Consider the following 288,358-nt stretch of genomic DNA (forward strand, 5'->3'; position numbering starts at 1 on the left):
GCGAAATATGATGGTACAATAAATTCTTCACGCTTCAAACCCCTAAGTTGCTGAAAGTAGGATTGCCATCCTTTTATAATGCAACACTTGGGCCTTGTACTTGTATTTCCTAAAATTAAGGTTAAGCAAGTTAACCTAATTTCCACATATTAGGGTGCTACAAAATAGGCTATATGTTAGGCCTCTTAATTGTAGCTCAATTGTTAGTTTCCTGGATTTTAGCTCAGCTGTTAGATTCCTGAAAAATGGCGTGAGAAAAATACTAAAACAGAAAAACTAACTAGCCTACACTTTAGCATATGTTGTCAGGGATGAATGTCATAACATTCAGTTTGACGTCCAGAACATAGGCCATATGCTAGGTCTGTTATTCTCCTGAAAAACAGACTGAAATAAATACTGAACTGTAGCAGAAAAACCAACCTGCCTATAATTCAATATCTGCTGTCAAGGATGAATATCATAACATTCAGTTTGACATTCAGACAATAGGCTATGTGCCAGGTCTGTTATTCTCCTGAAAAATAGACTGAACTAAATACTGAGCTATAACAGAAAAACCAATTATTCTATAGTTTAGTATCTGCTGTCAGGGATGAATGTCATAACATCCAGTTTGACATTCAGTAAATCCTGTATTAGCTAATCCTGCAGCATACTACTCAAGCATGTCATGACATCAGTCAAGACATCAGAGTACAGTTAGTGTTTTAACACAAAATGCAGCCAATAAAAAACATCTACACTGTGGGTCAATTTGACCACATTGTTGCTAACATTACTTCCTGCAATAATTTGAGTTTTGTGACGAAGAGCTTCCTAAGGAATGTATAAATCACAATCTCGCACTACATATTTCAATGAATTGCAAGGAGGACGCTATGTCGAATGTGTTGGTGGACACTGCGTCATCTCTGAATGTGCTTCCAAAATCAACTTTGTCCAGACTTTCTTACCAAGGCTCCATGATGAGGTATAATGGCATGATTGTCAAAGCGTTTGATGGTTCTCGTAAAACCGTCATTGGTGAAGTAGACCTTCCAATTAAGATAGGTCTGAGTGATTTTCAGATTACTTTTCAAGTAATGGACATTCATCCGGCCTATAGTTTTTTATTAGGAAGGCCATGGATTCATGAAGATGTAGCAGTGACATCCACTCTACACAAGAAGCTTAAATTTGTGAAGAACGACAAGCTTGTCGTTGTTGGCGGAGAGAAGGCGCTTTTAGTGAGACATCTATCATCATTTTCTTATGTTGAAGTTGAGGAGGAGGTTGGAACTTTGTTCCAAGCCTTATCTATTGTTGAAGTGAAGAAAACTGTGGCACCCATGTCTTCTTTGAAGGATGCTCAGAAAGCTATTGAGACTGCCAACACTGATTAGTGGGGTCGTGTGATATAAATTATTGAAAACAAGAATAGGGCCGGATTGGGATTTCAACTAAGGTCGTTCAATGTCAAAACTGAGGATGAGCAACCAAGTTTCCGCAGTGGAGGGTGTAGCGGTAAATTCATGATCATCAAGTTATGGATAAGCAAGACGTCAAATAATAAGAGTCACTGTAAGACCCCAATTTTGACCCTAAGATCCCTCATGCAATTTCATCATATGCATTAGCATTGGGATCATACCTTGGCATCCTCATTACCCCTCTCTCATTGGGTTTGTTGTAGGAGAGATCACCAAGCACCATGTGATTGTATCATACTTGTATATTATCATTTTACTAACCAAAATACCAAAAAAAATGTCTTTTCATTTGCCTAACTTTTTGTAGGTAGGGCATGATCCTCATTGATCTATCAAGTCCATATCAAGGGTTTGAGACCCTCATGACTAAAAGCACAACCATGGGTTGACCCACAAATGTTTCAAAGCATCATATATGAGTCCCAATGATCTCTACATGTTATATTGATCAAGTTTTCTTCAAGAGTTTGGAGGTGATTTGCCTTGAAAACCCTAGTTTAACTGGGTATCTTGAGTAACTTCTCCAACAAGCTATCTCACCAATTGATCAAATTTCTCAAGGGATACTTAAAAATTCATCATCTTATGCATATATGATCTGCCATGAGCCTAGAAATCCAAGATAATTGAAGGTTAGATAGTTGGTTGGTGGTGGTTGGCCAAATGAATTCATCTGATCAAAATTGGGTCTCCCTAGACCCTATCTCCTACAATTTGCACCATATGAAAATGATTCCAACAGTAAAGTTACTCTAAACAACATTCCAAACAACTTTCATGTTGATACCTAGGGCTATTTTTGCATGAAAAATCATTTTCTATATTGAAACATTATATGTCATTTTGTCTAAACCCTAATTTGAATGTCAACTTCCCAAGGCCATAACTTGCTCAATTTTTATGAGATGAAAGATTTCAAAGTTGAAAAATCAAATTCAAGATGTCTACTTCAACTTTGATGTTTGTAGTAAGAGTTAATTCAACTTTTGTGAGCATGTGATATGAGGATACATTATAGGTCATTTTCGACCTATACCATTGAACAAGTGATTTTCCTCAACTTCAAAAATACATAAATCTATCATTCTAAATCCAAATGATATGAAATTAGTGACCATTTTTAAGTTCTTTGAAAGATCTGCAACTTTGATGAAGACACTTTTCTCATTTGAAGCTCACATAAAAAGTTAAGCAAGGTAGAATATTGAGATATATGGCTTGAGACTTAGAAATTTTTTCAACATGTTGAAATTTCCAAACTTCCACCTCAAAATTCACCATGATCCAAGTTCCAAATGAAAACTTATCAAACATCAAAGTTGTTCCCCTTGATCTAAGCTTTCCAAAAAACCCAAGTTCATGCATTTTGGATAAAGTTTGCTAGGGTTGCGTATGGCTTTAATAGGTCCACATGAATGGAAGAAATCAAATGCCAAAAATCCCATTTCACATTGCCTTAACATCCAAGCCTCACTTTAACTTTAGAACAGTTTCAAGTGGATCAAATTGGATTGCTTCATGGGCCTGTACACGCCCATGCAAGCTTGTGCATGAAATTTCCAAATTTAGCAATTTTTAAGTGTGCAAAAATCAGTCCCAATTGCTATAAATACAGGCCCTTGGAGCTCAATTCAAACACACCTTGCGCGCCATCTTTGCCCCACAACTAAAACCCACACCATACAAAGGAAAACCTGAGAATTTTCAACTTGAAAATTGAGTTTGAATCTCACTGTTTGGAGATTCAGAAACTCCAGGATCCAAAGCTTTGTACCATTGCCAAACCTCTCCTGCAAGCTTCTCAAGTGTGGTCAGATCAAGGTTGAAGCAAGCAAGATCCATTTCTGCACAGCATTGAAGGTAAATTTCAGAAAACTTCATCTCTTCGATTCTCACTCAATTCTCATCAATTCTCTTGGATCTTTGGTTGTTTGAAGTCCTACCAATGTAGGCAAGAAGATTGAGTTGCTTTGAGGTCAAATCGAAATAACTCAGTTGTCACACCTTAAAATTCAACTCCTCATATCTTTTTATATATTTGGAGTTAGTTGAAATTGAGATCAGATTCATGCTCTACGTCATTTTTTCTTTCAGATCATGTCCTCCTTTTTTTATTTTGGTGATGGTTGAGGGTGGACCAGTCTAGTGAGGTCCACCGGAGAAGAAGACCGGAGCTCTAGCTCCAGCGGTGTCATGGCACGTCTCAAGACCACATGATCCATTTGAAATGTTTTAATCTTAGACGTTGGTTTTGATTACTACGCGTGTGGCGCGCTGACTAAGTTCCACCATGGAACGCGCGTTTCCAACCACTTAATCTGCCACCTTAATTAATGAGGGAGATCAAGTGGCTCACGTTTTTTTTTTATTTTTTGATTTTTGTTTTAATTCATTTGATTTTCATTAATTCATATTAATTTTAATATTGATCCAAAAAATATAAGAGTTTCACCAAAAAAATTTAAATAAATTCCTCTTTCATATTCTGAATTAAAATTATTTTTTAGGTTATTATTAATATTTTTCATGATTTAATTGATTTTGTGATTATTTTTAATTATTTAAAAATACTTTTAAGTCTTTAAAAATTATGAAAAAATTTCTCCAACGTCCTTTGACCTTGTTTGACCTATGATAAATCTTATGGCCATTTCTTTGGTGTTTTGTTGAGGTTTTAGGAATTTGACAAACCATATTTAATTTAAATGCATTATTTTAGTATTTTTAAATTGAATAAATGCCAAATAATTATGTTGACCTCTTGTGATGGTTTGTGTAAGTTTGACTTGTGTTGTTGGGCCTTGGTCAAGGTTGATTTGACTTTGCTAGGTTAATATCATTGGATTTAGGGGATTGATGGAATGTATATTCCATCTCCCAAAATGAATGAATGATATTAACTTGGTAAAAGTCCTCCTTTGACCAATTTGAGTTAAGATTCATTCCCCTCCCTCTTCATCTAATTCCTCTTCTTTATGCATTCATTTCATTTGGCCTATGATATCTCAAAATCCTAAGGCTAGTTAATTGCAAAATCAACATAAGTATGGATGTGATTAAGCCACCTCTTTTGCATATTCTTTTTGTGCGTGGTATGTTTCATGAGCATAATCCATTATACTATGTCTCTAACATGCATTACCTCCAAAATTATATTGCCCGACCTTAAATAGTTGTGACTTCTACATAAGTCCAATTACGATTGCTTAACATAACGCTAAATTTTTGACACAAAAGGCATAACATTCTAGTTAGTGATATTGTAAGTCTCCCCTCTTTCATGGTATTGTATGGAAACTTGGCCTTTTTTCCTTCCTTTGGAAGATATCTTGGCTCAAGGATCCATGTTTGTGATAAGTGGGTTGAGTGTTCTCCAAAGAATGACTTAAAACAAAAAAGCAAAAGCAAAACAATACTAACTTTTAACTCATTAATAACTAACATTTAATTTCAAGCCATTTACTTTAATGCCATTTAATTTCATGTCTATATTCATTTACCATTATTCATACCATTCCAATTGTTTATGTTAACGTCATTTTTACTTTGTTCATTTGGACCATATTGTGTGATATATCTTGCTTGTGTATATTTTACTTGTTTTTGTGGTCTTTGACCATTAATGTACATAATAACAACAAAAACCCTAAAAAACTTTTGTGTGGACTGTTGACTTGATCTTGGACAATTGGACTTAGAATTTAGGCAACATTCCTATGCTAAAGGATTTGGCCAATGCCAACTTTTGTGAAACCAAATGCTTGCAATTTGAAACTTCATCTGATACATCTTTGAAGATCCCTTTGAGTTCATCTGCAACATGATCATTATGAAGCTGTTATTTTGAACCTGTGACTTGTGGAATTCATCTGCTACATGGGCTAATTTGAAGAAGATCATGGAGTGGCTAATCTTAGATGTGGCTATCTTTATTTGATGCCTTGCTCTTCAAGATTAATATAATATGCATTGTATGTTGCTTGATTCTAAATGTCCAAGGGAATTTGGGTTTCTATATGACATTCTTGTCTATTGGATTGCTACCCATTGGTCAGATCTTTTCAACTCTTAACTTTTAATTTTATGCATAGGATTAGTCTCTTCATCTCCTCCCCACTTGTTTAATTTCAAAATCTCACCCTACTTTTTAAAAATTCTTCTTTGCTTGAACTAGTTTTATTCTAAACTTTGACCACTTTGCAAACTAGAAACTTTGGCCTTATGCCATTGCATTTTCAAACTTTTTTTCTTAATCAAACTTGTAAATAGACTTAATTATACTTGACCTAAACTTTCAAAAAGCCAAAAAGAACTAACTCATTCAAACCATTTTTAGGCCTTTGTGCCTTTCAAACTTAATTTTTGTTAAAAACAATGTATCCACTTTGAAATTTATACCACGAACTACGAGGTTTTGATCCCTCATTTCTATGTTGGTACGTAGGCACAAGTCCGAAGGTCTTGTCAAACACAAAAATATAATTAATGAATTCTTTTCTCATCCCCCCATTCTATTTGTTTGTAAACATCAGTTTGTACAAAATACATATGCGCACAAATAAGGGCTCCCTAGGAGTACCTAGGACACTTTGGATGCTAACACCTTCCCTCTGTGTAACCAACCCCCTTACCTGTAATCTCTAACATTTTATTAGTTTTGATTTGAAAACTTCTTACTTTTGGGTTTTGTTCTTACTTTTCCCTTTTCCCTTGGAAACAATAAAAGCACGGTGGCGACTCTGGTTTTATTAATGTCTAGCTTATCCATAGCTTGATGATCATGAATTTACCGCTACAGAAATTAAGTGGCGACTCTACTGGGGACTAGTCTCCAGTGGGTTTAGCCTACTTTTTATATGTATATATTTGTATATATGTGATGTATGTTTGTTTGTATGATATAATCTGCTTGTTGTGCTTGATGATCTCTGAGTGGTGAGATAAGTTCTAACCCGAACTTGAGTGCAATTAAGATAGGAGGATGGTATAGTCATGTTCGACTTGTGTGGAGTAGTTCTTAACAAGTTGGCTTGAGATCCATCTGCTCAGTGGAGACCCTTTTGGATTTAGAGGTGTCACACAAGTATTTATGATTAGGCATTACTATCTCTAATTTGGGTCCGAGAATCTGAGGACCGTAGAACATTTACCTCCTCTTGGACTATTTAGGACGTAGAGCGGAGACTGTTCAAGTGTAGACTTGATAACAGTTGTTACGCGATACTACATTCAGATGAGTTTCTCTTGAGAATATTATGGGTCGATGAGTCAGTCATCTTAACCTGTAATATCCGATAGATGGAATTAAGACTCTGGGATCTTTTTAGAACATGATCTACAGGTTTTTATCCTTAGTTCACTCTTTTGGGATGGTTCTTACCCAGACTCCATGCTCATGACTTACAATAAACCCTTGATTCTTGGTTGATCCAATCAAGTCTTGTCAATATCAATGGAACTTGGGTGTTGATAAGGTGAAAACTGTAATCCACCAAAATGGATGATTGATCTTGACAATGACTTGATTCATCCCTTGACCTTTGTTTGTTTGCCTTTTGTGTGATCCCTTATCTGTAATTGTTGCATCCATGTTTTCATGCGCATGATAACATTCATCACACAAAAATTACAAGGAACTAAGGTATTATTTGCAAATATTTTCAGACCCGTGATTATGGACGAAGGAACACTAAGAAGTGCAGTTTCAAATGTCCCTACTTGAAAGAGTTAAGGAAGCTAACATCTTTTGTATTAGATCCCTTGGACTTCAAACAACGTCATGGGAAGCTATTATCTATCTTGTTTGCTGATGTGGTTGAAGGACTTCTGAGTGTACTGGTACAGTTCTATGATCCTCTCTACCGTTGCTTCACTTTCCCAAATTATCAGCTTGTGCCTACATTGGAGGAGTATGCCCATCTCTTGGGGATACCTATTTCTAGTAGGGTGCCTTTTAGTGGATTGGAGGAGATTCCCCGATCTAATCTTATTGCTGAAGCTCTTCACTTGAAGAAGTCTGAGATAGAGGCTCATTGGGTGAAGAAAGGAGGTTTATTTGGGTTTCCATCTGATTTCTCATTAAGGAAGCTACTTCCTTTGCTCAAGCCGGTAGTATGGACGCTTTTGAAGCTATCTTTGTGTTGCTTATTTATGGATTAACTTTGTTCCCTAACATTGACAGTTTTGTTGATTGGGAATCATGTGCCTACTTTGTTGGGTGATATGTATTTCTCTTTGCATTTAAGGAATTCTAAGGGTGGTGGAACCGTTGTCTGTTGCATCCCTCTTATGTACAAGTGGTTTATTTCGCACTTGCCTCAAACCCCTGCTTTTGTGGAGAACAAACAATGTCTACGATGGTCTCAGAGACTTATGTCTCTCACTAATGATGATATAGTTTGGTATGATCCATCTTTGAGCAGTTTGGAGATTATTGATTGTTGTGGTGAATTCTCTAATGTGCCTCTCATTGGTACACAAGGAGGAATTAACTACAATCCCGCTTTGGCTCGTCATCAACTTGGGTTCCCCTTGAGAGACAAACCTAATAACACTTTGTTAGAAGGTCTTTTCTATCAAGAGGGTAAAGATCCCCAACATTTGAAGCAGAAGATTATGCATGCTTGGCATAATGTGCATAGGAAAGGAAGATCCGAGCTTGGTCCGCGCAATTGTGTAGCTTTGGAAGCTTACACTCTTTGGGTGAGGAAGAGAGTTATGGAGGTGAAGATGCCCTATCCTTGTGAGAGACCTATGTCTATGGTTGTGGTTGAGCCATTAACTCTCCCTAACCAAGATGTAGAGGAGTTGGAAGACGCACTCGCCAAGATGAAGCAAGAGAAGGACATGTGGGAAGAGTGTTTCTATGCTCTGAGCAAGAAGCATGAAGAGTTGCAGTTGGAGTCTAAGGACAAAGATGCACTAATTGAGCTACTTGAAGACCGAGTGACAAAGAGACAGAGAGCCATAGGTTTCATCTTTTAACATGCCTTAGCCTTCCGTCGCTTGGAAGAAGATTGTTGATCGGCTGGTCCTCGATAAGACTCAGATGAAGGATTCTTTCAAGACCGAGATTCGACACATTCGAAGGAAGTACGCGCCTTCAGGCAGATCTTCTGACATTGTTGTTAGGGATCCTTAGGATGACTAGTCTCCTTTTCTCTTGTATTTTTTTATTTTTGGTTTCTGAAGTTGTACTCAGTGTAATCCTTCCAGTTATATAAATGAAAAGAGATTTTTATGGTCATATCAAATTGTTGCAATTGTTGTTAAGTATATATATATATATATATATATATATATATATATATATATATATATATATATATATATATATATATATATATATATATATATATATATATATATATATATATATATATATTTGTAAATGATATAGTAAGTTCCTTAAAAATAAAAATAAACAAACAAGCATTGCATTTCATGCATCATTTGCATAGGCAGGATTCTCTTTTGCCAGATGTCTCATTGGTGTTTCTTCTGCGCTTCAGCCAAGCTGACTCATCGGTACAACACTCGTGCCAATCATATGAGAATCATGGAACATCTTGAGCAAGAGAACATAGAGTTGAAGGACCAACTCGCTCGACTGACTGCCATGATGGAGTCAATGTTGGTTGCTCAGAGTCAATCTTCCCCAACGCCCGCAACTCCTCCTCCTTAGAGGACTGTTATTTCAGAGGTGGCTACCTCTACCATGCCCGCTGCTACCACCCACTTTGCGCCTGCTATGCCTGTCGGATTCTTGTGGGGAACGCCACCGAACTTCATGCCTGAAGGCTTTGCGCCTACTTTTGCTTTTATGCCGGCATCTAGCCTGGTTATGTCTGTGCCACCTCCCATTGTGCACACCTTACCTCGTGTAGAGGACACCATTTATCATTCTGAGCCGTCTGAGGGTCCGAATGTTTATGAGAAAATGGACGAAATGAAGGATCAATTTCTTGAACTACGCAAGGAATTGAAGACGTTGAGAGGTAAGGACTTGTTCGGGAAGAGTGTTGTCGAGTTATGTCTGGTGCCGAATGTGAAGATTCTAGTGAAGTTCAAAGTTCCTGATTTTGAAAAATACAAAGGGAACACATGTCCTCTCATCCATCTAGTGATGTATGCCCGCAAGATGTCTACCAAAACTGACAATGATCAACTGTTGATACACTACTTCCAAGACAGTTTGACCGGTGTTGCGCTCTGTTGGTATATGGGGTTGGGCAGTGCAAGCATTCACACTTTGAACAACTTGGGAGAGGCTTTTGTCAAACAATATAAGTACAACATGGATATGGCGCTTGATAGAGACCAGCTGAGATCTATGTCTTAGAAGGATAAAAAGACATTCAAAGAGTATGCGCAGAGATGGAGAGAATTGGCTGCTCAGATCACTCCTCCTTTAGAGGAGAAGGAAATGACAAAAATCTTTTTGAAGACCCTAAGTTTATTTTATTATGAACGTATGATTGTCAGTGCCCTCAGTGACTTTACCGAAATGGTAAATATGCGGATGAGGCTTGAGGAAGGTGTCCGAGCAGGACGTTTGTCAAAGGAGGAAGCATCATCAAGTAAGAGATACGGCAGCAGTTTTGGGAAGAAGAAAGATAGTGAAGCTAATGCAACTTCTAATGGGAGGCAGAGGAGGCCTCAGATCAGAAAGAATCAGCCATCCCATCAACACCATCATCAAGTATCTTCAGTAATTCCAGTATTTTCGAATAATCAATCAGTACCAATTCAACAACAACAACATCAACAACACCAACCACAACAACGAACAAACACCTACAACAACAGCAATACCAACAATCACCATCAATAAAACTTTGAGAGGAAGAAGGTCTCTTTTGACCCGATTCCTATGACGTACGTTGAACTATACCCATCTTTGGTTCTCAAGAACCTACTCCAACCAAGAAACCCTCCACAAATTCCAGAACCACTTCCATGATGGTACAAGCCTGAACTTCGTTATGCTTTTCACCAAGGAGCACCCGGACATGACATTGAGAACTGCTATCCGCTCAAGTATGAGGTTCAGAAGCTGATAAAGAGTGGAATGGTGTCCTTCGAGGATCGTGCACCCAACGTGAAAGCAAATCCATTGCCCGCTCATGGGAGTTCTTCTATTAATATGGTGGACGGTTGTCCTGGGGAGTTTAAAGTGTTTGATGTTCGTTTTATTTAGAGGTCCTTAGTGGAAATGCATAAGGACATTTGTATGGTGAGTGATTGTGAGCACGACCATGATGGTTGTGCTATCTGCAGTGTCAACCTGAGATGTTGTGAGGTTGTGAAAAGGGACATCCAATGGTTGATGGATGAAGGCATGATTCAAATTGTTCAATCCCGTCATGTAGATGACGATGCGAATGTCATAGTGCCCATTTTCAAGAATCCCGAGAGAGTGGTGATTCAATACAATAACAGATCGATATCGCCGTTGGTCATACGGTTAGCGGGTCTAGTCCCGTATTCATCCGATAAAGTTGTTCCGTATCAGTATAATGCAAAAATGATGAAGGATGGTCAAGAGGTCCTGTTTCCTACGACCATCTCTGTAGTGAGCATTGCTGATGTTACCAAGGTGACCCGAAGTGGTCGTGTGTTTGGGCCGGTGTTCCCAAAAGATAAAGAAGAATCAACTGTCAGTAAGAAAGTGGAAGTGTCTGTTGTAGATCCGGTTAGTGCTTCAAAAGGTCAGGCTCGTGAATTCAACAATTTGAAGGCTAATGATGATGATGAGGTACTTCATCTGATCAAAAAGAGCGAGTTCAATATGGTGGAGCAACTGCTCCAAACCCCCTCAAAAATTTCACTACTGTCTCTGCTTATGAATTCAGAAGCACTCAGAGAAGCACTGCAAAAAGTTCTTGAGCAAGCATTTGTGGAACATGATGTTACGGTGGATCAATTCGATCATATTGTGGCTAACATCACTTCCTACAACAATCTCAGTTTCTGTGATGAAGAACTCCCTAAGGAGGGTAGAGATCATAACCTGGCTTTACATATCTCTATGAATTGCAAAGATGATGCTTTGTCTAATGTGCTTGTTGACACCGGGTCGTCACTGAATATGCTGCCAAAGTCAACTCTATCAAAACTATCATATCAATGAGCGCCCATAAGGTATGGCAGTGTAATCGTCAAAGCTTTTGATGGTTCACGCAAAACAGTTATTGGTGAAGTGGACCTTGCAGTAAATATATGTCCGAGTGATTTTAAGATTACTTTTCAAGTAATGGATATCCATCCGGCCTACAGTTGTATGTTGGGAAGGCCATGGATCCATGAGGCGGGAGCTGTTACCTCCATATTGTATCAGAAGCTTAAATTTGTAAAGAATGGAAATCTTGTTATTTTTGGCGGGGAAAAGGCGTTGTTGGTTAGCCACCTGTCATTTTTCTCTTACGTCGAAGCTGAGGACGAGGTTGGAACTCCATTCCAAGCCTTATCTATTGCTGCTGAAAAGAGAGTTGGGACACCTATGTCCTCATTGAAAGATGCAAAGAAGATTGTTGAAGAAGGCAATGTTGATCAGTGGGGGCGCATGGTAGAGGTCTCCGACAACAAAGGTAGAACCAGTCTGGGCTTTCAGCAAGGTTCATCAACTACAAGGTATGATGATATGAAACTTAGCTTCTGTAACAGAGGGTTCATTCATGGAAACTAACAACACTTAGTTGTTGTGCTAGAGGATGACGAAGAGGAAGACTGCACCAATTTTGTGACGCATAGAAAGGCTTACAACAATTGGATTGCTGTTGATATTCTTGTTATTTTGCATCGATCTAAGTAATTGCTTTTATATGTTAAAAAAATTCCTTCTCCTATTCCTAAGGGAGAAGTGAACATTTTTTGGGCATTTTGAAATTGATCATTAATAAAATTAATTATATTCATCCACATCTATGATGTTTTGATTTTACTTTTTGCTTTATTCTGAAAATGGTAATCACAAAAAACATAAATAAATAATATAATTGTCCATCTGCATAATATTTGGTCACAAATTCACTTCTCTAAAATCAAAATATTAAATCATTATGCAGGTTGGTTTCTAATCCCATTAAATACAATGATCCTTCTCTTTCTCCAAATTTTGAATCTCTGTGTTTGAGGCCGAAGAGGAAAGTGATGAAGAAGTGAGTGATGAGTTATCTCGTCTTCTTGAGCATGATGAAAAGACCATTCAGCCATTCGAAGAGCAGATTAAGTTAGTCAACTTGGGTTCCGAGGATGATGTGAAGGAAGTCAAGATTGGGTCTCGACTGTGTCCAGATGTTAAGAAGGGGTTGATTGATCTTCTTCGAGAGTATTCAGATGTGTTTGCTTGGTCCTATCAAGACATGCCTGGTTTGGATTCTGAGATCGTGGAACGATTATCGTTGAAGCCAGAATGCCCGCCAGTCAAGCAGAAGTTGAGGAGAATGCATCCTGATATGGCAGTGAATATCAAAGAACAAGTGCAAAAGCAAATTGATGTCAGTTTCCTTGTGAACACCGAGTATCCGTAATGGGTGGCCAATATTGTGCCTGTATCGAAGAAAGATGGAAAAGTCCGCATGTGTGTTGACTATAGATATTTGAATAAAGCTAGTCCAAAAGATGATTTCCCTCTGCCACACATTGATATGTTGGTAGATAACACTGCTAAATTCAAAGTATTTTCGTTTATGGATGGATTTTCCGGATATAATCAGATCAAGATGGCACCCGGAGATATGGAGAAGACCACACTAATTACACCTTGGGGAATATTATGTTATATAGTGATGCCTTTCGGTTTAAAGAATGCTGGCGCAACTTACCAAAGAGCAATGACTACTCTTTTTCATGATATGACGCACAAAGAGATTGAAGTTTATGTCGATGACATGATTGCTAAATCAATTGATGAAGAGGAACATGTTGAGCATTTGTTGAAGTTATTCCAGCGTTTGAGGAAGTATAAACTCCGCTTGAATCCCAATAAGTGTACTTTTGGTGTTCGTTCTGGTAAGTTGTTGGGCTTTATTGTCAGCGAGAAGGGTATTGAAGTTGATCCTGCTAAGGTCAAAGCAATACAAGAGATGTCTGCGCCTAAACTTGAGAAGCAAGTCAGAGGTTTTCTCGGCCGCTTGAATTATATCTCAAGATTCATTTCACACATGACTGCCACATGTGCGCCTATATTCAAGCTTCTTTGGAAAGATCAGTCTTGTGAATGGACCGAAGACTGCCAGAAAGTTATTGATAGTACCAAGGAATATCTGCTTGAGCCTCCGATTTTGTCTCCGCCTGTGGAAGGAAGACCATTGATCATGTATTTAACTGTGCTTGAAGATAGTATGGGTTGTGTTCTAGGCCAGCAAGATGAGATTGGAAAGAAAGAATTTGCAATTTACTACCTCAGTAAGAATTTCACCAATTGTGAGACTCGGTATTCTATGCTAGAGAAGACTTGTTGCGCATTGGCTTGGGCTGCTAAGCGTCTGCGTCACTATATGTTGAATCATACCACTTGGTTGATATCCAAGATGGATCCAATCAAGTATATATTTGAGAAGCCTGCTTTAATTGGGAGAATTGCCCGTTGGCAGATGTTGTTATCAGAGTATGATATTGAATACCGACCTCAGAAAGCAATCAAAGGTAGTATCTTGGCTGACCATTTGGCTCACCAACCAATTGAAGATTACCAATCAGTGCAATATGATTTTCCTGATAAAGAGATCTTGTACTTTAAAGTGAAAGATTATGATGAACCATTGCTTGAAGAAGGGCCAGAACCTGGTTTTCGTTGGGGCATGGTATTTGATGGAGCTGTTAATCAATATGGAAATGGAATTGGGGAAGTGATCATTACTCCTCAAGGCACGCATCTACCATTTACAACTAGATTGACTTTCAAGTGTGCAAACAATATGGCACAATATGAAGCCTGCATTATGGGACTCGAAGAGGCCATTGATCTCAGAATCAAGTATTTAGATGTCTTCGGAGATTCCGCTTTGGTTGTAGATCAGATCAATGGTGAATAAGAGATGAATCAACCCGGTTTAATACCGTATAGAGATTATGCGAGGAGGATTTCAACTTTCTTTACAAAGGTTGAGTTTCATCATATCCCTCAAGGTGAGAACTGGATGGCAGATGCTCTTGCAACACTGGCGTCAATGATTATAGTGAAGTATTGGAATGAAGTTCCCAATTTGACTGTGATGCGTCTTGATAGACCGACTCATATGTTTGCTATTGAAGAGGTCAAAGATGAGAAGCCGTGGTATTATGACATTAAGTGTTTCCTTCAAAGTCATATTTACCCGTATGGGGCATCTTTTTAAGATAAGAAGACCTTGAGAAGATTAGTCAACAATTTCTACTTGAATGGTGATATACTGTACAAGAGAAACTTCGATATGGTTCTGCTCTGATGCGTGGATAGACACGAAGCAGACTTGTTGATGACTGAAGTGCATGAAGGCTCCTTTGGTACTCATTCTAATGGACATGCAATGGCGAAGAAGATGTTAAGAGCAGGTTACTATTGGCTGACAATGGAACCTAACTGTTGCAAGTTTGTGAAGAAATGCCACAAGTGTCAAATATATGCAGATAAGATTCATGTTCCTCTGACACTGTTGAATGTTATCTCTTCCCCATGGCCTTTCTCCATGTGGGGAGTTGATATGATTGGGATGATTGATCCTAAAGCTTCGAATGGACATCGTTTCATTTTAGTGGCAATTGACTACTTCACAAAATGGGTTGAAGCGACATCTTATGCAAATGTAACCAAGCAAGTTGTTGTGAGGTTTATCAAGAATCATATTATATGTCGTTATGGTGTGCTAAGTAAGATCATTACTGATAATGGATCGAACTTGAACAATAATATGGTGGAAGCTATTTACAAAGACTTCAAGATTGCACACCATAATTCTTCTCCCTACAGACCCAAGATGAATGGGGCCGTTGAAGCCGCGAACAAGAACATCAAGAAGATGATTCAGAAGATGGTTATCACGTATAAAGATTGGTATGAGATGCTCCCATTTGCTTTGCACGGGTATCGTACATCCATCCGCACTTCAACAGGGGCAACCCCTTTCTCTCGTGTTTATGGTATGGAAGCAGTGCTCCCCGTAGAGGTTGAGATTCCTTCATTGCGTGTGCTCATGGAAGCCAAGTTAACTGAGGCTGAATGGTGTCAGACCATGTTGGATCAATTGAATTTGATAGAAGAGAAGGGATTAACTTCCATGTACCATGGTCATTTATATCAGTAGAGGATGAAGAAAGCTTTTGATAAGAAGGTCAGACCTCGTGTATTCAGAGAAGGTGACCTTGTGCTCAAGAAGATTTTATCTTTCAAAACAGATTCTAGGGGCAAATGGACTCCTAATTATGAAGGCCCATATGTTGTTAAGAGAGCCTTTTCAGGCGGTGCTTTGATTCTTACAACTATGGATGGTGAATAGTTCACTCGTCCTGTGAATGCAGATGTAGTCAAGAAATACTTCGCCTAAAAAAGAAAAGAACAATTTGGTAATTTGAAAACCCGAAAGGGCGGCTTAGAAAAAAAAGGAGCGTCTCGGTGGATTGAAAACCTGAAAGGGCGATCCAGGAAAAAATTAGAGACATAAAACAAAAAAACTTATCCCGATAAATTGAGTACCCCACCTTGGGGAAATTTATGCAAAAATTAGGGATTATGGCTAGTAACTGCATGCTACTGATCGTCCAGTATTGGAGAAACTTTGTTGCGCACAAGGGTTGACGGTGATTCATTATCCCCAGTGGCGGTCAAAAGCACAACGGACATCAAGAGATGGTAGAAGGATTATAGGTCAATTGTAGTCAATGTAACCCTTTTCCATGTAAATTACCATTTTCAACTTTGTAAAGGTCTATGGAGTCTTGTCATTTACAGACTACCATTCTATTAAATAAAGTTGAGCCTTTATCCAAATGTTTCTACTCTTATTTATTTCAGCCAATAGTTTTAAATTTTATTATGATCATTTTTGAAATCAAATTTTTTAATCAAAATCATTTTCTTAGACATATAAAAGCAAGAATTTTTCAGAGGCAGTTTTAAAGCAATATCAACATCATTTCGAAAAACAGCATGTCTTAAGTGTATAGAGCTCTATGGGTTCCCCAAGCAGATAACCCTTCCGGTATCCTTAGCCGAGTTTGTTGATCCAGTTCCCCTGCGAAGTGTTTGATCCCCAACAGAGCTTTTGTACTTTTCCCAGCTGAGTTGGTTGATTCAGTCCCCGATAGAGTTTGTGTGTTCCTCAGCAGGGTTGATTTTCTGTTTTGATCTTTAGCAGAGTAAGATCGATTTCCCCAGTAGATCACGTTGGTTTCTATGCCAATAGCCATCCGACTCACTCCCAGTCAGAGTTTCCTCCTGGTTTCTGAGCAGCTATTTGTGTTTATCCTCTGTATGGTTGTCTCCCATTTGATATAATGTTGACCTAAAATTCCCTGCAGATTCAATAATATTTCCTTTCCTCAGCAAATCTCCTCCTTCCCTAGATAATGTTTAGCCTTTGGGATGTTGATCTCCCTATTCTCCGGCAGTTGTATCCCTTTGTTGTGGATTGACCGAGGATTGTACCGATGATTCAAATTTTTGCGACACCTTTATATCCTTTGCGATTGTTTTGTCAGCATAATCATCATACATATACATATACACTCATATAATTTCATGATTACATATTTTTGCATAATCATATTTGTTGATTCATTGTCTGAGATTCTTATTCTTTGTTATGGCAGTACTTCATCCCCATACAAATTTGGTGTTTGTCCTCTCAATGATAGAAGTGTCGACCCCTTTAGCAGAAAGATTTTAACCTTTCTCCCTTCCCCACTGAGTTATTTCCTCGTGGATGATCATTGTTTTAGTTTCCTCCTCAGTTGATTACCTGGATGGAATTACTCCCCTTGAGCTATATCCTCATTGGGTTGAGTCTTGATTGACCTTTTCTTTCTAGATCTTACCTAGATAGATGCTTTTGGTCACCTAAGAGCCTATTACCCAGTAACTGGTAATATTCTTCTTATGTTTTTCACTTTTGCCCAACACCCGGCAAGAGCAACTTTTTCTCCCCAACGGATTCGTTTTCACGTTTCCCCAGGAAATATATCCTTGATATGTTCATCCTAACCGATGATTGATATTTTCTTCCCTTGCTTGGGTCTATCCTTGATATGTTCATCCTAACCGATAACGGATATTCTCATCCTTGGTAATCTACCTAGTAAAAAGGTAGTTATAATCCCTATTTTATTCCCCAGAGGGTTAATCCTTGAAATGTTCATCCTAATCGATGACGGATTTCCTCCTTTTTACGGTCTTCTACCCAGTAACCGGTAGTTGTAAATCCTGCTCTTCCCCTCAACAGAGTATATCCTTGATATGTTCATCCTAACCGGTGACAGATTTTCTCTTTGATGGTCTTCTATCCAGTATTCGATAGATGTAATTCCTACTTTTTGCTCAGTTGGTTTATCCTTGATATGTTCATCTTAACCGATGACAGATATCCTGCTTAACAATTCCCAGGCAAGACTATCCTTGATATGTTCATCTTAACCAATGACAGATTTTCTTTCCTTTGAGTCTATCCTTGATATGTTCACCTTAACTGGTGACGGATATTCTCATCTTCAGTTTTCTGCCCAGTAACTGGTAGTTGTAAATCCTATTTCTGCAGTTTTCCTCAGCAAGGTTATTCTTACCTAGTAACCGATAATGAATATTCACTCCTGGTGGTTCCCAGCGAGTCATACTTGATATGTTCATCCTAACCGATGACGGGTGTCCTCTCTATCAGACTTTTATTATCTCCTTACCCAGTAGCAGGTAGTGGATAATGAATTTCTGATGCTCTTGCGTTTACGTTTATTTCTTCCCCAGTTGAGTTGATTGTGCTTTTCCTTAGTGAAATCGCTTTTCCATGCATTGACTCAAGAACTTTAGTTTTATCCTTATACTTGTAATTGTAAGACCCCAATTTTGACCCTAAGATCCCTCATGTAATTCCATCATAAGCATTAGCATTGGATCATACCTTGACATCCTCCTTACCCATCCTTCATTGGGTTTGTTTTGGGAGATATCACCAAGAACTTTGTGATTGTATCATACTTATATTTTATCATTTCACTAACCATAATATCAAAAATATATCTTTGCATTTGTCTAACTCTTTTGTAGGAAGGGCCTGATTCCATTGATTCATCAAGTTCACATCTAGGGTTTGAGACCCTCATGAACAAAGAGCACAACCAAGAATTGATCCAAGAATGGTTAAGAGCATTATATATGAGTCCCAATGTTCTCTACATATTATATTGATCAAGTTTTCTTCAAGAGTTTGAGGGTGATTTGCCTTGGAAACCCTAGTTTGACTGGGTATCTTGAGTAACTTCTCCAACAAGCTATCTCACCAATTTATCAAATTTCTCAAGGTACACTTCAAAATTAATCATATTATGCATATATGATCTACCATGAGCCAATAAAGTCAAGAGAATTGGAAGTTAACAAGTTGGTTGATGGTGGTTGGCCAGATGGATTCATCTGATCAAAACTGGGTCTCCCTAGACCCTATCTTCTACAATTTTCACCATATGAAAATGGTTCCAAGATACAACTTACTCTAAATAACATTAAAAAGAACTTTCATGTTAATACATAGAGCTAGTTTTGCTTGGAAAATCATTTTCTATGTTGAAACATTATAGGTCATTTTGTCTAAATCCTAATTTGAAAGTCAACTTCCCAAGGCCATAACTTGCTCAATTTTTATTAGATGAAATATTTCTAAGTTGCACAATCAAATTCAATGTGTCTACTTAAAATTTGATGTTTGGAGTGGAAGCTAATTCAACTGTTCTGAGCATATGATATGAGGTTACATTATAGGTCACTTTTGACCTATACCATTGATCAAGTGATTTTTCCAAACTTCAAAAATGCATAACTCTATCATTTCAAATCCAAATTACATGAAATTGGTGACCATTTTGATGGTCTTTGAAATATCTACAACTTTTATGAAGACACTTTTCTTATTTGAAGCTCATATAAAAAGTTAAGCAAGGTGGAATATTGAGACATATGGCTTGACACTTAGAAAAAATTTGATATGTCAAAAATTTCCAAACTTCCACCTCAAATTTCTTCAAGTTACAAACTCCAAATGAAAAAGTGTTGAACATGAATGTTGTCCCTCTTGATCTCATTTTTCCAAAGAGCTCAAATTCATTCATTTTGGACAAGGAATGCATAGGTTGTACATGGCATGAACATGGTGTCATCACTTGGCAAAGATCAAACTTCAAGTCCAAATGCACACTTGCCTTGCAATCCAAGCTGAATTCAGATTATCTAACATTCACTTGTGGATTTATTGCAATGATTTTATGGGCCTATGCGCGCCCATGCATCCATGCATCATCAATGACCAAATTTGGAAAGTGATTTCAAGTGTGCAAATATCAATGGTTTCAGCTATAAATAGAGCTTCATATGCTCAGCAATCAACACACATTCGCGTCAGCTTTAATCCCCCATCTCTAACCCTCACTTTGCAAAGGATAAACCTGAGAAATTCATTTGAATTTGAGGTTGAATTTCCACTGTTTTGAAATTCAAATCTCCAGGAGTCCACAACCTTGTAAGCATTCAATCCTTCTTCTGCAAGCATTTGGAGTGAGAACAAGCACGAGCAAGATCAAGATCAGTTGAATCCAGACCTCCATTGAAGGTATTTTCCATAAATTTTGATCTCTTCGATTCTCTCAAATTCTTGCTCAATTCTATTGATTATTTGGTTGTCTGAAGTCCTACCAATGTAGGCAAGAAGATTGAGTTGCTTTGAGGCCAAATCGAAGCAACTCAGTTCATGTACCTCAAATTTCAACTCCATGTATCTCTTAATATACTTGGAGTTAGAGTGAATTGAGGCCAGATTCGAACTCAGTGCCATTTTTACTTTGAAATCATGTCCTTGCTTTTAATTTTGGTGATGGTTAAAGGTGGACCAGTCCGGTGAGGTCCACCAGAGAAGAAGACTGGAGCTACAACTCCGGTCATGCGCTGACATGTCTCACAACCACAGGATCCATGTAATTTGTTTTAATCACGATCATTCCTTTTGAATATCAATGTTATGGTGCCCTTACTCATGTGCACGGTGGAACACATGTTTCTGGCCACTTGATCTGCTACCTCAATTAATGAGGGAGATCAAGTGGTCCACGTTTTTTCTGATATTTTCATTTTTATTTTAATTGCATTATTTTCAATAATTCATATTAAATTCAATATTGATCCAAAAAATATGGGACTTTCACCAAATATTTTCAAATATTTTTATCTTTGATATTCTGAATTAAAATTATTTTTTGGATTATTATTAATATTTTTCATGAGTTAATTGATTTTGCATTTGTTTTTAATTATTTAAAAATATTTTTAAATGTCCAAAAATTATGAAATTTTTTCTCCAAGGTCCTTTGACCTTGTTTGACCTATGATAAATCTCATGGCCATTTCTTTGGTGTTTTGATGAGATTTTAGGAATTAGGCAAACTATATTTAATTTAAACGCACTATTTTAGTATTTTCTTTATTTTAATAAATGCCAAATAAATTGGTTGACCAATTGTGATGACTTGTTTACGTTTGACTCTTGTTGTTGGGCCTTGGTCAAGGTTGATTTGACTTTGTCAAATTAATATCATTGGATTTAGGGGATTGATGGAATGTGCATTCCATCTCCCAAAATGAATGGATGATATTAATTTGGTAAAAGTCCTCCTTTGACCAATTTGTGTTTTGATCCATTCCCCTCCCACTTCATCTTATTCCCTTACTTCATTCATTCATTCCATTTGGCCTATGACATCACAAAGTCCTAATGCTAGTTGATTGAAAAATTGACATGAGTATGGATGAGATTAAGTCACACATTTTTCATATTCTTTTTGTGTGTGGTATGTTTCATGAGCATAGTCCATTATACTATGTCTCTAACATGCATTAACACCAAAATTCTATTGCCCGACCTCAAATAGTTGTGGCTTCTACATAAGTCCAATTACGATTGCTTAACATAACTCTAAATTTGTGACATAAAAGGCATAAGCATTCTAGTTAGTGAGATTGTAAGTCTCCCCTCTTTCATGGTATTGTGTGGAAACTTGGCCTTCTTTCCTTCCTTTGGAAGATGTTTTGGTTCAAGGATTCATGCTTGTGATAAGTGGGTTGAGTGTTCTCTAAAGAATGTCTTGAAATGAAAAGCAAAAGCAAAACAATACTAACTTCTAACCAATTAACTACTAATTTTTAATTTCAAGCCTTTACTTTAATGCAATTTACTTTTAGCACTCTATTTCATTTGTCATTGTTCATATCATTCTAATTGTTTATGTTAATGCAATTTTCAATTTGTCCATTTGGACCATATTGTGTGACATATTTTGTTTGTGTATACCATGCTTGTTTGTGTGGTCTATGACCATTAATATACATAATAATAACAAAAAACCCTAAAAAACTTTTGAGTGGACTGTTGGCTTGATCTTGGACAAATGGACTTAGAATCTAGGCAACCTTCTTATGCTAAAGGACTTGGCCAATGCCAACTTGTTGAAGAACCAAATGCTTGTAATTTAAAATTCATCTGATACATCTTTGAAGACCTCTCTAAGTTCATATGCAACATGATCATTGTGAAGTTGTTATTTTGAACCTGTGACTTGTGGAATTCATCTGTTACATGGGTTATTTCGGAGAAGATCATGGAATGTGTTGGTTCTAAGTGTTGGCAACAATTTTGGTAAAACCAAAAGTGTTCACAAGTTGTCACATGTGTTGTCTTAACACAAGATATCATGTACCTGCTGGATGTTTAAAATGTGATTATGCGGGATTTTACTGAGATGTCAGACCCGATGTCATGACATCTGTCTACAGAACATTTAGTCTGAATGTTATGTATTATGTGATTTCATTTTTAATGGAAATCTGTGTATGATTGATGAGTTGATTGAACACACTATCAATCTGTAATTACAACGAGATTAACTTATTTTCCAAAGAGATATAATCAACTGTCATGAGAAGATATGAATAGAAAATAGGTTTAGGGTTTTATGATGTCCAAGCCTAGCCAAATGCTTCTATAAAAAGGACATGGAAAACCTGATTTTATACACAAGAAATAACGAACAAAATATTGAGAGAGAATAAGGGTTTAAGTCTTGTGTGGTCGTGTGAATTGTAAGCCATTCAATTCATCCATAGATGATTGAATTGGTCTGATTTTTGAGTTGTAAATTGTCACTCTAAGCTTTGAAGCATGAGTGTGTGTCTACTTGATTGAAGCTTTTAAGTAAGATCAAATGTGTGTCTTTGAAGAGTGTCTTCTTTTCATTGTAATTCTTGTTTTATATCACTGTTGTGATTGAGGGGGAGTGAGTAGGGTCTCATATCTAAGAGTTCTTAGGTAGAAGTCACACGGGTATAGATTAGGTGAAAAGATTGTAACTTGAAGTTGTTTACTGAGAGTCTTTGAACTGATTCTATTTTAGTGGATTTCCTTCTTGGCTTGGTAGCCCCCAGACGTAGGTGAGTTTGCACCAAACTGGGTTAACAATTGCTTGTGTCTCTTGCATTACTGTTCTTTATCTTTTATCATGTTTGTATTGTTCAGATATTAGTGTCGTGACATTACCTTCGATATCTCATATATGATACCGGAATTTCAATTGGTATCAGAGCAGGCATCCTGCTCTGGTTCTGGGTGAGATCTAGGGATGTTACTTTCTGGTACTATGGAGAGAGATGGAGGATCTGTTCACAGACCACCTATTCTGGATAGATCCAACTATGACTATTGGAAACCTCGAATGGTAGCCTTCCTAAAATCTCTGGATAATAAGGCTTGGAAGGCTGTTTTAACAGGCTGGGAACATCCAGTTATTACTAAGGATGGATAAGCTACTACTGATAAGAAGGCTGAAGAACAATGGACTAAGGAGGAGGATGATCTATCCCTTGGGAACTCTAAAGCATTGAATGATATATTCAATGGAGTAGATAAGAATATCGTCAGATTGGTAAACAACTGTGAGGTGGCTAAAGATGCTTGGGACATTCTCAAAACCACTCATGAAGGCACCTCTAGAGTGAAGATGTCTAGACTGCAGCTGCTCACTACCAAGTTTGAAAATTTAAGGATGAAAGAAGATGAAAATATTCATGAATTTCATATGAATATCCTTGAAATTGCTAATGCCTCAGAAGCCCTGGGTGAGAAGATGTCAGATGAAAAATTAGTAAGGAAAATACTCAGGTCACTCCCTAAGAGATTTGCCATGAAAGTGACAGCCATAGAAGAGTCTCAAGACATTTCCAATATGAGAGTTGATGAGCTAATTGGATGCCTCCAAACTTTTGAGATGGGAATGTGTGATGGATCTGAAAAGAAAGTCAAAAGCATAGCCTTCATGTCAAACACTGAGGAGAAAGAGGAGGAAAGTGGTCAAGATATTGATGAAGATCTGGCAAATGATGTAGCAATGCTGGGAAGACAGTTCAACAAACTTCTAAAAAAGATGGATGTAAGATCTAAGGATAATGTCAAGAACATCTCATCTGACATCAGTAAATCCAACAATGCTGGAAGAAGAACAAGGTCAGATGAAAAGCCCAAAGAAGGAAAAGGAGTTCAGTGCCATGAATATGATGGGTATGGACACATTAGAATTGAATGTGGAACCTACCTCAAGAAACAGAAGAGGAGTCTTGCTGCCACGTGGTCTGATGAAAGTGAAACATAAGAGTCTGCAAATCTTATGAATGCCTTGACTGGAAGATGGGGTTCTGATGAAGACTCAAGTGATGATGAAGTAACCTTTGAAGAGTTAGCCACTACCTACAGAAAGTTGTGTCACAGAAGTGCAGAAGTGTGTCAACAAGTTGAAAGCCAGAAGAAGGTGATAACATAACTGGAGAATGAGAAGGTAGAACACTTGGAAACCATCTCTAAATTAAAAACTGAAGCAGTGTTTCTGAATTCCAAACTAGATGAGATGACAAAGTATGTCAGGATGCTAAATAATGGATCTGACACCTTAGACAAAATTCTCCAGACTGGACAAATGACAGGAGACAAATCTGGCATTAGGTTCAATGAATCTAAACCTGAGTGCAGTCACACTGGTGGCAAACCTAAATCCAAACCTAAGTGCAACCATACTGGTAGCAAACCATAGATGTCACATCATATGTCACAACATCATAAAGGAAGACAACAGAAAGGGAAACACCAAAGATGGAAATGTCATTACTGTGGAAAATTTGGCCACATAAAACCTTTCTGCTATAAGCTGTATGGCTATCCTAGTCCTGCTCATCATCAACCTAAACCCAAACATCACAGACCTGTCAACAAAAAGCAATGGGTTCCTAGGACTGATGTTACAAGTCTGATAACTCACACTTCCTTCAGAGTTTCAGCCAAAGAAGATTGGTATTTTGACAATGGGTGCTCCAGACACATGATTGGAAACAAAAACCTGCTAACTGGCCTTTATCCTCACGCCACCAGCTATGTAACCTTTGGTGATGGAGCAAAGGGTGAAATCAAGGGGATTGGTAAGCTTGATTGCTCTGGAGTTCCTGACCTTGACAATGTCCTACTTGTTAAGGGATTGACTGCAAATCTAATAAGCATCAGTCAACTGTGTGACCAGGGTCTAAATGTAAACTTCACTAAAACTGAATGTCTGATTACTAACAAAGAAAATGAAGTGATCATGAAAGGAGCCAGGTCTAGAGACAACTGTTACATGTGGAGTTCTCAAGAAACTGATTATTCTTCAATGTGTACTTTAGCCAAAGAAGAAGAAGTGAAGATATGGCATAAAAGATTGGGTTATCTGCATCTTAAAGGTATGAAGAGGATTATATCTGTGGAAGCTGTTAGAGGAATTCCCAACTTGAAGATTGATGAAGGAAAAGTCTGTGGGGAATATCAGATTGGAAAACAGACAAGGATGTCACACCAGAAGCTCAGACATGACACCACTTCCAAAGTACTGGAACTCCTCCATATGGATTTGATGGGACCCATGCAGGTGGAAAGCCTTGGTGGGAAGAAGTATGTGTATGTAGTGGTGGATGACTTCTCCAGATACACCTGTATCAATTTTATAAGAGAAAAATCGGATGTTTTTGAAGTCTTCAAAGATCTTTGTCTAAAACTTCAAAGAGAAAAGGAAAGTCAAGTTATCAAAATTAGAAGTGATCATGGGAAGGAATTTGAGAACAACAAATTTGCTGAATTCTGTTCTTCAGATGGAATTCATCATGAGTTCTCATCTCCCATTACTCCCTAGCAAAATGGTGTGGTGGAAAGGAAAAATAGAACCCTTTAAGAATCATCCAGAGCTATGATTCATGCTAAGAAATTGCCCTACCACTTTTGGGCTGAAGCTATGAACACAGCCTGCTATGTTCACAACAGAGTGACCTTGAAGAAAGGGACTCCTACAACCTTATATGAAGTCTGGAAAGGGAGAAGACCTACAGTCAAATACTTCCACGTGTTTGATACTAAATGCTATATCTTGACTGATCGTGAACAAAGAAGGAAGATGGATCCCAAAAGTGATGAAGGAATATTTCTGGGGTACTCAACAAACAGCAGAGCATATAAAGTCTTTAATTTCAGAACAAAAGTAATGATGGAATCTATCAATGTTGTGGTTGATGACCAACAAACTGATGTCACAGACGATGTTGAGACATCTCTGAATGATCCCCCAGCTGATTTCTTAGACAAAAATAAGGAGAGTGAACCTCCTCAAGCTGAACCTGAAGATGACAAAATCAACAAGGGACCCTCCATCAGAATTCAAAAGGATCATCCCAAAGATCTCATTATAGGAGATCCAAATAAAGGGGTCACAACTAGATCAAGGGAAGTGATCTCACATGGATGCTTTGTGTCCAAGATTGAGCCTAGGAATGTCAAGGAAGCCTTGACTGATGAGTTCTGGATCAATGCCATGCAGGAGGAGTTAGGTCAATTCAAGAGGAATGAAGTATGGGAACTGGTTCCTAAACCTGAAGGAATAAATGTCATAGGTACAAAGTGGGTGTATAAGAATAAATCTGATGAACAAGGGGTGGTTACTAAAAACAAAGCAAGATTAGTAGCAAAAGGATATACTCAAGTTGAAGGAGTGAATTTTGATGAAACATTTGCCCATGTAGCTCGCCTTGAGTCCATTAGACTATTGCTTGGGGTGGCATGTATTCTGAAGTTCAAACTGTTCCAAATGGATATAAAAAGTTCCTTCTTGAATGGCTACTTAAATGAGGAAGTATATGTTGAACAACCTAAAGGATTCACAGATCCAAATCTTCCAAAGCATGTGTACAGATTGAAGAAAGCCCTCTATGGATCGAAACAAGCTCTTAGAGCTTGGTATGAGAGACTCACAGTGTTCCTCACTAACAATGGATACAGGAAGGGAGGTATTGACAAGACCCTATTTGTTAAGAATGAAGGAGGAAAACTCATGGTGGCTCAAATATATGTGGATGATATTATGTTTGGTGGGATGTCAGATCAGATGGTCGAACATTTTGTTAGAAAAATGCAATCTAAGTTTGAGATGAGCCTTGTTGGAGAGCTGACCTATTTTCTTGGGCTACAAGTCAAGCAGATGGAAGATTCTATCTTTCTGTCTCAAAGCAAATATGCCAAAAACATTGTTAAGAAGTTTGGCATGGAGAATGCAAGTCATAAAAGAACACCCGCTCCTACACATTTGAAAGTCTCCAAAGATGAAAATGGTGTTAGTGTAGATCAAAGTCTATACAGAAGCATGATAGGAAGCCTGCTATATCTCACAACAAGAAGACTTGACATTGCATTTGCTATAGGTGTTTGTGCTAGATGTCAAGCTGAACCAAAAGTCAGTCACATAAACCAAGTAAAGAGGATACTGAAATATGTCAATGGCACCAGTGACTATGGGATGTTATATACTCATGGATCTGGATCTATGCTGACTAGTTACTGTGATGATGATTGGGCTGGAAGTGCTGATGATAGGAAAAGCACATCAGGAGGATGCTTCTTCTTAGGGAACAACTTGATATCATGGTTCAGTAAGAAACAAAATTGTGTGTCCTTATCCACTGCTGAAGCTGAATACATAGCAGCTGGGAGTAGTTGTTCTCATCTGGTTTGGATGAAACAAATGTTGACTGAATATAATGTCACACAAGATGTCATGACATTGTACTGTGACAACCCGAGTGCTATAAATATTTCTAAGAATCCTATTCAGCACAGCAGGACAAAGCACATTGATATTCGTCATCACTTTATTAGAGAACTTGTGGAAGAGAAAATCATAGCACTGAAGCATGTTACTACTGAAATGCAATTAGCTGACATATTTACAAAGGCTTTGGATTCTAATTAGTTTGAATGTTTAAGAGGGAAATTGGGGATTTGTATCCATGAGAATTTATAGCAATTAATTTGGAGTGGAAAAGGTAATAAAAATATTGTCTGCCCACTTAAAAGAAAGTGCCCCATTTATGGTAAATCATTACCTAGTATTGGAACTACCATCTATAGCATTCCCATACGCTACCTCAGTTCAACCACTTCCATCTTCATCAAACTGTATCGACCATCTTTGCTAGGGCAACAATTTTTTTTCAAAAGTTCAACAAGATGTCACAACATCCTTCATCTTCTGGTTCCAAACCTATGCACAAAGCAAGAACACCATCCATGGATTTTTTTCACGAAGACACTTTGGAAGTTATTCCCCTATCAGTAATCCCAGGCGACACCCTGGTCCATCTTCCACTACAGGAAGCACTTAAGGTAACAGTTCTGATAACCCTCCCTCTAAGGATGACATGCATTATACTGATCGTGTCATTTGGAATCTGGTCGCGAGGATCCTAAATGGAGGACACTCAGTCAAGGGAGTTTCGACTCCTCTATCTAGAAGAGACCCCTCACCTGAGGTGGAACCTCACAATGAGAAAGGTGATGATTCATCTAGGTCAGAGAAAGATATTGTTGCTGAGGGACTGTGTTCTTTAGGGAAAACCGTGCCTAGTAAGAAACCTGTAGATGCTTCTCAGTCTAAGAAGCATGACTCTGCTGAGAAAGTAATTGATTTGGAAGAAGAAAGCTCGGATGATGAAGATGGCACCTTGCTTCATCACTTGGAACCAAGGGTTTCTAAGAGAATGAAGACCAGGAAGGGGAGGTCTGTGGCTGAGATGATGACAGCCAGAACTAGTAAGAAGGCTACTGTTGTAGGGCATTCAAAATCATGGAGTAAAGTGGAGGTCAAGAAGAGAAAGGTCAGAGAAAGTTCTGATTCAGAGGATGGTGTTGAAGACGATGTCCCAGACATCTCTCATGTCAAAAAGCAAACTGTTAGAAAATCTCCTGCTAAGGTTGCAGCTGTGCATTTGGATAACATTTCCTTCCATCTGGAAGATGGTGTAGCTAAGTGGAAATTTGTAATATAGAGGAGAGTTGCTGTGGAAAGAGAACTAGGGAAGGTGTAAGAACAAAAATTGTTCTACAACAGATTCCTTGATTTTGATGATAACAAAGGATGAAACCAAAAATGGCACCCTAACAAAAAGTTTCTAAGTGTGCAGGTTCTAAAGAAAGAAGGAAGAAATCTGATGACGTCATCAGATACAGAACCAGATCAGATACAAATTATCAAATGATCAGAAGCATCTGAAGTTGAAACACGTTCAAGAAAGTCTAACTCTGAGCAAAACAGCAAAGTATCAGAAGCATCTAAACAAGAAGTAAGCTCTAGAAATTCTGACTCTGAACAACGGTATGTCTAACTCCAGAAACTCTCAGCGCTATCTGAAGAATCCATCAGAACTCAAAAGAGATCAACATCAGAAGCAAGACTCCAAGATTCTCAGATACACGAAGACTCTGATCATGGAATTGCTAATTATGAAAGAGTAACGTTAAAGTCAAGTAAAGTTTTGCAAATGGATTTCCTAATACAGAAAGAGACGTTAATCTCCAACTTCAATAAAGAAGGAACTATATGTGGTAAGTAGTCATTTCAAGGAGAGAAAGTTATCCTGGCAGAATCTATTTATGTTATGGCGTAAATTCATTTTATTACTCATCAGTTTCAACTACTACCTCACTGATATATAAAATGGGCTGCAATCAACATTGAAGATACACAAGCAAAAATTATACTGAAACATCAACGCTCAAGAAAACTCTCTCACTCTCTAAATCTTCACGAAGCTTTTGCTTATAACGTGAATCACCTTGTTCTTACTATTGTAATATTTGCTTTCTTAGAAGCACTCTAGATTACATAAATCTTTTATCTATTGTTTGTTTATTTCCTCAAGTGACTCTGTGTAGTCTGTATACTTGAGAGGACTAAGAGATCTTTCTCTTAGACGTTGTCTGTAATCAATCTTTCAAGATTAGTGGATTAAGTCCTTGTTTAAGGCGAAATCACCTCGGTCGGGTGGACTGGAGTAGCTTTGTGTTATAAGCGAACCAGTATAAAATCCTTGTGTGATTTTCATTTTGAAAAAGCGCTTATTTTTCCAAACAATTCAAACCCCCCCTTTCTTGTTTTTCTCACCTTCAATTGGTATCAGAGCACCGGCTCTGTTATTGATTTTCTAATCAAACACTTAACAGTGTAGAGAGATCCAGAAAGAGAAAAACTATGGCTCACACAAATGAAAAGGATAGTTACAATGCTAAGCCTCCTGTCTTTGATGGAGAGAAATTCGATTACTGGAAAGATAGAATTGAAAGTTTCTTTCTAGGCTATGATGCTAAACTCTGGGACATTGTCACAGATGGATACAAACCTCCTGTCACAGAGGATGGAGCTGAAGTTCCCAGAAGTAAGATGTCAGATGATCAGAAACGAGTTTTCAAGAATCATCACAAGGCCAGAACCATACTCCTAAATGCTATATCTTACAACGAGTATGAAAAGATCACCAACAGAGAAACAGCCAAAGACATACTTGACTCTCTAAGGATGACTCATGAAGGAAACTCTCAAGTCAAAGAGACAAAGGCTCTGGCGCTTATCCAGAAATATGAAGCCTTCAAAATGGAGGATGATGGAGCCATAGAGGCAATGTTCTCTAGATTCCAAACTCTGATTGCAGGTCTCAAGGTTCTAGACAAAGGATACACAACTGCAGACCATGTCAAAAAGATAGTCAGAAGTCTGCCAAAGAAATGGAGACCTATGGTTACTGCTCTGAAGCTGTCAAAGGATCTGAACAATATTAGCCTTGAAGAACTTGTCAGTTCTCTCAGAAGCCATGAGATAGAACTAGAGGAAGATGAGCCTCAGAAAAGGAACAAGTCTGTAGCATTAAAGTCCAGACCTGAAAGACGCAAACTTGACAGAACCAAAGCTCTCCAGGCAGAAACTGAAGATGCTGACAACTCTGAACCAGAAGACTTTGATGATGAAGAAGAATTGTCCCTACTAACCAGAAGAGTTAAGCAACTCTGGAAAAAGAGGAACAACAACTTCAGAAGACCAAGACCCAGAGGGGATCGATCAGAATCAACTTCAAAAGGTAAATCTAACAAAGATATTACCTGTTATGAATGTAAAGAAACAGGTCATTACAGAAATGAATGCCCCAAGCTAAAGAAAGACAACTCTAGAAAAGAAAGCTTCAAGAAAAATACCTTCAGGATAAAGAAAGGACTGATGGCTACCTGGGATGATAGTGAATCTGGATCATCAGAATCTGACTCTGATGAACAGGCCAATGTGGCACTTATGGCTACCACATCCAGGAGTAGCTCAGATGAAGAATCTGAAGAGGTATTTTCTGAACTTTCTCGATCTGATCTAGAATCTTGTTTGTCAGAAACTCTTAGCTCATATCAGAAATTAAAATAAAAGTTTAAAAACATTAAAGGTTGTCTTAAAGCAAAATTTGAAGAATGTGGCAAGCTTGAGATGACAATTCTAGCAAAAGAAGATACAATCAGATTGTTAACATTAGAAAGAGATGGAGCAAAAAGAAAAAGCTCAGAATTAGAAGAAGCGTTATCTCAAACTCCATAAACTTCAAATGCAATAATTTATAAATACGAAGAAGCCTTTCAAGAATTTCTGAAAAATGGAATAGGTAGGAGTATTATGGCATCCATGATTTATGGAGTCAGTCAGAACAATAAAAAGGGAATTGGGTATGATCCTAAGGAAGTTAAAACTTCTTCTAGTGACCAACTTAAATCTCCATTTTCATATCACTATACACGCACACAAGAACAAAAATTTGAAAATGCTAGAAAACCCAAAGTTATGAGAAACTCTGGGAAGACTAATCAAAGAGGACCCAAGAGATTCTGGGTACCAAAAGATAAGATTGTGTATGTTGCAGATATCCTATGCAGCAAAGTTCAGACACCAGTCATGGTACCTGGACTCTGGATGCTCGCGACACATGACGGGAAGAAATATGTTCCAAAGCCTGGAACTTAAAGATGCTGGATTCGTAGGTTTCGGAGGAGATCAGAAAGGAAGGATCAGAGGCTCCGGAACTATTGGTAATGGTACTCTTCCCTCTATATCTGATGTTCTTTACGTAGAAGGATTAATGCATAACTTGTTATCCATAAGTCAATTAAGTGATAACGGTTATGATGTAATCTTTAATCAAAAAACATGTAAAGCCATTAATCAGAACGATGGCTCTGTCCTTTTCACAGGCAAGAGGAGAAACAACATCTATAAAATTAATCTTTCTGATCTAAAAGAACAAAATGTTAAATGTCTGATGTCTGTTCATAAAGAGCAATGGGTGTGGCATAGACGCTTGGGCCACATTAGAATGAGGAAACTTTCTCAGCTAAATAAACTCGAGTTAGTCAGAGGCCTACCTAAACTGAAGTTTTCTTCAGATGCTCTGTGTGAAGCATGTCAGAAAGGAAAATTTTCAAAAACATCCTTTAAAAAGAAAAATGTTGTTTCTACCTCTAAGCCTCTGGAACTTCTCCACATCGACTTATTTGGTCCTGTGAAAACAGCATCAGTCAATGGAAAGAAGTATGGACTAGTCATTGTTGATGATTACAGTCGCTGGACATGGGTGAAATTCCTAAAGCACAAGAGTGAGTCTCACTCTGTATTCACTAGTTTCTGCTCCAAAGTGCAAAAAGAATTTGATGCTAAAATTGTTAGAGTCAGAAGTGATCATGGTGGAGAATTTGAAAACAAAGATTTTGAAGAATTATTTGACTCTAATGGAATATCCCATGATTTCTCCTGCCCTAGAACTCCACAACAAAATGGAGTTGTAGAGAGGAAGAATAGGACACTCCAAGAGATGGCCAGAACCATGATCAATGAATCTAATGTGGCAAAGCATTTTTGGGCAGAAGCTGTAAATACAGCATGTTACATTCAGAATAGAATCTCTATTAGACCTATTCTGGAAAAGACTCCCTATGAACTGTGTAAAGGAAGAAAACCAAACATTTCGTATTTTCATCCTTTTGGATGTTCTTGCTTTATCTTAAACACTAAAGAACATCTGAACAAGTTTGATTCCAAAGCACAGAAAGGTATTATGTTAGGATACTCAGAACGCTCTAAAGGCTACAGAGTATACAACACAGAAACCAAAATTGTGGAAGAATCAATTCATGTCAGATTTGATGATAAGCTTGACCCTGAAAAGTCAAAGCTAGTTGAAGATTTTGCAGATTTAGAAATCACCCTTGCAGGTTCTGATAAAGCTCCAGAAGCAACTGTCACTCAGAACTCTGAAGAAATTAAATCCCTAGAAATCCCAAAGAAAGTTAAAAGTCGTATCAACGTATCTGAAGATTTGATTCTGGGAAACAAGGACGAACCTGTTAGAACCAGATCTACCTTCAGGACTTCTGAAGATACTCCTCTGGGACTAGTGTCTCTGATTGAGCCTACGTCCTGTGATGAAGCACTTCAAGATAACGACTGGGTTTCAGCCATGCTAGAAGAATTAGATCAATTCACAAAGAATGATGTCTGGGATCTTGTTCCAAAGCCCAGAGGCACTCACGTCATTGGAACCAGGTGGGTATTCAGAAACAAGCTGAATGAGAAAGGAGAAGTCGTCAGAAACAAAGCTCGAATGGTAGCTCAAGGTTATAGTCAACAAGAAGGTATTGATTATAATGAAACTTTTGCTCCAGTCGCGAGGTTAGAATCTATTCGTGTTCTTGTATCTTTTGCTATTAACCATTCTATTAAATTATATCAAATGGATGTCAAGAGTGCATTCCTTAATGGTTATATATCAGAAGAAGTGTATGTCAACCAACCTCCAGGTTTTGAAAATCCAAACTTTCCAGAACATGTTTTTAAACTTAAAAAATCTTTATATGGACTTAAACAAGCTCCCAGAGCTTGGTATGAACGTTTAAGCAATTTTCTTCTGGAACACAATTTTATCAGAGGGAAAGTTGACTCCACACTTTTCTGTAAGAACCTTAACAATGATCTCATGATATGCCAGATATATGTTGATGACATTATTTTTGGTTCAGTTAACGCCTCTGTTTGTCAAGAATTCTCTAAGTTAATGCAGGCAGAATTTGAAATGAGCTTAATGCAAGAACTAAAGTTCTTTCTGGGAATTCAAATTAACCAAACCTCAGAAGTTACATATGTTCATCAAAGCAAATATATTAAAGATGTTCTGAAGAAATTTGACATGGCTGACTGCAACTCTGCAAAAACTCCAATGCATCCAACATGCATTCTTGAAAAAGAAGAAGTAAGCGCAAAGGTTTGTCAGAAGCTCTATCGAGGTATGATAGGCTCTCTTCTCTATCTGACTGCTACTCGTCCGGATATTCTCTTTAGTGTCTGTCTCTGTGCCAGATTCCAATCAGATCCTAGAGAATCTCATTTAACAACAGTTAAGAGAATTCTTAAGTATCTGAAAGGAACTCCTAACCTGGGCCTGATGTATAAGAAAACATCAGAGTATAGACTTTCTGGTTACTGTGATGCAGATTATGCAGGAGATAGACTAGAACGAAAAAGCACATCTGGAAATTGCCAGCTTCTGGGAAACAATCTAATATCCTGGGCTAGCAAAAGACAGTCAACAATCGCTCTATCAACTGCAGAAGCAGAATACATCTCAGCATCACTGTGCACAACTCAGATGCTCTGGATGAAGCATCAGTTAGAAGATCTGCAAATTTTTGAGAGTAACATTCCTATCTTCTGTGATAATACTGCTGCCATTTGTCTAAGTAAGAATCCCATTCTACATTCCAGAGCTAAACACATTGAAATAAAACATCATTTTATCAGATACTATGTTCAGAAAGGGATAGTAACATTGAAATTCATTGATACAGATCATCAATGGGCAGATATCTTTACTAAGCCTCTAGCTGAAGATAGATTTCTTTTTATCTTAAAAAATCTGAACATTCAAAATTGTCCTGAATGAATTGTGCCTCTGAGAATGTAAAATGAGACTCTGATGTAAACAAATGTACTTCTGCCTCTGACTCTGATACTTCTACCAGTTAAGAAGATATCTGAGTTAGAAATCTCCAGGAACCAATCCTTTGGTATTCCTGAAGATCAGATACATCAACACGTGGAGCACTTAGCGTCTAACCCTAGAACTTCTAGACAGCTGTCCAGAAGAAGATCAAAGGTGAAACGTTTGAGATCTCCTCGAGCAGTGTGCGTACTGTTGGGATTAGACATTCATTAATTAGCCTTAATCATTTCTCCCCCAAGCGTGCTAACTTGAAATTTGTGCTAACGATGAATGATGTGTCGTTTTGCATGTGTTTTAACTTAGGGTATTTAAACACTTTTCTCACATTTCACACACTTATCACTCTCACTCACTCTCAAACCCTTTCTAAACCCTCTCTGAAGCATTTCTCCAAACACTTCATCTTCATCAATCTTCATCTTCTTCTTCAACCATGGACGCTCAACAACAACAAGTTTTCAACTTTTCTCAACAAATGGAATCAAGCTCAACTGCTCAAACTTCAAGCATTCCAACTCCAACGGTTACGGGCGTCACCATCACCCCAGTTTACAAGGAATCCCATGTTCTTGACCGTAAACCCCACATAAACCTAGCAACTCCCTTTGAGGGCTTGGATGTGTTATGTGAAACACTGGTGGATTTCGACAACATGAAGAGAAATGGCGTTGATCTTACTGAAGAACTTCGTCAACAAGGGTGGGAAAACTACTTCCAAAGGCTTTATGGTCCTGTTTACCCACTTCTCATCAAGGAGTTCTGGAGATTTGCAGACGCTGATGACCATTTCATCGTCTCTTATGTTTTGGGGGTAAAGATAGTGATTACTGAACAGTCAATTGCTTCTTTACTGAACATGGAGAGAGATGGAGGTAAAAGGATTTACAACATCAACCCTATGTCAAGACGCATTGCTGAAGTAATCAATCCAACCATCTTCAAACATAACACTGAAGGAAATCCTTCAAAGAACAAAGAGCTTCATCAGAACCTCAGAGTGTGGCTTAAGATCATTCTGGGAACTATTCACCACCGCCCAGCATCTAACTCCTCTGACTACATCAATGCAGATCAGAAGTGCATTCTGTATTGCATTCACAAGGGTGTGAAGATCTGCCTTCCTGCACTACTCTTCAGATACCTCAGAGACTCTGTCAGGGAGACCAGAAACAACATGAAGCTCAGAACCTACATCCCTCTGGGAAGATTGTTATTTGATGTCTTCATCGAGAATGGGCTGGTAGATCATTTGGAGAAGGCCAAACTGATGGAGGATCTGGCAATAGATACTGAGAAGCCTCTGAACGCCAGAAATCTCAAGAGTATGGGAATTCTGAAGAAGATTCAAGTCAGACCCACTATGGATACCTCCTGGGATGCCTTGAAAGATCAGAGGAAGCTACCCCATTGTCTTGCTAGGTTCTACAAGAATGAACCCAGAGATGCGGTTGCTATCTACCTTCAGCGTCTGCTGGATGAAGGTGTTGACATCTCTGACTTCAGACTCGACGATTGTCTAGATTCAGAAGAAGACTTCGTCAGGTACAAGAGAGGTCTCTCTGAGAAAAAGATAGCATCAAAGGCAAAGAGAGCAAGAATAGGAGAAACTTCTGGGACCAGATCTCCAGTGCCTCTGCAAGAAACTACTGGTATGTCTGCTCCCTCTATTCCCTCTAAACACATTTTGGCTTCTTCATCTAATCCTCTCCCAACTCCACCCATTTACACAACCTCTGAAACTTCACCTTCTATAACCAGAACTTCACAACCTCCACCAAATGTTAATCTTTCTCACACTACCACTTCCTCTTCATCATCTTCAGCCCCAGAATCACCTCCATACCTTCAAATCTCCTCTGACCAAGAATACTCTGACCCTGACTCCCCAACCTTAGCCCAAATTCAGGCTCAAAACCTTGCTTCACAACAACAAACACAAACACAATCTGAAGCAACTTCACCTCCACCAGAACAAACAACCAACATTACTTCTGAGGACCAACCCTCTGAAACTCAACCCTCTGACCTCCACACCTCTGATATCACCCCTCCAAACACCTCCGCTGAACCTGAAACTGAACCTTTAGACTTAAACCCTCTTTACGCTTCACCCCAAAGATCTGAACCTCAACCTGAAGCAGAATCTGAACCTCTCACATTAAATCTCAGCCCTCCAATTTCTTCACCTCAAACCTCTGAACCAAACCTTTCTGTACCTACCCTTGAGGAAGCCATAATGCTGGTCGCAGGGGCTTCAGTACAAAAGGTCAAGTCTCTGACCACTAACTCTGAAGTCAGTGATGATCCTGACTCTGTAAGGACACACTGGAACAGAGTCATTGGCTGGATGACCTCTGAGGCTTTTAGACTGAAGAACATCTCTGAACAAGTCAGAAATGGCTACATCAGAGATGCTGAGGCAAGACTTCAGGAAAGACTTGCAAGAGAAGCTGAAGCCAGAAGGCTGGAAGAAGAGAGATTAGCAAGAGAAGCTGAAGAAGAGGCTAGAAGGCTGGAGGAAGAAAGAGCAAGACAAGCTGAAATTCTAAGGATAAAGGAAGCTGAAGCTAAAGCTCTGGCTGCTGCTGCTGCTGCCGAAGCTGAAGCACAAGCTGCTGCTGAAGCACAGGCTGCTGCTGAAGCACAGCAGGCTCTGACTCAGGGGGAGTCTTCTTCTTCTGTTATCCCTATGGTTCTCCAGACGCTGAAAGAACTTAAGCAAGATCAGAATGAACTCCGTGCCAGAATGGATAAACAAGACACTGTCAACGACAACATTCAGAACATGCTGGCTATGTTGCTTCAGAGATTGCCTCCACCTCCCAACCCTTAGGCACTTAGGATTTTGTTGCTTTGTTTTTCTTTACTTTCTGCTGTTTACTTGTTCCTTTTTGCCTCTGTTGCTGTTTATCTAAATACAATGTTTTTCTCTTCAATTATTTATTTATTTTTGCTATGTCTTTTTGATTCTGAAAAAAATGGGGAGAAGTCATTAATAGATCTGATGAAAATATTGTCTAAATACCTTAAGCATTCTGCAACATATTTTTCTTAAAAATAAATTTATCTAACCTGGACTTAAGAAATTGCAGAAGGTATCAAGAAACCTCTTTACTTAGAAGATCTGGTAAGAACTTCTGAACTCCCTAGCACTATCTCAGGGGGAGCTCTTGTCTATCTGATCTGATATTTTATATGTTTCATCTGCTAATTAAGTTTGTTTTGTCATCATCAAAAAGGGGGAGATTGTAAGAACAAAAATTGTTCTACAACAGATTCCTTGATTTTGATGATAACAAAGGATGAAACCAAAAATGGCACCCTAACGAAAAGTTTCTAAGTGTGCAGGGTTCTAAAGAAAGAAGGAAGAAATCTGATGACGCCATCAGATACAGAACCAGATCAGATACAAATTATCAAATGATCAGAAGCATCTGAAGTTGAAACACGTTCAAGAAAGTCTAACTCTGAGCAAAACAGCAAAGTATCAGAAGCATCTAAACAAGAAGTAAGCTCTAGAAATTCTGACTCTGAACAACGGTATGTCTAACTCCAGAAACTCTCAGCGCTATCTGAAGAATCCATCAGAACTCAAAAGAGATCAACATCAGAAGCAAGACTCCAAGATTCTCAGATACACGAAGACTCTGATCATGGAATTGCTAATTATGAAAGAGTAACGTTAAAGTCAAGTAAAGTTTTGCAAATGGATTTCCTAATACAGAAAGAGACGTTAATCTCCAACTTCAATAAAGAAGGAACTATATGTGGTAAGTAGTCATTTCAAGGAGAGAAAGTTATCCTGGCAGAAGCTATTTATGTTATGGCGTAAATTCATTTTATTACTCATCAGTTTCAACTACTACCTCACTGATATATAAAATGGGCTGCAATCAACATTGAAGATACACAAGCAAAAATTATACTGAAACATCAACGCTCAAGAAAACTCTCTCACTCTCTAAATCTTCACGAAGCTTTTGCTTATAACGTGAATCACCTTGTTCTTACTATTGTAATATTTGCTTTCTTAGAAGCACTCTAGATTACATAAATCTTTTATCTATTGTTTGTTTATTTCCTCAAGTGACTCTGTGTAGTCTGTATACTTGAGAGGACTAAGAGATCTTTCTCTTAGACGTTGTCTGTAATCAATCTTTCAAGATTAGTGGATTAAGTCCTTGTTGAAGGCGAAATCACCTCGGTCGGGTGGACTGGAGTAGCTTTGTGTTATAAGCGAACCAGTATAAAATCCTTGTGTGATTTTCATTTTGAAAAAGCGCTTATTTTTCCAAACAATTCAAACCCCCCCTTTCTTGTTTTTCTCACCTTCAGAAGGATGTTGTGGAAGTGAAGGAGGTTATGAATTTAATCAAGTCTGCTGGTTTAATAAAAACTGTTAGTGGTTTACCCCAATGTTTTGAAGGTCTGGTGAAGGAGTTTGTGGTGAACATCCCTGAGGATATTGCTGACAAGAACAACAAATAATCATATTAAAATAATATTTAAATTAATCTAACAATATTCGGGGTGTTACAAAAGGCATCTCTCTGTTGGCAAATTAACTGTGAAATATGTTATCTTGCATAAGATAGGGTCAGCCAATTGGGTACCAACAAACCATATCTCAACAATCTACAATGCTCTTGGAAGGATAATATATGCTATTGGAACCAAGCTCAACTTTGATTATGGAAGGTTCATGTTTGAACAAATTGTCAAACATGCTTCCACAAATGCAGTGAAGCTACCAATTGTTTTTCCCTCAATAATTTGTGGGATAATTCTAAGCCAGCAACCTGGTATTTTAAGCACAAGTGATATCCCCAGTAGAAGAAAGCCTCCATTGTCAGTTCATTATAAGTTATTTGAAGACAATCATGTCAATGACATTGTCATGACATCTGCGATGAAGAAGCCAACCTCTCAAGGTGGCCTGATTGCTGAACTAAAAGAGACATGCAAGGAATTGGAGACTGGGATAAGGGTGGCTAAGGCGAGGAAAGAAGCTCTTGAGGTTCTTATTAGTAGCTTGGAGCAATGAGATATGGATAATGTTGGTGAAGCCAAGGAAACAGATGCCCACACCTCAAGTGAGAGGTCTGAATCTTAAGATCAATCTAGTGGCAGTTCTGGATCTGAAGGTGATGAAGATGCTACCTCCTCAGACTGAGTTGTGGTGATGATGGTCCCCCTGTTATGATGTTATTCTTGGATGCTTGGATGCTTTGATGCTTGCTGATTGATGTTTGTGTTTTTTGGCAGTCTTGTTTGATGCCATGCTGTAATTTTTTTTGGGTTCTCTTTGTGAGTTCTCTGGATTTCTTTTTATCTCAGCTGATATGGCTGTGTATAATTATGGTTCTGTAACACCTGACAATTTATTTTAACATTTTATATGTTATAAAATTCTATGTGACTGTCTCTGCTGGACTAATTGACATTTATTTTGTCTAATTGGTCTCTTCGGTCTATTTTGACTAAAAAGGGGGAGAAGTTAATATGTGGAGAGCTGCAGAGCTGCAGTTAATAGGTGATGACAGTTGATGATGTTGAACACAATGATGTTCTGTGATGTTGAAGGAGATGTCTGATGTTGAACAGAATGATGTTCTGTGCTGTAAAGGTGATGTTGAAGGAGATGTCAGATAGGGTGATTCTGAATATTACAGGTGTTGTTGAAGGAGATGTCTGTGTTGAACAAACTTAGGGGGAGAAGAAACACATATGTGTTTAATGTGTGTTTATTACTAGTTGCTTTTATAGCTAGTAATTGTGTGGTTATTACTTCTGTTGCTACTTAACTGCTGATATGTTTTTTCTTGTGAACAAATGGACTGATATATGTTTTAGCCAAAATTTGCCAAAGGGGGAGTTTGTTGGTTCTAAGTGTTGGCAACAATTTTGGTAAAACCAATAGTGTTCACAAGTTGTCACATGTGTTGTCTTAACATAAGATATCATGTACCTGCTGGATGTTTAAAATGTGATTATGCAGGATTTTACTGAGATGTCAGACCCGATGTCATGACATCTGTATACAGAATATTCAGTCTGAATGTTATGTATTATGTGATTGCATTTTTAACGGCAATCTGTGTATGATTGATGAGTTGATTGAACATGCTATCAATCAGTAATTACAACGAGATTAACTTATTTTCTAAAGAGATATAATCAACTGTCATGAGAAGATATGAATGGAAAATAGTTTTAGGGTTTTATGATGTCCAAGCCCAGCCAAATGCTTCTATAAAAAGGACATGGAAAACATGATTTTATACACAAGAAATAACGAACGAAATATTGAGAGAGAATAAGGGTTTAAGTCTTGTATGGTCGTGTGAATTGTAAGCCATTCAATTCATCCATAGATGATTGAATTGGTCTGATTTTTGAGTTGTAATTTGTCACTCTAAGCTTTGAAGCATGAGTGTGTGTCTACTTGATTGAAGCTTTTAAGTAAGATCAAGTGTGAGTCTTTGAAGAGTGTCTTCTTTTCATTGTAATTCTTGTTTTATATCACTGTTGTGATTGAGGGGGAGTGAGTAGGGTCTCATATCTAAGAGTTCTTAGGTAGAAGTCACATGGGTACAGATTAGGTGAAAAGACTGTAACTTGAAGTTGTTTACTGAGAGTCTTTGAACTAATTCTATTTTAGTGGATTTCCTTCCTGGCTTGGTAGCCCCCAGACGTAGGTGAGTTTGCACCGAACTGGGTTATCAATTTCTTGTGTCTCTTGCATTACTGTTCTTTATCTTTTATTCTGTTTGTATTGTTCAAATATTAGGATCGTGACATTACCTTCGACATCTCATATCTGATACCAGAATTTCAGAATGGACAAGCTTGGATGTGGCCATGTTTATTTGATGCCTTGCTCTTCAAGATATAATTGTGCATTTGTGTGTTGCTTGATTCTAAAAGTGCAAGGGAATTCTGGGTTTCTATTGACATTCTTGTCTATTGGATTGCTACCCATTTGGTCAGATATTTTCAACTCTAAACTTTTAATTTTCTACATAGGATAATATCTTCATCTTTTCCCCATTTCTTTAATTTCAAAATCTCTCCCTCCATTTTTCAAAATCTTCTTTGTGTGAACTACTTTTGTTCTAAACTTTGACCACTTTTGCAAAAAGATAGAAACTTTGGCCTTATGCCATTGCATTTTCAAACGTCTTTTCTTAAATCAAACTTGTAAATAGACTAAACTATACTTGACTTAAACTTTCAAAAAGCCAAAAAGAACTAACTCATTCAAACCATCTTTAGGCCTTTGTGCCTTTCAAACTTAATTTTTGTTAAAAACAATGCATCCACTTTGGAATTTGTATCATGAAGTACGAGGTTTTGATCCCTCATTTTTTTGTTGGTACGTAGGCACAAGACCGAAGGTCTTGTCAAACACAAAAATATAATTAATGAATTCTTTTCTCATCCCCCCATTCTATTTGTTTGTAAACATATACCAAGTACATATGCACACAAAAAGGGCTTCCTAGGAGTACCTAGGATACTTTGGGTGCTAACACCTTCCCTCTGTGTAACCAACCCCCTTACCTGTGATCTCTGACTTTTTATTAGTTTTGATTTGAAAACTTCTTACTTTTGGGAAGACAAGAATTATGCAGAACTTTTGATATCACAAGGGTTGCTATGACAAGGGTTGTTATGACATCCAATTCTGCGAAGACTTTTGATATCACAAGGGTTGTTATGACATCCAATTCTGCGAAGACAAGAATTATGCAGAACTTAAAATGTAAGTGCAATAAATAACACAAGTAATTGTTTACCCAGTTCGGTCCAACATGACCTACGTCTGGGGGCTACCAAGCCAGGGAGGAAATCAACTATTAGTAGTATTAATTCAGACCTTAAACCAACTGTTTAAACCTATCACTTAATACCTACCCAATGCAATTTCAATCTTACACTAAGATCAGAGTTCCTACTCACTCCCCCTCAATCACCTCAGTGATTACTACCTTTAATTAAAATTAAAGACAATTGTGAAGTCACACTTCAAACAAATCTTGATTGTGCTTAACAGCTTTAATCAAGATACACATCACTCACGCTTAAAAGCTTAGAGTGACACAACACTTACAACTCAATGAACACCCTATACCAATGCAATCATCTAAGTGATAATAGCTTGGCTTACAAGATACGTCTAATACAAGACACACAAAAATACAACAGTGAAGTATGATGGACACACAAATTCTTCACGCCTTAAATCCCCGAGTTCTGAATGAAGGATTGCCATCCTTTTATATTGCAGCACTTGGGCCTTGTACTTGTATTTTCCTGAAATTAAGGTCACGCGAGTTCCCCTAAATTACACATCTAGGTTACTAACAAGTAGGCTATTTGTTAGGTTCATTAATTAGAGCTTAGTTGTTGGTTTCCTGGATTTTAGCTCAGCTGTTTACTTCCTGAAGAATAGCCTGAGAAAAATACTGAAACAGAAAAACTAAACAACCTACAATTTAGCATACGCTGTCAGGAATGAATGTCACAACATTCAGTTTGACATCCAAATCAAAGACCATATGCTAAGTCTGTTTTTCCTGAAAACAGACAGTACAAATTTGCTGAACTAAACAGGACCAATCTGTCCATTCTTCAGTAACAGCGTACATTAATAAATGTCAAAGCATCCAATTTGACATTTACACATTGAGCCTTATGTCAGGTCTGTTATCCTCTTGATGAGCAGACTGAGATACATATTGAACTGTAGCAGACAACCAAGTTGCCTATTATTCAGCATATGTTGTCAATGATGAATGTCATAACATCTAGCTTGACATTCAGACAGTAGGCCTTATGCCAGGTCTGTTATTTCCTTGATAAACAGACTGAAAATAAGTACTGAGTTATAGCAGAACACCAACTGTTCTATTCCTCAGTATCTGCTGACAGGGATGAATGTCATAACATCCAGTTTGACATTCAATAAATCATGTATTAGCTAACTTGCAGTATACTAATCAAGTATGTCATGACATCAGCCAAGACATCAGAGTACAGCTAGATACTCTAACATACAATGCAGTCAAACAATCATATCCACAGCATGTCATGACATCAGTCAAGACATTAGAATCCAGCTAGTGTTTTACCATACAATGCAGCCAATTAAACATCTACAAACTCCCCCTTTGGCAAATTTTTGGCTAAAACACTTTGGTCTCACAACAGAGTCCATAGCAGCGGAAAACACACATCTAGCAGGAAATTAACCTAGCTAATACACTCAGAGTGGCAGCACACTCACACATATGGAAGTTAAATAAAAACTTCACATAGCAGCACACATACAGAAGTTAACTAAAAACTTCTAATATGGAAGTTAAATAAAAACTTCACATAGCAACACACATACAAAAGTTGAATAAAAACTTCTAATTGCAGCACACATACACACACTCACACTCATAGAAGTGGAACATCAGCTGCAGCACAACCTCTGGAGTAGAGGATCTTGAATATCTGTCTTGAATATCTGTTTAGCAAAACACTCTGTTGTCCTGGGGCAGCACAGGTGTTACTCCCCCTTTTTGTCAAAAATGTTGCCAAAGCAACACTTTAAATGACATAAACAGAATTACACAAATGACAGAATTACAGTCTTGATTTTACTTCACAGTTTCAATCAAGAATACCCCCTCTTGATCTTGCTTTGCAACTTTGATCAAGACAACACCCACTTGATCTTGCTTCACAGCTTGGATCAAGTAGTCACACACTCTTGCTTTACAGCAGGTACACCCATATCAGATGCCATGACTTTGAGTCTGACATCTTGAACCACTCCTGCATGAACACTTTCTTGGAGTCCAGTAGGCACATAGGCCGACCTATGTTAGGATATCCTCTTAACATCTTGTTACTATACATGCAGTAAGTAACATAGCTGTGAACTATTGTCGAGTCATAGCACACTTTCAATTGTTTAATCGGTTGAGATATTAAACAATACATCCCAAACATCATTGGTTGTTATAAGTCCTCAGAGAGGCATATTCCCAGTTTGCCTCTTAGGTTTTCAAACTGAGTAGCATCCAGAGCCTTTGTAAATATGTCAGCCAGTTGTAGTTCAGTGGCTACATGTTCCAAGGTAATCACTTTGTCTTCCACCAGATCTCTGATGAAGTGATGTCTAATGTCAATATGTTTGGTCCTGCTGTGTTGGATGGGATTCTTGGAAATATTGATGGCACTGAGATTATCACAGAACAATGTCATGACATTTTGAGAGACATTGTACTCAGTAAGCATCTTTTTCATCCACACCAGTTGGGAACAACTTCTTCTAGCTGCTATGTATTCAGCCTCTGTAGTGGACAGAGATACACAGTTCTGCTTCTTGCTGAACCATGATATGAGATTGTTTCCCAAGAAGAAACATCCTCCTGATGTGCTTTTTCTGTCATCAGCACTCCTAGCCCAATCAGCATCACAATAGCCAGATAGGACAGGCTCAGAGCCATGAGAGTATAACATACCATAGTCACAAGTTCCATTGATATACTTGAGAATCCTCTTGACTTGATTCAAGTGGCTCACTTTGGGCTTTGCTTGGTATCTAGCACACACTCCAACTGCATAGGAAATATCAAGTCTACTTGCAGTTAGATATAGTAGACTACCTATCATGCTTCTATACAAGCATTGATCAACACTGGGACCTCCATCATCTTTGGTTAACTTTAGATGCGTAGGTGCAGGAGTTCTTTTGTGCCTAGCATTATCCATACCAAACTTCTTAACTATGTTTTTGGCATATTTGCTCTGGGAGAGAAACATAGAATCCTCCATCTGGTTAACTTGCATTCCAAGAAAATAAGTCAGTTCCCCAACTAGACTCATTTCAAACTCGGATTGCATCTGGTGAACAAACTGTTTCACCATTTGCTCTGACATTCCACCAAAGACAATGTCATCCACATAAATTTGGGCAATCATGATTTTGCCATCTGTATCCTTCACAAACAAGGTCTTATCTATCCCACCCTTTCTGTACCCATGAGAGGTCAGAAATTCAGTCAACCTTTCATACAAAGCTCTAGGTGCTTGCTTTAACCCATACAAGGCTTTCCTCAACTTGTAGACATGTTTAGGTTGGTTGGGATCACAGAACCCTTTAGGTTGTTCCAAATAGACTTCTTCATTTAAGTAGCCATTCAGAAATGCACTCTTCACATCCATTTGGAATAATTTGAACTTCAGAATGCAGGCCACACCTAACAGCAATCTGATTGACTCAAGTCTAGCAACAGGTGCAAACGTCTCATCAAAATCAACCCCTTCAACTTGAGTATATCCTTGAGCCACTAGTCTTTCTTTATTCCTAGTGATTACTCCTTTCTCATCAGACTTGTTCTTGTATATCCACTTGGTACCAATGATGTTAGTCCCTTCAGGTCGTGGAACTAGCTCCCATACTTCATTCCTTTTAAACTGCTCCAGTTCATCTTGCATGGCATTGATCCAATATTCATCAGTCAGGGCTTCTTTCACATTTTTTGGTTAAACCTTGGATACAAAACAGGAATTTGAGCTAATTCCCCTTGACCTGGTAGTCACATCACTATTGGGATCCCCTATGATAAGATCCTTAGGGTGGTCTTTATGAATTCTGATAGATGACATTTTGGTGGGTGCATCTACCTCACATTCAGGAGGAGGCTCCTGTACTTCTTCAGTCTTGACTGGTATGTCTGTTGAAGTATCAAGGAATGTTCCAACATCCTCCATGACATCGATTCCTTCCTCTTTATCATCCACAATAACATTTATGGATTCCATCAGGACATTGGTCCTGTAGTTGAACACTCTGTAAGCTCTGCTATTAGTTGAGTATCCTAGGAATATACCCTCATCACTTTTGGGATCCATTTTCCTTCTCTGTTCACGATCTGTGAGAATGTAACATTTACTTCCAAAGATATGAAAGTACTTCACAGTGGGCTTTCTTCCTTTCCATATTTCATACAGAGTGGAGGAGGTTCCTTTTCTCAAGGTAACTCTATTGTGAACATAGCAAGCTGTATTCATCGCTTCGGCCCAAAAGTGCATAGGAAGCTTCTTTGCATGAATCATTACCCTGGCAGATTCTTGAATAGTTCTGTTTTTCCTTTCAACTATCCCATTTTGCTGAGGAGTTATAGGAGAGGAAAACTCATGACTTATCCCTTCAGACGAGCAAAACTCATCAAACCTGGAATTCTTAAACTCCGTCCCATGGTCACTCCTAATTCGGACAACACAGCTGTCCTTTTCCCTTTGAAGTCTGATGCACAGTTCTTTGAAGACATCAAATGCATCTGACTTTTCTCTGATGAAGCTTATCCAAGTGTATCTAGAATGGTCATCAACAACCACATAGGCATACCACAGTGGTGACATCTCCATTGCTGAAACTTCTTTTGATGATTACTCATCCTGGTTCCCTGATGTTGAGACATTGGGTGTGACCTTCGCTTGAATTTCTGAACTTTAGCCTTTGAGCGTTTGAGTTCAGCTGAGGATTTTTTCACAAACCCTAAACCAGACATGGTTCCAGACTTCTGTCCCATCTTTAGGATCTCTTCAAAGGTGTCAGTTCCTTTATTCAACATTCTGATGGATTTAGTCATTTGCTCTAGCTTAGATGTCAGCAAAGATATCTCACCATTCAGACCATCTATGACTTTCAGCTGCTTCTGTTTTTCAGCTTCCAGCTCCTTGATGAGCTTCTTCTGCTTTTCTCCTTGTACACACACTTCTGCACTGGTGACACATAGCTCCTTATATTATGCAGCAAGTTCATCAAAGGTCAGATCATCTTCACTTGAGTCATCGTCAATGGCACAAACACTACTTAGTGCAGTGACATGTTTAGCAGATTCTCCTTCAGATTCACTCTCAGAATCTCCCTCAGACCATGTGACAGCTAGCCCCTTCTTTTGCATCTTAAGGTAACTAGGGAATTCAGCTCTAATGTGTCCATACCCTTCACATCCATGACACTGGATTCCCTTGCCTTGGTTGAACTTTTCTTCAGAGGTGTATCTTTTTCGTATGTCAGACGAGATGTTCTTGACATTTGGTCTACCTCTTTGATCAATCTTCTTCACGAACTTGTTGAACTGTCTCCCAAGCATGGCTATGGCTTCTGATATGCTTTCATCACCTCTAGTATATCCTACTTCTGACTCCTCTTCAGTATTTGATACAAAGGCTACGCTTTTGTTCTTCTTTTCAACATTCTCACCCAATCCCATTTCAAAGGTTTGGAGAGAACCAATGAGCTCATCCACCTTCATCTTGCAGATCTCCTAAGCCTCTTCTATAGCAGTGACCTTCATGGAAAATCTCTTAGGTAAAGACCTGAGAATCTTTCTTACAAGTGTCTCTTCAGCCATTTTCTCACCTAAGCCACCAGAGGTGTTGGCAATTTCAAGAATATTCATGTGAAAGTCATGAATAGTCTCATCCTCTTTCATCCTCAGATTTTCAAACTTGGTGGTCAGCATCTGAAGTTTAGACATCTTCACCTTGGAGGTACCTTCATGAGTTATCTTGAGGGTATCCCACACTTCCTTGGCCAGCTCACAGTGGTGCACCAGTATGAATATGTTCTTACTTATTCCATTGAACAATGCATTCAAGGCCTTAGAATTTACAAGGGCTAATGCATCTTGCTCCTTGTCCCATTCTTCTTTAGGGATTTGCATACTGACTCCATCGTCACTTGTCTTCGTTGGATGTTCCCATCCTTTGTTGACAGCTCTCCAGACTTTGCTATCTAGAGACCTTAAGAAGGCTATCATACGAGGCTTCCAGTCATCAATGTTAGAACCATCCAGCATGGGTGGTCTATTTGAGTGTTCTACATCCTTGTCCATGGTACTAGAAAGTAACTTCCCTAGATCTCACCCAGAAATTAACAGGCAGGGTGCCTGCTCTGATTCCAATTGAAATTCTAGTTAACAGACTTTCAATGTCACAAGGGTTGTTATGACATCCAATGCTACGCAGACAAGAATTATGCAGAACTTAAAATGTAAGTGCAGTAAATAACACAAGTAATTGTTTACCCAGTTCGGTCCAACATGACCTACGTCTGGGGGCTACCAAGCCAGGGAGGAAATCCACTATTAGTAATATTAATTCAGACCTTAAACCAACTGTTTAACCCTATCACTTAATACCTACCCAATGCAATTTCAATCTTACACTAAGATCAGAGTTCCTACTCACTCCCCCTCAATCACCTCAGTGATTACTACCTTTAATTAAAATTAAAGACAATTGTGAAGTCACACTTCAAACAACTCTTGATTGTGCTTAACAGTTTTAATCAAGATACACAACACTCACGCTTAAAAGCTTAGAGTGACACAACACTTACAACTCAATGAACACCCTATACCAATGCAATCATCTCAGTGATAATAGCTTGGCTTACAAGATACGTCTAATACAAGACACACAAAAATACAACAGTGAAGTATGATGGACACACAAATTCTTCACGCCTTAAATCCCCGAGTTCTGAATGAAGGATTGTTATCCTTTTATATTGCAGCACTTGGGCCTTGTACTTGTATTTTCCTGAAATTAAGGTCATGCGAGTTCCCCTAAATTCCACATCTAGGTTACTAACAAATAGGCTATTTGTTAGGCTCATTAATTGTAGCTTAGTTGTTGGTGTCCTGGATTTTAGCTCAGTTGTTGACTTCCTGAAGAATAGCCTGAGAAAAATACTGAAACAGAAAAACTAAACAACCTACAATTTAGCATACGCTGCCTGGAATGAATGTCACAACATTCAGTTTGACATCCAAATCAAAGACCATATGCTAAGTCTGTTTTTCCTAAAAACAGACAGTACAAATTTGCTGAACTAAACAGGACCAATCTGTCCATTCTTCAGTAACAACGTACATTAATAAATGTCAAAGCATCCAATTTGACATTTACACATTGAGCCTTATGTCAGGTCTGTTATCCTCTTGATGAGCAGACTAAGATACATACTGAACTGTAGCAGACAACCAACCTGCCTATTATTCAGCATATGCTGTCAATGATGAATGTCATAACATCCAGTTTGACATTCAGACAGTAGGCCTTATGCCATGTCTGTTATTTCCTTGATAAACAGACTGAAAATAAGTACTGAGTTATAGCAGAACACCAACTGTTCTATTCCTCAGTATCTGCTGATAGGGATGAATGTCATAACATCCAGATTGACATTCAATAAATCCTGTATTAGTTAACCTGCAGTATACTAATCAAGTATGTCATGACATCAGCCAAGACATCAGAGTACAGCTAGATACTCTAACACACAATGCAGTTAAACAATCATATCCACAGCATGTCATGACATCAGTCAAGACATTAGAATCCAGCTAGTGTTTTACCATACAATGCATCCAATTAAACATCTACAAACTCCCCCTTTGGCAAATTTTTGGCTAAAACACTTTGGTCTCACAACAGAGTCCATAGCAGCGGAAAACACACATCTAGCAGGAAATTAACCTAGCTAATACACTCAGCGTGGCAGCACACTCACACATATGGAAGTTAAATAAAAACTTCACATAGCAGCACACATACAGAAGTTAACTAAAAACTTCTAATATGGAAGTTAAATAAAAACTTCACATAGCAGCACACTGTCGCACCCCAAAATTTGACTTTGGCTTTGTTGACCACATCTTGATTAATCTCGTTGTCTCGTATTCATCTCAATTTCTTAAACTTCGCGTGACAACTGGTTTGATTGGGTTTTGTGTGTTTTCGTTGCTTATCGTGTTGTATTTCGTTGTTTTAGCAAAACCTGGCCGATATCGTTGCCTCGTATTTATCTCGCTTATCTCTTTTGTGCGTGGCATCGCTTCGATTAGGTTTTGTGCGTTTTTTTTAATTGATTGTTTGTCGGTATTTTGACTGTATTTCGAATATATTAGAGTTTTCGTATTGTCCGATTATTTGTGATTGTGTTTGTCAGCGTTTTCGTGATGTCGTGTTGATTTTATTATTGCCTAGGGTTGTTTATTTAATTACGTGTTATGCCGTGTGATTTAATCGAGTCTGTTTGAGTCGTGTTGTTGATTTTACTGGTTTACCGGTTTACTGGTTTATTGGTTTGATCAATTTGTCTGTTTTGCTGTGCAAATTGTCATTGTTTTTATCGCGTTCGTGTCGCTCGATTTTATCGTATTTTAATCGTGTGCCGTTTAATATTATTTGTGCTTAATATTAATTGTGTTTAGTTGTTAATTAGTTTATTTAATTAGGATTAATATTATATTAATTTATTATTATTATTATTATATAATATATAAATTATATTATTAATTTATGTTAGATATTTTTTTAGGTTTCCTATTGTTTAAGTAATCTAAATATATATTATTAATTTATGTTAGATATTTTTTAGGTTTCCTATTGTTTAAGTAATCTAAATATATATATATAGATGTTGTTAGAAGGAAAAAAGGTGGATCAGTAAGGAAAAAACGTGTGGTAAGAGAAACAGAGAATTGAAAAGAAATATTTTTCCAAAAGCATTACCGTATTTCACTTGTTCTTCATTTTCGGTAACCCAAAATCGTCCCGATTATTCACCGAAACACAAAACCGATTTCATATCTTTGAAGTTCGTTGAGTCCAGGTCACAAATATCCAAGTTTCATTTCATTCCGACGTCATTTCACCGATCAAAAGCGACGTTGAAGTCAGGTACTCACGAAGGCAGCCAGCACTGCGTCGGTGACGGTTTCCAGCTTTCGGTCGATCATTTGGACGATCAGAAGTTCATCCTCTTCACACAAGGTAATATTCTTCACTTATCTCTGAAATCGGCAAAGTTCCGACTTGCCGACATGTGTTTTAATATATTATTTATCTAAATATCTATATATATATATATATATATATATATATATATATATATATATATATATATATATATATTATTTTGTCTATTATATATCTAAATATATATATATATATATATATATATATATATATATATATATATATATTATCTTTGTCTATTATATATTATTTATATATATATATATATATATATATATATATATATATATATATATATATATATATATATATATATATATATATATATATATATATATATATATATATATATATATATATATATATATTATTTTTGTCTATTATATATTATTTGTCTAAATGTACATATATATTATTTTTGTCTACTATATATTTATTGTCTAAAATATAATATAAATATATATATATATATATATATATATATATATATATATATATATATATGTATATTACTTTTGTTTACTAAATATTGTTTATCTTTTATTATTATTTTGCATAGATGTTTTATTTAAATATTAGTTAAATTAATTATTTGTTTAAATGTTTATTTTAATTAAATGTTTATTTATATCAAATGTTTATTTTGTCTAAAGTAAATATTTACATTGTTTTTTTATATTTGTTTATGTTGTTACTAACCGTTTCGTTTCAGTTTCAGCTTGATTAACTCCACTAACTATTCGTAATACTAAATATTCATAGCTAACTGTGTTGTAATAATTTACTTTCTCGCATTTTTTATGTTCTGTATTGTGTGTTTAATCGTATTGTTCACGTTTTATGTTAAAAAATCGAAAAATCAAAAAAAGAGAAACCCGATGCGATTCCAACGGTCGCCGTTTAAGAAACCCTTTTCACACACTCACAAGCTTACTCTTGGGCTTCCTTATAATGAGCCCATTTATTTATTGTTTCAGGGTTTAGGCTCATTCAAATCTTTTGCCAGCTTTGGCTTTTCAGTTTAAAAACATTTTCAAAAGGACGTGTCAGTCTCGAAGCCTCCCGCCTAGGTCGAGCAAGAGATGGCAAGACACGCCAATCTAAAATCAACAAAACAGACTTTCCCCTTTTCTTTTGGGAGAACTACGTGGATTCTGATTTCTCCATTGCGCCTTGGAGATACGTAGGCATGAAGTCTACGACTTTATCGAGTCCAAAAGCAATAAAATCAAGTTCTTTTCTCATCTCCCCAATCAAACGATCAAAGCGAAAAAAGCAAAGCATTCACATAAACATAAGCAAAAAGGTTCCTGTGGAGTACCACAGATGTAGAGGGTGCTAATACCTTCCCTTTGCATAACCAACCCCCGAACCTGTGAGAGAATTCTTTACCTTGAATTAATTTTTAATGATAGCAAATTGTGTGATCATCATCCAAATGTTGGTTGTGCATTGCATTACATGATACATGTGTGTTTTATTATGTTTTTCATCCCACTCTATTGTTGCATAACTGTACATATAAAATTACATTGATACTTACCTTTAAATAACAATTAAAATGCATCTTATGTCAGTATGCATCGATACATAAAGCCTCTGCATCGATACATACAGCATGTGATAAATCACAAAACCTTTCTGTTCAGTATGCATCGATGCATACGAGTCATGCATCAATACATGGAAGACAAAATACTCTATGCATCGATACACACGATCCCTGCATCGATACATGACCAATTGAAACAGCCTGTGTATCAATACATGCGCATTAGGCATCGATACATACTAGTGTAATAATCACATGCATCGATACACACGACTTTTGCATCGATACATGAATAATCAATTTCACCAAAAATACACATATCCTACAGTATGCATCGATGCACACTATTATGTATCAATACATAAAGTTGTTTTGTGGTATAACAGCAACTGTTTTGCAGCATATAAAAGACAGGTTACAACAGCAGTGCAAAAATACGAATTCATTGAGGGAAAACAATTGAACACAGATCAAAAGCAGTGTTGGAGCAATTGTTTTGTGAGCAATTAGAAACCTGAAAGAGACTTCATCTTCTTCATCTTCTCAATCACTTTTCTTCAAGAACATTTACACATAACCATTCTTGTTCTTTGGATTAAAGAAGCATCGAGATAACGTTCAATGGTACGATCAAGGATCTAGCTGTGGTTTGCAATGGAACGATCGAGGATCTAGCTGAGTCGAAGATTGAAGGGGGTTTCTAGGAAAAACCTACTGGTTTGTCCTTCAAGAACTGGAGTGTTCTTGAGGGTTTGGGAGTCACATTTGCAGAATATATTCAGCCGCAGCGTTGCGTTTGGAGATCGGGGGATTTCGCAAGCAGGTCGTGGAACCGGTGAATTGTTTGCAACTTTGTGCAGGAAAATCTTGATCGTGCTCAGATCAAGTGAAGGTTTATACAAGAAGAGGTTCTTAGAGTTTAGAATTCTGTCTTTGTATCATAACCTTGTATCAACGGATTCGGCAATAATTGATAATCAAAGTTCTCAATTTCATTTGAAATTGAGAGGGAGACGTACCCACACGCGAGGACGACGTGGGGAACTTCCTTACCAAATCTCTGCGTATCGTACTCTTACCTTACTCCTCTTTACGTTTTTCAAACTGTTTTCGCAATTTCAGTTAGTGTGTGGTGATTGTTTCTTTTTCAAGACAGCAGTGGCAAGAAAACTTTAATCAAACTCCATTGCTGTTTATCATTGATCACATACACACCAACTGTTTGATAAAACGGTTAGCTAGATTTTATTCATTGGAAATAGACTTTAATGATAAGTGCATTCAATTAGTTAAAATTCTGGTGTGAATTGGTTCTGTCATTCTCATTAAAATCCAGCAATTAAACTTGTGTGTCCGGCTTTCTAGTAGCGGTTCAGAATAGACGGAAGTCGATTCGGGACTGATTTTTCCGCCAACTTTGAAAACTCTGATAAAACTTTAAATCCGTTAAATTTGAAAGAGGTGATCTATTCACCCCCCTCTCGATCACTAGCCACACCGTCTAACAAGTGGTATCAGAGCGCCGGTTCGCTGGTGCTCTGTGGCTGCCTGTAACAGTATGGATTCTGAACCAAAGGGGGCGTATAATAGAGCGCCTATTTTCAACGGTGAAAATTATGGCTACTGGAAAGACTGCATGCGAGTTCATATAAATTCTGTGGATAGGTTAGTATGGGCTGCCATTGAAAACGGTTCGTTTCAAATCACTATGACAAATGCGGCTGGCGCCATAGTACCTAAACCAGAAGATGATTGGAATGAGAAAGATGAGAAAAAGTGGTCGTGCGATTGGAGAGCTCGTAACATGTTAATTTCAGCACTTGGTGTTGATGAGTATTATCGAGTATCCCATTGCACGACAGCTAAAGAAATGTGGGACGCTTTAGAAGTTGCCCATGAGGGTACTACTGAAGTAAAACAGTCCCGCATTAACACACTCAATCAAGAGTTTGAGCTCTTTCGCATGAAACAAGGAGAATCCATCTCCGACATGCAAAAGAGATTCACTCATCTAACTAACCGATTGAATGCTCTTGGAAAACCTATTTCCAATGAAATTGCTACTAATAAAATTCTCAGGTGTCTTAGCAGGGAGTGGCAACCTAAAGTTACAGCAATCAAGGAAGCCAACGATCTTACAAGACTTACGATTACAACTCTATTTGGAAAGCTGGAAGAACATCAGCAAGCTTTGGAAAGTCTTGAAAAATATGAGAATAAAAGTAAGAAGGAAAAGGAGAAGAAAAGAGACAAAGAGGGAGAGAAGAAACCAATAGCTCTTGTGGCTTCTAGCTCTAAGTCCTCACGAAAAGAGCAAAGCGACAATGATTCAAGTAGTGACAAAGACTCGGATGATGAGGAAATGGGACTGTTTGTAAGGAGATACAATAGATTCATTCGAAAGAATGGAGTCAAGCATTCCGACAAAAATCTCATGAAGTTTCGAAAACAATCTACAAATTCGAAACAAGAAGAGAACAAGAAGAGTAGAGGAAGAGGATCCTGTTTTAATTGTGGTAAATCCGGACACTATAAAACGGACTGCCCTATGAAGTATAAGGATCAAAGAAAAGATTCGCCAAAAGGGTACAGCAAACAAAGAAGAGCGTATATTGCATGGGAAAGTGATAGTGATTCATCAAGCACACAAAGCTCAAGTGATGATGATGAAGCTGCAAATCTGTGCCTTATGGCTCACACAAAAAATCTGTCCTACCACAAGAAGAAAAACAATGACAAAAAGTTAAAACAAGCATATTACAATAATTTCTCCTCTATGTCTTTTTCGGAACTAAAAATAGCTTTTGAAAAACTGCATAACGAAGCTGTAGATGCTTTTAAGAGACTAGCTTCCGACAAACATATCTTCTCTTTTTTGGAAGGTAAAGTAAACAAAGCTGAAATTGATTTAGAAGCATTGAAAACTAGTATTGCAGAAAATTCAAAAACTATTGATATTGACGGATGTAGTAGAGTTAGGTATTGTGACGCTTGTTATATTTGGCAAAAAGAGGTAAACACTCTTAAGGTCAAATTAGAGAAAGCGCTACAACCTAAAGTTACTTATGCCGTTGACCCCAAGTTATTTAAGAAGTCATTGAATCCTCCATATGCAAAATACTCTTTTATTCTAAAGGATTCAATGAACAAGAAACAACAAACACATCATCATGGTTTATGTCATTATTGTTGTCGTGCTGGCCATACCATTGAGAAATGCAAGTTTAGGAGATTTCTTGTCCCTAAAGGTATTTATCAATGGAAGCCAAAAGGCAACCATGTTAACACTTACCCACTTGGACCCAATGAAAATTGGGGACCAACTTCTCTCTTTTGATGTTGTAGGATGAGTGCCTTGCCTCCGCAGATAGAAGGTGGTTTCTTGACAGCGGCTGCTCAAGGCACATGACCGGTGACATATCGCTCTTTATAGACTTCAAGGCAAAGAAGAAGGGATATGTCACTTATGGAGACAACAACAAAGGAGCTATACTCGGCAAAGGTAGTGTAGGTAATCCCTCCACCACTACTATTTCAAATGTCCATTTAGTTGAGGGACTTAAACACAATTTGTTAAGCATAAGTCAACTATGCGACATGGGCTATAAAGTGTCGTTTACAAAAACTTGCTGCATAATTGAACATGTTGAACAAAACATTGTGTTTAAGGGTGTAAGAGTAAACAATATCTATATGCTTGACTTGTTTGATGTACCTTTAACAAGTACTAAATGTCTAGTCACCTTGAATGATGATTCTTGGCTTTGGCATAGACGTTTAGCGCATGTTAATTTCGATTTGCTTAATAAGGTTGTGTCTAAGGATCTAGTAGTCGGTCTACCAAAAATAAAATTTTCAAAAGACCACCTATGTGACGCGTGCCAAATGGGAAAGCAAACAAGGGTGTCCTTTAAATCTAAAAATGTAATTTCAACTTCACGACCCCTTGAGCTTCTCCATATGGACCTCTTTGGACCTTCTAGGACAAAGAGCCTAGGTGGAAATTACTATGGCTTTGTAATAGTTGATGACTACTCTAGATTCACTTGGACTATATTCCTTCATAGCAAAGATGAAACTTTTTCTGCTTTTAAAAATTTTGCAAATCTGTCCCAAAACAAAATGAATTCCAAAATAGTTACAATTCGTAGTGATCATGGTGGTGAGTTTCAAAATTACCACTTTGAGAAGTTTTGTGACAAGTATGGTATTGAGCATAACTTTTCAGCTCCTCGCACTCCACAACAAAATGGCGTTGTGGAGCGTAAAAATCGTGTTTTAGAGGAGTTGGCAAGAACAATGCTTAATGAGGGTGGTTTACCAAAATACTTTTGGGCTGATGCTGTTAGCACAACCTGCTATGTTCTAAACAGAATCTCAATTCGCCCTATTTTAAACAAAACTCCTTATGAACTTTTGAAAGGAAGAAAACCAAACTTGTCACATCTTCACGTATTCGGTTGTAAATGTTTTGTTTTGAATAACGGTAAGGAAAACATTGGGAAGTTTGATGCAAAAGCGGATGAAGGTATTTTTCTTGGTTACTCACTGTCAAGTAAGGCATATAGAGTGTATAATAAGCGTTTACTTACTGTTGAAGAATCTGTTCATGTTTCTTTTGATGAGTCTTATCCGAAAAATGTCGGAAAAGGTATTTCTTTTGATGACGCAGGTGTATCTACAGAAGACATACTCAAGGAAGCTGTTGAGGAAACTGATCAGTCCAAAACAGCTGCCCATGAGAAGGAGGAAGATACTAGTCATGAAGAAATTGAGGAAGAAAAGACAGCTGAAGTGAATGATCTTCCAACAGCTTGGAGATCCTCAAAAGACCATCCCATTGACAACATTTTGGGAGACATTTCAAAGGGAGTAATGACCCGGTCTAAGATAAGTAACTTTTGTTCTCACTTCGCGTTTGTTTCACAAGTAGAACCTAAAAATGCCAAAGAGGCCTTGATTGATGAATTTTGGCTAATGGCCATGCAAGAAGAGCTTAATCAATTTAAAAGAAATGACGTTTGGGAACTTGTCCCTCGTCCGCGAGATCATCATATCATAGGCACTAAGTGGGTTTTTAGAAACAAGCTTGATGAAAACGGAGTGATTACTAGGAACAAGGCACGCTTAGTAGCACAAGGGTATAACCAAGAGGAGGGCATAGACTATGAGGAAACTTATGCTCCAGTTGCTCGCCTTGAAGCTATACGTCTTTTGCTTGCCTATGCGTGTTCTAAGGATTTTAAGCTTTACCAAATGGACGTAAAGAGTGCCTTTCTTAATGGTGTCATAAATGAAGAAGTATATGTTTCACAACCTCCCGGTTTTGAAAATGCTGAAAATCCAGATCATGTTTACAAATTAAAACGAGCTTTGTATGGTCTTAAACAAGCCCTTCGGGTTTGGTATGAAAGGCTTAGCAAATTCCTAATTGATCATGGATATTCAAGAGGTAAAGTGGACAATACACTCTTTATTAAACACAAAGGGAAGCACATTCTTTTAGTTCAAGTTTATGTCGACGATATCATATTTGGTTCAACTAACATTCACTTGGTCGAAGAATTTTCTAAGGTTATGCAGGGTGAATTTGAGATGAGTCTAATGGGGGAGCTGAACTACTTCCTAGGACTACAAATAAAGCAACTTGATGAGGGTACAGCAGTATGTCAAACAAAATACTGCAGAGAACTACTCAAGCGCTTTGGAATGAATGATTCAAAATCAATCGACACCCCAATTCCTACCAACGGAAATCTAGATAAGGATGAGCACGGTAAGTGTGTAGATGTCAAAAGGTTCAGAGGTATGATTGGATCTCTCTTATATCTTTCTGCTTCTAGACCAGACATCATGTTTAGTGTTTGTATGTGTGCACGCTATCAATCAAATCCTAAGGAATCGCACCTAAAAGCGGTGAAGCGCATATTTAGATATCTTCACGGAACACCTAAATATGGGCTTTGGTACTCCAAAGGAAGTGATTGTAGCTTAGTAGGGTACTCCGATTCTGATTTTGCTGGCTGCAAATCAGATAGGAAAAGCACAAGTGGCACATGTCACCTGTTTTCAAACTTCTTGGTCAGTTGGCATAGCAAAAAGCAAGTTTTTGTGGCTTTGTCAACTGCAGAGGCAAAATACGTTGCAGCCGGTAGTTGTTGCGCTCAGATTTTATGGCTGAAGCAGCAACTACAAGACTTCAACATTCAACTCAAACGTATTCCTATCAAATGTGACAACACTAGTGCCATAAACCTTACTAAAAACCCTGTTTTACACTCACGCACTAAACACATAGAGATAATACATCATTTCCTTCGTGATCATGTTGAAAAAGAAGACGTTGTCTTTGAGCACGTTGATTCCAAAAATCAGCTTGCTGATATTTTCACTAAACCATTGGCAACGGAGCCTTTCTTCAACATTCGTCGCGAATTGGGAATCCTAGATCTTTCTCAATTGATGTCATAAGCATGTTATCTCTTAATTACATTATGCCTCACCATGGTTGATAAGAGCTGTTTTAGATGTCAATTATCCATCACAAGAGTTCTCCAACAGAGGTAATATCAATCCTTTCTACAATTTTCTTATTGCTAAGTGACTGTGTATGTTAGAACAAATGTCTTATCCTAGTTGATCTAAAATTTGTTTGCATATACTCCTTGTCCATATTGTGTGCACACTAACAATTTGACTTCTGAATCTCTGTTGAGCATAATCATCATGACAGTGCATAATGCATATTCATACTGCATTAAAATTCATTAAAAACTGGTTCAGCATCAGTATGCATCGACACAAACGAAGCATGCATCGACACATACATTCTGAAATTCAAATTTTTAGAAAACTGCTTCAGGATGCATCGATGCATCCATCGCATGTATCGATACACATGCCAATTGTGAATATCTGGCATCGACGCATGACCCTTTGCATCGATACATACTGATGCTATCTGAATTAAATGCATTTCCTTCTCTCTCATGCATCGACACATCAGCCAATCATATCACTTCCTATCTCATTACTTCATCTCATCTGCCCTCAAAAACCCCAAAACCAGTGGCTAACCCTAATCTTCCTCATCTTCACTCTCTCTCTAAAACCCTAAATCTCACATCACCATGCCTCCACGCACTATTCCAGCCAGAGCCAAAGGAAAAGGAAAGGGAAAGGAAACAGCCGGTACATCTCACCAACCACCTGAAGTTCCTTCAAATGCCTTAGAGCTACTTCATCCTGCTGTTGCTGCTGAATTTGAAGAGTCCTTCAAGACAAGGTTAGTCATGAAACCTCACGTCTTTGATAAAACAGATGATATTCACCTACACCTAAATGAAGTGGTTGAACTCTTACAAGCACAAAGACTTGGGTCGTTTCTGTCCACAAAGGATGATTATCATGAGGATTTCATTCGGATCTTTTATGCTGGGTTACAAACTGGTAGAGGCTATATGTTCCGGTGTTCAATCGGAGTCAGAACATATACCTTTGAAGCCTCTGATTGGGAAACGGTATTTTAAATGCCGTCTCCGTCGATGGTTTTCAAGTGCTGGCATGACCTGCATTTTGATCCTGAATTTGACATACAGGACTTTACAACTTCTATCCTAAAGATTGATCGACCGTTGAGTGAGGATGAACACGTCACGTCAGGTATGATCAAGCAAACTCCGCGTATTCTTCACTGGATTATCACACATATTCTGCGTCCAACAAACAGCGGACACTCTCGGTTGGATAGGCCTAGCATACATCTTCTCTACATTCTGCAAAATAAGGTTCTCCTAAATTGGGCGAACTACTTTGTAAAACGTCTATTCTTTGTGAGAGACAGCTCCAAGAATGTGGCTCTAGGTTATGCCTCTCAGATAATGAAAATTCTTAAGTTTTGGAAAGTTGCAATACCTATTGTGCCTCTCCTATCTCCATCTGCAGCTCAAGAGTTTGACTCTGCCACTCTATCGCATATGGGATATCGGTGGGACAAGGACCGCAAATGCTTCTATTTCTTCGAAAGAAAATCCAAAACCAGAATTTACAATTTTGACGTGCCTTCGGAACGCATCCATCTTGCTGAAGATCAGCCTGATGAAGAGATGCAGGATGCGGCTGAAACAGATGCACCACAAGCTGAAGCCAATACTGGTTGGGGTGAGTGGGTGCCACGAAGGTGGTTTCCTACCAACTACGTCCCTGAACCTACAGCCCCTCCATTCTCCGGTGGTACTTCAGCCCCAACACCAAATGCGGACATCACTCATATGCTTCAACAGATGGAAATTGTCAACAAAGAACGCCATGAAGAAGCACGATACTGGCATGTTCAACAATCTGAATGGCACAACGAGCATCGGGACTGGCATGATGAGCATACACGGATGTATCACAATCAACACGCTTGGCACCAAGACTTAGTTAAATGGCATCAAGTTTTCTACAACGAAATGTCCGGCTTTATGGATGACTGCCGTGAAAATCCTGGGATTATGGACAGTTTTAGAAGCATTGAAGTTCAGAACCGATTTAGGCAATACTCCTTCATGGGCCAAAATCCGGACACAATGCCTCCTCCTCCGCCTCCGCCAAGCTACCGAGATCCTGACAGACATGATGAGGAGTCCTGTGGTGGCAACAATCCAAATTAACCCACCTGCATTTCATCTCATTTCATCTCATATTGCTCTAGTTTTTCTTTTGTTGAACACTATGGTTTAGCTTATGTAACTCTTAAACTCGTTCGTATCTTTAAAACGCTTTTCCAATTCTGTTTATCTCTATTGTTATTGCCCTTATTCTTCATTCTTTGTGAATGATTCTTTACTTTGATGCTTCATTCTTTGTGATTGATAGCCTGTTATCCATTGTTTGCCATGTCCTGCTACACTATGCTACCTTGATAAATTTGTCTCTTCCTCTTTTTGATGTTGACAAAGGGGGAGAAAATGCAGATATGCACAAACTCAGGGGGAGTATCACACATCTTGCCAAGAATTTGCCATCATCAAAAAGGGGGAGTTTGTGAGAGAATTCTTTACCTTGAATTAATTTTTAATGATAGCAAATTGTGTGATCATCATCCAAATGTTGGTTGTGCATTGCATTACATGATACATGTGTGTTTTATTATGTTTTTCATCCCACTCTATTGTTGCATAACTGTACATATAAAATTACATTGATACTTACCTTTAAATAACAATTAAAATGCATCTTATGTCAGTATGCATCGATACATAAAGCCTCTGCATCGATACATACAGCATGTGATAAATCACAAAACCTTTCTGTTCAGTATGCATCGATGCATACGAGTCATGCATCAATACATGGAAGACAAAATACTCTATGCATCGATACACACGATCCCTGCATCGATACATGACCAATTGAAACAGCCTGTGTATCAATACATGCGCATTAGGCATCGATACATACTAGTGTAATAATCACATGCATCGATACACACGACTTTTGCATCGATACATGAATAATCAATTTCACCAAAAATACACATATCCTACAGTATGCATCGATGCACACTATTATGTATCAATACATAAAGTTGTTTTGTGGTATAACAGCAACTGTTTTGCAGCATATAAAAGACAGGTTACAACAGCAGTGCAAAAATACGAATTCATTGAGGGAAAACAATTGAACACAGATCAAAAGCAGTGTTGGAGCAATTGTTTTGTGAGCAATTAGAAACCTGAAAGAGACTTCATCTTCTTCATCTTCTCAATCACTTTTCTTCAAGAACATTTACACATAACCATTCTTGTTCTTTGGATTAAAGAAGCATCGAGATAACGTTCAGTGGTACGATCAAGGATCTAGCTGTGGTTTGCAGTGGAACGATCGAGGATCTAGCTGAGTCGAAGATTGAAGGGGGTTTCTAGGAAAAACCTACTGGTTTGTCCTTCAAGAACTGGAGTGTTCTTGAGGGTTTGGGAGTCACATTTGCAGAACATATTCAGCCGCAGCGTTGCGTTTGGAGATCGGGGGATTTCGCAAGCAGGTCGTGGAACCGGTGAATTGTTTGCAACTTTGTGCAGGAAAATCTTGATCATGCTCAGATCAAGTGAAGGTTTATACAAGAAGAGGTTCTTAGAGTTTAGAATTCTGTCTTTGTATCATAACCTTGTATCAACGGATTCGGCAATAATTGATAATCAAAGTTCTCAATTTCATTTGAAATTGAGAGGGAGACGTACCCACACGCGAGGACGACGTGGGGAACTTCCTTACCAAATCTCTGCGTATCGTACTCTTACCTTACTCCTCTTTACGTTTTTCAAACTGTTTTCGCAATTTCAGTTAGTGTGTGGTGATTGTTTCTTTTTCAAGACAGCAGTGGCAAGAAAACTTTAATCAAACTCCGTTGCTGTTTATCATTGATCACATACACACCAACTGTTTGATAAAACGGTTAGCTAGATTTTATTCATTGGAAATAGACTTTAATGATAAGTGCATTCAATTAGTTAAAATTCTGGTGTGAATTGGTTATGTCATTCTCATTAAAATCCAGCAATTAAACTTGTGTGTCCGGCTTTCTAGTAGCGGTTCAGAATAGACGGAAGTCGATTCGGGACTGATTTTTCCGCCAACTTTGAAAACTCTGATAAAACTTTAAATCCGTTAAATTTGAAAGAGGTGATCTATTCACCCCCCCTCTCGATCACTAGCCACACCGTCTAACAGAACCCATAACTCTAAAGGGATTTATCGTTATTTTTCCCTTCCTCTTTTTGGATAAAATAAAAGACGGTGGCGACTCTTGCATTTAAAATATTTTTCAAACGGGTTAAGTTCAATCAATACTTAATCTCGTGAAAAATCCCGCCGCGACAGAATGGCGACTCTGCTGGGGACAACAATGCTTAAACTTATTTGAGGGTTTAGCCTATCTTTGCTTGTTTATATGTTTGCTTTGTGAATATTTGCTAAATTGTATTGTTTGTAATGTTTGTTATTTTGGGTTTTGGGGGATACTTGTGATAAATCCTATACCCGGATTTGGGGCACATTTGAGATAGGATGGATGATAATTCAGGTTGACTTGATAGGAGACAATCCTTACCGAGTTGACTTGAGCCTTTGTCCGCTTGGTGGAGGCCTCTTTGAGGGTGATAGTGCTAAAACAAGTCATTTGTGAGGCATTGTTGCTTTCGACGGGCCCGTGAAGCCAAGGACCTTAGTTTACCTTTACCCCATCTTGGCCTTACTTAGGATGTGATGCGGTGACCACTTTGGACCAAAAGTCTGGTTTGGTTGATACGCGATATCACACTCAAGCGAGATTTTTTTGAGAATAATATTGGAAAGCGAGCAGTTGCTTAACCCGGTATTATCCGAAGAAGGATCCATAACCTTGGGAACTTTTAGAACCCGTTTGGCAGGTGAACCTTAGAACTTATCTTGGGGCTTTGTCCTAAACTCCATGCTGGTGATGAACTTTGAGCCTTGTATTGTTTGACCATGTTTGTGTTTGTTGCATTCATGCATGACATGCATTCATTCCCATCATTTCAACCTTTTTCCAAGGAACTTAAAGTGAGGATTGCAAATATTGCAGGAAACATGGATTTTGGACGGAGAAGTGTGAAAAAGTACAATCTCATCAATCCAAAGATAGATGAACTAAAGAAACTGGTTTCTTCGATCGCAGATCTTATTGGTTTCAGAGACAGATATGGGGCACTTTTATCTTTATTGACACTTAGGATGGAAGAAGGGTTATTGCAGACATTAGTACAGTTCTATGATCCAGTCTATCACTGTTTCACATTCCCAGACTATCAACTCATGCCTACATTGGAAGAGTATGCCCAGTTGCTTCACATCCCAGTTGCTGATACAGTACCTTTCTCTGGTTCAGAAAAGTTACCTGAGCACAGTTCTCTTGCAAAAGTGTTGTACATGAAGAAGTCAGAATTCAAGAATAACTTCACCACCAAAGGAGGACTTCCAGGTTTCACTGCCAAGTTCTTAATGGGGAAGGTTTCTTATTTTGCCAGTCAAGGTTGTGATATTATTGTGGAGCATCTGTTCGCCTTGTTGATCTACGGTTTGTTACTATTTCCTAATATTGAAGGTTTTGTGGATTCATATGTTATACGCATCTTCCTAAGTGGTAATCCTATTCCAACTTTGCTCGGAGACACCTATCATTCCATCCATTACCGTACTTTGAAAGGAGGAGGAACCATAGTCTGCTGTATACCGTTACTCTACAAATGGTTTGTCTCTCATCTTCCTAAGTCAGCTACTTTTTGGGATCGCAAGTCAGGACTTCAGTGGTCACAGAGGATTATGTCTCTTACCCAGTCAGATATTGCATGGTATAGTAGAGTTTTAGACGATGTGAAGATCATTGATAGTTGCGGGGAGTTCCCCAATGTGCCCCTCATGGGCACAAAGGGAATCATTTCTTATAATCCAGTACTTTCTAGGAGACAAATCGGTTACCCTATGAAGGACAAGCCTCCTAACATTCTTTTAGAAGGTATTTTCTTGAGGGATAACGAGGAGGACCCTACCATGAAAGAGAGAGTAGTAAGAGCTTGGCATCGTGTTTGTCGCAAAGGGAGACTTGAATTGGGTAAGAAAGATTGTACCTCCTATGAGCCGTACCTCCAGTGGATCAGAGCCAGAGCTATACAGTTGAAAATGCCATACCCACATCATGATCCTATCAAACCCGCTCCGTTGAAGACCCCCTACCTTCCGCTAGATGATAAAGAAGAACTCCAAGCCACCTTGGAGAGGGTCAAGAAAGAGAGAGACGCTTGGAAGGATAAGGCCCAGGTGCTCGAAATGGAAAATGAAGAACTTCAGAGACAGTTAAAGGAGCAGAGTGGAGAAGATCGTGCAGGTAAACGTCCAAGGGTGCAAGAGGATTTATTTTCCTCAGGCACAACAGATTACTCCCAGATTCCACAGTCCTCAGGTGCATGGAAAGGTCTTGTAGACAGTTTGGTGAAGGAGAAAGCTTTTATGCAGAAGGCCTATGAAGAAAGAATTGAGAGACTTGAAGGACAACTCCTACTTGTTTATGCTCGTCCTGATGACACATGTCCTTAAATGGTTTTCTTGGTTGTATTTTGGGTTGATAACTTTGTATATTTTGATAAAAATGCTTAAAATGAAAATTTTTGTTTTATTATCAAAAATGTTTGCAATTCTATCTTTTCCTTCACTTAGAGTTCCTTGGAAAATCATTCATTTTGCATATCCATGCATCACGTACATACAGGTTGTCTGTCTTGGTCCAGTCTTCTAACAGTTGCTTCCCGCCAGCAGATCCATTTCAAGCTGACGCATATTTACAACACAAGAGCCAACTACAAATGGAGATAACAGATAACGAGAACCGAGAATTGAAAGCTCAGGTTGATCGCCTTTCTGCTATGGTCGAGACATTGATAGCAAAAAACAAGCAGCCCAAGCTGCTCAACTTCAAACAGCACAAGCTCAGGTTGCCGAAGCACAAGATGCACAGATCCAGGCGCAAGCACAGGCAGCAGAGATGCGCAACCAAATGTTAACCGCCCGTCTACAAGAAGAGGAAGCCCAGGCTAGGGCTCAAGTTCATAATTCAGGACAGACTTCGGCACAGAATCAACCTCAAATTCAAAATCAGACAACAACAGCACCCGTCACTACAGTCATCGCTTCAGAAATCAACGCTGTCCCAGTCACTTCTGTTACCATCACAGCATCCCGTCCTTGGGAAATACCCAGGGATCTTAATCAAGATAGATATCAACAAGAGTTCGTTCCACCAAATGCTCCTGTCTTCACTAATGTGCCTCCCGTTGTTCACTATACTCCTCACCTAGGAGAACCTGTCTATCACGGCCCTACCCCAAGTGAGGATCCTGGTCTCAATGATAGAATGGATGAATTCCAGGATCAGTTTGCGGAATTACAAAAAGAGATAAAAGCTCTTCGTGGGAAAGAACTGTTTGGCAGAGATGTAAATGATATGTGTTTGGTTCCAGACGTAAGGATGCCAGCAAAATTTAAACTACCAGAATTTGAAAAGTACAAAGGAAGTTCTTGTCCACAGACCCATTTGGTTATGTACGTGCGAAAGATGTCAATGTACACCAACGACCAAAGGATGCTCATTCATTGTTTTCAAGACAGCCTTACCGGTGCAGCTTTACGCTGGTATATGGGATTAAACAGTTCTCAGATCAAGACTTTCAATGATTTAGGCGAGGCCTTTATCAAACATTACAAATACAACCTTGATAATGTGCCAGACCGAGATCAGTTGAGGTCCATGCAACAAAGAGAAAAGGAGACATTCCGTGAATACGCGCAAAGGTGGCGCGAAATTGCAGCACAGGTTGTTCCACCTATGGAAGAAAAGGAGATGACGAAAGTGTTCTTAAAGACTCTTGATACTTTTTATTACGAGAGGATGATTGCAAGCGCTCCTACAGACTTTACTGACATGGTAAACATGGGAGTCCGTTTAGTGAAGGAAGTTCATCTTCAAGCGGGGCAAAGAGGTACGGCGGTTTTATGAAAAAGAAGGAACAAGAAACTAATGCTGTGTCCTATAATCATCCAAGAAGGATCAATTATCCTTACCATTCCCAACACCAACATATAGCAGCCGTGACTCCAGTAATCACTTCTGCTCCAGTTCAAGTCCAATACCCTCAGCAGCGTACCAACCGCTTCCAACAGAATACTCAGTATCAGCAACAACATCAACCTCAACAACATCAACATCAGTTACAACAACGTCCACCACAGCAGCAAAGAAGAACCAATTTTGATCCAATTCCAATGTCATATGCAGAATTGTATCCAGCTTTGATCACTAAAAACCTTGTGCAACCACGACCACGACCTCTTGTACCAGAAGTGCTACCTTGGTGGTACAAGCCAGAGGTATCTTGTCCCTTTCATCAGAATGCTCCAGGTCATGACTTAGACAACTGTTTTGCTTTAAAGTTGGAAGTACAGAAGTTGACAAGAGCAGGTATCCTGACCTTCAAGAACATGGGTCCCAATGTGAAGGACAATCCAATGCCAAGTCATGGTCCTTCATCAGTGAACAATATAGAAGTTTGTCTCAATGAACAACGTGTTACGAAGATAGAGGAGATTCGGCGGTCTTTGGTTGAAATTCATTCTGTTTTATGTGCTCATGGTCTATTCCAACATGACCACCAAATCTGTGGTACATGTTCAGTCAATTCAAGAGGTTGTAGAAAGATTCAAGATGATTTGCAAGGCGTCCTTGATCAGGGTTTGATTCAGATTTCTAGACAAGTGAGTTCTCCAGAATCACAAGAACAAGAGGTGAATGTCATCATTCCTTGCTTCAACATTCCAGAGAAAGTAGAGATAGCTTATCATCCGAGGGAGCCAGTGGTGATTTTCCCTCCGGGCCCAATGCCTTACACTTCAGATAAAGCGGTCCCCTACCGCTATGCAGCAACTATTATTGAGATCGGTAAAGAGGTCGAGATTAAAACCTTAGCCTCAGTTACCAATATCGCAGCAAATAGCCGAATGACGCGCAGTGGCCGCGTGTTCGCTCCGCCGGTTATCCCAACTAGAAATGTTGAGAAAGATCCAGTAGTCGTGGTACCAGTGACAAGAGAAGCAGAAGGGCAAACAAGCAATTCAACCCTTGATAAAGAAACAGATGAACTACTTAGAATTATCAAGCTCAGTGACTACAAAGTGGTAGATCAGTTGCTACAGACACCGTCAAAAATCTCGATCCTGTCCTTATTATTGAATTCAGCTGTCCACAGAGAAGCACTACTGAAGGTGCTTGATCAAGCCTTTGTAGAACAGGATATAACAGCAGAGCAGTTCAACAAAGTTGTAGGCAGCATCACTTCGTGCAATGGCTTAGGCTTTTGTGATGAAGAACTGCCAGAAGAAGGAAAGAATCACAACTTCGCTCTCCATATCTCAGCCAATTGTCAAGGGGATTCTTTGTCTAATATCCTAATTGACACCGGTTCATCTGAATGTCATGCCCAAGTCTACCTTGGTGAAGCTAAAGTACAAAGGGGGGCAAATGCGGCACAGTGGAATTATTGTGAAAGCGTTCGATGGATCAAGAAAATCAGTCATTGGAGAAGTTGATTTGCCTATTGGTATTGGACCACATGTATTCCAGATCACTTTCCAGGTTATGGATATAGTGCCAGCTTATAGCTGTCTGCTCGGACGCCCATGGATTCATGAGGCGGGTGCCATTACATCCACGTTACACCAGAAGTTAAATTTTTTCAAGAATGGGCAAATAGTGACGGTTAATGGGGAGCAGGCTATGCTGATTAGCCACCTTTCATCGTTTAGTGTGATAGAAGCAGACGAAACGGCTGTTCAAACTCCATTTCAGGCCCTGACCATCGACGATTACAAGAAAAGTGAAGGTTCAATCGCGTCATTCAAAGACGCCCAGCAGATTGTCAAGACAGGTCCTACAGAAATGTGGGGCAAGGTGATAGAGTTGCCAGAAAACGTTAACCATGCAGGATTAGGCTTTGTTGATGGAAAACAAGTGCAGACTTCAGTGGTGCGACCTTTCAAAGATATCTTTCACAGCGGTGGGTTTATCAACATGGTAGCAGTTGAGGAGGATACTTTTGAGGGAAAGACAGAAGACGAAGGCCCCAAATTTGTGACACCAGGAGTAGTTATGAAGAACTGGACCGCAGTTGACGTCCCACATTGTGTCCACATATCAAAGTAATTAAGCTTTTCAGTTTTGAAAAATCTTCCGCTTTAGCCCAAAGCGCGAAGCATTAATTCTGTAAAATGGGCACTTTTGTCAAAAACGTACTATCCATGAAAAAGATCTTTTGTGTTCCTATACACTTGTGTCCTTTTATCTTTTCAGCTTTTTCGGAAAATGGTAACACAAAAAAAACCTTAAAAAGAACACATTTTTGCATGTCATGGTCAGTCCTCTAAAAACAATTGTTTGTACAGGTTACTTAAACCCGTTGAACACAATGACATCATGCCTCTCCCAACTTTGAACATTCTGTATTCGAAGCTGAAGAGGAAGAGTGGGATGAGATTCCAGAAGAGGTCGCCCTCCAGTTTGAAAATGAAGAAGACACTATTCAGCCATACAAGGAGCCTTTGGAAACAGTCAACTTGGGTTCGGAAGAAAATGTGAAAGAAGTCAAAATTGGAGCATTGTTATCCCCACAGGTCAAGGAGCAATTGATCAGCCTGTTGAAAGAGTATGTAGATGTGTTTGCTTGGTCTTATCAAGATATGCCTAGTCTCGACACTGACATCGTAGAGCACAAGCTACCTTTGAAGCCAGAATGTCCACCGGTCAAACAGAAATTAAGAAGAACACATCCAGATATGGCCGTCAAAATTAAAGAAGAAGTTCTGAAGCAAATAGATGCTGGTTTTCTTGCCACTTCAGTGTATCCAGAGTGGATAGCAAATATTGTGCCAGTTCCTAAGAAGGACGGGAAGGTACGAATGTGTATCGACTATCGTGACTTAAATAGAGCAAGCCCAAAGGATGATTTCCCCCTGCCTCACATTGACATGTTGGTAGACAATACAACAAAGTTTGACATATTCTCCTTCATGGCGGATTCTCCGGGTATAACCAGATCAAAATGGCTCCCGAAGACATGGAAAAAACTACATTCATAACACCATGGGGAACATTCTGTTATCAAGTGATGCCGTTTGGGTTGAAGAACGCAGGTGCTACTTACCAGCGAGCCATGATAACGCTCTTTCACCACATGATGCACAAAGAGATTGAGGTTTATGTGGATGACATGATCGCGAAGTCTCGTTCAGAAGAAGGTCACTTAGTAGATCTATTGAAGCTGTTTCAACGATTGAGGAAGTTCCGTCTTCGCCTCAATCCGAACAAATGCACATTTGGCGTCAGGTCAGGTAAACTCTTGGGCTTCATTGTCGGCCAAAAAGGCATTGAAGTTGATCCAGATAAAGTAAAAGCTATCCAAGAGATGCCCGCACCAAAAACAGAAAGGCAAGTGAGAGGTTTTCTAGGACGATTGAATTACATATCCCGGTTTATTTCTCACATGACTGCCACTTGTGAACCTATCTTCAAATTGCTGAGAAAGAGTCAGAATTGTGTTTGGACAGAGGATTGTCAGAAAGCATTTGACAATATCAAAGAGTACCTCATGGAGCCTTCTATCTTGTTACTACCTGTTGCTGGAAGACCGTTGGTTATGTATTTGACAGTGCTTGAGAATTCTATGGGCTGTATTCTGGGTCAACAAGACGAAACTGGAAAGAAAGAGCATGCCATTTACTACTTAAGCAAGAGATTTACTGACTGTGAATCACGATACTCCTTACTCGAGAAGACATATTGTGCATTGGCTTGGGCTGCTAAGAGATTGAGGCAGTATATGTTAAGTCACACCACTTGGTTGATATCCAAAATGGATCCAATCAAGTACATTTTTGAGAAGCCTGCACTCACTGGTAAGATTGCAAGATGGCAGATGCTGTTATCAGAATACGACATTGAGTATCATACCCAGAAAGCTATCAAGAGCAGTGTGTTAGCCGAGTACCTTGCTCACCAACCCGTTGAAGATCACAATGATAATGAGGATGAGTTTCCTGATGAAGATGTCATGTTCCTAAAATCCAGAGATTGTGAAGAGCCACTTCCTGAAGAAGGACCTGAACCAGATTCTCAATGGGGTTTAGTATTTGACGGAGCTTCCAACGCTTATGGACATGGAGTAGGTGCAGTCATTATCGCTCCAGAAGGTTCTCATATTCCTTTCACGGCAAGAATTTATTTTGAATGTACAAACAACATTGCTGAATATGAAGCCTGTATCATGGGTCTTGAAGAAGCCATTGACCTCCGCATCAAAAATCTTACTGTTTATGGTGACTCAGCGTTAGTTATCAATCAGATCAAAGGAGAATGGGAAACACGCCACCCTGGCTTGATCCCATACAAAGACTATGCAAGAAGATTGTTGACTTTCTTCACCAAGGTTGAGTTGCATCACATTCCTCGGGATGAGAATCAGATGGCGGATGCTCTAGCTACGTTGTCTTCAATGTATCAAGTGGGTTTTCCAAACGAAGTACCCAGAATTATGATCAAGCGACTTGATAGACCAGCACATGTGTTTACAGCTGAGGCCAGTTTTGATGATAAACCATGGTACCACGATATCAAGCATTTCCTTCAGACTCAGGAGTATCCTCTTGGAGCAACAGAAAAAGATAAAAAGACTTTGAGAAGATTGTCAGGCAGTTTCTTCCTTAATCAGAATGTGCTCTATAAGAGGAATTATGACATGGTCTTACTCAGATGTGTTGACAAAAAGGAAGCAGAAATGTTGATGAAAGAAGTTCACGAAGGGTCCTTTGGTACTCATGCAAATGGCCACTCTATGTCAAGAAAGATGTTGAGAGCTGGTTACTACTGGTTGACCATGGAATCAGATTGCTACAAATTTGTAAAGAAGTGTCACAAATGTCAGATCTACGCTGATAAGATTCATGTACCACCAACCTTTTTGAATGTGATTTCTGCTCCTTGGCCATTCTCAATGTGGGGCATTGACATGATCGGTATGATTGAACCCAAAGCTTCCAACGGACACCGTTTCATTCTTGTGGCAATTGATTACTTCACCAAATGGGTGGAATCAGCTTCGTATGCAAAGGTGACAAAGCAAGTGGTGGTCAGGTTCATCAAAAATAATCTCATTTGCCGATATGGCATTCCAAACAAGATCATCACTGACAATGGCTCCAATCTGAACAACAAAATGATGGATGAATTATGTGAAAGTTTCAAGATCGAGCATCACAACTCTTCTCCTTACCGTCCCAAGATGAATGGGGCAGTTGAAGCTGCAAATAAGAATATCAAGAAGATCATTCAAAAGATGGTTGTTACCTACAAAGGTTGGCATGAAATGCTGCCTTTTGCACTACACGGATATAGAACATCAGTCCGTACTTCAACTGGTGCAACCCCATTTTCACTTGTATACGGTATGGAAGATGTGTTACCGATAGAGGTTGAAATTCCATCAATGAGGATACTAATGGAAACTCAGTTGTCAGAGGCTGAATGGTGTCAAAGCAGATACGATCAGTTGAATTTGATTGAAGAAAAAAGAATGACTGCCTTGTGCCATGGACAGTTATATCAAAAGAGAATGAAGCAGGCATTTGATAGGAAGGTTAAGCCGAGAGAATTCAAAGAGGGTGACCTTGTACTCAAGAAGATGATACTATTTCACAATGATTCTAGGGGCAAGTGGACTCCTAACTATGAAGGACCCTATGTTGTCAAGAAAGCCTTCTCAGGCGGTGCTTTAATTCTTACAAACATGGATGGTGAAGAGCTTCCATGTCCCGTGAATACAAATGCAGTCAAGAAATACTTCGCCTAAAAAATGAAAAGAACAGCTCGCTAAGTTGAAAACCCGAAAGGGCGGCTTAGGCAAAAATGAGCGTCTCGGTGGACTGAAAACCTGAAAGGGCGGTCCAGGCAAAAATTAGAGACATAAAAAACAAAGAAAATATTATCCCGGTAGATTGAAAACCCGAAAGGGCAATCTAGGCAAAAGTTAGGGATTTCAGGCAAGTAACTGCATAACGGAGACAAGATCATTGAAGTATCAGAATATTTTCAACAGTTCTCCAACTTTCTTAAGGCTGCAATACAGGTTTCAAAAGTGGAAGAGAGAATGATGTCATTGTAGTTCAACGTACCCTTTTTCCACGAAATTACCATTTTCCAATTTGTAAAGATATATGGAATCATGCTGTTGGCTGATTACCATCCTATCAAATCAATTTGAGCCTTTCTATATTTCTTGGCACTCTTAATTTTCATTTCAATTTACGAAAGTTCTTTTACTTTGACAGATATGTTTTGAAACAAAAGTTTTGAATTAAAAACAGTTTTTGAAAACTATAAAGATTATTTACTTTGATTTGTGGACATCAATAAAAGGATTCAGACATGCGGTCCCAGTAATTCTAAAATCATGTGATTCCAACTAGACATGTTCATGTTACTATCCTCATATGTATATGATGAAAAGATCTCCACAGGTGTCTTGGCAGTAATATTTCTCCAGCAGAGGTTGTGATTCTGGATATCCCCAGTTTTGCTTCCTAGTTTTCCTCAAGAGATCATGCAAGAAATTTTTCAAGAAGATTGTTCCCTTCACTTGGGGCATGAAGACTCCCCGGTTAATTGATCATGAAGACTTTGATCCAGGTTTTAAGTTACAGATTTGGCCTATGGGATTACTACAGGTATTTCCCCAGTAATTTATTAAGGAGGGATCAACAATGTCCCCAGCAGAGGATGAGAAGGAAGCTTTGATTTCCCCGAGCAGGAGTAATACAGAGGTCTCCATCCCTCAGCGAGTGAAGAAAGTTGATATTTAGAAACTACAGGGAATCTCCTGTTGTTCTCTGTCCATTCAATAGAAGGATATGTCTCCTCCTCAGTAATGTTTTGTAGTAAAGAAGAGTGTGTTGCATTTTAAGCAAATTCAAGAATTACAGGATTCCTCCTGAATTCTCATTTACATTCAAAGGTCAGACATCACTGTTCCCTGGCAGAGTCTCCTAGAGGAAAGATCTCGTAACCAGATATCAGACACCATAATCCCCTACAGAGTCTTCAGATACAGAAAGTCTCCATGATAATTAAAGCAAAAAAATCAAGGATGGATTTCCCCTATATTCTTATTCCCTGGAAAGATGCCACCTATCCCCATCGAACTTTATCCCCAGCGGAGTCCTCAGAAAGGTCCAATCCTCATATACCTCATGAATTCAAAAACCACAGGGGATCTCCTGTATTTTTGAAGTAGAAGGCATCTCCATTCTCCTACAGAAACCTCAACAGAGACGAACTTTTCATAAGAAGCCTGATTGTTATGCTCAAATACAACTCCCCAGCAAGTCTTTGTACTACTCCCCAGCGAATCTCAGTACAAATCTCCAACAAGTTCCTGTATAACTCCTCAGCGAATCCTTGTGCAACTGTTAAACATTTCCAGTTATTCCTAGTTTTGTCTGTCTATCATGCATTCATTACTAAATATTCATACATATCTGTGACATATCATGCTTGCATTCATATGCACCCTTTTGCTTTTTTATGTCGTGGGTTGGGTCAATCTCTCCATGTAGAGTATCCCCATAAGCAGCAAAATACCTTTTATTAATCTTGTTCCTGTAAGACCCCAATTTTGGCCCTAAGATCCCTCATGGCCCATATCATATCATACCATGGCCTCAAGGATCATTGCATGCCCTAGTCCCCTTCTAGTGGGTAGGTTGCTTTGTGAGTGTGATTTCTTGATCACCAAGCATACCTTGCATTTGTATATCTTTGCTTTTCATATGTTTACTAACCAAAAAATACAAAAATATTGTCAGTTTAACCTTGTTGCTTGCAGTTGAAGCAATCATCAGCAATTAGGTCAAAGACAGTCAACAGTCAGTCAAAGCAATGGATGGTGGCCATTCTTGCAGAATTTGGGCACCATGATCAATAATCAAGAGTTCATATGTCTTGGGACATCATTTGAAGTCAAGTTCTCAAGGAATTAGGGTTTGGAATTCATCAGAAATGCTCCAGTCATCCAAAACCCTAGAAAAGTCAAACTTGGTCAACTGTGGATTTAATCAGTGATTTGATGGATGGAATTGATTTGAAGAAGTTCATTCATGCTTATATAAGCCTCATCTATCATGTCAAACCTCATCATGGAAGAATTTGAAGTAAAATCAGAAATTTCCAGAAATAGAAAGTGGACCTGTAATTTCAACTGCCAAAAATGGAAACTTCTTGATCTTAAACTTACATCATGATACAAGCTTCAAATGAATTTTTGCCCAACATGAAAGTTGAAGATCTTGTTCTCCCATTTTCAAAAAGTCCAAGAACTCTCAAATCCCATGTGTGGTTTGCAAGATATGATCAATTCAATTTCAAAAATTTGTGAACTTCAACAAGCCATATCTCATGAACCATAAGGCCAAATTTGGTGGGGTTTTTTCCTACAAACCACATTTTTCCTCCTCTTTCCAAAAATATAAATTTCATCCTCCAAAACCTTGCCAATCAAAATGGCATTTTTGGCCTTGACTTTATTCATTTCAAGTTTGACCAACCATTGACTTTTTGAATTAAGGCTTTTCATACCATTTGGCCAATTGGGAAATGTTTGGTGTGTTATTTGAGACATGTTTTAAGGCCCAAATCATGCAGAACTTATACCTCCATGTGCATATTTTGGAAATTGGCAAATGATGCATTTTGGTCCTTTTAAACAAAACAAGTTTACCACTCCATCAGCAAACTCAAAACAGCAAATACAAAGGTCATGTGCAGCCTGTTTTGAGGCCCATTCGTGGCAGACCACACCTCCATTTCCACTTATGTGCAAATTAGCAAAAATGCAAATATTCCCATTTGAACTAACCAAGTTTAGCACATGGATTACAGACCTTAAACAGACATATAAGAGCATATTTTCTGCTCATTCCAACCCTAGAGAAACACAGCCTCCAAAGCACAGAAAAACCTGATTCTCTCCTGCTTGCATTTTCACGATTTTGGATTTCTGCTCAAAACTCCAAAAACCCTCAAGCTAGCTTTCTTGGTTCCATGATCTAGCCATCAATTGGAAGCTGTTTGCAACCTCAAATCACAGTTGGAACTTCAGCTCGTGTTCTGTTTTTCAAAGCACATTTCCATGACAACTTGAGACTTGAAGGATACCAGGCTTTGCTGAGCTCATTTCCTTCAGGAATCCTTCCATACTAACCATTATCTTCATCTGTTTCGAGCTGCATCACTCAAATCACCACTGCATCTCATTTTTCTTCAAAAACAAGTAAGGTTTCGACCAACTCTTTTCTCAAATCTTTGCTATGCCATGTGTAGTCCTTGATTTGCTGATGCCAATGAATCTTAAACCATCGAAAATGATCCACTGTGTTAAGAGAAATATGGTTTTGAAGTTCTATGCTCAAACTTGTTTTTGTGGATTTCTCTGTTATGAGCTCGAATTGATGATGATGATTGTTACATTATGCTTGTGCTTGGTTTGCTGAAGCTATTGATATACTTGATTTAGTTTTCTGGGCACTTTTTCTCATTTTCGATTTTTACTGATGATGAACATAATGTTGTTGCTACTGTTGTGAAAAACCCTAATATCTTTTTCCAGAAAAATCTCACTGCACGTATGCATTTGTGGTGGATGCTGTTGTTGCTTGGGGTTACATGAACATACTATATTACTGCCATGTTGGTTTGCCATGATTCTTGGAGAAGATGATGAATGCTGCTGTTTTTGAAACCCTATGGATTTGCCAGAAATTCGCATGATTGTGTTTGGTTGTTGCTGAATGATGTTGCCTGAACACAAATGCCATGTTGTTGTGTGATGCTTGGTCGAATCTTGTTTGATAATGATGAACTTACATGAAATGCCCTGCTGTTAAACCCTAAATGCAAAACCCCAGTTTTTTTTCCAGAACTTGAACATCCATTGGCCTGTTTACTGTTCCATTGGCAACAGCCAATGAGAACATTTGGTTTCGTGGCCCAAAACGCAGCGCTTAGTTAAATGAGGCGCTTATTTACCAATATGCCATGCTGACTTTGGTTTGACTCACTATCCCATGTCATTTTGTTCATGTTGCTACAATTTGTTCATCATCTTATAAAATCCATTTCTCATTCAATTTAACTCCAAAATTCATGAAATTTTTTCCATCATTTGCACATGAATGTCTATTATTTAATCATGATTTTTGCTGAATTTTTGGTTGGCTGGATTTTAAATGGTACTAGGTTTCTTAACATGTATGCCTAATTGACACCTTTTGCCATTCCTTTTGTGAAATGATGGTGATGCATCCAATGGTTCTGAAATTTTTTGTGGTGAAACTAGACTCATTCATCTTTGTTTTGATGTAGAGTTTGTGCACTTATCATTTGTGGTTTGCTAGATATGAATTTTTGAAGTAGGGTGTGACAATTTGTGTCACACCAATGATATGCAAGTTCATGATTTTTATTCACATGCTTCCTGGCCTTCAAATAACTTGAAATTTTGCATGATTGATCTCTTGTATGTCTAGTTGATGTGTGATTTTTCCTGGAATAAATTGAGCCATTTCCTATTTGTTTGTGAATTTTCTTCCCTGCCTAGTCAATTGTTGACTTTATGTGATACATGTTGCCAAATCCTTTGTGAAATTCTCAAACCTTATTGTATGATCATAAAATTTCATATATGCATACTAGACATCTTGAGCTTTGCATTGGTGTTAATCCCATTCATTTCTCATCTGTTTTCATTTTGTTATGAATTTTTGGAGTTGATACATGTTTGTTGACCTTCTTTGTGCACATTTGAAATTGTGTTGACTTCTTGATTTTATTTGACTATCTTCCCATGATCCAATTGAGCTGAAATTTCATATGCATGCTATGTTATGGATTGTGATTGAGCATGAATTATTTCATGATTTTTGGAAATGTTTATGTTTGAGTTTGAGCCAAGTCTTGCTGTTGACCTCTTTGTGCTCCCTCTTGCCATGTTTTGACTTCTTTGGTTTATGAAATGACAATGATGCATGATATGAATGTGGGCCCAATTGAGATAGCTTCTTAAATGTTTGACCTTGACTTTGGTTGACTTTTCCTTGCTGTTTTGACTTTTTCTTTCATCCTTGACCCTAGGCTAGTCCTAGTGGTCTTTTGAGCTTACAATTGAGTTAATGTTTCAGGTTAAGCACCAATGCCTCAATGATCATTCAAATTGGATTGAGTTTGATTATAGATCATGTGCTAACCCTTGTTTTGTAGGTTGACTCATGTGACTTGAGTCTTGTGCTATGCACATTGGTCCCTCTGTGGTTGACTGTTGTTTATCCATTCCTTTTGTTTTAAACTGTTGAACTGTTTACTAATTGGTTTGATTTTTTCAGGTACTTTAGTTGCTTAAGTTCTTTGAACTTGCTTGCTTTGCTATTTAGCAATTTGCTTTGAGGTAATCCCTCTCTCTTCATGTAGTCTGGAGACCCGGTCTGTTATTTGACCGGGCAAACTGTCTGAAGTCCTCCTTAAGAGGCAATGCTTGTGTGTGTTTAAAATTGTCCCCAAGCAGGAAAAGTCCTTCAAGTAAGGCAATTGGTAGATCAAAGGGATAAGCAACCTATCCCCTACTATTCAGTGAGTCCTCTCTTTGCTCCCATTACATGGTTGAAGCATTGAGATAAAAACCCAAGATCTATCGAGTCAATAATGTGGAAAGAGTTCCTACTTTCTGAACTCCCACACTTTCTGATATGCTCTCCCTGATTAGGGATAGAAGCAATGAGGCACACCCCTCATCTCCTTTCATCTGCTTCACCTTAGCCTCTCAATGGCAAGGTTAAGAGCAACTCTTTGACCCTATTCCAGTTGGCCTCAGTGCCTAACCCTCTTGTGTGAGCCTCCTTGTTTGGCTATAGAGTGTGCTGTTTGATATTCATTGATTGATTGATTGCTTCATATGCACTTGTTTGCTTGTATGTTATGCATTTATCATCATCAATTGCCATTAATGCACAATCATCTCATTTGTCTTTGTGATATTGTCATTGTTGTTTGCCCATTGAGGACAATTGTAAGTCCATTGCTTTGGCATTTGCTCCTATGATATGGAAGGATAGAGTGTAAAATCATCACCTTGGCCACTCATCTTATCTTTGCCTGATGCATTTACTTGTTTGTATGTGAGGATACAACTGTAAGTCCCTGCAAGTTGGCATTTGTATTCCTAGGACCATACTGTGGAGGTTAGAGTAAGCCCAGACAGATTGGCATCTGACTTCCATGTTTTGTTTTTTTCTGTTTATGTGAGGTTGCAACTGTAAGTCCCAGCAAGTTGGCATTTGCATTCCTGTGATCATATTGTTGCTTTTGTTCTTGTATGTGAGGATCCATTGTAAGTCCCTGTAATGTGGCATTGGATTTCCTAGGACCATACTGTGGAGTTAACCTAAGTCCAGACAGATTGGCAGTTGATTTCCATGTTTCATCTTTGTTTTCTTTTGAGGAGATTAGTGTAAGTCCATTGAGTGGCTTCTGATATCCTGTTCTGTTTTAGGAGACTGGTGTAAATCCATCTATTGGTATCCGGTATCCGCCTTTTATTTTCTTTGTTTGAGGAGATTAGTGTAAGACCATTGAGTGGCTTCTGATATCCTGTTTTATTTTAGGAGATTGGTATAAGCCCAGTGATTGGCATCCGATATCCGCTTTTGCTGACTTTCTTGTTTGTTTGTTATTATCCATTGCTATTCCAAAGGACACACTTGAATCATCCCCTATATGATTTCAAGAAGTGAACCTTCTAAGAAGTTTTACAATCCATCCTCATTCATTCATCCTCATTATGTCCTAAACCTTTTCACACTTTGATTTCAAACTTGACATAGATATTGTGCAAACATCTTCATGTTTTCAAACTAAAAACCTGGACTCAAGTCCTTGACTCTTTTTTCAAACTCCATTTTCATAATACTTCTTTTGAATCAATCTTAATCATACTTTGACTCTACTTTCATAATCACAATCAATTAACTTCACTCATTCACTTGTTTTGGCTTTGTCCATTGTTAATCTTTTCATGCATTAGCCATAGGTTTCAATTATCATTGTGGTTGATGTAAATCTTGCCTATCCTTAGTGAGTCGACAGTAAGACTTCCGTACTGAAAACATGGCTAACCCCTCTAGTACGTCGAAGCTATCCTCGCATGGTGGATGTTGTTCTTGGTCGAGTTTTCTCCCATTGATAATGAAAAGCCTCAGTGCTTGTGTTTAAAATTGAATCCACCAACTTTTGGAAATCTTTTAGCCGAACTACGGCGTTTTGATCCTTACCTTTGATGGAAGGTACGTAGGCAGCGGGTTCATCCGTTCAAACCCAATAACACAAAAATAATAAAATTGTATATTCTTTTCTCACCATCCCAATCATGTTTGCACAATCTTTATGTCATAACAAATAACAATATTTAGTACAACAAGTGTGAAAAGGGCTCCCTAGGAGTACCTAGGACGTAGTGGGTGCCTAACACCTTCCCATTGCGTAATTTACCCCTTACCCAGAATCTCTGATCTTTTTATTAGTTTTCTACGTGTAAAACTTCTTAGGCTTTTGTTCGCTTTTTAGCCAGTCCTTTGGATAAATAAAAGTGCGGTGGCGACTCGAATTTCATTGTATCTCTTGCTTATGATTTAATCGATAGATCATATAGCAACGAATACACCACTACAGTTCCCCACAGAGATCTATGCCTCGTGGATGATGGTTGTTTCAGTGGTAAATCCTGATGAGTTCATTCCTCTTCAGTTGAAGTCTTGTTTGACCGATTCCTTCTAGTTCTATCCTAGTTTGAACTTCGTATCTCCAGATAATATTCAGAAATTACCCAATAAAAGAAGGCTGCAATTAGTCTTTTGTGACTCTCATTCAATGATACAGTAAAAGACATGACAAGTTTTATGTACCTTCGTCTTTGAGTTGGTGTCCATTCCAAAAGCTTAAGTTACCTACATCCATGAGTAGTAACCTGTTGTTATCCACAAAAATAACATCAAACTAATCACTATCTCCATCCATGAGTTGATAACATTTTTACAAAAAAGTTCCATAAATCTGCCTTCATCTATGAGCTGGTAGTGTGCTTTCAACCTTGAGTCTGCACAATTTCTTCTGATTCCATCTTCAACTTTGAGTCGATGGAGTACCTTCATCTATGAGTTAGGTACGTGTGTGCTTTCATCTTTTGAGTCTGCACAAACGACTTCTGATTCCATCATCATCTTTGAGTTGGTGGAGTGCCTTCATCTATGAGCTGGTAGTGTGCTTTCAACTTTGAGTTTGCACAAGTTCCTTATGATTTCATCTTCATCTTTGAGTTGAGGGAGTACCTTCATCTATGAGTTAGGTACGTAGCATACTTTCGTCTTTGAGATTAGCACGAACTTTCTTCTGATCCCATCATCATCTTTGCGTTGATGGAGTGCCTTCATCTATGAGTTAGGTACGTGGTGTGCATTCGTCCTCGAGTTTGCACGGATTCTTTTGATTCCATCTTCGTCTTTGAGTTGATGGAGTACCTTCATCTATGAGTTAGGTACACTTTATCCTGTTACCTTCATCTTTGAGCTGGTAACGTGCTTTCTTCCTTGAGTCAGCACAATTTTCTTATGTTTCCATCTTCGTCTTTGAATTGATGGAGTACCTTCATCTATGATTTAGGTACATAGTGAGCCTTCATCTATGAGCTGGTAGTATGCATTCATCTTTGAGTTTGCAAGATTTCTTTTGATTCCACCTTCGTCTTTGAGTTGGTGAAGTACCGTCATCTATGAGCTGGTAGTGTGCATTCATCTTTGAGCTTGCACAGGTTTCTTTTGATTCCATCTTCGTCTTTGAGTTGATGGAGTACCTTCATCTATGAGTCAGGTACATTTTGTCCTTCCACCGTCATCTTTGAGTCGGTAATGATAAACATCTCCAAGAGAATATGTTCTAAATTCTTTTAAAACACCTTTGTCAATGAATCGTTGGTTGCCTTCAACTTTGAGTCGGCATTTCTCTGTCTACCTCATCAATGAGTTGGTAGTATGCATTCAACTGTAAGTCTGCACAATGATCCTTAGATCTGATTCTTCATCTACACCATCAGCAATGAGTTGGAATTTGATTTCCCTAGCAGTGTTATTATCAATCTTTTGAAGCTTGCCTTCAACTTTGAGTTGGCATGTCCTGTTTACCTCATCAATGAGTGGGTAGTGAGCTGTCAACCATGAGTTAACGCAGTTCGATTCTTATACCCTTGTTATACCTTCATCCTTGAGTTGGTATTCATCTTTTCTGTTACCTCCATCTTTGAGTTGGTAATGTACTGTCACATCAGTACTCTTGTTATATTGATCTTTTCCCACTTTCATCTATGAGATAGTGATGTATCGTCAACATTGAGTCGATATCTCTTTTCCTCCTATTTTCCATCTATGAATAGGTAGTGAATCTTCCCCAGCTGAGTATTCTCAGTGTTTACCTTCATTCATTGAGTCGGTGTATGTCCTTCCCCAGTAGAGTTTGCACTTCTGTGTCTCTGTGTCTGTCTGTCTTTTGCATCATGCATAGTGAGCCAAATTTTGGGGGCGTTTGTCATATTTAATTACCTTACGCCATTCGATAGCCTCCGACTATCTGGCCTAAGTTAATTAAATAGGGGCATCTGTCGCACCCCAAAATTTGACTTTGGCTTTGTTGACCACATCTTGATTAATCTCGTTGTCTCGTATTCATCTCAATTTCTTAAACTTCGCGTGACAACTGGTTTGATTAGGTTTTGTGTGTTTTCGTTGCTTACCGTGTTGTATTTCGTTGTTTTAGCAAAACCTGGCCGATATCGTTGCCTCGTATTTATCTCGCTTATCTCTTTTGTGCGTGGCATCGCTTCGATTAGGTTTTGTGCGTTTTTTTTAATTGATTGTTTGTCGGTATTTTGACTGTATTTCGAATATATTAGAGTTTTCGTATTGTCCGATTATTTGTGATTGTGTTTGTCAGCGTTTTCGTGTTGATTTTATTATTGCCTCGGGTTGTTTATTTAATTACGTGTTGTGCCGTGTGATTTAATCGAGTCTGTTTGAGTCGTGTTGTTGATTTTACTGGTTTACCGGTTTACTGGTTTATTGGTTTTATCAATTTGTTTGTTTTGCTGTGCAAATTGTCATCGTTTTTATCGCGTTGGTGTCGCTCGATTTTATCGTATTTTAATCGTGTGCCGTTTAATATTATTTGTGCTTAATATTAATTGTGTTTAATTGTTAATTAGTTTATTTAATTAGGATTAATATTATATTAGTTTATTATTATTATTATTATTATTATTATATAATATATAAATTATATTATTAATTTATGTTAGATATTTTTTTAGGTTTCCTATTGTTTAAGTAATCTAAATATATATTATTAATTTATGTTAGATATTTTTTAGGTTTCCTATTGTTTAAGTAATCTAAATATATATATATATATATATATATATATATATATATATATATATATATATATATATATATATATATAGATGTTGTTAGAAGGAAAAAAGGTGGATCAGTAAGGAAAAAACGTGTGGTGAGAGAAACAGAGAATTGAAAAGAAATATTTTTCCAAAAGCATTACCGTATTTCACTTGTTCTTCATTTTCGGTAACCCAGAATCGTCCCGATTATTCACCGAAACACAAAACCGATTTCATATCTTTGAAGTTCGTTGAGTCCAGGTCACAAATATCCAAGTTTCATTTCATTCCGGTGTCGTTTCACCGATCAAAAGCGACGTTGAAGTCAGGTACTCACGAAGGCAGCCAGCACTGCGTCGGTGACGGTTTCCAGCTTTCGGTCGATCATTTGGACGATCAGAAGTTCATCCTCTTCACACAAGGTAATATTCTTCACTTATCTCTGAAATCGGCAAAGTTCCGACTTGCCGACATGTGTTTTAATATATTATTTATCTAAATATATATATATATATATATATATATATATATATATATATATATATATCTAAATATATATATATATATATATATATATATATATATATATATATATATATATATATATATATATATATATATATTTTTGTCTATTATATATTATTTGTCTAAATGTACATATATATTATTTTTGTCTACTATATATTTATTGTCTAAAATATAAATATATATATATATATATATATATATATATATATATATATATATATATATATATATATATATATATATATATATATATATATATATATATATATATATATATATATTACTTTTGTTTACTAAATATTGTTTATCTTTTATTATTATTTTGCATATATGTTTTATTTAAATGTTAGTTAAATTAATTATTTGTTTAAATGTTTATTTTAATTAAATGTTTATTTATATCAAATGTTTATTTTGTCTAAAGTAAATGTTTACATTGTTTTTTTATATTTGTTTATGTTGTTACTAACCGTTTGGTTTCAGTTTCAGCTCGATTAACTCCACTAACTATTCGTAATACTAACTATTCATAGCTAACTGTGTTGTAATAATTTACTTTCTCGCATTTTTTATGTTCTGTATTGTGTGTTTAATCGTATTGTTCACGTTTTATGTTAAAAAATCGAAAAATCAAAAAAAGAGAAACCCGATGCGATTCCAACGGTCGCCGTTTAAGAAACCCTTTTCACACACTCACAAGCTTACTATTGGGCTTCCTTATAATGAGCCCATTTATTTATTGTTTCAGGGTTTAGGCTCATTCAAATCTTTTGCCAGCTTTGGCTTTTCAGTTTAAAAACATTTTCAAAAGGACGTGTCAGTCTCGAAGCCTCCCGCCTAGGTCGAGCAAGAGATGGCAAGACACGCCAATCTAAAATCAACAAAATAGACTTTCCCCTTTTCTTTTGGGAGAACTACGTGGATTATGATTTCTCCATTGCGCCTTGGAGATACGTAGGCATGAAGTCTACGACTTTATCGAGTCCAAAAGCAATAAAATCAAGTTCTTTTCTCATCTCCCCAATCAAACGATCAAAGCGAAAAAAGCAAAGCATTCACATAAACATAAGCAAAAAGGTTCCTGTGGAGTACCACAGATGTAGAGGGTGCTAATACCTTCCCTTTGCATAACCAACCCCCGAACCCATAACTATAAAGGGATTTATCGTTATTTTTTCCTTCCTCTTTTTGGATAAAATAAAAGACGGTGGCGACTCTTGCATTTAAAATATTTTTCAAACGGGTTAAGTTCAATCAATACTTAATCTCGTGAAAAATCCCGCCGCGACACACACATACAAAAGTTAAATAAAAACTTCTAATTGCAGCACACATACACACACTCACACTCAAAGAAGTGGAACATCAGCTGCAGCACAACCTCTGGAGTAGAGGATCTTGAATATCTGTCTTGAATATCTATTTAGCAAAATACTCTGTTGTCCTGGGGCAGCACAAGTGTTACTCCCCCTTTTTGTAAAAAATGTTGCCAAAGCAACACTTTAAATGACATAAACAGAATTACACAAATGGCAGAATTACAGTCTTGATTTTACTTCACCGTTTCAATCAAGAATACCCCCTCTTGATCTTGCTTTACAACTTTGATCAAGACAACACCCAGTTGATCTTGCTTCACAGCTTGGATCAAGTAGTCACACACTCTTGCTTTACAGCAGGTACACCCATATCAGATGCCATGACTTTGAGTCTGACATCTTGAACCACTCCTGCATGAACACTTTCTTGGAGTCCAGCAGGCACATAGGCCGACCTATGTTAGGATATCCTCTTAACATCTTGTTACTATACTTGCAGTAAGTAACATAGCTGTGAACTGTTGTCCAGTCATAGCACACTTTCAATTGTTTAATCGGTTGAGATATTAAACAATACATCCCAAACATCATTGGTTGCTATAAGTCCTCAGAGAGGCATATTCCCAGTTTGCCTCTTAGGTTTTTAAACTGAGTAGCATCCAGAGCCTTTGTAAATATGTCAGCTAGTTGTAGTTCAGTGGCTACATGTTCCAAGGTAATCACTTTGTCTTCCACCAGATCTCTGATGAAGTGATGTCTAATGTCAATATGTTTGGTCCTGCTGTGTTGGATGGGATTCTTGGAAATATTGATGGCACTGAGATTATCACAGAACAATGTCATGACATTTTGAGAGACATTGTACTCAGTAAGCATCTGTTTCATCCACACCAGTTGGGAACAACTTCTTCCAGCTGCTATGAATTCAGCCTCTGCAGTGGACAGAGATACACAGTTCTGCTTCTTGCTGAACCATGATATGAGATTGTTTCCCAAGAAGAAACATCCTCCTGATGTGCTTTTTCTGTCATCAGCACTCCCAGCCCAATCAGCATCACAATAGCCAGATAGGACAGGCTCAGAGCCATGAGAGTATAACATACCATAGTCACAAGTCCCATTGATATACTTGAGAATCCTCTTGACTTGATTCAAGTGGCTCACTTTGGGCTTTGCTTGGTATCTAGCACACACTCCAACTGCATAGGAAATATCAAGTCTACTTGCAGTTAGATATAGTAGACTACCTATCGTGCTTCTATACAAGCATTGATCAACACTGGGACCTTCATCATCTTTGGTTAACTTTAGATGCGTAGGTGCAGGAGTTCTTTTGTGCCTAGCATTATCCATACCAAACTTCTTAACTATGTTTTTGGCATATTTTCTCTGGGAGAGAAACATAGAATCCTCCATTTGGTTAACTTGCATTCCAAGAAAATAAGTCAGTTCCCCAACTAGACTCATTTCAAACTCGGATTGCATTTGGTGAACAAACTGTTTCACCATTTGCTATGACATTCCACCAAAGACAATGTCATCCACATAAATTTGGGCAATCATGATTTTGCCATCTGTATCCTTCACAAACAAGGTCTTATCTATCCCATCCTTTCTGTACCCATGAGAGGTCAGAAATTCAGTCAACCTTTCATACCAAGCTCTAGGTGCTTGCTTTAACCCATACAAGGCTTTCCTCAACTTGTAGACATGTTTAGGTTGGTTGGGATCACAGAACCCTTTATGTTGTTCCACATAGACTTCTTTATTTAAGTAGCCATTCAGAAATGCACTCTTCACATCCATTTGGAACAATTTGAACTTCAGAATGCAGGCCACACCTAACAGCAATCTGATTGACTCAAGTCTAGCAACAGGTGCAAACGTCTCATCAAAATCAACCCCTTCAACTTGAGTATATCCTTGAGCCACTAGTCTTGCTTTATTCCTAGTGATTACTCCTTTCTCATCAGACTTGTTCTTGTATATCCACTTGGTACCAATGATGTTAGTCCCTTCAGGTCGTGGAACTAGCTCCCATACTTCATTCCTTTTAAACTGCTCCAGTTCATCTTGCATGGCATTGATCCAATATTCATCAGTCAGGGCTTCTTTCACATTTTTTGGTTCAACCTTGGATACAAAACAGGAATTTAAGCTAATTCCCCTTGACCTGGTAGTCACACCACTATTGGGATCCCCTATGATAAGATCCTTAGGGTGGTCTTTATGAATTCTGATAGATGGCATTTTGGTGGGTGCATCTACCTCACATTCAGGAGGAGGCTCCTGTACTTCTTCAGTCTTGACTGGTATGTCTGTTGAAGTATCAAGGAATGTTTCAACATCCTCTATGACATCGATTCCTTCCTCTTTATCATCCACAATAACATTTATGGATTCCATCAGGACATTGGTCCTGTAGTTGAACACTCTGTAAGCTCTGCTATTAGTTGAGTATCCTAGGAATATACCCTCATCACTTTTGGGATCCATTTTCCTTCTCTGTTCACGAGCTGTGAGAATGTAACATTTACTTCCAAAGATATGAAAGTACTTCACAGTGGGCTTTCTGCCTTTCCATATTTCATACAGAGTGGAGGAGGTTCCTTTTCTCAAGGTAACTCTATTGTGAACATAGCAAGCTGTATTCATCGCTTCGGCCCAAAAGTGCATAGGAAGCTTCTTTGCATGAATCATTGCCCTGGCAGATTCTTGAATAGTTCTGTTTTTCCTTTCAACAATCCCATTTTGCTGAGGAGTTATAGGAGAGGAAAACTCATGACTTATCTGTCGCATCCGCGAAAAACAACCGGCGGGACTCAAATAAAAACACAACACAGAGCCGCCACTGCGCGTTATTTATCCCAAAATAGGGAAAGGAAACGCTCAGAGAAACCTGGAAAGGAAATGGTCTTGCGACCAAAGAGAAAGGGTAAGGGAGTCGGTTACGCAAAGGGGAAGGTATTAGCACCCCTCACGTCCGTCGTACTCGACGGGATCCACGTTCTAAAATAAAGAATAGGTTGCTAAAACATCACACACACACACAGGGAACGCAGGTGGGGTTAAGAGAAGGGAGCTCGATAGGACATCGCATCCTATGCCTACATATCTCGTCTGGAACGAGAATCAGAGCCACTGTAGTTCGGCTTACGCACGCCAAACAACACAAAACGCACAAACAGATGGCAAACATGGAGCCCGACAACCACTCGATGGAGTTACGTCAGCATCCGAACCAAAACACGCACAAAACGGCAAATGTGGAGCCCGACTGCCAATCAATGGACTTACGTCAGCATCAGAGCCAAACAAACAATCAGATAACAAGTAAACACACACAAAAAGAAAAAGGTTTCCCGGAGTGGTCTCGCACGACCTCCTGCCTACATACCTCGTCTGGAACAAGGATCAGGGCGATGTAGTTCCCCCTAAAGGGAAAGAAAAACTAGCCAGAAACCAAGGGAAGACACACTACCAGGGAGTTGGACTCGAGCCTAGTGTTGTCATGCATCATTACCCTATGTTCAGGTTTCTACCTACTTGCACAACTGCAAGCTAATCCTATCCAGGAAAGAAGCAAGCATACAAGCATACAGGCATCAAAACAAGCATTTCAAACAAACATGTCAAACAAATATTCACAAAGCACACACTATAACCAGTCGAGTGGGCTCAAACAATGGGTTTAACTGCCGAAGCAATTCATCTGTACACGGGTATTATTCGCTCTTAACCTTGCCATTACGAGGCTAAGGTGAAGCAGATGAAAAGGTGAAGTGAGGATGAGACCTCACAGCTCTTATCCCTGACCAGGGAGAGCTTTTAGACAAAGGAGCGTGGGTCCAGAATGGAGGGACCCTTCTACGCTCAAAGACTCTGACTCGATTGTGCAACAGCGCAAGATCTTGGGTTTGTGTCCCAATGCATCAACACACAGCCGTGTGAGCAGAGGGACGACTCACAGAATAGTGGGGGATAGATTGCATATCCCTTTGATCCACCAATTGCCTCATAGAGGACTTCACCTGCTTAGGCACAATATTAAACAATCACAAACATCGCCTCTTAAGGAGGACTTCAGACATTTTTTGCCCGGCCAAGTAACAGGCCGGGTCTCCCAGACTACATGAAGAATAGAAGTCCTACCTCAAGTGGTTTAAAAACCAAGCAGCAGCAAGCAAGTTCTTAAAGAACTGTAAGCAACTAAATGTACCTGAAATCAATCAAGTATCATCAGTACTCAGACAGACAACAATAAACAGCAAATGTTAATCAGTCAGACTATACAATCAAGCAACACAAAGGCAAGCTATAAGCTCAAGCTCAAGCTTCACAACCTACAAAACAAAGTTATGTTAGTTCTCCACATCAAGTAAATTCAATTTTATTGACTTGAAGCATTCTCCTTAAGCACCATGCATTTCATCCTGAAAAGTCAATCCAAATGTGAGAAACTGGACCACTAGGCCAAGCCTAGGGTCCAAAAGGGAGAAAAAGTTCTAAACAGCAAACAATTCTCAACCAAAACCAAATTAATGCAAATAGAAAGCAAACGCAATTGATCCCATACTCACATCATTCATCATATTCATTTCATGACCAAAACATCACAAACTAGGTCAAATGCAACATCCAATGTCCAAACAGAATAACTTCAATCAAAAGCATACCAAAACAATTCCAAAAATCCTCAAATAATTCACACCTAAACAGGACATATTCAAGGTATAGCATGTCAATTTTCAGCTCAATTGGACAAAAGGAACTAGGGCAATGAAAATCAAGAAATACAGACACACTTATGTAAGCCAATTCAAGGTATCAACACATACATTCACTTCAAAAATTCATAACAGAGTGAGAACAATTAAGAAATGAATGGGACCAAAACAGTAATGTCCTACAATGTGTGTACAATCAGCACACCAAATTTCACATTCATCCAAAACCATATGAGAATTTCACACAAGATATACAAACATGTGTCATACAAGCTTGCACAATGAGCCAACAGAGAAGAAAAATATCAATCAAATTGAAAATGCCATAGAAAAATTCAGAAAAATTCACCTAACCTCTCAACATGTCAATAATCATCCACGCAAAATTTCAATCCATTCCATCAATCATAGGCCAGGAAAAAATATTCATGAAGTTGACCTAGCTAGGTGTGACACAAATTGTCACACCTAAGTTCACAAAATCATATCTCACTCCTCAGGTATCCAAAAATCACAAACTTTATATGTAAATCACCATCAACATGTCTAGAATGAGCTCAAAAAATTTCAGGAATTTCTTTTAATGTATGAGCATTTCACATTGAAAATGGCAAAACATGTAAAAAATACACACAAGTCAAAGTTCTATAGTCCAAGTCAACTTTTCACCATGCACAACTTATAAAATCATGCTCATAAAAAACTAGGGAAAGATTGGGAACTAACAAAAAAACTCTCATAATTTTCTGATTAGCCAATATTTTTTTATGATTTTTTTAAGATTTAAATGAATTATGTAATAATTATGTAATTGTTATATTTAATTAAAATGTTCAGTGGCAGTTTAGTAATTATCCGCTCCCAGGATCAAAACGCAGCGTGCCATTTATTCAGTGGAGGCACGCGATTGGTCAGCTTTGCGCGGCAAACAGAGTTCAAACTTGGCAACAAGCTTCAGCGGATCAAACAAGAAATATATCCAGATTTCATCTTCTTCACCGCGTGGCTTGTTCTTCAACATCTCAAAACCGGTTTTGCTCATTCCTCAACCAAAACTCACAAACGAATATCCATTGGTAAGGTCTAAGTGCATGGATCATGAATATATAACCTAATCAACCTAAATCTAACTGTATAAACCGGATCGATCGAATTAGGTTTTGCATATCAAGCTTCGAATTCAGATTACTCTCTCAATACTTAACCAATCCACAAACCACAACTAGCATTGCATTCTACATTGAACACTCTTCAAAACGCACCTAATAATTAAAGGAATGGTAAGATTCAAAAACTTACCAATTGATGAAGGCAGCAACGATTCTTGAAGCTTTTCGATCCAATTGCCAAAAACAGTTGAAGACGAAGCCTTAGGAAGGTGATTAGAACAATTGCTTCAGCTCAAAGTCGCTTCTAATGGACAGAATTCCAATTTGCCATTGATGAACATCACTTGGACAGTCACGATTTGGTGTTTGTTTGATGATGAATTGCCAAAACAGTTGAGGAAGAAGATGAATGGAGATTGAAGCAAAAAGAAAATCGTGATTTGGTGGAGAATTGGAAGAGTTATGCTTCAATTTGCTTGATGTGTTCTTGAGAGGTTTTAGAGAATTTGGAGGGAAAAGAGGTTGAGATCTTGTGATTTGTGATTGTGATCAAAGTTAGTTATGATTAAGAATTTATACTTCCAATTAATCAGCTCTTAATCATGATTTAACCAAAGTGCAAGGTAATTAGCAAAAGTGTCACTTTCAAAGCAAGGGCAAAATGGTCTTTTCATATGAGCTCTGTGACAGCTCATTGACAGCACACACACTCTCAAAGTGACATGTGTGATCTGTTGCAACTTGTCCCATGGCCATTGGATGTGTAATTTGGAATTTCACTATGTCATGGCAAATGGCATAATTTTCAAATGCAATTCATAAGTGACTTGTTCAAATATGAGACCTTGGCATGTTATGACCATTCCAACAATTTTCAAATTGCATTTGTGAGGTGTTGCAAAAATCCCCACTCCAAAATTCTCATTATTTCTCAACTTGGACCATTTTGCCCTTGGATCTTTAACTGTACACTTGAAATTTGACTTTTTGCATTGACCATTTTTGATGAATTCCAATTATGCACCATGAAAGTACATGTCAAATGGAGTTTTCACATAAAAAGATCACTCAATTTGGACACTCCATGTGGAAGTTATGCCCCTCTGATTATGGGTCATTTTTGAAATTGAATGGACCATAACTTGCCAACCATACATGGGATTTTCAAGTTCTTGGACTTTTTGGAAAGGTGAGACCAAGATCTACAACTTTCATGTTGAACAAATTTTCATTTGAAGCTTCCTTGGACATGTAATTTTGAGGTCAAAAACTTTCCATTTTTGGAAACTTCCATTACAAGTCACTTTCTATTTTTGGCAATCTCTTGTCTTGACTTGATTTTCTCCATTCTTAAGCTTTGCAATGTCAAATAACACTTGTTCCAACATGAATGAAGTGTATCCAACTCTCTCCCACCTCCAAATCCATAAAATCAATCACAGTTGACCACAGTTGACTTTTTCAACTGATAGATGAATTTGGCAATGCATAGATCAATCTGAGCCCCAATTCTCTGATGAAATGGCCCAGGGATGAAACCCTAGCCTCAATTAACTTAATAAAACCACAGAATGATCTTCACATACATCATAGACCCCATCTCCTGATTATGCCCTGATTGGCCCAATGCAACTGATTAGGGTTGACCAGTGGTCAAAACCCTAATCTCAAGGACTATGCTCTAACACTTGATGATGTCAAACCATGATGATGATGATGTATCATTTCAAACAAGATGAATACCAATATCTTTTGAGAATCATGAAACCCTAATTTGGACCTCCACATCCTCAGATGATTGCTGACCAGTCCAATGAAACCCTAACTTGCACTATGACTTCCTCATCTTCTGACCAAGACTTGAGAGAATGACTTGCACCATGTAACCACATGATATGCAATATGCAATGCCTAATGACCTAAAATGATATGCAAATATGTTATGCTAGTCCCAAGAGAGGAGGGCAAATTTTGAGGTGTTACAGCTGCCCCTATTCAATCCACTGTGAACCTGTCGATATGAATAGCCTCGGCTTTCAGATGATCAGGATGAAGAGTGATTGAATACCAAGAACAGACGAACAATTTGCACTCTGATGGGAAAATAATTAACAACGCCTGTCAGAATCGGCGAAGAAACAATCTTGAAGAAAAATCCGTCTGGTACGGATAAAGTCGGCCTGATCACCGAAACAGCAACGTCGACCCGGATACCAAAATAAATGGTAACGCAGGGATAACTATGGCCTGAACACCACTCATCAGCTCGGGATTATTTTCTTTTCCTTCTTTTCTTGAACCCCGAAATTTTTCTGCTTTTTTCATTTTCTTGGCCTGAACACCACTTTGGTCTGAACACCTCTTCGGTCTGGATACCACTTCGGTCCGGATACCACTTCGGTCTAGATACCGGGAAACTGGCCGGATTGCCGCAAGCTGCATCGATCTAATCATCGTGAGCTTCTTCGATCTGGAAATCGGAACTGGCCGGAGTGCCACAAGTTCTTCGTCCTGACTGTTGAGAACCTCTTCGATCTGGAAATCGGAAATTGGCCGGAGTGCCACAAGTTCTTCGTCCTGACTGTTGAGAACCTCTTCGATCTGGAAATCGGAAATTGGCCGGAATGCCACAAGTTCTTCGTCCTGACTGTTGAGAACCTCTTCGATCTGGAAATCAGAAATTGGCCGGAATGCCACAAGTTCTTCGTCCTGACTATTGAGAACCTCTTCGATCTGGAAATCGGAAATTGGCCGGATTGCCACAAGTTCTTCGTCCTGACTGTTGAGAACCTCTTCGATCTGGAAATCGGAAACTGGCCGGAATGCCACAAGTTCTTCGTCCTGACTGTTGAGAACCTCTTCGATCTGGAAATCGGAAATTGGCCGGAATGCCACAAGTTCTTCGTCCTGACTGTTGAGAACCTCTTCGATCTGGAAATCGGAAATTGGCCGGATTGCCACAAGTTCTTCGTCCTGACTGTTGAGAACCTCTTCGATCTGGAAATCGGAAACTGGCCGGAATGCCACAAGTTCTTCGTCCTGACTGTTGAGAACCTCTTCGATCTGGAAATCGGAAATTGGCCGGAATGCCACAAGTTCTTCGTCCTGACTGTTGAGAACCTCTTCGATCTGGAAATCGGAAATTGGCCGGATTGCCACAAGTTCTTCGTCCTGACTGTTGAGAACCTCTTCGATCTGGAAATCGGAAACTGGCCGGAATGCCACAAGTTCTTCGTCCTGACTGTTGAGAACCTCTTCGATCTGGAAATCGGAAATTGGCCGGAATGCCACAAGTTCTTCGTCCTGACTGTTGAGAACCTCTTCGATCTGGAAATCGGAAACTGGTCGGAGTGCCACAAGTTCTTCGTCCTGATTGTTGAGAACTTCTTCGATCTGGAAATCGGAAACTGGCCGGAATGCCACAACGACCCATGCTGAGGATGACAAGCCCTGAGCCGACTGCTCTCTATTCAACCCTGGCAGACAAACACTTCGCGTTTAGCTGGGGATTATCTTCTTTCTTGTTTTTCTTTTTGGACCCCGAAACTTTCTTGATTAACATTCCCATCTCTGCTCGACAGAAACTTACCCTCTAGTATCGTACTACTGGGGAATATCCTTGATTAAAACCATGATGCTAGACTCCTCGGAGTAACACCTTCACTGTCTGATAAAACCACCTCCCAAACGGTAACCACGGCTTGAGACTAGCTTGTGCTTGTAATATGATGCATGATTGATTTTTTCTGCGTAATGCTCCATAATTATGGAAATGCTACGCGCTTTATTATTTTTCTATGCAACATGCTATGCTATTTTTCATGATGAATGCATAAAAACGTCCCCCTCAAGGGATTCTGCTGAGGAGCACGAGACACTCTGCTGAGGAACTCGTCAACACTCCGCTCTCCACCCCGCTGGGGGAATAATACTGCTGCTGGGATAAGGCAACCCTCGCTGGGGAAGAACCTCCTTTGCACCCAATCCGCTCGAGAAACTGCTGGGGATAAGCACCACCAACACTCTGTGGGGATACGTCGGTCTTTGACTTGCTGGGGATATCAATCCCAACATCTGCTTCGAGAAAACCTCACAGATACCTGACGACTTCACTGGGGAAATGCTCACCGATACGCTGCCGGGAAACAGCAACCTCCAGACCTGGCGACTGGGGAAACATCGATCCGACACCTGCTGGGGATAACCATCCTGACCCTGCTAGGGGAGCGAATGCTACTCCGCTGGGGACAACCCATGCAATCCACGCGTAGGATACACTCAGCTGGGGATGCAAATATCCGTCTGCTACGGAAACTCGTCCAATCCACTGGTAGGATGAACACTGCTGGAGATATATTTCATTGAAACCCGCTCCACTCAGGGAAAACATCCTTCTGGCCTGGCTGCTGAGGAAACACCGTTTTAAACCTGCCGGGGATAACCATCTCGACTCGGCTAAGGAAGCCATAGACCTCGGATCTGCTAGGGAGTTGGTCCTCTAATTCTGCTTGGGGACCTAGCTGGGGAAATGAGAAAAGTTGGTACAGAACACCCGTCGACTCGTCGAACCATGGTATCAACCTCCCAATCTCGTATCAGCTTTCCACTTTTGAGAATTCCCAGACTCGTCTGGACCTTTTCTGCTCCATCATCTTGTATTCCCAATCGCTCCGCGCTCGACGGAAAGCGAACTCCTGGGGACTATACAGACTTTCAATTTTCCGACTTTGAAGAGTCTTCTTGATTAATTCCAAGGGTCGTCGGACGTCTCTACGTCTCTGCACTGTTCTCCCACTTGCCTGTCCCTGACTGGACCCTGCGGGGATTTTCTACAGACTTTCCAATCTTCCGACTTTGAAGAGTCTTCTTGATTATCATCAAGGATCGTCGTACGCCCCACCGTCACTTCGTCATCCCTTCATACATTCATTCGTCCCTGATTGGACTCCATGGGGATTTCTCTTGTCAAAGCTTCCACATCACAACCTGCAAGTGAGTGAAAATACCTAACAGCACCTGCAAAACAGATCGTTAGATAAAACCGTGCCCCAGGCGTGTCAAGATTTCAACACTGGAGTCACTCAACCTTCCAAATAAGATTTCAAGCTTTCAATCTTATAAACATGCATTGGAAGGGACCTGTATGTCTTAAAATGCGAAATTCTTTATCAAAAATATCTGGATGTTTTTGCAATCAAAGCGGTAATGAAAAACAAAAACAAAACTATTTGACTGAATATGCATTTTATTGATTGAAAAGTGTGTGGCTCAAGTTGAGCAATACAAAGGAAGCAATTCCTGAAAAGAGGTAATTGCGCATAAAAGGAAAAATCTATCCTAATGGCAATGTGAAACCCGTGATCTCATCGAGTTCCAAATCGGTTACACCCCATATGTCCTCAGACTCTCCATGCTTTCTGCCTTCTGAACAAGACGTTTCTGATTGATCCCCACCGAGTATTATCCATGATGCTTTAACCAAAGCGCAAACGATCATGTTGGACGCAGTTGTTCGTTTCAATCCCTCTTTTGCCTGGACCGCCCTTTCGGGTTTTCAGTCCACCGGGATACCCATTTTTGCCCAAGTTACCTTTTCAGGTTTTCGACTTGCCGGGTGTACAGTTTTTCCTTTTATCCCTAATTTTTGCCCGAACCTTTCTTTCTGTTTTTTGGTTCGCCGGGATGCCCATTTTTGCCTGGACTATTTTGTTCTTTTCGTCCAGCGGGTCTTTTTATACGAAGTATTTTTTAACTGCGTCCGCATTCACAGGGGATGGAAAATCCTCGCCATCCATAGTCGTTAGCAACAAGGCTCCGCCAGAGAAAACCTTCTTGACCACGAATGGACCTTCATAATTCGGTGTCCATTTGCCCCTTCGATCGTTTTGAGGAGGAAGGATCCTTTTCAGCACCATATCACCTACGTGATATACTCGCGGTCGTACCTTTCTGTCGAAAGCACGCTTCATCCTTTGCTGGTACAACTGCCCATGACAGATGGCTGCTAGCCTCTTTTCTTCAATCAGGCTCAACTCTTCGTACCGGGTCCTTACCCATTCAGCCTCTTGCAATTTTACGTCCATCAGGACTCTCAAAGAGGGAATCTGAACCTCAACAGGTAATACAGCCTCCATTCCATATACCAATGAGAAAGGAGTTGCCCCAGTAGATGTACCGAGATTCGATACCCATGCAACCAGTTTCCTACTCCATCACACCGTCGGTGCCTTCAAATGTTATCCGGGTAACAAAAGAAATGTGGGATCTTTTTGGCGTAACCAAAGCAACACTAGCTCATTCACATCAACCCCATCAGACATCAAAACCCGTTCGGATTCGGGGTCAGACCCCTCCTCCGGGATCGGTTACTCTCAATCTTTCGATTAGAGCACCTCGAGATGTCCTCATCAGGGAACTCAAACCTCCTCGGTTGATAATCCTCAATGGGTTGCGGAGCGATGTAATCAGACAATACACCCCTTTGATTGCTTTCTGAGAGTATCCCGAATCAGTCAACATTCTTTTGCTCTTTCGCAACCCGTCCGGTCATTGCGGGCTTTTTCAGAAATCTACCTGATCAGATCCATCTCGAAATCCACAAAGTGGTATGAATCAGCATATACTGTCTCAGTCGGCGAGCAGCCTATGCCAAAGTACATCAAGTTTTCTCGAACAGTGAATGTACTGTTTCACAGTCGATAAACTTTTTGCTAAGGTAAATTGCATGCTCTTTTCGACAAGACTCGTCATGCTGACCCAATACCCCTCGTAGACCCCTCGAAGACCGTCAAATACCAGATTAACAATCGCTCCTTCCACAGGAGGTATCAGAATCAGAGGTTCCTGCTAGTCATTCTTTTTATTTTTATTTTTTCCAATGCCCCTTGGCAATCATTATTTCACCTGACCGTTTGATCTCTTTTTCAATGGCTTGAATATAGGTTCGCACGTGGTTGTTAGATGAGATGTGAACCATGACAGGTAGTTCAATCTATCTATGAAACCACGAACCTCTCCTTTATGTTTCTCGGTTCAGGCGTTTCTCTTATTGTTCTTTTTTTTTTTTTTTTTTTTAGCAGGATCAATCTCGATTCCTCTCTTACAATGAACCCCAACATCTTACCGGATCGCACTCTGATAGTGCCTTCACTTGAATTCAACCTCAGTTTGAATTGTCTCAACCGGTCAAACGACTTGCCCCGGTCTGCCAGATGTCCCTCCTCTGTTTGGGACTTTGCTATCATGTCATCAACATAGCATTCGATTTCACGATGAATCATATCATGAAACAAAGTCACTCTGATACGCGGCATTGGCGTTCTACTTCTTTAGAGGACAGTCTTTTCTCCATGGTGGCTCGTGCACAATGACATCGGTATTCGACCCTGGCATATCCTGACACGACCAGGTGAAGGTATCCACATGCTCCTTCAACAGGACTATCATTCTGCTCTTGACTTGCCTCTGAAGCGGCCCTAATTTTTACTTCCTTCCTGACCTCGGCGGTGCTTAGAATAACGATCTCAACCCGCTCCGCATGCGGCTGAATCACCCTCTCCTCTTGTTTCAACAACCTGGCTAATTCCCAGCAGATCACAATCTTCTTCGCCTTCTTCTTCAGCATGATAGATCGGATTGTCGAAGTCATATGAGGTGTAACCAAATCGTTATCAAAGAGATCCGGAGAATTATTTTTGAATTCGGAACGATACAGAAAAAAAAAAAGGAAAAAACAGAAAACAAACATTGCCATTTTTATTTGTTTTTAAACTGCAAAAATAAATGAAAAACAGGGAACACCGCTTTTTGACTGAAAAACATCCATTTATTAATGATGCAGAAATGCAAATTTAAACATGAGGTGGCCCTTACAATGGACCATTACGTGTCGGGCAACACGTATGGCTTTCATGCAGATAAAATCAAAACAAGAAATTATTACTCTTCAGGACGAGTGGCAGTGATGATCTTTTTAGGCCTTCCAGTTCTGGACTTCCATCCCTGGTACGCACGGCTTTATCCAACCATCCAACTTGCAGTTACCATCAGTCTCTTCACCCATCCCACAGGCGTGATCCGAATCTTCAGCAATTGCACTCACCATTGCCTGACCATGTGTCGGCATGGGATTAGCATTAACATTCGGAGACGGTGCAAAATTAATGGCCTTGGAGTCCACCAGGTCCTGGACAACATTCTTGAATGCTCTACAACCCTCAATGTTATGCCCCGGTGTTCCAGAATGAAATTCGCACTGGGCGTTCTCATCATAGTTAGGAGGCCTCTGATCTGATCTCATCGGAACCATCGCCCTCGGCTGCACCAACCCAGGATCCATCAGCTTTTTGAACAGAACGGCGTATGTCACAGGCGGCTTGTCAAAATGGAGATCAACCCCTTTACCCCTCACCTGGTACCCATCTCTCTGTTGAGGTGGCTGACGTTGCTGTCGTTGTTGTGCAGGCTGATTGTCAGCAGGAATAGTTACCGCAGCGGTGTGCTGGAAGTAACGATCCCTACTGGGTCCTCTCTGAGCGTAGACCGCACTGGTATTACCCTCATTTTTCCTTTGGCCATTTCCGAAGGGCTTCTTCGATCCTGATGACGAAGCATTACCACACTGTATTTTCCCCATTTTCAGCCAACTTTCGATTCTTTCTCCGGCCACCACAATATCAGCAAAGTTGGTAACCGGGCATCCAACCATTCTTTCAGCAAAGACCCCTTGCAAGGTACCCATAAAGAGATCAGACATCTCTCTATCAACCAATGGAGGTTGAACTCTAGCAGCCAACTCCCTCCACCTTTGTGCATATTCTTTAAACCCCTCACTTGACTTCTGAGACATACCCTGCAGCTGGGTACGACTCGGAGCCATATCAGCGTTGAACTGATACTGTTTAAAGAACGCATCTCCCAGATCCTGCCAACTCTTGACATCAGCAGATTTCAACTTGGTGTACCACTTCAAGGATCCTCCAGACAGACTGTCCTGGAAGAAGTACATCCACAGTTTTTGATCTGTAGTGTATGCAGAAATCTTGCGAACGAAAGCTTGGAGATGGGTTTCCGGGCAGGAACTCCCATTGTATTTGTCAAATGCGGGCGCCTTGAACTTTTGTGGGATCACAATCCCCTCGACCAGCCCCATGTTGGACATGTTGACAAACCCCGGAGTAGCATGGCTTTCCAGAGCCCTTACCTTCTCTGCCAGCAACTGAATCTCTTTGTCTTGTGGTTGGACACCGTACTGACCAAACGGCTCATTCAGCATAGAGAACTGATCAGCCTCTCTGTCCTCCTCCCTGTCATCATCGACCCCAAAGAAAGGCGGGAACAGACTATCCTTCAGATTATGCCCCAGACCGGGCCCACCACCAGTAGCAACACCAAGTCCACCAGCATTGTTGTTTACCATACCCACAGTTGCTCTTTTTTCACCGTCTCTGGATCCACCCAGCCCCTGGTTGGAGACACCATCCAGGTTAACAACACTGTTAGCAGCTGAAACTCGCTCGAGCTTCTCGACCTTATCAGCCAGAGCTTTCTGACCAACTGCAAAACCCTGCATGATGTTGATCAGCTCAGTCATCTTGTCCTTCAGCTCGAGAATATCGGTATTTGGGAGATCCATCAGTCTGGGAGTATTGCGTCTGGTGAAGTATCTGTGAGGTCTAGTTGAGTGCAAAGGTACAGTCCTACAAGCACGAGCAATGATTCCTGCAAAACAGCAAACAGGTTAATATGCATGAATGCAACGTCTATCCATATGAGGAAGCTTCTGTCCTTTGATTCTGGTTTCATCGAGACAGATAATATTTCACCAATGACATTTTGACATCCAGATGTCTCTCAACCAGATTCTCAATCAATAATGCTCCCCATATGACTAGACGTATGTTTGGTGCAGATGAATGCAAAATGAGAATGATGCAGATGTATGAATGCAATGCACTGTGCCATCCTCCAAGTCCTCTGAACATCTGTTGCACTGAGCCACATCCCTGATCTCTGAACCGATCACAACCATCTGAGGGAACATGTAACCACAAATCCAACTCAAGGGTTCCGAAATAAACGGAAGACAGATACATCACCATCATCATCAAACCATCTCTGAACAGATACCAATAACCATCTGAATCGGCCCGGGGAATCCTGAAATAAACGGATCCCCACTGATAAATACCACAGACAGCACTCCGGCGTCACGACAATAAATGGCCATAAATCCGACTTATAAATATAACTCTGATCAGCGGAACCATTAGTCACCATCTGAGTCACCATCTGAACATGCATCTGAAAGAATCACCCTCCCCTCACAGGTAAATTCTAAACAGGTCACCCTAAGGCGGATAATAGTCTTGACAATCGGGCAGAGATACTCAATGGGTTTGCCCTTTCGGGTGTGCCATTGTAGCTCTCCTGAGATCGTCTAAACCAAAGATCCGGGAAATGATCGGTCACCAGAGTCAACAGCCCAAAAAAGATAATCCCACCTAAGCGGAATGACTCCACCCGGCAGGACTCTCTCAAATGAACCTCGTCCGACTTGTGGCATGTCACGTTGCAACAATATGCTGATTTAGCAATTGAGGAACGTGAGACCACACTAATCCTAGGTGTATACTCGGGCCTGGGTTTTAGCCCCACTCAGAACACCCACCCCAAAACAGAGGAACCACCTGCACAGAGGATAGCAACATGATAGTATGATGCATGCAAATATTTATGCAAATATACACAGGTTAGAATAATAAATGCAATAAATACAGCAAAACAAGCAACCTAAATTATCCTAGAACGCTAGGAAGGACTCGCTCGGGGAAGATGGACCAGCACAGGTCAACATCTTATGTAATCCCCAGCAGAGTCGCCAGCTGTCGCATCCGCGAAAAACAACCGGCGGGACTCAAATAAAAACACAACACAGAGCCGCCACTGCGCGTTATTTATCCCAAAATAGGGAAAGGAAACGCTCAGAGAAACCTGGAAAGGAAATGGTCTTGCGACCAAAGAGAAAGGGTAAGGGAGTCGGTTACGCAAAGGGGAAGGTATTAGCACCCCTCACGTCCGTCGTACTCGACGGGATCCACGTTCTAAAATAAAGAATAGGTTACTAAAACATCACACACACACACAGGGAACGCAGGTGGGGTTAAGAGAAAGGAGCTCGATAGGACATCGCATCCTATGCCTACATATCTCGTCTGGAACGAGAATCAGAGCCACTGTAGTTCGGCTTACGCACGCCAAACAACACAAAACGCACAAACAGATGGCAAACATGGAGCCCGACAACCACTCGATGGAATTACGTCAGCATCCGAACCAAAACACGCACAAAACGGCAAACGTGGAGCCCGACTGCCAATCAATGGACTTACGTCAGCATCCGAGCCAAACAAACAATCAGATAACAAGTAAACACACACAAAAAGAAAAAGGTTGCCCGGAGTGGTCTCGCACGACCTCCTGCCTACATACCTCGTCTGGAACAAGGATCAGGGCGATGTAGTTCCCCCTAAAGGGAAAGAAAAACTAGCCAGAAACCAAGGGAAGACACACTACCAGGGAGTTGGACTCGAGCCTAGTGTTGTCATGCATCATTACCCTATGTTCAGGTTTCTACCTACTTGCACAACTGCAAGCTAATCCTATCCAGGAAAGAAGCAAGCATACAAGCATACAGGCATCAAAACAAGCATTTCAAACAAACATGTCAAACAAATATTCACAAAGCACACACTATAACCAGTCGAGTGGGCTCAAACAATGGGTTTAACTGCCGAAGCAATTCATCTGTACACGGGTATTATTCGCTCTTAACCTTGCCATTACGAGGCTAAGGTGAAGCAGATGAAAAGGTGAAGTGAGGATGAGACCTCACAGCTCTTATCCCTGACCAGGGAGAGCTTTTAGACAAAGGAGCGTGGGTCCAGAATGGAGGGACCCTTCTACGCTCAAAGACTCTGACTCGATTGTGCAACAACACAAGATCTTGGGTTTGTGTCCCAATGCATCAACACACAGCCGTGTGAGCAGAGGGACGACTCACAGAATAGTGGGGGATAGATTGCATATCCCTTTGATCCACCAATTGCCTCATAGAGGACTTCACCTGCTTAGGCACAATATTAAACAATCACAAACATCGCCTCTTAAGGAGGACTTCAGACATTTTTTGCCCGGCCAAGTAACAGGCCGGGTCTCCCAGACTACATGAAGAATAGAAGTCCTACCTCAAGTGGTTTAAAAACCAAGCAGCAGCAAGCAAGTTCTTAAAGAACTGTAAGCAACTAATGTACCTGAAATCAATCAAGTATCATCAGTACTCAGACAGACAACAATAAACAGCAAATGTTAATCAGTCAGACTATACAATCAAGCAACACAAAGGCAAGCTATAAGCTCAAGCTCAAGCTTCACAACCTACAAAACAAAGTTATGTTAGTTCTCCACATCAAGTAAATTCAATTTTATTGACTTGAAGCATTCTCCTTAAGCACCATGCATTTCATCCTGAAAAGTCAATCCAAATGTGAGAAACTGGACCACTAGGCCAAGCCTAGGGTCCAAAAGGGAGAAAAAGTTCTAAACAGCAAACAATTCTCAACCAAAACCAAATTAATGCAAATAGAAAGCAAACGCAATTGATCCTATACTCACATCATTCATCATATTCATTTCATGACCAAAACATCACAAACTAGGTCAAATGCAACATCCAATGTCCAAACAGAATAACTTCAATCAAAAGCATACCAAAACAATTCCAAAAATCCTCAAATAATTCACACCTAAACAGGACATATTCAAGGTATAGCATGTCAATTTTCAGCTCAATTGGACAAAAGGAACTAGGGCAATGAAAATCAAGAAATACAGACACACTTATGTAAGCCAATTCAAGGTATCAACACATACATTCACTTCAAAAATTCATAACAGAGTGAGAACAATTAAGAAATGAATGGGACCAAAACAGTAATGTCCTACAATGTGTCTACAATCAGCACACCAAATTTCACATTCATCCAAAACCATATGAGAATTTCACACAAGATAAACAAACATGTGCCATACAAGCTTGCCCAATGAGCCAACAGAGAAGAAAAATATCAATCAAATTGAAAATGCCATAGAAAAATCCATAAAAATTCACCTAACATCTCAACATGTCAATAATCATCCACCCAAAATTTCAATCCATTCCATCAATCATAGGCCAGGCAAAAATATTCATGAAGTTGACCTAGCTAGGTGTGACACAAATTGTCACACCTAAGTTCACAAAATCATATCTCACTCCTCAGGTATCCAAAAATCACAAACTTTATATGTAAATCACCATCAACATGTCTAGAATGAGCTCAAAAAATTTCAGGAATTTCTTTTAATGTATGAGCATTTCACATTGAAAATGGCAAAACATGTAAAAAATACACACAAGTCAAAGTTCTATAGTCCAAGTCAACTTTTCACCATGCACAACTTATAAAATCATGTTCATAAAAAACTAGTGAAAGTTTGGGAACTAACAAAAAACTCTCATAATTTTCCGATTAGCCAATATTTTTTTATGATTTTTTTAAGATTTAAATGAATTATGTAATAATTATGTAATTGTTATATTTAATTAAAATGTTCAGTGGCAGTTTAGTAATTATCCGCTCCCAGGATCAAAACGCAGCGTGCCATTTATTCAGTGGAGGCACGCGATTGGTCAGCTTTGCGCGGCAAACAGAGTTCAAACTTGGCAACAAGCTTCAGCGGATCAAACAAGAAATATTTCCAGATTTCATCTTCTTCACCGCGTGGCTTGTTCTTCAACATCTCAAAACCGGTTTTGCTCATTCCTCAACCAAAACTCACAAACGAATATCCATTGGTAAGGTCTAAGTGCATGGATCATGAATATATAACCTAATCAACCTAAATCTAACTGTATAAACCGGATCGATCGAATTAGGTTTTGCATATCAAGCTTCGAATTCAGATTACTCTCTCAATACTTAACCAATCCACAAACCACAACTAGCATTGCATTCTACATTGAACACTCTTCAAAACGCACCTAATAATTAAAGGAATGGTAAGATTCGAAAACATACCAATTGATGAAGGCAGCAACGATTCTTGAAGCTTTTCGATCCAATTGCCAAAAACAGTTGAAGACGAAGCCTTAGGAAGGTGATTAGAACAATTGCTTCAGCTCAAAGTCGCTTCTAATGGACAGAATTCCAATTTGCCATTGATGAACATCACTTGGACAGTCACGATTTGGTGTTTGTTTGATGATGAATTGCCAAAACAGTTGAGGAAGAAGATGAATGGAGATTGAAGCAAAAAGAAAATCGTGATTTGGTGGAGAATTGGAAGAGTTATGCTTCAATTTGCTTGATGTGTTCTTGAGAGGTTTTAGAGAATTTGGAGGGAAAAGAGGTTGAGATCTTGTGATTTGTGATTGTGATCAAAGTTAGTTATGATTAAGAATTTATACTTCCAATTAATCAGCTCTTAATCATGATTTAACCAAAGTGCAAGGTAATTAGCAAAAGTGTCACTTTCAAAGCAAGGGCAAAATGGTCTTTTCATATGAGCTCTGTGACAGCTCATTGACAGCACACACACTCTCAAAATGACATGTGTGATCTGTTGCAACTTGTCCCATGGCCATTGGATGTGTAATTTGGAATTTCACTATGTCATGGCAAATGGCATAATTTTCAAATGCAATTCATAAGTGACTTGTTCAAATATGAGACCTTGGCATGTTATGACCATTCCAACAATTTTCAAATTGCATTTGTGAGGTGTTGCAAAAATCCCCACTCCAAAATTCTCATTATTTCTCAACTTGGACCATTTTGCCCTTGGATCTTTAACTGTACACTTGAAATTTGACTTTTTGCATTGACCATTTTTGATGAATTCCAATTATGCACCATGAAAGTACATGTCAAATGGAGTTTTCACATAAAAAGATCACTCAATTTGGACACTCCATGTGGAAGTTATGCCCCTCTGATTATGGGTCATTTTTGAAATTGAATGGACCATAACTTGCCAACCATACATGGGATTTTCAAGTTCTTGGACTTTTTGGAAAGGTGAGACCAAGATCTACAACTTTCATGTTGAACAAATTTTCATTTGAAGCTTCCTTGGACATGTAATTTTGAGGTCAAAAACTTTCCATTTTTGGAAACTTCCATTACAAGTCACTTTCTATTTTTGGCAATCTCTTGTCTTGACTTGATTTTCTCCATTCTTAAGCTTTGCAATGTCAAATAACACTTGTTCCAACATGAATGAAGTGTATCCAACTCTCTCCCACCTCCAAATCCATAAAATCAATCACAGTTGACCACAATTGACTTTTTCAACTGATAGATGAATTTGGCAATGCATAGATCAATCTGAGCCCCAATTCTCTGATGAAATGGCCCAGGGATGAAACCCTAGCCTCAATTAACTTAATAAAACCACAGAATGATCTTCACATACATCATAGACCCCATCTCCTGATTATGCCCTGATTGGCCCAATGCAACTGATTAGGGTTGACCAGTGGTCAAAACCCTAATCTCAAGGACTATGCTCCAACACTTGATGATGTCAAACCATGATGATGATGATGTATCATTTCAAACAAGATGAAGACCAATATCTTTTGAGAATCATGAAACCCTAATTTGGACCTCCACATCCTCAGATGATTGCTGACCAGTCCAATGAAACCCTAGCTTGCACTTTGACTTCCTCATCTTCTGACCAAGACTTGAGAGAATGACTTGCACCATGTAACCATATGATATGCAATATGCAATGCCTAATGACCTAAAATGATATGCAAATATGTTATGCTAGTCCCAAGAGAGGAGGGCAAATTTTGAGGTGTTACATTATCCCTTCAGACGAGCAAAACTCATCAAACCTGGAATTCTTAAACTCCGTCCCATGGTCACTCCTAATTCGGACAACACATCTGTCCTTTTCCCTTTGAAGTCTGATGCACAGTTCTTTGAAGACATCAAATGCATCTGACTTTTCTATGATGAAGCTTATCCAAGTGTATCTAGAATGGTCATCAACAACCACATAGGCATACCACAGTGGTGACATCTCCATTGCTGAAACTTCTTCTTCTGATGATTACTCATCCTGGTTCCCTGATGTTGAGACATTGGGTGTGACCTTCGCTTGAATTTCTGAACTTTAGCCTTTGAGCGTTTGAGTTCAGCTGAGGATTTTTTCACAAAGCCTAAACCATACATGGTTCCAGACTTCTGTCCCACCTTTAGGATCTCTTCCAAGGTGTCAGATCCTTTATTCAACATTCTGACGGATTTAGTCATTTGCTCTAGCTTAGATGTCAGCAAAGATATCTCACCATTCAGACCATCTATGACTTTCAACTGCTTCTGTTTTTCAGCTTCCAGCTCCTTGATGAGCTTCTTCTGCTTTTCTCCTTGTACACGCACTTCTGCACTGGTGACACATAGCTCCTTATATGATGCAGCAAGTTCATCAAAGGTCAGATCATCTTCACTTGAGTCATCGTCAGTGGCACAAACACTAGTTAGTGCAGTGACATGTTTAGCAGATTCTCCTTCAGATTCACTCTCAGAATCTCCCTCAGACCATGTGACAACTAGCCCCTTCTTTTGCATCTTAAGGTAAGTAGGGCATTCAACTCTAATGTGTCCATACCCTTCACATCCATGACACTGGATTCCCTTGCCTTGGTTTAACTTTTCTTCAGAGGTTGATCTTTTCCGTATGTCAGACGAGATGTTCTTGACATTTGGTCTACCTCGTTGATCAATCTTCTTCACGAACTTGTTGAACTGTCTCCCAAGCATGGCTATGGCTTCTGATATGCTTTCATCACCTCCAGTATATCCTACTTCTGACTCCTCTTCAGTATTTGATGCAAAGGCTACGCTTTTGTTCTTCTTTTCAACATTCTCACCCAAGCCCATTTCAAAGGTTTGGAGGGAACCAATGAGCTCATCCACCTTCATCTTGCAGATCTCCTAAGCCTCTTCTATAGCAGTGACCTTCATGGAAAATCTCTTAGGTAAAGACCTGAGAATCTTTCTTACAAGTTTCTCTTCAGCCATTTTCTCACCTAAGCCACCAGAGGTGTTGGCAATTTCAAGAATATTCATGTGAAAGTCATAAATAGTCTCATCCTCTTTCATCCTCAGATTTTCAAACTTGGTGGTCAGCATCTGAAGTTTAGACATCTTCACCTTGGAGGTACCTTCATGAGTTATCTTGAGGGTATCCCACACTTCCTTGGCCAGCTCACAGTGGTGCACCAGTATGAAGATGTTCTTACTTATTCCATTGAACAATGCATTCAAGGCCTTAGAATTTCCAAGGGCTAATGCCTCTTGCTCCTTGTCCCACTCTTCTTCAGGGATTTGCATACTGACTCCATCCTCACCTATCTTCGTTGGATGTTCCCATCCTTTGTTGACAGTGAAGGTGAGAAAAACAAGAAAGGGGGGGTTTGAATTGTTTGAAAAATAAGCGCTTTTGCAAAATGAAATCACACAATGATTTTATACTGGTTCGCTTATAACACAAAGCTACTCCAGTCCACCCGGCCAAGGTGATTTCGCCTTCAACAAGGACTTAATCCACTAATCTTGAAAGATTACAAACAACCCCTAAGAGAGAAGAAAATCTCTTAGTCCTCTCAAGTCTACAGACTACAAAGAGTCACTTGAGGAAATCAAATAAAAATAAGATACAAGATGTGTAATCTAGAATGCTTCTAAGAAAGCAAATATTACAAACTTAAGAACAAATTTTTCACTTGATAAGCAAAAGCTTAGTGAAAAATCTTTGAAGAACAAAGATGTTTTTCTTGAGCGTGATATGATTTCAGTATAGTTTTGGCTAGTGATTTTTTTCGTATATACTGAATGAGATTTCTTCTCTATTTATAGGAGTTGAAGTAGAGTTGAAGTAGCGTTGAATCTGTTGGATATTGAGATGTAGTTACGCCATTCCATTAATAGCTTCTGCAGTAGACTTTTTCATCTTAGAAGTGACTACTTACCACAATTAGTATCTTCTTTCTTGGAAGTGGAGATTAACGTCTCTTTCTAATTGAGGAAATCCATTTGCAGAACTTTAACTTGGCTTAAACGTTACTTCATCATGATTAACAATTCTGATTAGAGTCTTTGTGTATCTGGAGAAACTGGCTTCTGATGTTATCTCTTGAAGGTTCAGAAATCGCTGATAACTTCAGAATTTACAGAAGGCATTTGTTCAGAGTCAGAGCTTCTAGACTTTACTTCATGTTCAGATGCTTCTGATACTTTGCAGTTTTGTCCAGAGTCAGAGCTTCTTGAAACGAGATTCCACTTTAGATGCTTCTGATACTTGAGATTTTGCATCTGATCTTGTTTTGCATCTGATGACATCATCAGATTTGTTTCTTCTTTCTTTAGAACCCTGCACACTTAGAAACTTTTCGTTAGGGTACCACTTTTGGTTTCATCCTTTGTTATCATCAAAATCATGGAATCTATTGTAGAACTATTTTTGTTCTTACAATCTCCCCCTTTTTGATGATGACAAAACAAATAAAATTATCAGATGAAACATGAAAAATATTAGATCAGATAGACAAAAGCTCCCCCTGAGTTAGTACTAGGGAGTTCAGAAGTTCTTACCAGAGCTTTCCAAGCAATAAGATTTCTGAAAACTTTCTGCAATTTCTTAATTTAATGTTAGAATTATTTAATCAGAGCTATTATTTAATCAGAGCTATTTATATCAGAACTAATTCTATAATTGTTGCAGAATGCTTAAGGTTTTAGACATAATTTTCATCAGAGCTATTTAATAATTTCTCCCCCTTTTTGGCATAATCAAAAAGGCATAAAACATAAAAAATAATAGAGAGAAAAACACTTCATTAAACAAAAGCACAAAGGCAAGCAGCAGTCAAAACATCAGATTCAACAGAAATATCAGAGCTAAAAAAGAAAAGACAGAAGCAAAAACACTAGGCAAACAAAAGAAATCCTAAGTGCCTAAGGGTTTGGAGGAGGAGGAAGTCTCTGTAGTAGCATAGCAACATATTCTGGAGGTTTTCATTCAGAGCGTCTTGCTTGTCCATCCTTGCCCGGAGCTCACTCTGATCTTGCTTGATCTCTTTCTGATCTTGCTTGATCTCCTTCAGAGTGTTAAGAATCAGAGGGATCGCAGAGGAAGACTCCCCCTGAATCAGAGCCTGCTGAGCTTCAGCTTCAGCAGCAGCTTGGGCTTCTGCATCTGCCTTAGCCTTGGCTTCAGCTTCCTGAATTCTCAGAAGTTCTGCTTCCTTTGCCAGGCGTTCTTCTTCCAATCTCTTAGCTTCTTCTTCAGCTTCCTTAGCCAACCTTTCTTCCTCTAATCTCTTGGCCTCAGCTTCTCTAGCCAGTCTCTCTTCCTCTAACCTTCTGGCCTCAGCTTCTCTAGCCAGTCTCTCTTGGAGTCTTTCCTCAGAGTCTCTGATGTAGCCATTTCTGACTTGTTCAGAGATACTCTTCAGCCTATAAGACTCAGAGGTCATCCAACTAATAACTCTGTTCCAGTGTGTCCTAACAGATTTAGGATCATCACTGACTTCAGAATTTTTAGCCAGAGACTTGATCTTCTGGACTGAGGATTCTGCAACCTGTATAATGGCCTCCTCAAGGGTAGGTGTGATAATTTTAGGTTCAGGTTCAGGTTCAGGAGTATTAGTTGGAGAGTTTGGGGAGCTGAGATTCAGAGAGGGAGTTTCAGTTTCTGGTTCTGGCTGGGGTTCAGATTCTGCTTCTGGTTGAAGTTCAGAATCTGGGGAAGAAGCATAGAGTGGGTTTACATCTAAGGGTCAGAGTCTGGTTCAGGTACAGCGGGAATGATTGGTGGGGTGATATAAGGATCAGATGGGCGAATTACAGATGGTTGAGCTTCAGAGGGTGTGGTGGTTGTTTGTGGTGGAAGGGAAGTTTGATTTTCAGAGGAGATGGTGGTTGTTTGTTGTGGAATAGAAGTTCGGAGGGGTGAGGTTACTTCAGATTGTGTTTGAGTTTGTGGGGTGAAATTTTTAGCATAGATTTCAGCTATTGTTGGGGAGTTTGGGTCAGAGTGTTCTTGATCAGAGGACTCATGATCAGAGAACTCTTGGTCAGAAGAAGGGGAAAGGTAAGGGGGTGATTCATAATCAGAGGATGATGAAGAGCTGTGGTGATATAGTTGATTAGGGTCAGAGGTTGTTGTAAAAGTACGGGCAATTTTTAGAACAGGTGGAGGTTGAGAGGTTCTGATGGTAGAAGGTGGTATTTCAGCGGTGGTATATATTGGTTGAGAGGAGAGAGGGTTAGAGGAAGCCATTACAGATTCAGAAGAGACAGGAGGAATGGACTTACCAGAGGAGACATTCAGAGGTGCTGAAGCTTTGGTGCCAGAGGTTTCTCCAATTCTGGCTTTCTTTGCCTTCCTTGCTTCCTCAGCTATCTTCTTCTCAGAAAGGCCTCTTTTGTATCTGACCAGATCTTCTACAGAGTTCAGACAGTCTTCTAGGCGAAAATCAGAGATATCAATGCCTTCATCCAGACGATCCTGAAGGTAGATAGCAATGGCATCTCTGGGTTCATTCTTGAAGAACCTTTCAAGGCCATGAGGCATCTTCCTCTGATCCTTCAGAGCTTCCCAGGTCACATTCATAGTGGGCTTGACTCTGATGTCTTTGATGATTCCCATACTCCTCAGATTTCTGGCATTCAGAGGCTTTCCAACGTCTATTGCCAGATCATCCATACATCTGGTCTTCTCCAGAGCATCTACCAGCCCATGCTCAATGAAGATGTCAGAGAGCAATCTACCCAGAGGAATGTAGGATCTGGGCTTCATATTATTCCTTGTTTCTCTGACTGAATCCCTCAGATATCTGAAGAGAAGAACAGGGAGGTTGATTGGAATACCCTTCTGAATACAGTAGAGGATGCACTTCTGATCAGCATTTATATAATCTGAAGAGTTGGAGGCTGGACGATGATGGATTGTTCCCAGAATAATCTTCAACCAAACTCGGAGGTTCTGATGAAGCTCCTTGTTCTTAGATGGGTTTCCTTCAACATTTGCCTTGAAGATTGTAGGGTTAATGACTTCTGTAATGCGCTTGGACCTAGGAGGAATGTTGTAAATCCTTTTACCTCCAGCTTTTTCCATATTCAGCAAAGAAGCAATAGACGCTTCTGTGATAATGATCTTCACACCCAGAACAAAAGAAACGATGAACTCATCATCAGCATCTGCACATCTCCAGAATTCCTTCACCAGAAGAGGATAGATTGGACCATACAATCTGTTGAAGTAGGTTTCCCAACCTTGCTTGCGAAGATCTTCAGTTAAATCAACGCCATTTCTTTTCAAATTCTCAAAATCCACCAGCGATTCACACAGTACATCCAAACCTTCAAAGGGAGTAGAAAGATGAATGTGTTGTTCACGTTCCAAAATGTGAGGTTCTTTGTAAACTGGGGTCGTGGTAACATCTACAACCATGGGTGTTTGAGTGTTTGAGGTTTGGGGGTTAGAAGCAGCTTCCATTTGTTGGGAGAAGTTAAAAACTGCTTGTTCTTGAGGATTCATGACGAAGATTGATGAAGAAGATGAAGAACTGAGAAGGTTGCAGAGAAAACTTCGAGAGAGGGTTTAGGGTTTAAGAGTGAGTGAGAGTGATAAGTGTGTGAAATGTGAGAAAAGTGTTTATATACTAAGGGTAAAAACACATGCAAAACGACACACATACCAGCGTTAGCACAAAAACCAAAATAGCACGTTTGGGGGAAAAATGATTACAGCTCATTAATGAATGTCTAATCCCAACAGTAAGCACACTGCTCAAGGAGATTTCAAGCGTTCTGACCTTTGATTTCTTTTGACAGCTGTCTAGAAGTTCTAGGGTTAGACGCATGTTCCCCACGTGTTGATGTTTCTGATCTTCAGGAATACCAAAGGATTTCTGAAGATTTCTAACTCAGATATCTTCTTAACTTGGTAGAAGTATCAGAGTCAGAGGCAGAAGTATATTTGTTTTTATCAGAGTCTCATTTTACATGTTCAGAGCCAAATTTTACTCAGGACAATTTTTAATGTTCAGATTTTCTAAGATGAAACGAAATCTATCTTCAGCTAGAGGCTTAGTAAAGATATCTGCCCATTGATGTTCTGTATCAATGAACTTCAGCGTTACTATCCCTTTCTGAACATAGTCTCTAATAAAATGATGTTTAATTTCTATGTGTTTGGCTCTGGAATGTAGAATGGGATTCTTACTTAAACAAATAGCAGCAGTATTATCACAAAGGATAGGAATGTTACTCTCAAATATTTGGAGATCTTCTAGCTGATGCTTCATCCAGAGCATCTGAGTTGTGCACAGTGATGCTGAGATGTATTCTGCTTCTGCAGTTGATAGAGCAATTGTTGACTGTCTTTTGCTAGCCCAGGAGATTAAGTTGTTTCCCAGAAGCTGGCAATTTCCAGATGTACTTTTTCGTTCTATTCTATCTCCTGCATAATCTGCATCACAATAACCAGAAAGCCTATACTCTGATGTTTTCTCATACATCAGGCCCAGGTTAGGGGTTCCTTTCAGATACTTAAGAATTCTCTTAACAGCTGTTAAATGAGATTCTCTAGGATCTGATTGGAATCTGGCACAAAGACAAACGCTGAAGAGAATATCAGGACGAGTAGCAGTCAGATAGAGAAGAGAGCCTATCATACCTCGATAGAGCTTCTGACAAACCTTGTTGCTTACCTCTTCCTTCTCCAGAATGCAAGTTGGATGCATGGGAGTCTTTGCAGAATTGCATTCAGTCATGTCAAACTTCTTCAGAACGTCTTTAATGTACTTGCTTTGATGAATGTACGTGACTTCTGGAGTTTGATTGATTTGAATTCCCAGAAAGAACTTTAGTTCTTGCATTAGACTCATTTCAAATTCTGCCTGCATTAACTTAGAAAATTCTTGGCAAACAGAGATATTAGCAGAACCAAAAATAATGTCATCAACATAAATTTGGCATATCATGAGATCATTTTCATGATTTTTACAGAAGAGTGTAGAATCAACTTTCCCTCTGATAAAATTTTGTTCCAGAAGAAAATTACTTAAGCGTTCATACCAAGCTCTGGGAGCTTGTTTAAGTCCATATAAGGATTTCTTAAGTTTGAAAACATGTTCTGGAAAATTTGAGTTTTCAAAACCAGGAGGTTGATTTACATACACTTCTTCTGAAATATAACCATTAAGAAATGCACTCTTGACATCCATTTGGTATAATTTGATAGAATGATTAATAGCAAAAGATACAAGAAGACGAATAGACTCTAACCTTGCGACTGGAGCAAAGGTTTCATTATAATCAATACCTTCTTGTTGACTATAACCTTGAGCTACCAGTCGTGCTTTGTTTCTGACAACTTCTCCTTTCTCGTTCAGTTTGTTTCTGAAAACCCATCTGGTTCCAATGACATGAGTGCCTCTGGGTTTAGGAACGAGATCCCAGACATCATTCTTGGAGAATTGATCTAACTCTTCTTGCATAGCTGCCACCCAATCGTTATCTTGAAGAGCTTCATCACAGGACGTAGGCTCAATCAGAGACACTAGTCCCAGAGGAATATCTTCAGAAGTTCTGAAGGTAGATCTGGTTCTAACAGGTTCATCTTTGTTTCCCAGAATCAAATCTTCAGATACGTTGCTACGACTCTTGACTTTCCTTGGAATTTCTGGAGATTTAATTTCTTCAGAGTCTGGAGTGACAGTTGCTTCTGGAGTTTTCTCAGATTCTACCAGAGTGATCTCTAAATCTGCAAACTTTTCAACTAGCTTTGACTTTTCAGGGTCAAGCTTATCATCAAATCTAACATGAATTGATTCCTCCACAATTTTGGTTTCTGTGTTGTATACTCTGTAGCCTTTAGAGCGTTCTGAGTATCCTAACATAATACCTTTCTGTGCTTTGGAATCAAACTTGTTCAGATGTTCTTTAGTATTTAATATAAAGCAAATGCATCCAAAAGGATGAAAATATGAAATGTTGGGTTTTCTTCCTTTACACAGTTCATAGGGAGTCTTATCCAGAATAGGTCTAATAGAGATTCTATTCTGAATGTAACACGCTGTATTTACAGCTTCTGCCCAAAAGTGCTTTGCTACATTTGTTTCATTGATCATGGTTCTGGCCATTTCTTGGAGTGTCCTATTCTTCCTCTCTACAACTCCATTTTGTTGTGGAGTTCTAGGGCAGGAGAAATCATGGGATATTCCATTAGAATCAAATAATTCTTCAAAATCTTTATTTTCAAATTCTCCACCATGATCACTTCTGACTCTAATAATTTTAGAGTCAAATTCTTTTTGCACTTTAGAACAGAAACTGGTGAATACAGAGTGAGACTCACTCTTGTGCTTTAGGAATTTTACCCATGTCCAGCGGCTGTAATCATCAACGATTACAAGTCCATACTTCTTTCCATTGACTGATGCTGTTTTCACAGGACCAAATAAGTCAATGTGAAGAAGCTCCAGAGGCTTGGAGGTAGAAACAACATTTTTCTTTTTAAAAGATGTTTTTGAAAACTTTCCTTTTTGACAAGCTTCACACAGAGCATCTGAAGAAAACTTCAGTTTAGGTAAGCCTCTGACTAACTCAAGTTTAGTTAGCTGAGAAAGTTTTCTCATGCTAATGTGGCCTAAGCGTCTATGCCATACCCATTGCTCTTTGTGAACTGACATTAAACATTTAACATTTTGATCTTTTAAATCAGAAAGATTTATTTTATAAATGTTGTTTTTCCTCTTGCCTGTGAAAAGGACAGAGCCATCGTTCTGACTAATGGCTTTACACGTTTTTTGATTAAAGATTACATCATAACCGTTATCACTTAATTGACTTATGGATAACAAGTTATGCATTAATCCTTCTACATAAAGAACATCAGATATAGAGGGAAGAGTACCATTACCAATAGTTCCGGAGCCTCTGATCCTTCCTTTCTGATCTCCTCCGAAGCCTACAAAGCCAGCGTCTTTAAGTTCCAGGCTTTGGAACATAGACTTTCTTCCCGTCATATGTCGCGAGCATCCAGAGTCCAGGTACCATGACTGGTGTCTGAACTTTGCTGCATAGGATATCTGCAACATAGATAATCTTATCTTTCGGTACCCAGAATCTCTTGGGTCCTTTCAGATTAGTTTTCCCAGAGTTTCTTACAACTTTGGGTCTTCTAGCATTTTTAAATTTGTGTTCTTGTGTGTGTGTGTAGTGGTATGAGAAAGGCGATTTAATTTGGTTACTGGTAGAAGTTTTATCAGAATCAGAATCATACCCAATTCCCCTTTTATTATTCTGACCTACTCCATAAATCATGGATGCCATAATACTCCTATTTATCCCATTCTTCAGAAATTGTTGAAAGGCTTCTTCATACTTATAAATAATTTCATTTGAAGTTTGTGGTACTTGAGACAACACTTCTTCTAATTCTAAGCTTTTTGTTTTAGCTCCATCTCTTTCTAACGTTAAAGATTTGATTGTATCTTCATGTGCTAGAATTGTTGTCTCAAGTTCACTACATTCTTCAGATTTTGCTTTAAGAAGACCTTTAATGCTTTTAACTTTTTGTTTTAATTTCTGAAGAGAGGTAAGAGTTTCTGATAAACATGATTCTAAGTCAGATCTAGAAAGTTCAGAAAATACCTCTTCAGATTCTTCATCTGAGCTGCTGGATGTGGTAGCCATAAATGCTACGTTGGCTTGTTCATCAGAGTCAGATTCTGATGATCCTGATTCACTATCGTCCCAGGTGGCCATTAATCCTTTCTTTGTTCTGAAGGCATTTTTCTTGAAGCTTTCTTTCTTAGAGTTATCTTTCTTCAGCTTGGGGCATTCATTTCTATAATGACCTGTTTCTTTACATTCAAAACAGGTAATATCTTTATTAGGTTTACCTTTTGAAGTTGACTCTGATCTATCCCCTCTGGGTCTTGATCTTCTGAAGTTGTTGTTGTTCCTTCTTTTCCAGAGTTGCTTAACTCTTCTGGTTAGTAGAGACAGCTCTTCTTCATCATCAGAGTCTTCAGGTTCAGAGTCATCAGTGTCTGCAGTTTCTGCTTGAAGAGCCTTGGTTCTGTCTGACTTCCGTCTTTCAGGTCTGGACTTCAGCGCCACTGACTTGTTCCTTTTTTGAGGCTCATCCTCCTCTAGTTCTATCTCATGACTTCTGAGAGAGCTAACAAGTTCTTCAAGGCTGATGTTGTTCAGATCCTTTGATAGCTTCAGAGCAGTAACCATTGGTCTCCATTTCTTTGGCAGACTTCTGACAATCTTCTTAACATGATCTGCAGTCGTATATCCCTTGTCTAGCACTTTAAGACCTGCAATAAGAGTTTGGAATCTGGAAAACATAGCTTCTATAGCTTCGTCATCTTCCATCTTGAAGGCTTCATATTTCTGGATCAACGCCAGAGCCTTCGTCTCCTTGACTTGGGAGTTTCCTTCATGGGTCATCTTCAGAGAGTCAAGTATATCTTTAGCCGTCTCTCTGTTGGTGATCTTTTCGTATTCGTTGTATGATATAGCATTTAGAAGTATTGTTCTGGCCTTGTGATGATTTTTGAACTCACGTTTCTGATCTTCTGACATTTTGCTTCTGGGAATTTCAGCTCCATTTGAGACTGGAGGTTTGTATCCATCTGTGACAATGTCCCAGAGGTCAGCATCATAACCCAGAAAGAAACTTTCGATTCTGTCTTTCCAGTAATCGAATTTTTCTCCATCAAAAACAGGAGGTTTAGCATTGTAAGAATCTTTCTCATTTGAGTGGGCCATTTGTTTTTCTCGCACTGGATCTCTCTACACGGTTAAGTGTTTGATTTGAAAATCAATAACAGAACCAGGCTCTGATACCAATTGAAGGTGAGAAAAACAAGAAAGGGGGGGTTTGAATTGTTTGAAAAATAAGCGCTTTTGCAAAATGAAATCACACAATGATTTTATACTGGTTCGCTTATAACACAAAGCTACTCCAGTCCACCCGGCCAAGGTGATTTCGCCTTCAACAAGGACTTAATCCACTAATCTTGAAAGATTACAAACAACCCCTAAGAGAGAAGAAAATCTCTTAGTCCTCTCAAGTCTACAGACTACAAAGAGTCACTTGAGGAAATCAAATAAAAATAAGATACAAGATGTGTAATCTAGAATGCTTCTAAGAAAGCAAATATTACAAACTTAAGAACAAATTTTTCACTTGATAAGCAAAAGCTTAGTGAAAAATCTTTGAAGAACAAAGATGTTTTTCTTGAGCGTGATATGATTTCAGTATAGTTTTGGCTAGTGATTTTTTTCGTATATACTGAATGAGATTTCTTCTCTATTTATAGGAGTTGAAGTAGAGTTGAAGTAGCGTTGAATCTGTTGGATATTGAGATGTAGTTACGCCATTCCATTAATAGCTTCTGCAGTAGACTTTTTCATCTTAGAAGTGACTACTTACCACAATTAGTATCTTCTTTCTTGGAAGTGGAGATTAACGTCTCTTTCTAATTGAGGAAATCCATTTGCAGAACTTTAACTTGGCTTAAACGTTACTTCATCATGATTAACAATTCTGATTAGAGTCTTTGTGTATCTGGAGAAACTGGCTTCTGATGTTATCTCTTGAAGGTTCAGAAATCGCTGATAACTTCAGAATTTACAGAAGGCATTTGTTCAGAGTCAGAGCTTCTAGACTTTACTTCATGTTCAGATGCTTCTGATACTTTGCAGTTTTGTCCAGAGTCAGAGCTTCTTGAAACGAGATTCCACTTTAGATGCTTCTGATACTTGAGATTTTGCATTTGATCTTGTTTTGCATCTGATGACATCATCAGATTTGTTTCTTCTTTCTTTAGAACCCTGCACACTTAGAAACTTTTCGTTAGGGTACCACTTTTGGTTTCATCCTTTGTTATCATCAAAATCATGGAATCTATTGTAGAACTATTTTTGTTCTTACAGACAGCTCTCCAGACTTTGCTATCTAGAGACCTTAAGAAGGCTATCATACGAGGCTTCCAGTCATCAATGTTAGAAACATCCAGCATGGGTGGTCTATTTGAGTGTCCTACATCCTTGTCCATGGTACTAGAAAGTAACTTCCCTAGATCTCACCCAAAAATTAACAGGCAGGGTGCCTGCTCTGATGCCAATTGAAATTCTAGTTAACAGACTTTCGATGTCACAAGGGTTGTTATGACATCCAATTCTGCGCAGACAAGAATTATGCAGAACTTAAAATGTAAGTGCAGTAAATAACACAAGTAATTGTTTACCCAGTTCGGTCCAACATGACCTACGTCTGGGGGCTACCAAGCTAGGGAGGAAATCCACTATTAGTAGTATTAATTCAGACCTTAAACCAACTGTTTAACCTTATCACTTAATACCTACCCAATGCAATTTCAATCTTACACTAAGATCAGAGTTCCTACTCACTCCCCCTCAATCACCTCTGTGACTACTACCTTTAATTAAAAGTAAAGACAATTGTGAAGTCACACTTCAAACAACTCTTGATTGTGCTTAACAGCTTTAATCAAGATACACAGCACTCACGCTTAAAAGCTTAGAGTGACACAACACTTACAACTCAATGAACACCCTATACCAATGCAATCATCTCAGTGATAATAGCTTGGCTTACAAGATACGTCTAATACAAGACACACAAAAATACAGCAGTGAAGTATGATGGACACACAAATTCTTCACGCCTTAAATCCCCGAGTTCTGAATGAAGGATTGCCATCCTTTTATATTGCAGCACTTGGGCCTTGTACTTGTATTTTCCTGAAATTAAGGTCACGCGAGTTCCCCTAAATTCCACATCTAGGTTACTAACAAATAGGCTATTTGTTAGGTTCATTAATTGTAGCTTAGTTGTTGGTTTCCTGGATTTTAGCTCAGCTGTTGACTTCCTGAAGAATAGCCTGAGAAAAATACTGAAACAGAAAAACTAAACAACCTACAATTTAGCATACGCTGTCAGGAATGAATGTCACAACATTCAGTTTGACATCCAAATCAAAGACCATATGCTAAGTCTGTTTTTCCTGAAAACAGACAATACAAATTTGCTGAACTGAACAGGACCAATCTGTCCATTCTTCAGTAACAGCGTACATTAATAAATGTCAAAGCATCCAATTTGACATTTACACATTGAGCCTTATGTCAGGTCTGTTATCCTCTTGATGAGCAGACTGAGATACTTACTGAACTGTAGCAGACAACCAACCTGCCTATTATTCAGCATATGCTGTCAATGATGAATGTCATAACATCCAGTTTGACATTCAGACAGTAGGCCTTATGCCAGGTCTGTTATTTCCTTGATAAACAGACTGAAAATAAATACTGAGTTATAGTAGAACACCAACTATTCTATTCCTCAGTATCTGCTGACAGGGATGAATGTCATAACATCCAGTTTGACATTCAATAAATCCTGTATTAGCTAACCTGCAGTATACTACTCAAGTATGTCATGACATCAGCCAAGACATCAGAGTACAACTAGATACTCTAACATACAATGCAGTCAAACAATCATATCCACAGCATGTCATGACATCAGTCAAGACATTAGAATCCAGCTAGTGTTTTACCATACAATGCAGCCAATTAAACATCTACATTTTGTTCGTACTTTTTCCCCTTTCCCTTGGAAACAATGAAAGCGCGGTGGCGACTCTTGTTATTTGATCTCTAGCTTGTCAATAGCTTGATGGTCATGAATTTCCCGCTACAGTAATCCCCTGCAGATGTTTTGTTTCCCCGACTGAGTCTTTCCATTTTATGGAATTCCTCTAGTCCGTCCATCAGTTTTTAAGTCGTAGTCTGGCCTACGCGTAACCTTTTATCCCCCCAGAGTCTCTGTCTCCCCAATGAGTTTTCCTCACGTAAAGCGTTATACTCTTGAGGATCTTCGGTTTCTCTGATTTCTTTTCCTTTGTGTCAACATTTCCCCATAGAGAATTTGTTTTTTACATTCATATCATATGCATCATGAGGTCTCTTAGGGACCAAAATTTGTTTCTATATGTTGTTATTTAAGCCCATTCTACTGAGTCGACACTAGGATTTTAACCTTCACCTCCTCAGTTAGAATGTCCTTAAATAGGGTCACCTGTAAGACCCCAATTTTGACCCTAATATCCCTCATGCAATTTCATCATATGCATTAGCATTGAGATTATACCTTGGCATCCTCCTTACCCCTCTCTCATTGGGTTTGTTTTGGGAGATATCACCAAGCACCATGTGATTATATCATACTTGTATATTATCATTTTACTAACCAAAATACCAAAAAAAAAGACTTTTCATTTGCCTAACTTTTTGTAGGTAGGGCATGATCCTCATTGATCTATCAAGTCCATATCAAGGGTTTGAGACCCTCATGACTTAAAGCTCAACCATGGATTGACCCACAAATGTTTCAAAGCATCATATATGAGTCCCAATGATCTCTACATGTTATATTGATCAAGTTTTCTTCAAGAGTTTGGAGGTGATTTGCCTTGGAACCCCTAGTTTAACTAGGTATCTTGAGTAACTTCTCCAAATAGATATCTCACCAATTGATCAAATTTCTCAAGGGATACTTCAAAATTCATTATCTTATGCATATATGATCTTCCATGACCCTAGAAAGCCAAGAGAATTGAAGGTTAGCAAGTTGATTGGTGGTGGTTGGCCAGATGAATTCATCTGATCAAAATTGGGTCTCTCTAGACCCTATCTCCTACAATTTTCACCATATGAAAATGATTCCAAGAGCAAAGTTACTCTAAGTGATATTTAAAACAACTTTCATGTTTAGACCTAGGTCTAGTGTTTCTTGGAAATTCATTTTCTATGTTGAAACATTATAGGTCATTTTGTCTAAACCCTAATTTGAAAGTCAACTTCCCAAGGCCATAACTTGCTCAATTTTGATGAGATGAAAGATTTCAAAGTTGCAAAATAAAATTCAAGATGTCTAATTCAACTTTTATGTTTGGAGTAAGAGCTAATTCAACTTTTTGAGCATGTGATATGAGGATACATTATATGTCATTTTCGACCTACACCATTGAACAAGTGATTTTCCTCAACTTCAAAAATACATAAGTCTATCATTCTAAATCAAAATGACATGAAATGGGTGACCATTTTTAAGTTCTTTGAAAGATCTACAACTTTTATGAAGATACTTTTCTCATTTGAAGCTCACATAAAAAGTTAAGCAAGGTGGAATATTGAGATATATGGCTTGACACTTAGAAAAAATTTCAACATGTTGAAATTTCCAAACTTCCACCTCAAAATTCACCAGGATCCAAGTTCCAAATGAAAAAGTATCTAACATCAAAAATTTTCCCCTTGATCTAAGCTTTCCAAAGAACCCAAGTTTATGCATTTTGGATAAATTTTGCTAGGGCTGCACATGGATTTAACAGGTCTGCATGATTGGAAGAAATCAAATGCCAAAAATCCCATTTCACATTGCCTTGACATCCAAGCCTCATTTGAACTTCAGAACAGATGCAAGTGGATCAAATTGGATTGATTAATGGGCATGTACACGCCCTTTCAAACATGTGAATGAAATGTCCAAATTTAGCAATTTTTCAAGTGTGCAAATATCAGTCCCAATTGCTATAAATACAGGCCTTAGGAGCTCAATTCAAACACATCTTACGCGCTAGCTTTTTCCCCAATTGAAACCCTCACCATTCAAAGGAAAACCTGAGAATTTTCAACTTGAAAATTGAGTTTGAATCTCACTGTTTGGAGATTCAGAAACTCCAGGATCCAAAGCTTTGTACCATTGCCAAACCTCTCCTACAAGCTTCTCAAGTGTGATCAAATCAAGGTTGAAGCAAGAAAGATCCATTTCTGCACAACATTGACGGTAAAGTTCAGAAAACTTCATCTCTTCGATTCTCACTCAATTCTCATCAATTCTCTTGGATCTTTGGTTGTCTGAAGTCCTACCAATATAGGCAAGAAGATTGAGTTGCTTTGAGGTCAAATCGAAGCAACTATGTTGTCACACCTCAAAATTCAACTCCTCATATCTTTTTATATATTTGGAGTTAGTTGAAATTGAGGTCAAATTCGTGCTCTACGTCATTTTTCTTTCAGATCATGTCCTCCTTTTTTATTTTGGTGATGGTTGAGGGTGGACCAGTCCGGTGAGGTCCACCAGAGAAAAAGACCGGAACTCTGACTCCGGCGGTGTGTTGACACGTCTCTAGACCACAAGATCCATTTGAAATGTTTTAATCTCAGGCGTTGGTTTTGATTACTAGGCGTGTGGCGCGCTGACTAAGTTCCACCATGGAATACGCGTTTCCAGCCACTTGATCTGCCCCCTCAATTAACGAGGGAGATCAAGTGGCTCACGTTTTTTTATTTTTTTTATTTTCATTTTAATTCATTTGATTTTCATTAATTCATATTAATTTTAATATTTATCTAAAAAATATGAGAGTTTCACCAAAATGTTTTTAATAAATTCCTCTTTCATATTCTGAATTAAAATTATTTTTTGGGTCATTATTAATATTTTTCATGATTTAATTGATTTTGTGATTATTTTTAATTATTTAAAAATACTTTTAAGTCTTTAAAAATTCTGAAATTTTTTCTCCAAGGTCCTTTGACCTTGTTTAACCTATGATAAATCTCATGGCCATTTCTTTGGTGTTTTGATGAGGTTTTGGGAATTTGACAAACCATATTTAATTTAAATGCATTATTTTAGTATTTTTAAATTGAATAAATGTCAAATAATTGTGTTGACCTCTTGTGATGGTTTGTGTAAGTTTGACTTGTGTTGTTGGGCCTTGGTCAAGGTTGATTTGACTTTGCTAGGTTAATATCATTGGATTTAGGGGATTGATGGAATATACATTCCATCTCCCAAAATGAATGAATGATATTAACTTGGTAAAAGTCCTCCTTTGACCAATTTGAGTTATGATCCATTCCCCTCCCTCTTCATCTAATTTCCCTTCTTTATGCATTAATTTCATTTGGCCTATGACATCTCAAAATCCTAAGGCTAGTTGATTGCAAAATCAACATAAGTATGGATGAGATTAGGCCACCTCTTTTGCATATTCTTTTTGTGTGTGGTATGTTTCATGAGCATAGTCCATTATACTATATCTCTAACATGCATTAACACCAAAATTATATTGCCCAACCTCAAATAGTTGTGACTTCTACATAAGTCCAATTATGATTGCTTAACATATCGCTAAATTTTTGACACAAAAGGCATAACACTTTAGTTAGTGATATTGTAAGTCTCCCCTCTTTCATGGTATTGTATGAAAACCTGGCCTTTTTTACTTCCTTTGGAAGATGTCTGGGCTCAAGGATCCATGCTTGTGATAAGTGGTTTGAGTTTTCTCCAAAGAATGACTTAAAACAAAAAAGTAAAAGCAAAACAATACTAACTTCTAACTCATTAACAACTAACATTTAATTTCAAGCCATTTACTTTAATGCCATTTAATTTCAAGTCTATATTCATTTGCCATTATTCATACCATTCTAATTGTTTATGTTAACGCCATTTTCACTTTGTCCATTTGGACCATATTGTGTGATATATCTTGCTTGTGTATATTTTGTTTGTTTGTGTGGTCTTTGACCATTAATGTACATAATAACAACAAAAACCCTAAAAAACTTTTGTGTGGACTGTTGACTTGATCTTAGACAATTGGACTTAGAATTTAGGCAACATTCCTATGCTAAAGGATTTGGCCAATGCTAGCTTTTGTGAAACCAAGTGCTTGCAATTTGAAACTTCATCTGATACATCTTTGAAGATCCCTTTGAGTTCATCTGCAACATGATCATTATGAAGCTGTTATTTTGAACCTGTGACTTGTGAAATTTATCTGCTACATGGGCTAATTTGAAGAAGATCATAGAGTGTCTAAGCTTGGATGTGGCTATATTTATTTGATGCCTTGCTCTTGAAGATTGATATAATATGCATTGTGTGTTGCTTGATTCTAAATGTTCAATGGAATTTGGGTTTCTATATAACATTCTTGTCTATTGGATTGTTTCCCATTGGTAAGATCTTTTCAACTCTTAACTTTAAATTTTATGCATAGGATTAGTCTCTTCATCTCCTCCCCACTTCTTTAATTTCAAAATCTCTCCCTCCTTCTTAAAAATTCTTCTTTGCTTGAACTAGTTTTATTCTAAACTTTGACCACTTTGCAAACTAGAAAATTTGGCCTTATGCCATTGTATTTTCAAACTTCTTTTCTTAATCAAACTTGTAAATAGACTTAATTATACTTGACCTAAACTTTCAAAACCTCTTCAAAACACCAAATAAATGGCCAAGAGATTTATCCTAGGTCAAAGGACCTTAGACAAAAAAATTCAATTTTTTTGAAGAGTCAAAAGTATTTTTAAACAATTAAAAATATGCACAAAAACAATTAATTCATGAAAAATATCAAAATTAATCCAAAAAATAATTTTAATTAAGAAAATAAAAAATGAAAAAATTTAAATATTTTTGGTGAAAGTCCCATATTTTTTGGATTAAAAATGAAATTAATATGAATTAATCAAAATAAATGGATTAAATGAAAAATCAGAAAATAAAAAGAAATTCAAAAAAACAAGGCCCGTTAAATCTCCCTCATTAATTGAGGTGGCATATCTGATGGCCAAGGGAGCGCTTCCACCAAACGCTATAGTCAATGCGTGCACACACATGGTATTCAAAAGCAAGGGCCCTGATTAAAATGTGGAACCAAGATCAGATGACCTTGATTAAACCAATGCACCACCAAAGCCATAACTCTGGTCATCTTCTCCGGTGATCACCATCGTTCTGGTTCAAGCTCAACTTCATGAAAAATGAAAAATGAATACACTAATTTGAAGTAAAAATGCTCAGGACCACGAATCTGGCCTCAATTTATCCAATTCCAAGTATATAAAAAGATAGAGGGATTTGAATTTTGAGGATCATGAACTGAGTTGCTTCGATTTAACCTCAAAGAAACTCAATCTTCTTTCCTACATTGATAGGACTTAAGACAACCAAAAATCATAAAGAATGGTGAATAATTAAGGGAGAATCGAAGAGATGAAGTTTTTGAAAATTCACCTTCGAGGGAGCTTCATACTTGCTTGATCTTGATTCCCATTGTGCTTGGCTTTGCTTCAGAAGCTTGTTGGAAGTGATTAGGATCAAGAAATGGATGGACTCTTGGAGTTTCAATCTCAAAACAGATGGAGATTTGAAAATCGATTTTCAAATGAAAACCTTCAAGATTATCCTTTAGTGGAGAGGGTTTGGATTGCAGGTTCAAAGCTTGGGCATGAGGTCCTCCATTATGAGCAATGAGGGTTGTATTTATAGCCAAAGATATTCATTTCCACACACTTCCAAAAATGGCAAATTTGAGTAATTCTCTTTGCATGCTTGCATGCTTGCATGGGCGTGCGATAGGCCTATCAAGTGAGGTATTCATGTCCAAAAATGAGTGAGAATCATGCTGAAATCATGTCATGTGGCCATGCATTTGTGTATGAAATATGGAAGTGAAAATCATCCAAACGGTATCTCACATTGCACCCATGCGCAAGTCTTTCATTCTTTGGCCAAATGAGATGATTGTGGACTGTTTGGAAAGGTGATATCAAGGGGAACAACTTTTATGTTTAACACTTTTTCATTTGAAGCTTGGATCATGATGGATTTTGAGGTGGAAGTTTGGGAAATCAAACTTATTTGAAAATTTTCTAAGTCCTAAGTCAAATGTTCACTTCTTCCACCTTGAATAACTTTTTCTATGGACTTTAAATGAAAAACGTTCCTTCGTCAAAGTTGTAGATATTTCAAAACTATTCAATTTTGTCACAAATTTAACCTTATTTGGATTAGGAATGGAGGAGTTATTCATTTTAGAAGTTGAGGAAAATCACTTGTTCAATGGTATTGGCCCAAAATGACCTATAATGTTTCCTCTTGGAACATGCATTTGAAAGTTGAATTTGAACTTCCTCCAAACATAAAGGTTGAAGTAGACATATTTAATTGGATCATATCATAAAAATTGAGCAAGTTATGGTCTTGGGAATTGACCTCCAAACTAGGGTTCAGACAAAATAACCTATAATCTTTCACCATAAAAATTGACTTTACATGAAAAACTAGCTCTTGACTTCAACATGAAAGTTGTTTGGAATGTCATTTTTAGTAACATTGATTTTGGAATCATTTTCATATGACAAAAATTGTAGGAGATAGGGTCTAGGGAACCCCAGTTTTGACCAGTTGACTTTCTCTGGTCAACCACCATGAACCATCTTGATAGCTTGACATTCTCTTGACTTTTGGGACTCATGGAGAATCATGTATGTGTAGGAGGATGTAATATGAAGTATCCCTTGAAATATTTTGTCAAATGTTAAATAAACTTGTTGAAGAAGTTACACAAGATACCCATATGAATTAGGGTTTCCAAGGCAAACAAACTCCAAACTCTTGGTAATTTCTTGATTAAAATGTTATGTGAAGATCATGGGTATCCATATATGATGCCTAGAAACAATTTAAACAAATTCTTGATTGAGCTCTTTGCATTGAGAGTCTTAAACCCTAGGTATGAGCTTGATAGAGCATAGGTGAGCATACACACTACCTACAAAAGCAACAAACTATACATTGACATATTTTTGGTATTTTGGTTAGTAAATAGTGAAAAAAACAAAGTATGATACAATCAAAAGTGTGCTTGGTAATCTCTCCCAATGCAAACCCAATGGATGAGGGGTAAGGAGGATGCCAAGGTGTGATCCCAATTCCAATGCATATGATGAGATAGCATGAGGGATCTTAGGGTAAAAATTAGGGTCTTACAGCTGCCCCTATTTAAGGATATTTTAACTGAAGAGATGAAGGTTTAAATATTCGTATCGACTCAGTAGAATGGGCATAAATAACAACATAGAAACAAATTTTGGTCCCTAAGAAACCTCATGATGCATATCATAATGAATGTTAAAAGGAATATATGTGGGGAAAATATTGCCACAAAGAAAAAGAGTCTGGAGAGACTGAAAGTCCGTAGGAGCATGATGAATTCTGTAAGGAAAACTCACTAGGGAGACAAAGACTATGGGGATAAAAGGTTTTGCGTAGGCCACGCTACAACTTAAAACTACTGGGAGCACAAGAGGATTCCATGAAAATAAATCATTGGAAGGAATCGGTCGAGGATAAAGGAACAAAACTGCAGGGAAACATGTATATCAGAATAAAGCTGAAATACTTGAACCAAACATGGAATTGGTGACTTCATTGGGGAAATACGCACACAAACTCAACTAGGGAAGAATGATATTCAACACAGGAGTACTAGAGTTACATTATCTATTATCGGTTACTAGTTAGAGAGATAACATAATCTGGCAGAGAGGCATCCGTTATCGGTTAGGGTAAACATATCAAGGATGACTCGTTGAGGGAAACATGAGGTGTATTCATTACCAGTTATTGGGTAAGACTAACCTGTTGGGGAAAAGGCCAAATAGGATTTACAACTAATGGTTACTGGGCAGAAGGTCGAAGAAAGAGAATATCCATCACTGATTAAAGTGGACATATCAAGGATAAACTCAAAAGGAAGAATATATGTCATCGGCTAAGATGAACATATCAAGGATATATTGCCGGGGAGAAAACATAGGAATGATATCTATCAGTTACTGGATAGAATACCGAAAAGAGAATATTCGTCACCGGTTAGGACGAACGTATCAAGGATAGACTCAACATGATTTACAACTACCGATTACTGGGCAGAAGATCACAAAGAGGAGGAACCCCATCATCGATTAGGATGAACATATCAAGGATTAACTCTCTGGGGAAAGCAATAGGGATTACAACTACCTTTTACTAGGTAGAAAACCAAAAAGAGAGTATCCGTCACCGGTTAAGATGAACATATCAAGGATAGACTCAAAGGGGAGAATGTCTGTCATCAGCTAAGATGAGCATATCAAGGATAAACTACCTAGGGAAACGTAAAACGAATCCGCTGGGGAAAAATAAGAGGAAGTAGATTACTGTTTTAAGAACAAGATTTCGTGTCTACAATTTATCTCTAAGATTTTGATGATGACAAAGGAGGACACAAATTGGTACCCTAACATAATTTATCTAAGTATGCAGGACTCTAATAAAAAAGAGGTCAGATAGACACATATCAGATACACACGCAAGTCCGGAATGACCACTTAGAAGGTATTCAAGTAGAAGTTCTGACTATGAACAAAGGAAGCGTACAAAGCTCAACGAAGAAAGAGATATCAAACTCTCTGAATCTGAAGAGCTCACTTTAGGGATGAAGCATTTACACTCTGATGTAATCAATCAGGAAGACATCAAGAACCTCTAAAGTCAATCAGTTGTCAGCAACTATCTGAGGATGCACACGCTGAACAGAAACTATGATCTCTGAACACCCTGAATCAGAAATGGTCAATAAAGACTTAACTATGAAGTCTTCCACTTATGGCAACAATCTATTTTTAGAAGAAAGTTAAAGTGCCCCAAACTGCTATGGAAAGAACAAAGAGATTAATTACATTCAACGTCCATCATTACCAAGATCCTTTCAACCAACGGTCTCTCCATCAAACTCCTTTATATAGGATGGATCATATTCACATAGATGAACGAAGCACACGAGAATACTGAACCTACTCATAAATCTCTTATTCATTCTCTTTTCACACGAGTTGTTGCTCTAAGTGTGGACCAATTTTTGTTCTTATAGTGTGTAATCTCTGCTTACTTAGAAGCACTAAACACAATTGTATTTTTCATTTAACTACTGAATATTCCTCAAGTGACTTGTGAAGTCTGTAAACTTGAGAGGGCTAAGAGATCCTTATTATCTTAGACGCTTATTGTTGTAATCTTTCAAGATTAGTGGATTAAGCCCTTGTTGAAGGAGAAATCACCTTTGCCGGGTGGACTTAAGTAGCTTTGAATTTCAAGCGAACCAGGATAAAACTTCTATGTTGATAGCTTTATTTTTGCGCGTGTTTTATTTACAAAAAGTTTTTATTATCTGTTAAAACAATTCAAACCCCCCTTTCTTGTTTTTCTCAACCTTCAGTTGGTATCAGAGCTTCGGCTCTGTTATTGATTTTCTAATCAAACACTTAACAATGTAGAGAGATCCAGCATGAGAAAAACACTATGGCCAACACCAATGAAAGAGACAGTTACAATGTCAAACCTCCAGTTTTTGATGGAGAAAAATTTGATTACTAGAAAGATAGAATCGAAAGTTTCTTTCTGGGTTATGACGCTGACCTATGGGACATAGTTACCACAGGCTATGTACCTCCTGTATCTGATGTTGGTATTTCTATTTCCAGAAATAAGATGACAGATGACCAGAAGCGTGACTTCAAAAATCATCACAAAGCCAAAACAATATTGTTGAATGCCATTTCCTACAATCAATATGAAAAGATCACCAACAGGGAAACTGCTAAAGAAATATTTGACTCCCTAAGGATGACCCATGAAGGCAACTCCCAAGTCAAAGAGACAAAGGCTATGGCTCTAATTCAGAAGTATGAAGCCTTCAAGATGGAGGACGATGAAGCTCTAGAGGTAATGTTTTCTAGATTTCAAACTTTGATTGCAGGACTCAAGGTTCTGGACAAAGGCTACACAACTATAGATCATGTTAAAAAGATTGTCAGAAGCCTGCCAAAGAAGTGGAAACCTAAGGTTACTGCATTAAAATTATCAAAGAATCTGAACAACATAAGCCTGGAAGAAGTCGTCAGCTTCCTTAGAAGTCACGAGATAGAACTTGAGGAAGATGAACCACAAAAGAAGAACAAGTTTGTAGCCCTGAAATTCAGATATGAAAGACGCAAACCACAAAGGAACAAAGCTCTCCAAGCTGAAGAAGATAATGACAACTCTGAAAAGGAATATTTTGACGATGAATAAAAGTTATCCCTTCTTACCTGAAGAGTGAAACAACTATGGAGAAAAAGGAATAACAACTTCAGAAGACCAAGACCCAAGGGAGATCGCTCAGAATCAACTTCCAGAAGCAAATCAAACAAAGAGGTAACATGCTATGAATGTAAAGAAATAGGTCATTACATAAACGACTGTCCAAAGCTCAAGAAAGAAAGCTCCAGAAGAGAAGGATTTAAGAAAAATTCCTTCAAAATTAAGAAGGGACTCATGGACACCTAGGACGACTCTGAATCTGATGCCTCCGAATCAGACTCTGAAGAAGAACATGCAAATGTGGCATTCATGGCTACCACATCTGGAAACTCATCAAAGAGAGAATTTGATCCTAAAGAGGTATTTTCTGATCTTTCTCGCTCTGACCTTGAATCTTGCCTTTCTAAATTCTAAACTCATATCAGAAACTTAAACATAAATTTAAAGCATTAAAAAAGGTCCTTGAAGGAACCATTGAAGAATGTGATAAGCTTGAGATAACAGTTTCTGAATTAAAGGATGATATTATGATTTTGACAAGAGAAAAAGAATCTACAAATAAACAATGTTTAGAACTTGAAGAAGCTTTATCTCAAGCCCCACAAACTTTTAACACAATTATATATGAATATGAAGGGGCTTTTTAAAAGTTTCTGAAAAATGGGATAGAAAGAAGCAGAATGGCCTATATGATTTATGGAGTTTGTCAGATTAAGAAAAGAGGAATATGATATGATTCTAATAAAGACAAACACATATCTTTTGCAGATGGCAAACCTAAATCCCCATTTTCTTATCATTACACACATGCACAAACACAAAATTTTACTAATGCTAGAAAAACCAAAGTTTTAAGAAACTCTGGGAGAACTAATCACAAAGGACCCAAAAGATTATGGGTACCAAAGGATAAGATAGTTGATGTTGCAGATATCCTATGCAGCAGAGTAAAGACACCAATCACGGTACCTGGACTCTGGGTGCTCGCGACACATGACGGGAAGAAAGCATATGTCCCAAAGCCTGAACTTAAGGATGCTGGCTTCGTAGGTTTCGGAGGAAATCAGAAAGGAAGAACCAGAGGCTCCTGAACTATTGGTAAGGGATCTCTTCCCTCTATATCTGATGTTCTCTATGTAGAAGGATTAATGCATAACCTGTTATCAATAAGCCAATTAAGGGATAACGGTTATGATATAATCTTCAATAAAAAAACATGTAAAGCAATTAATCATAACAATGGAACAATTCTATTCACTGGCAAGAGGAAAAACAACATTTACAAAATAAATCTTTCAGATCTAAAATATCAAAATGTAAAATGTTTAATGTCTGTAAACGAAGAGCAATGGGTATGGCATAGACGCTTGGGCCATATTAGCATGAGAAGAATTTCTCAGCTAAATAAACTCGAGTTAGTCAGAGGTCTACCTAAACTGAAGTTTTCTTCATATGCTCTGTGTGAGTCATGTCAGAAAGGAAAATTTTCAAAAACTTCTTTTAAAAATAAAAATGTTGTTTCTACCTCTAAGCCTCTTGAACTTCTTCACATTGACCTGTTTGGACCTGTTAAGACAGCTTCAGTCAATGGAAAGAAGTATGGACTGGTCATTGTTGATGGTTTTAGTCGCTGGACATCGGTAAAATTTCTAAAGGACAAGAATTAGTCTCGCTCAGTATTCACTAGATTCTGTTCTAAAGGGCAAAATGAATTTGATTCTAAAATCATCAGAGTGAGAAGTGATCATGGTGGAGAATTCGAAAGTAAGTTCTTTGAAGAACTTTTGGATACAAATGGAATATCCCATGATTTCTCCTGTCCTAGAACTCCACAACAAAATGGGGTTGTAGAGAGGAAGAATGGGACACTCCAAGAAATGGCTAGAACCATGATTAATGAAACAAGTGTGGCCAAGCACTTTTGGGCTAAAGCAGTAAATACAACGTGCTATATTCAAAATAGAATCTCTACAAGACCTATTCTGGAGAAGACTCCTTATAAACTGTGTAAGGGAAGAAAACCTAACATTTCTTATTTCCGTACTTTTGGATGCTCCTGTTTGATTCTTAATACTAAAGAACATCTAAACAAGTTTGATTTAAAAGCACAAAAAGGTATTATGTTAGGATACTCAGAACGCTCTAAGGGTTATAGAGTATACAACACATAAACCAAAATTATGGAAGAATCAATAAATGTCAGATTTGATGATAAGCTTGACTTTGAAAAGTCAAAGCTAGTCGAAAAACTTGCAGATCTGGAGATAACTCTTGTAGGTTCTGACGAAAAGACTAAAGAATATGAGGAAGCTAAAAAGCAAAATCCAGAAACAACTAAAATCTCAACTATCCAGAAAAGATCAAGAAATCGTCCAAACATCTTTGAAGAATTGATTATGGGTAACAAGGATGAACCTGTTAGAACAAGGTCTACATTCAAAGTATCTGAAGAAACCCCTCTGGGATTAGTGTCTCTGATTAGCCTACTTCCTGTGATGAGGCACTTCAAAACAATGACTAGATTCTGGAAATGAAAGAAGAACTTGATCAATTCTCAAAGAATGACGTTTGGGATCTTGTTCCAAAGCTAAAAGGAACTCATATTATTGGAACAAGATGGGTATTCAGGAACAAACTAAACGAAAAGGGAGAAGTTTTCAGAAACAAAACACGACTGGTAGCACAAGGGTACAGTCAACAAGAAGGCATTGACTACAATGAAACCTTTGCTTCAGTCGCCAGGTTAGAATCTATTCGCTTACTCGTATCATTCGTTGTAAATCACTCCATCAAATTATATCAAATGGATGTCAAGAGCGCATTTCTTAATGGTTATATCTCAGAAGAAATGTATGTTCATCAACCTCTAGGTTTTGAAAACTCTAAATGTCTAGAACATGTTTTTAAACTAAAAAAAATCCATGTATGGTCTAAAACAAGCTCCTAGAGCTTGGTATGAAAGACTAAGCAACTTTCTTCTAGAACATGATTTTATTAGAGGAAAGGTTGACTCAACACTTTTCTGTAAAAACATTAGAAATAATCTCATGATATGTCAGATATACATTGATGATATAATTTTTGGTTTAGCTAACCCCTTTGTGTGTCAAGAATTCTCTGAGTTAATGCAGGCAGAATTTGAAATGAGTTTGATGCAAGAACTAAAATTCTTTCTGGGAATTCAAATCAATTAAGCTTCAGAAGCTACATATGTATATCAAAGTAAATACATAAAATACATTCTGAAGAAATTTGAAATGTCAGAATGCAAACCAGTAAAGCCACTCATGCATCCGACCTGCATTCTGGAGAAAGAAGAAGTAAGTCAAAAGGTTTGTTAGAAGCTCTATCGTGGTATGATAGGCTCTCTTCTCTATCTGACGGCTACTCGGCCATATATTCTTTTCAGTGTATGTCTTTGTGCCAAATTCCAATCAGATCCAAGGGAATCTCATTTAACAGCAGTTAAAAGAATCCTAAGGCATCTGAAAGGAACACCTAACCTTGGCCTGATGTATGAGAAAACATCAGAGTATAGGCTCTCTAGATATTGTGATGCAGATTATGTAGGGGACAGAATGGAACGTAAAAGCACATTTGGAAACTGTCAGTTCTTGGGAAACAATCTTATATCTTGGGCCAACAAAAGGCAATCAACCATTGCTCTTTCTACTGCAGAAGCACGATATATATAAGCTTCATTATGCACTACTCAAATGCTCTGGATGAAAAATTAACTAGAAGATCTTCAGATATATGAGAGTAACGTTTCTATCTTCTGTGATAATACTGCTGCCATTTGTTTAACTAAGAACCCCATTCTGCATTCCAGAGCTAAGCATATAGAAATAAAACATCATTTTATCAGAGACTATGTTCATAAAGGGGTAATATCTGAAATTCTAGTTATCAGACTTTGGATGTCACACTGGTTGTTATGACATCCAATTCTGCACAGACAGGGATTATGCAGAACTTAACAGTAAGTGCAATAAATAACACAAGTAATTGTTCACCCAGTTCAGTCCAACATGACCTACATCTGGGGGCTACCAAGCCAGGGAGGAAATCCACTATTAGTAGTATCAATTCAAAGCTAAACTCACCCGTTTACAACTTATCACTTAATCCCTACCCAATGCAATTTCAATCTTAACCTAAGATCAGAGTTCCTACTCACTCCCCCTCAATCACCTCAGTGATATTAAAAACACTTTGAAGTCACACTTCAAAAACAACTCTTGGTTATGCTTCACAGCTTAAACCAAGATACACAGCACTCACGCTTAAAAGCTTCGAGTGACACAACACTTACAACTCAATGAACACCCTATGCCAAAGTAATCATCTATTTGATAATGACTTGGCTTACAAGATACGTCTAATTCTAGACTCACAAAAATACAGCAGTGAAGTAAGATGGACACACTAAATCTTCACGCCTCAAAATCCCTGAAACTGAATGGAGGAATGCCTTCCTTTTTATATTGCAGCACATGGGCTTTTGCACCTGTATTTTCCTGAATTTTAGGTCACATAAGTTCCCACAAATTCAATATTTAGGTTGCTAACAAATAGGCTATTTGTTAGGTTCATTGAATGTAGCTTGGTTGTTGATTTCCTGGATTTTCTCTAAGCTGTTGACTTCCTAAAGAATAGCCTGAGAAAGCTGTAACAGAAAACTGAACAACCTACAATTTAGCATATGCTGTCAGGAATGAATGTCACGACATTCAGCTTGACATCAAGGTCCATATGCTAAGTCTGTTTTCCCAGAAAACAGACTGTACAATCTGCTGACCTGTACATGATCAATATGACCATACTACAGTACCAGCTTACATTAGTAAATGTCAAAGTGTCCAACTTAACATTTACACAATTGGCCTTAAGTTAGTTCTGTAATTCTCTTGAAGAACAAACTAACTAAAATGCTGAAGTATAGCAGAACACCACTCTGCCTAATCTTCACCAGCTGCTGTTAATGATGAATGTCACAACATGCAGTTTGACATTCAGTCAGTAGGCCTTATGCCAGGTCTGGTTCTTCCTTGATAACCAGACTGCAAATGAATACTAAGTTCTAACAGAGCTTCTGTTCCTTAGTATCTGTTGACAGGTATGAATGTCACAGCATTCAATAATCCTGTGTTAGCTAGTCCTGCAGTAACTACAATGTAGTTACATATACATGTCATGACATCAGTCAAGACATTAGTGTTTTACCATACAATGCAGCCAATTAAACACCTACAAACTCCCCCTTTGGCAAATTTTTGGCTAAAACACTTTGATCCCCATAACAGAGTTCATGGCAGCGGAATAAAACTAGCTAATACACTCAGAGTGGCAGCACACTCACACACATGGAAGTTAAATAAAAACTTCACATAGCAGCACACATATGTTCGAAGTTGCACTTAAACTTCAACATCAGCTAAGTTGCACCTAAACTTCAACATCAGCTGCAAGGGGGGGAATCTTCAGATCTGTCATGGGAGTCTGTTGTAGAGACCCACTCTGTTTGTCAGGGGTATTGGTGGTTATTACTCCCCCTTTTTGTCACAAATGTTGCCAAAGCCAACAACATAGTCAGAGCACAATGACAGAGTTCCAGACTTGGTTTTACTTCACAGTTTCAACCAAGTTCACATCCACTTGATCTTGCTTCACAGCTTCGATCAAGTGATCACCCACTTTTGCTTTACAGTAGGTACCACCATATCAGATGCCATGATGTTGTTTCTGACATCCAGAACCACTCCTGCATGAACAGCATCCTTGAACTCCTGCAGGTACAGTGGCCTTCTCTCTGTAGGGTGCCTCCTTACCCTCTTGTATCCACCCTTGTTGCAAGCAGCATAGCTATGATCTGTTGACCAATCATAGCCTAGTACAAATTGTTTAATAGGCAGAGATATTAAACAGTTTATCCCAAACATCAGTGATTGCTATAATGTCTCAGAGAGACATATTCCCAGTTTGCTCCTTAAGTTTTCAAACTGAGTAGCATCCAGAGCCTTTGTAAATATGTCAGCCAGTTGAAGATCCGTGGCTACATGTTCCAAAGTGATCACCTTGTCTTCCACCAGATCTCTGATGAAGTGGTGCCTAATGTCAATATGTTTGGTCCTGCTGTGTTGGATGGGATTCTTGGAGATGTTGATGGCACTGAGATTATCACAGAACAATGTCATGACATTTTGAGTGACATTGTACTCAGTGAGCATTTGTTTCATCCAAACCAGTTGGGAGCAACTGCTTCCAGCCGCTATGTATTCAGCCTCTGCAGTGGACAGAGAGACACAGTTCTGCTTCTTGCTGAACCACGATATGAGGTTTTCTCCTAAGAAGAAACATCCACCTGATGTGCTTTTTCTGTCATCAACACTTCCAGCCCAATCAGCATCACAGTACCCAGATAGGACAGGCTCAGACCCATGTGAGTACAACATCCCATATTCACATGTCCCATTGATGTACTTGAGGATCCTTTTGACTTGATTCAAGTGACTCACCTTGGGCTCTGCTTGATATCTGGCACAAACTCCAACTGCATAGGAAATGTCAGGTCTACTTGCAGTTAGATACAGCAGACTACCTATCATGCTTCTGTACAGGCATTGATCAACACTAGGTCCTCCATCATCTTTGGTTAACTTCAGATGAGTAGGAGCTGGAGTCCTCTTGTGCCTGGCATGATCCATACCAAACTTCTTAACTATGTTCTTGGCATACTTGCTTTGGGAGAGAAACATAGAGTCCTCCATTTGGTTTACTTGCATTCCAAGGAAATAGGTCAGTTCTCCCACTAGACTCATTTCAAACTCAGATTGCATCTGGTGAACAAATTTTTTAACCATTTGTTCTGACATTCCACCAAAGACTATATCATCCACATAGATTTGAGCTATCATGATTTTGCCTTCTTCATCCTTCACAAACAAGGTTTTATCTATGCCACCCTTTCTGTACCCATTTGTGGTCAGAAATTCGGTTAACCTTTCATACCAAGCTCTGGGTGCTTGCTTCAACCCATACAAGGCTTTCTTCAGCTTGTAAACATGCTCAGGTTGGTTAGGATCACAAAACCCTTTGGGTTGTTCCACATAGACTTCTTCATTCAGGTAGCCATTCAAGAATGCACTCTTCACATCCATTTGAAATAGCTTAAACTTCAGGATGCATGCTACCCCCAACAGCAATCTGATGGACTCAAGTCTAGCCACAGGAGCAAATGTCTCATCAAAGTCTACTCCTTCAACTTGAGTGTATCCTTGAGCTACTAGTCTTGCTTTATTTCTAGTAATTACTCCTTTCTCATCAGATTTGTTTTTGTAGATCCACTTGGTACCAATGATGTTGGACCCTTCAGGTCTTGGAACCAGCTCCCATACTTCATGCCTTGTGAACTGCTCGAGTTCCTCTTGCATGGCAATGATCCAGTATTCATCAGTCAGGGCTTCTTTCACATTCTTTGGTTCAACCTTGGAAACAAAGCAGGAATTTGAGTTTATTCCTCTTGACCTGGTAGTTACACCACTGGTGGGATCCCCTATGATAAGATCCTTAGGGTGGTCTTTCTGAATTCTGATAGATGGCACTTTGGTGGGTGCTTCTACTTCACATTCAGGAGGAGGTTCCTGTACTTCTTCAGGCTTGACTGGACTGTCAGTTGGACTATCAAGGAATGTTTCAACATCCTCCATGACATCGGTTCCTTCCTCTTTATCATCCACAATGACATTTATGGATTCCATCAGGACATTGGTCCTGTAGTTGAACACTCTATAGGCTCTGCTGTTAGTGGAGTATCCCAGAAATACGCCTTCATCACTTTTGGGATCTAGCTTCCTTCTCTGTTCACGATCTGTGAGAATGTAGCATTTACTTCCAAAAATATGAAAGTACTTCACAGTGGGTTTTCTACCCTTCCATATTTCATACAGAGTGGAGGAGGTTCCTTTTCTCAAGGTGACTCTGTTGTGAACATAGCACGCTGTATTCATTGCTTCAGCCCAAAAGTGCATAGGGAGCTTCTTTGCATGAATCATTGCTCTGGCAGATTCTTGAATAGTTCTATTTTTTCTTTCAACTATTCCATTCTGCTGAGGAGTTATAGGGGAGGAGAACTCATGGCTTATTCCTTCAGATGAGCAGAACTCATCAAACTTGGAATTCTTGAATTCAGTGCCATGATCACTTCTAATCCGGACCACACAACTGTCCTTTTCCCTTTGAAGTCTTATGCACAGATCCTTGAAGACATCAAATGTATCTGACTTCTCTCTGATGAAGTTTATCCACGTGTATCTGGAATGGTCATCAACCACCACGTAGGCATACTTCTTCCCACCAAGACTTTCAACCTGCATAGGTCCCATTAGGTCCATGTGCAGCAGTTCCAGAACTCTGGAGGTTGTGGAATGTCCCAGCTTTGGGTGTGACATCTTGGTTTGCTTGCCCACTTGGCATTCTCCATAGACTCTTCCTTCATCAATCAGAAGCTTTGGCATTCCTCTGACTACTTCCTTGGATATGATCTTCTTCATTCCCCGTAAGTGGAGATGGCCAAGTCTTCTATGCCACAGCTTCACCTCCTGTTCTTCCTTGGCTGAGGAGCATGTTGTTGAAAAGTTAGAGAGATCAGGTTCCCACAGATAGCAGTTGTCTTTGGACCTGGTTCCTCTCATAACTTCCTGATTGTCACCATTTGTCACAATGCACTGCTCCTTAGTAAACTGAACATGAAAACCTTGATCACACAGCTGACTTATGCTGATGAGGTTTGCAGTTAGTCCTCTTACTAACAGCACATTGTTCAGTTTTGGCACTCCAGAACAGTCCAGTTTGCCCACACCTCTGATTTTTCCTTTGGCACCATCACCAAAAGTCACATAGCTGGTGGTGTGAGGTTGAATGTCTACCAGTAGATTGTCCAAACCAGTCATATGTCTTGAGCATCCACTGTCAAAGTACCAGTCTTCTCTTGAAGAAGCCCTTAGGGCAGTGTGTGCTATCCTAGCATACCATTGTTGCTTCTTAATGGGAACACATCGCTTGCGTGTGTTATGCTTAGGTCTGACAGGTGAGGCTCTGTTAGGGAAGCCATGAATCCAGTAGCAGAAGGCTTTTATATGTCCAAGCCTGCCACAGTGGTGACACCTCCAATTCTGGAATATTCTCTTCTGATGATCATTCATCCTAGCTCCTCGATGTTGAGACATCGGCTTTGACATCTGCTTGAACTTCTGAACTTTAGCCTTTGGGCGTTTGTGTTCAGCTCTTTTTCCAAATCCTAGCCCAGATTTGGTTCCAGACTGCTGTCCCACCTTTAGAATTTCTTCCAAGGTGTCAGTTCCTTTATTCATCATTCTGATGGATTTGGTCATCTGGTTCAGCTTGGAGGTCAGCAGGGCTATCTCATCATTTAGCCCTTCTATGGCAGACAGTTGTTTCTGTCTCTCATCTTCCAGTTCCTTGATGAGTTTCTTCTGCTTTTCACCTTGTGCACGCACTTCTGCACTGGTGGTACACAGCTTCTTATATGCTGCAGCAAGTTCATCAAAGGTCAGCTCATCTGCACTTGTGTCATCTTCAGAGACACACACACTAGTTAGTGCAGTGACATGTTTGACAGATTCTCCTTCAGATTCACTTTCAGAATCTCCTTCAGACCATGTGATAGCTAGCCCCTTATTTTACAATTTGAGGTAAGTAGGACATTCAGCTCTGACGTGTCCATACCCTTCACAACCATGACACTGGATTCCCTTCCCATGGTTGAACTTTTCTTCAGAAGTTGATCTTTTCTTAATGTCAGACGGGATGTTCTTGACATTGGGTCTACCTCTTTGATCAATCTTCTTCATGAACTTGTTGAATTGCCTTCCAAGCATGGCTAAGGCTTCTGATATACTTTCATCACCTCCAGTATATCCTTCTTCTGCCTCCTCTTCAGCATTAGATACAAAGGCTATGCTTTTCTTCTTCTCAGCATACTCACCTAAGCCCATTTCAAAGGTTTGGAGAGAACCAATGAGCTCATCTACCTTCATATTGCTGATGTCCTGAGCCTCCTCTATGGCAGTGACCTTCATAGCAAACCTCTTAGGCAAGGACCTGAGAATCTTTCTTACAAGTTTCTCTTCAGTCATTTTCTCACCTAGTCCACCAGAGGTGTTTGCAATTTCAAGAATATTCATGTGGAAGTCATGAATAGTCTCATCCTCTTTCATCTTCAGATTTTCAAACTTGGTTGTCAGCATCTGAAGTTTGGACATCTTCACCTTGGAAGTGCCTTCATGAGTTACCTTGAGGGTATCCCAAACTTCCTTAGCTAGCTCACAGTGGTGAACTAGTCTGAAGATGTTCTTGCTGATTCCATTGAACAAAGCATTCAAGGCCTTGGAATTTCCAAGAGCTAGTGCCTCTTGCTCCTTGTCCCACTCTTCTTCAGGAATCTGCACACTGCCTCCATCTTCACCTGTCCTCATTGGATGTTCCCATCCTTTGTTGACAGCTCTCCAGACTTTGCTGTCTAGAGACCTTAAGAAGGCTATCATACGGGGCTTCCAGTCATCATAATTAGATCCATCCAACATGGGTGGTCTGTTTGAGTGTCCTAAATCCTTGTCCATGGTACTAGAAAGTAACTTCCCTAGATCTCACCCAGAACTTCACAGGCAGGGTGCCTGCTCTGATGCCAATTGAAATTCTAGTTATCAGACTTTGGATGTCACACTGGTTGTTATGACATCCAATTCTGCACAGACAGGGATTATGCAGAACTTAACAGTAAGTGCAATAAATAACACAAGTAATTGTTCACCCAGTTCAGTCCAACATGACCTACATCTGGGGGCTACCAAGCCAGGGAGGAAATCCACTATTAGTAGTATCAATTCAAAGCTAAACTCACCCGTTTACAACTTATCACTTAATCCCTACCCAATGCAATTTCAATCTTAACCTAAGATCAGAGTTCCTACTCACTCCCCCTCAATCACCTCAGTGATATTAAAAACACTTTGAAGTCACACTTCAAAAACAACTCTTGGTTATGCTTCACAGCTTAAACCAAGATACACAGCACTCACGCTTAAAAGCTTCGAGTGACACAACACTTACAACTCAATGAACACCCTATGCCAAAGTAATCATCTATTTGATAATGACTTGGCTTACAAGATACGTCTAATTCTAGACTCACAAAAATACAGCAGTGAAGTAAGATGGACACACTAAATCTTCACGCCTCAAAATCCCTGAAACTGAATGGAGGAATGCCTTCCTTTTTATATTGCAGCACCTGGGCTTTTGCACCTGTATTTTCCTGAATTTTAGGTCACATAAGTTCCCACAAATTCAATATTTAGGTTGCTAACAAATAGGCTATTTGTTAGGTTCATTGAATGTAGCTTGGTTGTTGATTTCCTGGATTTTCTCTAAGCTGTTGACTTCCTAAAGAATAGCCTGAGAAAGCTGTAACAGAAAACTGAACAACCTACAATTTAGCATATGCTGTCAGGAATGAATGTCACGACATTCAGCTTGACATCAAGGTCCATATGCTGAGTCTGTTTTCCCAGAAAACAGACTGTACAATCTGCTGACCTGTACATGATCAATATGACCATACTACAGTACCAGCTTACATTAGTAAATGTCAAAGTGTCCAACTTAACATTTACACAATTGGCCTTAAGTTAGTTCTGTAATTCTCTTGAAGAACAAACTAACTAAAATGCTGAAGTATAGCAGAACACCACTCTGCCTAATCTTCACCAGCTGCTGTTAATGATGAATGTCACAACATGCAGTTTGACATTCAGTCAGTAGGCCTTATGCCAGGTCTGGTTCTTCCTTGATAACCAGACTGCAAATGAATACTAAGTTCTAACAGAGCTTCTGTTCCTTAGTATCTGTTGACAGGTATGAATGTCACAGCATTCAATAATCCTGTGTTAGCTAGTCCTGCAGTAACTACAATGTAGTTACATATACATGTCATGACATCAGTCAAGACATTAGTGTTTTACCATACAATGCAGCCAATTAAACACCTACAATATCTTTAAAATTTATAGATACAAACCATCAATGGGCTGATATCTTCACAAAACCCCTCGCTGAAGATAAATTCTCATTTATTCTGAAACACTTAAAAATTGAAAATTGCCCAGAATGAATCAAACGTGCTTCTCTAAAATAGCAAAATAAGGCTATGAACGTAACATCTGGTATCTGGATCTGACTCTGATACTTCTACCAGTTAGAAGTCATATGAATCTGAAATCCTCAGGATCCAATCCCTTGGTATTCCTGAAGACCAGATAGATCAAGAGACAGACCCTTGATATCTCCTCGAGTAGCATGCTGATTTGTGGATTATACATCCATCATTAGCTGTAATCAATGTCTCCCCTAAGCGTGTCAACTCTTTTTATGTGCCATCATTAATTTTAACTATTCACCTTCTATCTAATGTTGTCGTTTTGCATGCCTTTTGTTTGTACTTATAGTTTCCACACTTCACACTTACACACTTTTCACTCACATCTTACACTAACCTCCCTTTCTCTCAAGCATCCTCAAAGTTCTTCAACCTTCAACAAACTTCATCTTCTTCATGGATTCCTAGCAACAATCTGTGTACAACTACTCACAACAGATGGAATCAACGAAACAACCTCCAAATTCTTCTCAATAAACCACTGCAACAACTGGCGTTGTCTCCATTCCCATATACAAAGAACCCCATATCTTGGACCGTGAACCCCACATCAACCTTGCCACTCCATTTGACAAGCTTGAAGTCCTGTGTGAATCCCTGGCGGATTTTGAAAACATGAAAAGAAATGGAATAGACCTCACTGAAGAACTCAGTAAGCAAGGGTGGGAAAACTACTTCCAAAGGCTCTATTGTCCCATCTATACATATTTGGTCAAGGAATTCTGGCGTTTTGCAGATTCAGACGACCATTACATCGTTTCCTATGTTCTGGGGGTGAAGATCGTCATCACAGACAAGTCAATCGCTAACCTTCTGAACATGGAGAAGACAAGGGGAAGATGAATTTACTACATTAACCCTAGGGAAAAATATATGTTCTAGGAAATTTCCCCAACTATCTTCAAGCAGAACGCTGAGGGTAACTCTTCAAAGAACAAGGAACTTCACCAGAACCTCAGAGTCTGGCTGAAGATCATTCTGGGAACCATCTATCACCGTCCGACATCCAACTCTTCTGACTACATCAACACTGATCAGAAGTGTATACTCTACTGCCTCCACAAAGGCCTCAAGCTGAATCTCTAGCACTGTTGTTTAAGTACCTAAGGGACTCTGTAAGAGACACCAGGAACAACATGAAGCCTAGAACCTACATCCCTCTGGGAAGGCTGATTTCTGAGTTCTGATAGAGAGCGGGTTGGTGGATCATCTGATTTGCCACAATCTGATTGAGGATGTCACTGTTGACACTGGGAGGCCTCTGAACGCAAGAAATCTGAAGAGCATTAGGGTAATTGAGAAGATTCTGGTCAAGCCTTCGTTGGATACCTCCTGGGAAGCACTGAAAGATCAGAGGAAAATTCCTAACAGCCTCTACCTCTTCTAAAAAATTGATCCTCTAGAGGTTCTTGCACACTATCTACAGGATCTGGCAAACCAAGGAGTGGACATCTCTGGTTTCTTTGTGGAATGGTTGCCTGAGCATCCACCAAATTTCATGAAGAGACAACGGGAGCCGTTTGAGAAATCAAAGAAGGTCGAGAAAGCAAAGTTGGGGGAACCCTCTGTTTCAAGACCTCCTGTCCCTCTGATCAAATCTCCAAGTAAGTCTCTGCCTCCTAACTCTCCCTCTATTTATTTAAGGCAACTTGCCTCTTCCTTTCCTCAAACATCACCCATTTACACACATCTTGAACCTTCACCCTCTACCAACAAACCCTCTGAAACACCCACCATCACCCCCTTTTCAAAAATTTAACCTCTTCACCACAACCTTACCCATCTCTGAAGCTGAAATGCTCAATGAACCCATATCACCACTATCTTTAACACCTTCATCTCTACCTTCTTATACCATCTCCTCTAACTCAAAGCCCTCTGACCCCCAATCTCCCACTCTGGCTCAACTTCAGGCTAATGCCCTCTCCATAAACCACCAATCTGAACCATAAGCTAACATTCCATCACCATATGAACAACCCATTGAACCACCCTCTGAAAACCCCATTATCCATAACTTTGAACCTCCCCCTGAAACCACCCCACACCACCAGCACCTATATCTTCTACCCCTAAATCATAACCTAACTTCCCCACCCTAGAAGAGGCAATAACCTTATTTGCTCAGTCTTCAGTGGCGAAGATCATATCATTATCTGAGAATTCTAGTATCAGTGACGATCCCTCTGCAATGAGGATTCACTGGAACAGAATGATCAGATGGATGACCTCTGAGGCTTTCAAGCTAAAAGGCCTCTCTGAACAAGTCTACAACGACTATTCAGAGAGGCGGAAGAGAAGGCCAGAAGAGAAGCAGAAGAGAAGGCTCATCTGGAAGAAGAGCAAAGGGCTAGAAAAGTTGCATAGAAGGTTGTTACTGAGGCTGCTGCTGAGGCTACTGCTGCCGCTGCTACTGAAGCTGAAGCAAAAGCAAAAGCTGATGTTGAAGAGGTGTAATAACCCAAAATTTACCCTTCATTTTTTCTGAAAAAAAAAACGAAAAAATTTATTTAATTAATTAATTAATTAATTAAATAAATAAATAAAATAAATAAATAAAATATAACAAATTATTTTGGACTTGGGTCTCCCTCATTTGAGCCCATTACCCACGAAAATCAGTCTATAAATACTGAAGTTTCAGTAGAGGAAAACACACTGGGAGTTACACTGGGAGATTCACTTGAGAAAAAGGGAGAGAAGCAAAATACTCTGAGGTTTCCTTGGAACAAAACCCTGAGGAAAAAGATAGTGAGAGAAGACCTGACAGAAAACTCAAAGCAGCCTCCAAACCCTGAAGGGAACTCAACTTGTAAACCTCACGGGTGCAACTCAATTTCAATCAAGCTCTCCAATCAGGTTTGCCCTATATCCATCATCTTTATGCCTTTTATTTGAATGCTCTAAATGTATGAGGTATTATGGGTGACTTTGATACCTTTTTTGTGAGCCTTTTGTGAATTTTGATGGAATTATTCATGTGGTTACATTTTGATTTAGGGGCAACTCTGGGTTACCCTATTTTGTTTATTCTAACCTGTCTTGTGTTTCCATGGCATTGTTTTCTCTTGATTTCATCCTGCTGCTCTAACCCTTTGTCGAGTTTTGTGAGGGCTCACATGGCTTTCGCAGAGACACTCGCGTGGTTTCCCACTTTATTTGTGGGATACCCCCTGGAGTTTTATTCTGATTATTCGTGTTGACTGATTTCCTTTGACGGTCCAGCTGGAGACATTTCAGGGTTTCTTGCCCCTTTAACTGCTATAGCTTCGGATCTTTATCCGTGTGGTAATTTTTTCCCTTTCTCATACTTTATCGCTTTCTTAGCTGGAAGACCTCGATAAGAGGCAATGTTTGAGCCCCTTGGTGGCATTTTACTTTGAGATACATGTTTTGTGTTTTGTATTCATATCCCTGCAGGTAGCGCGGTTCCTTCGTCAAGGACTGCCTTTTTGCCCTCGAGCATCCCAAACCCTAAAACCCAAAGCAACACGTTTACTCCTTCTACTACAGGCGAGTAAGTCTCCAAAGGTCGAGCATCCGGTAGATTGCGTAGTAACGTCGTTCTTCCAAAACCCAATCCATAACCCCGTAGTTAGCCGAACTATGGCTTGCTCTGATTCTCATTCCAGATGAGATACGTAGGCATAAGACGCGATGTCTTAGCGAGCACACATCCCCTTAACCCATAGGTCAGCCGAGCTACGAAGACTCTGATTCTCATATTCAGATGAGATACGTATGCAGTGGATGCGACATCCGCGCGAGTCATTTCTCTTAACCTTTTTAGTAAATAAACACATTAGGTAAACCCGCACCCTTTAGACAAAAACTACAAAAGTGGATCCCGTAGAGTACTATGGATGCGTAGGGGTGCTAATACCTTCCCTTCGCATAACCGACTCCCGAACCCAAGATTTGGTTGCGAGACCCCGTCTTGTCCTTTCCTTTTTTCAAGTTTACTTCGAGCGTTTCCTTTTCCCTCCTTTGGGATGAATAACGCACGGTGGCGACTCTTTTATCTTTTTCTTTCGCCGGTTGTTTTTTTCGCGCACTGTATTTTTCAGGTTGCGACAGCTGGCGACTCTGCTGGGGAATAAGAAGTTGACCTCTTGCTGGTCCATCTTCCCTAAGCGAGTCCCTCCTAGCTTTTGTAGTTTGTTTGTTTATTGGGTGTTCATGCTTTTGTACAGTTATTTATTTACCTGCTTTACCTTATTACATTGTGTACATATCATTGTTGTATCTGTTGGTTGGCTATGGCTGCTTGGTGATCTTTGTGAGATGAGTTCTATACCCGAACTCGAGTGCACTTAAGATAGGAGAATGGCATAGTCCTGTCAACTTGTGTGGAGTATTCCTTAGCGAGTTGACTTGCAAGCCCATTCACTTGGTGGAGGTCATGTTGAGATCAATAATGTCACATAAGTAAGTTGTGGTTAGACATTACTTGTTCCAATATAGACCTAAGAAGCCAAGGACCTTAGTTTACCTAACCCATCTTGGCCTATTCGTAGGACGTAGTGCGAAAGTCGTTCAAATGTAAGATTTGATACGATTGTTACGCGATACTACACTCATAAGAGTCTCTCTTGAGAATATTGTTGGAATACGAGTAGTCGTTCCTCTGATAATATATGAAAGATGGGATTATGACTATGGGAACCTTTTGTAGAACATGTTTGGCAGGTTTAAACCTTAGTACACTCCTTTTGGGTGGTTCTTAACCTAAACTCCATGCTCGTGACTTGCGACAAACCCTTGATTCATGGTTGATCCGATCAGGTATCCTTAATATCAATGAAACTCGGGTATTGATAAGGTGTAAACCATAATCCGCCAAAATGGGTGGTTGATATTAAGGATAACATGATCCATCCCATGACCTTTGTTTGGTGTGCTCTTAATTTCTCTCCAGACAGTGCAACCTGACAGATGTTCAAGCAGATACGACAATCCTGATTGGCATGCCATTGCATTGCATTCACATCATCACACCATTTGCATTCATATCATTTAACACATGTTTATCCTTTTCAAGGAGGTTTAAATCTTCTTCTTGATTCTAGTCGGGGTTTTCTTCTTACACTGTTTATCAAATGTGAGACTGGAATCAAGGGGGTAGAATACTTTTGGAATTGATAAACATGTCATTGCATTTGCATAGTCATCCGCATGTCTTGCATAACAGGTACCGCCACAGTGTTCTCAGTTTGTTTGGTGTCCCATCAACAGGATAGCTGACTCAGGCATTCACCGATACGGTACCCGCAGGAATCAACAGAGAGTAATGGAAAGCCTACAGGCAGAGCTCGCCGAGATGAAGATTCGCATGAATCAATTCATGGATTTGGTTCGAGGGGTGGCTCAAAGACAGCAGGAGCTTAGATTATTGGTGCAGAAGGATCCCCCTATTATTCAACCGGAGACGTTGGCTGATCCTCCAGCTGGAGAGGCTAATGGTCCCAATGGACCGGGGCCTATCCCAATCCTACATGTCACCTCCGGTCAACAACCCATTCAGGATGGTCAGGATGATCAGTTCCCCTTGCTTCAGGAAGACTTTGGCATGGACCCCATGTTTAGAAGATTGGAAGAAAGGTTGAAGGCAGTGGAAGGACAGAATCCTCTGGGAGTAGATGTTGCTGAGTTGGGGTTGGTCCCAAGTGTGAGGGTGCCACCGAAATTCAAGGTCCCGATATTCGACAAATACAATGGCAGCTCTTGCCCCAAAACTCACGTGCAAGCATATTTCCGTAAAATGGTTGCATACTCTGATGACGAGAAGCTACTTATGTACTTCTTCCAGGATAGCCTAGCTGGGGCATCCTTGGAATGGTATATGAGGCTGGACAGAGCCCACATCCGTTGCTGGAGGGATTTGGCAGAGGCTTTCGTGAAGCAGTATCAGTATAATGCAGACATGGCTCCGGACAGAACTCAACTTCAGAATCTGTCTCTTAAAAGCAATGAGTGCTTCAGGGAATACGCTCAACGCTGGAGGGATACAGCTTCCCGTGTTCAGCCTCCTATGTTGGAAAAGGAAATGGCCAACATGTTCATGAATACGCTGCCTGGACCTTATCTGGAGCGTCTGGTGGGTGCAATGCTTCCAACTTTGCTGATGTGGTCTCTACTGGAGAAAGGGTGGAGAATTACCTAAATACATACAAGATCCAGAGTGGAGGTGGATCCTCATCAGGGGTGAAGAAGCCGTTCATTCAGGGACAGAAGAGGAGAGAAGGGGATGCAAGTGCCATATCTTCTTATCAGAACAGGGATAACCGGAGGAATAACTTTCAGAATTATCATCAGCAACTGTATGTTGCGGCTGTGACCATTCCAGCTGCAGCACCACTACAACAACAATCACAACGTCAACCAGCTCAGTATCAACAGAAGCAACAACCGGGTAACAGACCCGCTTATCAACAGAGGCAAAGGATGATGGACCGGCGTTTCGACACCCTTCCAATGTCGTACACCCAGTTGCTTTCTAGTCTTCAACAACTACAACTTGTGCAATTGCGCACTCTGGCTCCTCCTGTTGGTAGATTTCCGGTGGGTTACGACGCCAACGCTAGGTGTAGCTTCCACTCTGGGGCACCTGGCCATGACATTGAGAACTGCAAAGCTTTTAAGCACGTAGTTCAAGACCTCATAGATTCAAAGGCCATCGACCTTGCACCGGCTCCGAATGTCGTCAACAATCCCATGCCCCAGCATGGTGGTGCGAACGTTAATTTGGTAGAGGGAGAAGCCAAGTCCATTAAGGATGTGTTGAAGCTGAAGACTCCATTGTTGGATATCAAAGGATGCTTGCTGAAGGCCGATGTCTTCCCCGGTTGTGGGAAGGGTTGTTTGGATTGTGCCACTCAGAGTGGAGGTTGTTTGAAACTACAGCAGGGTATTCAGGCCTTGCTCGACAAAGGTATCCTCCAGGTTGAAGATTTGTTTGTCCAAGAGTCTGTGGAAGGGATTGAGGAAGAAGTGTTTGAAGATGCTACTGATGAATTCGCAGATGTTGTTCCTGTTAATTTTGTGATTCCCAGTGAGGTCTCTGCGATCAACAATGAAGATGGGGATAGTGATTGCGACATCGACAACTGGGTGCGTCCGAGGATCCCGGGTGAAGTCATCAACAATTGGTCTTCTGAAGAGATTATCCAAGTCACTCTTCTTGAAGAGTAATTTTCTTTGTTTATTCATGCATATCCAAGTCTTACGTTCCGCCCGGGGCGTAATGACTCATTGTAGGGCCCATCTATGTGACACTTGCATTTTTATCATAAATAAAGGACGTATTTTTGCATTCAAATATTTCGTTCCCTGTCTTTCTATTTTTGCAGTTTTTCAAAATAAAAAAAAATGGCAATGTTTTGTTTAGTTTTCACTTCTTGTTCACACTCATAAGCATATACCATCACTCATGCAGATGCACAACACCGGATCCTATTGATAACGGTTCTGCTATGGCTCGCTTCGACTTTGAAAATCCAATCTTTCAAGCTGAAGAAGAGGGTGATGAAGACTGTGAACTCCCTGAAGAGCTTACCAGGTTATTAAAACAAGAGGAAGGGGTTATTCAACCGCATCAAGAGTCTGTTGAAGTGATTAATCTCGGCACCGAGGACGCCAAGAGAGAAATCAAAATAGGGGCTGCTTTGGAAGATAATGTGAAGAAAGGGCTGATTGAATTGCTGCAAGAATACGTTGACATCTTCGCCTGGTCTTATCAGGACATGCCTGGGCTGGACACAGACATCGTGGTACACCGCTTGCCTCTCAAAGAAGGTTGTCCTCCGGTCAAGCAGAAGCTCAGAAGAACAAGACCAGAGATGGCTGTCAAGATAAAGGAAGAAGTGCAAAAGCAGTTGGATGCAGGGTTTCTAGCAGTCACCAATTATCCGCCATGGGTTGCAAACATCGTCCCAGTACCTAAGAAGGATGGAAAAGTACGGATGTGTGTCAACTATCGGGGTCTGAACAGAGCTAGCCCTAAAGATGATTTCCCATTACCTCACATCGACGTTTTGGTGGATAATACAACTCAGTTCTCGGTATTCTCCTTCATGGATGGTTTTTCTGGCTATAACCAAATCAAGATGGCACCAGAGGACATGGAAAAGACAACTTTCATAACCCCATGGGGCACCTTCTGCTACAAGGTGATGCCGTTTGGTCTGAAAAATGCCGGAGCAACATATCAACGAGCTATGGTGACTCTGTTCCATGATATGATTCATCATGAAATCGAGGTTTATGTGGATGATATGATTGCCAAATCTCAGACAGAAGAAGAACATTTGGTGAATTTGCAGAAACTGTTTGAGCGTTTGAGGAAATTCAAACTGAGACTTAATCCGAACAAGTGCACTTTCGGGGTGAGATCGGGAAAATTGCTGGGTTTTATTGTTAGCGGAAAAGGGATTGAGGTGGATCCTGACAAAGTGAAAGCAATACAGGAAATGCCTGAGCCAAGAATAGAGAAGCAAGTCCGTAGTTTCTTAGGGAGGTTGAACTACATTGCAAGGTTCATCTCTCACCTAACAACCACGTGTGAGCCAATTTTCAAATTGCTGAGGAAAGATCAGACTATTAGGTGGAATGAAGATTGTCAAAGGGCTTTTGAGAAGATAAAAGAGTATTTGCAGAAACCTCCAATCCTTATACCTCCAGTTCCTGGGAGACCTCTGACAATGTACCTATCAGTGACTGAGAACTCGATGGGGTGTGTATTGGGACAACATGACGAGTCTGGTCGAAAAGAGCATGCCATATACTACCTTAGCAAAAAGTTTACCGACTGTGAAATCAAATATTCGCAGCTTGAGAAAATTTGCTGTGCTTTGGCCTGGGCTGCTCGCCGACTGAGACAGTATATGTTGAACTATACTACCTTGTTGATTTCTAAGATGGATCCAATGAAATACATATTCGAGAAGCCAGCTCTCACTGGAAGGGTCGCTCGTTGGCAAATGATTTTAACAGAGTATGATATTCAGTACACGTCACAGAAGGCCATCAAAGGGAGTATTCTGTCAGACTATCTTGCTCAGCAGCCGATTGATGATTATGAGCCGATGAAGTTTGAATTCCTTGATGAAGACATCATGTTCCTCAAGATGAAAGACTGTGAAGAGCCAGTTGTTGAGGAGGGACCTGATCCAAACGAAAAGTGGACTTTGTTGTTTGATGGGGCTGTCAATGCTAGAGGTAGTGGAATTGGCGCTGTCATTACTACTCTGAAGGGTGCCCACATGCCTTTCACCGCTCGTTTGACTTTTGAGTGCACAAATAACGAAGCTGAGTACGAGGCCTGTATCTTGGGTATTGAGCAAGCCATTGATCTGAGAATCAAGACTCTGGACATCTTCGGAGATTCAGCTCTGGTGATCAATCAAGTGAATGGTGATTGGAATACTCTCCAGCCCACTCTGGTCCCCTAAAGAGATTACACGAGAAGACTTTTGACTTTCTTCACAACAGTAAAATTGTATCATATACCTCGTGATGAGAACCAGATGGCAGACGCACTTGCTACTCTATCCTCCATGATCAAGGTAATTCGTTGGAACCATGCTCCCAGGATCGATGTGATGCGCCTTGACAGGGCCGCGTATGTGTTTGCTGCTGAACTGGTAGTCGATGACAAGCCCTGGTATCACGATATCAAGTGCTTTCTGAAGAATCAAGAGTACCCTGCAGGGGCATCCAATAATGACAGAAAGACTTTGAGAAGATTGGCAGGCAGTTTCTTCTTGAACAAAGACGATGTGCTGTATAAGAGAAACTTCGACATGGTTTTGCTCAGATGCGTGGACAGACACGAGGCAGACATGTTAATGCAGGAAGTTCATGAAGGTTCCTTCGGTACTCATGCCGGTGGACATGCAATGGCTAAGAAATTGTTGAGAGCGGGTTATTATTGGATGACCATGGAATCAGATTGTTTCAAGTATGCTCAGAAGTGTCATAAATGCCAGATTTATGCTGATAAGGTGCATGTACTGCCGAATCCTCTGAATGTGATGTCTTCGCCGTGGCCGTTTGCCATGTGGGGAATTGACATGATTGGAAAGATTGAGCCGACTGCTTCCAATGGGCATCGCTTCATCCTTGTTGCCATCGACTATTTCACCAAGTGGGTCGAGGCATCGTCGTTCGCAAATGTCACCAGACATGTGGTTGCCCGTTTCATCAAGAAAGAAATCATTTGTCGCTATGGGATTCCCGAAAGAATCATTACTGATAATGGTTCTAATCTCAACAACAAAATGATGAAGGAGTTGTGTCAGAACTTCAACATTCAGCATCACAATTCTTCCCCTTACCGCCCTAAGATGAACGGCGCTGTTGAGGCGGCAAATAAGAACATAAAGAAGATTGTGCAGAAGATGGTCGTCACGTACAGAGATTGGCATGAGATGCTACCCTTCGCCTTGCATGGGTACCGTACTTCAGTACGTACATCGACCGGGGCAACCCCTTACTCCCTGGTGTATGGTATGGAAGCAGCCCTACCTGTTGAAGTGGAGATTCCTTCTTTAAGAGTCCTGTTGGATGTCAAGTTAGATGAAGCTGAATGGATTCGGACAAGGTTCAATGAGTTGAGTCTTATCGAAGAGAAGCGAATGGCAGCCATTTGTCATGGGCAGTTGTATCAGAGTCGGATGAAGAGAGCTTTTGATCAAAAGGTGTGTCCTGTTGTTTCCAAGTTGGAGATTTAGTGTTAAAAAGGATCCTTCCTCCTCAGACAGATCACAGGGGCAAGTGGACTCCTAACTATGATGGACCGTATATTGTCACCAAGGTTTTTGATGGTGGGGCCTTAATGCTTGCAACTATGGATGGTGAAACTTCACTTCCCCTGTGAACTCAGACGCAGTTAAAAAATACTTCGCATAAAATAGACCCGCTGGACAGTAAAAAAGAGTAGTCCAGGCAAAAATGGGCATCCCGGCAAACCAAGAAAATGAAAAGGTTCGGGCAAAAATTAGGGACAAAAAAAAAAAAAGATTGTACACCCGATAAGTTGAAAACCTGAAAAGGCAACTTAGGCAAAAATGGGTATCCCGGTGGATTGAAAACCCGAAAAGGGCGATCCAGGCAAAAGTTAGGGATTAAGCGAATGACTGCGTTCTGAGTTAGTTCTGAATCTCATCTCATGTCGATGACTGGAAATTTCCGAAAGGTAGGAAACAGTCCAATCACCTTTTCAGAAGGCTGATCATCTGGAGGATCTTGAAGACGAGCAAGTCGTAGCAGAATTGGAACCCAATAGAAATCCATTTCACATTGCCATTAGATTAATTTCGGTTTTTATCTATTGTGCGATTACCTCTTTCCAGGGATTGCTTCTTAGTGTAAATGCCTATTCAGAGGCCATTTAATCAATAAAATCATGTTATTCAGTATATCTCTGTTTTCATTTTCATTTTACTGTTTTGTTTGCAAAAATGACGTCCGAATTTTTGATAAACATTGCATTATGACACGCAAGGGCTTTACAGGTACATGCTTAATAAATATTTAAAATTGCTGTAAATTTTAAGTGCTTTGGATCGTCTATTCAGAACAGATACCCTCGGGGCATTCCATTAAAATCCCCTGCGGAGGATCGTGAATATCTTCCCCAGTGAAGTCGCCAACAGACGAATCTGGTGTCTTATCCCTGCAGAGCTGATCAGAGTGTTGGATTCTTCAATCCCCAGCAGGTTCTCACCACTGTACTTCCCCAAGCGTTTGTTTCAGGACATACACTCCCCAGTAGAGTTGACAGTGCCAGACTACATATCCCTAACAGGGTCGATAGTGTCAGACTTTATCTTTCCAGCAGAAGTAGCTGCTCCTTAGAGTTCGATGCCAGATCGATAATCCCAATGCCAGATCCATGGTTTCTTTTCTTGAAGCAGAACCTCGGTACCGTATCAGTGTTTGCTCCCCCTGCTGAGTCATCTCTCGCAAATCGTGGTTGCCAGAACCATTGTAGCTTTCCTCAGCAGCAGGCTTCCAATGCCATTCTTAACCCGATCAGAGTCTCGGTATGGCCAGAACACCGCATGGCTAGTCATCTCCCCACAGAGTTCCTTGCGCTGTGCATCTCCAACAGCCTTGCCAGGGTCCAGAAGATGGTGATCATTTCCCTAGTAGATCCCCTTGCCTCAGCTTGGCATTCTACCCAGCATTTCGCATCCCTGGATGTAGAATCATATTGCATTGCATCCTTCCAAATCGCGTAGCATTTTCATTTTCATGGAGCATTACGCCATTGAAAAATTCAAACATATGCATGTAAGCATAAAACATTCTCGGTATCCCAAGTGATAAGCTAGAAGTTGTTTCCAGTACTCAAACTGAAGATTGTTCATGACTTACCTTTGTTATCCCCAGCAAGTGTCATTGGCCCATGCGCCGCCTCTATTATCATTCCCTATTTCTGCCAATGCTGACAGGCATGAAGTTTTCCGATGTTCAGATCGAAGAAGTTTCCGACGTTCAGGTCGATGCAACTTGTGGCATTCAGGCCAGTTTTTCGGTATCCAGACCGAAGTGGCATTCAGGCCAATTTTCCGATATTCAGATCGAAGTGGCATTCAGGCCAGTTTTCCGGTATCCATACCGAAGTGGCATTCAGGCCAATTTTCCGATATTCAGATCGAAGAAGTTTCCAACGTTCAGGTCGATGCAACTTATGGCATTCAGGCCAGTTTTCCGGTATCCAGATCGAAGTGGCATTCAGGCCAGTTTTCCGGTATCCAGACCGAAGTGGCATTCAGGTCAGTTTTCCGGTATCCAGACCGAAGTGGCATTCAGGCCAGTGTTCCGATGTTCAGATCGAAGAAGTTTCCGACGTTCAGGTCGATGCAACTTATGGCATTCAGGCCAGTTTTCCGGTATCCAGACCGAAGTGGCATTCAGGCCAATTTTCCGATATTCAGATCGAAGAAGTTTCTGACGTTCAGGTCGATGCAACTTATGGCATTCAGGCCAGTTTTCCGGTATCCAGACCGAAGTGGCATTCAGGCCAATTTTCTGATATTCAGATCGAAGAAGTTTCCGACGTTCAGGTCGATGCAACTTATGGCATTCAGGCCAGTTTTCCGGTATTCAGACCGAAGTGGCACTCAGGCCAATTTTCCGATATTCAGATCTAAACAGTTTCCGACATTCAGGTCAATGCAACTTGTGGCATTCAGGCCAGTTTTCCGGTATCCAGACCGAAATGGCATTCAGGCCAATTTTCCGGTATCCAGACCGAAGTGGCATTCAGGCCAATTTTCCGATATTCAGATCGAAGAAGTTTCCGACGTTCAGGTCGATGCGACTTGTGGCATTCAGGCCAAGTCTTTCCGATGTTCAGATCGAAGAAGTTTCCGACGTTCAGGTCGATGCGACTTGTGGCATTCAGGCCAATTTTCCGATGTTCAGATCGAAATCCTTTCCAGTATTCAGACTGCTGAGCGGCGTTCAGGCCATGCTTATTTCTGTGTTACCATTTATTTTGGTATCCAGTTTAACATTCTTTTTCGATATTCAGACTGACTCTCACCGTACCAGACGGATTCTTCTTTCAAGACCACCTCTTTGCCGATTCTGACAGACATTGTTACTTCACTTCACTTCAGTGCAAATTTTTGGGCTTTTATTATATTCAATCCCTTGATACCTCGAAAGCACGAAAGCAGCTGCCATCTTCTTTCCGGGTCTCCAGTTGATTGAATAGGGGCAGCTGTAATACCCCAAAATTTACCCTTCATTTTTCCTGGAAAAAAAAAACGAAAAAAATTATTTAATTAATTATTTAATTAATTAATTAAATAAATAAAATAAATAAATAAAATATAACAAATTATTTTGGACTTGGGTCTCCCTCATTTGAGCCCATTACCCACGAAAATCAGTCTATAAATACTGAAGTTTCAGTAGAGGAAAACACACTGGGAGTTACACTGGGAGATTCACTTGAGAAAAAAGGAGAGAAGCAAAATACTCTGAGGTTTCCTTGGAACAAAACCCTGAGGAAAAAGATAGTGAGAGAAGACTTGACAGAAAACTCAGAGCAGCCTCCAAACCTTGAAGGGAACTCAACTTGTAAACCTCACGGGTGCAACTCAATTTCAATCAAGCTCTCCAATCAGGTTTGCCCTATATCCATCATCTTTATGCCTTTTATTTGAATGCTCTAAATGTATGAGGTATTATGGGTGAATTTGATACCTTTTTTGTGAGCCTTTTGTGAATTTTGATGGAATTATTCATGTGGTTACATTTTGATTTAGGGGCAACTCTGGGTTACCCTATTTTGTTTATTCTAACCTGTCTTGTGTTTCCATGGCATTGTTTTCTCTTGATTTCATCCTGCTGCTCTAACCCTTTGTCGAGTTTTGTGAGGGCTCACATGGCTTTCGCAGAGACACTCGCGTGGTTTCCCACTTTATTTGTGGGATACCCCCTGGAGTTTTATTCTGATTATTCGTGTTGACTGATTTCCTTTGACGGTCTAGCTGGAGACATTTCAGGGTTTCTTGCCCCTTTAACTGCTATAGCTTCGGATCTTTATCCGTGTGGTAATTTTTTCCCTTTCTCATACTTTATCGCTTTCTTAGCTGGAAGACCTCGATAGGAGGCAATGTTTGAGCCCCTTGGTGGCATTTTACTTTGAGATACATGTTTTGTGTTTTGTATTCATATCCCTGCAGGTAGCGCGGTTCCTTCGTCAAGGACTGCCTTTTTGCCCTCGAGCATCCCAAACCCTAAAACCCAAAGCAACACGTTTACTCCTTCTACTACAGGCGAGTAAGTCTCCAAAGGTCGAGCATCCGGTAGATTGCGTAGTAACGTCGTTCGTCCAAAACCCAATCCATAACCCCGTAGTTAGCCGAACTACGGCTTGCTCTGATTCTCATTCCAGATGAGATACGTAGGCATAAGACGCGATGTCTTAGCGAGCACACATCCCCTTAACCCATAGGTCAGCCGAGCTACGAAGACTCTGATTCTCATATTCAGATGAGATACGTATGCAGTGGATGCGACATCCGCGTGAGTCATTTCTCTTAACCTTTTTAGTAAATAAACACATTAGGTAAACCCGCACCCTTTAGACAAAAACTACAAAAGTGGATCCCGTAGAGTACTATGGATGCGTAGGGGTGCTAATACCTTCCCTTCGCATAACCGACTCCCGAACCCAAGATTTGGTTGCGAGACCCCGTCTTGTCCTTTCCTTTTTTCAGGTTTACTTCGAGCGTTTCCTTTTCCCTCCTTTGGGATGAATAACGCACGGTGGCGACTCTTCTGTCTTTTTCTTTCGCCGGTTGTTTTTTCGCGCACTGTATTTTTCAGGTTGCGACAAGAGGCAACACATATAACTGCAGAAGAAGCTACAAAGGCAAGAGATGATGCTCTGACTCAAGGGGAACAATCTCATTTTAATTTCCCTCCTCTGGTCCTGAAGACTCTGGATGAGCTACAGAAGGAGCAACAAATAGTGAGAGCAAGACTGGATCAGCAGGACTCCGTCAACAACAACATTCATAACCTGCTGACTTAGTTGCTCCAAAGGATGCCTCCACCTCCGAACCCTTAGGCACTTAGGCTTTTCTTGTTGTTTTCGTTACTTATCTGCTATGCATTTTGTGGCTTTTCTCTTTGTTTTGAATAATTGCTTATCTGTAACTCTCTTTCGCATATATGAATCTGTTTTTGACTACTTTATTATGTGTTAAGTCTTTTTGGTCTGACAAAAAGGGGGAGAATAAAAATAGCTCTGATGAAAATATATCTAAACTGCTTGCTGCACTGCGCACATTAATCTCTTATGAAAATTCTAAGCTATGCAGGATCACATCTAAAGGTAAAAACTAGTTACTACACAAGGAAGATCTGGTAAGAACATCTGAAAAACCTATTATGATCTATCTCTAGGGGAGTCGTCACTCATCTGACTCTGAGATAATTTTTAAATTCTTGTTGTTAGTATCATTGTTTCATCACCACTCTGAGATTTTTGTCATCATCAAAAAGGGGAAGATTGTAAGAACAAGATTCTGTGTCTACAATTCATCTCTAAGATTTTGATGATAACAAAGGATGAAACAAATTGGTACCCTAACATAATTTATCTAAGTATGCAGGACTCTAATCAAAAAGAGGTCAGATAAACACATATCAGATACACACGCAAGTCCAGAACGACCACTTAGAAGGTATTCAAGTAGAAATTTTGACTCTAAACAAAGGAAGCGTACAAGGCTCAACGGAGAAAGCAATATCAGACGCTCTGAATCTAAAGAGTTCACTCTAGGGTCTGAAGCGTTTACACTCTAATGTAATCAATCAGGAAGACATCAAGAACCTCTGAAGTCAATCAGCTGTCAGCAACTATCTGAAGATGCACACGCTAAACAGAAACTCTGATCTCTTAACACCCTGAATCAGAAATGGTCAATAAATATTTAACTGTGAAGTCTTCCACTTATGGCAACAATCTATTTTTGGAAGAAAGTTAAACCGCCCTAAGCTGTTATGGAAAGAACAAATAGATTAATTACATTAAACGTTTATCATTTCCAAGATCCTTTCAACCAACGGTCTCTCCATCAAACTCCTATATATATGATGGATCATCTTCAGATAGATGAACAAAGCACACGAGAATACTGAACCTACTCATAAATCTCGTATTCATTCTCTTTTCACACGAGTTGTTGCTCTAAGTGTGGACCAATTTTTGTTCGTATAGTGTGTAATCTCTGCTTACTTAGAAGCACTAAACACAATTATATTCTTCATTTAACTATTGAATATTCCTCAAGTGACTTGTGAAGTCTATAAACATGAGAGGGCTAAGAGATCCTAATTCTCTTAGACACTTATTGTTGTAATCTTTCAAGATTAGTGGATTAAGTCCTTGTTGAAGGCGAAATCACCTTGGCCGGGTTGATGGCTTTATTTTCGCACATATTCTATTTACAATTTTTTTATCATCCGTTAAAACAATTCAAACCCCTCTTTCTTGTTTTTCTCAACCTTCAACTGTTACCAAGTATTGGGTAAGAGTAAGGTACCCGCAAATCGAGAAGAATATTACCAGTTACTGGGTAACAAAACTTCGAGGGACCAAAAACATTTATCTAGGTAAGAGCTAGAAAGAAATGGCCAAACAAAGACTCGACCCAGTGAGGATATAATTCAGGGGGAATGGTTCCATACAAATAATCAACTGGGGAGAAAGCTGAAATAATAATCATCCACGAGGAAATAACTCAGTGGGGAACGAGAAAGGTTAAATTCTTTCTGCTTAAGGGGCTGACACTCTACAATTGAGGGAGGACATATGCATCAAATCTGCGTGGGGAAAGGATATCACCGTAGTAGAGGATCGGAAAATAGGGAATCAAATGCGATAATAATGCATAATGAAATATCTGATGTATGAATGTATATGTATATGTATACGTGATCGATGATTATGCTGATAAAACAATTACAAAGGATACAGATGTCACTGATATGAATCATCGCTACAACACTCGTCTAATCTCGACGGGATGGAGGCATCAACTGGAGAAAAACATAAGGATGAACATAAATCATCCATCTCAAAATAGCTCGACCCTGACTAGGGAGATAGAAAAGATGTGCTGAGTATCTGAATTGTCAACTCTGCGGGGAATTTTAGGTCAACACCATACCAAATGGGAGACAACCTTGCAGATGACCAAAAATACTGCTCAAGAACTAATGTTGACGGGTGATCAGTAGTAAACTCCGCTGGCGACTTGAGGGGAGTAAAACTCTGTGCTGAATCTATGCAAACCGTTGAGAATACGCGCCTACAAACAGCTAGTGAGGCGATCACAAAACTCAGTTGGAGAAACTGAATTGTCGTTGGGAAGGACAAAATAACAAACCAACTTCTTGGGGAAAGACCAACAGTATTCCGTACTTTTAAGACACACCTGTTCTTAGACTGCTGTTGATATTCCTTAAATGAAATCAATTGCTTTTAAAAGCATTTGTTTTAATTATTTAAAAAAATGATTTTGATTATTAAATTCAATTTCAAAATGATCATCATAAAATTTAATTCTACTTAGCTGAAAGATAAATAAGAGTAGAAATAATTGGATAAAAAGCTCACCTTTATTTAATAGAATGGTAGCCTGTAAATAACAAGACTCCACAGATCTTTACAAATTATGAAAAATGGTAATTTACATGGAAAATGGCTACATTGAATACAATGATCACTAATCCTTCTACCAACTTCAATATCCACTGTGCTCTTGACTTTGGTTGAAAATGATGAATCAGAACCAGATGACTTGCTAAAAAATTTTCTTAAGACTGGAGATCAACCAGATCCAGTTACTTGCCATAATCCCTATTTTTTGCATATATTGCCCCAAGGTGGGGTACTCAATCTATCGGGATAAATCTTATGTTTTATGTCTCTAATTTTTTCCTGGACCGTCCTTTCGGGTTTTCAATCCACCGAGACACTCATTTTTTCCTAAGCCGCCCTTTCGAGTTTTCAACTAAGCGAGTTGTTCTTTTCTTTTTAGGCAAAGTATTTCTTGACTGCATCGGTATTCACAGGACGCATGAACTTTTCACCATCCATAGTTGTAAGAATCAAAGCATCTCCTGAAAAGGCTCTCTTAACAACATATGGGCCTTCATAGTTAGGAGTCCATTTACCCCTAGCATCGGGTTTGAAAGATAAAATCTTCTTAAGCACAATGTCACCTTCGCGAAACACACAAGGCCTGACCTTCTTATCAAATGCCTTCTTAATTCTCTAATGATATAATTGACTATCACACATGGCAGTCAACCTTTTCTCTTCAATCAAATTCATTCGGTCATACCTAGTCTGACACCATTCAGCTTCAGTCAACTTGGCTTCCATTAAGACACACAGTGATGGGATCTCAACCTCTACTGGGACTACAACTTCCATACCATAAACAAGTGACAAAGGGGTTGCCCCTTTTGAAGTGCGGATGGAGGTTTGGTACCCATGCAAAGCAAAAGGTAGCATCTCATGCCAATCTTTGTACGTCACAACCATCTTTTGAATAATCTTCTTGATGTTCTTATTTGGAGCTTCAACAACCCCATTCATCTTAGGCCTGTAGGGAGAAGAATTATAATGTGCAATCTTGAAGTCTTTGCAAAGAGCTTCCACCATATTATTGTTCAAGTTCGATCCATTATCAGTAATGATCTTACTCGGCACACCATACCGGTATACAATCTGAATCTTGATAAACCTCACAATAACTTTTTGGTTACATTTTAATATGATGTCGCTTCAACCCACTTTGTGAAGTAGTCAATGGCCACCAAAATAAAACGATGTCCGTTCGAAGCTTTAGGCTCAATCATACAAATCATATAAATTCCCCACATGGAGAAGGGCCATGGAGAGGAAATGACATTCAACAGTGTCGGAGGAACATGAATCTTGTCTGCATAGATTTGATACTTGTGGCATTTCTTCACAAACTTGCCACAATCAGATTCCATTGTTAGGCAATAGTAACCTGCTCTCAACATCTTCTTAGCCATGGCATGTCCATTGGAATGGGTACCAAAGGAACCTTTATGGACTTCTGTCATCAATAAGTCTGTTTCGTGTCTATCCATGCATCTGAGCAGAACCATATCGAAGTTTCTCTTATAAAGCACATCACCATTTAGGTAGAAGTTGCTAGCTAATCTTCTCAAAGTCTTCTTATCTATCAAAGATGCCCCAGACGGGTAAATCTGACTTTGGAGAAAACACTTGATGTCAAAATACCACGACTTTTCATCTTTGATCTCTTCAACAGCAAACACATGAGATGACCTATCAAGACGCATCACAGACAAATTGGGAACTTCATTCCAAAATTTCACCATAATCATTGAAGTCAACGTTGCAAGAGCATCTGCCATCCGGTTTTCATCTCGAGGGATATGATGAAACTCAACCTTTGTAAAGAAAGTTGAAATCCTCCTCGCATAATCTCTATATAGTATCAAACCAGGTTGATTCATCTCCCATTCACATTTGATCTGATTCATAACCAAAGTTGAATCTCCATAGACATCAAGACATTTGATTCTGAGATTAATGGCCTCTTCAAGCCCCATAATGCAAGCTTCATACTCAGCCATGTTATTCGTACACTTGAAAGTCAATCTAGTTGTAAATGGAAAATGAGTGTCTTGAGGAGTAATAATCACTACCCCAATGCGATTACCATATTGATTAACAGCTCCATCGAATACCATGCCCCAACAGGAACCAGATTTTGGCCCTTCCTCAAGCAATGGTTCATCACAATCTTTCATTTTCAAGTACAAGATCTCTTCGCCAGGAAAATTATATTATACTGACTGATAATCTTCAATCGGTTGGTGAGCCAAATGGTCAGCCAAGACACTACCTTTAATAGCTTTTTGAGATCGGTATTCAATATCATACTCGGATAACAATATCTGCCAATGGACAATCCTCCCAGTTAAAGCAGACTTCTCAAAGATAGACTTGATTGGATCCATTTTGGATATCAACCAAGTAGTATGATTCAACATATACTGACGCAGGCGCTTAGCAACCCAAGCCAATGCGCAACAAGTCTTTTCTAGCACAGAATACCGAGTCTCATAGTCGGTGAACTTCTTACTGAGGTAGTAAATTGCATATTCTTTCCTTCCAGTTTCTTCTTGCTGACCAAGAACATAGTCCATAATTTCATCAAGCACAGTCAAATACATGATTAAATGTCTTCGTTCAACAAGCGGAGACAGAATCGGAGGTTCAACCAAATACTCCTTGATACTGTCAAAAGCTTTCTGGAAATCTTCGGTCCAATCACAAGACTGATCTTTCCGAAGAAGCTTGAAAATAGGCACACATGTGGGAGTCATATGCGATATAAATCTTGAGATATAATTCAAACGGCCGAGAAAACCTCTGACTTGCTTCTCAGTCTTGGGCATAGGCATTTCTTATATTGCTTTGACCTTGGCAGGATCAACCTCAATACCCTTCTCGCTAACAATGAAGCCCAACAAGTTACCAGAACGAACACCAAATTTACACTTATTGGGATTCAAGCGGAGTTTGTACTTCCTCAAACACTGGAATAACTTCAACAAATGCTCAACATGTTATTCTTCATCACTCGATTTATCGATCATATCATCAACATAGACTTTGATCTCTTTATGCGTCATATCATGAAAAAGAATGGTCATAGCTCTCTAGTATGTTGCACCAACATTCTTTAAATCGAAAGACATCACTCTATAACAGAATGTTCCCTAGGGCGTAATGAATGTGGTCTTCTCCATATCTTTAGGTGCCATCTTGATTTGATTATATCCGGAAAATCCATCAATAAATGAAAAGACTTTGAATGTAGCTGTATTGTATACAAACATATCAATGTGTGGCAAAGGGAAATCATCTTTCGGACTAGCTTTGTTTAAATCTCTATAATCGACACACATGCAGACTTTTCCATCCTTCTTCGGAACAGGAACAATATTGGCCACCCACTGCGGATACTCAGCGGTAACAAGAAAACCGACATCAATTTGTTTCTGCACTTCTTCTTTGATCTTCACTACCATATCAGGATGAGTCCTCCTCAACTTCTGCTTTACCGACGAGCATTCTGGCTTCAATGACAATTTATGCTCCACAATCTCAGAGTCCAAACCAGACATGTCTTGATAGGACCAAGCAAACAAATCTTAATATTCTCGGAGAAGATCAATCAACCCCTTCTTAACCTCCGGACACAACTGAGACCAATCTTGACTTCCTTCACATCATCTTCGGAACCCAAGTTGACTAGTTCAATATGCTCTTCGAATGGCTGAATGGCTTTTTCCTCACGCTCAAGTAGACGAGATAGTTCATCAGATACTTCTTCATCAATCTTTTCCTCAGCCTCAAACACATGGAAATTAAAGTTTGAAGAAGGAGTAGGATCATTGTGTTCAACGGGTTTGGGAACCAACCTGTATAATGATTTGATATTTTGATTTTAGAGAAGTGAATTATGACCAAATATTATGCAGATGGATAATTATTATTCATTTATTTATGTTCTTTGTGATTACCATTTTCAGAAAAGCAAAGAGTAAAAATAAAACATCATAGATGTGGATGAATAGAATTGCATTTTACTAATGATAATTGAAAATTCCTATGAATGTTCACTTCTCCCTTAGGCATAGGAGAAGGATTTTTCTTAAAACAATGAAAAACAAATTACTTAGAGCGATGGACAATAACAAGAATATCAACAACAACCTAATTATTGTAAGTCTTGCCATGCGTCACAAAGTTGGCGCAGTCTTCATCTTCATCACCCTCAATCACAGCAGCTGAGTATTGTTCATTACCATGGATGAACCCTCCGCTACGGAAACTCGGTTGCACTTCTTCAGCTTTGACATTAAACGACCCTTTTTGAAATCCCAACCCGGCCATATTTTTTTTCTCAGTGACTTCTACCATACGACCCCATTGATCTGTGCTGCCTGCCTCAATAGCTTCCTGAGCATCTTTGAAAGAAGACATGGGTGCCCTAGTTTTCGTTACTTCAGCAATAAACAAGGATTGGAATGGAGTCCCAACCTCCTCCTCAGCTTCCACATACGTAAAAGATGACAAATGGCTCACCAAAAGTGCTTTCTCTCCACCAACAACGACAAGCTTGTCGTTCTTCACAAATTTCAGTTTCTGGTGCAGAGTAGATGTTACAGCTCCAGCCTCATGAATCCATGGCCTTCCCAATAAACAACTATAGGTTGGGTGGATATCCACTACTTGAAATGTAATTTGAAAATCACTCGGACTTATCTTCACTGGAAGGTCCACTTCTCTATGATGGTTTTACGAGAAGCATCAAACGCTTTGACGATCACGCCACTATACCTCATCGGGGCGCCTTGATAGGATAATCTAGATAGAGTTGATTTCGAAAGTACATTCAGAGAGGAACCGATATCAACCAACACATTTGACAATGCATCCTCCTTGCAGTTCATCGATATATGTAGTGCCAAATTATGATTTATGCCTTCCTCAGGAAGTTCTTCATCACAAAAACTCAGATTGTTGCAAGAATTAATGTTAGCCACAAATTGGTCAAACTGATCCACAGTAACGTCGTGCTCAACGTAGGCTTGCTCCAACACTCTTTTCAATGCTTCTCTTTACGCTTCAGAATTCATCAATAAAGATAACACTGAAATATTCGACGGGGTTTTGAGCAGCTACTCCGCCATATTAAACTCGCTCTTCTTAATCAATCGCAGTACCTCATCATCATCGTTAGGCTTTAGTTTGCTGGATTCACCAGACTGACACACGGAAGCACTAACTGGGTTCACCGCAGGCACATCAAGCTTCTTACTGACTGTAGCCTCTTCTACCTCCTTCGGAAAGACCAGACCGAAGAAACGACCACTATGAGTCACCTTTGCTATGTTAGCTATATTCACAACAAAATTTGCAACAGGCAACAGAACCTCTTAACCATTCTCCACCATTTTGGTATTATACTGATAAGGCATAACTTTATCGGATGCATACGGGACAGGGCCCGCTAACCGTATCACTAACGGCCATACCAATTTATTAACGATATTGCTGCTGCTACTATCAAATTGAATCACTACCCGTTCGGAGGTCTTAAACATAAGAACAATGACATTGACATCATCACCCAAGTGACGAGACTGGAAAATTTGAATAATCCCTTCGTCCATTAACATCTGAATATCCCTCTTAACAATGACACATCCTCGAGGGTTCACACTGCAGATTGCACAACCATCATGGTCATGCTCACATTCACTAACCAGACAAATATCCTTATGAATTGTCACTAAGGACCTTCTGATAAAGCGGACGTCATAAATCTTAAACTCCCCAGGACAACCATCTACCATGTTGACAGAGGAATTACCATGAGCGGGAAACGGATTGGCTTTCACATCCGGCGCACAGTCCTTAAAGGACACTATCCCACTCTTCACAAGTTTCTGTACCTCATACTTCAACGGGTAACAGTTCTCAATATCATGTCCGGGAGCTCCTTGGTGAAAGGCGCAACGGAGTTCAGGCTTATACCACCATGGAAGTGGTTCAGGAAGTTGAGGCGGATTTCTTGGTTGAAGTAGGTTCTTGAGAACCAAAGATGGGTAGAGTTCAGCGTATGACATAAGAATAAGGTCAAAAGAGACCTTCTCCCCCTCGAAGTCTTATTGTTGATTATTGTTGTTATTGTTGTTGTTGTTGGTTCTTTGATGCGGTTGTTGTTGACGTTGTTGTTGAATTGGCATTGATTGATTGTTGGAATTGTTTGAAAACACTGGAATTACTGGTGAAACTTGATGTTGACGCTGACGTGGTTGAGGGTTTCTTCTGACATGAGGCCTTCTTTGCCTCCCCACAGATACTGAATTGGTTTCCCCTTCCTTTTTCTTGGGGAAATCACTCCCATACTTCTTACTGGACGACACCTCTTCCTTAGACAGACGTCCTTCACGGACTCCCTTTTCTAGCCTCATCCCTATATTTCCCATTTCCGTAAAGTCATTAGGGGCACTGGAAATCATACGTTCGTAATAAAATGAACTCGGGGTCTTTAGAAAAATCTTCGTCATCTCCTTCTCTTCCAATGAAGGATTAATCTGAGCACCAAGTTCTCTCCATCTTTGAGCATACTCTTTGAATGTCTCTTTTTCCTTCTGAGACATAGACCTCAGCTGGTCTCTATCAAGCGCCATGTCCATATTATACTTTTACTGTTTCATAAAATCTTCACCCAATTTATTGAACGTACGAACACTTGCAATGTCTAGCCTCATGTACCATCTTAGAGGAGCACCAGTCAAACTGTCTTTAAAGTAATGAATAAATAACTGATCATTATCAGTTTGAGTTGACATTTTTCTGGTGTACATAACAAGGCGGCTAAGCGAACAAGTATTTCCCTTATAGATTTCAAAGTCAGGGACTATGAACTTCATAGGGATCTTCACATCTGGTACCAAGTAGAGTTCAGCAGCACTCTTACCGAACGGGTCTTTTCCTCTCAACGTTTTCAATTCCTTTCGCAGCTCAATGAACTAATCCTTCATCTCATCCATCTTCTCATAAACATTTGGGCCCTCAGACGACTCAAAATAGTAGATGGTGTACTCAACACGAGGCAAGGTATGAACAACTAGAGGCGGCACAGACATGACCAGGCTAGATGCCGGCATAAAAGCAAATGTAGGTGCAAACCCTTCAGGCACGAAATTCGGTGGCATCCCCCACGGGAATCCAGTAGGCATAGTCGAACTGGATTGAGTAGCAGTAACAGGCATGGTTGAGGTAGCAACCTCGGAGATGACAATCCTCTAGGGAGGAGGAGCAGGAGTTAGTGAAGATTGGTTCTGCGCAGCAATGACAGATTCCATCAATGTTGTTAACCTAGCAATCTCATCCTTCAGCTCTCTATTCTCTTCTAGATGCTTCATTATCCTTGGTTGATTAGCATGAGTGTTGTATCGGTGGGTCAGCTTGGCTGAAGCACATAAGAATAACTGATAAGACATCTGGAGAAAGAAAACCTGTTATGCAAATGATGCATGAAATGCAATGTTTTTGTTTGTTTTTAATTCCAAGGAACCTACAAAGTTATATTTGCAAATATTAAATAATAACAATAGTAACCATTTGATTGACCATAAAAATCTCTTTTATTCATGAAATTTTGGAAGGATTACACTGAGTATAATTTCAGAAATCAAAGTACAAATATAAGAGAAAAGGAAACTAATCATCCTAAGGATCCCCTAGCAACAGTGTCAGATGATCTGGCTGCAGGCGCGTACTTTCTTCGGATGCGTCAGATCTCAGACTCAAAAGATGTCTTCATCTGAGCCTTCTCAAGGACAAGTTGGTCAACAATCTTCTTCCAAGCACCGGAAGGCTGAGGCATGCTAGAGGGAGATGGACCTTCTGGCTCTCTCTGTCTCTTCACTGCTCGATCTTCAAGAAGTTCAATAAGTGCATCTTTGTCCTTTGACTCAAGCTAAAACTCCTCATGCTTTTGGCTCAAAGCATTGGACCGTTCTTCCCACACATCTCTCTCTTGCTTCATATTGGCGAGTGCGTCTTCCAACTCCTCTACATCTTGGTTAGGGAGAGTTGATGGCTCAGCCACAACCATAGACATAGGTCTTTCACAAGCCTACAATATCTTCAACTCCGAAGCTCTTTTCTTCACCCAATTAGTGTAAGCTTCCAAAGCTACACAGTTGCATGGATCAAGCTCGGATCTTTGTTTCCCATGCACATTATGCCAAACATGTATCATCTTCTGCTTCAAACGTTGGGCATCTTTACCCTCTTGATAGAAAAGACCTTCTAACTGAATTTTATTAGGTTTGTCTCTCAAGGGGAACCCAAGTTGACGATGAGCCAAAGCAGGGTTGTAGTTGATTCCTCCTCGTGTACCAATGAGAGGCACATTAGAGAATTAATCACAACTATCTATAATCTCCAAGCTACTAAATATATAATCATACCAAACAATATCATCATTAGTGAGGGACATAAGTCTCTAGGACCACCGTAGACATTGCTTGTTTTCCATAAAAGCAAGTGTCTGAGGCAAGTGCGAAATAAACCACTTGTACAGAAGAGGAACATAGCATACAATAGTTCCACCACCTTTAGAATTCCTCAAATGCAAAGAGAAGTACACATCACCCAACATAGTAGGCACATGATTTCCAATCAAGAAGATTCTAATAGCATTAACATCAACAAAACCGTCGATGTTAGGGAACAAAGCCAGACCATAGATGAACAACACAAATATGGCTTCAAAAGTATCCACATTACCGGCTTGAGCAAATAAAATAGCTTTCCCTATGAGAAACTCAGAAGTCAACCCAAACATTCCTCCTTTCTTTACCCAATGAGCCTCAATCTCATACTTCTTCAGATGAAGAGCTTCATCTATAAGATGAGATCTGGGAATCTCCTCCAATCCACTAAAAGGCACCTTGTTAGAAACAGGTATTCCTAAGAGATGGGCATACTCCTCCAATGTAGGCATAAGTTGATAATCGGGAAAAGTGAAGCAACGGTAGAGAGGGTCATAAAATTGAACCAACACAGTCAAGAGTCCTTCCACTACATCAGCGGATAACACAGACAAAAGCTTCAAATTACGTTGCTTAAAGTCCAAGGGATCTAATACAAAGGATGATAACTTCCTTAGCTTTTTCAAGTCGGGACATCTGAAACTGTACTTTTTAGTGTTCCTTCATCAATAATCCATGGTCTGAAAATATTTGCAAATAAAACCCTAGTTCCTTGGAGTTGTTTTTCGTGTGATGAATGTTATGATGTGCATGAATGCATGAATGTAACAATCACAAATAAGGGATCACACACAAGGAAAAGAAATAAAGGTCAAGGGATGAATCAAATCATTGTCAAGATCAATCATCCATTTTGGTGGATTATGGTTTTCACCTTATCAACACCCAAGTTCCATTGATATTGACAAGACTTGATTGGATCAACTAAGAATCAAAGGGTCTGTTGTGAGTCACGAGCATGAAGTCAGGTTAAGAGCCATCCCGAACGAGTGTACTAAGGATAAAAACCTATAGATCATGTTCTAAAAAGTTCCCAGAGTCTTAATTCCATCTATCAGATATTATAGGTTAGGATGACTGACTCATCAACCCATAATATTCTCAAGAGAAACTCGTCTGAGTGTATTATCGCATAACAACTGTTATCAAGTCTACACCTGAACAGTCTCCACACTACATCCTAAATAGGCCAAGTTGGGTTAAATGTTCTACGGTCCTTAGCTTCTCGAACCCCAAATCAGAGAAAGTAATGCCTAACCACAAATAACTTGTGTGACATCAATAGCTCCAAAAGGGTCTCCACTGAGTAGATGGGTTTCAAGGCAACTTGTTAAGGACTACTCCACATAAGTAGAACATGACTATACCATCCTCTTATCTTAATTGCACTCAAGTTCGGGTTAGAACTTATCTCACCACTCAGAGATCACCAAGCACAACAAGCAGATTATATCATACAAACAAATACATAAACATCAAATATACAATTATATACACATAAAAAAGTAGGCTAAACCCATTGAGGACTACTCCCCAGCAGAGTCTCCACTTAATTTTTGTAGCTGTAAATTCATGACCACTAAGTTATGGATAAACTTAACGTCAATAAAACCAGAGTCGCCACCGCGCTCTTATTGTTTCCAAAGGAAAAGGGAAAAGTACGAACAAAACCCAAAGATAAGAAGTTTTCAAATCAAAACTAATAAAATGCCAGAGATTACAGGTAAGGGGGTTGGTTACACAGAGGGAAGGTGTTAGCACCCAAATTGTCCTAGGTACTCCTAGGGAGCCCTTTTTTATGTGTGTATGTGTTTTTGGTCTAAAAGATGTTTGCAATAAATAGAGTGGGGGATGAGAAAAGAATTTATTAATTATATTTTTGTGTTTGACAAGACCTTCGGAGTTGTGCCTACGTACCAACATAAAAATGAGGGATCAAAACCTCATAGTTCGTGGTATCAATTTCAAAATGAGTGGATTGCTTTTAATAAAAAATTAGGTTTAAAAGAGGCATAAATGGCCCAACAGTTTGAATGAGTGTTAGTTCTTTTTGTCTTTTTGAAATTTTAAGTCAATATGATTAGATTCATTTACATGTTTGATTTAAGAAAAGAGTTTTAAAATGCTATGGCATAAGGCCAAAGTTTCTAATTTGCAATAAAGTATATATTTTTAAATCACAAGCAAAGAAGATTTTTTAAAAGGGGGAGAGATTTTGAAATTTAAGAAGTGGGAGGAGATGAAGAGACTAATCCTAAGCATAAAATTAAAAGTTGAGAGTTGAAAAGATCTGATCAATGAGATGCAATCTAATAGACAAGAATTTCATATAGAAAACTCACTTTCCTTTTGGACCTTTGAATCAAGAAATATCAACAAGAAAATAGCAATATCAAGCAAGACATCAAATAAAGATGGCTACATCCAAGCAAGAAAATCCCAACTAACAGTCTTCTTTGTCTTCTTATGTGTCGGATGAAATAATCCTTGATCAACTCAGAATAAGGCATCAAACACAAGATAATCAGTTGCACTAAGACCATGTGTAACAGATGAATTCAAATGGATCCTAATACTTGCATTAGATGAAAGCTCACAATCACAATAACTTGGTTTCAGAAATGTTGGCATTGGCCAAGTCCTTTTGCATAGGGAATGTTGCCTAATTCTAAGTCCAAAAGCTCATATCAAATCCAATAGTCCATACAAACATTTTTTAAGAGTTTTTGTTGTTTATTAAGTATTTTAAGGTCCTAAGACCACACACACACAAAAATTACACAAACAAATATATACAATCACAAAATATGGCTCAAGTGAGCAAAGTGAAAATGACGTAAATATAAACAAGTTAAACGATATGTAAATGACAAATGAAATGGTAAATGACTTGAATTTAAATTGCATAAAGTAAATGACTTGAAAATAAAAGCAATATTAATAAAAGTTAATCAAATGTTAGTTGATTAAATGTTAGTGATGGTTTGCTTTTCAATTGATTAAGTCATTCTTTGGAGAACACTCAACCCTCTATTCATATTCATGGATCCTTGAACCAAGACATCTTCCAAAGGAAGGAAAAAGGCCAAGTTTACATATAATACCATGAAAGGGGGGAGACTTACAATCTCACTTACTAGAATGTTATGCCTTTAGGGTCAAACTTAGCTATATGTTAAGCAATGGTAATTGGACTTATGTAGAAGTCACAACTACCTGAGGTCGGGTAATAGAAATTTTAGTGTTAATGCATGTTAGAGATATGGTATAATGAACCAAACTCCTAAAATATACCACACACAAAAGGAAAAAAGATCAAAGGATAGACCTATCTCATCCATACTTGTATTGGTTCATCTAACACAAGGTTATTGATGAACCAATTAGCCTTAGGATATTGAGACTCCATTGGTCAATGGAAAGGATAAGAGATAATGGGATTGAAGATGAAGAGGGAAAGGAGATGAGAGAAACATAAATTGGTCATGGGAGGAATTTTATCAAATTAAAATCATTCCTTCATTTTGGGAGATGAAATGTACATTTCATCAATCCCCTAAATCCAATGATTTTAACTTAACAAAAGTTAAATCAACCTTGAGCAAGGCCCAAATAAGTAGTCAAACATCACAAGTCAATAAAAATGGCTCAACATAATTTCTACAAAATTAATCAATTAAAGTGCATTTAAATTAAATTTAGTTTGGTTAAAACCTTAAACCTCTTCAAAACACCAAATATATGGCCAAGAGATTTATCCTAGGTCGAACAAGGTCAAAGGACCTTAGACAAAAAATTTCAAAATTTTTGAAGAGTCAGAAGTATTTTTAAACAATTAAAAATATGCATAAAAACAATTAATTCATGAAAAATATCAAAGTTAATCCAAAAAATAATTTTAATTCAGAAAAAAAAAAGGAAAATATTTAAAGATTTTTGGTGAAAGTCCCATTTTTTTGATTAAAAATGAAATTAATATGAATTAATCAAAATAAATGGATTAAATGAAAAATCAGAAAATAAAAAGAAATTCAACAAAACAAGGGTCATCAGATCTCCCTCATTAATTGAGGTGGCAGATATGATGGCCAAGCGCACGGTTCCACCAAACACTTCACTCAATGCATGCACACGCATGGTATTCAAAAGCAAGAGCCCTGATTAAAAACCAAGATTAGAGGGCTTGGATTGGACCAGCGCACCACCGGAACCCTAACTCCGATCATTTTCTCCAGTGATCACCGCCGGTCTGATTCAAGCTCAACTTCATGAAAAATGAAAAGTGAATGCACTAATTTGAAGGAAAAATGCCCAGGAGCACGAATTTGGCTTCAATTTTCTCCAATTCCAAATATATAAAAAGATACAGAGATTTGAATTTTGAGGATCATGAATTGAGTTGCTTCGATTTAACCTCAAAGCAACTCAATCTTCTTTCCTACATTGATAGGACATCAGACAACCAAACATCAGAAATAATGGTGAAGAATTGAGGGAGAATCGAAGAGATAAAGTTTATGAAAATTCACCTTCGAGGGAGCTTCAAACTTGCTTGATCTTGATTCCAGTTGTGCTTGGCTTTGCTTCAGAAGCTTGTTGGAAGTGATTAGGATCAAGAAATGGCCTGGACTCTTGGAGTTTCAATCTCAAAACAGATGGAGATTTGAAACTCGATTTTCAAATGAAAACCTTCAAGATTATCCTTTAGTGGAGAGGGTTTGGATTGCAGGTTCAAAGCTTGGGCATGAGGTCCTCCATTCTGAGCAATGAGGGTTGTATTTATAGCCAAAGATATTCATTTCCACACACTTCCAAAAATGGAAAATTTGAGTAATTCTCTTTGCATTCTTGCATGGGCGTGTGGTAGGACCATCAAGTGAGGTATTCAGGTCCAAAAATGAGTGAGAATCATGCTGAAATCATGTTATATGACCATGCATTCGTGTATGAAATGTGGAAGTGAAAATCATCCAAATGGTATCTCACATTGCACCCATGCGTAAGTCCTTCATTATTTGACCAAATGAGATGATTGTGGACTTTTTGGAAATGTGAGATCAAGGGGAAAAACTTTTATATTGAACACTTTTTTATTTGAAGCTTGAACCATGATGAATTTTGAGGTGGAAGTTTGGGAAATCAAGCATATTTGAAAAGTTTCTAAGTCCTAAGTCAAATGTTCACTTCTTCCATCTTGAATAAGTTTTTCTATGGACTTCAAATGAAAAACGTTCCTTCATAAACATTGTATCTCTTTCGAAACTCATTTGGATTTGGCATGAAGGAGTTATGCATTTTAGAAGTTGAGGAAAATCACTTGTTCAAGGGTATTTGCCCAAAATGACCTATAATGTTTCCTCTTGGCACATGCATTTGAAAATTGAATTTGAACTTCCTCCAAACATAAAAGTTGAATTAGAGATATTGAATTTGATCATGGAATTTGAATGGCTTTCATCTCATAAAAATTGAGCAAGTTATGGTCTTGGGAAGTTGACCTCCAAACTAGGGTTCAAACAAAATGACCTATAATCTTTCACCATAAAAAATGACTTTCCAAGCAAAACTAGATCTTGACTTCAACATGAAAGTTGTTTGGAATGTCCTTTTGAGTAACGCTTCTTTTGGAATCATTTTCATATGACAAAACTTGTAGGAGATAGGGTCTAGGGAACCCCAATTTTGACCAGTTGACTTTCTCTGGTCAACCACCATGAACCATCTTGATAGCTTAACATTCTCTTGACTTTTGGGACTTATGGAGGATCATATATGTGTAAGATGACGTAATATGAAGTATACCTTGAAATATTTGGTCAAATGTTGAAGAAACTTGTTGAAGAAGTTACACAAGATACCCAGATGAATTAGGATTTACAAGGCAAACAAACTCCAAACTCTTGGTAAATTCTTGATTAAAATGATATGTGAAGATCATGGGATCCATATATGATTCCTAGAACCAATTTAAACTAATTCTTGATTGAGCTACTTGCATTGAGGGTCTTAAACCCTAGATATGAGCTTGATAGAGCATAGGTGAGCATACACACTTCCTACAAATGCAACAAACTATACATTGACATATTTTTGGTATTTTGGTTAGTAAACAATGAAAAAAACAAAGTATGATACAATCAAAAGTGTTCTTGGTGATCTCTCCCAATGCAAACCCAATGGATGGGGGGTAAAGAGGATGCCAAGGTGTGATCCCAATTCTAATGCATATGATGAGATAACATGAGGGATATTAGGGTCAAAATTAGGGTCTTACAATAGCATTCTAGTAAGTGAGATTATAAGTATCCCATTCTTCATGGTATTGTATGGGAACTTGACCTTTTTTCCATTCATGAAAACTAGTGGCATACTTGTTGATTTATCCAAGTTGGAGCTCTTCTCATGGATGATGTCTTGGTTCAAGGATTCATACTTGTGAATGAATGGTTGAGTGTTCTCCAAAGAATAACTGAATCAATTAAAACTCATCATTAACATTTAACTAACCATTTTACTAACTTCTTGATTAATGTTGTTTTATTTTCAAGTCATTTACTTTATTCACTTTAAATTTCAAGTACCTTTATCATTCATTGCCATTTACATTTCATGCAACTTGTTTATGTTTCAAGTCCTTTTCACTTTGCTCATTTGAGCCATATCTTGTGATTGTATATTGTTTGCTTGCTTTTGTTTTGTTGGTGGTCTTAGGACCTTAAAACATCTAATAACAACAAAAACCCTAAAAAACATCTTGGTGGACTGTTGGATTTGATCTGAATTTTGGACTTAGAATTAGGCAACATTCCATATGCTAAAGGACTTGGCTAATGCCAACATCTGAAACTGAGCTATCTTTGACTACTTCATCTGATGCAAAACCTTGAATACCTTTGATTCATCTGTTACTCTGTCTCTGTGCTTAATTGTTATATTGTTATTATTACTTATGTCTGATGATTGTTCTGAGTTGATCAAGGAGTATTTCATCTGATACATTGGAAGATATTGAAGACTGCTAGCTATTGGAGTGGTTGCTTGGATATTATGACTATCTTTATTTGATGCCTTGATTTTCATATGGTGCTGGAATATAGCTTATTGTTTATTTCTTATTGCTTGTCAAAGTCTAATAAAAAATGGGTTTCTATATGACATTCTTGTATCTTTTCAACTCTTAACTTTTAATTTTTGTCTAGGATAGTCTATTCATCTCCTCCCACTTCTTTAATTTCAAAATATCTCCATCGTTTCAAAAACCTTCTCTGTCTTGTGATTTCAAACTTAGACATGTTTTAATGATTAGAAACTTTGGCTTTATGCCATTAAATTCTCAAACTTTTTCTTAAATCAATCTTGTAAATAAACTTAACTATATTGACTTAAATTTCAAAAAAGACAAAAAAAAACTAACAACTTCATTCAAATCTTTAGCCTCTTGTGCCTTTTCTTGTTTAATTTTTGTTAAAATTAATTCATCAACTTCTTTGAAATTTTTACCACGAACTACGGGATTTTGATCTCTCATTTTTATGTTGGTACGTAGGCATAAGACCGAAGGTCTTGTCAAACACAAAAATATAATTAATGAATTCTTTTCTCATCCCCTCACTCTATATTTGATCAAACATCATTTAGACCAAAAAAAACATGCACACAAAAAAGGGTTCCCTAGGAGTACCTAGGACACTTTGGGTGCTAACACCTTCCCTGAAGGAGAATTGCCATCCAAGGCGCAGCGGAATTTAAAAATTTCTCCATTTAGTGATCCTTATGAATGGGCATGATCAGTGATAGAATCGTTACCTCTTGTGGCGATTCGAACCTTTGGTGCAGATCTCTGATAATGATCAAAACCTTTGATACAGATCCACGGGGCGATCACGAACGTTGAACGATGACAACGTCTCTACTCAGTCCACACGAACGGATTCCTTCAATCGCAGTGCTAGCTGTTATGAATGAAGGCTTTGAATGAGAGAGAGATACGAAATTCCAACTCTTCAGTTGTGTTTTCTGTCTTAGTGAGTTCTTATGCTTCTACCCAAGGGGTTCTATTTATAGAACCACTTGTGTGGGTTTCAAGCCAAAAAGCCCACTTAAGTGCATATTGGCCCATATCTCATAATATGCCAAAATCACTTAAGTATTTGGTACCTTACCATATTTCGTATCCTGCTTAAGTACACCGTACCTTACAATGTTCCTTAATTATTCTATCTCTCATCAATCCGTCCTTTGTGTGTGACCCTATAGGTTTTCGCGACGTTGGCAATTATATTAAATCACGCATTTAACATAATAAACAGTGAGCGGTATCTAGCAACACATCACTGCTACCCAAGTCACGAAAATGTCGTGTGATCTGACAAAACCTCCTGTGATAATAATTGTGTGTATAATTACCCCTTTTCCCTTATATCTATATTGAACACAAGGTATAGACCGTGTCACCCTTGTCCAGTTCAATATTGGGCCCATAGACATTTATCCTGTTACGCAGGATTGGCAAATTCCATCTAGGACACTCATGTCCCTCAGCATGCTTCGTGGAGTATCCATCAACTGTCTTTATGGTTATCCAGTTACGGACAATGTTGGATCAGCAATAAAACACTCGACTCTACATCTAGGATCCATAGTGGTTTGAGGTCGAAGATTGGTATACACTATTATCACCATGAGAATAACTTATGACACTTTGCATAACTTCCTATATAGTATTCTCATAGCGGGTCAATCCGGCATAATAGTCTTAATGCTTTAATGTTATCCCACTTCACATTAAAGCTCGACTACGGATACTTTAAGAGCAGTGCCCTTATGTTTAATGTGTTCTCATGATTAAGTCACACTTAATACATTAAACGGACTATCTATTCTAGGGACTTTATTAATCAACCATAATAAAGAAAATGCCTTTTATTATTAATAAATAATTCGATACAAGTACCAAAAGTATTGGCCTCTAGGGCTTACACCAACAATCTCCCACTAGCACTAGAGCCAATCAGGCATACCCCGTATGCCCATTGTTCTAGTATGGCCATCATGCTTCTGCTGCGCAAGAGGCTTTGTCAGTGGGTCAACTATATTGTCAAGTGTAGGTACTTTACATATTTTCGCACAACGCCTAAGTATGTGTTTGGATCGTTGGTGAGATCTAGGCTCCTTAGCTTGTGCGATAACACCATTGTTATCATAATAGAGACCAATGGGATCCACAATTCTAGGGACTATGCCAAGTTTATTGATCCAAACAGCTTCCTTTGCTGCACTTAAGGCAGCAATATACTCAACCTCAGTTGTAGAATCAGCAACTGCATCTTGCGTTGAACTTTTCAAGCTCACAGTGCCACCATTTAAGAAAAACACATAACCAGATTGGAATCATTCATATTAAAGCATCTCAGCACTTTGTCTATGTATGTACTCTGACTTAGGCCAGGCAGTTTTGTAATCTATCTCTATAGATTCTGATTCCTAATATATAGGTTGTTTCACCCAGGTCCTTCATAGAAAAGCATTTCCCTAACCAAGACTTTACTTGTTGCAGGGTAGGGATATCGATTCCAATGAGTAATATGTCACCTACATATAATACCAGGAATACGAACATGCTCCCACTAACCTTCTTGTAGACACAAGGCTCATCTTCGTTTTTGATGAATCCATACAGTTTAACTGTTTCATCAAAATGAAGATTCCATGAGTAGGTCACAGGCTCATCTTGATCCATGAGTAATACATCACCTAGATCAGATATCCATATATCTCAGGTAGGTGACGTATCCTGCCTGACCTACGCTGGTCTTGTTCTACTTGAGCAGGTTGCTCTTACACAACTACTTGTGTTTCCTGCTCTAATTCCTCCATAGGTGTATCGATGCTTTGTGATTCTTGAATTTCTTCAAGCTCTACTTTCCTCCCACTGGTTCCTTTGGAAATAAAATCCTTTTCTAGGAAAACTCAAGTTCGAGCGACAAACATTTTGCCCTCAGAAGGATTGTAGAAATAATATCCTCTTGTTTCTTTAGGATACCCCACAAATAAGCATTTGTCAGATTTGGGCTCAAGCTTAGTTGAAATTTGTCGTTTCACATAAACTTCGCCACCCCCAATCTTCATGTAAGACATATGTGGTCTCTTACCACTCCATATCTCATATGGTGTCTTTTCAACCTTTTGGATGGAACACGGTTAAGTGTGTAAGTTGATGTCAATGGTGTATGTCCTCAAAAGGAGTTTGGAAGATTGGTGTGACTCATCATGGATCGGACCATGTCCAACAGGGTTCGATTTCTTCTCTCAGATACACCCTTCCATTGGGATGTGCCAGGAGGAGTAAGTTGGGATAGGATCCCATACTCTTTCAGATGGTCATCAAACTCTAGGATTAAATACTCACCACTTCGATCTGATCGAAGAGTTTTAATATTCTTACCTAGTTGGTTTTAACTCGTTAGGTTTCACCCTTTTGTATTAATGTTATTAATAGGCATTTCAAGATCAAAGACATATAGTCCATTGTTCATTTGTGCAGTAGCATAGAATATATCATTCAAATAAATTGAACAACAATTGTTCTTTATTATAAATGAAAAACCAAACTTGTCCAATCAAGCAATGGAAATAATATTCCTGCTAATTGCAGGTACATAATAACAGTTCTCTAACTGAATTATTAAACCACTAGGTAAAGTCAATACAAAAGTTCCTACGGCTAAAGCAGCAACCTTTGCTCCATAGCCAACTCGTAGGTCGATTTCACCTTTTGCCAAATCTCTACTCCCTTTTAGTCCCTTCACATTTGTACAAATGTGAGAACTGCATCCAGTATCTAATACCCATGATGCAGAAGTAGATAAATTAATAACAAAAATACCTGAAGTTGAAGTCTCTACTCCATTCTTCTTATCTTCCAGGTACTTTGGGTAGTTCCTCTTCCAGTGTCCGGTCTTACCGCAATGGAAGCAGGTGCCTTCTTTTGCTATGCCTCCACTAGGCTTCAAAGCAGCAGTGGGTCTGGGATTGGCAACTTCCTTGCCTTTTCCCCTTATCACTCTGCTTAGTGGGCCTTTTGTTTTGTCTCTTTCCATTTCCGATCATCAGAATGGACTTCCCTTTTGACTTCAGATTCTGCTCGGCAGTTCTTAACATGGCGAGCAGTTCAGGAAGAGATTTGTCCATATCAATCATATTGAAATTTAGGACAAATTAACTGAAACTATCTGGCAACGATTGCAAGATCAAATCAGTTGCAAGTTCCTTTTCGAGGGGAAAACCCAATCATCTTGAGTACATGGGGACCTACAGGGGCTCCCTCAGCTAACTTGCTTTGAAAAAGGGCTTTTGAAACTTCAAACCTCTCATGCCTTGCTTGCTCTTGATAGAGCATCTTCAGGTGTTCGATCATATCGAACACTGACATGTTCTCATGTTGCTTTTGCAATTCCGAGTTCATGGTAGCTAGCATGAGACAAGCAGTCTCATTGGCATCATCGACATGCTTCTTATAAGCATCTCTTTCTGCCTTGCGGGTGTAAGACCCCAATTTTGTCCCTAAGATCCCTCATGGCATCATCCCATATCATTCATTGCCTCAAGGATCTTTGTGCCCCTTACCTCCTTTCCTGTGGGTGGGTTAGCTTTTGAGTGTGATTCTTGATCACCAAGCATGTTTTGCATATGTATATCATTGCTTTTCTTTTTATCTTTAACCAAAGGTACAAAAATGTGTCATCTAACCTTTGCCTTGCAGATGAAGCAATCTTAGGTCAAAGCAGTCAAAGGCAGTCATTGAGCAATAGATGGTGGCCATTCTTGAGAATTTGGACCCCATGATCATTCATAAGAGTTCATATGAGCCATGATATCATTTTGAATCAAAATCCCAAGTGGTAGAGGCTTGAATTTCATCAGGACATAGCTAGGTCATCTGAAGACCTAGAAAAGTCAACTGCCAGGTCAACTGTTGGATTTGGAGGTGGGAAGTGATTAGAAATACTCCATTCATGTTCAAACAAGTCTCATTTTACATTTCAAACATCAACATTGAAGAAAATAAAGTCAGGTCAAAACTTTCCAAAAATAGAAAGTGACCTATAATTCAAAATTGCCAAAAATGGAAAGGTTTTAACCTAACTTCAACTTCAAATTACATCATCAAGAAAGCTTCAAATGAAATTTTGTTGAACATGAACGTTGTAGATCTTTCTCTCCCATTTCCAAAAAGTCCAAGATCATCCATTTCTCATATGTGGTTAAGGAGATATGATCAAATCATGGCAAGGTGTACATGGAGATTCAAATGTGCATAACTTCTCAACCAATTGTCCAATTCAAGTGGCTCTTTTTTGTACATTCTTCTCTTTTTTGTACATTCAAATGTGCATTGCATTACATCAATTCTCATCACATAATTATTTGCATTTCACTTGAATTTTTGGAGGGAAAAACTATAATTTGAAATTGGTGCATTGTTTAAGCATGGTACCATTGCATTTAGCTCCAAAATGATGTTTTAAGTGAAAATCAAGTGAATCACGTGCACTGTTCATCATGCACACCATGCATAAGGTGAATTTGCTAATTTGCATTTTACATCTTCTTTTTACTAATTCCATTTGCCAATTGCTTAAACATGATTAGGGAAGTGATTAAGGAGAAGTATATATAGCAAATCATAACAGATTTTCTGCTAACAACACTTCATTTTTCAGATCTAGATCTAGAATACAAAACTTTTCTCTCAAAATTTTCTTCCATTTTCTTCATTTCCAATCCAATTTCTTGCTTAATTCTTGTTGTTGAGTTGTTTTTGAGCAGGATTACACATAGAATCATAGCAATTTGTGCAGCATTGAAGCATTTGTGAAGCTTGAAGCTACCATGGCAAATCCAAATTCTGGCAAAATCGTGTGCACTTGAGCTTCGAGTTCTCTCCTAATCAACTTCACAAGCATCATAGAGGAGATTTTGAGCACTGCAAGGCTTGGACAACACCAAATTCGATTCTGCTCTCCAAGAGGTTACAGATTCGACCTCTCTAATTCTCGAAATTATTATGCTAATGTGATAGATAATTGAATGCTGAGTAGATTGAGCTCTAAATCGTGTGAATCCATGCATAATTGAGTGAGATATGGTTGTTCAAAGTTTTGATGTTAAATCTTCTTTCATTTGATCCATGCATGTTTAGTTGTTTCTTGATGATTTGTTTGTGGATTCATGTTGTATGATGCAAGATCTTTAAAATGATATGCGCCATGCCTATTTCTGTGCATTTTGAAAATTTCTGGAAAATCTGGATGAAGATCTTCATGATCTTCATCCTGTTCTTCGCTTGTTCTTCATTTCCTGCGAATTTTGTTGCAACCTTCATCGTTACCTGCGAATTTTCATGCAACGTTCATGTTTCCTGCGGATTTCCCAGCGTTTGCATGCATAGCTTAGGGTTCGTATGTTATTGGTACACGTATGCGCATGCATGGCGAAGTGATTGGCTTACCTTGGTTTGACTGAGCCACGCAGGCATTGACCGGTCAGGTCAATTAATGAAACGACCGCGTTTCATTTAGCCTGGCGCCAACTTTCAAATTGTGCATTGGTTCGATTCTCAGCTACGCATGTTTTCAAATGTGCTTCATGATATTTTACATCTCCCTCCATTTTGTTCCATGCTAATTCTTCATGTTTTTTTATTTTTTCATCATCTTCTAAAATTCATATTAAATTGAAAATAGCTCCAAAAAATGTGTGGTTTTTTGCTTGATGTCACATTTTCTGTCTAGAATTTTATGACCATTTTTTCAAAAATTGTGCTTGGCTGGTTTTTAATTTTGCCTAGGGTTTGTTAACATATATGCTTCTTGTACCTTGCCTTGCTTCTTCATTTGTGAAATGCTGGTTGTTTATCCAAAGAATCTGAAAATTGACATGATGAAACTAGACTCTTGGCTTGACATTATGGTTTTGATTTGATATTTTTACCGTTTGTGGTTTCTATTTTATGATCATGTGAATGTAGGTGTGACAATTTGTGTCACACCTTTGCTTGTTCTTCTTATGTGATGTGTTTGCCTTACCTATTGATCTTCAAATACTCTGATTTTTTGTAGGATACATATTATGGATGATGTGAATGAGCATGAATTTTCTTGGAATTATTTGATTGATTTCTGATTTTATTGAGATTTTTCATTCTGGTTGGTCACATTGGTGCTTTGAAATTGCTTTGAACTTCAATTGATTGTGAAATACTTTTGGTATATGATATTGATGTGAGACCTTTTGGATTGTCTTAAGATGTGTTTGAAGTTGATCCATGTTAATTTTTAGCTTCTGTTTTAAATTTTTTCTCCATCTTTGACCCTAGGCTTTGACCTAGTGGTTTGCCTCTCATCTTTGAGCTTTGTTTTCAGGTTGAACATCCAAGTTATATGGTTCATGATGCTCCATCATTTGAGCATTTGATGTCTACCTTTGTCTACTAACATTGTGTGTTTTGTAGGGTTGTTAACTCACTTGAGTTGGACTTGTGGCTTATGCCTTTGCTTATTGGGTTTGACTGTTGATATTGATGTTGTTTAATTGTCTGAGTTGTATACTGATTTGTTTGATGTTTCCACAGGTACATTAGTTGCTTAAGTTCATTTTGAACTTGCTTTTGCTTGGTTGCTTAACCACTTAGGTATAATTTCTCTTCTTCATGTAGTCTGGAAGACCTACTGTTACTTGGTAGGCACCTGTCTGAAGTCCTCCTTAAGAGGCAATGCTTGTGTTTGTTTATCTTTGTGCCAAGCAGGAAAAGTCCTTTGATAAGGCAATTGGCAGATAAAAGAGATGTGTAATCCATCTCCTGCTATTCAGTGTGTCATCCCTTTGCTCACATTACATGTTGACGCATTGTGGATATTAACCCAAGATCTATAGAGTCATTCTCTTGTGGAGAAGAGTTCCAACTTTCTGAACTCCCACACTTTCTGTTATTCAAAGCTCTCCCAGGCCAGGGATAAGAGCTATGAGACACACCCCTCATCTCCATTTCATCTGCTTCACCCTAACTCTCAATGTTAGGGTTAAGAGCACAACATACCCCATTCCAGTTGACTGTAAAGTCTAACCTTGCTTGAGCCTAATTGCTTGTGTATAGTGTGTGCTAATTGACTTGTTTGTCTGATTGTTTGTTTCATCTGTGCACATTTGCTTGTGTGCCTTTGTGCATTTATCATAATTAATTGAACATCATTGCATGATCATGATTCATATCCTTGTGACATCTTTGTTTCTCCATTGAGGATCCAATTGTAAGTCCATTTATTGGCCATTGTCTCCTATGATTTGGAAGGAGTCGAGTGTAAGACCATATATTGGCAACTTGTTTCCTTTTGCTTATTGCTCTTGTTTGCTTTTTGTATGTGAGGATTCAATTGTAAGTCCATGTTATTGGCAGTTGTTTCCCATGATCATCCTTTAGGAGATTGGAATAAGTCCATATATTGGCATCTGGTATCCTTGTTTGTTTTGTTTTAGGAGATTAGTATAAGTCCATTGATTGGCATCTGATATCCATGTTTGTTTTAGGAGATTGGTGTAAATCCATTGATTGGTATCCGGTATCCACCTTTATTTGTGAGATTGGTGTAAGTCCATTAATTGGCATCCGGCATCCATTTGCTTTGTTTATTGGTTATTGCTCATTTGCCTATTCCAAAGGAATCACTTGGATCATCTACATATGATCTCAAGAGGTGAACATCTAAGAAGTTTTACACTCCCTCACCCCCTCCCATTCTTTTGTTTCCTAAACCTTCATTTTGCATGTTAACCCAAACTTGAAATATTGTGCAAACATTATCATCTCTTTTCAAATTTGAGCTTTGTTTTCAGGTTGAACATCCAAGTTATATGGTTCATGATGCTCCATCATTTGAGCATTTGATGTCTACCTTTGTCTACTAACATTGTGTGTTTTGTAGGGTTGTTAACTCACTTGAGTTGGACTTGTGGCTTATGCCTTTGCTTATTGGGTTTGACTGTTGATATTGATGTTGTTTAATTGTCTGAGTTGTATACTGATTTGTTTGATGTTTCCACAGGTACATTAGTTGCTTAAGTTCATTTTGAACTTGCTTTTGCTTGGTTGCTTAACCACTTAGGTATAATTTCTCTTCTTCATGTAGTCTGGAAGACCTACTGTTACTTGGTAGGCACCTGTCTGAAGTCCTCCTTAAGAGGCAATGCTTGTGTTTGTTTATCTTTGTGCCAAGCAGGAAAAGTCCTTTGATAAGGCAATTGGCAGATAAAAGAGATGTGTAATCCATCTCCTGCTATTCAGTGTGTCATCCCTTTGCTCACATTACATGTTGATGCATTGTGGATATTAACCCAAGATCTATAGAGTCATTCTCTTGTGGAGAAGAGTTCCAACTTTCTGAACTCCCACACTTTCTGTTATTCAAAGCTCTCCCAGGCCAGGGATAAGAGCTATGAGACACACCCCTCATCTCCATTTCATCTGCTTCACCCTAACTCTCAATGTTAGGGTTAAGAGCACAACATACCCCATTCCAGTTGACTGTAAAGTCTAACCTTGCTTGAGCCTAATTGCTTGTGTATAGTGTGTGCTAATTGACTTGTTTGTCTGATTGTTTGTTTCATCTGTGCACATTTGCTTGTGTGCCTTTGTGCATTTATCATAATTAATTGAACATCATTGCATGATCATGATTCATATCCTTGTGACATCTTTGTTTCTCCATTGAGGATCCAATTGTAAGTCCATTTATTGGCCATTGTCTCCTATGATTTGGAAGGAGTCGAGTGTAAGACCATATATTGGCAACTTGTTTCCTTTTGCTTATTGCTCTTGTTTGCTTTTTGTATGTGAGGATTCAATTGTAAGTCCATGTTATTGGCAGTTGTTTCCCATGATCATCCTTTAGGAGATTGGAATAAGTCCATATATTGGCATCTGGTATCCTTGTTTGTTTTGTTTTAGGAGATTAGTATAAGTCCATTGATTGGCATCTGATATCCATGTTTGTTTTAGGAGATTGGTGTAAATCCATTGATTGGTATCCGGTATCCACCTTTATTTGTGAGATTGGTGTAAGTCCATTAATTGGCATCCGGCATCCATTTGCTTTGTTTATTGGTTATTGCTCATTTGCCTATTCCAAAGGAATCACTTGGATCATCTACATATGATCTCAAGAGGTGAACATCTAAGAAGTTTTACACTCCCTCACCCCCTCCCATTCTTTTGTTTCCTAAACCTTCATTTTGCATGTTAACCCAAACTTGAAATATTGTGCAAACATTATCATCTCTTTTCAAATTTGAGCTTTGTTTTCAGGTTGAACATCCAAGTTATATGGTTCATGATGCTCCATCATTTGAGCATTTGATGTCTACCTTTGTCTACTAACATTGTGTGTTTTGTAGGGTTGTTAACTCACTTGAGTTGGACTTGTGGCTTATGCCTTTGCTTATTGGGTTTGACTGTTGATATTGATGTTGTTTAATTGTCTGAGTTGTATACTGATTTGTTTGATGTTTCCACAGGTACATTAGTTGCTTAAGTTCATTTTGAACTTGCTTTTGCTTGGTTGCTTAACCACTTAGGTATAATTTCTCTTCTTCATGTAGTCTGGAAGACCTACTGTTACTTGGTAGGCACCTGTCTGAAGTCCTCCTTAAGAGGCAATGCTTGTGTTTGTTTATCTTTGTGCCAAGCAGGAAAAGTCCTTTGATAAGGCAATTGGCAGATAAAAGAGATGTGTAATCCATCTCCTGCTATTCAGTGTGTCATCCCTTTGCTCACATTACATGTTGATGCATTGTGGATATTAACCCAAGATCTATAGAGTCATTCTCTTGTGGAGAAGAGTTCCAACTTTCTGAACTCCCACACTTTCTGTTATTCAAAGCTCTCCCAGGCCAGGGATAAGAGCTATGAGACACACCCCTCATCTCCATTTCATCTGCTTCACCCTAACTCTCAATGTTAGGGTTAAGAGCACAACATACCCCATTCCAGTTGACTGTAAAGTCTAACCTTGCTTGAGCCTAATTGCTTGTGTATAGTGTGTGCTAATTGACTTGTTTGTCTGATTGTTTGTTTCATCTGTGCACATTTGCTTGTGTGCCTTTGTGCATTTATCATAATTAATTGAACATCATTGCATGATCATGATTCATATCCTTGTGACATCTTTGTTTCTCCATTGAGGATCCAATTGTAAGTCCATTTATTGGCCATTGTCTCCTATGATTTGGAAGGAGTCGAGTGTAAGACCATATATTGGCAACTTGTTTCCTTTTGCTTATTGCTCTTGTTTGCTTTTTGTATGTGAGGATTCAATTGTAAGTCCATGTTATTGGCAGTTGTTTCCCATGATCATCCTTTAGGAGATTGGAATAAGTCCATATATTGGCATCTGGTATCCTTGTTTGTTTTGTTTTAGGAGATTAGTATAAGTCCATTGATTGGCATCTGATATCCATGTTTGTTTTAGGAGATTGGTGTAAATCCATTTATTGGTATCCGGTATCCACCTTTATTTGTGAGATTGGTGTAAGTCCATTAATTGGCATCCGGCATCCATTTGCTTTGTTTATTGGTTATTGCTCATTTGCCTATTCCAAAGGAATCACTTGGATCATCTACATATGATCTCAAGAGGTGAACATCTAAGAAGTTTTACACTCCCTCACCCCCTCCCATTCTTTTGTTTCCTAAACCTTCATTTTGCATGTTAACCCAAACTTGAAATATTGTGCAAACATTATCATCTCTTTTCAAATTTGAGCTTTGTTTTCAGGTTGAACATCCAAGTTATATGGTTCATGATGCTCCATCATTTGAGCATTTGATGTCTACCTTTGTCTACTAACATTGTGTGTTTTGTAGGGTTGTTAACTCACTTGAGTTGGACTTGTGGCTTATGCCTTTGCTTATTGGGTTTGACTGTTGATATTGATGTTGTTTAATTGTCTGAGTTGTATACTGATTTGTTTGATGTTTCCACAGGTACATTAGTTGCTTAAGTTCATTTTGAACTTGCTTTTGCTTGGTTGCTTAACCACTTAGGTATAATTTCTCTTCTTCATGTAGTCTGGAAGACCTACTGTTACTTGGTAGGCACCTGTCTGAAGTCCTCCTTAAGAGGCAATGCTTGTGTTTGTTTATCTTTGTGCCAAGCAGGAAAAGTCCTTTGATAAGGCAATTGGCAGATAAAAGAGATGTGTAATCCATCTCCTGCTATTCAGTGTGTCATCCCTTTGCTCACATTACATGTTGATGCATTGTGGATATTAACCCAAGATCTATAGAGTCATTCTCTTGTGGAGAAGAGTTCCAACTTTCTGAACTCCCACACTTTCTGTTATTCAAAGCTCTCCCAGGCCAGGGATAAGAGCTATGAGACACACCCCTCATCTCCATTTCATCTGCTTCACCCTAACTCTCAATGTTAGGGTTAAGAGCACAACATACCCCATTCCAGTTGACTGTAAAGTCTAACCTTGCTTGAGCCTAATTGCTTGTGTATAGTGTGTGCTAATTGACTTGTTTGTCTGATTGTTTGTTTCATCTGTGCACATTTGCTTGTGTGCCTTTGTGCATTTATCATAATTAATTGAACATCATTGCATGATCATGATTCATATCCTTGTGACATCTTTGTTTCTCCATTGAGGATCCAATTGTAAGTCCATTTATTGGCCATTGTCTCCTATGATTTGGAAGGAGTCGAGTGTAAGACCATATATTGGCAACTTGTTTCCTTTTGCTTATTGCTCTTGTTTGCTTTTTGTATGTGAGGATTCAATTGTAAGTCCATGTTATTGGCAGTTGTTTCCCATGATCATCCTTTAGGAGATTGGAATAAGTCCATATATTGGCATCTGGTATCCTTGTTTGTTTTGTTTTAGGAGATTAGTATAAGTCCATTGATTGGCATCTGATATCCATGTTTGTTTTAGGAGATTGGTGTAAATCCATTGATTGGTATCCGGTATCCACCTTTATTTGTGAGATTGGTGTAAGTCCATTAATTGGCATCCGGCATCCATTTGCTTTGTTTATTGGTTATTGCTCATTTGCCTATTCCAAAGGAATCACTTGGATCATCTACATATGATCTCAAGAGGTGAACATCTAAGAAGTTTTACACTCCCTCACCCCCTCCCATTCTTTTGTTTCCTAAACCTTCATTTTGCATGTTAACCCAAACTTGAAATATTGTGCAAACATTATCATCTCTTTTCAAATTTGAGCTTTGTTTTCAGGTTGAACATCCAAGTTATATGGTTCATGATGCTCCATCATTTGAGCATTTGATGTCTACCTTTGTCTACTAACATTGTGTGTTTTGTAGGGTTGTTAACTCACTTGAGTTGGACTTGTGGCTTATGCCTTTGCTTATTGGGTTTGACTGTTGATATTGATGTTGTTTAATTGTCTGAGTTGTATACTGATTTGTTTGATGTTTCCACAGGTACATTAGTTGCTTAAGTTCATTTTGAACTTGCTTTTGCTTGGTTGCTTAACCACTTAGGTATAATTTCTCTTCTTCATGTAGTCTGGAAGACCTACTGTTACTTGGTAGGCACCTGTCTGAAGTCCTCCTTAAGAGGCAATGCTTGTGTTTGTTTATCTTTGTGCCAAGCAGGAAAAGTCCTTTGATAAGGCAATTGGCAGATAAAAGAGATGTGTAATCCATCTCCTGCTATTCAGTGTGTCATCCCTTTGCTCACATTACATGTTGATGCATTGTGGATATTAACCCAAGATCTATAGAGTCATTCTCTTGTGGAGAAGAGTTCCAACTTTCTGAACTCCCACACTTTCTGTTATTCAAAGCTCTCCCAGGCCAGGGATAAGAGCTATGAGACACACCCCTCATCTCCATTTCATCTGCTTCACCCTAACTCTCAATGTTAGGGTTAAGAGCACAACATACCCCATTCCAGTTGACTGTAAAGTCTAACCTTGCTTGAGCCTAATTGCTTGTGTATAGTGTGTGCTAATTGACTTGTTTGTCTGATTGTTTGTTTCATCTGTGCACATTTGCTTGTGTGCCTTTGTGCATTTATCATAATTAATTGAACATCATTGCATGATCATGATTCATATCCTTGTGACATCTTTGTTTCTCCATTGAGGATCCAATTGTAAGTCCATTTATTGGCCATTGTCTCCTATGATTTGGAAGGAGTCGAGTGTAAGACCATATATTGGCAACTTGTTTCCTTTTGCTTATTGCTCTTGTTTGCTTTTTGTATGTGAGGATTCAATTGTAAGTCCATGTTATTGGCAGTTGTTTCCCATGATCATCCTTTAGGAGATTGGAATAAGTCCATATATTGGCATCTGGTATCCTTGTTTGTTTTGTTTTAGGAGATTAGTATAAGTCCATTGATTGGCATCTGATATCCATGTTTGTTTTAGGAGATTGGTGTAAATCCATTGATTGGTATCCGGTATCCACCTTTATTTGTGAGATTGGTGTAAGTCCATTAATTGGCATCCGGCATCCATTTGCTTTGTTTATTGGTTATTGCTCATTTGCCTATTCCAAAGGAATCACTTGGATCATCTACATATGATCTCAAGAGGTGAACATCTAAGAAGTTTTACACTCCCTCACCCCCTCCCATTCTTTTGTTTCCTAAACCTTCATTTTGCATGTTAACCCAAACTTGAAATATTGTGCAAACATTATCATCTCTTTTCAAATTTGAGCTTTGTTTTCAGGTTGAACATCCAAGTTATATGGTTCATGATGCTCCATCATTTGAGCATTTGATGTCTACCTTTGTCTACTAACATTGTGTGTTTTGTAGGGTTGTTAACTCACTTGAGTTGGACTTGTGGCTTATGCCTTTGCTTATTGGGTTTGACTGTTGATATTGATGTTGTTTAATTGTCTGAGTTGTATACTGATTTGTTTGATGTTTCCACAGGTACATTAGTTGCTTAAGTTCATTTTGAACTTGCTTTTGCTTGGTTGCTTAACCACTTAGGTATAATTTCTCTTCTTCATGTAGTCTGGAAGACCTACTGTTACTTGGTAGGCACCTGTCTGAAGTCCTCCTTAAGAGGCAATGCTTGTGTTTGTTTATCTTTGTGCCAAGCAGGAAAAGTCCTTTGATAAGGCAATTGGCAGATAAAAGAGATGTGTAATCCATCTCCTGCTATTCAGTGTGTCATCCCTTTGCTCACATTACATGTTGATGCATTGTGGATATTAACCCAAGATCTATAGAGTCATTCTCTTGTGGAGAAGAGTTCTAACTTTCTGAACTCCCACACTTTCTGTTATTCAAAGCTCTCCCAGGCCAGGGATAAGAGCTATGAGACACACCCCTCATCTCCATTTCATCTGCTTCACCCTAACTCTCAATGTTAGGGTTAAGAGCACAACATACCCCATTCCAGTTGACTGTAAAGTCTAACCTTGCTTGAGCCTAATTGCTTGTGTATAGTGTGTGCTAATTGACTTGTTTGTCTGATTGTTTGTTTCATCTGTGCACATTTGCTTGTGTGCCTTTGTGCATTTATCATAATTAATTGAACATCATTGCATGATCATGATTCATATCCTTGTGACATCTTTGTTTCTCCATTGAGGATCCAATTGTAAGTCCATTTATTGGCCATTGTCTCCTATGATTTGGAAGGAGTCGAGTGTAAGACCATATATTGGCAACTTGTTTCCTTTTGCTTATTGCTCTTGTTTGCTTTTTGTATGTGAGGATTCAATTGTAAGTCCATGTTATTGGCAGTTGTTTCCCATGATCATCCTTTAGGAGATTGGAATAAGTCCATATATTGGCATCTGGTATCCTTGTTTGTTTTGTTTTAGGAGATTAGTATAAGTCCATTGATTGGCATCTGATATCCATGTTTGTTTTAGGAGATTGGTGTAAATCCATTGATTGGTATCCGGTATCCACCTTTATTTGTGAGATTGGTGTAAGTCCATTAATTCGCATCCGGCATCCATTTGCTTTGTTTATTGGTTATTGCTCATTTGCCTATTCCAAAGGAATCACTTGGATCATCTACATATGATCTCAAGAGGTGAACATCTAAGAAGTTTTACACTCCCTCACCCCCTCCCATTCTTTTGTTTCCTAAACCTTCATTTTGCATGTTAACCCAAACTTGAAATATTGTGCAAACATTATCATCTCTTTTCAAATTTGAGCTTTGTTTTCAGGTTGAACATCCAAGTTATATGGTTCATGATGCTCCATCATTTGAGCATTTGATGTCTACCTTTGTCTACTAACATTGTGTGTTTTGTAGGGTTGTTAACTCACTTGAGTTGGACTTGTGGCTTATGCCTTTGCTTATTGGGTTTGACTGTTGATATTGATGTTGTTTAATTGTCTGAGTTGTATACTGATTTGTTTGATGTTTCCACAGGTACATTAGTTGCTTAAGTTCATTTTGAACTTGCTTTTGCTTGGTTGCTTAACCACTTAGGTATAATTTCTCTTCTTCATGTAGTCTGGAAGACCTACTGTTACTTGGTAGGCACCTGTCTGAAGTCCTCCTTAAGAGGCAATGCTTGTGTTTGTTTATCTTTGTGCCAAGCAGGAAAAGTCCTTTGATAAGGCAATTGGCAGATAAAAGAGATGTGTAATCCATCTCCTGCAATTCAGTGTGTCATCCCTTTGCTCACATTACATGTTGATGCATTGTGGATATTAACCCAAGATCTATAGAGTCATTCTCTTGTGGAGAAGAGTTCCAACTTTCTGAACTCCCACACTTTCTGTTATTCAAAGCTCTCCCAGGCCAGGGATAAGAGCTATGAGACACACCCCTCATCTCCATTTCATCTGCTTCACCCTAACTCTCAATGTTAGGGTTAAGAGCACAACATACCCCATTCCAGTTGACTGTAAAGTCTAACCTTGCTTGAGCCTAATTGCTTGTGTATAGTGTGTGCTAATTGACTTGTTTGTCTGATTGTTTGTTTCATCTGTGCACATTTGCTTGTGTGCCTTTGTGCATTTATCATAATTAATTGAACATCATTGCATGATCATGATTCATATCCTTGTGACATCTTTGTTTCTCCATTGAGGATCCAATTGTAAGTCCATTTATTGGCCATTGTCTCCTATGATTTGGAAGGAGTCGAGTGTAAGACCATATATTGGCAACTTGTTTCCTTTTGCTTATTGCTCTTGTTTGCTTTTTGTATGTGAGGATTCAATTGTAAGTCCATGTTATTGGCAGTTGTTTCCCATGATCATCCTTTAGGAGATTGGAATAAGTCCATATATTGGCATCTGGTATCCTTGTTTGTTTTGTTTTAGGAGATTAGTATAAGTCCATTGATTGGCATCTGATATCCATGTTTGTTTTAGGAGATTGGTGTAAATCCATTGATTGGTATCCGGTATCCACCTTTATTTGTGAGATTGGTGTAAGTCCATTAATTGGCATCCGACATCCATTTGCTTTGTTTATTGGTTATTGCTCATTTGCCTATTCCAAAGGAATCACTTGGATCATCTACATATGATCTCAAGAGGTGAACATCTAAGAAGTTTTACACTCCCTCACCCCCTCCCATTCTTTTGTTTCCTAAACCTTCATTTTGCATGTTAACCCAAACTTGAAATATTGTGCAAACATTATCATCTCTTTTCAAATTTGAGCTTTGTTTTCAGGTTGAACATCCAAGTTATATGGTTCATGATGCTCCATCATTTGAGCATTTGATGTCTACCTTTGTCTACTAACATTGTGTGTTTTGTAGGGTTGTTAACTCACTTGAGTTGGACTTGTGGCTTATGCCTTTGCTTATTGGGTTTGACTGTTGATATTGATGTTGTTTAATTGTCTGAGTTGTATACTGATTTGTTTGATGTTTCCACAGGTACATTAGTTGCTTAAGTTCATTTTGAACTTGCTTTTGCTTGGTTGCTTAACCACTTAGGTATAATTTCTCTTCTTCATGTAGTCTGGAAGACCTACTGTTACTTGGTAGGCACCTGTCTGAAGTCCTCCTTAAGAGGCAATGCTTGTGTTTGTTTATCTTTGTGCCAAGCAGGAAAAGTCCTTTGATAAGGCAATTGGCAGATAAAAGAGATGTGTAATCCATCTCCTGCTATTCAGTGTGTCATCCCTTTGCTCACATTACATGTTGATGCATTGTGGATATTAACCCAAGATCTATAGAGTCATTCTCTTGTGGAGAAGAGTTCTAACTTTCTGAACTCCCACACTTTCTGTTATTCAAAGCTCTCCCAGGCCAGGGATAAGAGCTATGAGACACACCCCTCATCTCCATTTCATCTGCTTCACCCTAACTCTCAATGTTAGGGTTAAGAGCACAACATACCCCATTCCAGTTGACTGTAAAGTCTAACCTTGCTTGAGCCTAATTGCTTGTGTATAGTGTGTGCTAATTGACTTGTTTGTCTGATTGTTTGTTTCATCTGTGCACATTTGCTTGTGTGCCTTTGTGCATTTATCATAATTAATTGAACATCATTGCATGATCATGATTCATATCCTTGTGACATCTTTGTTTCTCCATTGAGGATCCAATTGTAAGTCCATTTATTGGCCATTGTCTCCTATGATTTGGAAGGAGTCGAGTGTAAGACCATATATTGGCAACTTGTTTCCTTTTGCTTATTGCTCTTGTTTGCTTTTTGTATGTGAGGATTCAATTGTAAGTCCATGTTATTGGCAGTTGTTTCCCATGATCATCCTTTAGGAGATTGGAATAAGTCCATATATTGGCATCTGGTATCCTTGTTTGTTTTGTTTTAGGAGATTAGTATAAGTCCATTGATTGGCATCTGATATCCATGTTTGTTTTAGGAGATTGGTGTAAATCCATTGATTGGTATCCGGTATCCACCTTTATTTGTGAGATTGGTGTAAGTCCATTAATTCGCATCCGGCATCCATTTGCTTTGTTTATTGGTTATTGCTCATTTGCCTATTCCAAAGGAATCACTTGGATCATCTACATATGATCTCAAGAGGTGAACATCTAAGAAGTTTTACACTCCCTCACCCCCTCCCATTCTTTTGTTTCCTAAACCTTCATTTTGCATGTTAACCCAAACTTGAAATATTGTGCAAACATTATCATCTCTTTTCAAATTAGAAACCTAGGCCTTAAGCCTTTGATTTTTCAAACTTCATTTTCATAATACTTCTTTGAATTGAATCCTAATCACACTTTGACCATCTTTTGTGAATAAATTCTAATTGATTAACTTCACTCATTCAATTATTTTGTGGCTTTGTCCATTCTTGATAAGTTTTCATACATTAGCCATAGGTTTGATTTATCCTAGTTGGTTGATGTTAATCTCACCTTTTGTCCTTAGTGATTGAATTGTAAGACTTCCTTGCTTATTATAGGGTTAACCCCTCACTAGCAAGTTGAAGCTTTTCTCATATGGTGGACTTGTTGTTTGTATAAGGTTGAGTTTTCTCCCGTGGATAACGAAAGACCTTAGGGCTTCTGTTTTAAAATGAACCCACTCATATTTTGGAAATCTTTTAGCCGAACTACGGCGTTTTGATCCTTTACCTTTTCATGGAAAGGTACGTAGGCAACGGGTTCATCCGTTCAAACACAAAAATAATAACTTGTATATTCTTTTCTCATCCCTTCATTCATGTTTGCACAATAAACATTTTCATAAACAAATAACATTTCATTTCAACAAGTGTGAAAAGGGCTCCCTAGGAGTACCTAGGATGTTTTGGGTGCCTAACACCTTCCCATTGCGTAATTTTACCCTTACCCAGATTCTCTGATCTTTCATTAGTTTTCTATGTGTAAAACTTCTTAGGCTTTTGTTCGCTTTTTAGCCATTCCTTTGGATAAATAAAAGTGCGGTGGCGACTCGATTCCTTGTATGCTTTGCTTTTGGTTTAATCAATAAATCATAAAGTGAGGAATACACCGCTACAGAAAAGTGGCGACTCTGCTGGGGACTACAAGCCTTGGTGGTATTGCCTACTTTTCACCCTTGTTGTGTGATATTGTTATTTGTTATATGACATATTTTTGTACAATTTGGGATAACTGTATTGATTGTAATGTTTGAATTGCTTGATATACAATTTCTGTTTGCTTGGTGATCTCTGTGAGATGAGTTTTATACCCGAACTCGAGTGCACCTTAGGATAGGAGAATGGCATAGTCTTGTCGACTGGTGTGGAGTATTCCTTAGCCAGTTGACTCGCGAGTCCATTCACTTGGTGGAGGTCATGTTGGATTAATAATGTCACACAAGTTATTTGTGGTTGGGCACTATACTTTCAATCATGTGCCTTAGAAGCCAAGGACCGTAGTTTACCAAGACCATCTTGGCCTATTTTAGGACGTAGTGCGGAGGTCGTTCAGATGTCAGTTCTGATGCGATTGTTACGTGATACTACACTCATAAAAGTCTCTCTTAAGAATATTGTTGGAATACGAGTATTCGTTCCTCCGATAATATCCAAGAGATGGGACGATGATTATGGAAACTTCTGGTAGAACATGTTTGGCAGGTTTAAACCCTAGTACATTCCCTTTGGGTGGTTCTTAACCGAGACTCCATGCTCGTGACTCTCAGCAAACCCGTGATTCATGGTTGAGTCGTTCAGACAACCTTAATATCAATGGAACCTGGGTGTTGATAAGGTGTAAATCCTAATCCACCAAAACGGATGATTGATATTAAGGATGTTTGAGCCGGTTCATGTACCGTTAATATCAATGAAACTTGGGTGTTGATAAGGTGAAAACCATAATCCACCAAAATGGATGATTGATATTAGGGATACAATGAGCTTTTCCATGACCTTTGTCTGGTGTGACTTGCTTGATCCTTGAGTGTGATTGTTGCATTCATGCATTCATCTACATTCATGTCATCAAAATTAGAAAATTTTCAAGGAACTTAAAAGGGTTTATTTGCAAAATTTTCAGACATGGAAAGACCGAAAAGGCATACCAAGAAGTACAGCTTTAGACAGCCTGATGTGAAAGAGTTAAGGAATCTGACATCTTATGTACTAGATCCCTTGGGTTTCAAGGCTCGGTATGGGAAGCTTCTGCCTCTGTTGACTACTCAGGTTGATGAGGGACTGATGAGTACTTTGGCACAGTTTTATGATCCTCTGTATCATTGCTTCTCTTTTCCGGACTTCAAGTTGTTGCCTACCTTGGAGGAGTATGCTCATCTTGTGGGTATTCCTATTCTGGATCAGGTGCCGTTCAGTGGCTTAGAGAGTATTCCGACTGCTCGAGAGATCGCGAACTTGTTGCACATAGATGATTCCTTGATTAAAGCTAATCTGACTGTCAAAGGTGGAATTCAGGGTCTTCCTTCCGAGTTCCTCATCGCTCAAGCTACTGTGTATGGGAAGGCCAGGAGTGAGGATGCCTTTGAGGCTTTATTTGTGCTGCTCATCTATGGGTTGGTGTTGTTCCCCAACATCGACAAATTTGTGGATGCGAACGCCATTAGGATCTTTTCAGTTCTTAATCCCGTTCCGACTCTGTTGGGTGATGCATATGTCTCTTTGCATCTGAGGAATGCAAAGGGTGGAGGAGTTATTGTGTGCTGTTTGCCTCTGCTGTATAAGTGGTTTATTTCTCACTTACCGCAGACGGTCGCTTTCAAGGAGAACAAGGGATGTCTACGGTGGTCTCAGAGACTTATGTCTCTCACTAATGATGATATCTCTTGGTATGATCGCGTGTATGATAATGTTCAGATCATTGACTATTGTGGTGAATTCCTTAATGTGCCTCTTCTTGGTACATGTGGTGGGATCAGCTACAATCCTATCTTAGCACGTCGTCAACTTGGGTTCCCCCTAAAGGATAAACCTCATAACATTATGTTAGAAGGTGTGTTCTTTCAGGAGGGTAAAGATCCCCAAGGCCTGAAAGCCAGGATGGTCCGCGCTTGGCGCAATATTCATAAGAAGGGTAGGAATGAGTTGGGTCCGAAAAATTGCATTGCTTTGGAGCCATATACCTCTTGGGTCAGACAGAGAGTTGCTGTGTACCTTATGTCGTATGATCATCCGAGACCTACACCGTTGGATGTGGCTGGGCCTTCAACCCTCCCCACCCAAGATGTAGAGGAGTTGAGAGAAGAAGACCTTTCACGTGCTTGGATTCGTGAAAGAGAAGAGTTGCTTCATCAACTTAAGGAAAAGGACACTCTGATTGAGTTTCTCGAGCATCAGGTGATCGATGATCCGAATGATACTTGGACTTCTCTGCTTCCTCAGTCTTCCAAATTCTGGAAGAGTGAGTATGATCGACTTGCAAAGGAGAAAGCGGATATGGAAGCAGCCTATGAGAGAGAGATCAAGAAGCTGTGTGCATCTCGTCTTCCAGCATCCCGAGCTTCTAGGGATCCATAGGATGTTTATTTTCCTTTTCCCTTGTAATGATCAAAAAATGTTGTACTTCTTTGTTCCAAATATATTTGATGAGATATTTTCCATATGCTATTAAATGCTTAAATATTCAAATTTGCAAATAAATGCCCTAAAGGTTCCTTGAAAATAAAATAAAGCATATGCACCAGCATTGCATGCATCATTTTGCATAAGCAGGTGTTGTTCTGGTCTTCTTGTCTGTAGCCTAACTCTGTGCTCTTCATTTATTTTGAAGACAAGCTGACTCACCGGTACTATACCAGAGCCAATTCTGCCAGAGTGATGGATCAACTTGAGCAAGAGAACAGAGAATTGAAGGAAGAGGTCGCTCGTCTGAGTGCTCTGATGGAGCAGTTTCTGTCTGCTCAAAACCAACCTTCTCCACCTCCTGCAACTCCTCCTCAGAGGATGGTGATATCTGAAGTCGTTGCTCCGACCGTGCCAGCTGCCAATGCTCATTTCATGTCTAATGCCATGCCAGCCGGGTTTCCGTGGGGTATGCCTCCGGGTTTCATGCCAGATATTCCAGCTCTAACTTTTGCTTCTATGCCGGCATCTAGCCCGGTCCTTGTTGCTGCTCCTCCTGTCGTGCATACCATTCACAGGGTAGACGACACCATCTATCATTCTGAGCCGTCTGAGGGCCCAGATGTTAATGAGAAGATGGATGCGATGAATGATCAATTCCTTGAGCTGCGTAAGGAATTGAAGACCCTCCGAGGGAAAGATCTGTTTGGCAAGTTTGCTGCTGAACTTTGCCTTGTTCCCGGTGTAAAGATCCCAATCAAGTTCAAACTGCTTGACTTTGAAAAATACAAGGGGAACACTTGTCCTCTCGCTCACCTAGTCATGTATGCCAGGAAAATGTCTACGCAAACAGATAATGATCAGCTTTTGATTCATTACTTCCAGGATAGTTTGTCCGGTACGGCTCTTCGCTGGTATATGAGCCTTGATAGTGCAAACATCCGATCCTTCAATGATCTTGGCGAAGCCTTCGTCAAGCAATACAAATATAATGTTGATATGGCGCCTGACCGTGATCAACTCAGGGCCATGTCTCAGAAGGATAAAGAGACATTTAAGGAGTACGCCCAGAGGTGGCGAGAGTTGGTTGCTCAGATTACTCCTCCGCTGGAAGAGAAAGAAATGACTAAGATCTTTTTGAAGACTCTTAGCTCATTCTATTATGAGCGGATGGTTGCGAGTGCTCCCTCTGATTTCACCGAGATGGTGAACATGGGGATGCGTTTGGAAGAAGGAGTCCGTGAGGGACGTCTGTCGAAGGATGAGAGCTCTTCTAAATGGTATGGGGCGTTTAAGAAGAAAGATGGGGAGGCACATGTTGTGCAGTCCCATGCTAAACCAAGAAGACCCTCTGTCAAGAGGAAGCCGGTACGTCATCAGCACCAGGTGGCTCATATATCACCTGTCTTTAGAGAGAATTCTCAGTATCAGCAACCTAATCAGCATCAGCATCAGCAACAACCTCAGTATCAGCAGCAACACCGTCCACAGCAACAGGCTTACCAGCCTCGTGGCAATACCAGCAATCAGGCCAATCTGAACTATGATAGGAAGAAGATCAGCTTCGATCCTATTCCTATGTCATACGCTGAATTGTATCCTTCCTTGTTGGAAAGGAAACTGGTTACTCCAAGGGATCCTCCAGCTGTGCCTGCGAACCCGCAGTGGTGGTATAAGCCAGATCAACACTGTGTTTATCATTCCGGTGCTCCGGGACATAATATTGAGAGCTGCTTTCCATTGAAGACTAAGGTTCAAGACCTTATGCGATGCGGTATTCTGAGCTTCGAGGACTCAGGCCCCAATGTTACAAAGAACCCATTGCCCGAGCATGGGAAATCAGTGAACATGGTCCAGGGGTGCCCTGGGAAGTACAAAGTCAAATATGTGAGTCATATTCGACAGTCATTGGTCGAGTTGCATCGTTTGCTGTGTCAGTACAGCTATATGGAGCATGACCATGACAAATGCCGCATTTGTTCGGTTAACAGACTGGGTTGTCGCCAAGTGCGAAGAGAGCTTCAAGAGCTGTTAGATGAAGGTACCATAGAGATTCTTCAGAATCGAAATGTTGATGAAGATGAACCAGAAGTCAATGTTATTTCTCCTGTGTTCAAGTTACCCGAGCCTGTTGTCATCTGTTATGATGGTAGCAAGTCGAAGGTCTCTCCTTCATTGGTGATCAAACCTGCAGGCCCTGTGCCTTATTCTTCGGATAAAGCTATCCCTTTCAGGTACAATCCCGTTGCTGTGGAAGATGGGAAAGAAGTGTTGTTGCCTTCAACCTTCGTGGTTAATATTGCTGATGTGAGCGGGTTGACCCATAGTGGTCGTGTGTTTTCTGCACCCTCGAAGCCTCATGTTGTTTCTGATTCCGTTGAGCGCCCGGTTGGGACTGCTGTGAATGTTTAGAATCCGGCACTTGTTGTTGCCAAACCCTCCTCTGTACAAAAGACTCCTGCTTCTTCTGTTGGCCCGAGTGGCACTGTGAATGAAGAGTGTGATGAGATGCTGAGGCTCATCAAGAAGAGTGAGTACAATGTTGTAGACCAGCTTCTACAAACACCGTCCAAAATCTCCGTTCTATCTTTGCTTCTGAATTCAGAACCCCATAGGGAGGCTCTACAGAAAGTATTGGATTTGGCCTATGTTGATCATGATGTCATAATAGAACAGTTTGATAGTATTGTTGCAAACATTACTGCTTGCAACACTTTGAGTTTCTGTGACGCTGATCTCCCTGAGGAGGGAAGAGACCACAACATGGCTCTACATATTTCTATGAACTGCAAGAATGACGCCATGTCCAACGTGCTGGTGGACACTGGGTCATCTTTGAATGTATTGCCAAAGACCACTCTTTCGAAATTATCATATCAAGGACCTCCCATGAGGCAGAGTGGTGTTGTTGTGAAAGCTTTTGATGGGTCGCGTAAGACCGTGATTGGGGAAGTTGATCTCCCAATCAAAATTGGACCAAGTGATTTCCAAGTTACCTTCCAGGTTATGGATATCCACCCATCTTATAGCTGTCTCCTTGGTAGACCATGGATTCACGAGGCTGGTGTCGTGACATCCACCCTACACCAGAAGCTGAAATTTGTCAAGAATAAGAAACTGGTTGTGGTAGGGGGAGAAAAGGCTCTCCTGGTTAGCCACCTGTCTTCCTTCTCGTATATTGATGCTGAGGATGAAGTTGGAACTCCTTTCCAAGCTTTATCTATTGCTGAGCCGATTGAGAAGAAGTCTCCTTCATTTGCTTCCTACCGTGATGCGAAACTGGCCATTGAATGTGGTGCAGTCGCTGGTTTGGGGAAGATGATTGAGCTTGAAGACAATAAATCTCGGGCTGGTATTGGCTATTCTTATGGGGCATTCAACGAGCACGGACTGTTCAAGAGTGGAGGCTTCATCCATGCTGATCAGACTGAAGAAGCTGCTACTATCTTGGAAGAGGATGCAGAGGATTTGAGCAACTTCATCATACCTGGTGGTGTCTGCCACAATTGGGTCGCTGTAGATGTTCCTACAGTCATTCATAGATCAGAGTAATTTGTTCACTTTGTTCAAAACCCTTCTCCCATGCCAAAAGGAGAAGTGATGACACTGTTGGCAGCATTTATATAATGATATTTCATTCAATTAATGCATTGTTAAACATTTGTTTTTCCTTTTGTTTTCACTTTTTGCTTTTGCATAATATCAATGATCACAAAAAACCCTAAAAACAAGAATAAAAGCAATCTTTTTCATATGCATAATGGTTTGCTTGTTTAAATTCTGAAGTTTTTCATTAACCAAAATCATTATGCAGGTTGATTCTAAAACCCATTGAACATAATGATCCAACGCCATCTCCCAATTTTGAATTCCCTGTATTCGAGGCAGAGGAAGATGATGTTGAAGAGATTCCTGATGAGATTACCCGTCTCCTTGAGCACGAGAAGAGGATCATTCAGCCGCATCTCGAAGATCTAGAAACAGTCAACTTGGGGTCTGAAGATTGTGTTCGCATGGTGAAGATTGGGGCACTTCTTGAAGAGTCTGTCAAGAAGGGGTTGATCAGTCTGCTACGAGAATATTCCGATATCTTCGCTTGGTCATATGAAGACATGCCGGGTCTAGATACAGATATTGTGCAACATTTCCTGCCTTTGAAGCCTGAGTGCGTGCCTGTGAAGCAGAAGCTCAGAAGAACTCATCCAGATATGGCAGTGAAGATCAAAGAGGAAAATCAGAAGCAAATTGATGCGGGGTTTCTGGTGACTTCTACATATCCTCAATGGGTGGCCAATATTGTGCCGGTTCCTAAGAAAGACGGAAAAGTCCGTATGTGTGTTGATTACAGAGATTTGAATAAAGCTAGTCCTAAAGATGGTTTCCCTCTACCACACATTGATATGTTGGTAGACAATACAGCTAAATTCAAAGTGTTTTCGTTTATGGACGGATTTTCCGGTTATAATCAAATCAAGATGGCACCCGAAGATATGGAGAAGACAACATTCATCACACCTTGGGGAACATTCTGTTATCGAGTGATGCCCTTCGGTTTGAAGAACGCCTGAGCCACGTATCAACGAGCTATGACTACCTTGTTTCATGACATGATGCACAAGGAGATAGAGGTCTATGTTGATGACATGATTGCTAAGTCCCGAACGGAAGTTGAACATGTTGAGCATTTGTTGAAGCTTTTTCAGCGTCTGAGGAAGTTTAGACTTCGCCTGAATCCGAACAAATGTACATTTGGAGTCCGTTCCGGCAAGTTGTTGGGTTTTGTTGTTAGCGAGAGAGGTATTGAGGTTGATCCTGCAAAGGTCAAAGCAATACAAGAAATGCCTGCACCCAAAACTAAGAAGCAAGTCCGAGGTTTTCTTGGCCGCTTGAACTACATTTCCAGATTTATATCCCACATGACTGCCACATGTGCGCCGATATTCAAGCTCCTTCAGAAAGATCAGTCTCATGATTGGACCGAAGATTGCCAGAAAGCTTTCGACAGTATCAAAGAGTATCTGTCTGAACCTCCGATCTTGTCTCCGCCTGTAGAAGGAAGACCTCTGATTATGTATTTGACCGTTCTTGAAGACTCGATGGGTTGTGTACTCGGTCAGCAAGACGAATCAGGGAAGAAAGAATCTGCTATTTACTACCTGTTCGCAGTGAATTTTGGCGAACAACCTCTGGTTTACCAAATCTTGTAGAATTGGGTTACTTGCAGGATCAACCACACAAATCCTAGGACATGTGCAGATCTAGATGGTCTTGAAGATGTCTAGAATCACTTTCATGTATTTCATTTTTGTTCTCTAAGTGTTTTACGTCGAAATATGTTGATTAAAACGTTAAGTAGATGTAAATTTAGCAAGATAAAGTAAATGGCGGAAAATAACTGACAAAATGTAAAGTGTCGAAAAGGAGAAAGTGCTGAAAGATAAATGACTGGAAAACATAAAAGAGATTTGTAAAGAACTTTAAACTTTATAAAATAAACTTTGAAGAAATTGGTGTTTGTTTACACATACATTTTCCAAATATGACTCTTTTCTCTCACACGGGTACTTTGAGCGTTTTCAGGAATTTTGTACAAGTAATTCTTCACACCCTTTTCTGATAACAACTACCCTATTTATATACAAATAACATAACTGTCACTAACGGTTAAATCCTAAAACTGTGACGAACGGCTTTCATCTTTTCGCCAGATGCTTCCACGCGTCTTCTGTCAAACGTTACAACTTTTTAAATTCAAATTTACACTTTAAGTCGAAACGACGTCTTCCTTTAGGATTTTTTGTCGAATTATCAAGATACTGCAATGTCTTCCATGTCTTGTCAAAGTACTTTTCTAGCTGCACATATCATGTCGAAATATCAAAGCTTCCATTTTTGTCGAAGTGTCGAGCCACACTTATCAACCGAATCGTTTTATCCCATGTCATCATTTGTCGAAACAGTCATTTTGTACACCAAATCTCATGGCGTCGAAAACGCACGTATACAAATTGCCCCCCAGCAAAGACGTTTCGATTGTTGTTCTGGAGAAACAGTCATTTGTTGTCAACCAGTGTTTTGATGCCATGTCATTTTAATCTTCATTAAATGCAAGTCTGATAATCTCAATTCCCAATGCAGGTTCATCATTACACTTTTTCCACAATGTCACGTCTAACCCACGTTCACAGCCTACTTCCATCATTTCCTCACATCATGGTCTCTTTTCAACTTCCACCTCTTTATCATTCCCATTAGAAATGGCCACGTGTCCCACTAACACCATTACCATCTAAAACGTTTCAACATCTTCTTCCTATAAATACCCATAAACCTTTTCTTTAAACCCTTTTCCGTTTCAGATTTCCTTTCCTCATACCCATTTCTCAAGCTTTTCACATTTTCTGAGAAATCTTCTTAAGTTCTTCTAGCAATGGCGCCTCAAAAACCCTCAAGCAGTAAACATTCCAAGAAGAAACAAGACTCAACTTTTCCTCCTGTGCATGATTTAAAAGGGCCAATGACCATTGGGAATCAACAGTATGTTCCGGAACCTCCAAATGAGAAAGAAAAAGACTGCATCTATAAATCTCAGGTACTAATCCCTGTTCTTATTTCTGGAAATTATCACGCTATGTTAGGTCCCCTTCCAAATCCAGAGATTAAACCAGAGTGTTTAAGAGAATTTTTTCCATCTTACTTTCACACAAAACCCATAGGTGTTGGAAGAAAACCTCAGCCTAAAGAGAAAGTTGTAGAACAAAAAGATGCATCGAGTTCGACGGATATTGGAGAGTTGGACTTAGCCTATTTGAACTATCCCAGGATTTTTAGAACTTGCCCATGGTCAAAAGATCCTTCTGATTACGTATCTTGGTTAGATAAAATCGAAAAAGTTAAAGGGCCTTTTTGGAAAGAGGTAGGCATTTTCGACCTTATCCAGTTGTCGAGAGTAGGACCCAATATTTGTCCAAATATGCTTTTGGCTTCTCTCTACTTTTGGGATAGTACTTACAACACCTTCCACCTTCCTTGTGGGATGGTTACGCCTACCCTTTTCGACGCAGCATCCATTGTTGGTCTTCATCCCAATGGTATAGATTTCGACCCTACTGTCTTAAATGAAGACACCATTGCTTTCGAGACTAGCCTTGCACCCTACTCCTTATTCATGTCCTATTATCACGATAAGAGCACTGCTGAAGTTTTAGATGTCGAACATATAGCTTTCCTAACACTGTGGCTATGCAAATATGTGTTCTGTTCTCGCTCTCTTCAAGTTGCCAAGAGATTTATCACCATAGCCAATCAGCTTCATGCAGGCACGAAACTATGCTTGAGCGAAATGATTCTGGCGAACCTTTATGAATCTCTGAGTGAGAGCGTACATTTTTTAAAAAACACCAAAACCCAAGGGAAGATCAACTTATCAGGACCTTTCTGGCTCTTGCAATTATGGCTCAATGCCACGTTTGAAGCCAATCTTCCTGTAGCACCAGAAATAGATGCAGAAGAAGTACAAAATAGGACTGTCGAATGGCCAAGATTAGTGCTAATAACGCCAACTGATGAAGGAATCAGCCTTCGACAGGCTTTTAAAAGCTATGTTATGATGTTTGCTAAAAGTCATCAATTTACTTCGACCATGGCACCTTTTGCTGATAGAAAAATCGGACCTAAGTGGTTTACCCAACAACTGCCCTTGGAGATGCAAAAGGACGAAAATACATTTCTGAATGTTTGGGAATCGTTCTTAACCCCTAGGCTCCTTTTTTCTTATCGTAACACCACTAAAAACCAAATTGCTTTGATAGGTTATCAACCCAACCTTGCTTCTAGACAGTTTGGTCTGATCCAAATCAAACCTCAACCTATATTCCCCAAAAAGGGGTCCATCATTTTTTATAACTCCCTTCACACTGAAGACGAAGGCAAAGAGCTGTCGAAGAAACTAGCTGATGATTCTCTCGACATTCGACCAGTTATTTTTCGACCATCATTCCTATGCACTCCTGAGTTTGATGAATGGTGGAAGGATTATTATTCCAACAAATTTTTCGACGTAGCTGCTTTTGCTACACATTTGACAAATGCTTTCGCTTTTGTGCAGGATCGGACCAAAAAAGGTATTCAACGACATATTAAGGAAATACAGAAATTTCAAAAATATTTTGAAACTGCGTATAGACCTGATGATCTTAGTCGAACCATATGCGAAGCAGCGGCTGAATTAAAACGCAAATTGACAGAGAAGTTTAAAAAACTGTCATTGCCTTCCAATCTTTCACCAGAGGCGCGCTATGACCTGGCTTTCAATTGTCATCCACCAAAGTTTCCTCCTTTGCCAACTGCTGACTTTGGGGTGGCGTTTGGTTTTCCACTTCCAGACTGGTTCCTTTGTGGGGATTTTATGAAAATTCTTCGTCAAAAGTATCAAAAACCTGCTGAGCGTGTGGTTCCGACTAAGTATCATCTGGGCGAATATCCAGGACACCTTCATATTGGAATAGAACACGTTCGCGTGGAAGATCCCATTCTTGAAGGTGTTCACAGAAAAACATGATTTTTCCTTCTGTTATTCTAACTGTCTTATCATGTCTCTCTTATATTTGTTTCTGAATTTTCTTTCTTTCCTTAGCCGTGAAGATCCCTGCTAAGAAAGCTGTTGTCGAAGCGACGCCCAGTACTGCTAAGAAGCCTTCGACAAAGGTACAAAACTTCTCTTCTTATCATTCATCTTCCCTTTTTCAAAACTAACTGGCTTTGGCCTGCATGACTAGGTAAGTCGAAAACCCCCAACAATCCAAAAGAGAAAGAGTGAAGAGGAGAAAGAAGAGGCTAAAGTCCCCAGTGAAGAGTCTGGTGACGAATCTCCAGAGTTAATCCCTCCCCCTCAGAAGAAGAAGAAACTCACGAAGGTCTCTTCCCAAAGATCTATCATTAAATCAACTAGGAAGGATTCTGCCAGTACTCCCCCTGCTAAACATCAGTCGAAAGATACAGAGAGTGGGAAATCCAGCTTTAATACTGAGATTCCCGAGGTAATTCTTTTTTATTTTGACAGCATATGTTCACCTTTCCTACATCTTTTCTTCTAAATCTTAGAATTTATTTTTAGGAACAAGTGGTTGTCGAAAGAACACCTGAGAAAATTCTGGAGGAAACAGCCCCAGAGGAAGATATCCCCACAAGTGACCACGATATGCAAACCGTAGGAGAATTCGACACTACAGTGGGTGAAGCTTCTGAAGATGAATCTCCTCCTCATCCAGGATTACATGTTGCACCTCAGGGTGATGATATTGAAATGGAGGTTGTGGTCGAAGATGATCCTGAAGATGGAGCTGCCAGAGATGAGGACAACCAGTCGAAACGAACAGAGGTTGAGCATACTTCGACGCGAAACACTCCACCTGCTCCTGACCGGGCCCAAGGGAGTGGCAAATCAACTGGTTCGACCAGTTTCTCTCGCGAGGAGCTTGAAAATCTCAAAGTGCAAAGACCTTTGGAGTATCTAAAAGCCATGCTTAGCACCCGTTTTAATTTTCAGGATTCTTCGCAGAGTAGTTCGACCACTTCTGGGGCAACTTCTGAAGCACCATCACTTGGCAACCTCCTGACCAAAATCAAAACGAAAATCCTTGATGTCGATTTGTTTAAAGTCTTGGAAGAAAATTCCCTTGCTCAAATTGGTCTTAAGAAAATTTTGAAGCAAGTGAATGTCCTAGAAGCTTCTGCTGAGATTGGAAGTTTTGTGATGGAGCTGATGACTCTCGTTGACTTGGCCACTGCAGATCTCCATCGTCAAAGGGATCTTACCAATCAAATCTCCTCCAAGTCTGAAACTCAAACTGCTGAATGGGATGCTGTTTCGACTTCGACCGACAAAGTTTCAAAATTGCAAAAGCTCTCCGAAACGTATGTCGAAGAAGTTGCTGCTTGCAATGACAATATTCAAAAATGGAAAACACAGATAGCAGCACTTCAAGAAAAGATCTCTCAAGAGGAGAAACGTAAGGCATCCATTCAGCAACCCAAGCAGAGCGAGATTGACGAAGAATTGAGGGTGGGTATTCGACATGCAGAGAAAGCCCATCAACTTAGTCAGGAGATTGAGACTCTCTCTACTCACAAAAGTCTTTGTGATCATCGACTCCAACTCCAGAGGCAGAAGTTCGCCACTTTGAAGGATACTTTTGCCAATTTTAATTTTTAGTCGAATTTATTTAGCAACTCTCAGCCCTTTGAGGCTTTCTTTGTAATAACTTTTGAATGCCATTTTTATTTGGCCCATCTTATCACACTTATGTTTTGCACTTATTCTGTTACTACTTTTACTTCCTGCAATATAGGCTTATATTTTTTCAAATACTTGCCATTTATTCTTAGGATTCTCTTATCCTTCTCTATTTCTTCTATTTCGTACGCGCCGTTCGAAAATGTTCTCAAAACCTGGAAACGTCCCTCCCATTTAGGAGACCACTTTCCCATCAATTTATCCTTTCGATCCATAGGAAGGATTACTTTCCATACAAGGTCACCTATTAAGAAGGTCTTGAATCTTACTCTCTTGTTGTAGAACCTTTCGACTCTCTTCTTTTGTCTTCTTATTAGGTCTAGCGCGCGCAGCCTTTCTTCGTCTAAATCAACTAGTTCGTCCATCATCATACTCCAATATGTATCTGATGGGATTTCATGATGCCTTTGCACTCTAACTGACTGCAGATATATTTCGACTGGCAAAACTGCATCATGTCCGTAAGTCAACTTGAATGGAGTCGAATTCGTTGCCTCTTTGGGGGACGTTCGACAAGCCCACAAGGCTTGATCCAAAGTCTTATGCCAATTTCTAGGTTTTTTCCCCACATGCTTCTTAATTAAGTTTATCACTACCTTGTTGGCTGCTTCAACTTGCCCATTTGCTTGAGCGTAGTAAGGTGTCGAAGTAAGGAGCTTAAAACCTGTTTCTTGCGCAAATTTCTGCATGTTTTTACCGGTGAACACAGATCCTTGATCTGTTGTTATTGTCTCAGGTATCCCAAATCTGTAAATTATGTATTTTTGGATAAAGTCTATGACTGCTTCTTGATCCACATTCGCCAATGGTATAGCTTCAGTCCATTTTGTGAAATAGTCTATCCCAACCAAAATGTACCTTTGTCCTTTTGAGGAAGCTGGTCGAATTTCCCCGATCAAGTCCAACGCCCATCCTCTGAATGGCCAAGGTTTTATAATTGAGTGCAACTCACTTGCAGGGATGTGGGGTATGCCTGCATGTACTTGACATTCCTGACAGCCTTTTGCGAATTCGACACAGTCTTTCAACATTGTTGGCCAATACATTCCTTGTCGAAATAATAGCCACTTCATTTTGTGACCTGCTTGGTGTGCGCCACACGCTCCACTGTGTACATTCGACAAGGCTATGTAGGCTTCGTCCTCACTCAGGCATTTCAACAAAACTCCTTCTGCAGTCTTTTTGAACAATTCATTTCCCAAAAGTACGTAACTCAAAGCTCTGTATTTTATCTTTCTTTCTGCTTTCTGATTTGGGTCTTGTAGATAATCCTTGACAGGCTTTCTCCAGTCTGTTATCCCTGAATCATCTATGTTGAATATCTCAAAGTTTTCTTCGTCACCGTATCCTAATCTTATTGACTCTAGATCTGATGGAGACAACTTGGTGGATACGACTCTTCTTCTGACTTCAATGGCTTCTTCTAACTTTTCCTTTGACACTTTGTATCCGGATGCTAGTTGGGCAAGATCGTTTGCTTCTTGATTCTCCAACCTGGGAATGTGCCTGAAGACGACATTGTCGAACTCTTTGAGAAGTCTGTTGGCTATTACAAAGTACATAATTAAATTTTCTTTCACGCACTTATACTCTTTCGTCAACTGCTTTATCACCAGTTCGGAATCACCCATTATTTCGACTCTCGTTGCCCCCAATTTCAACAAGATTTCAAGTCCAGCGATCAAAGCTTCATATTCTGCTTCATTGTTTGAACACATACTTTCCACTTTGTACTTGAATTTTGTTGGAATTCTGTCGGGAGAAATAATCAACATCCCAACGCCAGTTCCATTTTTATGACTGGAACCGTCGAAGTACAGTTTCCAAGGTTCTAATTCGACGTACTCCACATCTTCGTTTATAGAATGGTCCGCTATGAAATCAGAGACCACTTGTCCTTTCACCGCTTTTAAAGGCAGATATTTCAAGGAGTATTCTGTTAAAGCCAAAGCCCACTTTCCAATTCAACTATGTAAAATAGACTTAGATAACATATACTTTATTACGTCGAAATGGGAAGAAATATATATATCGACAGGTTTTATATAATGCTTTAATTTGATACAAGAGAAATATACACACAGGCATAGTTTTTCTATAATGCTATATCTAGTTTCGGCATCGTTCAGAACTCTACTGAGATAATAAATGGCCCTTTCGACGCCATTCTCATCTTCTTGACACAACATACTTCCTAATGTTTTGTCTGATGCCGAAATGTACAATCTCATACTTCTTTTTCTGCAAGGAGACATCAGGATTGGGGGATTGGCCAGGTACTCCTTGATTTTGTCGAAAGCCTCTTGCTGTTCTTGCCCCCATGCGAAGTCTTCCTTCTTTAGTCGAAGCAGAGGAGAGAAAGCTTGTGTCTTCCCACTGAGGTTGGAGATGAATCTTCTGAGAAAGTTGATTTTCCCTAGCAGAGACTGCAACCCCTTTTTGGTTGATGGCGCTTTCGCTTCCATTATGGCCTTGGCTTTATTTTCGTTTATTTCGATCCCCTTCTTATGGACCACAAAGCCTAAGAAATCACCCGCCTGCACACCAAAAGCACATTTAAGTGGGTTCATTTTCAAACCAAACTTCCTCATCCTTTCAAAGGATTGTCGAAGATGATCTATATGATTTTTTCCTGAAACAGACTTAATCACAATGTCGTCAATATACACTTGCATGAAAGTTTCGATGAAGTCATGAAAGATGGAATTCATGGCGCGTTGGTAAGTCGCTCCAGCGTTCTTTAAACCAAAAGGCATTACTACCCATTCGTACGTTCCTATGGCTCCAGGACAACGGAAAGCCGTTTTAGGAACATCTTCTTCAGCGATAAAAATTTGGTTATAGCCAGAGTATCCGTCTAACATACTTAAGTACTCATGGCCGGCTGCAGAATCTATGAGCATTTCTGCCACTGGCATAGGATATTCATCCTTTGGGGTAGCCGAGTTTAAGTCTCAAAAATCAATGCATACCCTAAGCTTGCCATTTTTTCTTAATTACTGGAACAATATTTGCAATCCATTCGACATACCTGGTTGTGCGGATGAACTTGCATCTTAGAAGTCTTTCGACCTCTTCTTTTATTTTCGACAGGATTTCTGGTGCGAAGCGTCTCGGAGTCTGCTTTACTGGCTTCTTTCCTTCCATTATTGGCAACTGCATTTCGACCAGACTTCTGTCAAGACCAGGCATTTCGTCATAATCCCATGCGAAACAGTCTTTGAACTCTTTCAGCAACTGGACTATTTCGACCTTGAACTGGGGGTCCATTTTTGCGCTTATGTATGTTGGTCTATGTTCTGCCCCCACTCCTAAGTTTATTTCTTCTAAAGGATCCTGCGCCACCATCTTCTCGTTAGTTGACACTGGATCTTTTTCGAACCCCAGAGGTTCGTCGTCGTAAATGGCGTCAAGCTTTTGGTGTTGCCATCCGCCCATTTGGTTGGTGACATGATCTTCCGCCACGTCTTCTTGGGGACATTGTTTGTTGGAGTTCTCTTGGTTGGCTTCGACAGCCATATTTTTTACTTCAGCCTCAAGGGCCTCTTTTAATTTGTTTTCGGCTATGTAAGCCGTAATCTTTTCGATCGCTGATTGTTCACTCGTCATCGTCAAATTCACTACCCCATCCCGTCGGCGCTATATGAGTGGTTCCCCATATGTAAGTTTCGCCAATCACTTATTTATCCCACTGGAAACCATGCGTTGGATGCAGGTACATGGAACAATAGGCATTGTCTGTCGTCTTCAAGTCGAATTCTGCCGGGCTGCAGGGAGGTATATGAGCCAGGTTTTTGTCGAAGCTTTGGCTGTTGACAGTGTTCACCTCGGTCATGAAGTAGCTTTGGTCAGCCTCGATGTTTTCGACGATTCCATCTGGCCTCCATATGGCTATCCGCTGGTGCATTGAAGAGGGTACAGCTCCTACGCCGTGAATCCACTCCCTACCAAGCAGCAGGTTGTAGTTGGCTTTCGAAGCGATGACTATGAACATTGTAGGCCTTGTTATGGTTCCTACAGTTAAGTTCACTTGGATGACTCCCATAGTTGTTCCTATCTTCCCTTCGTAATTCGACAGCACCATGTTGTGAGGCTTCGCGTCCGAATCGTCTTTTCCAATCTTCTTCAGCATGTAGTGGGGCATCAAATTCACTGCCGCTCCCCCGTCCACCAGTATCTTATTCACACCAACATTTTCCACCTTTCCTTTTATAAACAGAGGTTTCAAATGCGCTTTCATGGAGTCGTCTGGTCTTTCGAAGAAAGCGTTCTGCTCTTCGACGCATCCGTTGTTCATCACGTAGTAGCAGACGGGCTTGTGTGCCATTGTTTCTTCTTCCATTTCGTCTCCTTCATCCTCAATTTCCATGACTCTATCATAGTCTCTAGGGAGAACAGAGACCACGTTGCAAATCACGTTGAAGGATGCTTCTGAGTCAGAGTTAAAACTGTCGGTTACTTCATCATCTTCCTGCATCTTCTCCTTCGACGCCACCGATTCGACAACTCTGCTAGGATTGATCTGGAGGGGAGTCTCTTTCCTGCTCCTTGTCTGACGATTGTTGCTAGATTCTGCTTCGTCTGGACCATTCATGTTCTTTTTTTCCATCTCTATTTCTGCCCTCTTCTGCCTTTGGAACCTCCTCCATTGGGATCTGGACATGGGATTCTTGCCTTTGTAATTCTCTGAAGGGTACGGTCTTGGCTTGTGTTTTTCCATTTCCTACTTGCCCTCCATCGACGCGCCTCTCTGAACCTCAAACCTCCCCCATTTCTTCTGCCCCTGGGCGTCTCTAATGGGTTGAACCCATTTGTCGTCCGTTGCTTTGTCAGATGGTTTATAGGTGTTCCGGCGTCTCTCTCCGTGCCTCCACTGGTGGTGGTCACTTCTCCTTGGGTCATATCTCACTGTTCCCCAATTCTCTTTCCTCTTGGTCTTATCAACCGCTTCCAGGTTGGTTGCTTCCTTCCTGTCGAAGACTGCGCTGCAGCGTGGGCACAACATCACTTCGGTTTTCATCCTTTGGCACCTCTTGATGAATTCCATTAAGTTTTCCTCCTCTCTAGGATACGCCAGCCTTTGGTGTTCTTTCCGACGACGATCTTCGCCCTCTTCGACCTGGTCCTTCTGAGATATTTCCACCATATTTACCCCAACATTTCGTTCGTCGGCGATGCTTAATTCGTTCATCTTTCTAATGAGCCTCTCTTCTTCGCCTTCGACGCCTTTTGGTGTCTGGTCGAACTCTTTCTCTGGGCAGCAGCACCAAGATATGGTCCTGGGACCATGTTTGCAACAGCATTTGTTCCAATTTCTTCTGGGGTCTTCCATTGTCCTACGCAGAATCCCACTGATCACGGGCTTCGAAGGACCGTTAGCGGCTTCCGCTTTGATTTTTGTGACTTCTTTACTGAAAGGCCCCATAGTGTTGACGCAGGTGGCGATATCACCTTTCTTCTTTTTGTTAGAATCAAGGCCTTCAGCAGCCTTGTTTTCAATCACGAGGTCTTCAGTAACCCTCTCTTTCGTATTAGGGGAATGCTTAATTTCGTCGACTGTTTCTTCATCGTTGTCTGAAGAAGCATCTCCCCAACCGCTTGGTCGGATTGTGTTGATGTCGATCTGGGAGCTTGCCGGCGCATTGTACTTCACAAGATAATCATATTTCCCACTTGGCTGACCCAAGCGGTCCCAATTCTCCTCTTGTCGAAACTCCACATTCTCGACAGCATCGTCACCATCCTTCTTGTCGAAACCTTCAGCAGTTTCTATCCTCTTCTGGCTTGCGAGATCATCAGCAATCTCGACCATGTTGACATTTGCGTCGAAACTTCCAGGGGCTTCCACCATTTCCAAATTGCCATCAGGAGCAACTTCAGCCTCCACCATGTTCACGACGGATGGTTCAGCGTAGTGGGCTTCGACCGCTTGCATAGGATTCGAATCGATCTTCATTTGTTGTTTTGGTTTGTCACCAAACTTCAGCCTTCCGTCACGGATAGCATTTTGAACGAGATCCCTGAAAAGGAAACAACGAGACGTCTTATGGCCCAGAAAATTATGGTATTTACAAAAACCTCTCTTTTTCTGTTGTTCCATAGGCGGTTCTTTAGCGCCTGGTGGTTTTATTAATTGACCATCTTTAACCAACAGATCGAAGATTTCGTCACATTTGGTGATGTCGAACGTATAAGTCCTTTTGGGGAACTTATCGTTGGTTTCGACTGGGTTTCCGTTCGACGGAGTTAGTACTTTGCACGAATAGGGTGGCCCTTGCTTTAGTTCTTCTAGGTCAATCTCTTGTTCGTCGAAGCTACTTGGTTCATTTTCGTCGAACTCATCATCTTGGCGAACCCCTACGTAGGCTACCCTTTCTTTTTTATTCTTATTTACCCTGAATTTTTCGTCCCTTAACCTTTCGACCTGTCTCACTCTATCCGCTAATTGTGCCATATCCCTCAAATACTGGGTATCTAGTTTCTTCCTTATAGAATAGTCTAGTCCCCCTGCGGCCATTTCGACCAACTCATGTTCTGGCACTGGGGTGAAACATCTAGCCTTTAGCAATCTGAACCTATTTAAATAATCATCTATCGGTTCGGAGTGTTTTCTCTTGACACTGGCTAATTCTTTCAGACTTATTTTTGTTTGTCCCATGTAGAATTGTTCATGGAATAGCCTTTCTAATTGGGTCCACGTGTATACTGAGTTTGCAGGCAAAGATGTAAACCAAGTAAACGCGTTTTTTGTTAAGGAACTAGGGAAATATTTTATTTTCAGATTTTCATTACGGGCTATCTCCCCTGCCTCGATCAGATAACGTGCCACATGTTCTATAGTGGACTCACTAGTGTCCCCTGAGAACTTTGTAAACTTAGGGACTTTCCACCTTGGTGGCAGTTCTTCTTGCAGAATATATTCCGATAGTGGGGATGCGTAACTAGGCCTTTGTAAACCCATGTTCATCCCATTTTGTGCCATTATCGTTTCGACCATGGCTGCCAAATTGTTTTCGACAGGAGGATTATTATACTGTATCCGTTGTTGCAATACAGCATCCGCGTCCTGGCCTCTCTGGATTACTATCCTTCTAGGCTCTTGCGGAATGGGGATTTCGACACGAGGCTGTTCGACTACATCCTCTCGGTTTCTGACGTTTGTTTGAGGATTATCCAATGGTATCTGGTTTATCGTAGGCTCTTCCTGGACCGCTACCACTGGGTTATGAATCACTTGTTCTCTGTGTCGAGTTTGAAGGACCCCAAAGAAATCGGCAATGCGCGTCATCTGCGCTGCCAACACTTGGTTTGTTTGAGTGGTGTTTTGTATTAGTGGGTTAAACACCGCTCCCATTTGTTGCGTCAACATTTGGACCATATCATGATTACTCTCGTCCATCTGCTGTCTAATTACTTGCGCCGAATTATTTGTTATCAGCGGCACGTAAAGTGGTTGTTGATTCAATCTATTCATGTTTCCACCATATCCTGACCCTTGTAAGGGTGAAGACACGTTGGCCATTGAATCCGAATATATTAACGGGGAATTGTGTAAATTTGCCATCACCGAAGTTCGCATTCCAAAGGGTTGTTCCCTACCAGGCGGAGGCAAGGTGAAATTTGTTAAAAAAGGCCTAGAAGTGTTCCCCACAGGAGGGGGTGTCCCAACGGGCATTTGTTGTGCCCTGAAGGACGAACTAGGCGCGTTTTGCGACATCGAAACCACTGGTATCGACCCTGTTGACGAAGGTACAGCCTCTGACACAGGGACCGATCCTATATTGCCTTCTGTCGAAGGGGCAGGGTTGGATACTGGGATGGATTCGTTTGGATTATTTGGCTGGTTCGCCATTTTCCTTACTCTTGTTCTTTTAGGTATTTCTACTTCGGATACGGCTAATTTACCGCTTCTCAGTCTCATACAATGAAGAACAAATTTTGATTAGTGATTATCCTAATTTCTAGATTTCTACACTGTCCCACTGGGCGTGCCAATTTGTTCGCTGTGAATTTTGGCGAACAACTTCTGGTTTACCAAAACTTGTAGAATTGGGTTACTTGCAGGATCAACCACACAAATCCTAGGACATGTGCAGATCTAGATGGTCTTGAAGATGTCTAGAATCACTTTCATGTATTTCATTTTTGTTCTCTAAGTGTTTTACGTCGAAATATGTTGATTAAAACGTTAAGTAGATGTAAATTTAACAAGATAAAGTAAATGGCGGAAAATAACTGACAAAATGTAAAGTGTCGAAAAGGAGGAAGTGCAGAAAGATAAATGACTGGAAAACATAAAAGAGATTTGTAAAGAACTTTAAACTTTATAAAATAAACTTTGAAGAAATTGGTGTTTGTTTACACATACATTTTCCAAATATGACTCTTTTCTCTCACACGGGTACTTTGAGCGTTTTCAGGAATTTTGTACAAGTAATTCTTCACACCCTTTTCTGATAACAACTACCCTATTTATATACAAATAACATAACTGTCACTAACGGTTAAATCCTAAAACTGTGACGAACGGCTTTCATCTTTTCGCCAGATGCTTCCACGCGTCTTCTGTCAAACGTTACAACTTTTTAAATTCAAATTTACACTTTAAGTCGAAACGACGTCTTCCTTTAGGATTTTTTGTCGAATTATCAAGATACTGCAATGTCTTCCATGTCTTGTCAAAGTACTTTTCTAGCTGCACATATCATATCGAAATATCAAAGCTTCCATTTTTGTCGAAGTGTCGAGCCACACTTATCAACCGAATCGTTTTATCCCATGTCATCATTTGTCGAAACAGTCATTTTGTACACCAAATCTCATGGAGTCGAAAACGCACATATACACTACCTCAGTAAGAAGTTTATTGATTGTGAGTCTCGGTATTCTATGCTTGAGAAGACGTGTTGTGCTTTGGCTTGGGCTGCTAAGCGTTTGCGCCAGTACATGATAAATCATACAACTTGGTTGATATCCAGAATGGATCCAATTAAGTATATCTTCGAGAAGCCTGCTTTAACCGGGAGGATTGCCCGTTGGTAGATGTTGTTGTCTAAGTATGACATCGAGTATCGAGCCCAGAAAGCTATCAAAGGTAGTATCTTGGCTGACCATTTAGCGCACCAGCCGATTGAAGATCATCAGTCTGTTCAGTTCGACTTCCCAGATGAGGAGATTCTGTATTTGAAAATGAAAGATTGTGATGAGCCTACACTTGATGAAGGTCCAGAACCTGGTTCCAGATGGACGATGGTGTTTGATGGCGCTGTGAATCAGTATGGAAATGGAATTGGGGCAGTAATCATTACTCCTCATGGCACTCATATTCCGTTTACAGCAAGGCTAACTTTCAAATGCACGAATAATATGGCTGAGTATGAGGCCTGTATTATGGGATTGGAAGAATGTATTGATTTGAGGATCAAGCATCTTGATGTGTATGGTGATTCGGCCCTAGTTGTCAATCAGATCAAGGGTGAGTGGGAGACGAATCAGCCAGGTCTCATTCCATATAGAGATTATGCAAGAAGGATTTCAACGTTCTTTACAGAAGTTGAATTTCATCATATTCCTCGAGAGGATAATCGGATGGCAGATGCACTTGCTACGCTTGCTTCGATGATTGTGGTCAAGTATTGGAATGAAGTTCCCAATATTGCCGTGATGCGCTTGGATAGACCAGCTCACGTATTTGCAGTTGAAGAAGTGAAAGATGACCAGCCTTGGTATTTTGATATCAAGAATTTCCTCCAGAACCAGGTCTACCCGCCTGGGGCATCTGTGAAAGATAGGAAAACTTTGAGAAGGTTGTCAGGCAGTTTCTACCTCAAAGGCGATGTGCTTTATAAGAGGAATTTTGACATGGTTCTGCTCAGATGCGTGGATAGACACGAAGCAGACCTGTTGATGACTGAGGTCCATGAGGGTTCGTTTGGTACTCATTCCAATGGACATGCCATGGCTAGAAAAATGTTGAGAGCAGGCTACTATTGGCTGACAATGGAGTCTGACTGCTGCAAATATGTGAAGAAATGCCACAAGTGTCAGATTTATGCGGATAAGATTCATATTCCTCCGACACTTCTGAATGTGATTTCATCACCATGGCCTTTCTCTATATGGGGAATTGACATGATCGACATGATTGAACCAAAGGCGTCTAACGGGCACAGGTTTATTCTCGTAGCAATTGATTACTTCACCAAGTGGGTTGAAGCCGCTTCATATGCGAATGTGACCAGACAGGTGGTTGTGAAGTTCATCAAGAACCAGTTGATTTGCCGTTATGGTGTGCCAGATAAGATCATTACTGATAATGGATCTAATCTGAATAACAAGATGATGGATGAGTTGTGCACTGAGTTCAAGATTGCACACCATAATTCCTCTCCTTACAGACCTAAGATGAATGGGGTTGTTGAAGCTGCTAACAAGAATATCAAGAAGATTATCCAGAAGATGACAGTGACGTACAAAGATTGGCATGAGATGCTGCCATTTGCTTTGCATGGATATCGTACATCTGTACGCACTTCAACAGGGGCAACCCATTTCTCTCTTGTTTACGGCATGGAGGCTGTTCTCCCAGTAGAGGTGGAGATCCCATCAATGCGAGTCTTGATGGAAGCCAAGTTGACTGATGTTGAATGGATTCAGAGTCGTTATGACCAGTTGAATTTGATTGAAGAGAAGCGATTGACTGCCATGTGTCATGGTCAGTTATATCAACAGAGAATGAAGAAAGCATTCGATAAAAAGTTCAAGCCTCGTGTGTTCCGAGAAGGTGACCTCGTGCTCAAAAAAGTCTTGTCTTTCGCGCCCGATTCCAGGGGCAAGTGGACTCCAAACTACGAGGGTTCATATGTTGTTAAGAGAGCCTTTTCAGGCGGTGCTTTGATGCTTACAACAATGGATGGAGAGGATTTCACTCGTCCTGTGAATTCAGATGCAGTCAAGAAATACTTTGCCTAAAAAAAAAGAGTATATAAAAACAGAATAGCTCGCTAAGTTGAAAACCCGAAAGGGCGGCTTAGGCAAAAATGAGCGTCTCGGTGGAGAACCCGCAAGGGTGATTCAGGCAAAAGTTAGAGACATAAAAAAAAGATATATTTGCATCCCGCTAGATTGAGTACCTCACCCTGGGGCAATCTAGGCAAAAATTAGGGATTTGGCAAGTTACTGCATCCTCACAAGACTTTCTGTTCCACAACCGTCTTTTCGTCAGAGATTCTCGATTCGTCGTCAACTGAAGCTTCGAATACATCGAAATTCAAATTGGTAGAGAAAGGATCATTATGTTCAATGTAGCCCTCTTCCAATATATATCACTGATTTCAAATTTGTACAGATCTATGGAGTCTTGCCATTTGCAGGCTACCATTCCATCAAATAAATTTGAGCCTTTTATCCAATTATTTGCACTCTTATTTGTTTCAATTCAACAAAAGTTTTGCATGTTTTAATTGATAAAATGTCATTGTTTTAAACAAATAAATTTTTCAAATTGTTGTTTTAAACAAAGTGAACATTCACAATGATGAAAGGATACTTAAAGAATTTCTCAGTGCTCTCCCAAGGGTGGCATGATTCCCAACAGGTAAGACATTGTTCATATTCCTGGCATGGTTGTATCCTTTTTCTCCGGTCTTGTTGTTGGGGTTGTTCCCCGAGCAGAGCTTTTGTTGAGGTTGTTCCCTAAGCAGAATGTTTGATAGAGACTTCATGGTCTTCTCCAGCAGTAGTCTCTCCCCAGCATGGATGGTTTTCTTGGGAAGATTCAGTGGTTGATGGGTTGATATCCCAGTGCTTCATCCACTTTCCTCAGCACAATCTGCAGAGTTGTTGTTGATATGTACGGCATTTGCGCTGTGTCTCCATCAGAGTGCTTGTTGAGGTTTTCACCTCTTATCCTTTCAGCAGAACAGTGAGTATTTTCCTCCTCAGCCGTTGTGGGTTGTCTCCTCAGTAGGGTCGGTTGGTGGTCTGTCATCCTTGGATTTGGTTGATTCCTGATTGCTTTTGATCCTCATTAGAGTGGCTTGTTGCAGAATCTACTTGTGTGATCTGTTTTTTTTCCTTCAGTGGGTGTATCCCGATGGAATGGCTGCTTGTTTTCCCCAAGAAGAGTTGCTTGTGCAATAGATTCATCATGGATGATCTGTCCTCCCTTTGTGGGTTGTTCCCCAGCGGAGTTATTTGGAGTTGCTTTCATAGCAGTTCTCGCTTGTGCAGTGAACTTTTGTTTCTCAGTTGATACCGAGGATCCCCCTGCAAACATCTTGGGATTTCTCCCTCTCCCCAACAGATTGGTCTTTGTGGCAGTTTCTTGCCTATTGTGACTTTCTGTGCCTTGGTTGGGTTCATTGTTGATCCATCACTCAGAGATTCGTGGTTTCCTGATATCTCTGATCTTGTTGCCTCCCCAAAGATCTTTGCTTTCTAGCATATGGATCTCCAGCAAATTGGATTCCCAGTTGGTTTTTCTTCTGGAAGTATAGTACCGGGCATTTGATTCCTGGACCTGTTTGTGTTAGATATGTCTGTTTTGTCAGCATTCATCAAACATAAACATGCATATTCATGCATACTCATAAACATTCAGATATTCATGTTGCATTGTTTGCCATATATCTTTTGTTTATTGTTTCCTGCTATGGGTGATATAGATCTCCAATAGATCTTCCCAAGCAGATGTCGGGTGTTTTGATCTCTCAATATAGAGTCAGCCCTATAAGCAGAAAGTGTATGTCTTTCCTTTTGCGGTTCCCCACTGAGATGTATCCTCGTGGATGACGGTTTCTTCCGTTTCCTCCCAACACATATATTGGGATGGATCTTCCTATTGAGTTATATCCTCATAGGACGAGTCTTGATTCAGTCTGTCTTTTCGGATCGATCCCGGATTGGCTATTTGTCAACTGTTTCTTGCGCTTCACTGTGGAATAAATGAATGGATTGCCCAGTAACCGGCAATCATTCTTTTTATCCCCAACGAGGTTTTGGACCTCTACCCTTATACCGGTAGTTGTAAATCCTATGTTCCTTTCCTCTTGGCGGAATTTGTGGTTATATACCTTTTATTCCTCGGCAAAAGTCGATTGGTTTTCTACCCAGTAGTCGGTAGTCGTAAATCCTATTCCCCTGCTCTCCAGCAGTTTGTGGTTTGTTATAAACCCTATGTTGTTTCCCGTGCGGATTTATGATTCTTTCATTCCTCACGTGGAGTCGTTGGTTTTCTACCCAGTATTCGGTGGATGTAAACCCTAATTCTTTTTTTATCCTCATCAGAGTTGATGGCTACTACCTCGTATTCGGTAGTTGTAAGTCCTATCTCTTTTCCCCTAGCAGAGGTAACCTTTGTGGTTCGTTCTGGTTGATGTTGGATTTTATGTTGTTGCGGTTTTATCCCAACAGGGTCTGTGCTTTCTTACGGATAGTTGCCGGATGCTAGCAATTTTATCCTTAGCCAGAGTTTGGTTTTCTACCCCGTATTCGATAGTTGTAAACCCTAATTTCTCCCCTTTGCAGAGTTAACCTTGTTGTTCATCCTAACCGATGATGGTTACTCTTTGTGGTTATCTTCATTCAATGTTCGATGTTGATATTCCTTCTTTGCTTCTGGACAATTGCTGGTTGCTAGCAATTGTATCCCCAGCGATCTTCTGGATCATTGCCGTATGCTCGCAATGTTATCCCCTTTGAAGTCGTCAGCAAGTCTTTGTGGATAATTGTCGTTTATGCAATTTATCCCCGGTGAGTCTTCTTTCATGTACCATTTTGTTGGTAATGTTGTTGCTCCCTTTGATTGGTCATCATTATACACCTAGTCTTGGTATCCCGATGCCTTTCTTTTCGGTCGATTTATCCTTTATTAACCCAGTAACCGGTTGTGGATAATCTTCCTTTCGAGTATATTATTCACGTTCTGACGGTAATGAATAATATGTCTCATGCGCTCTTTGGTTGGAGTCCTTTGTTGATTTTCCCCAGTAGAGTAAGATTCGTATTCTTTGTAGAATCGAATATCCATCCTTTCAGATGATGAGTGTGTTGGCGTATATACCAATTCACGTCTTCGGTAGGTCACCTATTATATACCCAGTAACCGGTATCCCTGGTGTTTCCTTCCTTGCGAGTGTATTATCTACATTCTGACAGTAATAGATAATATATCTCATGCGAGTATTCTATCCACGTTCTGACGGTAATGGATATTATATCTCATGCACTCTTTGGGTTTGCGTCCCCAACTGAGTAAGATTCATTTTCCCGTTGTGGATTCGAGTGTCCATCCTGTAAGTCGATTTTCTTTTTCAAGCCCTCCTTTCGGATGATGAGTGTTTTGGGATATATACCAATTCACGCTTTTGGTCGGTCACCTATTATATACCCAGTAGCCGGTATCCCTGGTGTTCCTTCCTTTCTGCTCCCTATTTGACCTTGGTCCCCTGCGGAGTCAGATTTTCCTGAGTTTATGTACCTTTTTCAGGTCTTTCTCGGATGTTGGTTGATTGATATCTCTCACCCTTATACCGGTCTTAGATATTCATTCTTCCTGAGTTTGTTACCCTTATGCCGGTAACACCTCATTCTTTGTTGCTTCTCCAGGAGAGTCTCTTTGTTAGACCTTCTCCAGTGGTTTTCCGTTGTGATTTTACCCTTTTGCTGTATTGGCGTTTTCCCTAATATATGCAATTTTTCCCGGCAGGGAGGTTCTTTGTGAATCTTTTCCTTGGGCCGAGTCCGGATTTTTATCCGAAGTATCCTTTGTGGATAGTTTGAGTCCGCTTGTGTCTTTCCAATGGATGTGTTTTCCTTTGGAGTTCTTCTTTTGTCCCCAGTGTGAGCCCTTCACTCCCCAGTGAGGTCTCCAGTCCAGTCGTGTTTTGTTCACGCAGTATCAGTTTTGTTCCCTAATTCAGAGTCGTGTCCTGCTCACGCTTTCTTTTTCCTTTTCTTATCCCCATGAGAGTCTTGTTAGAGTCTCTGTTCCTGGTGAGTGTATTACTCCGATGGATCGTCTGTTCTTTGTGGACCATATTCCCCACAGAGTTTGTTCTTTTGCATGCATACATTTAGATCATGAGGTCTCTTAGGGACCAAAATTTGTGTCATTACTGTTATTTAAGCCCATTCTACCGCGTCGAGATGAAGATTTCTAAACTTCACTTCTCCGACTAGAATGACCTTAAATAGGGGCATCTGTAAGACCCCAATTTTGTCCCTAAGATCCCTCATGGCATCATCCCATATCATTCATTGCCTCAAGGATCTTTGTGCACCTTACCTCCTTTCCTGTGGATGGGTTAGCTTTTGAGTGTGATTCTTGATCACCAAGCATGTTTTGCATATGTATATCATTGCTTTTCTTTTTATCTTTAACCAAAGGTACAAAAATGTGTCTTCTAACCTTTGCCTTGCAGATGAAGCAATCTTAGGTCAAAGCAGTCAAAGGCAGTCATTGAGCAATAGATGGTGGCCATTCTTGAGAATTTGGACCCCATGATCATTCATAAGAGTTCATATGAGCCATGATATCATTTTGAATCAAAATCCCAAGTGGTAGAGGCTTGAATTTCATCAGGACATAGCTAGGTCATCTGAAGACCTAGAAAAGTCAACTGCCAGGTCAACTGTTGGATTTGGAGGTGGGAAGTGATTAGAAATACTCCATTCATGTTCAAACAAGTCTCATTTTACATTTCAAACATCAACATTGAAGAAAATAAAGTCAGGTCAAAACTTTCCAAAAATAGAAAGTGACCTATAATTCAAAATTGCCAAAAATGGAAAGGTTTTAACCTAACTTCAACTTCAAATTACATCATCAAGAAAGCTTCAAATGAAATTTTGTTGAACATGAACGTTGTAAATCTTTCTCTCCCATTTCCAAAAAGTCCAAGATCATCCATTTCTCATGTGTGGTTAAGGAGATATGATCAAATCATGGCAAGGTGTATATGGAGATTCAAATGTGCATAACTTCTCAACCAATTGTCCAATTCAAGTGGCTCTTTTTTGTACATTCTTCTCTTGACCCCTACTTTCCAAAATATGCATTGCATTACATCAATTCTCATCACATAATTATTTGCATTTCACTTGAATTTTTGGAGGGAAAAACTATAATTTGAAATTGGTGCATTGTTTAAGCATGGTACCATTGCATTTAGCTCCAAAATGATGTTTTAAGTGAAAATCAAGTGAATCACGTGCACTGTTCATCATGCACACCATGCATAAGGTGAATTTGCTAATTTGCATTTTACACCTTCTTTTTACTAATTCCATTTGCCAATTGCTTAAACATGATTAGGGAAGTGATTAAGGAGAAGTATATATAGCAAATCATAACAGATTTTCTGCTAACAACACTTCATTTTTCAGATCTAGATCTAGAACACAAAACTTTTCTCTCAAAATTTTCTTCCATTTTCTTCATTTCCAATCCAATTTCTTGCTTAATTCTTGTTGTTGAGTTGTTTTTGAGCAGGATTACACATAGAATCATAGCAATTCGTGCAACATTGAAGCATTTGTGAAGCTTGAAGCTACCATGGCAAATCCAAATTCTGGCAAAATCGTGTGCACTTGAGCTTCGAGTTCTCTCCTAATCAACTTCACAAGCATCATAGAGGAGATTTTGAGCACTGCAAGGCTTGGACAACACCAAATTCGATTCTGCTCTCCAAGAGGTTACAGATTTGACCTCTCTAATTCTCGAAATTATTATGCTAATGTGATAGATCTTTGAATGCTGAGTAGATTGAGCTTTAAATCGTGTGAATCCATGCATAATTGAGTGAGATATGGTTGTTCAAAGTTTTGATGTTAAATCTTCTTTCATTTGATCCGTGCGTGTTTAGTTGTTTCTTGATGATTTGTTTGTGGATTCATGTTGTATGATGCAAGATGTTTACAATGATATGCGCCATGCCTATTTCTGTGCATTTTGAAAATTTCTGGAAAATCTGGATGAAGATCTTCATGATCTTCATCTTGTTCTTCGCTTGTTCTTCATTTCCTGCGAATTTTGTTGCAACCTTCATCGTTACCTGCGAATTTTCATGCAACGTTCATGTTTCCTGCGGATTTCCCAGCATTTGCATGCATAGCTTAGGGTTCGTATGTTATTGGTACACGTATGCGCATGCATGGCGAAGTGATTGGCTTACCTTGGTTTGACTTAGCCACGCAGGCATTGACCGGCCAGGTCAATTAATGAAACGACCGCGTTTCATTTAGCCTGGCGCCAACTTTCAAATTGTGCATTGGTTCGATTCTCAGCTACGCATGTTTTCAAATGTGCTTCATGATATTTTACATCTCCCTCCATTTTGTTCCATGCTAATTCTTCATGTTTTTTTATTTTTTCATCATCTTCTAAAATTCATATTAAATTGAAAATAGCTCCAAAAAATGTGTGGTTTTTTGCTTGATGTCACATTTTCTGTCTAGAATTTTATGATCATTTTTTCACAAATTGTGCTTGGCTGGTTTTTAATTTTGCCTAGGGTTTGTTAACATATATGCTTCTTGTACCTTGCCTTGCTTCTTCATTTGTGAAATGCTGGTTGTTTATCCAAAGAATCTGAAAATTGACATGATAAAACTAGACTCTTGGCTTGACATTGTGGTTTTGATTTGGTATTTTTACCATTTGTGGTTTCTGTTTTATGATCATGTGAATGTAGGTGTGACAATTTGTGTCACACCTTTGCTTGTTCATCTTATGTGATGTGTTTGCCTTGCCTATTGATCTTCAAATGCTCTGAATTTTTGTAGGATACATATTATGGATGTTGTGAATGAGCATGAATTTTCTTGGAATTATTTGATTGATTTCTGATATTATTGAGATTTTTCATTCTGGTTGGTCACATTGGTGCTTTGAAATTGCTTTGAACTTCAATTGATTGTGAAATACTTTTGGTATATGATATTGATGTGAGACCTTTTGGATTGTCTTAAGATATGTTTGAAGTTGATTCATGTTAATTTTAAGCTTCTGTTTTAAATTTTTTCTCCATCTTTGACCCTAGGCTTTGACCTAGTGGTTTGCCTCTCATCTTTGAGCTTTGTTTTCAGGTTGAACATCCAAGTTATATGGTTCATGATGCTCCATCATTTGAGCATTTGATGTCTACCTTTGTCTACTAACATTGTGTGTTTTGTAGGGTTGTTAACTCATTTGAGTTGGACTTGTGGCTTATGCCTTTGCTTATTGGGTTTGACTGTTGATATTGATGTTGTTTAATTGTCTGAGTTGTATACTGATTTGTTTGATGTTTCCACAGGTACATTAGTTGCTTAAGTTCATTTTGAACTTGCTTTTGCTTGGTTGCTTAACCACTTAGGTATAATTTCTCTTCTTCATGTAGTCTGGAAGACCTACTGTTACTTGGTAGGCACCTGTCTGAAGTCCTCCTTAAGAGGCAATGCTTGTGTTTGTTTATCTTTGTGCCAAGCAGGAAAAGTCCTTTGATAAGGCAATTGGCAGATAAAAGAGATGTGTAATCCATCTCCTGCTATTCAATGTGTCATCCCTTTGCTCACATTACATGTTGATGCATTGTGGATATTAACCCAAGATCTATAGAGTCATTCTCTTGTGGAGAAGAGTTCCAACTTTCTGAACTCCCACACTTTCTGTTATTCAAAGCTCTCCCAGGCCAGGGATAAGAGCTATGAGGCACACCCCTCATCTCCATTTCATCTGATTCACCCTAACTCTCAATGTTAGGGTTAAGAGCACAACATACCCTATTCCAGTTGACTGTAAAGTCTAACCTTGCTTGAGCCTAATTGCTTGTGTATAGTGTGTGCTAATTGACTTGTTTGTCTGATTGTTTGTTTCATCTGTGCATATTTGCTTGTGTGCCTTTGTGCATTTATCATCATTAATTGAACATCATTGCATGATCATGATTCATATCCTTGTGACATCTTTGTTTGTCCATTGAGGATCCAATTGTAAGTCCATTTATTGGCCATTGTCTCCTATGATTTGGAAGGAGTCGAGTGTAAGACCATATATTGGCAACTTGTTTCCTTTTGCTTATTGCTCTTGTTTGCTTTTTGTATGTGAGGATTCAATTGTAAGTCCATGTTATTGGCAGTTGTTTCCCATGATCATCCTTTGGGAGATTGGAATAAGTCCATATATTGGCATCTGGTATCCTTGTTTGTTTTGTTTTAGGAGATTAGTATAAGTCCATTGATTGGCATCTGATATCCATGTTTGTTTTAGGAGATTGGTGTAAATCCATTGATTGGTATCCGGTATCCACCTTTATTTGTGAGATTGGTGTAAGTCCATTGATTGGCATCCGACATCCATTTGCTTTGTTTATTGGTTATTGCTCATTTGCCTATTCCAAAGCAATCACTTGGATCATCTACATATGATCTCAAGAGGTGAACATCTAAGAAGTTTTACACTCCCTCACCCCCTCCCATTCTTTTGTTTCCTAAACCTTCATTTTGCATGTTAACCCAAACTTGAAATATTGTGCAAACATTCTCATCTCTTTTCAAATTAGAAACCTAGGCCTTAAGCCTTTGATTTTTCAAACTTCATTTTCATAATACTTCTTTGAATTGAATCCTAATCACACTTTGACCATATTTTGTGAATAAATTCTAATTGATTAACTTCACTCATTCAATTGTTTTGTGGCTTTGTCCATTCTTGATAAGGTTTCATACATTAGCGATAGGTTTGATTTATCCTAGTTGGTTGATGTTAATCTCACCTTTTGTCCTTAGTGATTGAATTGTAAGACTTCCTTGCTTATTATAGGGTTAACCCCTCACTAGCAAGTTGAAGCTTTACTCATATGGTGGACTTGTTGTTTGTATAAGGTTGAGTTTTCTCCCGTGGATAACGAAAGACCTTAGGGCTTCTGTTTTAAAATGAACTCACTCATATTTTGGAAATCTTTTAGCCGAACTACGGCGTTTTGATCCTTTACCTTTTCATGGAAAGGTACGTAGGCAACGGGTTCATCCGTTCAAACACAAAAATAATAACTTGTATATTCTTTTCTCATCCCTTCATTCATGTTTGCACAATAAACATTTTCATAAACAAATAACATTTCATTTCAACAAGTGTGAAAAGGGCTCCCTAGGAGTACCTAGGACGTTTTGGGTGCCTAACACCTTCCCATTGCGTAATTTACCCCTTACCCAGATTCTCTGATCTTTCATTAGTTTTCTATGTGTAAAACTTCTTAGGCTTTTGTTCGCTTTTTAGCCATTCCTTTGGATAAATAAAAGTGCGGTGGCGACTCGATTCCTTGTATGCTTTGCTTTTGGTTTAATCAATAAATCATAAAGTGACGAATACACCGCTACAGCGGGGTCAAAGGGGCAGCGCCCCTGCTCGAAAATTTTAATGAACAATTCATTTAAAATTGACGTCGTTTTTCGTATCAACACTTGATACTTCAAAGCACTTTTTCTAGCCGAACGGGTGAATTTTTTCTTGCGTTAACCGGTTAACCATATGCGTTAACCGGTTAACACTGTTTGAAGACTTTTAGAAATTTCTTTTCTGCCTTGCGTTAACCGGTTAACCAAATGCGTTAACCGGTTAACACTGTTTGAAAAACTCAGAAAACTGAATTTCGTCTTGCGTTAACCAGTTAACCAAAAACGTTAACCGGTTAACACTGTTTGAAAACTCAAAATTTTTTATTTCGTATTGCGTTAACCGGTTAGCCATACGCGTTAACCGGTTAACACTGTTCCAAAAAGTGTTTTGAAAGCACAACTCTTGTGCAGTCAAACCCCAATCGCGTAACTCTCTGACAACACAACCCTTGTGCCGTCACTAACCCTGATGCACCCATTTCAGACCGTCAAACAATTCTCGATTGTTAATTCAGTATGATTGATCAACACGTCATTGCTTCACCATACTAATGTCGGATCAAGAAGTAAACGACCATTGATCGCTCAAAGGAAAACAATCATTGAGTGTTTGAATGAACGAAACGAGAACACTATATCATATATAATGTATTTTGCATCAGGATTACATATATCACATATATGTAACTTGATCGATCTCAATTTAACCTTTGATTCATTCTGTCTTTAATCATATTATTATAGAACAAAAGCAAATATCAGATTCATGGTTTCGTAAGTGGCTCTGATACCACTGAAGGAGAATTGCCATCCAAGGCGCAGCGGAATTTAAAAATTTCTCCATTTAGTGATCCTTACGAATGGGCATGATCAGTGATAGAATCGTTACCTCTTGTGGCGATTCGAACCTTTGGTGCAGATCTCTGATAATGATCAAAACCTTTGATACAGATCCACGGGGCGATCACGAACGTTGAACGATGACAACGTCTCTACTCAGTCCACACGAACAGATTCCTTCAATCGCAGTGCTAGCTGTTACGAATGAAGGCTTTGAGTGAGAGAGAGATACGAAATTCCAACTCTTCAGTTGTGTTTTCTGTCTCAGTGAGTTCTTATGCTTCTACCCAAGGGGTTCTATTTATAGAACCACTTGTGTGGGCTTCAAGCCAAAAAGCCCACTTAAGTGCATTTTGGCCCATATCTCATAATATGCCAAAATCACTTAAGTATTTGGTACCTTACCATATTTCGTATTCTGCTTAAGTACACCGTACCTTACGATGTTCCTTAATTATTCTATCTCTCATCAATCCGTCCTTTGTGTGTGACCCTATAGGTTTTCGCGACGTTGGCAATTATATTAAATCACGCATTTAACATAATAAATAGTGAGCGGTATCTAGCAACACATCACTGCTACCCAAGTCACGAAAATGTCGTGTGATCTGACAAAACCTCCTGTGATAATAATTGTGTGTATAATTACCCCTTTGCCCTTATGTCTATATTGAACACAAGATATATACCGTGTCACCCTTGTCCAGTTCAATATTGGGCCCATAGACATTTATCCTGTTACGCAGGATTGGCAAATTCCATCTAGGACACTCATGTCCCTCAGCATGCTTCGTGGAGTACCCATCAACTGTCTTTATGGTTATCCAATTACGGACAATGTTGGATCAGCAATAAAGCACTCGACTCTACATCTAGGATCCATAGTGGTTTCAGGTCGAAGAGTGGTATACACTATTATCACCATGAGAATAACTTATGACACTTTGCATAACTTTCTATATAATATTCTCATAGCGGGTCAATCCGGTATAAATATTACTCCTAATATTCATACCTATGTTTAAGACTTGATAACTCTTTATCCATGATCCATGAGATGTGATCATCAGTCTACAAACATAATAGTCTTAATGCTTTAATGTTATCCCACTTCACATTAAAGCTCGACTACGGATACTTTAAGAACAGTGCCCTTATGTTTAATGTGTTCTCATGATTAAGTCACACTTAATACATTAAACGGACTATCTATTCTAGGGACTTTATTAATCAACCATAATAAAGAAAATGCCTTTTATTATTAATAAATAATTCGATACAAGTACCAAAAGTATTGGTCTCTAGGGCTTACACCAACATTCCCTCTGTGTAACCAACCGTTTTACCTATCATCTCTGACATTTTATTAGTTTTGATTTGAAAACTTCTTATCTTTAATTTTTATTCGTACATTTCTCTTTTTCCTTTGGAAAAAATAAAAGCGCGATGACGACTCTGATATTATTGACATTAAGTTTATCCATAGCTTGATGGTCTTGAATTTATCGCTACACTACCGGCACATGATGAATGTCAGCGTGTCTCTAACACTGGTCACACTTTTTTACAAAGGTGATGCTATCCTTAAGCAAGGTATACCAGTAATATCATGCCCTAAGTAATTTGTGGGCGAGAGCCTTATCGCCAATATGACTACATCAAGCCCCTTTATGGACTTGTGCGAAGACCATGGCGGTTTCATGCTTCCCCAAACATCGCGACATTGGGGAGACCCTTCCCATCTTATAAAGTTTTCCAGCGAGGATGGTGTATTTTGCAGCCTATTTTCGAACCTTCCTTGTTTCCCCTTCATCATGTGGGAGTTCATCATCCTGCAGGTATCACAGTATGGATGCATCTAACTTGACTCGAGAGTAATTTCCATGGAGATAGTTTCACTCACTTTAATGTTGGGGACAACAAGAGTCTCCTGGATTGATGTCCGATTAAACCCATTTGTTCTCAAGTTGGCAAACTTGGATATGAGGTCTTCTATAAAGTTCTGCTATCGGGGAATATGTTATAGATCAAAAGACGTAAAACATATCGATAGACTTTGTACCTTATGTAGATACTTTATCAGTTGATTTTCTTAGGCTTGGTACTTTCCGACGACTGGGTTGGCGGATAATTGGTAGTTGCTCTTGGCTTTCAATTTGGAGGTTACAATGTCTAGGGTGAGAACCACGCTAGCAATGAGGGCTTCATACTCCACCTGGTTGTTAGTGGCCTTGAATTCAAACTTCAGTGCTTGCTCGATTAGTATGTCACTTGATCCTTCTAAAATAATTCCCACACCACTTCCCTTCATGTTAAAGGCACTGTCGATCGATAGTGTCCACTGTGTGTGTCTCTTCCTCCACGGGCAAGATAAATTTTGTCAAAAAATTGTTAGAGTTTGTAATTTAATGCTTCCTCTCAAGGCGTATTGGATGTCGTATTCTGAAAATTTTACAATAAAAAATAGCATTGTTCCACCTGATTTGATTTTTCCAGGATTTATTGAACACTATAATTGATTTTTACGAGAATTCTGTGACCCTAAAAAATAATGCCGGAACTTTCTTGCAGAGACGACATCAACTAACGTTAATTTCTCAATCAATAGCGTCTTTCATAATTAATTATAATATAGCATGTTTCATAATTAATTATAATATAACGATATTACACCAAACATCATATTGTGAAAATATATGATATAATCATGTAATATTTCTTTTCTCTGCACCAAAAAATACTTTTTTAGTGGTATATAATCAAGTAAATGTGTTATTTTAAAAAGTAAAGTGGATCCATTAAAAAATGCAACCTAATTGATAATTGGTGAAAAAAAGCAATTTAAAAGGCAGCCAATATTTTATTGTCTATGTTCTATTTGCGCATAAAGTTAGAATAGCTTTCCGGCTTCGGTTTTACACAAGCAGCACAGCACCATAGCCACTTTATCTACCTATTTCTTTTCTGTTTCCTTTTATGCATAGAAATTCTTAAATGGTCACGCCACAAAGATTGAATAATATAACAAAAACAAAAATCTTTCTGTATTTCACATGATTTTGGATTTTTGTTACACTGTCACCCACGTGTGTACCTAAACTGTTTTTCTTTTTAAAATTGTGATGATAATACAAATTTGTTAAATAAAAAAGTGGCTTTTCCAGCATTCGAAAGTCACGTTCGTTTGTTCACTTTAGGACAAAACAACTGACACGAGACCCTGATCAATTTTGGTTTTTGCGACTATCCTCAAAGATAACGGTTTCTGGTTCCACCGTCTCACCTTGAAAGAAAGATATCATGTTCTAGCCACAAAGGTTCTTGTCATAATTTTTGGTCTCTCCTGTAATAATCTCAAGTCGACGTCTCAGCAACTTCTAGGTAGAAAAATTCTTACATAAAAATTAATATAATATTTATTCCGTTTTCATAAAAAATTATCATATTTGAACAATTTATAATTTTTAAGAAAATAATTGAATGTGTTGATTTTGATGATAAATTAATACAATTTACTAGAATACCCCTATTAATTGTAGTTAAAAATATTGAATTGTAATTTCTTGTATCGAAGCAGGTTGCTCGACAGAATAAGGAAGTGTTGAACTTTCTAGTGTGTTGAGTTGTGTTAGTGTGTCGAAGTATGTTGTATTACACATGATTTCGACTTATGCATATTTTAGTAGTGTTAACTATTTTGGACTTTTATAAGTTAATCTAAATCTATAAATAGATGAAGTAACTCTTATTCTTGTAATAAAACGAATAAAACATTCATAACATTATATTCACATGATTTTGCAGTTGCAAACTGAATAAGAAGTTTTACACTGTTTGTGGACAAAGAGAAACTCTGCAGAATTATATTACTTTTCTCTTTCAGTATTCTTTCTTTCTTGCTCCATTGTTCTTTCTTCTCATTGCTATTGTACGGGTGATAACAATCTTGTTCATTAAGATTGATTAAAATTCTCCATAGATTTTGGGGGATTTCCAACATCTGGTATTAAGAGCTCCGGTTTAATCGATTTGTGGAAAGAAAATTATCATGACAACGAATCATCCAAACGAGCATTTTTCAACAAATCTTTCGATTCTCAAGAACAACAATTATGAGAATTGGTGCAAGTAGATAAAGGTTATGTTTTGTTATCAAGATCTTTGGGATCTTGTGAAGGAAGGAGTAACAATGCTTGTAAAAGCCGTGAGAAATCAAGAAAAGGTTGCACATAAAAAATTGAAGAAAAAAGATTATAAAGCTCTCTTTATAATCGATTAATGTGTTGATGCAGATAACTTTGAAAATGTTAGTGATGTAGAGTCAGTGAAAGAAGCATGAAAAATTCAGAAGAAATCGTTTGGAGGCGCAGAGAAGGTAAAAGAGGTGAGGTTACAAACTCACAAAAGAATGTATGAATTGCTTCAAATGGAAGACAATGAAAGTATAACTAATTTTTTCACCAAGGTTACGAAACTGGTGAATCAAATCAAGGTATGTGGAGAAGTGTTGACATCAATATCTGTTGTTGGAAAGATCTTGAGGTCATTGGTTCCAAAGTTCGACCATGTGGTAGTAGCCATAGAAGAGTAGAAAGATTTGTCAAAACTGACAAAGGAAGAGCTTCAAGGGACGCTTGAATCTCATGAACAAAGAATGGATGAAAGAGCTGCAAGAAAGTCGAAGAGTGATATGGCTTTGCAGGCTCAATCAACAAAAGAAAGAAAAGGCAAAGGAAGTTGGAATGGAAACAAAGAGAGAGGAGGCTACAACAATTCGACTGGTAAAAATCAGCAAGAAGGAAACTGGTCGAATCAGAGAAAACCTGGAACCAAGGCAACCAAAGAGGTGGTGCTGCAGGTAGAGGAAAAGGTGGTGGTCAAAAGTCAGACAAGAGTCACATTCAATGTTACAATTGTCAGAAATATGGTCATTATTCTAGTGATTGTCCAGAAAAGCATAAGAATCAAGAAACTTATGCAAAGTTGGCGAAACAAGAAGAAGAAGAGACGTTGTTGATGGTTACAACAAGAGATGGAGAGAGATTCAAGGACCAATGGTACTTGGACTCAGGATACTCATCACACATGTCTGGAAGGAAAGATTGGTTTGTCAACAGAAAGCCCTCAATGAATAACATGGTGAAATTTGCAAAATGATAACACTCTAGCAGCTGAAGGTGTTGTGATGTTCTAATTATGAGGAAAGATGGCAAGAGGTCAGTAATTTCAAATGTTTTGTACATACCAGGCATGAAGAGAAATTTGCTCAGCATAGGGCAGTTATTCGAAAAGAACTATAAAATGTCGATCAAAGACAAGATGATGAGAGTTCTCAACTCAAATGGAAGGTTGATCTTGAAGCCTCCAATGTATCATAATAGAACCTTTAAGATTGAGGTTAATGTGATGGAGCATAAGTGCCTTGCAATAGCAGCCACCAGAGATGAATGAATGTGGAATTATAGACTTGGCCATCTCAATTTCAAATACATTAGAGATTTGAAGAGAAGAAATATGGTTCCAGGATTATCAGAAATCGACATTCCAAATGAAGTGTGTGAAGAATGTGTGCAGGCGAAGCAACATAAGAACAACTTTAGTAAGGATGCAGGAAGCAAGTCGAAGGCAAATCTTGAAATCATATACTCTGATGTATATGGTCCTCTCCAGGTGGATTCGATTGGACGTAACAAATACTTTGTTACATTCATAGATGATTTCAGTCGAAAACTATGGTCTTACCTGATCAAGAAGAAAAGTGAAGTGATCGAGGTATTCGCCAAGTTTAAATTTATGGTCGAAAGATAGAGCGATCGAAAGATCAAGATTTTGAGAACTGATGATGGTGGAGAATATGTGTCAAAAGACTTCGATGCATTATGTGTGAAAGAAGGGATTGTGCATGAGATGGTGCCACCCTACACTCCACAACAGAATGGAGTCGCAGAAAGGAAGAATAGAACCATCATGAATATGGTTAAAAGTATGTTGAAAGGAAAACCTGTCAATGCAGTTGAGGCATTGAAAAATTCAAAGTGGATGAAAGCAATGGACGAAGAGTTGAAGTCAATCGAAGTCAACAACACCTGGTCACTTGTCGACTTTCCCCAAGACAAGAAGGCAATCAATGTGAAGTGGGTATACAAGGTGAAGTTGAATCCCAGAGGAGAGGTGACTCGACACAAGGCGAGACTTATGGCGAAAGGATTTCTTCAGAAAGAAGGAATCGACTTCGATGAAGTTTTTGCACCTGTTGCTAGGACCTAAACAATCAGGTTGGTTGTTGGTCTAAAAAACATGAACAACTGGCAGATGTGCCAGATGGATGTGAAATGTGCATTCCTTAATGGCCCCTAAGAAGAAGAAGTTTATGTTGCACAACCAGTTGGGTTTGTGAAACATGGCGAAAAAAGAAAAATGTACAGGCTGCATAAAGCCCTGTACGGACTTAAATAAGCTCCAAGAGCTTGGAACAAGAAGATAGATGGATTTCTAAGGGAGAAGGAATTTGTAAAGTGAAAATTTGAGTATGGAGTATATGTAAGAAGAAGCAAGAGTGAATTGCTTATATTGTGCCTCTATGTCGATGACATGCTGATAACAGGTATCTATAAGAAGGAGATCAAAGACTTCAAAGGTGATCTCAACAAGGAATTCGAAATGTAAGATCTAGGTGACATTTCATACTTCCTTGGCATCGAATTCTACAAGAGTCGTAGAGGTTTGATGATGCATCAAAGAAGGTATGCAGGAGAAATACTCAAGAGATTTGAGATGCAGGATTGCAACCTAACTTCGACTCCAGTTGAGCCCATATTACAATTGTCGAAAGATTCAGATGAAGATGAGGATGATGTCGACCCAAACTAATATAGAAGACTTATTGGGTCACTTCGATACCTTTTTCATATAAGGCCTGACTTAGCATACAATGTAGGTATGATGAGTAGGTTCATGCAGAAGCCAAAGGTATCACATCTAATAGCTGCGAAGAGGATACTAAGGTATCTAAAAGGAACTCTCGACTATGGCATTCTGTTTCCTGCAGCTGATAAAGGAAAAGAATGAAAATTAGTGGGATACACTGACTCAAGCTGGTGTAGTGATGCTGAGGATCGAAAATCCACAATTGGCTATATGTTTATGCTAGATGGTGCACCAGTTGCTTGGAGTTCGAGAAAGGAGCCAGTAGTGGCATTATCATCGTGCGAAGTATAATACATAATTGCTTCTTTTGGTGTATGTCAAGCAACATGGATGGTGAATCTAGTCGAAGAGATAACAACAAAGAGTCATGGAGCAATTACCATGAAGATCGACAACATGTCAGCTATCAATCTGGTGAAGAATCTGATAGCACATGGTCAAAACAAGCACATCGAAATGAGGTTCAATTATCGTCGAGAGTAGGTAGAAGATGGGAAGATGAATATGGAACACTACAGAGCTGAGAATCAGATTGCAGACATCATGACAAAGGGAGTGCATGTTGAAGTGTTCAAAAGACTAAGAGCTATGATGAATGTAGATAGCTTAGACACAATGAATTAGGTGGTGTGTTGAATCGTAACTTCTTGTGTCGAAGCAAGTTGCTCGACAGAACAAGGAAGTGTCGAACCACCTAGTGTATTGAGTTGTGTTAGTGTGTCGAAGTGTCGAAGCATGTTGCTTCACACAGGATTTTGACTTATGCATATTTTAGTAGTGTTAGCTATTTTGGGATTTTATAGTTTTGGGTTTTGGTTTGAGGTCCAAGTTAACCTAAATCTATAAATAGAGGGAGTAGCCCTTATTCTTGTAATAAAGTGAATAAATCATTCATAACATTATATTCACAGTATTTTGCAGTTGCAAAGTGAATAAGAAGTTTTCCACAGTTTGTGGGCAGAGAGAAACTCTGCAGAATTATATTACTCTTTTGCTTCATCGTTCTTTCTTTCTTTCTCCATTGTTCTTTCTTTTCGTTGCTATTGTGTGGGTGATAACAATCTTGTTCATCAAGATTGATTGAAATTCTCCATAGGTTTTTGGGGATTTCCAACAAAAAAAATGGTTGGATAAAGTGAAAGTTAATAAATAGGGATATGATAGTCGAAAATTAATAATAAATGTTGCATTGATATTGTAAAAGGATAATTATTTTGAGACAGAAAAAAAGTTCAAATGAGACACTTTTTATAAGTAGGAGGGAGTAGTTTCTAGGTCAGGGTCGGCCCAATCATATCGGAGGCCCCGTTCTAATTTCCAAAATGAGCCCAAATTTTAAAAAAATATAATTATAATAATTAAAAAATATATTTTAAAAATACAATTATATATTAATTAAAAATAAATTTAATTATTATTATTTTGAGTTTTGAAAATCTTAATTTTTGTATGTATTGAGTTTTTATACTAACATTTCTTTTAACTATTGAGTTTTTTAATAACATTTTATTTATTTTTATTAATATTTATGAAAAAAATTGAAAATTTCAAAATTTGGGGCCCTGTGCTGCAGCATATGCTGCACTTGCACAAGACCGTCCATGTTCTAGGTATAAATATTTTTGGGTAGAAACTAACATTACGTAAGTCCGCGTCTCTACAACTTTTCTTTTTTTTAAATTAAGTAGAGAAATTTAGTTTGTATGGAACCCACATATTCTTTGAATTTTATACGGAATAATTTAAACTCCTATGTAAATATGTTAATTTTAGAATCCTTGACACCGCCGATTTTTTTATAAAAACTTTGGAGAGCATCTTACATACCTTTAATACTCTTATGATGAGAAAATGAGTATAATACTTTCACGCTTAAAGCGGAGATAAGTATGTTTCTCATTTTCAAATCATATGAAGCTTGTTTGGTTTAATTATCTGTCTAATCATTTGAGTGTTTAACCACGTCACTTTCGTCCTTAAGAATAAAAGAATCATCGATAATGATTGCCCATAGATTTTGTCAACGAATAGTAAATGTACATATATGTTTTCTTTTTAATAAGCATAATTCTTGTAACACCCTGTTTTTTTATTAGATATTTTATTATATTTTAATTGTTTAAATTATGTATTTTGATGATTTATTTTATGGTTGGGTGTTGACGGGGTATGTATCCTTGAGTTAGGGCTATAGAGAGATGATAAAAGTAAGTTGAATAATTTAGAATTGTTTTGATAATTAAAAATAATATTTTATTTATTTTTATTATATTAATTAATGAAGATACAATAATTGGGCCAAATATGAGAAATTGAGAAAGTTAGTGGGAAGAAGGAATATGCGATAATTAAGTTTGGGCTAAGTTGGTGATTTGGAAAAGTTTACCCTAAAAATAAAAAGTTAAGAGAAACCTAGGTTTAGGGAGATTTTCAAAGTACATGACATTGGAGAAAAAGGAGTAAAGAGGCAATAGGCAAGATTATTAAGGAAAGAGAGTGAAGGTTTTAATTCCGAAAGTTAAGGGTGGGAACTTTTTCCAATAGTAAAAGGTATGATAGAAGAGTATAATGGAGGAACCCTTAACCTCCTTAGGATTGAGTGTTTTAATTCATAATTTTGAATTTGGAGGCTATGATGGTTGTTATCTGATGATTATGTGATGAATTTCGTGTGCCTTATATGTGTGTATTTTTCTGTTTTGATGATTGAACCTATATCCACAATTGTTTCAATTTCAAAGATTTTAAGCATAATATGAAAACAATGATTATATGGTTTAATTATGTTAAAACTATAAATTAACTTAAGATAATTAGAGTATTGCATGAGTTGTAATTTTCTGAGCGTTTGGTATTTTACGAAATCAAAATCAGAGGTCCGGAAGGCCTCCAACAATGAAAAACGCAAAAAAATATGCATTATTCCCGTCACGACTACGCTTAGCGCGGGAGCCTTTGTTCGTGTTTTTCGGTCAAAATTGTTTTGGCCATAACTTTTGATATGTAAGTCTAAATCGAGTTTCGTTTGAAATATTGGATATCTGAAATAGAGGGTTATAACTTTGTTTCAGGGATACAATAATTTTTGTGATTATTTAATGAATGTTTTGGGGTTGAAGAAGATGGAAATTGTGTTGGAAATTTTAGAAAAACAACAATTTTTTAATAACGACTTCGTGCACAATTTTGATTATAACTTTCAACTCGTGAATCATTTTGGGTTGAGGTTTGAAGCATTAGAAAGTTGACTCTCATAGATATAACGTGATGGTGATAAGTGAATTGTTTGAGTATTATTCCTATGCTTATTATATTGGTGAAGTTTTTGTTCGTACGTTCGATTAATGAATTTTTGACATATCCCGATGATTTTGGTCATGACTTTTATTCCGTAAGTCCAATTTTGATGTTATTTGAAGCGTTAGAAAACAAACACGTAGACATATAACATGGTAGTAATTTTTGAGATGTTTTAATAATATTCACATGCCTACTATGTTAATAAATGTTTTGGTTTATACGTTTGGTTAATGAATCATTGCATTGTTGTAATATCGTGGTGTGATAATTATGTTGTTATGTCGATGATGTTAAGATGTTGATGAGTTACTACTGTTTGTTGATATTATTCACATGGTAAGATGAACTGGTATTTGAATGATGAATGATGTGATGCATAAATGATGAGATGTGTGTGGGGATCCTTTAGGTGAACCTTGTTGTGTTAATGTATGTTATTTGAGAGTCATGCATCTTCGTGTACGAGCTTCAGTCCAATTTTGGTGAGCCTCGATTCTATGGTGATGGATCATATGCGGGAAGATAATTCCTATTATGAGGGATTAGTGACGCATTACCTATGTTGATGGTAACGAGTTTTGGTGAGTCTCGATCCCATTATGATGGATTAGGTGAGAGTAGTTAATTCCTATTATGGGGGATTAGTGAATCGTTACCTATGGTGATGGTAGCGATTTTGGTGTGCTCCGGTTCCAAGAGGGAATCGATCCTATGGTGAGGATCATGGAGTGAAATGAACCTGAGTGTTCATATTTGGTACCACATGCATATCGAGTTCGTGTTGAGTATATTGCATACGTGTTGCATTTGTATTGGTTGTTATTAATGTGTTCTTGGATGAGATGTTATTGCATATGGTTTTAATGATAATTGAGATGTGGTTTTGTATGATGTTGATGATAATTGAGATGTTGTCGTGTATGATGTTGATTATCATTTAGATGTAATAATATGATATATTATTGTGCCTGATTGTGTAGATGTTGTACTTTATTCTTCATTCTATATTATTATTATTGAAATGAATTCTCACCCCTTCTGTTTGAATGTTGCATTTACATGGGCATCGTACAAATACTCAATAGTAGTATTGCTGAAGTAAGTGGAAGATAGCTCTTGGATTACTTCTTTATTTTGTCGCTTTTACTAGTGGTACCTTGCTCTGATTATGTAACATCGGGTTGGGTTAAACACTTATTTTATTCCTTATGGATGATTATGTTGAAGTCATAAGACTAATTTTATTGTTGAGAGTTCTTAAGATGTTGAGTTGATTGATTACAACTCTCTTATTTTGTTATTACAATTGAAGTTGAGACTAGATGTTATTACTTGCTTTATCTTCTATAATTGTGATAATTATTCTGCTGTGATGATACTTTAAAATGGAAGTGAGCGTGCGATGACAAGTTATGAATGTCTTATTATGTCAATATATAATACCGATAAGATGAGATGGATTTTGTGTAAACATCCCAGGTATGATTCAGATAAGTTGGATGTCGTGTAAACATCCTTATTACAAATGTTTGTATTGAAATTTACTGTTGAAACCTGTGTTATGGAGCAGGTCATATGTGTTGTGAATGTATATCACCCTACGTGGTTTTATTTAATATTTAATTTACGCGATAAATTATGTGTGAAGTTTAGGGTGTTACATTAGTGGTATCAGAGCAGGTCGGATCGTCCGACCAGGTTGTTTAATTATGTTTGTTCCCTAGTATGCGATATATGTGTGAGAATACTGTCGATGCTTGTTTTTTTTCCATTTGCATGTTGGGAATGAAATAAGTGAGGGAGAAGAGTTATCTTCTCTTGGATGTTCAAACTATATAGAGATTGGATATCATATTGTTGCATGCAAAAGTGCAACGTTGGCTAATTAACTTGTTTTGAGAATGTTGTGCTTTTCCTGAACCTAAAAAGAGGTCGGATTCGAGGATGGTGTCGGTTAGCAAAATGGTGTGATCCTTGAGGGAATACGGTCAGGTGTTCTTGTTGGTCGCTTCCTGGTGAGGGGGAAGACGATGTTTTGGCCAGATATGAGCCAATGGTGTGTTAAGTATCCTAACGTGTGCCATGAGGATGTGTACGGTTTGTATTTTATTAGTATAAGTTGACGTTATTCTTGGAATGAATTGGTTGGAGCTAAACCAAATGTGTACCAATTGTTTTGATAAGTTGGTGCAGTGTGCCACTGATTGCAAGAGCTCAGACAATGTTAAAGTTGTGTTGTTCCTAACACTGAAGATGTTGTGGATTCGAGATTCTTGTCTGCCGGTCAAGTTAGGAAGTCTTTAGGGAAAATGATCAGGTATTGTTAATGTTGTTTCTCGGAGAGTAGAGAGTAATGTGACGACTGGTGTTATGCCAGTGGTGTGTGATTCCTAATGTTTTCCTGAAGATATCTGTGACTTGCCTCTATAACATGAATTTGAATTCGATGGAGGTGAAGAGTTAACGTTTGTATCAGCTAAGCAAATGAGAGAGTTTGTGAAGGATATGGAACATGTGTTTATAATGTTAGCTTCGCTGGAAGCTAGAGGAAATGGAGTATTTTGTGATCTTCCTGGAGTGTGTGAATTTTCTGAAGACATCAGTGATTTGCCTCTAGAGCGTGAAGTGTATTTTCCTTAGACTTAGCACCTGATACTAGTCTGATGTCGATGACTCCTTATAGGGTGTTTGCTTCAGAGTTGGGGAATTGAAGAAGCAACTAGAATATTTGCTTGAGAAGAAGTTTGTTCAACTAAGTGTTTCTCCGTGGGGTGTGTCAGTGCTGTTAGTGAAGAAAAGGGATGGTAGTATGAGGCTATGAGTGATATGAAAATTTTATTATAGTCACTGAAAGAGAACAATTTGTACGCAAAGTTTTTCCAAGTGTGAGTTATGGTTAAAGGAAGTGAGTTTCCTTGGTCATGTGATTCTAGTGGTGGTATGGTTGGGGATCTATCGAAGATAAATGTCATGTTGCAATGGGAGACTTTGAAGTCTGCCACTGAGATTAGAAGTTTTTATTTGATTGACTAGTTACTATAGGAAGTTCATTAAAGGTTTTTCAAATTTAGAATTATCGTTAACTCAGTTGACTTGAAAGGTTCAAGCCTATGTTTTGGATTTGCATTATGAAAAGAGTTTCTAAGAACTCAAGAAGAAGTTGATGTCTGGTCCAATTTTGATTTCGCCGAATCCAAGTGAGTCCTTTGTTGTATATTGTGATGCTTCAAAGATGGGCCTGGGAGGTGTGTTGATGCAAAATGGTCAGGTTGTGGCTTATGCTTAGAGACAGTTGTGATTTCATGAAAGGAATTACCCTACGTGTGATCTTGAGTTGACAATAGTGGTATTCATGTTGAAGATTTGGAAGCATTACCTATTTGGCTCCAAATTCGAAGTGTTCAATGATCAAAAGTGTTTAAAATATTTATTTGATGGGAATAGTTGAATATAAGGCAGAAGAGATGACTTGAACTTCTAAAGCGTTATGATTTTGGTTTGAGTTACCATCCGAGTGAAGCTAATGTTGTAGATGATGTGATGAATAAGAAGTCTTTACACAGGTCGATGCTTATGGCTCGAGAGTTAGAACTGATTGAGCAATTCAAAGATCTGAGTCAGTGGATGGAGAAACTTCTAACAGTGTGAAGTTAGGTATGTTGAAGCTGATGAATGGTATCCTTGAAGAGATCGGAGAAGGTCAGAGATCTGATTTGAGTTTGATAGATCGTCTCACATTAATCAACTAAGGTAACGGATGTGATTTCCAAGTTGATGAAAATGGTGTGATGATGTTCAGAGATAGAGTTTGTGTTTCTGATGTACCCGAACTTAAGAGGAGTATTCTTGAGGAGGGTCACAAAAGTGGATTGAGTATTCATCCTGGTGCTATGAATATGTATCAAGATTTGAAGAAGATATTTTGGTGGCCAGGAATGAAGAAAGAGGTTGCCGAATTTGTGTACGCTTGTTTGACCTGCTAGAAGTCAAAGATCGAACATCAGAAGCCATTGGGTCTGATGCAACCATTGAATATTCCAGAGTGGAAATGGGATAGTATTTCCATGTATTTTGTAACACATTTATTGAAGACTTTAAAGGGATGTGATTAAATTTGGGTGATTGTGGATAGATTGACCAAATCGACTCGGTTTTTTACCGATGAGGATCAATCATCCTTTGTAGAAGCTGGATGAATTGTATATTAATGAGATTGTGAAGCTGCATGGTAATCCTTCAAGTATTATGTCATATAGAGATCCAAGATTTACATCGAGGTTCTAGGAGAGTCTACAAGCTACTTTAGGTACTAAGCTGAATTTGAGTTCTTCTTATCATCCGCAGACGGACAACCAAATAGAGAGGACTATCCAGTCTTAGAAGGACTTGTTAAGGGCTTGCGTGCTAGAATAAGGAGGTACTTAGGATAGCTATTTGTCGTTGATTGAGTTTACCTACAACAACGGTTTCCATTCTAGTATCGGAATGGACCATATGAGGCGTTGTACAATATGAGGTGTAAAACTTATTTGTGTTGGTATGAGTTAGGCGAGATTGTTGTGCTCGGACCTGAGATTGTTCACCATACGACTGAAAAGATCAAGATGATCCAAGAAAAGATGAAAGCATCACATAGTCTTCAGATAAGTTACCATGACAATATGAGGAAAGCACTTGAGTTCGAGGAGGGAGATCACATGTTTTTGAGAGTTACACAGGTAACTGGTGTTGGTCGAGCTTTGAAGTCTTGAAAGCTCACACCGTGTTTTATTGGTCCATACCAAATTTTACAGAGGATAGGAGAGGTAGAAAATCAGATTGCTTTGCCGCCGCCACTTGCTAATCTCTATGATGTGTTTCATGTGTCTCAGTTGAGGAGATACATTTAGGATTCATCTTATGTGATCCAGGTGGATGATGTGCAAGTGAGAGATAACCTGATTGTTGAGGTATCACCCGTGTAGATATAGGTTCGAGAAGTGAAGCAGATGCATGGTAAAGTTATTGCCTTAGTGAAGGTAGTTTGGGGTGGACCAGTTGGTGGGAGCATGACTTGAGAGCGTGAGAAGCAGATGAAGGAGTCTTATCCGACTCTGTTTCCCTCAGGTAATTTTCGAGGGCGAAATTTTTTTAAGTGAGGGAGAGTTGTAATGCCTTGTTTTTTATTAAATATTTTGTTATATTTTAATTATTTGAATTATACATTTTGATGATTTATTTTATGGTTGGATGTTGGTGGGGTATGTATCCTTGAGTTAGGGGTATAAAGAGATGAAAGATGTAAGTAGAATAATTTAGAATAGTTATGATGATTAAAAATAATGTTTTATTTATTTTTATTATATTAATTAGTGAAGATAGAATAAATGGGTCAAATATGAGAAATTGATAAACTTAGTGGTAGTAAGGAATATGAGATAATTAAGTTTGGTCAAGTTGGTGATTTGGAAAAATTTACCCTAAAAATAAAAAGTTAAGAGAAACCTAGGTTTATGGAGATTTTCACAATACGTGACATTGGAGAAAAAGGAGCAAAGAAGCAATAGGAAAGGTGATAAAGGAAAGAGAGTGAAGGTTTCAATTCAGAAATTTTGCAAGGAATTCAGGTAAGGGTGGAAACTTGTTTCAATAGTAAAGGGTATGGTAAAAGAGTAGAATGGAGGAACCGTTAACCTCTTTAGGGTTGACTATTTTGATTCATAATTTTGAATTGGGAGACTATGATGGTTATTATATGATGAATTTCATGTGCCTTATATGCGTGTATTTTTTCTACTTTGATGATTTAACTTATATCCGCCATTGTTACAATTTCGAAGGTTTTAGGCATAATCTTAAAACAATGAGTAGATGATTTAATTGTGTTAAAGCTATAAATTAACTTAAGATAATTAGAGTATTGCATGAGTTATAATTTTATGAGGGTTTGTCTTTTTACGAAATCAAAATTGGAGGTCCGGAAGGCCTCCAACGATGAAAAAAGTAGAAAATTTTGCATTCTGTCCATCACGACCGCGCTTAGCGCGGGAGCATTTGTTCGTGGCTTTCGATCGAAATCGTTTTGGCCATATCTTTTGATCCGTAAGTACAAATCGAGTTTGGTTTAAAGTATTAATATCTGAAATAGAGGGCTATAACTTTGTTTTAGGTATAATATAATTTTGGTGATTATTTCATGGACGTTTTTGGGGTTGAAGAAGATGAAAATTGTGTTTGAAATTTCAGAATAACACCAACTTTTTAGTAACGACTTCGTGCATGATTTTGATCATAACTTTCAACTCGTGAATCATTTTGGGTTGGGGTTTGAAGTATTAGAAAACTGACTCTCATAGATATAACGTGATGGTGATAAGTGAATTGTTTGAGTATTATTCCTATGCCTACTGCACTGGTGAATTTTTTGTTCATACGTTCGATTAATGAATTGTTGACATATCTCGATGATTTTGGTCATGACTTTTATTCCGTAAGTCCAATTTTGATGTCGTTTGAAGCGTTAGAAAGCTAACGCTCAGACCTATAACATGGTAGTAATTGTTGAGATGTTTTAATAATATTCAGATGCCTACTATGTTAATAATTGTATTGGTTTATACATTTCATTGATGAATTGTTGCATTATTGTAATATCGTGGTGTGATAACTATGTTGTTATGTTGATGAGTTGCTGATGTTTGTTGATATTATTCACGTGGTAATATGAATTGGTTGTTGCATGGCGAATGATGTGATACATAAATGATGAGATGTGTGTGGGGATCCTTTAGGTGAACCTTGCATGTTATTTGTGTGTCATGCATCTTGGTGTACATGCTTCAGTCCAATTTTGGTGAGCCTCGATTCTATGGTGATGGATCGTATGTGAGTAGATGATTCCTATTATGGGGAATTAGTGAAGTGTTACATATGTTGATGGTAACGAGTTTTGGTGAGCCTCGATCCCATTGTGATGGATCGGGTGCGAGTAAATAATTTCTATTATGGGGGGTTAACGAAGCATTACCTATGGCGATGGTAGCAATTTTTGTATGCTACGGTTCCAAGAGGGAATAAATCCTATGGTGGAGATCATGGAGTGAGATGAACCTGAGTGTTCATATTTGGTACCATATGCATGTCGAGTCGGTGTTAAGTACATTGCATAAGTGTTGGATTTGTGTTGGGTATTATCGATGTGTTGTTGGATGAGATGTTATTGCATATGATGTTAATGATAATTGAGATGTGGTTTTGTATGATGTTGATGATAATTGAGATGTTATCGTGTATGATGTTGATTATAATTTGGATGTAAGAATGTGATATATTGTTGTGCATGATTATCTAGATGTTGTACTTAATTCTTCATTTTATATCGTTATTATTGAAATGAATTCTCACCCCTTCTATTTGAATGTTGCCTTTACATGAGCATCATGCAGATACTCAAGAGTAGCATTACTCAAGTAAGTGGAAGATACCTCTTGGATTACTTCTTTATTTTGTTGCTTTTACTAGTGGTACCTTGCTCTGATCATGTAACATCGGGTTGGGTTAAACGCTTATTTTATTCCTTATGTCTGATTATGTTGAAGCCATAAGACTAATTTTGTTGTTGAGAGTTCTTATGATGTTGAGTTGATTGATTACAACTCTCTTATTTTGTTATTATAATTAAAGTTGAGACAAAATGTTATTACTTGCTTTATCTTCCATAATTGTAATAATAATTCTGCTGCAATGTTACTTTAAAATGAAAGTGAGTGTGCGATGACAAGTTACGAATGTCTTATTTTATGAATATATAATACTGATCAGATGAGATAAATGTCGTGTAAACATCCCAGGTATGATTTAGATAAGTTGGATGTTGTGTAAACATCCTTATTACAAATGTGTGTATTAAAATTTACTATTGAAACCCGTGTTACGGAGTAGGTCATGTGTGTTATAAATGTGTGACACCCTACATGGTTTTATTTTATATTTAATTTATGCGATAAATTAATTGCGGGGTTTAGGGTATTACAATTATCACCTTTAAAAATATTTGCTCTATTATACGCTCCCTTTGATTTGTCATCGTCTGCCATATTCTCAAACTTTTAAGCCAATTAGACTTAATCAAAATATCGGGCCCTTGATGCCAATTGTTGGGTGGGAATATGGACTAGAGAAATACTCTAGAGATAGGTGAATAAACCCTAATTAAAAATTTGATCGATCTTCCAAAAGTTGAATATCAAGGGTTTTTAAAAATTGTGCGTTGAATCATACATGGGTTGACAAATACACAACAACAATATTTAGAATTCAATCACTTTGACAAATACACAATTCAACCTGGGGTTTTAAAAAATTGTGCTCTGAATCATACTTGGGTTTTTAAAAGACATAATATTTGGAATTCAACCACGTTGATAAATACACAATCCATAAAACTCACATTTTGTTCAAAGACAATGATTAATTGAGTAATTGTAGATTACACGAGATGTCTCTTATACAATATTTCAATTACTATCACATTCTAACAACACCAGTTTTCCAAAATTTAATCACCAATAAAACTCAATTAGACACCAATTCTAACAAAACCTAAGCTTACGTAATAAATTGCTACCAATTGAAAAAATGATAAACTACGCTAAGAATTTATAACCTAAGCATGCAATTATCCTACAAAAATTATATATATATATATATATATATATATATATATATATATATATATATATATATATATATATATATATATATATATATATATATATATATATATATATATATATATATATATATATATATATATATATATATATATATATATATATATATATATATATATATATATATATATATATATATATATATATATATATATATATATATATATATATATATATATATATAGAGAGAGAGAGAGAGAGAGAGAGAGAGAGAGAGAGAGAGTGAGAGTACACTGGGATATATAATGGTTCGACAGTTGTCCTCGCTTTTTCTAATCCACTATTCAATGGTTTCTCATAGGAACCTATTTTGTTCCTTTTTATTTTGACAAATATTGCAAGAGTTCATACAATCACTAATCCATAACAATGCTGAGAAAAATAAATCTCCTATCTGGATCTGGACATGTATGTAACCTAATTCTAAACTCGTCTGCATAATCTTTACTTGATTCACGCTTGTCGAATCTTCCAACTTCACCAATCTGCTCACAGTCTTCATGTGTGGTAATCACCCATTGATCCCATTGATTTTTTGAGCATAAACTATCTAAATATTTGAGATGAACTCCACCTTTCCCATAGCCTTCCACACAGTCACTATCAAGGTCACCTGGAGAGAAGAACCTCATTATTTTCATTGGAATTTGTCAACACCAATGACAACAACCTCAATCCTACAAGCTTCCTTAAAAACTTACCAAACCTTCAAGAACGATTAGTTTCAAGATAATGTCTCCCTCAATCAATTACAAATATCTCGTTATCAATATTTGAAATAAAAACTAGAGGTTGAAGATGAAAGAATTCATATTGCAAGAGTTTTGAGTTTTCAAAAAGAGCGTGTTGATTTCACAAAATCACAATGTAGATTATGAAATTGTTGTAAATTTTTTGTTGAAATGAGATGACTAAGTGAATTTATATGTGCTTGGGAATAAGCACAAAAATGGATGGAAAAAGTTAGTTAAATTCGAGTCAAGAACATTTCATGATTTGAGTCAAATGAGCAAGTGAAATGGAATAAGAAAACATAAAGAATTTGACCGATTTCCCGTGTGATTTGAATCACCTTATAACTTTGATTCGAGTCAGAGAAGCTCATGATTCAGATCAAGTACAAAGTCTAATTTGAGTCAATTTGGACATAGCCAAATAGATAAATATAAAAATTTGTCTGATTCAAGTCAAGTGTAAAGTCTGATTTGAATCAAATGAATGAAAGGTGACCCAGATCTATCTGATTCGAATCAAGTGCATCTTATGATTCAAGTCACAAAGCTTCCTGATTCGAATAAAGTTAAAAGTCTGATTTGAGTTAAAGTGTTTGAAAAACTTTATTTTCCTTTGTTTAATTTGATTTGAGTCGACATATTTACATGATTCAAATCATGCACCTAAAATCTCAATTTTTTATGATTTTCAAAATACTGAGATTTTCTTTTCAACCTAACTTGAATCAATAAAACATATGGTTCGTGTTCCACTAAATCAACCAATTGACTAAAATTATCACAATCAAACTCAAATATACCAATTTATTTATGCATGCTAAAAATAAATCATGTTAAAACTTGATTTAGAGATGTGCAATCATGAAGGAGGCTCAATAAAAAATAATAAACGAAATGAAAGTGATAAGACAAGCAACAAAACTGTTTTGGGGTTCTCCCCCTGAATGTATTAGGGACATGCAACTTTAGTCTCACCCTTTATGATGCTTATCAAGATTTCACTTGGAATTAAGTCGAATTTGAGATAAAGCAAAAACGCTTATGCTCCCCATGAAACATTACACACGGACAACACAACATGAAATGCATAAAATAATTCTAGACTCACATTAAAACTTCTCCCCCTTTGAGAACATCAAATATATATATAGATCTAAATGATTCTAAGAACCACATAACCAACCAGAAACGAATAATTCCAAATGAACACATGAGCTAAACAGCTAAGAAGAATATACAACAACAAAGATCTGATACATAACATGAAGATAGACATGTTATATGCAACAAAGTGCAATATAGACATGCAACAACATACAATGAAGTGATAAAAAATTATTATGAAAAAGGAATATTGAATAATGCATGAACAAGTATACGAATGCTCGAATACACATAATTAGCAACATACATTTAAAAAGACATTAAATACAAAGAAGAACAATCAAAAAAATACTGGGGATAAATGAGTAAAGTAAAGTAAAGAAGGTAACAAGCAAATTAATGAACATATCTAGAACAAACATACACGCAACAACATAAAACCAAATACAAGAGTTATAGAGACATATCAACATAGTCGACAAAATAATGATTTGCTACAAAATAGTGTTAGTGAAAACAAAATATACATAGTAAATGGAATTAAACAAAAGTCTCAATCTATTTAAAGCACGGGGAATCCAAGATTCTAAAATCCCTACACATCTTGTGAAAAGGTTCCGATGATAACAGTTTTGTAAAAATATCAGCAAGATGATTCTTAGTGTCAACGTATTTAAAAACAACATCTCTTTCTTCAACATGATCTTTAAGAAAATGGTGTCGGATATCAATGTGTTTAGTTCGTGAATGCATTACCAAATTCTTAGTGAGGCTTATGGCACTAATATTATCCCACTTAATCGAAATACAACCAAGTTTTAAATCATAACCTAGAAATTGTTGCTTTAGCCATAAGACTTGTGCACAACAACTACAATTGACTATGTAGTCAGCCTCGGCGGTAAAAAGAGCAACACTTTGCTGATTCTTACCGTGCTAAGAAACTAAATAGCTTCCAAACAAGTGACAAATATCACTAGTTCTTTTCCTATCCTACTTGCACCCCTCAAAATCAAAATTAGAAAAACCTACTAAGCTACATGCGCTACCTTTAGGATACCAAAAGCCTTGTTGGGAGGTTCTATTAAGATACCTCAAAATTCTTTTTACGATCTTAAAATATGATTCCTTAGGTGACACTTGATATCTAGAACAAATTCACACACTAAACATGATATCTACCCTACTCGCCTGGTTATGTCAAAATCCACTCAATTCTCGTTTTTATTAATTAGCACATTTGAAGTCATAGGGGTTGAAATGTTCCTTGAATTTTGTGTATCGAAATTCTTGAGAAGCTATAGGAAATACTTCCTTTGGCTTATGAAAGTTTCTTATTCAGCATGTTTGATTTGCATCCTAGGAAATATGTGAGCTCTCCCATAAAAGACATTTCAAACTTGCCCTACATCCAACTTGCAAACACTCAACAAAGAGATTCATTAGTAGAACCGAAAATAATATCATCTGTATATATTTGAACTAAAATAATATGCTTTGCTTTGTGCCTCATGACCAAAATTGTGTCAACTTTATAATGATTGAATCCTTGTTTGATTAAAAATCCCCTCGATCGCTCATACCAAGCTCTTGGAGCTTGTTAGAGACCATAAAGGACTCTTTTAAGTTTAAAAATATAGTTAGGATTATTGTGATCCTCAAACCCAAGAGGTTTGAGACATATACCTCTTAGTTTATATAGCTGTTAAGAAAAGCATATTTAATGTCCATTTGATAAAGGTTAAAATCCAGGCAGTAAGCGAATGCCAAAAGGAGACTCACTACGCCAAAAACTGGAATAGACAGCGCCCCTTAGAGGGCGCTTTATTACAAAAATGCACTCTAAAGTGAAGAGAAAAAATAAGGAGCATACTATTGGAATAGACAGCGCACTTTAGAGGGCGCTTTTGTAACAAAGCGCACTCTAAAGTGAAGCGAAAAAATAATGAGGAAATGGAGGGACACCAATAGAGGACGCTTTATTGAAAGCGCCCTCTAAGGGTAACCTTAGAGGGCGCTTTTTAAAAAGCGCTCTCTATGTCCATGTACATTTCCAGTTTATAAGGCGCTTTTGGAAAGCCTTAGAGAGCACTTTTAGAAGCGCCCTCTTAGGCCCCCTTTAGAGGGCGCTTTTGTAACAAAGCGCCCTCTAAAGTGAAGCCAAAAAAAAAATGAGGAAATGGAGGGACAACAATAGAGGGCGCTTTAGTGAAAGCGCCCTCTAAGGTTACCCTTAGAGGGCGCTTTTAAAAAAGCGCTCTCTAAGTCCATGTACATTTCCAGTTTAGAAGGCGCTTTTGGAAAGCCTTAGAGAGCGCTTTCAGAAGCGCCCTCTTAGGCCCCCTTTAGAGGGCGCTTTTTTTACAAAAGCGCCCTCTAAGATCCCCTTTAGTAAACATTAAAATTATAACATATACTGCATGTCTCTTTATTTTCCCTCTCTATAAGCTATTTCGTTTACGTAACTGGGTTTTCTCTCTACTGCGATTACTCTCTACTGCGATTACTCTCGTCCTCCGTTCGTTCTCCCTCCCTCACCGTCATCGTCGCCGTCGCCTTTTTCTGCTGCTGCGCTCACGTTCACTGAGTTATCTGCGTCCACCGTCACTGTTCACTTTCTTCTCCATCGTTACCGTCACCTTGAAGGTATTTCTCTTCTCCATCGTTACCGTTCACTTTCTTCATGTGTTTGATTAGGGCATTTTCTAAACTTAGTTTTACATTTTGTGCATTATGTTGATTAATGTTGTTTAGGGCAAACTGAGTTTTTTATTTCTGATTGAAAACTGATATCATTTGAAGTGTGTTTGAGCTTGTGCTTGGAAGTTTGATGATTATGGATGCAAGTTTGTTCATGTTCCAAACACCATAAGTTTGCATTGGTCTTTTGCATGCAGTAGGTGTGTGTGAGTTTGTATTCAATAATGATAAAAAAAAAAGAGTTTAGATTGTTGTAACATGAGAGAAATGGAAGGTATATGAATGTGTTCACGTATTGAATCATTGTCTTACTTGGGTCTTATTGAATCATTTCTATATTACAGATAAAATGGCTAACCAAGACGATACCCATGACGCGAATGGATCACGTAACAATGTTGAAAAAGAAATCAAACGAGGATTGACTGTTATGAAGTCAATCATTCGTGCAAGAGACAAGGGTGTAAAATTTGAAGTACATTGGAGTGCTGAAGACCAACTAATTGAGCCTAACGGTTCAATGTTGGCAAGTTACATTGGTTTCCTTGTTCGACAACATATTCCGATTACATGTGATAATTGGAGAAGTCCGGACTTGAAGGTTGGCAAAGAAAAAATATGGTCGGAGATACAGGTACTTACCATATATTGTTATATGTTTTTTTTGTTGACTATTTGTTGACCATATATTGTTATAATATTACTTTATAATAACACACTCCATGTGTATGTTTTTTAGAGATCCTTTCACATCGATGAAAGCCGGCAAAAATATTGTATTCAATTGGCCGGAAAAAGACTCTGAGGATTTCGATCCTTTTTGTCCAACAAATTTCTCAAGGATGAGGAAGGAAAATTTGTTGAAGCAGAACGGCCAATGAAGTATGCCGAGATTATTTCAGCCGATGAATGGGATAACTTTGTCGCCAAACGAAGAAACGAAAAATTCCATGTAATGTCTATTAATTATGGTATTATACAATTGTTAAGTTACTTATTTCTAATATGCCTTAAACTTTTTTATCCAGGAAGTAAGCGACAAAAATAGGAAAAGGGCATCAAAACCCGCGTATCCGTACAAAAAAGGGCGTACGGGATATGCACGGTTACAACAAAGAATTGTGAGTATATTCAAATGCTATGAGCTTATACATTGTCACAATATGTTATAATTGATGATCTTATAACCTAATTCAATGTGTAGCTAGCCGAGGAGAAAAGTGACGCAACATCTCTTCCGGAGCACGTATTATGGAAGGCTGCTCGGGTTGGGAAGGATGGGGCTGTCGTTGAAGCGGTCCAAAATGTTTATGACGAATGTGTAAGTATATGTAACATTATTTCTTTAATTATATCGAAAATTTTGTTAGAAATATAATTCATTTTTAATCTCCTCTAATAATATTTCAGGAGACTTTATCCCAAACCTTACCTTCAACCGAGGTCCAGGATTGCAGGAGCGTACTTAGTCGAGTACTAAATGTTCCTGAGTATTCCGGTCGTGTGAGGGGTAAGGGTTTTGGTGTGACTCCGTCGTCATTTTATAAAAAACCAAAAACAAAAAATCCTACCAACAAAGAGGTGATGGAGACCTTGGCGGAGTTAAGGGCACAAGTACTCCAACTGCAAAACGAGAATGCAAGGTATAGAGAGGAAAGGTGCGCTTCCGAGGCAAAAGATACTAGTGACCGAGCTAGTATCAATTGTCAACCGAAATTTCCCGAGGTAATTATATATGTTATTATGAAATTAAAATAGCACTTTTTTACTTGACACATATACACGTTAACAATAACATTTATTATTGGTTTAGGGCATTTCACCTTGTCAGCTGTATCTATCGTCACCAATTTATCGCATAGTTGGCAAGGGAAAAGTGCACAATACTTCGGGTGAATTACTTCACCATAATCCCCTCCCGGTGGGATATATGAAAGTTTCGGTTGACCTTGTATTAGATACGAACGCCCTTCTACCATTACCTGACGTTGTTTCAGAGACAACGTTGATGCGAGATGCAGTCGGATCCTTTGTTGGTTGGCCGTCAGATCTAATTTTCCCTGATGCCGAGGTATATATGTTCTAAATGATTATGAATATTTAGTATTCACATTTCAATTCAGCTACAATTATGATATTTAATCAATCCTTATTACATGGTAATGTTAGACTCCTACAAGACCCACACATAAAGTTGGTAAAGGGATTTCAAGACGCATCGAGTCGGTTGCATCTCAAAAAGAGGTACAAATATATATACCCATTGAATTATATACGCAACGATTCTGTTGCATCACAAAAAGTCATGATTTATTTTATATGAATTTTTAGGTTCCCGGTCGAAAGTTGAAAAGCGCTGCTAAGGATATTCCAACGACGTCCGGGACAAAATCTCAAATTATGATGCGTCTTGAGAAAATGGTGGATGAGTCCGATATTATGCACGGGGCCATTCGTAGTATAGATTTTGATGAAGGTGTTTTCGGAGCTGCTCATTTCGAAATAATTGCAAAGGAGGACATGCAACAACTTTTTGAACACGACGAATTGGGCATCGCTGTCATTCATACATACATATGGTACTCCGATCAATCTATAATTTACTTAGTTGAACAATTTATTTACACATTTCAATGAGTAGTCTAATGTTTATTATGTTTCTATTTAAGGTATATGTATGTAACATTGATGCAGGGAACTGAATTGTGTAACCGTTTCAATTTTATTGCTGCTTCCCGTATCAACGCAACGTTAATAACGAAAAATCCAACATCCGTAAAGAATGATCTAGTCGATAGATTCATGGCGGCCGGCGATAATACTACACCCAATTTGTATTTTTTACCGTTTAATTCTGGCAACGGGTTAGATTTTCTTTCTAATAATTTCATTCTAATCTATGTATATCTTTTACGTAGAAAATTTTCATTCATCTAAATTTTTGTTTTATTTTACAGTGGTCACTGGGTGTTGGTTGCTATGGATCTTTCGAGACTAATAGTGTATTATCTCGATTCGTTATCGGGTGATTGGAGTAAATATCCGAGTATGAAGAAGACGGTTGACGCGTAAGTGAAATTCCCCTAAATATTCGTGTGTATTTGTATATTTAATTATGTCTGTCAGATTGATCTCAATATACGTTTTTATTTTGTTAGGGCAATAATAAAATTTAGATCGAAAAAGAATTATCGTAATAGGAAGGACATTACCTGGGTCAGAGTTCAGGTATATATTAAGTATCTTATTTTTGCTTATAATAGTGTTTGTTTTTTTGCTTATAATAGTGTTTGTAAGAAATTAACTATATATATATTGTTTGTTTTTCTGTGGAGTGTCCTCAGCAAAATAATTCGGTCGATTGCAGATTTTTTGTATTGAGATTTATGAGAGATATCATTGCGTTGAATCGTATAGACATCCCAAAAATGGTATGGAATAATAACTTAGGGTTTATTTTAATATTATCGGATATTTCATCTAATTTGTTACTAAATCATGAATATGTTTTATTCTCTTAATTGTAGTACTTTGAGGAATACAAATCTTACTCAAGAGCTCATTTGGATGAAATGAAGGATGAATTGTGTCAATTCATTGTTGATCAAAGAATCATATAGCTAGGTTGTATATTGTTGTACATATATGTATGAAATGTTGTTGTTGTATGCTGTTGTTGTATATATGTTGTATATTATTGTTGTACTTTTACTAAATCATGAATATGTTGTTGTATATTGTTGATCAAAGAATCATATATTAATGTTGTATATATGGAGGATTAATGTTGTATATAAATGGATTCATGTTGTATATATCAATGGATTAATGGTGTATAACATTGGATTAAAGGATGAAATCAATATGAATTTTACACTTTTGCAGCATGCGAACAGGTTACCAATTAAATATCCACTGTTTTTCAAACAATTTTTTTTAAAATAACTAACACTTTAGAGGGCGCTTTGTCCAGAAAGCGCCCTCTAAACACTTTACATTGACAACTTTAGAGGGCGCTTTTTCCTGAAAGCTCCCTCTAAACACTTTACATTGACAACTTTAGAGGGCGCTTTTTCCCGAAAGCGCCCTCTAAACACTTTACATTGACAACTTTAGAGGGTGCTTTTTCCAGAAAGCGCCCTCTAAGGTGTCCCTTTATGGACCACTCCAGAGGGCGCTTTTTTCTGAAAGCGCACTATAATGTGGCCACTTTAGACAGCGCTTTCTCCAGGAAAACAAAGCGTTGTCTTTACCTATGCCAGCGCCACTTTAGAGGGCGCTTAAAAGCGCTGTTATAGGCCAAAATAAGCGCCCTCTTTTCCCTTATTTGGCGTAGTGACTGTAGCGGGGTTTTCGTTACCTTTAGGTTTATTGATTAAACCAAAAGTAAACATACAATTTGAGTCGCCACCGCACTTTTATTTGTCCAAAGGAAAGGCCAAAAAGCGAACAAAAGCACAGTAAGAAGTTTTATCAAATCAAAAACTAATAAAAATGTCAGAGATCTGGGTAAGGGGGTTGGTTATGAAATGGGAAGGTTTTACGCACCCAAAACATCCTTAGTACTCTAAGGAAACCCTTTTTGCAAATATGTGTTGTAGGTTGGTATTTGTGAAAAGATTTGTGCAAACGATTGGAGGGATGAGAAGAAATAGATTATATTTACAAATTTTGTTGTTTGAATGGATGAACACATTGCCTACGTACCATCACAAAGGAGGATCAAAACCTCGTAGTTCGGGGTAAAAATCTCAAAGATTGGTGAATTGATTTTAATCAAAAGCCTTAAGGTCTTTTGTTATCAAAGGGAGAAAACTCAACCTAAATCAACAATCCACCATGTGAGGAAGGCTTCAACATGCATGTGAGGGGTTAACCCTATAATAAGCATGGAAGGCTTATAATCCAACACTAAGGATGAGGTGAGATTCACATCAACCACTATGATAACTCAAACCTATGACTAATGTTTATGAAAAGGTTTAAATAAGGTGGCCATTGGAACCACAAAAACAACTTGAAATGAGTTATATTTACAAGTTATATTTATTTACAAAAATGAAGTCAAAGTTGGATTAAGATTTATTCACAATGAGTATTCATGAAAAGATTTTGAAAATTCAAAGGCATAAGGCCTAGGTTTCTAATTTGAAACAAAGTAAAAGTTTGAAAAAACATTCTGGCTTGGGTTAGAGTGGAGAGAAGAAGAGAAGGGCTAGTCCTAAAGCATACAAAGATGAGAGAGAGAATAAAACCCTTGGAGTTCCTTTTCTTGAAATCATAGAGATTATTCAAGATGCTCCTTTCCTTTGGACTTAGCACACAATCAAGCAATCAAACAAATTAGATTCAAGCTCCTATGATCTCCATTTGGCTTGTATCTCTTAACTTGGCTACTCATGACAATGGTCCTCTTTACTATCTCAAGATGGAATCCCTATCACACAAGAGCAAACATCAAAAAGTTAACAATACAATAAGAGGAATGGACAAAGAATAAGTTTTGGAAAGGAAGTCCTTTAAAGTCAACTTTGGAATTTAGCATTTTAAACGCATGAGGCCTAGTTGCTCTTCAACAAGTTTAGCATTCTAAAGGCATGAGGCCTAGTTGCTCTTGAACTCCTTTAAGCATGGGAAGATCCTAATTCTAAGTCCTTTCTCCTTTTTTGCAATTGGTCCACACAAAATAAAAGCAAAACCAACACAAGACAACAATATATTTATATACAATAATGAGCTCAAATGAGCAAAAGGAAAATTGCAATATGAATAAATGAGCAAGAAATAAATTGCATTAAAGTAAATTGCAAGAAATTAAATTCTCAAATTAAAGTTAGTAATTAGTATGGTTATGTTAGTTTGTCATAAGAAAATGTAACGCTATGTTAAGCAATCGTAAGTGGACTAATGTAGTAGTCACACCTATCTAAGGCCAGTCAATAAAACTATAGGCAAATAAATACAAGTTAGAGATCATGACTAGTAAGCCAAGATCCTAAAACTTGCCATGCCAAAACAAAAGGGGAAGGGCCTTGTATGGACTTTAAGTTTTTTGCTTGACCAATAAGCAACCTATCTTAGACACAAAACAACTCACTTGATCTTGGATCAAGTTGAGTTTGGTTTGGATCAGAGAAGATTAAACCTCTCATTTGTCAAGACCAACCATAAGTCATTAACTCATTGGCCAAATTATGAAAAGAAAGGGATGAAGATGAAATGGATGGAAAGAGAATTCAAGTATCAAGCTCAATTGATCAAAAATGAACCAAATCAACATCAATCAATGCTAAATAGAAATGAAATGAAGGTCACAAGTCAACCATAATTTTTTTTGGTGATTTTTGAATTAAAAATAAATGCAAAATAAAATAAACAAAATATGGTCAAACCTCAAATTTAATTCAAATCAACTTCAACAAGTCCAATTAAATTCTCATAGGTCTAACATGGTCAAACAAACTTTGACAAATTTTCTCAACAATTTTTGAAATCAGAAACTATTTAAAACAATTAAAAACAATAAAAAATAATATAATATGAATTAAAATCTCAAATAAATCTCAAATCAAATAAGAAATTGATGAGACTATTTTTCATTGACTTATCATGATCCATAGGTGTTAGGAAAATATTTTTGGATTTTTCAAATATCAGAAAGTATTTAAAAATGAATTAAAACTATTTAAAAATCAAATAATTCACAAAAAATATTAAATGAAGTCACAAAAATAATTAAAAATCAAAATATGAAACTAGATTTTTCAAGAAATTGTTTGGCATTGGTCTCATATATTTGTGACTTCAAATAAAATATTTATGAATTTTTGAAAATAAAAGGAATTAACTGAAATTAAAAGAAAATAAGAAAAATAGAAAAATCCAGCGCCATCAGATCATTTCATTAATTGACGTGGCAAGGGATCAATAGCTCTAAGGCGCGGAGACATGGTGTGCCCTGGTCAAACGCGTAACACAATGATTTAAAAGAAGTAAACACATGGAACAACCAGTATTATAACGTGGAAGCATGATCCAATGGCTCTGAAGTATACCACGTGGTGATGGTGGTGGAAATCACCATCTTCTCCGGTGATCCAACCATTTCTGGCCACCACGCGCAGGAAAATAAATTGCAATGAAAATGAAAAATGAAGACCTCAAAATGAAGCTGAGGTGATGTACATCACCACTGTAACCATGGATCATCCTCACCATTCCAATTTAAAGAGAAATATGAGCTTGAAAATCATGGTGTGTCAACTAGTATGGCACGATTTGAACAATTAAGACAACCACTGACCTGCCTCATGTGAGAGGACTTCAGAAAACCACACAAACCAAAGAAAATCACATTGAATTGCAAGATCTAGATCAAAAAAGTTTGAGGTTCTACCTCTGAAATCAAGCTTCAAATGGCACGAATTCTTCTGCTTTTGCTCTGGAAGTGTGATGGAGATGATAGGTTAAGGAATTGAGCTTTGAAGATCAACTAATGATGTTGAAATTCAAGCTTGAAAAAGAGAAAGAAAACTGAAAATTCCTTTAGTGAGGGTTGGGATTTCAATTCAGCAGCAATTCAGATATCCACTAGGTTGCCAATTAAATGAGAATGAACACTTATTTATAGCTGAAATGGATTGACAAGCATGGTTCCCTCGTGTGCATGGGATTTGAATTCTCCTTGCATGGGCCTGTACAGGCGCATGTAAGGCCCAATGATGGGCGCAAATCCTTGCTGAGCTCAACTGGAAATGAATTGGTCGTGCATAATGAACTACATAAGCTTGCACATCAAGTTATATCATGAAATGCCAAAATGGACATAAAAAGAAAGCTCTTCGAAACTCCCACATGGAAAGTCAAAAAAAATTAATGTGAGTAATGGTTGGAAAGCTCTTGAAATAAGGAACAAATGTAATGTTGGTAAAAAATTCATTTGGCATTTGGAAATTAATGAAAACTGGCTGTGAAAGTTTGGTCACAAAACATGTTTAAGTTCCCCTTTGAAAATTTTCACCAAAAGCAAGCCTCTTCAAGCCCTTCTTTTTCAATGATAAAAGCTTCAAATGAAACAACTTCCAACGTCAAAGTGTATATACTTTCAAGATGATCAATTTAGACTTAAATTTTGCATCATTTGGATTTTTCATGAAAAAGTTATGGGCATTTAAAGTTGGGCATTTTTCAAATTCAATGACTTAGGTCCAAAGTGACCTATAATGTTTTGTATTATCACATGTGTTTATTTTAGGATTATGAACTTTTATCCAACATAACATTTGAAGTAGACATCTTAAAAGTTCCAATTCATTTGGTCTAACCTCAAAATAATAAAAAATAAGGAAGTTAGGTCCTTGGGAAGTTGACCCAGAATTAGGGTTTCAGTCAAAATGACCTATAATGTTTTGAAATGAATGATGACCTTCCAAGTTTCAAATGGATTTTTTATGAACATGAAAGTTGTTCATATGATTATTAAGAACATTTTTACTCTTGGAGTCATATTCATTTTACAAACACATCAAAAGTTGTATCTCAGTGATCCTCGGTTTAGTCAGATGACTTGACTTGTCAACTTTTCAAGGCCAAACTTCCAATCTTGATGAATTAATGATTGAGGATCCTCAAGTAGGATCATATATGCATAAAATAATGAATTAAAGAACTTCCCTTGATTAAATTTGATCATAGGTTGAGGTTGCTTCATGAGCAAGGCATAGTTGAAGCACAATGAAATTAGGGTTTCCTTGGGAAAGAATCCTCAAGCCCTTTGGGTTATCTTGATCAAATTGGCAAATTGAGAAACTTGAGAGACATATATGATGATTAGGAGTTTTGTGGACCATTTTACATGATTTTTTTCATCTTCAACTAGCCATTTCATTGAGCTTAGGAGCCTCCTAGGAGCATGGGAGCACATGATCACTTGAGCTTCAAAACAAAAAGAGTTAGTGACATATTTTTGCGCTTTTGGGTAGTAATCAAAATAAGAAAAGAAATAATATACAATACAAGCATGCTTGGTAGTCTCAAACCACTCACACAAGTCCCAACCCTAGGGTTAAGGAGCCAAACATGCTATGATCCTTGAGGCAATGCACTGAGCAATGATATGATGCTCTGAGGGATCTTAGGGTCAAAATTAGGGTCTTACAGAGACTAATAGATTCTAGACGAGCTTCAAGAGCATAAGTCTCCTCATACTCTATTCCTTCAGCTTCACTATACAGTTTTTCCACTAATGTGGTTTTATTTCTAGTAATTACACCATTTTCATCCATTTTTTTCCTAAATATCCATCTAGTGCCAATGGAGATTTTATCAACTGGACATGGAACAAGGTCTCACACATCATTTCATTTAAATTAGATAAGTTCTTCTTGCATAAAAAGTAACCATCCCTCGTCAAGTAAAGCATCTTGAGAAATGAATGCAGAGTAATTACATAAATTATTGACCTGAGATCTAGTAATTTTATCTATTTTGATATTTCCCTGAATTTGATCTAATGGATGATCTTTTGTGATTGTGCAATCATAAGGTAGCTATTTCAAGGTCTGTTGTTTTTCATCTTCATCTAATTTTTCCTCTTTATCTTAATTAATGTCATCATCCTTTGATGAAGGAGAATGATCCTCTTTGGGACTTTCGTCGTTGATCAAGTTCTCTTTTATCACACTTACAACATCAGAAAACAAATACCTTTCCCTATCTTTTAGGGTGATGACTCATTAAATGAAACATGAATATATTATTCTACAGAAGATGTTCTATGATTTTAAACTCTATAACCTTTACTCGAAGATGAGTAACCTAAGAATATCTCTTCATCAGACTTAGCATCAAACGTTTCAAGATTGTCCTTTCTGTTATTTAAAATGAAACATTTGCAACTGAAAATGTGAAAGTAAGAAGTATTTGATTTCCTACCTTTTAGTAACTCATAGGGTGTCTACTATATGATAGGTCGAATGACCTTCCTATTTAAGACATGGCATGTGGTATTAACTGGATCTGCCCAAAAGTACTAAGGTAAGCTCATTTTACTTATCATGGTCCAAGCCAATTCTTCTAAAACACAGTTTTTACGCTCAACAACACCATTCTGTTATGAAGTTCTCAGACATGAAAAGTTATGGGCAATCTCGTTTTCATTAAAAAAGTTTTAAAAATGATGGTTAACAAATTCACCACCGTGATCACTATGGAGTGTGATAATTTTCAAACTAAAAACATTTTGGACAAGCTTAACAAATTTATTGAAAGCTTCAAAATTTTCATCCATATGGGTTAGAAATAACGGTCAGGTGAATCTAGAGTAGTCATCAACAATCACAAACCTGTAATGATTTCCTCCTAAACTTCTTGTCCAAGAAGATCCAAACAAGTATATATGGAGAAGATCGAGAGTTTTGATGCAGAAACAACCTTTTTCGATTTAAACGACACTCTCGTTTGCTTTCCCATTTGGCAAGAATCAAAAAATTTGTATTTTTAAAATTTAATTTTAGGAATACCGATCCCTAGTTTCTTGGATTGTTCTATTTATTAGGTCAAAATGCACGTGACTTAATCACCCATGCCATAACCAAGAATCTTCACCCTTGGCGACTAAGAACTTTGTTCCATACATTGACACGTCATTTAGATAAAGAATATAGACATTATCAATCATATAACCCTTAAACACAAGGTCCTTACTTGCCTTATACTCAATCAAAAAACTTAGAGTATCAAAAGCTACAGAGTACCCTTTGTCGCATAATTTGCTAATGCTCAGTAGGTTGTGTTTAAGCCCTTTAACTAAAATCACATTTTCAATGGTGATTGTAGAGGGATTCCCCATAATACCTTCACCTAATGTTTTACCTATTGTGTTGTCCCCATACATGGTGTGACCTCTTTCCTTCTCATTGAGCTTGATGAACATGGAAGCATCTAGTGTCACGTGTCTTAAATATCCCCTATATAGGAATCATAACCTTTTCATAGAGACAAGACCTTCCTGCATACAATCAAATAGGCAATTTAGGTACCTAACTAGTTGGTCCTATAAGGTTATTTGAGGTACATTTAGGTATCTATATCATTTTACCATTGGGAACTTGAATGTTCCTAATATGAAAAACATGTCCAATGTGACCCTTATCACCACAATAATGACATATAACTTTAGATGAAATACTTTTCTATTTCTCCTAGTGACATGAGGGTTTTTTCTTAAAATCTACGCCTTTGTTATTTGAAGAACTAGAACTAGTAGAAGATAGTGAAATAACATGTGTTAATTTTCCTTTGAGATTTTCAATTTCAAGTTTTAAAGTTGGACAAGTAATACACTCTACTTTTTCTATCTTTTCCACTAAAGTGTTAGAAACATTAAAATGTTCTTCAACTAGAGATGTATGCACTCCCTTAAGAGAATCTAAAGTGCTATTAAGATTATTTATCTCCATTTCAAGTTTTAAAATCATTTCTTTTTTTAGATAATTTTTTTTACAAGAATTTATTGAATTTGTATACATATCATTAAACACGTTCAACAACTCACTATAAGAATACTCATTATAAGGATTAAAAGTGTATACCCATGAACTTTCACCTTTCTTATGTGCCATCAGACATATGTTGACACATTCTTATATAATATGTTAAACATAATATTTAAAAAGATAAGCATAACTTTCACAACATTACAAAACAGAAGCAATACAAAATTAAACTTAAGCAATTCATAAAACTAGCAAGGAAACATAATGATAGACTAAGAAATATTATGAAACAAGTAAAGAAAAATAAACATAGACTAATACATAACATAGAAAGGCACAAGACAAAACATTTAGCTACTTTAGTCACTTTCTTCCTCCGACTCTTCTTCACTTTCCTCTTGGTTTTAGTTGCGTTTAAGGTCGACTATCTCAAGACGAATATCACAGAATTCTTGAGTGACAAAGTTTTCAATTGGCAAAATTTATCATAAAGCATTTGATTGGTTAGACCTCCTTCGGGCATTGGAGCATATGAAGAAATAGATGATGCAATCTCTCTATGCTTGAAGATACCATCGTTATCTTTGAAAATTCCCATATTCTTATTTGTTTCCCCTATGATTATCTTATGTTCCTTGGCATTCATTTTGAATCTTGACTCTCCATACAAATCAATTTGGTAGAATAGTAGAATATTGGTAATAAACCTTACATAAGAAAGACCACCAGTAATCTTATCTTTATGAATCATATGATGCGTGATAAGATAATCCCAATTCACTTGTAATTTGTTCTTAACCGCATATATGATTTGCATTCCGGTATCATTGATTTGAGAATGGTTGGAATGTTTTGGAACAAGTATGTAACAAATAAATTAGTGAAGCATTCAGTCACTAACCAATGGTTTGAGGAGTTTAAAATATGTCGGTTTGGAGCAGAGCCAACATTCCTACTCTCTTATTGAAACAGTCAGCCTACATAATGCTATAATAGTATCTATTTTCTCATAGTCAGCCCAATTACACGTAAAACCTTGACAAAATTTTCACCCTCAAAAGAGACATTCAAACATCTCCCAAAATCTTCCATAGTTAGTATATTGTCTCTTCCTTTGACACATGATTTAACAATGTAACAAGTAGCAATAGATAGATTACAATAATAGGGACCAAAATCTAAAATCAATATTCCCAACACTTGATGACTCAGCAACTCAAGAAAATCAAAGCTAGGAGCAAGAAAAGATAAAAGATTACCATACTTTCAAGTTGTTAGAGCATAATTTCTGAAAGCTAGCACACAATCAATATCCTCTTTTGGAGTAGGACCCAACCTTCCCAAGTTCAAGCTGTCAGACCTGTTATTCTCTTTTGGAGTTAAAATTGGAAGTTTGCTATTTTGGAGGTTTTTGAGAGGATGAGTGTTTGATGAAATATTTCAAGAGATGGGGTTGATTTATAGTCTAAGAAAATGAGTGGATATTAAGTGTATTTCGTGGGGGTTTGTTGAGAGGTGAGTGGACTTTTTAATAGATAGGATTTTCCAAGAGAGTAAGGAAGGAAGAACCTTGACTGAACATTAAAAGTTATTCTGAAAAGTGATTTTTAAACAGGTGTAACTGGTTAACATAAACTTGTGACCGATTACAACAATGCGCCTTTTGAATTTTTTTAAAAGAAAAAGAAAATTCTTGACCTTGTAACCGGTTATAGTCAAAGTGTAACCGGTTATACTCAGAAGAAAGTTGAATTTTTAAAGGACAATATGTATAAGAGAAATCACAACTTTTAAAACAAGTAAAACATATTCACTCTAATTAATATGACATAAGTACTTTAAGATTAAGTTCGAAATGCATCAAGGTCTGATTCTCTGAGATACATTATGAACAATACATACTCTTGACATAAAGTGTGAAATCTTGATCTTTTTCCTTCATGAGTGACTAATAATGTATCTTATATTTCTCTTATCGTTATGGATTAAGAACCACAAAAAAATACGTACCTGCTTAGAGCTGCTTGAAGTAAGTTGTTTGCTTGTTGTAGAGGATATTTTTCTTATCATATTCATCCTATTAGCTTTTGATCTTTTTTGTACCAACACTGTTGACAAAACTTGTAGGAACGAAAGGGCCATTTTCTACAGCATCCCAAACTTCTTCTCCTTGTGCTTCGAGATGTTCTTAACTATCTAACAATAATCACAAAGGCACACCACCTTTTGATTTTATAGAAAATAAGACAAAGCAAATCACTTTCGCTTATAAATAATGAACAATAACACTTAGTAAAAAAATATAATTTTGAATAAGTAATGAATATTTTCACTTGTATCAATTTATGAGAATTGATCTTCTTTTTCAAGTAAACAATTTACAAAATATATTACTTAAGTGCTCAGAACTTTTCAATGAAACTTTAAATGATGCAATGGAAATTTATGCAAAAATTTTCATTAAACATTTGGCTCAAGGCACTTAGATGAAAATTTAAGAAAAATATGAATTTTGAATTGTTAGAAAGAGGTGAATTTGAAATTCTGAAACCACATATATTTATACTTTGAATTATACCTTTTGAAAAGAGTATAATACCATGAATCATTACCAAGATTGATAGATGAAGTTTGGTATTCGTTAGAATCAGATTTAATATAAAAAGTGTCAATGCTTCAGTGATAACCGGTTAGCACATTATCGTAACCAGTTACAACCGAAGAAAAAAAACATTTTTTAAAATTTTCATGGTTGTAACTGGTTCCAGCGGAAGCTTTTTTCAAAAATGTTAAGTTTTCATTCTTGTAACTGGTTAACACATATGTGTAACCGGTGACAACTGATTGAAAAACTAAAAATCAGTTTGTAACCACAACTTCTCAAATTAGTAAGTATCAAAAATGAGTTTGAATGCTTTGAGATGAAGGACGCATGATTATTTTGAGTAATATGGTAATATACAAAGTTCAATTGTAACTTGTGTTGCGGCACGAAAAATACCTGGAGCGCTCGCACGCTCGAGATGATAATAGAGTTGCCACCAAACTTTATTTATTCTAAAAGGAAAGGGAAAATATCGATAAAACCATTAATAGAAAAATAAAATGGTCATAGCAACGAAATTCGGATTCCGGAGTCGATTATGCAAAGGGAAGGTATTAACACTCTCACATCCGTTGTACTCAACATGAATACTTTAGTTAGATTTGCAAATAGAATGATAACCTAATGTTACTTGTTTTCTTCTGGTTATTGAAAGTTTAAAAGGTAAAAGAAAAGGTTGCAAAAAGGTTTTTATTAGGGTGCTTGGCAAGATTGTGAGTCTTTCTCTTACGTATCCTCAGGTGCGATGAGGAATTCAAAGTTATGTAGTTCTGGGAAAAATAAAGATATTTTTGGTTTGTTTTTATAGTGCTTGACAAGACATTAAAATCCCACTCGTACATATCCCTAGGTGGGATGGGGAACTCAATGCTACGTAGTTCTTGGAGAAAACTATGTGTTGGTCAGTTGATTTTAGTGAACGAATGTTTAGATTGCATTCTAGCGGTTAATCGTTGCTTGTCTGTTTGTGGGGGGGGGGGGGGGGGGGGGGGGGAGGATTATGTTAGACGATAGACCTGGATCTATGGGGGTCAATAGATCCTAAGTTAAAAATTTACTTGAAACTTTGATTTACAAATTTTTTGGTGCGAAATCAATTTTCAAATATTTCCTGAATCCAAAATCGTCTAAGCGAACCTACTATTGAAAAGCCTGGATATAGTACCAATAGAATGATAATAATCCACAAGTCAATCAATAACTATTAAGCACAACTAACTGAATACTCTACAATAGTAAAAGTCTATCTCTAACGATATCCACACACACAAAACTAAGTCAAACAATTTGTCATACACTTGGTGTGCGAAAACAAAGTTTGGAATTTTATATGGTGTTTGTTGTTCTAGGAAACCCAATCACAACCAAATGGTTAATGATCAATACAACAAACACAAGATTCAAAATATAATCAAAATTACGATCCAAACTATGTTGGTCCAATGATCAAAGCAATCAATAATTTGTGAGTCAAAATAAAAGAGATAGAGAGAAAGATAGAGTACACCAGGATTTGTTTAGGCAGTTCCCCAGTCGACCTCACTATGGGCACGTCTTCCCTCAATTCAAATTCGAATTGAGACATTAATATAATAAATCTTACTTTGCAAATGCATGAATACAAGAGGTGAGAAATTAAACCCCATAAACCCTAAGTTTGTTCTTGACTCTAACACCTCCTAAAACCTTGATCAAAGATTGATCAAGTCACTAACAATGCCACTTCAATTCAAGTGTTGTTGCTACTTCCTTGCATGACCTCCTTGTCTCAAGGATTTCACCCGACTGAATTAGTCCCAAACACACACTTGTTGAACCCAAGATTTGCCAGCACGATCCACCGTTTCACGCTACTCCCTTGCTGACACACCTAAACTCAAAGCTTTCACTTGGTCGGATCCGAATTGCACAATCTTGTCAAAAACCTTCAAACCCTAAATATCTTGAAGGAAAACCCCAAACCAATTTTCTTATTTGAATCCCTCAAATATCGTAACCCAATATTCTCGGTACAACAAACCTAATTGGACATTATCAATCCTAATCTAGATGACACCCAATCAAAAAATGATTATGTGTAGTTTGATTATATGTATGAATATATTGAATTAAAGATTATGAGATGTTTTGAAATCCTGGATTCATGTAGGTTTTACTCACTCTATAAACCTTACAAGAGAATGATGCATGTATGGAGTGTTTATATGCATGGGTGATTTATGGTAAAAGGAAATGCAAATGAGGATAGAAAAATATGAATTTTTGAAGAAAAATATAGGATACGTCGACTTATACAGGTTAGGTGCCGACCTGTTCAATGCATAGGTCGACCTGTCCAAGGTCATGTGTCGACCTATGTTAGTTATGTGCTTCCTATGTGTTGACCTAAAGATTCAGCACATGAAACATAGGCCACATGCTTTAATACAACAACATACGTGTTGACCCATAAACTTCATGTGTCGACCTATAGCCAAGAATTTTTTTCCATAGGTCAACCTGTAGTTTTATGTGTCGACCTATAGCCATAATGTTTTTTCATAGGTCGACCTATAGTTCTAAGTGTTGGCCTATACTGCTATTTTTCATAAAAAATTGATTTTTCATGCATGTTTGATGCATGAGACCTTTCCCACATTATTTCCAAATACTTTTATGCTTTCTAATGCTAAGATACACATAGAGATTTAGAGGATCATCTAATATATATTTTACGCTTAAGTATCCTTGTTTTGACATCATACAAAACATATCTAATGGAAGTTGCACTCATAGATTAAGCGTTTATTTGTATCACGATAGAACGAACTAAATATTATTCATTTGCGAAAATATTTTTGATCATGCGGAGGAGAGAAAGTATATGTTTGATGTGTTTATTTGATTTTAGAAGGATGACGAATGTTCGGTAAAACCAAGATGTGTGCCTCGGGGCCGATCATCTAAGGTTTCAAAGATTGTGTACCCCAATGTACCTTTTCATCCAAAATGTATATGAAATTTATTTACCAAAGACAAACGATTGGTAAGACCAAGACATATGTCTCGGGCCCGATTGTTTGGGGTTTCAAGGAGTGAAATATCACACATTATTGTGCATATTGTTGTGTTATCATGTTATTGCGTGTGTTCATGTGGTGCAGTGTTTTGTGCGACTTGTGGCGTTAAGTTATGTTTAACGTTAGAGTTCGTGCCCTCGCGCTTGAACTAGCAATCTCGTGTCGCAATTAGCGCCTTTCAACCATTTCACCATAGATTCTAAACCATTTTCAAACGCAAGCGAAAATTCTTAATCGCTATCAAAATCTTTTCAAACTTAAACGCCTCACCAAAATCGTTTTCTTAATAAAATAGGAAGATAAGGATTATTGAAGTATATACTCCATGAGACCTTGAATAACTGGCCCCAAGGCACACGTCTCGGTCTTACTGGACATTCTTCTTCCGTTATAAAACACCTAATCAAACTTGGATGAAAAAGGGACATTGGAGTTTGCACTCCTTGAAACCCCAAACAATCGGCCCTGAGACACACGTCTTGGTCTTAACGTGCGCGTGTTAAATTAAATGCAACGCGAGGACGCGAATTGAGTTCACGTAACATGAGGATGTTGATCGGGATAATAGCAAGTGTACTATTTTTCCAATGTAGTAATAATAGGGATGTTTCCCAAATATCGATCTCGAGGACTGCGCAATAATATTAGTTTAAATTGTGATTCAATTGAACAAAACAAATAGTTTAAGGGTTTGTAATAGTCACTGTCTAATGAAATGAGAAATGAAACAGAATAAATCTTTTACACAATTTATAATATTATGCCAAGGATGGTGTATGAACATCTCCTGTAATGACCTTGAATGTATATCTTCTCAAATAGTTCAAAAATGCAATTACCAGATCTTAAAATTGTTTCCTCCTAAAACCTCAGAGGGAAACCTTTGGTCATTCATTCTAATCTCTAAGTCCTTAGGTGATTATAATGAAACCAAGGTTTTTGATATAACAAGATATAACCGGTAACCATAGGGTATCCCTAGTCCTAGGTGATATCTACTATAGTTTCACTGTGCAAAAACCTTAACAATTGCAATCCCGCAAATTGTTAACCATACAACAATCCTTATTTTTTTGATAACAAAAGAATTAAAAACATTGCACAATGAAATTTATAAACAAAAATAATCTTGAGGGAATTATAAATTCATAGTCCTTACACGATCAATTCAGGGACCCCCCCCCCTGCCAGGGCTGCTGACACGGGCACTCGTGTCAGCTCCCTATTTTAGCATGTTGGGCTTCTTTCCCTTGACACAGGCCATATCAGGAAACACGGGTAGCCATGTCAGGGTTACTATACTTTTAAAACTTCTTCTTCCGACAATCCCGGAATGCCCGAATCCCTTGGCGAGTCTTTGGGTATTCTTGTTTACACATGAAACCAATCAGACTATCACAAGGAGGCATACAATGGAGTACATTGATGAAAACCAAAGATAATAAACAAAACAGAATGGAAATGCAAACATCTAATTTACTAAAAAAAAATAACATAAACATGTAAAATAATGTGTTACCGACTTCGTGAACGTATGCTGAATGAGTGTCAGAAAACATGTAGAATTGGAGACCAGTCAGACATGCAATGCAAAAACTGATGGCGCATAATTAAAATGTGATTTAAATGGAATAAAATTGAAATGTTTCATGCAAACACAAATCGAATAACAAGTTTCTAGCACGACATTGCAAATAAATTGTACACAATGAATTACATCATAACGAAAGCAACATCACGTGACGAAATAAAAAGTAGCGTAAGCAAACACGAACTGATGGTATGTTGATATACTGAAAGCACATAAAAATATGAGTTAAACGCGATGAAATATAATGCACTTAACACAATGTTGATAAAAAAACCAGTAATCAAACCACTAACGCAAAAATTCGCTCTTCGCAATCGAAATAAAATGCACTTACCGAAATGTTGATAAAAAAACCAAGCTCAACATACTGGATATGCTCGAATCTGATTTCAAGGCGTTAAAAAACATCAAACATCGATTATATCGACTGCCTAATCTTTTGTATAAAAAGAAAATCCTTCAATGTTACAACATTTAAAATCACGTTGAATATGCGGATCTGAGTCGATTACAATGCAACAAGTGAACAACAAAAAACAACATTTATGAATTGAAAATATTACAACAATATGTAAGACCCCAATTTTGACCCTAAGATCCCTCATGCTATCTCATCATATGCATTAGCATTGGGATCATACCTTGGCATCCTCCTTACCCCTCATTCATTGGGTTTGTATTGGGAGAGATCACCAAGCACCATATGATTGTATCATACTTGTTATTTTATTATCATTTACTAACCAAAATACCAAAAATATGTCTTTGCATTTGTATAACTCTTTTGTAGGTAGGGCACATGATCACCTTTGATCTATCAAGTCCACATCTAGGGTTTAAGACCCTCATTGTTAAGAGCTCAACCAAGGAATGATCCACAATGACTATAGGCATCATATATGAGTCCCCATGATCTCTACATGTTATTTTGATCAAGAATTCTTCAAGAGTTTGGAATTGGTTTGCCTTGGAAACCCTAGTTCATCTGGGTATCTTGTGTAACTTCTTCAACAAGCTTCTTCACCAATTGATCAAATATTTCACGGGGCATCTCAAATTTCATCATATTATGCATATATTATCTCCCATCAATGCAAAAAGTCAATATAATTGCAAGTTAGCAAGGTGGTTGAGGGTGGTTGACCAGAGGAATTCATCTGATCAAAACTGGGGTCCCCTAGACCCTATCTCCTACAAGATTCATCATATGAAAATGATTCCAAGAAAAAGTTTACTATAAATTATATTCCAAACAACTTTCATGTTGAGGTCTAGAGATAGTTTTTCTTTGTAAGTCATTTTTTATGTTGAAAGATTATATATCATTTTGTATAAACCCTAATTTGAAGGTCAACTCCCAAAGCTATAACTTGCTCAATTTTGATGATATAAAAGATTTCCAAGTTGAACAATCAAATTCAAGGTGTCTATTTCAACTTTGGTGTTTGGAGGAAGATCTAATTCAACTTTTATGAGCATGTGATATGAGGATACATTATAGGTCATTTTGGACCAATGCCATTGAACAAGTGATTTTCCTCAACTTCAAAAATGCATAACTCATTCATCCAAAATCCAAATGAGGTCAAATGTATGAACATTTTTAAGGGTTTTGGAATAGATAAAACTTTTATGAAGACACATTTCTCATTTGAAGCTCACATAAAAAGTTAGCCAAGGTGGAATAATGGAACATATGGCTTGACACTTAGAATTTTTTTTGACATGTTGAAATTTCACAACTTCCACCTCAAAATTCATTATGATACAAGTTTCAAATGGAAAAGTGTTCAACATAATAGTTGTTCCGCTTGATCTAACCTTTCCAAAGAGTCCAAATGCATTCATTTTGGACAAGGTTTGAGGGGTCTGCGCATGGTCTGAACATGATTGCATCATTTGGCAAAGATCAATCTTCAAACAGTTGCACACTTTTGCCTTGCACTCCAATTCACATTCAGACTCAATTTCATGTAATTGTGGACTTAATTAAGTAGCTTCATGGACTTCATGGACCAAGGTCATCGGAGAAGATGATCGATGGTTTGCTCTGGCGGTGTGCTGGACAGGTTCTGAGCCACATGATCAAGCATTTGCGTTTTAATCTTGAGCGTTCCTTTTGATTACCAACTGTGTGGCATGCTGACTAGTGTACACCATAGAACACGTGTTTTCATCCACTTGATTTTCCACCTAAACTAATGTGGGAGATCAAGTGGTCCAAGTTTTTTCTGATTAATTGATTTTCGTTTTATTTGTTTTACTTTCATTAATTCATATTAATTTTAATATTGTACCAAAAAATATGAGAGTTTCCCTAAAAAATTTTAAATAATTCCTCTTTCATTTTATGAATTAAAATTAATTTTTGGATCATTATTAATATTTTTCATGATTTAATTGATTTTGTTAATATTTTTAATTATATAAAAATACTTTTAAGTTTCCAAAGATTCTGAATTTTTTTCTCCAAGGTCCTTTGACCTTGTTTGACCTATGATAAATCTCATGGCCATTTCTTTGGTGTTTTGATGAGGTTTTAGGAAATTGACCAACCATAATTCAATTTGATGCATATTTTTATTACTTTTAATTGCTTAACTGCCAAATAAATTATTTATGGCCATTTTAATTGACTTTGTGAGTTTGAATTGTGTTGTTGGGCCTTGGTTAAGGTTGATTTGACTTTGTTAGGTTAAGATCATTGGGTTTAGGGGATTGATGGAATGTACATTCCATCTCCCAAAATGAATGAATGATCTTAATTTGGTAAAAGTCCTCCTTTGACCTATTTGTGTTAAATCCATTCCCCCTCCCTCTTCATCTCATTCCCCTTCTTTATTCATTCATGTCATGGACCTATGATATCTCTATATCCTAAGGCTAATTGGTTACAAAATCAACATAAGTATGAATGAGATTAGGTCCACCATTTTGCATATTCTTTTTGTGTGTGGTATGTTTCATGAGCCTAGTCCATTATACTATGTCTCTAACATGCATTAACACCAAAGTTCTATTGCCCGACCTCAAATAGTTGTGACTTCTACATAAGTCCAATTACGATTGCTTAACATAGTGCTAAATTTTGACACAAAAAAAGGCATAGCATTCTAGTTAGTGAGATTGTAAGTCTCCCCTCTTTCATGGTATTGTATGGAAACTTGACCTTTTTTCCTTCCTTTGGAAGATGTCTTGGTTCAAGGATCCATGCTTGTGATAAGTGGGTTGAGTATTCTCCAAAGAATGACTTAAAACAAAAGCAAATCAAAAGCAATACTAACTTCTAATCAACTAACAACTAAGATTTAATTTCAAGTCATTTACTTTTAATGCACTTTAATTTTAAGCTTATTCATTTGCCATTATTCATACCATTTAAGTTGTTTACTTTAATGTCATTTTCACTTTGTCCATTTGGACCATATTTTTGTGATATATTGTGTTTGTATATACTTGTTTGTTTGTATGGTCCTTTGACCTTAATGTACATAATAAGAACAAAAACCCTAGAAAACATCTTGTGTGGACTGTTGGTTTGATCTGAGACTATTGGACTTAGAATTTAGGCAACACTCCCTATGCAAAGGACTTGGCCAATGCCAACTTTTTTGAAACCAAGTGCTTGTGGAAAGAATATTTATCTGATACAATATTGAAGATCCATTTGAGTTCATCTACAACATGATCATTGTGAAGTTGTTATTTTGAACCTGTGACTTATGTCATCTTTTGAAGCCATCTGATACATGGGAAATTTTGAAGAAGATCACGGAGTTGCTAAGCTTGGATATGGCTATCTTTATTTGATGTATTTCTCTTCAACTTGCTATTTGTGTATTGTTTGTTGCTTGATTCTAAATTCCAAGGGAAAGTTGGGTTTCTATATGACATTCTTGTCTATCGGATGGCAACCCATTGGTCAGATCTTTTCAACTATTAACTTTTAAATTTGTGCTTAGGATTAGTCTCTTCATCTCCTACCTAGTTCTTTAATTTCAAAATCTTTCCCTCCCTTTTAAAATCTTCTTTGATTGTATCTGTTTTCTAACTTTGACCATATTGCAAATTAGAAACTTTGGCCTTATGCCATTGCATTTTCAAACTTTTTCTTAATCAAACTTGTAAATAAACTTAACTATACTTGACTTAAAATTTCAAAATACAAAAAGTACTAACACTCATTCAAACCATTTTAGGCCTTTTGTGCCTTTGATTAAACTTAAATATTTTGTTAAAAGCAATGTACTCACTTTGAAATTGATACCACGAACTACGAAGTTTTGATCCCTCATTTTATGTTGGTATGTAGGCACAAGTTCGAAGGTCTTGTCAAACACAAAAATATAATTAATGAATTCTTTTCTCATCCCCACACTTTGTTTTACTTGCAAACATAATTTGTACAAAAACACATATGCGCACAAGAAAGGGCTCCCTAAGAGTACCTAAGACACTTTGGGTGCTAACACTTTCCCTCTGTGTAACCAACCCCCTTACTGTAATCTCTGTCATTTTATTAGTTTTGGTTTGAAAACTTCTTATCTTTTGGGTTTGTTTGTACTTTTCCATTTTCCCTTGGAAACAATAAAAGTGCGGTGGCGACTCTGGTTTTATTGACGTCTAGCTTATCCATAGCTTGATGGTCATGAATTTACCGCTACACAAATTAAGTCGCGACTCTGCTGGGGAGTAGTCTCCTGTGGGTTTAGCCAACTTTTTTGTGTGTATATAATTGTATATTTGATGTTTGTATATTTGTTTGTATGATATAATCTGCTTGATGTGCTTGGTGATCTCTGAGTGGTGAGATAAGTTCTAACCCGAACTTGAGTACAATTAAGATAGGAAGATGGTATAGTCATGTTCGACTTGTGTGGAATAGTCCTTACAAAGTTGGGTTGAGATCCATCTACTAAGTGGAGACCCTTTTTGGAGTTAGGAATGTCACTCAAGTATTTGTGGTTAGGCATTACTATCTTGGATTTGGGTTCTGAGAAGCTGAGGATCATAGAACATTTAACCCCTTTTGGCCTATTTAGGACGTAGTGCGGAGACTGTCCAAGTGTAAACTTGATAACAGTTGTTACGCGATACTACACTCAGACGAGTTTTTCTTGAGAATATTATGGGTTGATGAGTCAGTCATCCTAACCTGTAATATCCAATAGATGGAATTAAGACTCTGGGAACTTTTTAGAACATGAACTACATGTTTTTATCCTTACCCATACTCCATGCTCGTGACTCACAATAAACCCTTGATTCTTGGTTGATCCAATCAAGTCTTGTCAATATCAATGGAACTTGGGTATTGATAAGGTGAAAACCATAATCCACCAGAATGGATGATTGATTTTGACAATGACTTGATTCATCCCTTGACCTTTATTTGTTTGCCTTGTGTGTGATCCCTTATTTGTGATTGTTGCATTCATGCATTCATGCGCATCATAACATTCATCACACGAAAATTTTAAGGAACTGAGGTGTTATTTGCTAATATTTTTCAGACCATGGATTATGGACGAAGGAACACTAAGAAGTATAGTTTCAGATGTCCAAACTTGAAAGAGTTAAGGAAGCTAGCATCTTTTTAATTAGATCCCTTGGACTTCAAACAACGCCATGGAAAGCTTCTGTCTATCTTGTCTGTTGATGTGGTTAAAGGACTCTTGAGCGTGTTGGTTCAGTTCTATGACCCTCTCTACCGTTGCTTCACTTTCCCTGATTATCAGCTAGTGCCTATGTTAGAGGAGTCTGCCCATCTCTTGGGAATACCTGTTTCTAGCAAAGTGCCCTTTAGTGGATTGGAAGTGATTCCCATATCTCATCTTATTGCTGAAGCTCTTCACTTGAAGAAGTCTGAGATTAAGGATCATTGGGTGAAGAAATGAGGGTTGTTTGGGTTGACTTCTTGAGTTCCTCATCAAGGAAGCTACTGCCTTTGCTCAAGACGGTATTGTGGATGCTTTTGAAACTATCTTTGTGTTGCTCATCTATGGATTAGCTTTGTTCCCTAATATTGACGGTTTTGTTGATGTTAACGCCATTAGAATTTTCTTGATTGGGAATCTTGTGCCAACTTTATTAGGAGATATGTACTTCTCTTTGCATCTAAGGAATTCTAAGGGTGGTGGAACTATTGTCTGTTGCATTCCACTTTTGTACAAGTGGTTTATTTCGCACTTGCCTCAGGCACCTACTTTTATGGAGAACAAACAATGTCTACGGTGGTCTCAGAGACTTATGTCTCTCACTAATGATGATATAGTTTGGTATGATCCTTCATTAAGCAGTTTGGAGATTATTGATTGTTGTGGTGAATTCTCTAATGTGCCTCTCATTGGTACACAAGGAGGAATTAATTACAACCCTGCTTTGGCTCGTCGTCAACTTGGGTTCCCCTTGAGAGACAAACCTAATAACACTTTGTTAGAAGGTATTTTCTATCAAGAGGGTAGATATCCCCAACATTTGAAGCAGAAGATTGTGCATGCTTGGCATAATGTGCATAGGAAGGGAAGATCCGAGCTTGGTCCGTGCAATTGTGTAGCTTTGGAAGCTTACACTCTTTGGGTGAAGAAGAGAGCTATGGAGTTGAAGATGCCTTATGCTTGTGAAAGACCTATGTCTGTGGTTGTGGTTGAGCCATTAACTCTCCCTAACCAAGATGTAGAGGAGTTCGAAGACACGCTCGCCAAGATGAAACGAGAGAAAGATATGTGGGAAGAGCGTTTCCATGCTTTAAGCTGAAAGCATGAGGAGTTGCAGCTTGAGTTTAAGGACAAAGATGCACTTATTGAGCTGCTTGAAGACTGAGTGACAAAGAGGCAGAGAGAACCATAGGTTTCATTTTCCTCTAGTATGCCTCAGTCTATCGACGCTTGGAAGAAGATTGTTGATCAGCTTGTCCTCGAGAAGACTCAGATGAAGGCTTCTTTTGAGATCGAGATCCGACGCATTCAGAGGAAGTACGTGCCTGCAGCCAGGTCATCTGACATTGTTGTTAGGGATCTTTAGGATGACTAGTATCATTTTCTCTTGTATTTTCATTTGGTTTCTGAAATTGTACTCAGTGTAATCCTTCCAATTATATAAATAAAAGAGATTTTGGTGGTCATATCAATTTGTTCCAATTGTTGTTATATATATATATATATATATATATATATATATATATATATATATATATATATATATATATATATATATATATATATATATATATATATATATATATATATATATATATATATATATATATATATATATATTTGCAAATAATATAGTAAGTTACTTGAAAAATAAAAACAATCAAGCATTGCATTTCATGCATAATTTGCATAAGCAGGTTTCTCTTTCGTCAAATGTCTCATTGGTGTTTCTTCTGTGCTTTAGCCAAACCGACTCACCAATACAATACTCATGCCAATCACTCAAGAATCATGGAACATCTAGAGCAAGAGAACAGAGACTTGAAGGACGAGATTTCCCGTCTGACTGCCATGATGGAGTCAGTCCTAGTTGCTCAGAGCCAGTCTTCTCTAACACCTGCAACTCCTCCTTCTCAGAGGACTGTTATTTCAGAGGTTGCTACCTCTACCATTCCTGCAACTGCTGCTCACTTTGAACCCAACATGCCTGCCGGATTCCCGTGGGGAATGCCATCGAATTTTGTGCCTGAAGGCTTTGTGCCTACCTTTGCTTCTATGCCGGCATCTAGCCCGATCATGTCTGTACCACCACCTGTTGTGCATACTCTGCCACGTGTAGAAGACACCATCTATCATTCTGAGCAGTCTGAGGGCCTTGATGTGTGTGAGAAGATGGACGAAATGAAGGAATAATTCCTTGAGCTGTGTAAGGAATTGAAAACTATGAGGGGTAAGGATCTATTTGGGAAGAGTGTTGCGGAACTTTGTTTGGTTCCAAATGTGAAGATCCCGGTGAAGTTCAAAGTGTCTGACTTTGAAAAATATAATGGGAGTACCTGTCCACTCAGTCATCTGGTGATGTACGCCAAAAAGATGTCTACTCACACCAATAATGATCAATTGTTAATCCATTATTTTCAAGACAGCTTGACTGGTGCCGCTCTGAGGTGGTACATGGGATTGGATAGTGCGAGCATCTGCACGTTCAATGATTTGGGCGAAGCATTCGTGAAGCAGTACAAATATAATGTTGATATGGCTCCAGATAGAGATCAGTTAAGATCATTGTCTCAGAAGGATAAGGAGACATTCAAGGAGTATGCGCAAAGATTGAGAGAGCTTGCTGCTCAGGTTACCCCTCCTTTGGAAGAGAAGGAGATGACAAAAAACTTTCTCAATACCCTGAGCTCATTTTACTATGAGCGGATAATTGCCAGTGCCCCTAGTGATTTTACCGAGATGGTAAACATGGGGATGAGGCTCGAATTAGGTGTCCGAGAGGGACAGTTATCCAGAGAGGAGGCATCGTCTAGCAAGAGATATGGCAACAATTTCAGTAAGAAGAAAGAGAGTGAAGCTAATGCAGTTCCCGTGGGGAGGCAAAGGAGGCCTCGTGTAAGAAGAAATCAACCACCCCGTCAACATCATCAGTAATCCCGGTATTTTCAGCTAATCAGTCAACACCAATTAAACAACAACGTCAACAACAACAACGACAACAACGAACAAACACCTACAACAACAACAATACCAACAATCAAATTTTGAGAGGAAGAAAGTCTCTTTTGACCCAATTCCGAAAACATATGTAGAATTATATCCCTCGTTGGTTCTCTAGAACATGTTACAACCAAGAAAACCTCCGCAGATTCCTGAACCACTTCCATGGTGGTACAAACCAGAACTCCGCTGTGCTTTTCACCAAGGAGCTCCCGGATATGATATTGAGAATTTCTACCCCCTCAAGTATGAAGTCCAGAAGCTGGTTAAGAGTGGAATGGTGTCCTTTGAGGACTGTGCGCTGATGTGAAAGCTAACCGACTACCTGCCCATGGGAATTCATCTATTAATATGGTGGACGGTTGTCTTGGCGAGTTCAAGGTATTTGATATACGCTTCATAAGGAGGTACTTGGTGATGATGCACAAGGATATTTGCTTGGTTAGCGATTGTGAGCATGATCATGATGGTTGTGCTATTTTCAGTGTCAATCCCATAGGTTGTATGGTTGTGAAGAGAGACATCCAGAGGTTGACGGATGAAGGCTTGATTCAGATTGTTCAATCCCGTCATATAGATGACGATGTCAATGTCATAGTCCTTGTGTTCAAGACTCCCGAGAGAGTGGTTATTCACTACGATAGTAGCAGCAACAACAACGTCAGCAACAAATCAGTATCGCTGTTGGTTATACGGTTAGCGGGCCCCGTCCCGTATGCATCCGATAAAGCTATTCCGTATTAGTACAATGCTACCATGTTGGAGAATGGTCAAGAGGTCCCTTTGCCTACGACCAGTTCTGTTGTAAGCATGTCTGATGTTACTAAGGTGACCCGTAGCGGTCGTGTGTTTGGGCCGGTGTTCCCAAAGAATGTGGAGGATGTGTCTGTTAATAAGAAGGTTGATGTACCAGTGGTAGAGTTAGTTAGTGCTCCAAGGTGTCAGTCTGGTGAATCCAGTGGCTTGAAGCCTAATAATGATGATGAGGTACTCATACTGATCAAGAAGAGTGAATTCAATATGGTGGAGCAGCTGCTCCAAACTCCTTCCAAGATCTCAGTACTGTCTCTGTTGATGAACTCAGAAGCACACAGAGAAGTGCTGCAGAAAGTTCTTGAGAAAGCTTATGTGTAACATGATGTTACGGTGGATCAGTTTGATCATAATGTATCTAACATCACTTCCTGCAACAATCTCAGTTTCTGTGATGAGGAACTTCTTGAGGAGGGTAGGAATCATAACTTGGCTCTGCATATCTCAATGAATTGTAAAGATGACGCTCTGTCGAATGTGCTATTAGACACCAGGTCTTCATTGAATTTACTTCCAAAGTCGACTTTGTCCAGGTTGTCATACCAAGGAGCGCCTATGAGATATAGTGGCGTGATCGTCAAAGCTTTTGACGGTTCACGCAAGACTGTGATTGGAGAAGTGGACCTTCCAGTGAAGATATGTCCGAATGATTTTCATATTACTTTCCAAGTAATGGATATCCACCCGGCCTATAGCTGTGTGTTGGGAAGGACATGGATTCATGAGGCAGGAGCCGTTACTTCAACATTGCATCAGAAGCTGAAATTTGTTTAAAATGGAAAGCTTGTCATTGTTAGCGGGGAGAAGGCGTTGTTGGTCAGCCACCTGTCATCGTTCTCTTATGTAGAAGATGAGGATGAGGTTGGAACCCCGTTCTAAGCCTTATCTACTGCTGAGGAAAAGAGAGTTGGGGCACCCATGTCCTCATTCAAAGATGCACTGAAGATTGTTGAAGATGGTCAGTCAGATCAGTGGGGGCAGATGGTAGAGGTCTCCGACAACAAGAGCAGAGCCGGATTAGGTTTCCAACGAGGTTCATCAGTGGTTAGATCTGAAGATGTGCAACTCAGTTTCCGTAGCGGAGGGTTCATTTATGGTAATGAACAACACTTAGCTGCTGTGCTAGAGGGTGATGAAGATGAAGACTGCACCAATTTGTGACGCGTGGAAAGGCTTGCAACAATTGGACTGTTGTTGATATTCCTGTTATTCTGCATCGGTCTAAGTAATTGCTTTTATTTAGTTTTGAAAATCCTTCTCCTATGCCTAAGGGAGAAGTGAACATTGTTTGGGAATTTCAATTTGATCATTAATAAAATACAATTCTATTCATCCACATCTATGATGTTTTATTTTTGCTTTTTGCTTTATTCTGAAAATGGTAATCACAAAAAACATAAATAAATAATAAATTGTCCATCTGCATAATATTTGGTCACAAATCACTTCTCTAAAATCAAAATATCAAAGCATTATGCAGGTTGGTTTCTAACCCTATTGAATACAATGATCCTTCTCCTTCTCCAAATTTTGAATTCCCTGTGTTTGAGGCTGAGGAGGAAAGTGATGAGGAAGTAAGTGATGAGTTGTCTCGTCTTCTTGAGCATGAAGGAAAATCCATTCAACCATTGAAAGAGCAGATTGAGCTAGTCAACTTGGGTTCCGAGGATGATGTGAAGGAAGTCAAGATTGGGTCTCGATTGTGTCCTGAAGTTAAGAAGGGGTTGATTGATCTTCTTCGAGAATATTCAGATGTGTTTTGAAATTCTAGTTAACAGACTATCGATGTCACACAGGATGTTATGACATCCGATTCTGCGCAGACTGGAATGTATACAGCTTGTAAATGTAAGTGCAGTAAATAACACAAGGAATTGTTTACCCAGTTCGGTGACAAACACACCTACGTCTAGGGGCTACCAAGCCAGGGAGGAAATCCACTATTAGTAGTATTAATTCAGACCTTAAACCAACTGTTTAATCCTATCACTTAATACCTACCCAATGCAATTTCAATCTTAAACTAAGACCAGAGTTCCTACTCACTCCCCCTCAATCACCACAATGATTACAACCTTTAATTGGGTTAAAGTTAATGACGAAGTTACACTTCAAACAACTCTTGATTGTGCTTAACAGCTTTAATCAAGATACACAGCACACACACTTAAAAGCTTAGAGTGACACAACACTTACAACTCAATGAACACCCTAGTCCAATGCAATCATCTAGGTGATAATTATTTGGCTCACAAGTTAAACCTAATACAAGACACAAACAAAAATACAGCAGTAAAGATGGTACAATGAATGCTTCACGCTTAAAACCCCTGAATTGCTGAAAGTAGGATTGCCATCCTTTTATATTGCAGCATTTGGGCCTTGTACTTGTATTTCCTAAAATTCAGGTTAAGCAAGTTAACCTAATTTCCACATATTAGGGTGCTAACAAATAGGCTATTTGTTAGGTCCATTAATTGTAGCTCAGTTGTTAGTTTCCTGGATTTTAGCTCAGCTGTTGGATTCCTGAAAAATAGCTTGAGAAAAATACTGAAACAGAAAAACTAACTAGCCTACACTTTAGCATATGCTGTCAGGAATGAATGTCATAACATTCAGTTTGACGTCCAGAACATAGACCATATGCTAGGTCTGTTATTCTCCTGAAAAAAGACTGTACTAAATGCTAAACTGTAAGAGACCAACCAGTCTATACTTCAGTATCAGCTGTCAGAGATAAATGTCATAACATTCAGTTTGACATTTAGACAGTAGGCCATATGCCAGGTCTGTTTTTCTCCTGAAAAATAGACTGAAATACATACTGAATTGTAGCAGAAAAACCAACTTGCCTATTATTCAGTATATGCTGTCAATGATGAATGTCATAACATTCAGTTTGACATTCAGACAGTAGGCTATGCGCCAGGTCTGTTATTCCCCTGAAAACGCAGACTGAAATAAATACTGAGCTATAACAGAAAGACCAACTATTCTATAGTTCAGTATCTGCTGTCAGGGGTGAATGTCATAACATCCAGTTTGACATTTAGAAAATCCTGTATTAGCTAATCCTGCAGCATACTACTCAAGCATGTCATGACATCAGTCAAGACATCAGAGTACAGTTAGTGTTTTAACACAAAATGCAGCCAATCAAACATCTACAAACTCCCCCTTTGGCAAATTTTTGGCTAAAACAACTTGGCATCACAACAGAGTTCACAGCAGCGGAAAACACACATCCAAGCAGAGAATTAACATAGCTAATACACTCAGAACAACAACACACTCAGCACACATAGAAGTTAAATAAAAACTTCAACCAGCAACACACATAGAAGTTAAATAAAAACTTCAAACAGCAGCACACACAGATGTTAAATAAAAACTTCAAACAGCAGCACACATAGATAGCAAACAGCAACACACTCACACTCATCACACATATAAGTTGAACATCAAGCTGCAGAACAACCTCTGGATTAGAGGATCTTCAATATCTGTTCAAGCACATAGCAAATCTGTTGTCCTGGGGCACAGGTGTTACTCCCCCTTTTTGTAAAAAATGTTGCCAAAGCAACACTTAAAATTACATACCAAAACAAACTAAAAATTACACTGAATTTTTCAGAAACACGATCTTGATTTTACTTCACAGTTTCAATCAAGAATACCCCCTCTTGATCTTGCTTTACAGCTTTGATCAAGACACCACCCACTTGATCTTGCTTCACAGTGTCGCATCTGCGAAAAACAACCGGCGGGAAAAAGCAAAACAAAACAAACAGAGCCGCCACCGTGCATTATTTATCCCAAAAGAGGGAAAGGAAACGCTCGAAGTAAACTTGGAAAAGACATGGTCTCGTGACCAAAGAGAGATGGGATCGGGAGTCGGTTATGCGAAGGGAAGGTATTAGCACCCCTACGCATCCGTCGTACTCGACGGGATCCACGCTCAAAAGAATAGAAGAAAGGTTGCTAAACACTGCTCAAAAGAATGCACACACACACTGGAATAAGACACAGATGGAAGAAGAGGGGAACGGGCTCGCTAGGATATCGCATCCTATGCCTACGTATCTCATCTGGAATGAGAATCAGAGCTACCGTAGTTCGGCTCACGCACGCCAAACAAAACCCACACAGGAAGCCGACTGCCAATCGCTGGACTTATGTCAGACTCCACACAAACAGGCAAACATGGAAACCGAATGCCAATTGCTGGACTTACATCAGACTCCGAACCAACAAACACACACAGGAAACCAACTTCCAATCGCTGGACTTACGT

The 288,358-nt window shown here is 38.5% G+C and overlaps 1 protein-coding gene across 1 annotated transcript; it reads left to right on the forward strand.

Moving 5' to 3' along the window:
• The first annotated feature begins 68,530 nt into the window (after window positions 1-68,530).
• Window positions 68,531-212,720, forward strand: LOC127130527 (uncharacterized). Its single transcript, XM_051059519.1, has 5 exons — window positions 68,531-69,550; window positions 69,669-70,101; window positions 209,494-209,564; window positions 209,974-210,307; window positions 212,665-212,720. The coding sequence occupies exons 1-5, from the start codon at window positions 68,531-68,533 to the stop codon at window positions 212,718-212,720; spliced, it is 1,914 nt and encodes a 637-aa protein (XP_050915476.1).
• Window positions 212,721-288,358: the final 75,638 nt, after the last annotated feature.

This window comes from Lathyrus oleraceus, chromosome 3, assembly GCF_024323335.1.
Source record: "Lathyrus oleraceus cultivar Zhongwan6 chromosome 3, CAAS_Psat_ZW6_1.0, whole genome shotgun sequence".
Taxonomy (NCBI): Eukaryota; Viridiplantae; Streptophyta; class Magnoliopsida; order Fabales; family Fabaceae; genus Lathyrus; species Lathyrus oleraceus.

Bases quoted from the DNA above. Each gene is read 5' to 3' on its own strand.
- LOC127130527 (XM_051059519.1), top strand. From the start codon at position 68,531: ATGGGTCCCAATGTGAAGGACAATCCAATGCCAAGTCATGGTCCTTCA. The intron at 69,551-69,668 runs GTACAAAGGGGG...CATGTATTCCAG, and splicing joins TCTACCTTGGTGAAGCTAAA to ATCACTTTCCAGGTTATGGA. The intron at 70,102-209,493 runs GTGGGTTTATCA...TTCTTTCCTTAG, and splicing joins CAAAGATATCTTTCACAGCG to CCGTGAAGATCCCTGCTAAG.